This window comes from Fistularia commersonii, chromosome 7 (genome assembly GCF_037954325.1).
Source record: "Fistularia commersonii isolate RoL2024-O1a breed Wild chromosome 7, RoL_Fcom_v1.0, whole genome shotgun sequence".
Classification (NCBI taxonomy): Eukaryota; Metazoa; Chordata; class Actinopteri; order Syngnathiformes; family Fistulariidae; genus Fistularia; species Fistularia commersonii.
This window is the reverse complement of record NC_141290.1, coordinates 16,158,849-16,369,856: the sequence shown is the minus strand read 5'-3', so window position 1 is coordinate 16,369,856 and position 211,008 is coordinate 16,158,849. Positions and strand designations below refer to the sequence as shown.

The 211,008-nt window shown below is 39.2% G+C and overlaps 12 protein-coding genes and 1 long non-coding RNA gene across 20 annotated transcripts; 8 read left to right on the top strand and 5 right to left on the bottom strand.

The window, feature by feature from the left end:
- Nucleotides 1-4,226: 4,226 nt before the first annotated feature.
- nisch (nischarin) lies at nucleotides 4,227-29,317 on the bottom strand. 2 transcript variants are annotated; one of them, XM_086150070.1, is made up of 28 exons: nucleotides 29,144-29,317; nucleotides 28,295-28,378; nucleotides 26,579-26,761; nucleotides 24,614-24,662; nucleotides 23,364-23,527; nucleotides 23,173-23,268; nucleotides 22,440-22,535; nucleotides 22,188-22,340; nucleotides 21,684-21,752; nucleotides 21,373-21,558; nucleotides 20,946-21,074; nucleotides 20,407-20,520; nucleotides 18,518-18,692; nucleotides 16,540-16,658; nucleotides 16,033-16,118; nucleotides 14,524-14,787; nucleotides 13,924-14,222; nucleotides 13,360-13,547; nucleotides 12,399-12,805; nucleotides 11,669-11,853; nucleotides 11,496-11,553; nucleotides 11,042-11,180; nucleotides 10,663-10,813; nucleotides 9,196-9,315; nucleotides 8,268-8,426; nucleotides 7,130-7,302; nucleotides 6,618-6,796; nucleotides 4,227-6,108 (listed from the first exon to the last, which is right to left on the bottom strand). In XM_086150070.1, exons 1-28 carry the CDS (start codon nucleotides 29,222-29,224, stop codon nucleotides 5,781-5,783), a joined length of 4,434 nt encoding a protein of 1,477 aa, XP_086006196.1. In that variant the 5' UTR covers nucleotides 29,225-29,317; the 3' UTR covers nucleotides 4,227-5,780. The 2 variants fall into 2 exon arrangements, with proteins under 2 accessions (XP_086006196.1, XP_086006197.1); XM_086150071.1 differs by having other exon boundaries at nucleotides 16,540-16,655.
- Nucleotides 29,318-34,727: 5,410 nt separating this feature from the next.
- Nucleotides 34,728-36,370, top strand: LOC147232909 (uncharacterized). The gene has a single exon (XM_086150058.1). The coding sequence runs from the start codon at nucleotides 35,215-35,217 to the stop codon at nucleotides 35,869-35,871; it is 657 nt and encodes a 218-aa protein (XP_086006184.1). The 5' UTR covers nucleotides 34,728-35,214; the 3' UTR covers nucleotides 35,872-36,370.
- A 16,469-nt stretch (nucleotides 36,371-52,839) lies between these two features.
- hgh1 (HGH1 cochaperone) lies at nucleotides 52,840-63,826 on the bottom strand. Its single transcript, XM_086150057.1, has 10 exons — nucleotides 63,649-63,826; nucleotides 59,363-59,485; nucleotides 58,868-59,006; nucleotides 58,612-58,749; nucleotides 58,035-58,186; nucleotides 57,793-57,893; nucleotides 57,596-57,694; nucleotides 56,662-56,753; nucleotides 56,321-56,443; nucleotides 52,840-55,861 (listed from the first exon to the last, which is right to left on the bottom strand). The coding sequence occupies exons 2-10, from the start codon at nucleotides 59,470-59,472 to the stop codon at nucleotides 55,694-55,696; spliced, it is 1,122 nt and encodes a 373-aa protein (XP_086006183.1). The 5' UTR covers nucleotides 59,473-59,485; nucleotides 63,649-63,826; the 3' UTR covers nucleotides 52,840-55,693.
- A 3,818-nt stretch (nucleotides 63,827-67,644) lies between these two features.
- Nucleotides 67,645-74,965, bottom strand: LOC147232907 (transmembrane protein 263). Its single transcript, XM_086150056.1, has 3 exons — nucleotides 74,654-74,965; nucleotides 71,469-71,556; nucleotides 67,645-68,919 (listed from the first exon to the last, which is right to left on the bottom strand). Exons 1-3 carry the CDS (start codon nucleotides 74,660-74,662, stop codon nucleotides 68,633-68,635), a joined length of 384 nt encoding a protein of 127 aa, XP_086006182.1. The 5' UTR covers nucleotides 74,663-74,965; the 3' UTR covers nucleotides 67,645-68,632.
- Nucleotides 74,966-77,900: 2,935 nt separating this feature from the next.
- Nucleotides 77,901-90,628, top strand: rbbp5 (retinoblastoma binding protein 5). 3 transcript variants are annotated; one of them, XM_086150049.1, is made up of 15 exons: nucleotides 77,901-78,165; nucleotides 79,489-79,514; nucleotides 79,611-79,783; nucleotides 80,996-81,136; nucleotides 81,277-81,439; nucleotides 82,430-82,539; nucleotides 82,861-82,980; nucleotides 83,906-84,059; nucleotides 84,142-84,213; nucleotides 84,365-84,482; nucleotides 85,268-85,337; nucleotides 85,834-86,069; nucleotides 86,497-86,718; nucleotides 87,810-87,844; nucleotides 90,264-90,628. In XM_086150049.1, exons 1-14 carry the CDS (start codon nucleotides 78,147-78,149, stop codon nucleotides 87,818-87,820), a joined length of 1,635 nt encoding a protein of 544 aa, XP_086006175.1. In that variant the 5' UTR covers nucleotides 77,901-78,146; the 3' UTR covers nucleotides 87,821-87,844; nucleotides 90,264-90,628. The 3 variants fall into 3 exon arrangements, with proteins under 3 accessions (XP_086006175.1, XP_086006176.1, XP_086006174.1); XM_086150050.1 differs by lacking the exon at nucleotides 87,810-87,844 and having other exon boundaries at nucleotides 86,497-86,574; XM_086150048.1 differs by lacking the exon at nucleotides 87,810-87,844.
- Nucleotides 90,629-94,370: 3,742 nt separating this feature from the next.
- On the bottom strand, nucleotides 94,371-95,894 carry LOC147232905 (uncharacterized). The gene is made up of 3 exons (XR_015106416.1): nucleotides 95,774-95,894; nucleotides 95,271-95,434; nucleotides 94,371-94,392 (listed from the first exon to the last, which is right to left on the bottom strand). It is a non-coding gene; the product is annotated as an uncharacterized LOC147232905 (long non-coding RNA).
- ippk (inositol 1,3,4,5,6-pentakisphosphate 2-kinase) lies at nucleotides 95,287-111,279 on the top strand. The gene is made up of 14 exons (XM_086150052.1): nucleotides 95,287-95,509; nucleotides 99,616-99,675; nucleotides 101,146-101,241; nucleotides 101,523-101,589; nucleotides 101,694-101,812; nucleotides 103,477-103,566; nucleotides 103,679-103,737; nucleotides 104,802-104,874; nucleotides 105,113-105,265; nucleotides 106,161-106,281; nucleotides 106,972-107,107; nucleotides 107,182-107,284; nucleotides 107,432-107,523; nucleotides 107,627-111,279. Exons 1-14 carry the CDS (start codon nucleotides 95,429-95,431, stop codon nucleotides 107,877-107,879), a joined length of 1,503 nt encoding a protein of 500 aa, XP_086006178.1. The 5' UTR covers nucleotides 95,287-95,428; the 3' UTR covers nucleotides 107,880-111,279.
- A 121-nt stretch (nucleotides 111,280-111,400) lies between these two features.
- cenpp (centromere protein P) lies at nucleotides 111,401-191,006 on the bottom strand. Its single transcript, XM_086148999.1, has 9 exons — nucleotides 190,981-191,006; nucleotides 190,390-190,548; nucleotides 190,117-190,265; nucleotides 189,561-189,649; nucleotides 185,480-185,568; nucleotides 176,530-176,626; nucleotides 112,766-112,845; nucleotides 112,580-112,671; nucleotides 111,401-111,531 (listed from the first exon to the last, which is right to left on the bottom strand). The coding sequence occupies exons 2-9, from the start codon at nucleotides 190,518-190,520 to the stop codon at nucleotides 111,401-111,403; spliced, it is 858 nt and encodes a 285-aa protein (XP_086005125.1). The 5' UTR covers nucleotides 190,521-190,548; nucleotides 190,981-191,006.
- ecm2 (extracellular matrix protein 2, female organ and adipocyte specific) lies at nucleotides 113,543-133,097 on the top strand. Of its 4 annotated transcripts, none has more exons than XM_086150045.1 (14): nucleotides 113,543-113,671; nucleotides 113,752-113,817; nucleotides 115,812-115,996; nucleotides 119,219-119,353; nucleotides 119,881-120,042; nucleotides 122,094-122,282; nucleotides 125,090-125,854; nucleotides 126,260-126,375; nucleotides 126,740-126,875; nucleotides 127,229-127,386; nucleotides 128,376-128,515; nucleotides 128,717-128,829; nucleotides 129,013-129,226; nucleotides 130,991-133,097. In XM_086150045.1, the coding sequence occupies exons 4-14, from the start codon at nucleotides 119,221-119,223 to the stop codon at nucleotides 131,157-131,159; spliced, it is 2,295 nt and encodes a 764-aa protein (XP_086006171.1). In that variant the 5' UTR covers nucleotides 113,543-113,671; nucleotides 113,752-113,817; nucleotides 115,812-115,996; nucleotides 119,219-119,220; the 3' UTR covers nucleotides 131,160-133,097. The 4 variants fall into 4 exon arrangements, with proteins under 4 accessions (XP_086006171.1, XP_086006173.1, XP_086006170.1 ...); XM_086150047.1 differs by having other exon boundaries at nucleotides 113,752-113,850; nucleotides 125,129-125,854; XM_086150044.1 differs by having other exon boundaries at nucleotides 113,752-113,850.
- Nucleotides 139,460-148,306, top strand: aspn (asporin (LRR class 1)). Its single transcript, XM_086150054.1, has 8 exons — nucleotides 139,460-139,617; nucleotides 142,430-142,808; nucleotides 143,421-143,533; nucleotides 144,648-144,861; nucleotides 145,610-145,720; nucleotides 145,890-145,983; nucleotides 146,756-146,894; nucleotides 146,991-148,306. Exons 2-8 carry the CDS (start codon nucleotides 142,466-142,468, stop codon nucleotides 147,189-147,191), a joined length of 1,215 nt encoding a protein of 404 aa, XP_086006180.1. The 5' UTR covers nucleotides 139,460-139,617; nucleotides 142,430-142,465; the 3' UTR covers nucleotides 147,192-148,306.
- Nucleotides 165,807-174,736, top strand: ogna (osteoglycin, paralog a). Its single transcript, XM_086150055.1, has 6 exons — nucleotides 165,807-166,045; nucleotides 168,628-168,691; nucleotides 170,321-170,485; nucleotides 171,333-171,535; nucleotides 172,698-172,790; nucleotides 173,025-174,736. Exons 1-6 carry the CDS (start codon nucleotides 165,890-165,892, stop codon nucleotides 173,193-173,195), a joined length of 852 nt encoding a protein of 283 aa, XP_086006181.1. The 5' UTR covers nucleotides 165,807-165,889; the 3' UTR covers nucleotides 173,196-174,736.
- Nucleotides 191,007-191,458: 452 nt separating the features above from the next.
- On the top strand, nucleotides 191,459-202,373 carry nol8 (nucleolar protein 8). Of its 2 annotated transcripts, none has more exons than XM_086150042.1 (18): nucleotides 191,459-191,510; nucleotides 192,122-192,268; nucleotides 193,665-193,727; nucleotides 194,204-194,282; nucleotides 194,376-194,529; nucleotides 194,879-195,177; nucleotides 195,337-195,587; nucleotides 195,685-196,931; nucleotides 197,578-197,766; nucleotides 197,889-198,014; nucleotides 198,322-198,412; nucleotides 198,553-198,688; nucleotides 198,770-198,853; nucleotides 200,466-200,767; nucleotides 200,841-200,976; nucleotides 201,491-201,552; nucleotides 201,854-201,936; nucleotides 202,036-202,373. In XM_086150042.1, the coding sequence occupies exons 2-18, from the start codon at nucleotides 192,148-192,150 to the stop codon at nucleotides 202,093-202,095; spliced, it is 3,483 nt and encodes a 1,160-aa protein (XP_086006168.1). In that variant the 5' UTR covers nucleotides 191,459-191,510; nucleotides 192,122-192,147; the 3' UTR covers nucleotides 202,096-202,373. The 2 variants fall into 2 exon arrangements, with proteins under 2 accessions (XP_086006168.1, XP_086006169.1); XM_086150043.1 differs by lacking the exon at nucleotides 191,459-191,510 and adding an exon at nucleotides 191,760-191,865.
- A 550-nt stretch (nucleotides 202,374-202,923) lies between these two features.
- gpr37l1a (G protein-coupled receptor 37 like 1a) lies at nucleotides 202,924-210,673 on the top strand. The gene is made up of 2 exons (XM_086150051.1): nucleotides 202,924-204,116; nucleotides 207,002-210,673. Exons 1-2 carry the CDS (start codon nucleotides 203,490-203,492, stop codon nucleotides 208,031-208,033), a joined length of 1,659 nt encoding a protein of 552 aa, XP_086006177.1. The 5' UTR covers nucleotides 202,924-203,489; the 3' UTR covers nucleotides 208,034-210,673.
- Nucleotides 210,674-211,008: the final 335 nt, after the last annotated feature.

Below are 211,008 nucleotides of genomic sequence, written 5' to 3'. Positions count from 1 at the left end.
AGGGAGAAGGTGGGCTTTCCCCCTTCAGAATCAGGAATAAGTCGCTTTAATTCTTTTTAGGTATGTATAAATGACTATGTGCAAGTTCATCAATACTCTTTCCCGATGAGATAATTGTTACAAATAAAATTATTTGATTGTGACTTTTTATTACACATTTGTTACATTTTAATCCTAGCACATTGACATTTTGCGCCAATGTAGCCATGCTATTTATTGAGATCATAATTCTAACTTCCCACAGGATAATGGAATTTTAGAATGATGTCTGACCAAAGTAGTCATTGAATTTCAGTGAACTCTTCAGAAAATAAAGTTGTTTCAGTTCCATTATTCACTGAGCTCCTTGGAAGGCCTGTCCACATGTGAAAAACATCTATGATAACTAATCGCTATGATAAAAGACTTCACACAAATGTTAAATGCTGCTCTTCCAAACTGGCCATTATACAATTTCAGGAATATCATAGTGTGTACATTCCATCAGTGTTCAATATAACGAAAAACAAAGAGAATTAATGTTTTGTGTCTCTAGTTTCTGCTGCAATAAAAACTACACCATACAGATTTACTTTCTCAATCAGAAATATTTGTGTGCCCTAACACCTCCAGTAGGAATCCAATATCAAAAACAAATCTTAGTTTTGCACACCGGAATTTAGAAGGATCTAATAGGTGAATTTAACAATTAATTGATGCATGAGTTGTTTTTTTTCATTTGAAAGGTAATGGCCTGAAAAATGTTCCTAATGAAAGTATCACTTGTCTGTAAGTGTTACATAATTACATCAAGATAAAAACGAAGTATCACGGCAAATACTCAATAATATAATTGGCTGCCATTGTTTTCGTTTCATTGACAGCTCTTCTCTCTGCAAGCAATGTCAAAGTTATATAAATAAATCACTTCTGAATCAGTCGCTCCCCCTTAAATGTATTCCTTTTTGTTTTCCATATCTTGGTAACCATTGTAGATAAAGAGCTATTTGTAGTTGTTGTTTTTCTTTTTTACTCGTTTCTCTTTTTTCATTGATTTATATTGGATTCCTGGGAATCATATTGTCATAACTGGTCTGTAGCAAGAACCCAACTTTGGATTCCTTTGATTTAAAAGCCCAAATTCTAGAGTGTCCTTTTTTTGTAAGAATGTGTTTCAATCCAGAAAAAACACATTCGAGATGATTTCTTGTCCGAACTGCCAGTCAGGGTTTGTCAGTATAGGGTGTCTCTCGCTCCGACACACTCCTGAGTGGAGTTCCTTGTTTTGTTTTTTTCATTTTGTTTTTGTTCCTCTGGGGAGCTGCTGTTTGCCTGAGCAGACTTTGCTGTAGTCAAGGGCTGTAGAACACAAACCAGAAGAAAAAGACATATCATTAATGTCTGATATTGAGAAATAATTGGTCTCTCTTGTTGTCAAGAGTGAAAGATTGTGAGAAATTCTTTTTCCAGATAATTGCTTTTTTTTTTTTCCAAACAGGAAGTTTTGAGAGGATTTCCTCTCATAGTCGTCCCTGTGGAGTGTTAAGATTTGGCCGGATTTCCTCGTCAGCTGACACGGCCCCTCTTTTTTGCTGTCTCTCAGTGTGTAAGGGAACGAATGGGAAAATAGAGTTCCCTTCCTGTTTCAGTGTAGTTAGACTTCGAGAACAGCTGACCGATGCAGCCAGGTGACCCAAACAAGAGGAAAGGTCAAGAGGGGAAACGAAAAGCCTATAGGACAATAACAGGAAGCAGACAGACACTCGAGTGCTAACGGTCAACTGCTGAGATTCCAACTTTTATTGCCCCGGTTTCATGTTTCCATTTAACCAAAGTTTTGCCACAAAAGCTGTGGAACCAAGCCAACTTTCTAAGAAGAAGTGCGAAACTATACGTACAAATGATCAATACTCCGCTAAAAGGAAAACCATGGCACGCTCAAATCTCACAGGAACACAAAAAAAGAGGAGTACCGTTTGATTTTAATCCTTCATTTGGATAGTGGCTGCCGACGGGCCAATTTAAGACCCCTCTTTGGTTGCGACTGCTCTGTTTTGGTATCTGAGATTTGGGTTCCATTGAAACTCCATTAAACATAAGGAATATCGTGGCTGGCAGATGCCATGATATTTGTTATCCTCAAATGTGGCATGAAGGCATTTAAAAATAACAGGGCAGATCGCTGGAAATAGTCAGATTAGACAACGTTGTCACCGGGACACGATCCCAGCCAATGCTTCACATCAGCACTCTGGAAACGGCAAAGAACACGAGAAAAAGCAGGAAAGATAAAGTGAGGAAACGTTCGCTGTCAGTCACATCCCCTCTGGTGTCTCTTTATCAAATGAGTCAAACAAGAATCAGCAGAATTTCGGTGGGATGGTTTTCCTCCAGGAGCCACTCCTCCCTGAACAAAATTGTTCTGTCCATCGCACAAAATGCTTATTATGCAATCAATGTACCGTCAGAAACGTTAGCAATCAAACTCATTTAACTTTAACACATTGGGTCAAACCAAAGATCCGTGCAGTTTCAGCTGTTGTAGACCTTAAACTGCATTGGGATCATCAACAATCTTGTTCAGTGTTTGATGTGAAATATCAATCCATTTTAATAAGGTTTTTAAAGACATGAAGTTGTAAAAAATAATTGTTCTTGATCATTAGTAAACCGATTTTATTCTCTAAGCTGAGTCAAATGAAAATGCTATGGTTACAGGATTGTGAGACCTGCATGTATGACAAAGCAGATCAGTTTTTAATAAAAATCCGTGCATTGTTTATTACAGATTACTTTTATCAACTCTGACCTCAACACGTCTCCGTGTAACTCCTCTTAAGCGGGTCCAAAACAGGATTTAACAAAACAGATCAAAACAGGTCTTTTTTTTTTGTTTCTTTTCTGAACAGCCAGCAAGCCTCAAGTAAAAATTGAATAGATCATACATAAACTCATTATTTCAGTAAGCAAAACAAAGTAAATCAAGACTCACCAAATCTTATCCGCGATGCTGTAAGAGCTGCCCGAGTGGATGATAATCTGCTGCAAATAGTCAGCGAACATACCAGGATAAAACAATTCAAGCTTTAATTGTCAATTATTCATGCGGGTGACTTTGACAATTGATACTTTGCGTTTTGAGTTAACTTGACCTGAAAAACCAGACAATGGTTGACCTTTGGTTTGCCAAAGTTGTTCTAATTAAGTTGAATTAACACTTTCTTCAATCCAAAACGGTGTGCCAGAGCTGAAAGCACATAGATGGAGAAAATAAATGTTTCCACGTCGCAGCTAGTCAGGGAAATGTTTGTTTGATATGCATATATACACAATAAAAATGTACATTTTTATAAAAAACTGTTTACTGTCTGACTCCCAACTGGAAAGCCAATCTAAGGTCAGATAAACAGTTTTGCTGATCAGACATTTCCTGTACAGTATCTTTTGCCTCGATCTGTTTGAGCGTCTCTGAAGAGGAAATCGGCAGCATTTCATGGTGGGAGCTCCAACACAGGAAGTCAGACAAGTTGAAAGGTGGCAATGCTTTGTGCTGTATTGCTTAGTCATCAGGACAGTGGTGAGCCACAAGTGCAAAGAAGTACTTCTAAATTATCTTGCGCTTTTTTTTTCACTCCTTTCTTTGCATTTTTCGGGTTGTTTGGTTTGGCTTTGAGGAACAAAGAGGGTTAAACAAGGCCAAAAATCCTATTCACCATGATCCGAATGTATAACAAATTCTTACTTTTATGAAATTCTGTTTACAAAGGTGCCACTATTCTGATCTGATCTATTCAAATTCTGATCAGTTTTGTTGTTAGAACACAACAGCAGTAGAAGAATAGAATGTAGGAGAATATGCTTAGATATAAAGAAATGTACAGGATGGTTTAATATTCTGCGACTTGAGGTAGTATGAGCTGCTAGATCATCTTAAAAATCTTATATCTGTTAAAATCTGCAGTCTAAATCAAAGAAAAGCAACAAAATACTTAGTCAACTTTAGCTGTTTGGCAGTTGAGCAAATTACTTTGGACTTGGGAGAAATAATATGAAAGTTACTCTCCTGAGACACAATTTCAGGACTCAATAATCTTAAAAGTTTTAAATTCAGCCTGCTGTCCATCACAGCATGTCGATACAGCTCATTTCCACAGTGGCTGCTTCCAAAACCAGACTGCTTTTCTGCATTAGCTGAACCTGCAGAGTGGAAATCCAACGCTGGTTAACCGAGCAAGAACCATGTGGAGTATTTTTTACATTTTCTCTTTAATTCAGTGGCATTGCCCTTTAACAAGACGAAAAACGTAAAAATAAACAGTGGTGAAGGATGCGAGGGTCCAACTGCACATGCTGGTTTCCCGTTTGTCAGTGATAATATATGTAAAATACATCAAAAAAATGATACAAATTATTTTTTTGTGTTGTTTTAAAATCCATCGAAGTATTACTATCAATCACAGAGCTGACTCATGAATTATCAGATCAAGACTGGTAAAAAAAAACAAACAAAACAATCAGTTTTAGGATGTGAAACGTTCATGTGTTCCAAAGCAAACGCTCAATAAAATATTTAAAACACAAAAAACCTCAATATACAGTTCAGTAATACTGCTTGGCCTATTTGAATGTGCAAGAAATAACCTGTTTGCAGAGCAGTGCATGTGTGTGGGTGTTATTTAAAAAAGCACTTTGACATTATCAATATTGAAATCCATCAGCCACCCCATTCATAAAACAAGCTGAAAAAAGGAAAAGACATATAAAATCAATCATTTTGGTTGGAAGAGCAACATTACATTATTTACAGAGCAGGCAGTGTCAATTTGTCCCCCCCAGCCCCCGGTTGTAGCTACGCTAGCAGTTACCCTTTTTTTTCCTGTCTTTGTGCTAAGCTAGCATAAATGTGCACAGATTTCAGGTTCAGCTAGTTGAACAGTTCAGAGATCCCTCTTCTCATCTGACTGAACAAGATTTGCTGAAAATGACAAATTGTTCCTTTTACTTGAGATAAAAACTCTACAACTCCTGTCTGCAGCCCTCGCTGCTGAGCAGCCCAACACTATCAATGAAGTAATAGAACAAATCCATGAAATCCCTTGGAATGAGAAAAGGAAGGGAAATGGTGCCGTAAACTCCCGTCCTCTCATCTTGGTGTGAGGTCTCGGTGGAAGTCTGGTGTCCTGAGGGTGCTTCCCCTGCTCAGACATCCAGTCGCAGAACTAGGAGTCTGATAATTCATATATGTTGAGAAGGAAGGCTGACAGTCACATAGTTTACACAGGGATAAGCACACCAGTAAAACAGTGTCAAATGGTGAAAGTGGAATTAAAGAATTTGAAGTAACATCTGCTTCTTTGAGTTTGTGACATTTCGTGGCATCTGTGTTGGCTCTCCCAATTACAAACGCTTAATTCAAAAGGTGCATCCTGTCCCTTCTCTCTAGAGAGTTTGATCTAAATATCCAGCTGAGATGACAAGTCATGCAGTGTCTTCCCCCTCCTGTGTGATTTTTTTAATCAAGTCTAACAGACATTCAGACTTGAAAGACATAGGACTCACTCTTCACTCATTAACTTGATTAAGCTACACACCAAAAACTACTATCTGTAAGTGAACGTGTTTGAGTGGTTTATTGTCCCTTGTCTTCATCATCGCAGTGGCCCGTTGACCCACCTTCTATTAATATTGTCCGGTTACGTGTCCACATTGAGACCTTCAAGCTCTGTGAGTGGATCCTCCCATTTAAACTGTCAAACATTCAAGTCAGTCTGGCAGGTTAATCGTCTTCCCCCGTCAGCCAATCAGCCAGTGAGCTCCACAGGAAGTTCTCGGCTACACAGAGACTCCCACTGGCGAGCGAGGAGTGAGATCAGTCTCTCTCTGCTATCTGCTCCTGGAACAAAGATACACCACTGGACCTCACCTTCGGCCCCCCTGCTGACTCCGCCCCTTTGGGGAGGGTTTTCTGCCCCCTCTGTGCTAAAATGATCCATGGTTAGGTGGCAGAGCAGGTCAGGGCCTGGCAGGTCGTCAAAAACCAGGGTCAAAGCCTGAGGGTAAGTTTGGTACCCCAGCAGAACTCGGTCCAAATCACGGATTCTTCGGGCCTCGCGCAGCTGGTATCGCTCTCTACAGGAGGATGTGTGGAGAAAAATAAGAGAGGAGAACTTACTGTCAATAACTCAAAATATAACTTCAGTCAAACACACAACTGTATGATTCTCTCGGAGAAAAAGGCTTCCGATTATCAGCTTTACTGTTTCCACAGGAGGTAATTCCAAGAAGTTACTGGGAAAAAAAGCAAATAAATGAATCTGCCTGTTTTGTTTTGTTTTTGTTGTAGTGGAAGCATTGTTAGTGACAAAATCATCCACACACAGTGTCTTAGATGAATAGCAGTGTCTCCTCTTCTTCCTCTTTTCAAGATCCAGACACAACAATATTCAACTGTCTCTGTAGTTGTTGCGCAATTGCTGTGCTTCTTTCTCAGGGGGTACACTTCCCTCATTTGCCTCCTCTACTAAGATGGAGTAGTGGAAAATGGAGTTTTTTGAGGCCAACACTTGTTTTATTGGATAGTGGTTATAAAAATGTTTTCGTTCAGAGGTCTGGGTAGGGGCTTCCTGGATGATGCTCACCTGGAGGGCGGTTCTTTGGCAAAATCTGGCAGAGGATAACTGATGTAGTCTTCGTCTAGCAGGAACACATCAGTGCTGGTCAGGATCAGAGTACGGGGCTGGAGAACAGGGGAGGAGGTGGAGCCGGGAAAGGAGGGAGGCCCAGAGAAGCTTGAGCTTTGATTGTGGGTGATCTGGACCTTAAGAAAAGGAATATAAAACATGTAAATCAAAAAAAACTGGTGTGATGTGCTTTTAAAATGTTAACTACTTAATAACCAATGTCTATCTAATTGCTAAATCCAGGAGAAATTGAACCTAATATTCATGACAATTAAAAATATTGATAGGAAAAAACGTCCTTTGAACACAATGAATTATCCAGAGAGTCATATTTTTCTCTGATCTCCCCTGTCCAGCTTTATTCTATCATCAGCAATGTAAAGAGGAGTCAAAAGGTCTTGCTGGAGATGTGGAAGAGGAGGTCAAGCAGGACACTAAAGATCCAGTGAGGATCCGGAGAATACTCTCACCTGGAAGACCAGCAGGTACAGCAGCACGTTAAAGGAGCGTGAGGATGAAGATGCTGCACAAGCTGCTGACTTCCTCTCTGCCACGATGTATGTCAAGTCTCCCATCTCTTCTTCACTGGGATAAATGAACTTCACCCTGCTGCTGTGGACGAGCTCGTAGTTCTGGATCTTTCCTATGGGTGGCGACAAATTCACAACAACCAGACAACAAGCTTGTGAAGCTTGCCTTTATTAACTCATCATAAGGAATTACAGGCAACAAACCCTACCTGTTTAATATTAATTGACTCAAAGAAAACATAAGTATTCATTTGTTTTTTTTCCATTCAATCATTTCATGCTTGAGAAAACATTTTTTCCACATATGTAATCACATCGGTCTAAAACTACTTTTAAACCTGATTGCAGTGGTTTGCACTTTCCTCTGTCTACTGATTATGCAGGAGATGATAAGAGGGGACAGAAATTCCTTATCCTGAATTCCCCCCAAAACAGGTGAAAAAGAGGTGAACTATTTTCAGTTACACCCAGTTTCTGGTTCAAGGAGATATTTACTGTCTCGGCACCAATGCTTGGGAGGCATACTGCTGGTGGAACACCTTTACTTGTAATTTCTTGGTTTGATTCATCTAAATTAGGTTGATGACATAATGACAAACGGGTGCTGTTTTTTATTCAAGAGGATTAGACACATTTATCTCTTATAAACAGAAAAATACTTGACATTTTTTGCTTAGAAAATCCCCGTGTTTCTGTCTGAGCTTTAGTGGAATCCTTAGTAAGATTCTGTGCATGTTTGGTGATGGGTGGAGTGTAAACAACTTAAAGTGAGAGCCACAATGAAAGAAATATTACAGCATAAGCAGTGAAATTAAGAACCCGAGGAGTCTGTCATTGTATCTTTAATTAAACTTTCAATTGCTGGATCCTACTTACAAGATTTCTGGAAAAAAAGTCTTGTTCTTCATTTCCTGATACTTTCCTGGTAAATTACTTGTGACTGCTTATTGACTTTTAGGGAATTTCTTGCAGATTTTTAGGCAAAGTAAAGATCAAGGCATTACAAAGAAATGAATAAGTAAAACCTTTCAGAGACAGATATGGCAGAGGTGCTGCACGCTGGAGGTGAAACACTTACCTGTGTTTTTGTCTGTAAATAGGGAGTAGAAGTCCTGATCTGACGGCTCTGGAGGGGGGAGCTGCTGCAGACTGAGAGCGGACATCAGCTCCTGAAGGAAGACACTTGTCCCATAGCTGTCCCTGCTGAGACAGCACACGATCTGGTCGGCCAAACGACCTGCAAACACGATGGGAATGAGACGTTCCAGATAGTGGTTAGAAGGCAATGATTACGAACATAAGTAATCAATGCAATCAGACTGGTTATGGAGCATGAGAGTCGCTATTTGCAATTGAAAGAGCATGATAAAGCATACACACAGACACACAAACACACACATATTCAGTGCAAAGCACTGCCACCAAAGAGTGAGCTACAAAAGTAACAAAAGTACTCATTTATTACATTGTATTATGAGCAGTATTTAAACATTTTCTACCTAATGATAACACATTAAACACTAGAAATATCCCAATATTAATGATTGAACGATGTCAAATGATTTTTATTTCAAGCTGGGATATAAATCAAACAATATTTAAATCAGTACGGTCGTTTGGAGTTTGGATTTTGGTGAGCCATAAACACAGATTAAGAAGAACCCCCATGTCAGTATCAGATACCATCAATATCTTTCATTATGCCTGCATAAAGACAATTGAAAAATCTGACCGTATTGGACTTCCACTGACACTGATATCTCAACCAACATCCAGTCAACTATCAGTCAGTCTTAAGAATGTCAGTGTCCAGCTGGAAATTTTGTGTGTAAATAACTGGTCACTTTGTTGTATCCAATACCAAACTGATCATGCATTTTATTTGGGACACAGATTGGTGAAGGTTTTAAAAGGTGGGCTGGTATCGACATGTCAGAGGCTTGCATTCCAAAAACCTATGTGACATTTGCAGATGCTCAAGATGAAGTATGCGGCTGTGCACTGACCTACAAGCCTGAAGTACTGGTCAAATAATCCCACATTGACAGACTGTAACTCCGTCAGTCTGATTGCCAGACAGCAACACAGACAAACATCTGGATCCCTGGAGTCTGTTATATCCAGCACTGGCAGAAAGAAAAGGACAGAGAGTCAAATTCGAAGTGTCTATGGAGATTTGCATTACTGGATTATACAGTATGTAAACTGCTTTAGGTGAAGGTAAATTGGTGTAGAAAGAGATTTCCTTCTATGACTCATTTTAGCTTCTTAGTTTTGTCCTTAACTTGACTATTGGGCTTTGGGCTTTTTTTTTTAAGTGGTTTCAGCTCCGGAACAGCACTGCTAAAGGTGAAAATAACATTCTATCTTTTGGATTCCATCGAAGACCTTTGAAATTGCTTTCTAATGGTAAAACAGTCTTCATTCCTCTATGTCAAATTTTATTTCCTGTTGCTCGGCAAGGCATGTCTCAGTGACCAGTGACCTCAAATAAAAGGTGGCAGAGCTTTTGCAGGTTTTGCTCCATGATTGTTGAACCAGATGATTTTAGATCAGATGAGCCCCTACCATCTGTCTTTTAATAAAGACGGGATGAATAATTTCTATTCTCTTTTGGTTTCATCTTTTACTTTATGCTTGAATGTTGTTGGTGGCTTGATGTTATTGTGAGCACTGTACATGTGCACACACATAGTTTTGCAAATGCCAAAATTATAATTTGCTCATTAGTTGTATGTTTACACAACTATTATATGGAGCATTAACTTATCACCATATATGTGTATATATATATATATATATATATATATATATATATATGAATGAAGGTATATACACACACACAGACACATAAATATTATCACATTATGGTTCTATGGGGCTTTTACTCCTTAATGTTATACTATTGCTAATTTCTGTTGCTCCTTACAGCATGTCTCGCTTGTCTCAAGTTTTACTTATAGACCTGGTAGAGCACCTTGGTCAAGTCCCTGTTTAAATGTGCTGTAAAACATTTAAAATGGATAAAATGCTGTTTCACCATTAAGACATGATAATCAAAACCTTCTAACAAGATTTAAGAATTGATACAGTTTGGAGATGATTGTAAGTGTGACGTAATATGGTTGATCATGCCTTTTGATACAGGTTGAGTTAGTCAGTGTTGAGTTGGCAGTTTGAACCCATCTACAACTCTTCACAAGCTGAAGTGCTCTTCATATAAATATTATGATATCAAAATAAATGCATGACAGGTGAAAATATGAGGGCTCATTTATACTCCAATTATGCATGAAAATGGATTTGTACATTTTGAGCATTGTCAGTGTCACTACCCTTGTACTGTACTTCCATGTATTCATTGTGTAGTAATGAACATACAGCAATACATTCACTCAGGATTTGGCCTAAATCATCAGTTTTTAGCATCAATCTTAAAGTGCAGCAATTCTGAAGGTGTTGTTTCATTATACCTGAGTGACAATCAAGTGCGGCAATGGAGTCCTCTAACAGGAAGTAGACTGTATCTGTCGAGAGCAGCAGGCAGCAGGTGAGCTCCACCTCTGGAGACTTGTAGAGAATCACAGAGAGCCACAAGACCTGCCTCACCTCCTCCGTCTCAGACTGACCAGCAGCACAAAAAAAGTACAGACACATATTAACTGGATATAGCATTGAAAATGTAAAAGCTGCAGGAGAGCAGTTTTTGATGACGTTTAAATTGAAGAAAAGAAGACATTTTATCATTTCAATTTCAGTCAGCCAAATAATGATTTAAACTACTAGTAATTGTGTCACAGCTCAACTCCACATAAGGGACAACAACTAACACTGTATATATGTGTGTCCTACCAATGCTATATATTTCTGGAAGTAAGAGACCAGCTGCTGTCCTCTGAGCCCAGCCAAGAACTTAAGTCCTGGTGAGAGACCTGGGGTGAGATGGGGGGATGGCTGGCTGTCCTCGGTCTGGAAACATGAGGGATCCCAGCTGAGGAGGAAGAAAATTGAGGGAGCAAGATGTCAAGGGAATGGATAGCAAGGAAGGAAGAGAAATAAAATAACAGCAAAATCCATCTTTACAAGACCGATTAACAGTCTTGGAAAGAAAAAACTTTAGAGCAGATACTGATAATGGTGCATGTGACAATATTTCAATCCTTAACAATTGAGTAAATTGTAAAATCGTTAATTTGTTAATTAGTAGAGCACATCCAGCAGCATGACCAAAGTCTAATCGAGCAGCTGAACCACAGGAATATTACCAGGGCATGAAGAGAAATCTTTGCTGGAATAAATAACCTACCTGCCGGTGTTTTGTGAATTCCCGCTGTCACAGAGCTGGTCTCCAGATTTAAAACAGTCTGAGAAAAACAAATAATAGAGGAGGAAAAAGATGGAGCATCAAGTAGGTTCAAATAAGGTTTCTAGAATATTTGCTTCATGGTCTGCGTGTTTGAAAAAGTGGCTCATCTTCACCCTGAGTGTGTTGTCCGAGGTAGGGGCTGGGAATGCAAGGGTGAGGGAAAGCCACCACCTTCAGCCCCTCCAGGGCGGCTCTCTGCTGGCTCAACTCCCTGAAGAAGGAGCTCCTATCCAGGGCCAGGGGGAAGAGCAAGAGCAGCTTCTGACCCCCCAGCAGCAACTCAAGGATATGACTTGACCTGGGGATAATAAAAACCATATCTGCTTTTCAGTGTCTTTAAGTCTTTGTTATCAGTGAGCTTCCAGTGTAACAGTAAGTCAATTTCTAAATAACTTTTAGGCAATTGCATGCTGATTTTGACTAATGGTGGCTTTTTACTTGATATTTCACTAAGGGATATTTTAACAAATAAATGTGAAAAAGAAGAAATAAAAACTAAAACAGTGTTTTAAAAACACAGATGCCAATCTGGATATAAACAGATTTTTTTTTTAATTTTCATTTTGTACAAAAGAAAACACTGTAGTAATAGCACAGATCACAGTTTTCTATATACAAATTGACCAGGATGATAGCACCATGTCAAAAATTGTCATATTTTATGAGGTAGGAACTATAAAAATATAAATATTTTAGAGAATTTTTCAGAAACATTTGCATTACTCATTACTGAACCATTTTGGCAAAAAGGCAGTATTAATGTAGTAATAATCTGTGAATTATGACTAAAACCTAGTCCCTGTCTATCCACAGCACTCTGACCGCCGCACGCAGTTTCCATACCTGTGCTGGTGATTTGGGTCAGGACAGAGCATGCTGCCAATTCTGATCCCATCCTGAGCGTCTTGTTGTTTAGGGTGAACCAATACGGAGCCAAGGGGCACTCGGACTAGCTTTAAGGGTGAGGAGGTGGACTGATGAAGGTCAGTACCCATCCCCTCTCCCGCTGCCAGCTCTCTGAAGTCCATTTTCAGCACCCAGAGGTGCTGGTGTGTGACGAAGAGGAGGGAGGGTAGCGTAGGCTTCTCTGTCCAGGATACAATATCTGCCAAGAGTGAGTGGGTGGTAGTGGAGGAGGAGGGGAAGAGATGTGAAAGGTATCCCCTCTGGGTTCTCTGACTCTCCTCCAGCTCCCAGGTATTCAGAAGTGAGCGGGGGATGAGCGGAGGAGTGCTGAGGGGCTCGGAGTCCTGGATAAACAAAAGGGGCCTTGGTTTTATGACCAGGACATCACTCGCTCACTCGCTCACTCACTCACAAAATTAGATCTGACCTGGAACGTCACCTTTCACATGGCCACAAAGAATTGGCATATAACATTTTAACAATACAGTTCACTTGTGTGTTAAGGCAGTGATTTGTCTATTGACTTGATCTACTCAAATCGATCCATATAATTACTTATTTATTTATTTATAACAAAGGTTGTATAATTTTACACTACTACTCTTTTTGATTTTATGCTTCTAATAATTCTGCTTTCAAAACCTTTTAAAATATGTTGTGAAAATAACAATGATGATGGAATCATTCTATAGATGAGAACAAGTCTCAATCTTCAATCTTTGTAGTTACTGCTAACAGTTAAGACAATACATATTTCATTATATTTCTTATTCTTCCTCCTTTCTACTATTATCTATTACTGTTATGTTTTTTACTTGAAACTCTGGCACAACAATTTCCTTCGGGATTAATAAAGTTGTTCTCATCTCATCTCAAGTCGTGTATTTGAAGCTCTGACCTGGATCAGCACGATCAGCTCGGTCCTGGCCTTGTGAAGCTCCTGGGCCTCCGAGAACAGGTACCAGCGGGTTGAACTGGACTGGAGCCCAAAGGTGAGACAAGAACCTGGGAGTTCGGACTGGGAGGAGAGCTGGAGCTGAGAGAAAGGAACGAGGAGGTCCACCTTCAGGCTGGAGAGAAGATCCTCTGTAGAAATGAAAAAATATTTACATTTCTTCACTCATGTTTCTTAAAAGATTATTCAAATAGATAAATCTGTTAAAAATATGTTTTGTAATATATTTTCAAAGGCTGACAACAGCACTCTCCTGACAACCACACTCTCCTGCTCTGATAAATATTCCCAAATACAAGAAACAACAATCTATAGCGTGTCATAACATTTGGCCAAAATGAAAGTTTAAAAATCAGGTTACCGAGCCAAAAAATCCTTCAAATTAAAACATTCTTAAAGGTAAAACTATCTCAATAGTAGTATTCTTCATAGATAATATTCTCAAATCAAAATTTTGAAAACTTCACCTTCCAGGACAACACAGTTTGATAGTGAAAATGTACTTACCTGCAAGCTGATTGGTCACTGAGAAGTTCTCTGACAGGAACAGCAGACCCAGCAGCCGATCTGTCAGCACCAAACATGCCCTCTTCTGCTCCACTAACTCGTCTACTTGGAGACAGTAGCACCACAGGATTCTGGTGATCCGCACCACCTCCTCTTTTTCGCCCTCTTCGTCACAAAGCTCTACCAGCTGTCCGCTGGGCCCAGCAGGAGAACCTGCAGGGGGCAGCGATGAGGAGCAGACTGACTCTTGCACAGAATCATCTAGACCCATCTCGAAGTAGCCGTCCCTGGAGCCTGGACTGAAAGAGTGAGCAGCAAGAAAAATAAAAAAAAATGGTCCTTCAGTAATGTAAATAACTTGTTTATACTATGATAATAAGTAAGCTCGCCACCCCAGAGGACAACAATCTGTGATTAGTACAGATGACGACCATAGTATGGGGGTAGGACATAAGAGTTGGTATGATAATCCATCTAAGCTGAGACCCCTCAAAGAACTGTATTCAAGTTTATTCAATTTAGATTCTAGTTTGAATTGTAAGCGATTTCGGAACATTTCCAGGAACACCAGAATCTGAGAGACACTGCTGGTTGCATTACCTGGGACATCCCAATTCTGTGCCTTCAACTGGGGACCAAATTTCACTTGATTCAGCCCTCCTCTCTTCTGTTAAGTCCTCCTCCTCTGCTTTCTTCCTCTCCCTCTCTTTCAAAGTGGAACTGAAAAGCTGGGAGAGCTGGATAAAGAAGTCCTCATTGAAAGAGAAGGAGAGCAGGTGAGCAGGAAGCAGGGGACACCAGGAGGTGCTGCAACAAGTGCAAAGTATTTCAGCCGATCCAAGGGAGGAAGAAGAGCAGACACAGCTAGAAGAGATAAAGCAGAGATTCTGTTTGAACTTTTCCATGATGTCACTTACTTACAGGATAATAATATAACTTGAAAACATGATATCATTCATGTCTGCCATTGCACACAACCAGTAGACATCTTTATAGGATCATAATGTCTTTCGCATCCCCTTGATTTTTTCTGTATTAAGATTAACTGTTGATATCATCTCAAGAACGTCCCCCAAGCTTATCTGTTGTCCAGATAAATTCAACTTAATTAGAATTACACAGCAATAAAATTGTTACTTTAGCAACCATATCATAATCACCACTTTGCAGCTCTGTTTCTTTTACAAACACATCAGCTGCGGTCAGAGATTTCAGTCAGACACCCTTATAAACCTTTATTTTTCAGTTGAGCTGAAAAGATTCCATTTGTTCTGTGCTTAAGCATGAGTTGTTTGTGGAATCATGTAAGTACCACAATTTAAATTAAAATGCAGTGGCAAAATGCTTTTTCATTTTCAGAATCCATTCATCATCTACTGCTTATCCTACTCAGGATCGTGAGGGATGCCGGAGCCTGTAACAGCTGCCATCAGGCGAGAGGCAGGCTAAACCCTGGACTGGTCGCCAGTAAATGGCAGGGCCACAGAGTCATTCACAGACTCAATCGTTCAATTCTATCTCGTTACGAAACTGTGAAATTTGCGTGGCAGCGTTTGGGGGTCAGCTAGCTATCAGCGATCAGCTAGCAGGTAAACAGCTGAGTGTTGTATTCTAGTACAGAAGATGTCACTCTTCAGTACAGATTTGGATTGCAAATCCAAATGGAATTTTGATACCTTTTTTGCAGGGTGGGACATGAAAATGAAAATGCAGTTACTTAATACTTATTTTAGTTGTGGGTCATTCTGAAAAATGAAAAAAGCTTTCTGCAAATACAGTTTAATTCTCTGATTTAACATTTCAATTGAAATTTGAAAACAATTTTCCAGAGTTTGTTTGGAAAATTAAATCTTAAAATGTATTTTGCTTTTAATTTGGATTAAGTCACAGAATGAGCAATCTGGAAGAAGAAAATAAAAAAGCAGTTTGGATTATTCTTTTTTTTTTTTTTTCTCATATTTTACCGAGACAAAATATGCTACCACATTCTGAAAATAAAAAAGCATTCTGCTGATGCATTTTAATTTGAATAATGATACCTATAGGTTTCCATAGTTGTTAAACTAATAACGCTATATTACTGTATTATCCTGGTTAGTGGATACTGACCAGATGGCTGAAATTGTAGTCGTTGGGATACTTGCAGGGGATTCACAGTGTGTGTGTTCAGAATGAATGGCGGGAGGCTGTTGCACCTGCAAAGACATGAGGCAACATTAAACTCCCGCTGAACCCAAGGAAATTTAACTCTCAGAAGCCCAGGTAGTTTATCTGTTGTTTGTGTTCCAATAATATTACCCTGAAGTCATTTCTCCCTATTGGACATAGTCCACCAACAAAACACAAACCACTAAATCATGGCTCAGCAATTACAGATGGATATGTTTTTTGGTAGAATAATGTCAGAAAATTAAGAGAGAAACGAAAATCATTTTCTCTTTTTCCTTCAAGTGTTTTCATTTGTTTTTGCAGATAAGAGGCTGCATTCATCTGTAAAATAGGCCTGTCAATGATTTCTGATTTACTCAAATACTGGGAAAGTTCACTCCAATCAAAATACCATCCTCCTCTTGATCGTAGCCTACTGGTTGTCAGGGTTGCAGGTATGCAATTTACCTGCATTGAGTTGGCAGACAGGAGGTATGTGTTTTTGTTAAAGCTTGCGGGGGGAGGGGCAGGGTCCACAGGAGGCAAGAGGTTGGGGGGAACTGCTGCTGTTTCTCCGCTCATCACTTCTGAAACAGGAAGCCACAGAGATCAAGGGGAGGAAAACATCTGCTCCTAAAGTCATCAAGTCTTACGGAGTCGGACATTTTGAGCCAGTTTCTTTAAATTTGACATTTCTGTGCCATATCATCAAATAGCTGGAAAAGGATAATTGTCCAAGTTCTATACATGCGTTAATTAAAAAAACAAATGTTTGGTCCCCACAAAATGAGACTAAAGGTGATTAAAAAAATTGTTGGTTGATTGATTGACCGACTGCGACTACCACGAATTCCTAACGAAAATGAGAAATGAAGGACATGACATAATTCGGTTCCTGAATCATGCGACATCAGGGAATACCGGAACTGAACAGTTACTTCTCCTTCAGGCCACTGTAGCAAACATCCAGGATGAGACGAAATACATGCGGGGGAAAGTCACAGTTGACTGTTAGTTGGCAGATCTGTGCATCTTTTTAAAAGTCTTTTTAAAGTCTTGATCTCTTCCAGGGAGACACCCGTGCTGTTTGACCATCCATCACTGAGCGTCTGAGTGACGTCCACCTATCACTGTTTCCACAGTAACATCTTGGACATCTGTATTGCTTTCCAAGGCAGCCATATTGTATTTTTGCATGTTTTTCCAGTAACTCGAGCAACATGCCTGATGTATGTGCAATGAAATCAAAGTGAAACATGAAGATTTAAGTATGTGTCCCGTAGTTGTCGATCACAATGTTCAAGCTGTTTTCCAGAGGCAATTTTTCTAGTTATTGTTATTCAGGGAATCTAAGGTTCATTAGCATTGCCTCATTTAGGAGGGGCTTAAAGAGAAACAGTTGAAAAATTAAAAATAAAATGAAGTCAGGACAACACAGAAGTACAGAATACAGCAAGTTTTAACTGTGATTTTACATGTAAATTTACTTGACTTTACTTTTTACTTTACTTGCAAACATGTCAACTGTTTATCAGGTTTTTTCAGGTTTCCGGGGATTTATATAACCAAAAGACAGAAGCAGTTACTTAAGGAGCACAGTCATTAACTTCATTTATTAGTCTTGCACGCCTTTCATTTTAACTTCTTGGTCGGTCTCTCTGTAGTAAGAACAGACAAAAAGCTTTCAAACTAAGCCACACTCACAGAAACATGTATTGAGTTACTTCAAACAAAAACTTTAGAAGTATTTGCATTGCTTGTTCTTTGCTCGATAACTAAAACATTTTTACCATTTTACCAAATTTTTTCAAATCAAGAAATTCACTTTGGATCTTGAAATTTCATATATACACTCTATGAAAAAAAAAATTAAAAGCCCATATCAAATGTATATTGGGCAGATTACCTATATGGAAATGTGTGAAATGTGTTTCCTAAACTAGATGAAAAACTGAACCTGTGCCTGATAGCACAAGTTCACAAAACTTGAGTGAACCAATGGAAGCTTGTGTTACTGCACTGAAAGGGGCCAATTGTTTCACTGCACTGAAGGTTCGGCAGAAATTCAGGTGCATTTGAGAAGAGATTGATTTCCTTGATCATTTTGATTAACATGTTACCAAAAACCATTCCAACAGCACACAATGGTATTAATAAGCTCCACGGACATTAAACTGATACAACACATCAAGGACGAGACAAAGGAACAAGAATGTGGAGACACAACTTCTAAGAAGCTTCAAGAATCCTGTTCTGATTTTGTCTGCTTGCCTTCAGACTGTGAAGTTTGTTGCAAGTCCTTCTGGTTAATCAAGAGGCTATTAATTAAAATTGACTGTTTACCATTTAAGAGAAGCAAGGGGAGTTGGTTCCACCCAAGACACCAAAAATAATACCGACCACCCCCCTCCCTCAGCCATCCAGACCATGATACATACATGATTACCTTGGCTGGGGCAGGCAGCGTGCTGGGCCGAACAGGAAGAGGAGGAAGAGGAAACGGAGGGAACAACAGGGGGAGCAACAGAGGAACAGCGGGAAGAGGAAGGGGGAGAAGTGGAGGAAGAAGAGGAGGAGAGGTAAGGAGGTACAGCAGCAGACAGCTTGGTCTCCTCACTGATCTGACAAGAGCACAGAGAGGGGGAAGCCTTCAGAGAGCAGCATCACCTACATCATTAGTCAGATTCCAGATCTGCAGCCCAGAGCTCCAGCAGCAGAGCAGCAGTCAGGCAGCCAACAATTTCACACTGACCAGATTTATACCTCATTTTGTATCTGTGATGGACTTCAAAAGTTGCCCATTTGCCATGATTCTGATCATAAGAGGGTGAGACAGATGCTCTCGCTCCTGTGTGTGACAATCTCAAAGCTCAAAACCTCCCTCTTACTACTTGGCTTAACAATAAATAGGAGCTCATCTATAATGACAAAACGGCAAAACTCCAGAAAAACCATTTACATTCACTCATTTATTGATTACTGTGCTTGAGTGAATCACAGTTGTGATTTTATAAAGCAAATACATACTGGGGTTGCTTTCAAGAGAAATCCAATTTGAACAAGGATTGTATAGACCTCACTCAGTCGAGCAGTTACTTTTGAAAAGGGTCAGCTCACTAAAAGATATAACTGTAAAATCTAACCAAAATGATGCCCAGTTAGTACCATCATACTAATTTTTTTGACACATGGTGAGAATCATAAAATTTAAAATGCTTGTCTCCAAAATTTAGTACAGGTCTTGTCATCAGTCACAGAAAGGTACATCTTTCTCTTTGTGTTATTATTTCAGTTACTGTAAACAGGCTGTGTTTTGAGAAACTGCTCTATTCTATTCTTTTTATTATTATAATTCCTTTCTATTACAATCAGACCTAAGCTCTGCTGCTGAAGAGCACAGTGTCTCAATTTTAAGGCAGCTGGCGTAGTGTCCAGTTGTGGTTGCAGATTTAAAGAATCTGACTCAAACAAGCACAGAGGCTGGTTACAGATTTAAATCAATGTAAAACTGAAGTTAGTAACACTGGACCTGCATTAACATTGATTCAGACAAAAAAGACTGGATGTTGCAGGGAAAAGTTTTTACAGAACAGCAAGAAACCAGCATGAAAACATATTTCTGTGGTGATTTTGTACTGCTTATACAGAAAATAATAAATATATCATGTATGTATAAATCAAATTTGATAATTTTGGCATGATAGTGTCCAATAATTCACTTAATGGATGTACAACACATTGTAGTTTTCTCTTGATGAAAACATAAAACTGATGTTAAACTTAGACATATTAGTTTCAAAACAAGTTCTTATCAAATACTGCTACTGTTCTGCCAAAATTATTTGCTCCTTACATTTACTGTCTTATTTTTAACAACACAAACATCTTTTATAGGCACAGTGCCTAATTCTGGAATAACATAGGGATCTGGATCACTGGGAAACATCAAAAATCTGGAAGTTGCCATTTGATGAGCTCTGATTGGTCTAATATCATTTTAGACATCCTAAAGACTATGACAGGGCTGCCAATCAGTTCATATGGAAAGCTATGACTATGTAGGGCACACAAAAGCAGTAACATAACACTTTTGATGTCAAAAATGCCAAAAAGTATCTTGTTCATTTGAATTTTTACATTTTTTTCCAGGCAAAGCAGAATGTTTTGCCCAGTAGCCATAATCCTTACCCTTATTTTTCAAGTGAGTAAATTATGACTTGCACTTGATACTTCATTCCAGAAATTGGCAGTTTAACCGTTTTTTAAAATTGCCAGACTTTTCATGTGTTGATAATATTGAACGATACCTGCTCCCTTTCACATGATGGAGCGTACCTTCTTGTCGCTACTGCTCATCCTATCTTTGACTTCTTTGGCTTTCTGAATGGCTTTCAACACCTCAACCGTGTCCAGTTCCTTCTCTGTCGTCAATTTACCATCCAAACAGACCTGATGCAAAAGACAAGGTAAATAAACATCTGCCAGCACATGAACAAAGCTGTGTCCTTTTTTTAAGGAACAAGTAAATCTATCAGATGATCCAGCATGTTTTACATGTTTTATCCTCCAGATAAGGCATACTGCAAGAGTGAACGGTGAGGAAAAGTAGAATAGATTCAAAGCTAATCAGACATCTCTTAATGACTGATTCATTGAGAAAAACATATGCATCTCTATAAATCTAACCTTGGTACCTAAAAAAGTTCCATATCAAAAGATAAATGGGTCCAGGAAACTATTATTTCTAAAAATGGTATCAGCAATTTTGACAGTAAAAGTGGGAAGTGAACAGTTCTTGTAGTGAGAGGTCAACAAGTCTGGAGAGAGCACAGTGCAGTGTTGGTTATGTAGGAGACACAGAGAACCAGGTATACCTCTGCCGCACGCTCCCCAAACTGGGCAAGGACTTTGGTTCTGTAGTCTGGGATGATGCAAATGGGATTATTTGACAGGTTGAGTTTCTCTAGACAGGGCAGAGAGCCGATGTTCCGGATCTCCTCTAACTGGAATCATAGACACAATGTCAGAAACGAGGCAAATTATTCACAAAGGTCCTATGTTCAATTCATATCTTTTTTTCCTGTTTTTCCGACAGATAAGGTTGATCAATTTCTACTGAAGTTGATCATCAGTTATCTGACTAACTTGTCCTGTATACATGAGTAGTGAAAGCATAGATATGACAAATGGTGAAAAAAAGGTGACAGAAATGGTAAAGATAGACAGCTATAGTAGATATATAATAGACAATCAAACACATTTAGATTTCCTCCACTTGTGTGTCAGGACACTAATATTTACCTGGGCGAGCTGATTGTGGCTGAGGTCCAGGTTGACCAGGGAGTAGAGCTTAGTGAGGCCAGTCAATTGGTCCAGCTGGTTCCCAGCAAGGCTTAGAGTTTTGATGTTGCCCAGCCGAGTGTGAGCAGCTTCCAGGACCCGCAGATTGTTATATGATAAGTCAACATGGACCAGGTTGTACAGGTGCTAAAACCAAAAACACACATAAGTAATTGTAGTACTGACAAACTTCTACTCAGCAAAGGTGTCCTTATTTTGACATTTCAGTTTGGGCCCAAAGTAGAACTGAAAGTGAAATATTTGTCAAATACCTGAAGATTTTCCACTGAGGAAAGCTGGTTGTGGCTTAGATCCAAAAACTCCACCTTAGGTATCAGTTTCTAAAACAGAGCCCAAATCAGTGTCAGCAGTCTACATAATCATCAAACTTCATCCTCAGCAGACACACAGAAATTTACAATCCATCTAGTAAGCCAAGTAAGCTTTGAGTAACCAGTTGGTCTGATATTTACATCAGTATGCTCAATTAAATTAAATGGTTAAAATCAAAGCACACAATTTTATTAGTTCTAACCCCACACAAAGTTCTCAAGAGTTAAAATGCTTCACAGTGGCTATAACATCAGCAAAAACCTGTGAATGTCACTCAGCTGAGACAGAACATACACAGGACAATTTGGGCACCTTATATGATGAGAGGAGCATATTTAACTTTCTGAGGAGCAAAACATTTACAAATACAAAAAAATTGAGCTAAAAGGGAAAGAACACAAGTAACAGGCACAGTTTTTCTCCATTTGGAGGGTGCATCTCACCACTGAGCTGTCAATGGCACTGATGTGGTTGTGGCTCATGTCCAGGGTAGTCAGGTTTTTCCACAGAGGGACAACCGCTGTCACTGGACAGCCAGACTCTGCCCCTTCAGCCTCCCACTGTGAGAACTCAATTGCCTCCGGGACCAGGATCGACTGGAGAAGCATTTGCACATTATGTATGATTGCGGGATCGGCAACGGAAAATGAAAGCAGTGTATGAAGACTGATGTAACAAGGTCATCTAATCTGTACCGTCATAGATTCCGTGGAGTTGTGGATACTCAGCGTCGCCAGACTTGACCTCAGAGAAGACAAACCCTGAATTTGCTGAGAGATGCATTCACTGATCTAAGGAAGGGCAGAAAATCATTTGGTGTCAGACTTCCTGTAAAGTCTGCATCTACAGACAACATGAGTATTACATATTGGAACGTTTCATATAATTTATAACTGACTAGTAACTTTATTATAACTATGTATTGCTGATGTTTAAGACATTCTGATCAAAATTTGATTCCCAAGATTATTTCTGAAAAAATGACAAATTAGTTTGTTGATTAGTAAACCCCTAAAACAGATGTCCATCTATTTTTTTCTCTGCAAATTACTTAAATGAGATGTGAATTTATATTGCTATGGCATGCCAAAGTAGGCGAACATCTGCCAAGCATTCTAAAAATCTTCCAGAAAATTAGGTGATCTCACCGCATCGCTCTTAATGACACACACAAAACACGCGCGCGCGCGCGCGCGCGCGCGCGCGCGCACACACACACACACACACACACACACACACACACACACACACACACACACACACACACACACACACACACACACACACACACACACACACACACACACACACGTAATTGGTCTCCAACACAGGTTGCTGAGGAAGATTCCACAGCACGAGAGCCTCTCTGGTACAGAAATCAAATAGCCAGGAGTTCAGTAATTTAATACCAGAGGGATTGGCAGTTACCTCGATCTGAACGAGTGACTTGAAAAACGACAGGTCAAAGGGAAGACTGCTTTCCTGGATGTTGCTTGTTCCTACTGGACCTCTGGTGCCAGGAATCTAAGACAAGAATCGGGCAGAATATTTAGCGCCCCTGCTCACCAAAGCCAAGTCAGAACAAAACAGGAAACTATGTAGAGTTCTAGATGTGCAACCTTGAGGTACCGCAGCCTACAGGTGAAGTCCAGAATGTGGCCAAGATCAGTCTTGGCATCTCCATTACTGCAGGTGGGTTTTGCCATTCTAAGTTGCTGGGACACGGCAAACAGCTGCAGAGGACTGAGAGAAAACACCTCACCAGCCAACAAGAGCTGTTCACCTAAACATACAAACAAAGGTTTGACATTACTCACTGTATGACACTCCACCTCAACAGTTAGCATTTAGCTGATCAGCTATAGCTGCACACTTACTGCAGTGATTTCAAATATCCAAACTACTATTCAGAGCTTTGCAATAAGGGAAAATGATGATCATAATACTATTCATTCATTGTTTGTATTGCTTTTCCTGCGATTCTTGGGCAGGCAAGAGACATGGTTTCCCCTGGACTGGTCGCTGGTCGATCACACAGCTTCATGTTGAAACTACCATTCACTCTAGCTCACACATCTGGGCAATTTGGAGTCGCCATTTAACCTGAATGTTTTTGGAATATTTCTCCAGAAGACCAGAGAACCAAGAGGAAACCCACTCAGACAAAAGGAGAATATATAAAATCCATACAGAATGCCCCCGATTGGAATTGAACCCACGACCTTCTAGCTGTCCGCCTTTATCTCCATCAGTGCATGATATGGACCACTCCAAGTGTCAAATAAGAAAGTCAAGAGTATCTCCTCAGAATAACAATAATGCTTTTATCCAATTTCACATTTAAAAAACGAAAAACAGGTTTTCAAAAATCCATCACTGATAATATTTTGACTTACTTCTTGCATCTCTTTTCTAATGCCAAGTAAGAAAGTTTAAGACAATTTATGGTATTGTTCTATTTGTTTTGGTAAGGAAAGAGGACATTTATATAGAATCAAGTCTCCTGCAAATAAGGAAGTTTTTTGCTGATTTTGGAGAGTTTGAAGAGTAGCATGGTTTCCTTTTCATTTCAATGCTTGTGGCTTCAGCATGCAGCTGAAGTTCTCAGACACTGAAGTCATATTTTCTTGGGATAGCTTATCATTTTCTTTCCAGTTTTATACCTAGTTAATATGAGCCATCTAGAAATAATGAGATCAGATTCACAATGTTACAATGAATGTGCAGGATTGTTACACTTTGCTGAACAACAGCTGTATATGCCAAGCAGTAAAGAAAGCAGATACACAGAGCAGTAAGACATGACTGAATGCATTTCATCAGCTGTTCACAAAGGGAAAGCAGTCAAAAGTCAGAGAGGAAACCTGACCTTTGTGGAACAGCTCCTCAGCCAGTGCCGCTGTGATGCCATTGATCTCCTAAAACAGACGGTTTCAGTTTTACTCCAAACTGACAGGTGATCTTGTAAGTGTCTTATTTGAGTTGACTGATGGAAAAAGATAAGAACTCCCACATTTTTTTCCATTTTCAATTCCCTGGTCTTCCACATTGTGTAAAAATATCTACGAACATGACAAGCCTGCTTGTTTGCATATCTCTCAAAGGTTTAGGTTTAAATAACTATCACAACAGAAACTGCATATCAAGCAGGAGTGTGCAACAGTTTCATCTGATACAAACAACTAAAATCAAATTTTTCAGTTGTCCAAATGTCTGTGCCTTCACAGAATTAAATTTCAACCCCTTTAATGTTGATTTTTTTTTTTTTGGTTTGAAGTTAAGCAGTGCAAATTGATGCCCAGCTGATTTTCATTTTCAACCATAATGTAACATCTGTTCCACTTTGCTGTGATGTTAAGATGAAGTCTTCCTAACGTGTAGCAGTGATGTCAAACTCATTTCAACTCAGGGGCCACATAAGGCTAAATCTTTCCTTAAGTGGGCCAGACAGATAAAATAATGGCATAACAGTTTCTTTCATTGAAAACTTGTAGCTCATTTTTCTGCTTTGGAAAACAATCTCACTGGCCAGAAATAGGTTTAATCTAGCCCGCGGGCTATAAGTTTGACATCCCTGGTGTAAGGGAAATTCATTGTAGTTGGGTATCAGTATCTTCATCTGCAATAAGCTGAAATCAACTATACAGTGACATTATTTATCAAAGTATATATCAATCATCAGCTTATTGAGCAATATCATTTTTTTTTTAATTTCCAAATACTGTACCAGCATCAGCTCAAAAAAAAGCCAACACCCTTTTTATCAGGAAGCACAGTGTTTGCTCTGGAGACTTAAAAGGGACAATAAAAGCCCCAAACACAACCTGAGGAAGCACTGATTCTTCAACTATTGTCATGAGATTTACAATAGGGGCTATATAGCAGCCTCACATTCACTCATCCAGCAAAGTTGTTTATTTTTTAATTTCCAAATCATCTGACAATTCACATGTTGGTCAGCTTTCATCACATGAGAAGTTTCTTCTGTGTGTTTGCTCGGAACTGTCCTCAGGATTCAGACAAGAGGGGCTTCTTATTGAATAGAGGTCAGTCACTGGCAAAGCTACGCCTGTAGATATAGCTAACAGGACATGAATTCACAACCTGGAAAAGAAACGCTATTTGGCGGATGAAAAAAACAACAACAAAAAAATTTAATATAAAACACTTGAATTCAATCACAGAACAAGGAGACATTTATTTCATGAGGAACAGTGAACAAGTCTTTTCTTCGTAATTAACACAGAATGGTATTTTTTGTTCATGTGAAGACAAAGGACTTTGTATAAAACTGCATTAATGAACCCCCTGCTATTTTTGAAAATGGCTGAAAGCTAAACAAGACTTTCTGAAGTTCAATGGTTTGTTTTTGTTTTTTCTATCTCCTTTGATTGTTATCCTTCAATATAGTAATGTCAAAAGAAGGGCATTTTCAACCCTTTTGAAAGTTCTCATTTTTAGGCTACTTGTTAGATGCAGGTGTTTTCATTTAAAGGTGGTTAGGGGGGATGGTTATGTATTCCGCTAATTCTGACAATTCCTTTAACGCAAAAGTTTAATGCCAAAGTAAGTTAAGTTTTTCAGTGAATGTATTTAAGAGAATATAGGAGTCTTTTGGCATCTGCAGCAGCATATCTTATCATTTTGCAATCGTGGGAGTTTTGCTTTGTATACTCACAGCTCAGTAGTGATAAAAATGCAAATTAAAATATAGCCCTTTCACCTGCAAAACACTTCTGAGGTCTATGTTTGTAGCTGAAGCTACAGGTGGACAAGTGAATTGTGTTTCAGTAACTAATGCAGAAGATGAGGATCAAGCCTCACGTTTACTCACATAAAGGTGAAAGTGAAGAAAGAAGGCAAGGGGAGTAGGTGTGGTTTCAGGGAATTGGTGGAGCAGCGTCTGCAGGTAAAGCTCAAGATCCTTCTGCCGTCGCTCCACCAGACTCTTGGAGTTCTTTCCCAACATTTTCTTTGGAGGAAGAAGCCGACGATCGACCTTCTTCTCTGCTGTCAGCTGATGGGAAACCAACACACTGTTTTCAGAATGAATTGGTCATCACTTGATGGATTTGTCATAGTCCAACATGTCTTCCAGGAACAATAACACACATTATATCAAATCCACACATATGTTTTTTTGAAGTTCTTGTCAACCAAACAGACTGCTTGTCAATCCGAGGTTTTTGTTGTTTTTTTTTTTGGGGGGGGGGGATCATAATAATCAATGGTAGATATGTGACATCATTGTCATTATTAAATGGGGATGGAAAGAATAGAAATCCAAATCATCCCAAAACATTCTTCATTTATTCTCATTCTTATTATGGAAACAGCTTGTCATGCACACAGGGTCACAGGGGTGATGAAGCCAATTACAGTTGACTCCGAGCAAGAGGCAGGGTTTAACCTGCACTAATCATCTGACAATAACAGGGCCACATATGGAGACATAAAACATTCCCTCTCTTGTTCACACCTATATATATGATTTAGTCCTCTATAAACCATCTGGTTATTTTTGGACTGTGAAAGGTAATAGGAAAAAACGAGCCACATTTACCCAATAAATAAAATCAATATATTATTTTAGTAATAATATTTCTTTATTGTTCTTTAGATGATAATTTTGCAGTCAATTTCATCAGCTGACCTTATTCCGGAAAACTGATGAGTGCTGTCTGCTATGTCAGCGGAGTTTCTACCAGCTTCTTTGCTACTCATTGGGAAATTCAGTATGAACAATGTCAGAAAACAAATCATCCCTGGGTTGAGCAAGTTGATAGATATTTTCTGCCATCAATCTATTTCAACAAAGAAGATTTGGCAATTAATGACCTGTTTACTGTAACTTTCAACAAGAAATGATGACAAACATAAAAAAAAAAAAATTAAACAAAAAAAAAAATACCTGTGTCAACATTGCATATGAATATGTGTTTGTTATTGTACCTTATATCAATAACCACCAGAAACTACACTATATGCACACCCTTGGATACTAGTAAGCAGGGGATGACTATTTATATAATCATTTTGTAAAATTATTTTAAGTTTAATTATTTGGGAAATCTTTCATTCTCAGTACAAAAAAGAAGTATTATCACCTTGCTCAAGGTTTCTAAAGCAGGCGTCTAGACCTCCAAAGTGTTCATGAGGGTCTCAACAGATTTCCAGGCATCAAAAATTGTTAAAAAAAAAAAAAAAAAAAACAAGACTTTATGTTTATTTGATGTTTATTTCCTCCAATTGCTAGGTCACTGGGGATCATCAGACTTTACTTTTTTTTTTTGAGGGGGGGGGGGGGGGGGGGGGCGCAAAGGAATTTGGGAAAACCTAACCCAAAGTACTAAAAACACATCTAATAATTAAGACTAGCAAAAAAAAATCTCTAGAAAGTGCAATTATCAGTGCTACAAACCAAATATTAAGTAGAATTATGAAATTGAAAAGCCTGTTTTAATTGCCTGCAATAAAACAGCTGAAGAAATAAACTCTCTGGGATGGCAAAACCAAATATCTACAGATGTGCTCCAGGCTCTTAATGTACCTTCTCATGAAGATCATGGAAGTCACTGTAGCGGTGCTTCACACCCCATCTGTGCTCACCATCAATCACCTCAATGATGTAGACCTGAAACGCAGCAGGACACAATCACTATAATACCAAAAGAACAAATAACATTGTCCCATGAGTTCCAAGAAGAAAAAAAAAATCGATACAATTTGAAAAGAGACAACAAAATAAAGACATTGTAAAAAAAAAACATCAAATTAACCGAATCTAAGTCATCCATTTATCAGATAATGATGTATATGTAGATCTATAGAGTAGAATTATAACTTTCATCTTAGATAGTAAGAAATGCTCAGTACAATGTCATATATTTAGTGTCTTTTGTGTTCAGTGTAACTCCTCATTAGCATCTAGATGGCATTTTCATATTTCGTGAAATAAATGAAATTATCTAGCCCCTTCATGGATCTACCTCAGCGGTCTGACCTACTTAACTTCTAAATCAGCCTTCCGCTCCGGACGCCTGTGTAGGTGATGGGCTTTTATAGCCCTTCAACAGTTTATAGCTCATGTTCAACGGTAACTTTTTACAGCCACGTAAAAAACAAACTTTAGTGACATCCCACTAAACCGATGTTGAGTATCTTCTCAGCATCACATCTGTCCAGCTCGACATATAACGTTAGCTTGAGGATTCTGGCGACTTATTTTAAAGCAGCCTCTAATCCCTAAAATTAGTCATCTAGTTATCAAAGTTTTGTTATCACCAAAATTTGGAGACGTGCCGTGTTATAAAGACTTAACGGGATATTTTGTCGCTGACAGTAAGACATCAAATGCTAGGCTAGCTAAAGGCTAAAACCGGACCTGACGGTAGCTTACAGTGTAGTTTTCCACCAGCTCTGACCCGATAACACACACTCGTCTCTCCGGAACCTCCTCTGGAAATGGACAGGGCTCCATGGCGACGACTGGACGAGCAGCTACTGCGCTATAAAAACGCGAAAACTGTCACTTAAAACGGCGCCCGACGCTCCGCTCCGGTTAGCCGCCGTCCGACGCCATATTTGTTGTGATGTAGGAGCCGCTGACTATTTTGAACCCACCAACTTTATTTACACCATCACCGGGATTTTTACTTCAGTATTTCAGTTTCACATTGAACACTCACGCAGGTCGCAAAAAAGGGTGAGGGAATTAAAATCGATGACATTCAGTCATTAGGTGCGAGATTTGATGCTTTCCGGTCATGCAGGGTCAAGAAAAACTCCTAAGCATGAATACCGACTGTCTCTTGGAAGGGCTGAAATATGAACTGATTCACATTTCAGTCTATCAGTACAAACAGTACTGACATGTAGTCAAGTCATGCCCTCTCTTCCTGCAAATCATTGCCTGGATGTAATAGGCAATATTTTATTTGAAATAACATATAGAAATTTATTGTCAATGTCTGTATCTTACTTAATTCTATATCTGTATTGTTGGTTATCCCATTTAATCCCATCTAATTGTCCTCTACCTTATGGTTTATATTTATTTATTATTTGGTGTGTAACGCATTGTTACAGATGACAGACTTCTCTATATTTGGTATTTGTAGAATATTTGAAACGAACGTTTATTTTTCAGATTTTTTTTTTACATTTTGATATGACTGTACATGTCGTTTTTGGGTGAAATGTGAAATAGTGGTCTTTTGTATGTCAGCTTCTTCAGTGAACAGCTTTTTACCTTGATATTGCACACTGAGGTTTCAAGTTATTTGACTCAATTAAATTATATAATGAGAAATAAGTACATTAATTTTAAGGGACAGTTGACATGCTCTGCTTGGATTCTGACCAAAAATCTTGAAGGTTTCAGTATAATTTGATTTGTAATCTAATAGTTTGGTTTTACAGATTGACTTCATCTCCCATAACTTACACATTTCTTGTTTTTGAAATCATTGTCAAGTATATCTGGATTTATTTTCAGCTATTTGCTTTGTGTCAAGTTGATGATTCTTGGTCATTTTCATTGTCCCGCATTCAGGGGGACAATGCACTGGCCAATATGTACTCTATTTTCCTTTATACATGAAAAAAATTTGCAATTTGCAGTTCCTGTCTCTTTAAAACGAGTAATTTTCATTCCTATTTGTATGCAACATGTTACACAAAGTAAATATTGGACTTTGAGGAATAAATTCTTGAAATAATAATTAATCAGAATCAGAATACTTTGTTGATCCTGGAATGAGTTAGATTAAGTGATGCAGAATATTCCCAAAGATGCGAGAGTGGTAATTGGTGCAGACTTCAATGGGCATGATGGTGAAGGCAATAGAGAGGATAAAGAAGTGATGGGCAAATTTGGTATACAGGATAGGAATGCACAGACACATGGTGGTAGACTTTGCAAAAAGGATGGAAATGGCTGTAGTGAACACTTTTTTTCCAGAAAAGACAGGAACATAGGGTAACTTAAAAGAGTGGAGGTCGGTCCACGTAGTTACACTACATCTTGTACAGACGAGGCTAAAAGAGATCAGTGACTGCAAAGTAGCTGTAGGTGAGACTGTAGCCACACAGCATAGGATGGGGCTTTGTAGGGTGACTCTGGTGACAAGGAAGATCAAGGGGACAAAGTGGTGAAAGCTGAAAAGGGAGGAGTGTTGTATGGTTTTCAGAGGAATTGAGAAAGGCTCTGGGTGGTCAGGGAGACATTCCAGATGTTTGGACAACTGCAGTTAATGTAATATAATCTCTGGGAGACAGGTAGGAGAGTATTGATGGAAGGAAAGTAGATAAAGTAGATAGACTTGGTGGAATGAGGAAGTGCAGTATTATACACCGAAGAATGCGGTTGGCAAAGAAGAAGTGGAACACTAAGGGGACTAAAGAGAACAAACAGGTGTACTGAGAGATACAATGCAAAGAAATATTGAGGTAGCAAAGGCAAAACAAAGGGTGTGCGATGACTTGTATGTTCGGTTGGACGGTAAGGAGGGAGAGAATGATCTACACAAGTTGGCAAAACGGAGAGATAAAGATGGAAAGGATGTACAACAGCTCCAGGTGATTAAGGATTGATTAAGAAGATTAAAAAGAGTGATGGGAAGATGGAAAGAGTACTTTGAAGAGCTGCTGAATGTGGAAAATGAAAGAGAGGCTGGGGTACAAGTTACTATTGCAGACCAGGACCCCTGCAGTATGTTAGGGTGGATGGCTGTGTTTCTGAGGCCCTGACATGCAGCACAGGAGTGCCACAAGGTACCGTCCTGTCTCAATTCCCTTCACCCTCTTCACCTCCGACTTCTAGTACAATTCCGGCTCCCGCCACCTCCAGAAGTTCTCCGATGACTCTTCCATCGTTGGATGCATCAACAATGACAATGAGGAGGTCTGATCACAAGTTTTGTTGAGTGGAGCAACCAGAACCACCTCCTACTCAACATCTCCAAGACTAAGGAGGTAGTTGTGGACTTCCTTGAGAATTAAGGAGGATATGCAGAATTGCGGCAACTATAGAGGAATGAAGTCGATGAGCCATACAATGAAGTTATGAGAAAGTGTAGTGGAAACTAGACTGAGAGTAGAAGTCAGCATTTGTGAGCAGCAGTATGGCTTCATGCCTCGAAAGAGTACTACAGATGCAGTATTTGCTTTGAGAATGCTAATAGAGAAGTACAGAGAAGGCCAGAGGGAGCTGCATTGGGTTTTTGTGGACCTAGAAAAAAACATATGACAGGATGCCAAGAGAGGAACTCTGGTATTGTATGGAGGAGTCTGGAGTGGCAGAGAAGTATGTTAGATTGGTGCAGGACATGTATGCTCGCTGTGAGACAGTGGTGCTGTGTGCTGTAGGGGTAACAGAGAAGTTCAAGGTGGAGGTGGGACTCCATCAGAGATCAGCTCTGAGCCCCTTCTTGTTCGCAATGGTGATGGACAGGCTGACAGATGAGGTTAGACAGGAATCCCCATGGACCATGATGTTTGCGGATGACATTGTGATCTGTAGTGAGAGCAGACAACAGGTAGAGGAAAATCTAGAGTCGCAGGTATGCTCCAGAATGGAGAGGAATGAAGGTTACCCACAGCAAGACATAGTATATGTGTGTGAATAAGAGCAACCCGGGTGGAACAGTGAGGCTACAGGGAGTGGAGATCAAGGAGTTGGAGGATTTCAGGTACTTGGGGTCCAGAGCAGGGGAGAGTGTGAAAAAGAGGTGAAGAGACCGGTTCAAAGGGGTTGGAATGGACGGAGAAAAGTGTCAGGGATACTATGTGATTGAAGACTATCAGCGAGAAAGGTAGTTGGTGTGAGAGAGGAGGATACAGAGAATAGGGTTAGATGGAGAAGGTTGATTCACTTTGGTGACCCCTGAAGGGAAAAGCCGAAAGGAGAAGAGAATAGAGAATACTTTGCTGATCCCCAAGGAGGCAATTGCTCTTTGTTGCAGTTGCTCCTATTCACAGGGTACAGATGAGAGATGCAAGCAAGCATCCATGTGAAAAAAACAAAAATAAAACCTGAGATGAAAATGAAAACAAAGGTTTATACAAGTATATTTACAAATATATGTATATAGTCATATGTACTATATATAGGTATAATTCAGAGCTATTTCGCTATTAGTATTTGATAAGGTTGTTGCACAGAAGGGCACATAAGTCCGGCTACTGCCAACTGACTTGCAGTGTCTGACACTCAGAATGAGGAGTTATACAGTTTAAGAAATTCTTTGACTAAGAAAATAAGATGAGGGACTTGCAAACATTAAGAAAATTAAGAGAAAAAAATGGAAAAAGAACAGTTATTACTCCATCACAAATTCAAACCTACAGTTTGCCGCCTTAAACGACAGTGTGTAATATCCACCATTTCCTTGAGAGGGCGCAAAAGTGCAGCCAAACAGTTACATACCAAGTTACGTCATGTGACCTACTTTGAAAACATGAACTTTTTGTACAGACCGATCCACTGAATGAGGAGTTTGTTCCACAGGATGAGTTCCAGTTTTGACCTGCTGGCGACGCTGTATGACCTTCAATGTTTATACCTTGCAACAGTATAACTGAGCATTTATGCAGAAACTTAAGAGACTGGTCACAAATTTTAAAATGATTTGATACTTCCTCCTGCTCTTTTTGAGAGATTGGATCTCCATTTAGAAAGTTCACTTTACCGAATTCGGTGTTGGACTCTGACTTGACAGAAAAGGATGTCTATTTTGAGTGCCGTGGGCACTCTAAATTCAGAATTCTCGCTTTCTTCTCTGAATTATTCCTTTCATCTCAAATTATGATCAGAATCAGGAGACTCGAGTCGGATTAACTTCACAGCAGTTGAAATAATCATACTACTTTTCAAATGTGGTCCAACAATAATTCATTTCATTTCCTGGCAATTTTCTTGTATTCTCAAACATATTTGATATTTTTCAGTTCATTGTTTTATTTTCTGTTGATTTTTTGCCAATTACTCTCCTTTCTCTAATTTGATAGTGTTTCCTATATCAAGCTGAGGTGTTTTTTTTTTTTTGTTTGTTTGCTTGTTTGTTTTTTTTTTGATAAATTTCAACCTTATTTCTCTTTGCATTTTGGGCAATTTCATGCTGTGTCTGGAAAAATCCTGCTGTTTATTTCTTTAATATATACTATTACTCGACGATCATTGCAATTTTTTTTCCTGGCCAATCTGTTGAGCAATTATATGGCAATCCTTCTAAGTTATTTTGTGTCATTTTTCTAAACTGTGTAACTGCTGTTGTGTACATAACAGTGAATTTTGGCTCAGGCTATAAACATTTTATTTGCAAAGAATTGTCATGGACAAACTGCAGCATTGTGCGCCAAAAATGTTAACATCATAAGAATTCATTTTAACAACACTTAAGTCAGACGCCCTCAGAAATATTTGAGAATGCATTGTCAATCTCTTGCTGCATGTCCCCGCCTGCTGTCCTCCAAGCAGACTGACTTGAACAATATGCCACTTTGTTGGTTATGGGTGGATATGTTGTTTGCAATATGAGCTTTCATGTGAGAGTGACAAATGTTTCCCTGTGTGCAGGAATCATTTTTACTCTGCTGTGACTTTCCGTTGCCTGAGCTTTTAGCTGAAAAACTCCCCCCGGCTCCTACTAGTGGTGCAGCCTCCTCTCTTCGAGTCAGAGGGGCGGCGCCTGCAGAAGCTCCGGGTCAGATATCTCTTGTTAAAACTTAACAGGCGCGAACCATCTCGCTGCAGGGAACATATTTCTCCGTATGATCGCCCCTTGGCTCTAAAATAGAGGTCATCTTTTTTGAATATATAGGTATATTTTATAAACGTAATTAGGTGGTGTTTTTTGTTTAAATATGTCACATTATTATGGTATTAAAAGGCAAATAGAAATCCTGCCGTCAGTGATCCCCCCTTCTCTGTCCTGAAGCTGTGAGTGGATCATTCCAACTCTTTATATTGCCTGTCAGGGCAGGAAGAGACGTACAGTGCTGGTCAGAGCGAGGTGCAACACTTTGACTGTGTCACACTGAGACAGACAGAGAAAGAAAAAAACTATATATATACATAAATATCATCAAACCAGCCAGATTTATTAGAAAAGGGAAGACAAGAGCTGCTCATTTTAGTTTATTAATCAGAGCAGCAAAGAGCTTATTTTAAATTCGGACAGGTGAGGAAGAGATAATAGAGGCAGAGGAGGGCGTGACTGGGAGCCAGCCGAGCAGGCAAGCTGCTGCTGCAAAGGGAGGAAGAGCAGGCTATGCACCAGCCAAAGCCAGAGGTCAAGAAAAAAAGCGCAAGGATAGTGAAAAGGTAGATTCTAGGCGAGAGGGCGCTCATCTGTGATCTGAGCTTGACAAATATCCAGCAGCCTGTCTTTGTTGTTGTGTGGGCAACCGTGAGAGGAGGAGGAGGAGGATGTGAAGGAGAGCGTCAACAACAGCGAGAAAGGGAAGAACATGCATTCAGAGATGATTTGCAGGAAGGCCTGCCAGGAGAGGCAGAAGGACGGGAGCGTAAGGGCACCGCAGAGGGACGCTGCCAGCCGCAGGAAGCACGGCTGGTCCCGGGGCTGCAGGGGGCGCCTGCAGGGGCGGAGGAGAGGAGGGGGTGGATGGACAAGACGACGCTACAATCATCACCACCACCAGCACCAGCGGCACCCTCATCATCATCATCAGTACCCTCAACAATCTCAGAAGTCCGTGATGTCCCTTCGGCCAGTCAACATGAAGGGGAACAGGGTGCGGGGGATGCGGGCCCCCAAGAACACCAACCAGTTTCTGATGCACGAGAAATACCAGATGCAGCACATGCGCTCTGACTCCGTAGGCAGTGACAGCAGCAGCTGCTCTGACAGCGACCTGGAGCTCACAGACATGGACTCGTACCTGGGCGTCCTGGAGAACGCTAGGGGAGCCCTACTGGACAGCCCCGATCCGCACAACTCAAAGACCGGGCCAGTCCTGGTCCTGCACGATGACCACCTCCAACTCCACGATGACAGTCTGCAGGAGGACAGCATGCAGTATTTCCCCTCAGAGGACGACCTGCTGCAGAGTCAGAATTTCATGCAGAGGGACTTTGTTGAGTTCTGTGACATCCTGACATCCTGAAGGGAAACTTCAGGGAGCCATTTTGTCCTCAGACTGTGGTGGCCTGGTGTCAGGTTTGTTCTGCTTCATGTTCACAGAAAACTTCATCTGACTCACAGGCAGCATTAACTTAATTTGTCTTTGTCCAATCACGTCACTGTGTGATCTGCCTTATTCTGTCTTATTCAAGACTCCCACTCTACTTTGTAGGGAAAACAGGCAGCTGCACTGAAAAAAGTGGTATCTCTGACCTTTTTCTACGTTTACGAAAATACGCAGGACTGAATGTCATCCTTTGAGACGATATTCTTTTCACAGCTCATGTTGTTCAGTGTGTCAGTAGGTGCTACTTCTCTGTTGTTGTTGCACACAAAGGGAGATTTGCTGGGTGGTGGGAGTGGGCCCCAACAGCCAATCATCATCGAGCTGGTTAGTTAAGGCTGTAGATGATTGGCTCAAGCAGACTGTCATTAAGAAAAGCATTTTGCTGTAAATCAGAAATAAATGTGTTGTTTTTATATTCCGGTGTGGGTGGTTGTTTGTCCTTGTGGATATCAATTGACTGAATCACTTTATTTTGTAATAGTTTATCTGAGTTTATTAGGACAGTGAACCATGTCGGGTCAGACCGAGTGCGTCCATCTCAGTGGGTGAGGGAGAGCAAGAGAAACCCTGGAAGGAATCGAGGAAGTCAGTATTTAATCTTTTTTGGGGGGTGATCGACAATGTATGGACTTGTAATATGACAACTAAACCATACTCAAACAAACCAAAAAATAGTAGACAACATTTCTACTTAACATGGCAATTTCCATCCACCAAAAAAAAGGAAAACAGCTATGTCGAACATGAATACGCAAATGTGACAAAAATAGTAGCCTGCTAAAATTTAACTTTGGAACATAACTATTGGTTCTGTAAGTGTCCCACAAACAAACACACACGAGAATTATTATAGCGAACCATTTACAGGCGTAAATTACATCACTGAGATACATTGAGTAATTATTGTCTCGCATTGTTTTTTATTTTCTTAAAAGTCCACACTAAAAGCAAGAAGGGATAGGTCAGTCTGGATTTGTGCTACAATGACAAACATGCGCACAACATTCTACACGTTTCACACAAACTTGAAATGTTGATTGACTAATACGTAAATGCATCCATACATGCCATTCCGTGTCATTCATCCTTTTTTCTATTACATGAGAAATCTTGAACATCTCCTTTTGAAACCTTCAACTGAGCTGGCCATTCTTAGGAGCCACTTACCGAGTCTTTGTTACAAACAATCACATTCTTTAAGTATTGAACAGAAATTTTTGACCCTGCGATGTGAATTCTGTAAATAGTCTGTAATTTCATCCGAATCACTGTTATATTTACCCCGTTACTCTGCTAACAATGAGTAGAATTGTCCAGGTTATTTTGTAATGATGATAATGTGACGAAATAGGTAACTGTTACTTTAATAGAAATGAAATGCAGTTCAAGGGTTTATAATACTCTTGCAGCTGCTGCAGTTTATATTGTCCGATCAGAGAGACGTGTGGGAGAGAGGTAGAGAAAGAGAAACACTGTTCCTGAATGCAGAGCAGTTAAAGTGGATTATATAAAGAGAAGTGGGCTGGTCACGCCCACTCAGGACAGCCAGGGAAGTGTAAGCCTCTTTGTGCCGTGTGTCATAAACTAACATGGTACAGGGTCAAAGAGTGAGGAACAGGCATGTTATTTTTTCAAAGGATCTGTCACCCGTCAAAGTTGGAGTGCAACACAGACTTAAAGAGAAAACAGCATTTCAGGCTGTTTAACTGACTAAAAGGCGGTGGGTCTTTTTGTATTTTACGCATGATAAGTCAAGTTGTAACCACGCCTCAATGCTTAAACGCCTCAGAAGCAGATATCAGTGACAGAAAATGAAGGCCTAAGTAGTAGTTTGAAAAGTGACACTTGAACTTAATCACAGTTGAGGGTTTAATGACCATAAGATTCAGATACACAGTTTGTTGGAACACACAAATTTACCGGTAGACTTCAGCCAGTTATATGAAATGACAAACCGAATTCTAAAAATGATGATTTATCCTTTTGCTGAATATTACCACTCAGAGACTGAACTCTAGCTTCAGTTGATAGGGTAACTTGGTATCAAATTGTTACAGCAAGGTAACGTTTTCTCTGTAAATGTGAAATAGCAATCAGAATGAGCAAAATGTTGCCCATCAACATTATTTCTTTGATATAAAACAATACCATCATCTTCTTCATTGGATAAAACTTTTTTTTCCTAGCTGTGTCCAATTAGCTTGACTATCCAATGACTCTCTTACCTGATTGTTTCCTTAAGTGATTTCACAATTCGGTGAGTTCGAGCTGTGGATTCGATTATATGGATGTTACAATAATACACAAACTGTGAAAGTGTCACGAAATAAAATTTTTGAGACCACAGCAAGAAATAACCTTAACAAATATGCAGTAGATCTTTCATTAAAAGAGAAAATATACCCTGTAAAGTTTTTTTACAGGATAAAAAAGAAAAACATTCAAACAGAATCCCCAGTTTCAATGGATAGCAACTAATCAAAACTGTATGAAGAATATTGAAGAAAATATCACCAATTTCCAGAATTTGACGATCAATAAAACAAACCAAATAAAGAAATACAGGACCCAGGAGTGTGGAAACATGAAGTATGATGAGACAGACAAAAAACAAACCTTTCTTATTAAAATCTGTAATTTAAATCTGTAAATCAGTGATCTCTTTCAGATCAGTCATATATTTTTTGTTTGACAGTTTTTAATTTAGTATCCGGGTCGGGTCCTTCAGTGATTGTCGAACAGCCTGTAAATCACTGTCTCCTCGAATACAGTCTAAATTTGACCAAAGCATTAAGCTTGAATTAACTGAGCTCAGTACATGAACATGTCCAGTCCCTTTAACTTGTCAGATCACGCTTGGATCCATCCATGTCATGTTCACAGGTGGAGTTCAGTGGCTGCCAAATAAATCATATCTACTATGGGTTTATCAGAAGGTAGACCCTTGCAACGAAGACGGGAGGACAAAAGGAATGATGCACGCTGCTATTGTTATGATCACTGTAAATTATTGATCAAAAATTTGTTGTTATCTCAGCCCTTGTCTCAATATGCATCAGATGAAAGTGTCAGTGAATTCAGTGAACCCCTGGCAACAGGAACAGTGGATCCAGTTACCAGCCAGTTGAGTGAGTCAGCTGCACAAAACAAATGGGAGGGAGCAGGCAGGGGAGCTCGCTAACAAGGCAGAGACATTCAGTGTTTTGACGCTGTACCCTGCCAGTCCAACAACAGGCGTGGAAATTAAATTTCCCCCCAAACCTGACATTTTACCACGATTAAATGTATTGTGGGAAAGGTCTTCTTGCGCCAACCGTGTTCTCTGATGTTGCAGATCTTACTCATTTCCTATGATGAATTCTCCAAAACAAGTTAAGCTGAATTAATTCAAACCACTGGGCACAAAAGGAGCACAAAGCTTTATGCAGCTCTTGAGCTCTCTAGCCTACATCTTAGAGGATATTATACAACACAGCGGCACTAAAACTTTCCAGTTTCTCACCTCCAAAATAAAGGTGAAATAGGTTTTTCACCCCTGCTACCCCCTCTTATAATGAGGTCATTTTCAACTCTTGAGTCAGTGTGGGCAGCCTCTGTAAAAATACAACCACATCTCTGGAGAGAATAACTCGTGCAGCTATACACTAACACATGCACTATGACAACACAGACCCATGGGAAAAAAAATACTTTATTCCAGACGACAGTCTAGTCAAAAGCCTGACTTTTGACTTTTAGTTCAGCTGTCTGGCTCAGGTGCCCGGGGTCTGACTGAATTTTTGTTCGGTAAGAGCACAGTCACACAAACCTGAAATGTGTTTGCATTATTTCTTATCTTATCAAACACAAAGTTTTCAGTGTTTGTCTTTGTCTCTCGTGTATTCACTGCAGCTCCTGTTTCAACTGGAACCGATCTGTCAGCTACATTTTGTCAAGTGGACTGGGATCATATGGATAACACATACAAACATACATGCACATACACACATACAAACTATTTTAATAGGGGCCAGTCATTTGACACAAATTTATTGATATGCATTCCTTGACTCTTAGGAATTTTGAACACTTTCCATCAACATTTTGAAAAAACAAAAAAACAAAAAAAACATCGGCCAGCTTTTTAACAGAGCTAAGAGACCTTTCAACACAATGCATACTGTGGTTCCATGAACAGCTGAACATTTAAGATACCAAAAGAAAAAAACAGAGCTAATGGTCTCACACACACATAAAAATGTTTATATTTTTATTATCATGCTAATGTCATCCATGTTTGCAGTGCTTTTCTGACCTCTAATCAAAAAGAGCCCAGACTTCTGCCAGCGTCTCATACACAGTATACAAAGCGTTCTTCTCCTTTCTTAACTACCTATTTTGTCAGATAATTCATCACAACGTCTTGATAATATAACATGGGAAACACATTCTACAATAAAATCTTGTCAACAGTAGTGATGTTGTATCAGAGATGGTGAAAATTGTGGCAAGAATACAGAAACTCTACCAAAACGTCTAAATGATCTGAAAGCATCAGATGTGATAACATGTAGTTTTTTCCATGGCAAAATTAAAACAGGTTGCACGGTAACTTATCAGCTCCAATGTCTGTAACTAAAAAGAGTAATATGTAAATAAATAACATTGTTATTAGTAGTAGTATTAATAATATGATAATAAAATAATGATAATGATAACAATAATAATAATAATAATAATAATAATAATAATAATAATAATAATACATTAAAATCTGACACTTGCTATGAGTCATAGACATTTTAACATTTCACTTCATGCTTTGAGTGCCATTTAGCCCATAATTCATACTCTAAATTTTAAAGTTTCAAGCATTTTAACCCAATGCCGTGTCATGTAAGACCTCAAAAATATGTTCTGACAGAGGGAATTACATCTTTACTAAAAATCAACATCTAACTTCAACCTGCCATCGGCGACCTTGGGTCTGACCTTGACCGAGCTATCCTTATCTTAACAGCGGTCACTGTGTGTCAAATGATTTATGTCACAGGCACTTGATTTTCATCTCTAAACGGGAGGTGAAAGAGAGGGTCTCCCAAATGTAGCATTGTCAAGAGCAAGAGCATGAACAACATAAGGACTACCTTGTCCACACACACACACACACACACACACACACACATACACACGCACACACATACACACACACAGGGAAGATAAGAGAAAGTAGATCAGCACTTCCTCTGCCAGAAACGCTAATGCTAATCTACTGACACACATGCATGCTTGTGAATATACTTGTGAGGACTTTCAGCTATGTGACATAATCCATTTCCTTACAGACAAACCTTAATCTAAACCTAAATCTAATATTAACCCAGCTATTTAACGGGGTTAGCATCTGAGACATTGTCCTCTTTCAACAATGGCTTCATGTTCATATATTTTCAAAGGTGTTCCCAATTGCCCTGTGTTGGTTTGCTCGGAAAGATATTCATTTTGATGTCCCTTGGACTGTTTTTCTCTCTCAGACCAAATAAAAAGCAAAACGAAAAAAGCCAGAGGACATCAGATCTTATCTGCTCAGACATCAAGGCAAATTACTTTTAGTCCAGGTTGGGGTTAACAAGAGTTCTGGGCCTTGAAGCCAGTTTAGACTGGTGACCAAACCGTGTAATTATATCTTCATGTGATGCTCAGTGGATTCAAGATTCAAAGCATTTATTGTCACATGCAGAGTAGAAACATATTTGTACTGTGAAAGTCCTACTTTGCTGAGCATATGGATATCTACAGATACAAAATAATGATGGTAAACATGATTATAAATATGAACAGTGTTGGCAGTGCAATAAGACATTTGAGTGCAGTTTGTCTGGAAAAAGAAGCAGAAATGAAGAAATGCTTGGTGAGTTTGGTGTGCAACTCACAAAGTGCAGGTGCAAGGATGAGTGCGGTTTAAATGGGCAGTAGTTACATGTGCAGATGAGTGCAAAACTGGCTGTGCTGCATGTAAAGTGCAGAAAAAGAAGAATAAGTGTCAGTTGTTTAGGAGTCTGATGACAGTCAGGTAGAACGAATTCTTCATTTGTGTCGTTCTACATTTCACACTCCTGTACCTCTGGCAGGTACATTAAGAGCGGAGGGTGGTGGCTATGGCGTCTGAGGTGGACCTGTATGCAAGATGCAAGGGGTCTCGGGTTTCCAGAATGTTGTTCTGAATGCGGGCCAGCACCACTCTTTCGAAACACTCGAAAAAGTGTCGGAGTGAGTGCTACTGGCATGTAGTCAGTCAGGCAGGTGGGTGAGCTCCTCTTGGGGAGGGATACGATCGTTGTGTTCTTGAAAGAGATGGGGCGGTGCTCTGCATGAGAAAGAGGTTGAAGATGGTGGTGAGAATATCTGCCAGCTCATTGGCACAAGCTCCGAGGGCCTGTAGTTCAGTCCTGCAGCCTTGTGGGGGTTGATCCTTCTCTGGATCGTGAAGACTTGAAAAAATAACAACTGGCGTTGAAAACATGGGTGGAAATGTTCATTTGGTGCAAGAGGGCGTTATCTAAAGGACAAGAAGTAAAGGTGACATTTTAAGTAGATAAGCAACCGAAGGTTAGCTTCTCAAAATTAGTTTTACTGTTTGGTGGAAAGTGGAAGAGAAGGTACTACTACTTGGACTCTGTATCTCTCATAGGCTTGGGGTCACCAGGAGAATGTAGCGTCATGGTCATCCAGATTTTAACTCCCTAAATTCTATCACCGTCAATGTTTTTTGATCAGTACGAGTACATCTGGAGAACGTAGTGTCATGGTCATCCAGATTTTAACTCCTAATATTCTATCAACTTCAACGTTTTCTGATCAGTAGGGGTACGTCTGTGAGAAGCTCAGTAGATTCAACGAATGAATCATTAAATCCATTACATTACTAAATAATCTAAGCCAAATATCCATGCCAACCAAGATCCCAGATCACTTTTACCCTCCAATTGTTGTGGGGGATGCATCGGGGGCCCGAAAACCCCAAAACTCACAACAGGAGCCATAATAGTTCTAATAGTTCCATGTCCTTGTCAGAAATTTTGGCTCCATGATCCGCTGAGCTGAAGCAATAGGAATGAATGGGTCTGTGCCTAAAACATAGAGCAAACATCTCCGCATTATGTCTTATTTGAATTTTATTCATCCTGCAAACTGCATCTATTGTTGGCTTCCCTTACCACTTCCCGTAATGCAAAATGCATTACTTACAACACCACTCCCTCTTGAGGGTCTTGTGGAGTCCACTCTTTGTACAAACTAAGTGCACACACTCACTCTCTCTTGTTTCGGTGTGTTTAAGAAAATAAACATACTCTCGGTATAAATTCAATCTTTTGGAGGGAAGCAGTCTTTTGTCTTACTGTGAAATGAATTTTTTTAGCGGGTGTTACTGTCAGGGTTGGTACGCAAACCCATCACCATGGTGACTCACACCTATGTTGCTACCTAAGTTGCAGGCACTCACGCATAGATTGGTTGACTGGAAAGTCACATCTAATTCACATATATATTATAGGGCCAACAGTCGGTCTTCAAGATCAAATGTGAGAGGTGAATCCAACATAAATTAGCAAAGACTCTTGATATCACTGACTAATCTAAAACAAATCAAACAAACAAAGCATTGAGAATTAGAATGAGTACATCAGATAACTGTTAATGGTCATTAAATAAACATATCCTTTGTTCAGTCACTGATTTTTTCCGAGATACCGCGGACATTGAAGCGTCTTTTTGTTTCTTGTTTTTTTTCCCAGTTTGCGTTGTTTTGTCACTTTATACATTGGAAAGCTTTTACTGAGCATTATAAATAATTCTGGAAGGAAAGTGACAACTTTTCTATATTACAGAAACTTCTTGCCACATACTTTTTTGTCATCTGAGAAAAACACCCAAGGGGCAAGTGATTATGTTTTTAGAAGAACCTCGAAAAAATTTGCATGGACAATTTTCTCACTTGCCTCTAAGGGGATCTTTATGGCCTATGAATAATGGCAAAATGCAAAAAACAAATCTAGAGGTCCCCTTTGCTTAGTGCAACATAAAATCTTTATCACACCCCGTGAACTACCCTCCTCAGTATCCATAAGTGGAACTCTGTAACTTTATATAACTTGGTCTCAGTTTAGGAGAGCAGTTTTATTATTACGCTGTGCTTCCCCTTTAATTGAGCCCAGTCTTTGCTGTAACCCCAGCCATTTGTCTGTGCAACTGCAAGATATACCCAAGAGCATGTGTGTGAAAATCAAGACCCCGTAATTTAATGTGAAGCTTTGAAAAGTCTTTCCCAAATCAGGTCCTTGTCCAGATCTTTATTCCTGGTCATTTTTTCTCATATACTTTGGGAGTAGAAAGTGTTAAAAGCATTTTCTTTTAGACACCTGTAGGGAAAAGCTGTTTTTGTGCTTAATGTTCAACCACAGGTTACAGGACAATAGGAACGTCCACAAAGCTGAAAGGACAGAGAGCAAAAAATAGCATGTTTGGTCAGGTTTCACAACATTTGCTGTGAAACCTCATTGAAATCACAAATACATGGTAATTTTTCCACCAGACATCTTAACCAATCAGAGAATAATGCCAGCCCTTCAGGTTCCAAGCACAACCAAAAAACCCTGGAAGGAACAACTGTTACCTCAGTATGCATGCGTGTGTGTGTGTGCGCGCGCACGCGCACATGCACGTGATGGGGGGGGTTATGAATAGATGAAGTGAAGGAGGGAGGAGAAGGAGGAGTGGATGGATTTGGCCACGAAATGAAGTTTGGAGTGGAAAAGTACAGCTCTCTCCACTCTGGAGGCGGAGACATCTGTCCCTGGGCCAAAAAATAGCCAATCAGGAAAAAGAAAAATAAATTGATTGACAATAGGGCTTAACAGCATGAAAAACCAGCTGAGGGGTTTTATGAACATACAGAACTTTCAGTGAACTTTCAGTATTTAAGTTGAGAAACAGACACTTCTGGATTCAAGTGAGCAGTGAACACTGATGATGGCTATTACACTATTTACCCACCTGTCATCGTGTTTTATGATTATTTGTCTTGTTGTACACCCTTGTATTTTCATTAAATGTCGTTATCCTTGGAAGAATATCTCGATTTTTTTTGTTTTAAAAAAAGGACTAGAAATGCAAAAGAAGATTATAATGCAAATCTACAAAATACACCCTTTTTCTTTTTTCTAGGCTAAATATCAACGATACAGGTTTACTCGAGGATCTGAAGAACAGATTTTACGTACTTAAAATCACTCATTTGACACCTAGTTTAGCTTGAACTGTGACAGAACACATGCTCTTCAAAAGAAAATATTTCCTTCTGGTGAATTTGGTGACCCAAATGTTATGGATAAAAGATGGATCAATTTTGCAATGTATATGTTTTGGAACATCTGTGGCAGTTTGGTAGTGACTTATTTGCTTCGTGTTTGATAAACTGAAGCAGCAGGAATGTTGTGTTCAATGCAATGCACTGCACAATCGGTGCTTCACGCTTCCTGCTGTTTATCTGCCATCTTGTGTGACAAGTGGAGGTGCAGGACAAGACTTGAGATCATAGCTGTTATTCTCAGTGATAAGACGAACACTTTTGCAGGAACACGACAGACATGACACGGTTGTCATGTGACCTCTGTCATTTTAACTGTCGGTAGAGGTTTAGATTACCTTTCACACCATGTTCCAGCCATAGTGTTTTCATCTTCAAAAGCACCGCATTCAAGGCCTCATGTTTTTGATCAGAATTTCTCATTTGGGATTCATGTAGACTTAAGTATGAATAATTAGTTATGATACTCGATCCCCGGTGTGTTCAGAGCCCTTGTATTTTTCTGCAGCTTGTGCAGTGTGATACAACAATATTGCACAATGCAAGATGTAATGGCTCAATCTGTCTAATATCTCTCTGGCCTCAGAGAAATACGGTGTAATTATGTTTAACTATATAAGTAATGATACTACTGTATAAACTTAAAAGGAACGTTACTTTTTCCACGCTACTATTATTTCACAAAACAGTACAGTATATCCTCAACCTCTTTTGAATATTCTGTTCTTCATTTCATTGTGGACACATTCGTTAATGAAATTCCCAATGTCATGGAATAAAGAAATCAACAAGCAAGATTCATTTTCTATCAACATGTGCAATTGTGGTACCGATACCCTCACAGTGGTTTGAGAGAAAACGTCACATTTACCCATTGATCTTCAATATCATTAATGTGGTTCACCTTTCAGCAGGACACAGTGACGGATTACATTGCTTTTCTTAAGACGGATTAGAGACAGCGTAAAGATCTTTACTACTGGATCACACCGAGACGACAAGTACTGTTGTCATTCTGAGCTACCAAGAAGCCATGAGCTTGGAAATATCTCAGCCAAGACACAAAAAAAGACACATTAGAAATGAAAGAATAAACAAAATGAAGCTGTCAAAACAGGAAGGACACTAAAGAGTGGATTACATAAGTCAACGCCACAACATATAGGGAGGCGTTTTTATTCAAACAAGTGATGAGTGATGGAAACAAGGAGCGTGTGACAGAGAATATACTTATATGGATAAAACACTGTTCATTGCAGGAAATCATCTCATATGTCTTTGTGAGCTTTGTACTGAGACTCAGACATCAGGGGAGATTTCGTCAGCCTGCAGGAAATGTGTACTATCGTGATAGACAGTAATTACACGGAGGGGGTGACATGTACATGGAATTAGTTATGGTAGGAAGGTTGAGAAAACTTTTAGAAGAAAAAAAGCCCCTTTGGCAGAAGTTAGCCTTGATTCTCACCTTCTGTCAGAGGGAGAAATCTGATCCGATCTAATCTCATCTGATGTGATCTGATCTGACCGGGCAGCAATGACCGGCCGAGATTATCTGTCAATGATGAGGGGAGGGGGGGGTTATACAGATTCAGATAAACCCAAGACCGAGCAAGTAATTCTAGTTGACTCATATTCGTTGATGGCCTAACATGCCAATGCCAGCAAGTTTTTTGCTGCTGACAGTTATTGTGGCTATCAGTTAGAACTTGTCTATAATTTCTCACTGAAGAATAGAGCAGTGTTGACCTCATGTCCCAAAATGTCTTTTCATCTGTACTCTTAGACTTCCGCTTTTGTTTCTACTGGTTTTTTTTTTTTTTTTCTTGCCAACATCCAATTTCCTATCACTCTCGCTCTCAGAGCAGATAAAGATCCAGTTCACATTTAAATGCGTCAAGCTCAGTTGACAAACGTGTCGTTGACACCGCCTCCCAAAACGATCGATTGCTGTAGTCAAAGATGATTTCTTCAAGGTTTGCCTGGCAAAAAAAGACTCAGATCCAAAATCATTTTAACTTTCAGGCACCAGCAAACAGGCTGTGTCTTGCAGCAGCACTAGTCTGGGGAATATGTCATGAGAACAATACAAAATAAAAAAAAATAATAATGAAAAAAAAAATGTTCTCCACAAAATTAGCAAACCAAATAGCTATTGGGACCCACTCTGAACAAACAGCAGGTTTTTGCTCTCTGCATGAATATCAGAGCACCACCTCTTCTCTGCAAACACCAAGTAATGTTATTTAAATGTCATTCCTGTGGAATGACTTTTAATAATGTTTCATGTAACCATGGAAACAAAAATGATCAAAAACCATGGCAAAAAAATCTAAGCAAGCATGACGGAAAGATCAATAAATTACATTTGTTTCAGGTATTGAGAGATCTTTAAAACATTCTTTAAACACATTCTGGAGATTCTCCACCTTTCTCCTCCTGCACCTCTTTCCCCCTCTCTCTCTCTCTTCTTAAACAACTGTCACATATTTCTGTGTCTTGCTCCTTCTTCCTCTGACAATTCTCTCCTGTCTCTCTGCCTCCACCTCCCCCTCCTTCTGTCTTCCTTCTTCAGATTCTGACTCTGTTCTTTTTTTAACCACGTGTCAGATTTTTCTGTAGCGTTCCTTCATCTTGTTTTTCCTGTCCAATTTTTGTCTTTTTTTTTTTCACCTCCTCCACCACCATTCTTTCCTCTCCGGCTCCGTTTTCTCTTTCTCCTCACGCGCCTGTCTTTCTCGCCTCATGCAATCTTGTGGATTTTCTTGGCCGACTAACTGTTCCTGTTTTGCCCCCCGATCTCTTTTTTCTTTCTATTCTCCATCCCCTGTTTTCTTCTAAGGGAAGATCATCCTCGCCTCGTCTTCCTCCGTCTTGCTTTTGTTTTTTGTGCATACTGCAAAAAAATTTTTTTTTTTTTTTTACAAGGAACAGCTGTCATTTATAATCACCTGTGTCTATTGTTGTGGTATTTCAAGGCTGACACTGATCTATGGAAACAAACAGTTCCCGCCCACCTCTTCCCTGCTCCTTCTGAAACTCCACCCCCCAGGGTTGCCATAGCAACACACAAAACCTCTACTCAGGGACTAAACGGCTGAAAAGGTCTTGACCACTAACTTAGCTCACAATACATGAGCAGTTTTATTGTTCGCATGGAATTTTAAACTCACAGTTTTTATTCTACGGTGTTATTATTCTGAGAGAGTTTCATCACACAAGCAAAGTAACTGCAGGTGAAGTCAGATGTATTCATAAACAACCGCTACTCATCGATGTGCCTCGGCAGTAACTATTACAAATGTGTTGTTTGCCAAGGGAGAAATAACATAATGATTTGCACCCAAAAAAATTATTCACTGGAAGAACCAGTCAGAATACAAAAACAGTTTTAGGCTACTTACAGTCGGTTTTACATGTTTCCCATCAGATATCATTAAATCAACCATGCTCACTTTGGACTTTCCAGATGGTTTCATTATGTCATCTCTACAAGCTATAGAAATAATGAAACTGAAAAGTGTATTTTAGTGGTTGTGATGCTGATGTCCTCAAAAGCCAAAAAAACCAAAAAAAAACAAAAAACAAAAAGGTACTTCTCACTTGTCCCCTGTCATCGTAATCTCTCTCTCTCTCTTACTTCATAAATGTCAATATCCTGTGAAGTCATGCAAGGAATTTGTAATAAACTAATTGAAGTCTGGAATCCCCCCCCACGTCACCCATGTCTTTCACGCAGCTGTGAAAGGTTGTGTTTGGAGGGGGTGGGGCTCCCGAAGAACAGGGTCTCTTAATTCACTGACAACAGCCTCGGTCATTCAATACAACAGGACGTGTCTCCTCCCCAAATTGCTTGTAATGCTAGATTAAACCTCAAATATTGTGCAAGTTCTACTTCTAGACCAAAGACTTGAAGTGGAGTGCGTTAAGTGAATGTGAAACTGACACGTCATTCAGAAAGATTACTGGTGCTTCTTATCAAAAAGGAAACAAAAATGACAGGCAGCAGCAAAAGAAAATGGCTGACAATTCTTTTCCTTTCAGCTTTTCCCTTCAGGGGTCGCCCCACCAAATCAACCTACTCCATCTAACCCTGTTCTCTGTATCCTACTCTTTCACACCAACTACCTTCATATCCTCTCTCTCTACATCCATAAGCCTTCTCTTTGGTCTTCCTTTAGAGCTCCTGCCCGGCATCAATTCCAGCATCTGTCTGCCAATATATTCACTATCCCTCCTCTGTACATGACCCAACTATCTCAGTCTGGCTTCTCTGACCTTCTTTCCAAAATATCTAACGTGGACTCATTCCTAATCCATCCTTGTCACTCCCAAAAAGAACCAAGACATCTTCATCTCTGAGACGTCCAACTCTGCCTTCTGTTTTTCTTTATTGTCACTGTTCCTAGGCCAAACAGCATCGCTGGTCTCACCACTGTCTAGTACACCTTTCCTTTCATTCTGGCTGATAGTCAAATATATTCTGTCTTGTTGCAACTAACCTTCATTCCTCTCCACTCTAGAGCATACCTACAACTCTCTAGATTTTCCTCAGCCTGTTCTCTGTTCACTACAGATCACAATGTCATCTGCAAATGTCATGGTCCATGGAGATTCCTGTCAAACCTCATCAGTCAGCCTGTCCATCACCACTGCAGACAAGAAGGGGCTCAGAGCTGATCCCTGATGATGTCCCGCCTCCAACTTGAACTTCTCTGTTACCCCAACAGCACACCACACCATTGTCTCACAGCTAGCATACATGTCCTGCACCAGTCTAACATACGTCTCTGCTACTCATACAGTATGAGAGTTCCTCTCTTGGCACCCCGTCATATGCTTTTTCGAGGTCTACAAAAACACAATGCTGCTCCCTCTGGCCCTCTCGATACTTCTCTGCATTTTCAAAGCAAATATTGCATCTGGAGTACTCTTTCTAGACATGAAGTCATACTACTGTTCACAAAGGCTGCCTTCTGCTCTCTGATCATTCTCTTCCACTTTACTGTCCAACTGAGCATACAAGTCATCATACGCCCTTTGCTTTGCCTTGCTACCGCTTTCAGCCTTTGCTACCTCTATCTACCTCTGTGCTACATTACACTGTATGTCCCTGTACTCCTGTCTGTTCTCTTCAGTCCTCTCAGTGTCCCACTTCTTTTTTGCTAATCGCTTTCTCTGTATATACTCCTGAGCTTCGTCAACCAAGTCTCCACCAAGTCTCTTTATCTACCCGCCTTCAGGATGATACACCAAGTTCTCTCCTACCCGTCTTGTCCCTGATAACCTTAGCTATTGTTTTCCAACCATCTGGAAGCTCTCCCTGATCACCTAGAGCCTTTCTCAACTCCTCCCTGAAAATCATACAACACTCCCCCCTTTTCAGCTTCGACCACTTTGTCCTCTGCTCTGCGTTTGTCCTCTTGATCTCTCGTCACCAGAGTCATCCTACAAACCCCTCACTCTTACCAACAACTACTTTGCAGTCACTGTTCTCTTTCAGGTTACCTCATCTATACAAGATGTAGTCTACTTGCACGCTCCTACCTTCGCTCTCATAAGTTACCCTACGTTCCTGTCTTTTCTGGAAAAAAGTGTTTACCTCTGCCATTTCAATCCTTTTTGCAAAGTTTACCACCATATGTGCCTCTGTGTTCCTATCCTGTATTCCAAATCTACTGATCACTTCTTCATCGCCTCTATTGCCTGCAGTCTGAAGTCTGCACCAATTATGCCTCTCTCATCTTTGGGGATATTCTGCATCACTTCATCTAACTCATTCCAGAATTTCTCCTTCTCAAACTCACATCCCGCCTGCGGGGCATTGCCACTAACAACATTGAGCATCACACAGTCAATTTCGAGTGCCAGACTCATAAGTCTATCTAAAATTATTTTCACCTCCAGAACATGCATAACAAACTCCTACTCTGTTTCTTTTCCTGTCAATACTGTAAAAGTACAACTCAAAGCCTGCTAGCCTGCTCCTGGACTTCTAGCCTTGCTACCTTTCCATGTGGTCTCCTTGACGCACAGTATATCCACCATCCTCTGCATCGTCGACCAACTCTACCTTTTCCTGTAATTGTCCCAGTATTCAAAGTCACTACTCTCAGTCCCAGACTGTGCCTTCCTCACCTTTCTCTGCTTCCAAACACACCTTCCTCCTCTCTTTCTTTGACCCACAGTAGCCCAATTTCCACTGATACCCTGAAGGTCATCAGTACCAAAGGCGGTCATTGTTAACCCGGGCCTCGACCGATCCGGTATGAGATTACTAGGTTCGAGTCGCATGTTTGGTTTCGGCAAAAGTTTTGCGCTGGACGCCCTTCCTGACGCAACCCTCTGCATTTGTCTGGGCTTGGGGAGACACTGGCCCGTGCCCCCCTGAAGCTGTATTAAAATGGCTGACGGTTAATACTGCATTTTATTTAATCACTATTAATTTCTAACTAGTGACGGTAAGTTTGCTTCCTTTTTTTTTCAAACACTTTTGTTTCTTTGGGGGGTGGGGGAGAAGTCCATGCCTTTGAAAGCGAATGGCTGAAATAAAATAAGATACAGATCATCTATATGTCTGTTTACAATAACATTTTTGAGAATGATAATGGGAAAAAATAATAAAATAAAGATTATTTATAGTCTATTTAGTGGAAAATAAATGCTCCCAGGGATGCTCCCCCCCCGTCCCTTCTCTTTCTCTGCCCTCTCCCTACATTTCTCATCTGCTTGTTGATCCTCTTCGGGGGAAATCTGTACTGTTCCTTTAAGGACCCGACTGCTCGACTTAACAGAGGGGCTCCATTCAACGGAGTGGGAGGCTTGGTTATTCTGGTGCCGTGAGCTCAACTTCTCTCTGCTTTCGCAGTGAGGTGAAAATCTCACATAGTTGCAACACACACACACACAGACTGAGACTCAGACTCCAGAAAAATTGTCTTGTCGCAGCCCGGTGGTGGTGGTGGTGTATTATTTAATCTGTCCTCTAATTTAATCCTGGTGTGTGATGGCTGCCGGTTTCCGGCAGTCATAGGTCACAGCTCCCCCCCTGGCTGCCGCTGTTCCACTCATGATTTTTTACAGGCGTCACGTAGCACACACACCACACACACTGAAAGGAAAAGACTAAGATTCCAAGGTGCTGCACAACTTCACTTATGAAATCCAACACCTCTGACTCTGTTGGAGGTCACGGTGTCATTCGTGTTGTGTGTTGTTCTATGTATATATCCTTACCTCCATGTATTTTGTTATATATTTGTTTTTCCACAAGCCTTCAAACAAAGACAGCCCCTTTATAAAGAGTGAACACCTTGGTGTCACTGAGGCAGCAAACATGCATCCATATTTCCTGGAAGGGAGTAGATCGGCATGAGACACCGACACAGGGTGACATGAGATTGTTTTCACATATTAATTGAATGTACTCATTATAAAAATCGAAATAAAGATATCTTAAAAGATCCAAATCACTCATGGCAAAACATTACACACAGATACATATAGGCATTTCAGTGAGAGACAAGAAGAAAGAAATCTATTGTTGTAAAAAGATATTAAATTCATATGTAAACAACAATACAGGTCATGGCATGGAAAAAAATCCAATATTTAGGACAAAACGATCTTGATCATATTCTGAAGGATATATTGTAACTATAGTCAAGAGTTGTACTATATGAGGAAATTTGCAGAAGTAGGCCTTGTGTTATTGCCTTCCAGTGAACAAAGAACATGGTTCATTTACAACCGAGTTGATTCGACACCGCGAAGCCTTCCTGTGTGTGTGTGTGTGTGTGTGTGTGTGTGTGTGTGTGTGTGTGCACGTTGACGCACGTCGGACACGTACTACAGCAATGTACTTATGTGTGTACCAGGCTGTGCAGAAAACACGGAAGTGAAATACGACACCGCGTCATCTGATTGGCTGCCAGAATCAAGTGACCCTCTCCTTTCTGAACTCGCCTGAACATAAGCCTTTCTATTTTCTAGTCTCAACATGTTCTGATTTATTTCCTGCTGACAACAAAAAAATAAAAAACAGCTGTTTGTAGTTTTGTTTTGTTTTTTGTTGCTTCATTATTTTCCTGCAGAAGTAGAAATTTACAGAAATTTACTTCAGCAAATTTCTCTTATCAATTTGTGGAAGACATTCTTAGAGATTAAAACTAAGCTTCTCAGACTCTGTATCTCATTCAAACAAAAATGAATCCAAAAATTTGAAAATGGAAAATCAGAGAAACTGGAAAGAAGAGTGGAATATGTAATACATAGTTAGATTCTTGCTGATTTGGTAAGTTTTCAAGTTGAAAGAACCAGGGAGGGTTCTTACCTCATTGACTAATGTTAACTGCAACCCCACCTTCTCATTCAAGAGAAATAACTTTTTTTCTATCGTGTCAAGTAATGTTCCTATCTTGATAATATTGACAGAATGCAACATGTTATCGCAGCCAAAATGTTATACAGTATTTAAATTTCACATCATAGGAACTTTATAAAACACGATTTGTGGTGTCTCAGTTCTGCCATAACTTGCATACTGGTGTGAACATTCTTGCTTCATGAGAAAGGAAGAAACATGGTACATTATAACTTAATATTCAAAATCTCAAAATATAGCCATAAAATGTACTTAATATGAATTCAATAATGATACACCTAAAAGAGTAAATATCAAAATAAAGAACTCTTAATTGATATGAAAGCTCATAACAATGACCATCATAATGGCTTCATTTTAACAAGGTCATCAGCTGCAGGTCATATCAATGACACAATAAAAGTTTCAGTTTCATTTGTTGAGGAGGATAAACTGACAGTAAGCAAAATTTAAGCAAGGGTGCATGCACGCAAACACAGACATGCATAAGCACAAAACTGAAAACATATTTCCTTTGGTAATGAGGATTTCACAGAAGTCAGATTGAGCCAGCATCTTAACCCTTTCAGATTTTGATATCAACCTTACACCCGGAACTTTTGACAGCATATCTCCAAAAAATATCTCCACATTGTCAAGCTTTTCTCATTTATCCTCAATTTCTAGGACACATCCTCCCAGAACAACAGGACAGGGTTGTTTGTCCGCTTTTATCCGATGAGCCTCAGATGTCAAGTTGATTCTTTCTAATAAAGTAAATACAAAGCAAGTCAGAGGCATCTGACTGAAGAGACTGTTGATTTAGTGTTTATTTTCAAGTCAGAGCTTTAAATTCATTTTTTTAAATTTCAGGGCACATTGTCGCCCCTGTGTGGCATTTTAGAGCAGCAACAGCCAGTTGGACATGGGGTGAAACTATGTGTACTGACAAGTCTGAGGTTTCAAGTTTCACCAGAAAGGCTGAAGTGTAGAAGAACAAACTTTGAATGAATGTCATTGTTTCATCCATAAAATAATCCAAAGCAACTTTCTGAGGAAGTAAACAGAAAAATAAAGAGAAACTAAGAAGCAGCTGATTCACATCTGGTTTTACTTCAGATGAAACCATGCTTTTCAGCAGAAGTCGCTTCATATGTAATTCCGATTGATTCAGTTCTTGATCTGGTAACGGATGTAAAACTATTAAAATAAAGAAAAAACACTATAAAAACACGCAAAAAAAGAAAATCTCTTTTTTTTTCCACGGTGATGGATGTAGTAACACCTCCTATTACCGCAGTTATGTGTAACAACTAATAATCCTTCCAGGATGATGGTTCATGATTTAAAGAATTTGCCAATGCTTTGCCCCATGTTAAAAATCGATGAAAAATATTGATTTATAGGTAACTTGAATTTTCCTCAACATACTTGTTTAAATTCATTACTTTTTTCAAACTGCACGCTTTACGTAGCCACTGCCGAAAATGAAAGATAAATATTTTTACCACAAATAAATCCACTTTATTCAAGGTAAAATGCCATTACAGTATTTTAAAATATTTGAATACTTTGACTATTTAAAGGTAAAATCGAACACGTCTCACAATCCGGATGAATGTTCGATGACAATTCGCCGACAGGTGACATTTATTCTTGAAAGAATAATAGTTTGCAGGTGCAGGGATAATGTAACTTGATGATTATTATACATTTTATTTCATATTTTAATCTTTGAACTGCCATCACATGCAACCACCTCATCAGTCTTTAAAAATCGGATTCTCTCCTGGTGCCATGAGAGCAGAAATGAATGAATTTTGGGACCCAGTAAGTTGTTTCTAGCCACGAGTCAACTTATGTGAAAATGTCCCTCCTGTCCACAGTGAACTCAAGGGTCGAAATCCTCCTTACAAACAGCTGACTGGCTTTTTCCAAAAAAAAAAAAAAAAAAAAAAAAAAAAAACATTCACCACCTTTTGAGAAAACATTAGGGAATCCAAGAGCGGCGTTTACTGTCCTTCACTGTCTTACTTTTCCTCTCCCTCCTTCCTCCTCCTTTCCTCCTCCGCTTCCTCTTTCTCCAGCTCCTCTCGTTCTTTGACATCAGCCTCCCTCAGTTTTTCCTCCACATCCTCTGGAATCTCCACTTCCATCAAGTTCTCCATCCCTTCTTCCGGCTCGTCTCCGATCAGCACCTGCAAGGGCGAGAAGGTCCATTATATACGGGCACGTGTGAGTCAAGCGGCCATGGACCAGCATCCCCTCCCCTCGATGAAGCCTTAAATGATTTCCAGAAATCAAATACTTTTACAAAATTAAATAAACTCTCTGACTTGGACATTTAGTCACCATTTACCAAATGTCATTATTCCTGGCTTATTCATTTAATAGTTTGCAAAATGACTAGAAAACCAAGTCAATTCTACGTGAATGCATATTAGAAGGACATTACCTACAAATCAAGAGACTAGCTAAAAAGCAAAAACCTGAAATAAATCTTTTGACGAACTGAAAAGTTCCTCATGAACTTGTATCAAAGTCAAAGTTTCTACACAAAAGTTTGGAAGAAATACGTGAACAAAAAATGAGCTCAAAAAGTAAAATCTAGTAAGATTCAATTACGGAACCTGTAAGTGGAGAACAGAGACTCGTACCTGGACCAGTTTCTCGCAGGCGGAATTAACGTGCACGTCTTTCTCCCAGCGGTGAAATTCTCTCATGATCGGATAAACATTCTTCTCCTTCATCGTCTGCCGGCCGGCTTTAGTGGCCGTCAGCTGCACACCACCGGCAGGTAGAAGATCAGCGAGGAAACTTAAAGTAAGCGGGACTCACACGCAACTCCCCATTTCACTCTGATATACAATAAAACCCAGAACTTATGTTTATGTAAAAAGCACATTCTTGTGCAGCTCCTTCACCTCCAACATGAAACGACCCCGCCGGGGCGTTCCCGACAATTTGAGTTTAATCGTGAGTGCGATCGTCTCCATACCAGTATTAGCGTTTCCAGCAGCATCTTCCTGATGTCGGGGTCGTCTTCCCTCTTCTTGTCCTCCGGCAGGTACTGAAGGTCCACAGGAAGACCTGGCCATCACATTACTTTAGTCGATCAGAGCCAAACAGACCGATCTTAAGTTTTAGTCAAATTGGAACTAGTCAGGTCTGAAGGGGTGGAGCAGCTTTGGGGGAGTGTCAGGAACTCTCAGTAGACAATCAGTAGACAGGGGCAAGGTAATATATTGATCTCTTTCCAAAACTGTGACGTCGTGCTTGAACTGTGGATTTAATTAAGTTTTAGAGCTAAGTTTGGAGCTGGCCCTTTACTTTTCCGACATGACTGTGCGCCGGTGCACAAAGCAAGCTCCATAAAGACATGGATGACAAGAGTCTGGTGTGGATGAACTTGACTGGCCTGCTCAGAGTCCTGACCTCAACCCGACAGAACACCTTTGGGATGAATTTGGAACAAAGACTGAAAACCAGGCCTTCTTTCCTAACATCGGTGTGTGACCTCTTCTTCTGGAAGACTGGTCAAAAATTGCTATAAACACACACCTGAACCTTGTAGATAGCCTTCCCAGAAGAGCTTTAGCTGTTATAGCTGCAAAGGATGGACCGGCATCTTACTGAACCCGATGGATTAGGAATGGGATGTCACTTAAATTCATATGCGAGTTAAGGCAGGTGAGTGAACACTTTTGGCCATATAGTTTATGAGTGTATATACACACACACACACACACACACACACACACACACGGAAAGGTCTCCTTGTCAGAATCGAACCAAACACACAAGCCCGCGCACGCACACACACACACAACTTTTTTTTTTCCTGGTTTTGATATAAACACAGTCAAAAGTTGCTCCTACAACTATGTAAAATATTTAAGAATGTGTTTTCTTTAAAAATAGTTCCTGCTCACCATCATTCTCCTCCTCACTCAGTTCCTCAGGTCCCGCAAGAGGCAGCAGCAGGAAGGGCAGGATGTCCACAGCATCACTTAGCAACCACTCGTGGTTAGCTGATAATTGGGATAGGGTCGGGGGGGGAACACCAAGTTACGGACAAATCGCCTGATACAAAATGCAGATAACCTTCCCGGGTTGATATACGTCTCACCGTAGTTGAAGCAGCAGTTGCGCAGGGTGCCGACGACCCCGCCCCTCCTCACGACTGACGCCTCGTACCGAGTAAAGGGCAACAACCGCTGCAACACACACCTGCACCACACGCAGGCTTAGAATCTACTGAGAAACTCAAGAAACCCTTTTCTAGATTCAAAATTATTATTTGGCCAGAAGTGAAGCGTTATCTGACTATTGGTTCTAACTCTGTCCCCTTCCGCAACCTGGTGGTCTCACCTTTCCCTATCCATCAGGTAGTCTCTGGCCTCGGGCAGCTGCGTCAGGTTGGACAGCAGGAGAGACAGGTAATGCAGTTCGGCCTTCTTGTTGAACCCTTCATTGCAGAAAATCTCCACCAGCTCGGCCAGACCCACCTCACCCTGCAGAACCTGGAACCAGACGGAAACCCTTCATCACTCCCGGTCGTAAACCCTGAGTACCACCATCACTGGATGGATTAGGTGCAAGGTTAGGCTATGCAGTGTGTGTACGTTTGTGTGTCTCTGTCCAAAAAAAAAAAAAAAAAACCCTCACTAACCCAAGCTTACTGTTCTGTATATTTCCTGTGCATCGTGTATTTGCAAGTGTATTTGCAGTCCCTATGTCCTCTATTGTAAGTCGCTTTGGATAAAAGCGTCTGCCAAATGCAATGTAATGTAATGTAATGTAAAAGGTGCACACTTGTCTTAAATAAAAGAGAGGACAGAGTTAAAGCTTCTGATCAGGCTCTTATAAAAATATCTAACTGACAAAAGAAAAAAAAAAAAAAATAGGGACGGAAAAGTCAATGGGTCAACATGTGTGAGTCTCCAACCTGGAACACACTTCTGCAGGTCTTTTCATGACGTGTCAGGTTGGAGAGGATGGAGCAGATCTGATCTGAGAACAGATACTCTGGATCCAGCAGCTTCTTCAGCAATACCGGGACGACTCCGACCTCTGACAGCAGAACCTGAGCAGGACACGATTATTTGAACCCATGTGTAATTATCCTGATATTCGCACGATTCTGCACGAACGAGTTTGTTCGATTTATTAGTCAAATGTTAGTTTTTCTATGCGGCGCTCACCTGGTGCAGAGTCTCATCGGCTGACAGATTGATCAGGATGAAGTAACAATCCTTCACTATGGCGATGGAGGGGTCAGAGGTCAGCGCAAACAAGGCGGCGAGTAAGTCGGGCTTGGAGCGGAGGAAACGGCAGCCATCCCTGAAAGCAAACAGAGACAAAGGAGTCGCCACAGACAACTGACGGTGCACCAGTTTGTACCCTGTGCAAACACCACCGAGACATTCTCTCTCATGTTTCTAGGCAAAAGCTGAGCGCAGTTCATCAACCAAGAAATGTTCCAAGTTAGCTTGCCTGATGTATAAAGCCTCCTTTTCCAAAACAAACATCTTTTCTCCTGGTAACTAGGTGAAGCCACGCATTTGTTTGCAAGTCTATTTTTCAATGAGTTACAATTTACTTGAGGTTGCACGGACTCAAAAAAAAAACAAAACAGGAATGAAATCACAGTGAGACAAAAAAGCACAAGTGTGATGACATCATCATCATCAAGTCACCTGTGTCCAGACAGTCCCAGGATGTACTCAGTGGCGTGACCTTTGACATCAGGTCGTGTCATAGGGCTCAGGAAGGACAGCAGCTCTGCAGCCTCAGAATCACTCAGCATCTTCTGAAAGTGTCTGATATACAAGTTAAAGTTTGTATACTGCAGGAAACTGGTGCTGGTCAATGCATCAATACCAAACTGATAAGGCTAATTTGAGTTTTGACAAATTTTTATCTTTTACCGTATAATTCTTCTGGCCTTTGACTTGTCAGCCTGATTCGTAACAAATTGCTCAGAACTGTTTGCTGTAGCGATAGCAAACTGCACCAACCGGTAAAAACAATATGCAATCAATACAAAATTAATCCCAAAGAGTGGGAACTGATTTAAAAGAAATAGAAAATATGTGTATATATACAGTAATGCAGTCTCAGGAGGGATCAAGTCAGCGTCTCTCAGAGCCCGAATAAGTGGAGAGGGTTGCATCAGGAAGGTCATCCGGTGTAAAACTCGTGCAAATACAAAATATGCAAATCAAACCTGCAAAACTCATACTGGATCAGCCGAGGCCCAGGTTATAACAATAATAATAATAACAATAATTTAACCTTTATTAATCCCCATGAGGAAACTCATTCTCTGCAATTTACCCATCATGGATGAACTGTGCATAAGCAGTAGGCATGCCGTCCACCAGCGCCAGGGAAGCAGTTAGAGGTTCAGTGTCTTGCTCAACAACACTGACACCATAGGAGGAGCCGGGAATAAAACAAGGAATGTTCAGTTCCCCCCCCCCGTGCACCAGACTTCAATGGGCATGCTGTTGCAGGCAATAGAGGGGATGAAGAAGTGATAGGCAAAATTGATATACAGGATAGAAATGCAGCGGGAGATGGTGGTAGATTTTGCAAAAAGGATGGAAATGGCTGACACTCAGAGGCAGTATTTGCTTGCAGAATGCGGGTAGAGAAGTACAGAAGGTCAGACCCAGAGGCATACGACAGGGTGCAGAGAAAGGAACGATGGAATTGTATGAGGAAGTCTGGAGTGGCAGAGAAGTATGTTGGGATGGTGCAGGACAAGTATGTAGGTGTGACAGAGAAGTTAAAGGTGGAGGTGGGACTCCATCAGGGATCAGCTCTGAGACCCTTCTTGTTTGCAGTGGTGATAAGACAGGCTGATAAACGGGGTAAATAATAATAATCATAATAATGCATTTTATTCGAAGGCCCCTTCCTTGACACTCAAGACCATATAGACACATTTTAGTAACTGGCGGGTAAATGGCGAGCAGTGGCAGCAAGTTATGTCGGCAGACAGGAATCTCCATGGACCATGATGTTTACAAATGACACTGTGATCTGTGGTGAGAGCAGGGAACAGGTTGAGGAAAATCTAGAGAGGGGGAGGTACGCCCTTGAAAGAAGAGAAAGAGAATTTAGTCGAAGGTTAGCCAGATAAAATGTGTGTGAATGAGCGGGACCCAAGTGGAGCAGTGAGGCTACAAGGACTGGAGATAAAGTAGTGGAAAATTTTAAGTAGTTAACAGTAATGGAGTTTGGAAAAGAGGTGAAGTAACGGGTTCAAGCAGTTCGGAATGGGTGGAGAAAAGTGTCACGGGTACTATGCGATAGAAGAATATAAAGTAGAATGAAAAGGGTGAGGGAAAAGAAGAGGAGGATGTTTATCTACGGTACTTGTCAAAATCTTCTTGTCGTGGCAACTGGACTTGAATTTCTTCACGTGAAAATGTTTCACCCCTCATCCGAGAGGCTTCTTCAGTTCTAATGGCCTGTGGGGAGTTTCCCAAAATAACTGCCAGAGTTGTAGGCAGGTCTGGGTTATGATGGCTTGTTACGCAAATGGGAGTTGCGGCAGAAGTTGATTGGCAGAAACTAGGTTGAAGGGGGTTGTTATGCAATTGAGCTGTCTTTAGGTAGAGACAAATGTACAACTTTTGGGGTTTACCAGGATTAGAATTTGAAAAGGTGAAGCCAAACATGTCACAATGTGAAACATAGAGGAGTGATACCTGTTGGATGACACGGACTGAGGCTCATGTGGAAGTTACCGGTGGATGGTTCTGGTTGTGGATCTTTCCCCGTTGTTTGGATGGTGCCGATGGGCCCGGTCCATGTGCGCTTATCCATCTTGGTATTGATCCCAGTACAGAGTTGTATGACGGGGAAAGGTTGTGTTTAAGGCCCCCAATAATTTTCCATTTTAACAAAGATGGCGTCTTTGACTCCTCTCTCTGTTTTCTCTGGCCGAAAGGCGGAAATCACCATCTTCAAAAGAATGGCGTTTATCCCTCAGATGTAGGTGGATCATGAAGTCCTGTCCTGAAGTGGTGGCTCTTCTATGTTGGGCGATCCTTTGTGTCGAGATTGCTTAGTCTCCCCAATGTGGACGTAATCACAATCCTCAGTGCAGTTGACGGCATACACCGCATTTCCGGTCTTATGCCTGGGTGTTTGTCTTTGCCCCAGGGTGTTGTGGTGTTTGTACCGGCACATGGGGTTTGTTGAAATCCTCCATAGTTTTTCCGAAACATCAGCAACATAGGGTATGACAATGTTCTTCTGTTTGTTGTTATTGTCTTCCTCCTGTTCTATGTTCTTGCCTCTAGTGGGTTCCTATTTGGCAAAAGCCTGATTAGGGTTGCAACAGGATAAGAATAAGAATACGAATAAGAATAAGAACAACTTTATTAATCCCGAAGGAAATTGCTGTGCCAGAGTTACAGAAAATATAACAGAAATAAATAATAAAAGAAAGGCAGAATTAGAAATAAAAATAAACTATAAACTATAAAGTGTCTCAGTGAAACTATAAGGTGTCTTAGTAAGCAGTGATAAAACTATAAGTGTCATAGTAACAAGTGAGGTAAGGAGTGCACAATAGTATGATAGAAGGGAAAATTGTAGTGTAGCTGTTATGAGATGAGATGAAATATTGCACAGTTTCTGAATATTGCACAGTGTGTTGTGTTGATCTTAGGACTTTCCTAATATGATGGACCTCGGTCTTGGTCCCTTCAACGGTTAATGGGACGTTCTTGAGTTCTGATTCCCCCTCGTTTGGGTGGGGTCGAAACTTTGCGGTCGCACCAGATCGGACCCCAACAGTAGACCTCGGCAGATCACGGCAACAGAAACGGCCGTACGCAACCAACACTTCTCCGGTCCAGAAGCTGAACAAATCCGACTCAAGGTCCCAGCAGCACTCTGCAGTGCCAAACAACCCCCGTGCAAGAAGACGGCACTCTACTCACTAATCACGAGAGCATTACCATCCTCACGGCCGACAAAGGTAGATGCACAGCGGCTCTGGGTAGGAAAGACTTCCATTTGCATAACAAGCCATCATAACCAAGATCCGACTACAACCTCGGCGGTTATATTGGTAAACTCCCCACAGGCCATTAGAACTGAAGTGAAGAAATACAAGTCCAGTTGCCTCAACAAGAAGATTTTGTCAAGAATTTCATGACCTGGATGACTAAGAGTCTCCACATGAATATACAGTATGTTGATACCTGTTCAGTTTTCAGATATGGTTTCTAATACAGGTTAGATATGCTTTTTAGATTTACATATTGCAAAAGCAATAATAAGAGATGCTGCTACTTAGGTAGTATTAATGTGAGGACACTTAAATATATAGTTTTCAATGGTAGATTTCCCCACTTTTGATTTGTATAATGGCAGCATTAACAGAGTGCTTAATATTTGTAAACTGTTTGCGTTGATGTATGAACGAAAAATCTCCATTGCAGTTCTTTTTTTTCCCCAAAAATAGCTTTACCTTCAAATTATATCTTTAGTTTAGAGACACTGTTCCCGTAGAAAAGCGAGATTAAAATCTGGCACACAAAATCCTTATTATTATAGCATTTGCTTTTCAACGTTTTATACAATTCTACAGTGATATTCATTGAACAATAGAACGATTAAAAAAAGATCAGCTTTTCAACGATGAAAAAAATGCAATTGGGCATCATTTTAAGTATCAAATGAAAAGAAAAAAATAGTATATAACACTCGGGACATCATTGTGAATTTTACATTTCTGTGTTTAAAACAGGAAACAATTAACTCTTAAATGACATGTGACATGAAATGACCCACTTGTTCAAAATCAAATGTCTTTATCGGTGAATTTCCATGGCCAAATTATGAAAATGTCTGCATTAAAATGTATTTGCTCTTTATGTGAGCAAAAATTGTAGATTTGAGCTGATGCAATGTAGCTGAATCAACACCAAATGACTGAAAACAAGATGAAACAACTTACCCAACCTGTTAAACGCCTGTTTTCATTAAGTGTCAAGAATTCCTGTCTTTTGATTTGTTTACAACTGAATCTCCTGCATCAGGTTCTGAACATGTGCAGCACATATCCTGCGTTTTCCGGGTTTGATTCTTCTTTGGCTTAAAAGTTAAAGGTTCCTCGTTGGCTCTCCTACCATCTACTGGTCACCACTTGAAGTTCAATCTAACTGACGAGGCTCACAACAATAATTTAATTTAATTTAATTTAATTTAATTTAATTTAATTTAATTTTATTTTATTTTATTTTATTTTATTTTATTTTATTTTATTTTATTTTATTTTATTTTATTTTATTTTATTTTTCATTTATTTAATGTTTATGATAAGGAAACCATATACAGGCAAAACAAAAATACAGTCATCCATGTCCTTTTTTTCTTGTGTCACTGTGAGTTGCATCTTCTGATCTGGAGACTTTCGGTGAGCTCACAAATATAGGAGTCATAGGAAGTGACGCATATAAGATAGATTAAAAAAAAATATGACTCAATTCTGCTGTGCAAAATTGTAGGGCTTTCCCCCCCCCCCACACAGTCTTATTTATCCTGGTAGATATCACGTTTGTCATAAACAGATTCTAGTGGCTAATTTATCATATCATAATCATTGTTATTGTAAGTATTTATGTTAAATCCCTTAAAGCCATCAGAAAGACAAAGCGGTTGTTTCAATCATAATTATGGCAAAATTCTCATGAAAAAATTGCTTACAAATTCAAAATACAAAAATCTGACAATCACTTCATATCTTCATCAAGTAAATGTGGTGAGCAATATTTCACCAACAGCAGATTTGCCTGGCTTTGTCTGAGACAAGCTAAATGAGCAAAACTTACTTGCAAATTATCAGACAAAAAAAGCTTTTGAAGAATTGCATGACAATGGAACATGAGAAAATAAATCAGAAAAGCTATAAAATGAAGTGTGTAATCCCAAATCTTTGTAATGAAGCCAGTAACTTAAATAGTAAGCTCAGTGATTCTTATCTTTCTTGTTTTTTTTTAACTTTAGAAACTGTCTTCTTATTAAATGATTTTTATCTATTCACTACCTCACAGGATGGTTGCAGTATATCAGAGTTGATGGCTATGTACACTAGATGGCCAGAAGTATTCGCTCACTCATCCAAATCATCAGAATCAGGTATTCCAATCACTTCCATTGCCAAAGGTGTATAAAATCAAGCACCTAGGCATGCACACATTCGATTTTTTTATATACAAACATCGGTGAAATAATGGGTCGCTCTCAGGAGCTCAGTGAATTCCAGCATGGGACTGTGATTGGATGCCACCAATCAAAAAAATCCAGTCGTGAAATTTCCTCGCTCCTAAATATTCCACAGTCAAATCTCAGGTGTGTTAGAAGAACATGGAAGCGTTTGGGAACGACAGCCACAAAGTGGTAGGCCATGTAAACTGATGGAGCAGGGTCGGCGGATGCTGAGGCGCACAGTGTGAAGAGGTCACCAACTTCCTGCGGAGTCAATCGCTACAGACCTCCAAACTTCATGTGGCCTTCAGATTAGCCGAAGAACAGTGAGCAGAAAGCTTCATAGAATGGGTTTCAATGGTCGAGCAGCTGCATCCATCTCCGAGTGCAATGTAAAGCGTCGGATGCAGTGGCGTAAAGCACACCGTCACTGGACTCTAAGAGCAGTGGAGGCACATTCTCTGGAGTGACAAATTGTGCTTCTTCATCTGGCAATCTGATGGGCAAGTCTGGGTTTGACTTGTCTGACTGCTTTGTGCCAAGAGTGAAGTTTGATGGAGGGGGGATGATGGTCTGGAGTTGTTTTTCAGAAGTTGGGCTTGGCCCCTTAGTTCCAGTGAAAGGAACTCCGAAAGCTTCAGCATATCGAGACATTTTGGACAATTCCATGTTCCCAACTTTGTGGGAATAGTTTGGAGCTGGCCCCTTCCTTTTCTAACATCACTGTGCAATAGAGCAAAAAGCAAGGCCCATAAAGACACGGATGACAGAGTCTGGTGTGGATGAGCCTTACTGGCCTGCTCAGAGTCTTGACCTCAACCCAATAGAACACCTTTGGGATGAATGATAGCAGAGACTGAGAGTCAGGCCTTATCCTCCAACATCAGTGTGTGACCTCACAAATACGCTTCTGTAAGAATGGTCACAAATTCCCATAAACACACTCCTGACCCTTGAGGACGGCCTTCCCAGAAGAGAGGAAGCTGTTATAGCTGCAAAAGAGTGGACCGACATCATATTGAACCCGATGGATTAGGAATGGGATGTCACTTAAGTTCATATGCGAGTCAAAGAAGGTGAGCAAATACTTTTGGCCATATAGTGTATCTGAGGATGCAGCATGTAGCATCTGAGTGCCAAAAAGTACTATCCTGTCTCCATTTCTCTTCAACTTCGACTTCTGCTACAGCTCTCCTTGCCACGTCCAAAAGTTCTGCAATGAATCTTCCAGTCAAAGGCGTCAACGACAATGACAAGGAGGAGTACAGAGGATTAATTGAGAGTTCTGTTGCATGGAGTAACCAGAACCAATTTCTACTCAAAATCAGCGAAAGCAAGGCGGCGGTGGCGGTTGATTTCAGCAAGAACCAGGAGACCTGTGCCAAACACAGGGGGGATGGAGATTTCCAAAGTCAGCTTCATTGTCAGTTTCCGCACATGTACTGGACATACAGAGGAATCGTGACGACGTTTCTCACAATTCCATGGTGACATGAAATTAAAAAGATAATAATGATGACATTAGCAGTAAAAAGAGCACTTCAGCATCGAATAGCAAACATTAAACTATAAAGGGCATGCAGATACAGAGTTTTTTTTTGTGTGTGTTTATAGTTTGTAAGTGGACTCATAAAAGTATATTGGGGATCAACATACACAATAAGCTAGACTGGACCCATAACACAGATGCACTCTGCAGGACAGGCAGGACGTTCTTCCTCCGAAGACTGAGGTCAATTGGTGTTTCTCTTGGGTTCCTAAAGACCTTCTACCAATCTCTGGTGGCTAGCGCACTCTTTTTTGCTGTAGTGTTCTGGTGGAGCAGAGGCAAGATCGGTGAGGTCAACAAGCTGATGAGAAAAACCCATTTAGTAATGGACATGTCTGTGGAGGTTCTCAGTCATCCAGGTCATAGTCAGTTCTTGTCAAAATCTTCTTTCAGAAAGAAAATCAAGTCCAGTCGCCAGGAAGATTTTAAACTTGGACAGTTTGGAAATGGTGGCTGAGAGGAGGGTGAAGGACAAACTTGGAGCAATCCTGGACAATCCTTGTCACCCTTTGCACGACGAGCCGTGGCTGACGGGCACCTGATTCAGCCACCGGATCATGCAACCCTGGAGCAGAACTGAATGCTTCAGACGCTCCTTTGTGCCCACTGCCATCAGACTGTACAACAGCAGTCTGGAAAGCACACAACTCTGACCAGCTGGAGTTGTATCTATACTACTGGCAACTACCTGCAACTGTCACTTTGTTCCTGTTCTCATGTAGAAGTTTATCCATTTGTACCCTTTTGTTGTTGTTCTGTCCTTTTTAATGTCTTTGTCTATTTATTAATCTTCATCTCTTTGATATCTGTTCTCTTGCACAGTGCTGCTGGGACACTTGAATTTCCTCAATGGGAATCAATAAAGTATTATCTTAATGAACATTTTAACCAAACTATTACTCAATACAAGAGGAAAGGCATCATTTTTTGTGTGAATACATACACAGAATAAATAAAACTGAGTTTGAGCCAGGCTCAGTCTTAAGGACTTGTTTGTGCACACATGAAATGCTAACATTACAGGAACTCACAGAAAGAAAGCAAAGTTTTATTTACTGAAAGATTTCAAACAAAGAAGTATTTGTTTTTCACAGCTTTTTTTTTCTTTGTCAAGTGTAAACGGCTATGGTTTTTTAAAGTCGTCTTTTAAGTTGCAGTCAATCCAAAAGCAACAGGCAACCAACAAACTTCAGTCTGTCAGATGTAATGAAACTTCCAAACTACTTTATTGATGTATTGGGGGGGGGAAAGTACATACAAGACATTCAAATATTTAAGTCCCATCAGCAACCAGCAGCTCCAACTCACTCCAAATGTTGCATTGACATGTTGATTTTGCATAAAAATGTGTCTGAATCCAGACAACATCGGGCACTTTTTCCCAATGACTGCACTGTTTTTCGCCGCTGATGATATATTTTCTTCTTCAATCTTTTAAAACCTATCGACATTTTAACATTTCGCACACAGACTCTGAAAACCAAAAAAAAAGAAACACACATCTGAACAATAAACGTAGTTGTGGAAAAAGACCTGAGCCCAGTTTTTTGTGATTGTGCCGTAGCTCTTAATGATCCCAAACCGGGCTGCCGGGTCAGATCGCTGACAACGGGCTCTTCCCTAAGTGTGAAAGGTCAGACCGATAATGAAAGTGGGATGCAGCTGAATCCCTAGCTTTTCAAGTGTTGTCAATATTACTTCAATACCATCGCAAAACGAAAAAGACTAAAAAAATCAGCTTTTTAATACAGAAGGATCAGGAATAGCAGACGAGGAATGGAGAACAGCCTCCTCCGTCTGAAGAACACGGAAAAGTATTCATCAGGAATCCACCACGAGCTGATGTGGACTTCGGTCCACCTCATCTGCCCGGAGCCGGATCTTCACACGCAGACTCCCAGACTGCCCGGGGCAGAGGGAGGACATTGAGAAATGGTGGCTCAGTGTTTCTAGAACTTCTGGGATGCCATGGTATCGCAGTACTACTGAAATTGTATGTGCTGAACAAAAGTCTGGATCTCAATGTGGTGGTGACTGCAATGTTCAAGACCAAGAAAAGGTGTCACAAGTCACTGCGGACGCTGTGAGAGTCTGATTGGCTGACAGATAAGCCTCTCTTATTGGCTCAGGGCGGGGCGAGTTATCGTTTTCGTCATCTTCTTCATCATCATCGTAATCATCGTCATCACTCGGCTTTGTCTTTCCTCTTAGCTGTGAACGGGACTTTATTGGCGACCGTTGATCCCACTGTGGAGACGCCGCCGGCCACCGCAGAAACCCCACCCTTAACCAGCCCTACCCCCATCGTGGGCACCGTGGTTACGGCAGATTTGGTGATCTCCAGGCTCTTGCCGCCCACCCATGCCACGCCGCCCACCGCTGCGCCAACCACACCCTTCGTGACGTTGAAAAGGCCACCCGTGACGCGCCACATCATGCCTGGCTGCGGCGCCACGTGGTCCTTACCGGAGTCTGGAAGACAATTGGAAGCAGAAAACAAAAAGTGACACATTGCCAATTTAATATGGTCAAGCTATGAAAAGAATTACTGGACATTTGGGTAAACTTTTTGAAGAATAAGAAAGGGATATCCCAGTGGAAGAGGAGCACTTTAGTGCTTATTTTTGCTTTGGTAGCACATTGATGTATTAACTTTCCATCATCCTGAAAATATAAGAGTATTTTGTTTGAAAAAAATGTAATGGGGCATTTTTTCCATGTTTGTATCTGACAATCAATCCGATTCACATGTGGTTATAGAATCATAGGGTCAAATGGTAATCTTGACTAGCAAAACTTAATTTAATCTTGGCAAAACACTCAATTCATACGAAAGTAAAACACTCACTTTGCATGACTGAACTTAAAGATTGGTGCAGGCACTTCTGGTCAACAGCTTTTAACAAGCAGGGTTTTAAGGAATTGAAAAGGGCATTTGTTTGGGTATTTTATGCAAACTGTTCTTGGACGTGTAGAGACGTAGGATTTCTAGCAACACATCGGGTATGTGTGTGTGAGGGGGAGCGGCTAAATAAACCCAGTGTTTCACAGTCCTGGAGGAACATGACAGTCTGTCAGTCACAGATGGAGCACTTTGACACGGAAAGCAGACACATCACACTCATTCATGAGCAGGATCAGCTCATTTGTGGGTTTAGTGACACTTCAGCTGGCAAATATACTGAGATTGACAGACTATACACAAACAACATTTAAGCCTTGTTAAAAAAGTGGTTGTTTATTTCTCATTTGTTGTTCCATTTTTGTCCCAAAGGACAGGGATATTTGGGGGGAAATGTCCTTCAAATCATGAAGAAATTCAGAAGAAAAATTCCAACAACCTGAAAATTCTGAAGTCAAAAATGGTGGGAACATGGATAGAAATTGGGATTACCTTTAAAATTCCAGGGTTTAATAGGTCAGTCCTGTGATGCTTGAGGATTATAACTTTGGAAGCAACAACAAAAGCAAAACTGCAAACACTACTGAGTTTTGAAAATGACGTTTTATCTGATTAAGTTCCTGTGACAAACATCTCACAGAGGAAACTAAGGCAGCGCAAGAGGAATCCCCCTTTGTCCTCAGATATTCTTCTTCTGGTTCCCAAGTTTACTCTCTTTAAAACCGCAGACCCCCATTTAAAGTGATTTTGCTCAATAGGCCCTCTTTCTTTTTAGAAATACTTTCACTTTGGAGCCATTTTTCAACTATTTCATCAAAACTAATCTGAATCTGCATCAACCACATGCTGTATAAAGAGAACATTTTAGAGTTTCAATTGAATCTTTAATTTGATATTGATAAATATAAATAACTTAATTGTCACTCCTTGGCCCTGAGGTAGTCTTTACCCTGTGGGTCCAGCCACCCCACACATTCTCTTAGCTCTTCTTCAGAGCTAAAGTTCTGTTTTCCTTTGTAAAGCAGACTCCTTCTTTTATAAACATGCAACATGTTTTCAGAGTTCCTTCTTGACTGATGCCCAGAGGCTGATTCCTCCACTTGCTTTTCTCTCAAACATGATCTGAAGGCTTTGTCTGTTCTGGCTCGAACAATTTGGGTGCAGTTGTGAAGAATCTCTGTCGAGACTTGGCACCTTTGTGGAAGGATCTAAACCATCCAGAGCAGGCCTTCATCTCATCTTTTGAGATGTTGGGACTAATTGTCTTCATCCTATATAACTGATAATACCCTTGTTATAGCATGGATAAATCAATCAATCAATCAATCAATCAATCAATCAGCAAGAAGTATTGACAAGAAACTCACATTGTTGCAGTTAATACCAGTCTAGGGACTTTGCAGTTGAGTACAACGTCACATCCGGAGTCCTGAGACGCTTCCACTTGTGTCTAAACGGCACAATATGATTTCCAACCGACAAAACTACGAATAGCCATTAGAGTCATCTCAATTTTGTTTTTGTAAAAATCCAAAAAGGGTTGCCATCTTAGCTTGTGGGACTAATGAAACGTGCATACTGATTTGGTTTTCACGTAAATTTGATCGAAAATAGCAAGACTGACCATTAACTAATGTATCGTGAAGTGCTTTCTCTTTAATTAGTTCTGTAATGGAATTCATTATCCAAAGTTACATTATCCTTGAAGATCCAGACATTGCTTCACTTTTATAAAAATCCTTTTGAAGACATGTGAAATTGAACTCCTCAGAGAGTTTACTTTATATTTTCCTCGCATGAAAGCTGACCGTGCAATTCTTTTAAACAAATAAAGATTTTACTTTTATTCAGGGGTGGAAGGAATTTGGCTGCAGGTCAAGGAATCTCGGACACCATCCTTGTTGCCGTTTGATGTCGGCTTAACTGCAAAGTGTCTCGGCGTCTGACACAAATAGCAGGTTGGAGCTGCAGCGGCTGTTACACAAACAAACATATTCCCTGGATGAACCCAGTATTTCTGAAATAGCAGTGGGCAACATGTGAACACACATTGCACCATATTCCCTGCTGATGCCTCTGAATTTCACTGCCGCCCCGGGGAGCTCGCCACCCAACTTACCCTCGGCGGATGGACTGTAGGTAGGTTCGGCTTCGTCGGAGACCAAGCTGGTCCCGGGCTGCGCCTCCGCGTTGACGTTGTTCACATTCTAGAAAAAGAATAGGGTTTCTTAACATTCAGTGGCTCCAAACCTGAGAGCAGTGGTCACTTTGATTATCTTCAGTGGTTCCAAGGTTGCAATCTCAGAACCCGAAATTCATTTACTTTACTTTGACATCTCTGAAACATTTAACTTTACCCATGCAGTATTTATCGTCCATTTATGTAGAAACTTTTTCAGTCCAATATTTGACATAAAAACATCCTTATTTTCAGACTACAAGCTAACATCCATCCAACATCATCTGATGTTAAACTGATGTTGGCACAGTCAGTGGTTAAACAATTACTTGGCAGTATCATGTATTGAATTTCGCTTAACTAGTTATACTAATTTATTGCTAGACAAATATTTATATCTGTCATTAAGAATGTGTTTTCTGTCCAAATGCCATGATCAATCTTCAATAAATAACATTTTAACTTGGAAAAAAAAAAAAACAACAACAAAAAAAAACAACACTGTACATCACAATAAAACCAGAATACTGTAATGCATAACCAATCTCCATGAAGAATTTGGGAAATTAAAAAAAAAAAAAAAAGGAAAAACCAAAACAGTGACTTTTATAGCCTCACTGCCTCACTTCCTTGAGCCTAAACCGTTTCCGTAAATCAGGCAACATCTAAGTCTGTAAAAACCTCTTAATTATGTCCTACAATTAAAATACAGGCTGGAAGCCTCATTAACTTCTTGAAAAAGACACTAAGATTATGGAGAAAAAAACTGACAGGAAGTAATTAAGACTGAGTAAAGATGTACATACATAAATAAGGAAGAAAGTAAGTTGGGTGCACTTCCTCTGCAGTTCATAGAACACAGATTTCATTTGTAGTACAGTATATAAATAGGAAGGGAAAAGTCCTTCTGCGCCAGTAATTTTAGAGCCACTATCTAGCCTTCTGTGCTCTGAGACGTCCCCTAACATGTAATTATCTTAAACTACACTACACATTCCATAGATAGTGGATATTTTAGGATTTACCTGATTGGGAGGGACAGGGAGGGCGGCAATGTCAGGATGATCGCAATACGGAGCCACTGGCAAAATATTTAATGAAGCCAAATTCCAATTTGAACCCAAATATAGTTAGCAAAATGTCCTAAGGTAAATTAGGCGTTATGCAATAATCCAAGCTTTCCTTTATAACTGAATATATTATATTATTCATTACTTAATATTTGTTTTCTGAAGTTAGGTAACACATGACGAAGTTGAAAAGTCTGTAAAAAAACAGATCAACCAAAAGTTGAAAAATGATATAAACATTACACTTCAGGGTGAAAATGTAAATCTCATTTGAAGAATTGGGACTTGCAATGAAAAAATCATGAAAGACCACTAGAACCTTTTCTGAGAAACTGGATTGTTTACAGTTATTTGTTTAGAAGCGAGTACCCAGACTCTTTTCTGGGTCTCAGTGTTGAGCTCGAGACCCACCTCGTGCTAGTTAGCTTAGCATGATGGTAGTCTTTTGAAACCCCGGCGTACTTCCCTCACATTTAGTCTGACACATTTTTTTATGTACATATGATACCTAAAGAGCTTTGTCCGCAGGGTGTCTAGGAGGTGCTTATAGCAGAGTCACTGCTCCTCCACGTGGACAGAGGTCAAATGAGGTGGCGAGGGCATCTGGTAAGGATGCCTCCTCGATGCCTGCCTGTTTCCCGGCATGTCCAACTGGGAGGAGGCCCAGGGGAAGACCCAGGACACGCTGGAGAGACTATGTTTCTAGGCTGGCCTGGGAACGCCTAAGGATCCTCCCGGAGGAGCTGAACCAAGTGGCTAAGGAGAGGGAGCTTTGGGCCTCTCTGCTTTGGGTCCGGCCCTCGCGACCCGATCCCGAATAAGTGGTAGAAGATGGATGGATGGATGGATGGATGATACAAACAGTCACGATTTTATGTAATAATATAATCATGTGAAAATTACTCAGTGAATTACTTTCCTGGCCAAAGGGGTGTATCATGCACAGGCCACAGGGATCACCGGTAAAATATCAGCTCAAAGGGAAATTTGATTAATAAATGGATCAACACGATTTCAAGGTAGCAACCTCATGGCAAAGAATAGTCACAAATTAATACCAGCAAATTTTCAAAGCATCTTGTTTTGTTAACCAATTTCGGGTCAGATCTGAGGTGGGTTTCGAGCTGGCAGAGATAAATGCATCCATCTTTTTTCCTTACTACTTGTAAAACAGCCAACAGACAATTTGTTTTGTTTCTTTTTTGAAAGTCCTCTTCCTTTGATACATCAAGATTACTGTGTGGATTTCCATGTTTCTGAATCCTATAGAAGATAATGTAAGCATTTAAGGATATGACATTGAGTGGGGTCACCTGACATCCCCAACCTCTATGAACCTTTGAAACGATGGAGAATTGACAGTAGCAATGAAGGGAATGTAGACAGAAAAAAAAAACTACACAACTATGCACATTGTGTGTAAACTATTAATTTCAGGTTACTTTTCATTTTGATGAATACAGAAAAACCCATGCAACTATTAAAAAACAATAATCCGGGGATCTGATCTTGGCTTAAATGACCTTAAAGATGATCATACTATTGGATTAAATGTGTTTTCGAGTGTCTATATATATTCTCACAATTTCCTGTTTGTGTGAATATAAATGCCCCCCTTTTTTCCCCTTGTTTTCCAGATAAGTCAGAGAGAGTAGTATCGTCATCACACTTCTATGGGTGTTTTGAGCTCCTAGGACTTAACAAATAGCCGCTTGTCAGGTTCAAGTCTTCTTAAATCGTGTGCTTTAACAAATAGCACATATAGGATTTTCTTTAATGGGATTATACTTCAAAAACACCGCCCACACTTGCTTTTTGTATTATTTTTTCCCGATCAATGTTCCACTGGAAGGGGGCCCTGAACCCACATTTCGAGGACTGAAAACTGCAAATTGTTGTGCATCTGGAAATTGACTCCTGTTGAGGATCTTTTTATCATTTCTGTGAGTCAGAACTGCGAAAACAGGCAAGACACATGAAGCAAAATAAAATGAAACACTTGCCTGTACTTTGAATCTGACAGAAAGAAGACCCCGATGCCGGTGTTTTTCTTACCTTCACCATTGTTGCCTCTTTTCCACCTGGCGAGGAAACTTCACACCGCCGCAGCTTCTCTCAGCCTCCGAGCGGAAAACTCTGCCTCAAAAAACTGGAACCAGAAGAAACCTGCTGCTCGGACTGTCAGCCTCCTCTGTCTTCTTCGCTTCTTCTTTTTCACCACTTGCCGTTATTCCGCTGCTTTCTCCGGTGTTTTTCTTCTTCTTCTTGTCGTGTCTCCGCAGATACGGCGGAGCTACGCAGGTCACTTTTCACCGGGCTGCTTCTGCCGACGTGGCGCCTTCCACACACACACATGCGCTCACGCACAGACACGCGCGTGCACGTACAACGCACGCGCACGCCGAAAGTCAGTTTTTTTTCGGCATCCGCTCAAGACCTTCAAAATAAGGTCCCTTTTTTTTAATTGTTTTTTTTTTTTCGATACAAAAGACGTTTTCTTTTATTGTTTGGACACGCGTGTCGATTGGGGAGATCTGTCGTTTTATTCACATGACGTCATTTCATTTTATTCACGTGACGTCATTTCAATAATGTTTATTCAGCTCTAAATTGTGCCACTTTTATTTTTAAAATTTAATAAAGTCCCTGTGTTTTTTTTCCAACAAAAAAAAAATTGTTTCTTTTATCGTTTGGACATGCATAATCGACAAGGGTAAATCCGTCATTTTATTCAGATTGCGTCATTTCAATAATATATATTCAATTTTATTTAGCTATGAATTGTGCCACTTTTTATCTTTAAAATTCAAATAAGGTCCTTGTTTTTTTTTCACACATAAGAAGTTTTCTTTTATTCTTCGGACACGCGGGTTGTTTGGGGAAATCTATCGTTTAATTTACATGACATAATTTCATTTTATTCACGTGACGTAATTTCAATATATATTCAACTCTAAATTGTGCCACTTTTATTTTTAAAATTTAAATAAGGTCATCTGTTTTTTTCCAACACAAAAGAAGTTTTCTTTTAATGTTTGGACATGCATGTTGATGGGGGAAATCTGTCATTTTATTCACATGACATCATTTCAATAACATATATTCAATTTTATTTAGCTATAAAGTGTGCCACTTTTTAGCTTTAAACTTCAAATGAGGTCCTTGTTTTTTTTTCCAACAAAAAAGAAGTTTTCTTTTATTGATTGGACACGTGTGTCAAAAGGGGAAATCTGTAATTTTATTCACATGACGTCGTTTCATTTTATTTACGTGACGTCATTTCAATAATATATATTCAGCTCTAAATTGTGCCACTTTTATTTTTAGAATTTGAATAAGGTCCTTGTGTTTTTTTTTTTCCAACACAAAAGAAGTTTTCTTTTAATGTTTGGACATGAACGTTGATGGAGGAAATCTGTCATTTTGTTCACACGATGTCATTTCCATTTTTATTTAGCTCTAAATTGTGCCACTTTTTATCTTTAAAATTCAAATGAGGTCCTTGTTTTTTTTCCAACACAAAATAAGTTTTCTTTTATTGTTTGGACATGCATATCAAAAGGGAAATCTTTATTCACATGACATCATTTCAATAATATATATTCAATTTTATTCAGCCAAAAATTGTGCCACTTTTTATCTTTAAAAATCAAATAAGGTCCTTGTTTTTTTCCATCAAAAAATAAAAATCAGTCTCAGTTTTATCTCAGCATTTATAGATTATAGATATATATATTCTTTTTTTCTAAATTAGTTCTTGTATTTCCCAGTAGCCCTCCTTTTTGGCATTGTTCTGTCCATCCCCTGCAGTAAGCCTTTCTGCTTCTGTGCTACAGAGACCATCTGCTAAAAGTCCAATTTCCTCTAATTGTCAGACTTCCTTTGTAGAAACACAAGAGGCATACCTCTGAAAACTGAGCTGACTTGCACACCTAACACGGTGACATTCCTGCAAACTTCATGATCATTGTTACATTACATCAAACATTATTAGAATATTTGTTTGTTATTTAATCAAATACACAACCATGGTCACTGATTGTCTGTTAAATGGCCCTGTGGCGCCACTGTTTGTCAAACCTCAAGGTTGTTTTTTTTTCCATGCCTTTATTTTGAAAAAAAAGAAAAAAAAAGTTGCTTGTTGGTGGTCGAAACACTTTCCTCCCTGGATCCAGTCCCAGATTCTGCATCATCAGGAGTTGCACACACAACTTCTGGTTGACAGTCTGCTTCGTCTTTGTGCGACAGTTGTAGTTTAAATGTCTCTCAGTTTCAGTTAAGAAATGAGGGTGAACTTTTGCTGCAAACATACTTACATACTGGTTCACAGAACATGTTGAAAAGATAAAACTGCTATATAAATGTGGGCCAAAGGTCAACTGCAACCAAGTAATGTTGATAGCAACTGGCAACTTTCCTTCACAAGTAGCATTGTAGACCCAACTGACAGTGAGGAGTTTCAAACTTTTTTCACATTAAATCCCTCAAAATAAAGGCGAGGCATGCAAATGCTGCAAACATAACACACAAATTTGTACATACAAATCTGAATGCAGTCACTTATAGTCCAACTTTTATCTATCATCTGTAACAGACTAACTGTAATCATGCTCAAATGTTAATGATTTCTTATCTGCCCATTGTTAATATTTACTAGATATCCCTGATTTTTTTTTTTATTCTAATGTTACACTGTTTTTTTGCAGAAGTTGAAAATTTACTTCTCGCAATTTTTTACTGCTTATATTTTTAGTTTGTTTTTTTTATCCCTCGAGTTCTTCATTTTTCTCTATTGTTTTATTAATTTTGAGCAGTTTTCATACCCCCTTTCATGCCGATTATATTGATCGATTAATCCAGTGATTAAATTATTCAGATAATGAACGGCAAAACCCGTTTTGCATGTTGAACAACTTGATACTGTATCTATCTCCTGACACAAACACTTCAAGTTAGTTTGCAAATTTGTGAACTCAACGCTTTATCTTTCCACATACCATCCGATAAGTATTTGGGCAAGATTTGTTTGCAAAATCGTAGTTGTAAACTTGCCTCTTGGGACCAAACAGAGTGAGATGGACGTTCCCGTCACAGAAAACACCCCTAATCCCCGCATTTTTTTTTTTTTCAATTTTAACGTTCCACTGTTTTTTTGTTTTTGCAGAAGTTGAAAAATTTACTGCTTGCAATTTTCTAGTAATTCAAAGGCAATTGCTCGTCCGTGTTGAACTGTGTGGTTCGGGCATCGAACTATGCAAACTACTCATGTTCCGATTAGTAAAGAGATCGAGATCTAAAAAAGTTTGGAGTATAGGCAATAAATATGACTGGAGGGGACTTACGTTTGAATCTTTTTTTAACCTACATTAATTTAGTTTTTTTAATTTTATTATTTTTTTCATACAGGCACATTTCCGGACGCATTGTTTGGGGTCCTCTCTGTACACTCGGCGGCAGTCTCCCGGCAGCCACAGCCGAAGTAAATACGAGTGAATTTTTGTAGTGAAATCCAGTTGATAAGGAGTATCGGATTCAAAGTCAACCAGCAATGAATCTCGAACTGCTCGGTAACCAACTCTAACCTCCTGACTGATCGACCAGCTCAAACTCTGTCTTTTCACTATTAATATTTACCATTTTGTTTTGCTTGTTGTGGTTAGCATTGTACGTTAGCCTAGCACGGTCAAACAGCCGATACAAACTTAAGTGAAATTACAGTAATTATTAGACTATTAGGATGGAATTCAGATCAAAAAATCACTTTTAGTATAATTTCTAAAACGTATTGTTGGTTTCCTATGAGTTTTGACGTCTGGGTCGTTCGAAATCGGAATTCGGTGGATTTGCTATTTGGAACATCAGACAATAAATTACGTTGCAGTAACTGTTCGTTATTTCTCCCTTTGCGTTATACGGTTACACCAAAACCTTGTCTTTGTTTTAAAATCTAACTTAAATTTGAATATTATATAGTGAGATATTGTCACAACTCCTATCATATTGAATAAGAAGCATCGACTTCTCCTTTGGTAAACTATCAGATGAAAAAGATAAGATTGATTGAGATTTTCCCCATAGGGAAAATTCCTTTGTCACAGCAGCAATTATAATACATTGTTATTTCACAAGTTGAATTGTTGGACACTTCAAGTTTTCCAGGTTTGGTGGATGTTGCACCAGGATTGGCTTCAAAATGTTGCTTTGTAACAAATTCATTTTAGTTGACTTGCTATTTGAATTCTATTTCCATTCACGCTCCATAAAAGTACGTGAAAACAGGCATCCAGTGTCACATTTTGCTCCAACATTAATTTTTTAATAGTGAAGCTCCATTACTCATCTGGAAGACCGAAAAGAAAATGCAGTTTTGAAAAGCGATCAATTAGAATAAATCTTTTTTTTTTTATTTAGAAACATTTCAGCTGAGTTGCCAATTTCAGAGTTGATTTTTTTTCTATCCTATTCTAAAATAGTTTCTAACCTTAACTCTTTTATTATTTCTCTCAGACAATTATGTTCTTGTTATTAATTAACACTCTATTTTGGTGGGTTTTCTTTTACCGGTGATTTATATTCTTTAATATGTTGAAATATTTCTATCTCAGACCAATTGGACATTATGATACACTGGTACAATTAAATGAGAAACATTTTTGTTGCAGTCTTCTCCCATAGACTTAGATATTATTCTTCAGTTGGGCTTATTTTTTTCCTATTCTAACCCTCCAACCTTTAATTTTTTGTTATGACAAAATAGTTCCCTCACTATCATTTAATTTTGGAGAGAAGAACTGAACTAGACAGAGGGCAGTTTGATGTGTGTTTGAGTCACCAGTTACATTTTTTAGTTTTTTTTTTCTCATCAATGTCCCTGTGCTCTCTTCTCCCAGAATCATTCGGGCAGAACTATCCTGAGGTAAATCTCCAACTCTTAATGTCCAGAAGAGTAATTCTGATGTCAAATATAAAATGTTAACACCAGCAACGCCCTTCATTGTATTTGTGTTGTTAGGAGGCCGATGGAACCCTGGACTGCATCAGCATGGCCCTCACCTGCACCTTCAACCGCTGGGGGACCCTGCTGGCTGTTGGTTGCAACGACGGCCGCATTGTAATCTGGGATTTCCTTACACGGGGAATCGCCAAAATTATCAGCGCACACATCCACCCAGTCTGTTCTTTATGGTGAGAAACATATCATGCAGTGTGAGGTCATACTTGCCTGTTGAAAGTTCCATCTTATCTACTCACTCAGTAGACGTGTCTGTTTCTTATCTGCTTCACCTGCATCATCTCAGACTTTGCGCAAACTAGTCATCTTGTTTGTAGGTTACAGGTGCATTACGTATTAAGGTGATTTAGGTTGTCTAAATGTACACTGAAACATATTTAAACACAAAGCATGTTTTTAATCTCCAAGTTATTGCCAGTTTGCTATAAGAAAGACAAACTTTATAGAAACAGACAGGCAGTACCTGTGGACACCATGGCCATTAGTCAGAGGTCAGCAGGGTTCATTTTTACTCTGAAAAATCAGCTGATGTTAGAGTTGCGACTTTGAGTGTTAAAGTAAAAGTGATCATTAACAGTGTTCATTTATTAGAAAGTAAACCAGTCTTTTCTCCATTAATTATGTGTTACTATAGCAACCACCCCATTAGTAAGCTATTTATAATTCTTGCCTGGATTGTAGAGCATTGGCATATTATTCTAATCTTTGCAATAATCATTTCAAACATTCTAAAGTTTCCATTTTGTTATTCTGTTTCTATCTATAATACAGATCTCTCTTTGAATAGGAACAACATAGTGATTTTAGTCAGAAATATGCTTCTAATGATGTTGTACAGAAGATTGATGGGGCTGAAAAGGTCAAGACAAACATGACCTGGAGGACTGAGACCATTCATAGACATGTTTTAAATTTCTCATGTTTAAGATCACAAGAGGAATGGCTTTGTGATTTTAAGATATTTCTTGTCATTTTCTTGCTAATGTGTAGGGAGTTTTGTATGATTTCTAGGTTATTTCTATTTTTTAAGTAATTTTGTAGTTCATTGCTTTATGTTTTTTTTATGATTTTTCATCTCATGGTGACTTCAGTGATTAATTAGGTATTTTCATGATATCTTTGCAAAAAATCACATGGATTTAGGGGAAACAGGAATAGAATAGAATACTTAATTGATGCTTGGATGGGAAAGGAACAAAAAAAAACCCTATATATAATATATATTTAAGATAAATATGTAAGAACAATAAATTTCAATTTGAAAAAATGTCAGACTTAAGTCACAATCTATAAACATGAAGAAATATCGCCCAGCCCTCAATGCTATACGGGTGTTTGTGTGCTCACCTTTGGGTGTGTGCTCACGTTTAAATGTGCGTATGCAGTTGGAGTAGAGACGGCCACAAGCTGGTGAGCGCCTCCACAGACAACATCGTCTCTCAGTGGGATGTCCTAACAGGAGACTGTGATCAGCGGTTCCGTTTCCCCTCACCCATCCTGAAACTCCAGTACCATCCCAGAGACATGTGAGTGTCACCATCGAGAGTCGACTCAGGTCACCGCCTCGGTCGACCACAGGGGCATCAGCCACCTTAAATACTCTTCTTCAGATAATGTTTACTCTCAGGTGTTCAGTAGTAACAGTATACCTTGCTTCCTCTTGTAGGGACAAGGTGCTGGTATGTCCCATGAAGTCGGCCCCAGTTCTGCTGACACTGTCTGACTCTAAACATGTAGTCCTGCCGGTGGATGACGACTCCGACCTAAATGTGGTGGCGGCCTTTGACCGACGGGGGGAATACATCTACACAGGAAACGCCAAAGGAAAGGTCAGTCTCTCAAAGCAGTATGGATCAATCTATATCTGAAAATAATAAGATGTTACCTTAAAAAGTGTTCATGCTTGGTTTGGAAAAAGCAATTATCAGAAACTAAACAAAGACTTTGGTAAAAAGTGGGAAAAAATGACCTGAAAAGTGTTTTAAAACCTTTCTCAAATTACTTGAAGTTTAGGAAAGATATTGGGGTCATTCATTCCAGTTGAAAATGTAGAGAATACATGTGATCTCAATGAATTAGAAAAGACCCTGCCGCATTCTTGTGTCAAAATTGCAAAAAGTAGTGATGTCATCCAAAAAACCTGTAATCACCAAAGTGTATTCAGTTTTTTTAGTGCTGGTTACACAAAAAAACAAGTTCAAGATTCGCAAAGACCACATCAACTCAGCTTTTCCAACTGTAAAGTTGACCTTTGTTAAGAGGTCAATCTCATCTTTCCTTTATCTGCAAAATATCTAAAGGTAAAAACATTTTATTTCCCATAAAGGAAATCAGACAGACAACAGATGATTACTATTTACGTCCTATTTCATTTACATTGGCAATGGTTCTTTGATTGGTGCCTAAGGACAGAGAACAGGTTCATCCTCTCTCGGGTCCTGTGGCAGCAGACTCAGTGAAGTTACCCAGCAACACACTGCTGCTCCTCCCTGGTGAGGCCAAGGTTTTCCCAGGGCACCTGTGATGTTGAATCCCTCCTGTGTGTTCAGAGTCTGCTATATGATCTCATGCAATTTTGATGTGTTTAGAATAGTAATTGCCCCCAGGGGATGAATAAAGTTTTTTGAAATAGGAATTTGAATTTGATAGCTCCAGGAGGAGGCACCTCGGTGGCAAACAGATCAGATTCACAGACTGCCTGGCCGACTCCTACATAACAGAGCTGCGTGTTTTACCCTTGAGCTCCTCATATTATCTCTACTTTTGGAAAGGTTTCAGTATAATGTGTTCTTAGAATGGCATCCCTCTGTGTGTTGCAGATCCTGGTGTTAAACACAAACACCCAGGAGCTTGTGGCTTCCTTCAGAGTGACCACTGGAACCAGCAACACCACAGCCATCAAATCCATTGAATTTGCACGTAAAGGCAGGTGAGTGACAGGAGGTCAGGATTTAGAACATCTCTGTCCACGTTCAGACTACTGTTAGTATACAACTATTATGGACTTGTTGTAAAATGCAATCATTTTTGGTCCAGGACACATAAATTGTCTAGAGGTTTAAGTTGGAATTATACCACCTAATAAGTACCCTGACATTCCCCTTCACTAAAACCCATTTTATCAACTAAAACTAAAGTCCGGACAAGGTTTTGGATCCCATGAGTTGACTGCACCAAAGAAGACCATCCAGGAAAGCAAACCAAAAAAGCCTCCCTGACTTAAAATCTTCTGTTGTGTTTTTCTGAGCAGTTGCTTCCTCATTAACACAGCAGACCGAATCATCAGGGTCTACGACGGCAGGGAGATTCTGACCTGTGGCCGAGACGGTGAGCCCGAACCCATGCAGAAATTGCAAGACCTGGTCAACAGGTATGTCCGTCCTTCCACTTGGAACACCTCAGTGAAGAGGATCATAGAGGTTTTGCATCAGCATACGTTTGTTTAAAATTGGTAGCTTTCCTGTGTTGGTTGTTAGAGATTCAGGTGATGAGGGTAGAATCAGGAATTAGCGACTGAGAAAATTCTACCTAAGGGCGTGGCGCAGGAGGTAGAGCATTTGTCTTTTGGAACCAAACATTCCCAGTTTAATTCCCGGCTCCTCCTAGTGTGTTGTTGAGCCAGACACTGAACCCCTAATTGCTACCCTGGTGCTGGTGGACGGCAGCCGACTGCTCATGGTTCATCCATGATGGGTTAATTGCAGAGAACAAATTGCCCACTGGGATTAATAAAGGATTAATTATCTTCTTCTCCTTTCGGCTTTTCCCTTCAGGGGTCGCCACAGCGAATCAACCTTTTCCATCTAACCCTATTCTCAGTATCCTCCTCTCTCACAGCAACTGCCTTCATATCCTTTATAGGATAAATTATTATATTATTATTAAATAGTGCGGTAAAAACATTATCCCTCTCATATTTTCAACATTAGAAATGTCTAATTTTTTGGTCTTCAAATGTGTTGTTTTATAACACACAGTCTGTGCACATAGTCTTCCAGGGACTTGCACCTCCTTTGCTGCCAAGCCACTTTGAGTAACACCTGATGTATTGTTCTCTACAATGATTTATGTAGCTGCCAGTTGACTCTTTTCAGGTCGCTGAAGTAGTTGTAAACTATTTGTTAACAATACAATTAGTCTTCACGCAACTGGAGCAACTGGAAGAAATTCTTACAAACATAAACTTACATACACTTTCGTCTTTGTAAGAGCTGATGAAATCCTATTTTTAAAGGTATGACGAATACATACCATTTATTTTTTTCTGTCATCTGTTTAATGTTTCCTGTGGCTAGGACTCCATGGAAGCGCTGCTGTTTCTCAGGGGATGGGGAGTACATTGTTGCGGGCTCAGCTCGGCAACACGCCCTCTACATTTGGGAGAAGAGCATCGGCAACCTGGTGAAGATCTTGCATGGAACTAGGGGAGAGCTACTGCTGGATGTGGCTGTAAGGAAGACAGCACGTCTATATTTTTTTGTTCTACCAAGAAGCCACATAGTTTACCTCTCATGTTTGACCCTTTGTCTAGTGGCATCCTGTCCGTCCTATTATTGCATCCATCTCCAGCGGAGTTGTATCAATCTGGGCTCAGAATCAAGTGGTAAGTAGAAACAGGATTATGAGGAATTAGTGTTGAATGAGTGGCATTTGTAACTCCAATTAACAGTAAGGGGATTTGGCTTCTAATTCAAATAAACCACAATCTGGGTTTATCTCAAACGTTGGTCGGATCTCATCTGCTTCGTCTACAGGAAAACTGGAGTGCTTTCGCTCCAGACTTTAAGGAACTTGATGAAAACGTCGAGTATGAAGAGCGAGAGTCTGAATTTGACATAGAGGATGAAGACAAGAGTGAACCTGAACAAACAGGTAGGTAAAAAAAACACAGGCTCACACAACCACAAACACCTGTTGGATACCAGCGAAAATATAATCATCATTGTGATTGACAATTACTTCCAGTGGAGTGCCTCAGTACTATCCTGGATCAAATACAAGTCCACAACATCCTGAAAGTACTTAAAGTATATATCCTGATTCTGTTGCTTGGGATAAAATAAAATGTTTCGAACTCTTAAGTTTTTGGCGTTCAGAACAAAACGAGAGTCTGTTGCCTACTTCCTCCTTATCAATACACATATGGGAGTAATGTCACACACAGGAAGTTCATACTGATCAGAGCTGTTGAGAGAGATTTGTGTTGTAAACGAGAAAAAAATTAACAATATGTAATGTGTTGTGAGCAGGCTACAATTATTCCAGTTTAGATTAGATTGAGTTCCAAGATGCAAAGATAAATTCGGGTGCGACTTAGCTCTATAAACAAAAATCGTTGACAGGGACAAGAAATGTTTTCTTTTTGTAAAATGTTTTCTTTTGTACATAGAAAACTCGACAGCTGTGATATTCCTGGTGTTTTCTTTTCTTCCACATCTTTATATATTGAATCCCTAACCGTGACCCTTGTACTTACGCCATGATGGCAGTTGAGAAGGGTGTATGTGCAGAACAGACCTGCTAAGGTTATCTCAAGCATTGTATATGCATGTGTCAAATGAGTTATGTGTTTTGGCTTCACTCTGAAGATGGATGATCAGCTGCACTGGTTTCACAGGTGTCTCTGGTTTTCTGAGTGCCTATATGTTTATTTGCAGGTGCAGATGCAGCCGAGGATGAGGAAGTGGATGTCACCACCGTTGACCCCATTGTTGCTTTTTGCAGCAGGTGAGAAAGAAAAATTGAGCTTTGAAATCAAGCTCACATTAAATTTTTTACATTTTATCTTGCAACAAGTGGCAATGAGTGCCATAGTAAGTAGTTATTAGAATGTGTTGTGCAGCTGTTAAGTGCCTTGTTTATGTTAAGGTTCTCTTTGGGAGTGACAAAGATGGATAGCATCAGGAATGAGTCTTAATCAGAGGAACAGCACATGTTAGATGTTTTGGAGAGAAGGTCAGAGAAGCCAGACTGAGATGGTTCGGTCATGTACAGAGGAGGGATAGTGAATAAATCGGTAGGCAGATGCTGGAATTGGAGCTTCCAGGCAGGAGGTCTAGAGGAAGACCAAAGAGAAGATTTATGGATGTAGCAGGGAGGATATGATGTTAGTTTGTGTGAGAGAGGAGGAGACAGAGAATAGGGTTAGACGGAGAAGGTTGTTTTACCATGGCGACCCCTGAAGCGTAAGGAAAAGAAGTTAATGCCTTGTTTATATCCATAGTGACGAGGAGCTTGAGGATTACAAGGCCTTGCTTTACCTGCCCATTGCTCCAGAAGTTGAAGACCCAGAGGAAAACCCCTTTGGCCCTCCACCTGACTCATCTGTTCAGGGCGCTGCTCCAGACGACGCGTTAGCTGGGGGTGACAAGAAGCAGCGGCAACCTTCATCTGACGGGGGTCCAGCCAAGAAGAAGGCTCGCACTACCAACATTGAATTGCAGGGGGTGCCAAGTGACGGTGAGGACATGAACCACAGCTGTGAATAAAATCACAACATCCAGGCCATCTTAACAAACATCCTTCATATTATTTACTTTATTACGAGCAGTTTTCATTACAGAATTACTGCATTACAGCCTGTTGAATAGCTTTTAAAAGTGGCGCTTATTCCTGGAAAGAGAGGCTGTGGTACACATTTCAAAAGTTATTAATTGCTGCACCACAAGAGACTTCATTAGAAAGTGGACGTCACAAATAAATCTGCAAATCAGACGAAAGTATGAAAAAGCATGATCTATTTTTTTCTCTTATTTTGATCCGAACGATTCCCTTTAAGTATTTAATCTAGCACTGTTATGATTGTAGAACTAAGAAAAACCTTCATGTTGTCTGCTTTGAGCCTCTTAAAACCCGAGCTGATTCTGAGCTTGTCCTCGGTCCTCAGAGGTGCACCCCCTGCTGGGCGTGAAGGGTGATAGCAAGTCCAAGAAGAAGACAGCAGGCCGACCAAAAGGCTCCAAAGGTAAAGACAAAGACTTCGCCTTCAGGCCCAAGCCCTACAGGGGCGAACGCCCCTCCTTCCCCATGGAGGCCCTGGGCGTCTCTGGCCTGGGAGGAGGAGGAGGAGGAGGGATGAAGGGCAGGGCGGAGGGGGGCCTGGCCACAGGTAAGCATGCCACTGCCCTGCTGCCCCCGCTGCTGCTGCCGCTGTGTCTGGGAGCTCTGCTCGTCTGACTGACACTAGCCCAGTCTGTCTCCAAAGCCCCTCCACCCTCCTCTGCTGCTTCCACCCAACATCAACAACCCATCCCCCCTGTCCACACATCTCACTGATAGTCGCCCTCTGCTATAAAGCCACAGTCTGGAGGAACCAGGTTATTACATTACCCTGGTCCAGACCAATACGACTGATGTGTGAAGAGAACTCACAGTCTGAACAGCTCGCATAAAACCACCTGCTGCTCTATCAGCTGGTCCTGAGAACAATGACACTGACTGGTGGTGAATTTATTGAGGATTCTACTATTTGGAATAAAACATTTTAAATGTCACACACGATGCACTGGATGTCAATGTACCACCAGAGAGGTGTTTGAAATTACCCAGAAACCAAAGTATTTTATTTTTCTTGCTATGTTTATTGCTATGCTGTCTTTTTTTCAGTGAAATCAGTTCCCTCCTATTATGAGTTTATACGTGTGACTCTATGACTTTTTTTTAAAACAATTTCTCCATTTTTTAGTAAAACTATTTTTTTATCCTGAATTTGAAATGCCCAGAAGTTAAACATTTTTTTAATCAAAGTATCACTACCAGTGATGCAGCTTGCTGGTGAGAAACAAGAAATTTTCTTATTCACCTGTGACTATTACCTCCCAGACTGTGGCATTACAGCATTAAATCCTTTGCTAACTTCAGCTTTACTGTTAAATTTGCCGTTATGTAAACATGGAAGAAGTTGGATTGTGGTTGGCAGATGGGTGCTGAAAGTGGCTTACAGTGGGTCGGTGCAACTTGTTCCCCTGCGGGCTAGCTGGCTAGTCTACGTCTCCTTCCTGCTTGGCCTTTGACCCTCCTGCCCCCCACTCCCGCCTCGCTCCTTGGGCTTGATTTGTGAACTCAACGTTTGTCTGCAACAGTGCCGCTCAGGGTGTGTCTTCTCTTTCCGTTTGTGTGTCTGAAAGATCTGCAGCTGCTAATCCCAATTGACCGTTTTACCATTGAACACATTGACATGTTCTATTTTCCTCCAGTTAGAAATGGACTGAATTCCCCTAAATTCAACTCCTCCCGTGAGTCAACTACAAAAATGAGCAGTTCATTTTTTCCATCATCTATTGAAACAAAACACATCATCTCTGAGGAAACCCATTGCTGTGTGAAGGGTGAAGATGGACCCTCAGTGATGATGTTGACATCATTTTTTACAAACCATATTCAGAAATGGTTAGAAATTACCAATTTTATTTATTATCACTAATGAAAGCAAATAGAATGTGCTTCGATTAAAAAATGTTAAGTTATGAAAAAAGTAATAAAAACTTTTTTTTTTTCAAGGCAAACCACTAGGGATCACTTTATACGAGAAACTACCCTCACTGGATTGCCCCACTCTTGAGTTATGAAATGGAAAAGTTGTTTCTTCAGTAGAATGATTATTTATAAAAAAAAATATATATTTTAAATAATCCTTTTAAATGGAAAATTACAAATTGGAATTAATCGTTCAGAAATGTCTAAAAATGCGTGGCAGAGAATCTTTACATATTACAGTTTGTTATTATAACACGTTATTAAACAACATTTCTCAGTTAATGAGATAGATAGACTATGTCACTTGAATGTGCCATCTTTAACCCTCATGGAGAATAAATAGGTCAATAATGATAACAACACAACCAGTTACCCATTGCAATGAAACTGATGTGACAGGTTGAGCTCACAGTTTTATGTAATGACAAATTATCAGTTCCTATTTGATGAGACAATGTAATCATCATCTCAAATGTAGGAGTACACACACACACACACACACACTCCATTACGTGTAGTTGCTGTCCACATAGCCGAGTATTGTTTACCCTGTTGCTTAGCAACTCTGAAAACTGGAATGAAAAAAACACTTCTTTAAATATATCTTAACAGGAATATTACACATTGAGGTGAAAGTTGTGAGCGCCTACATGTTTATTCTAGATTATTTCTGGATTACATATACCAATAGGAAGTAACATGCAAGATAACAATTATGGGAAAAACCCAGCAGACCTCCATATAATCTCAAAAATAGGGTTAAAATCATTGAAGAATGTGCTGTGGTTGAATAAACAGGCTATCTTTTACTACTCTGCTGGGGAAAAAATGGTACATTTTTTGTTGTGACTTCTCTTGTGGAATTTATCCCCTGAAAAAGTTTGAGAACACCTGTGACAGTCAACCAGTAAATTATTGTAACGATTTCGATTTTTTTATGAGTAAAGGCAAGAAAGGCCAAGTTCAACATTTTAGTGTTGCACCTTAGAGACGAACAAGATGTTATTGGCAAGCAGAATGTAAAAGGATGAGTTGTTCTTCGTTTAAAGGAACAGGAGGGACTTTGTTTTCAAGGAACTTAGAGGCTCCTTTGGCTCTTTGTTGTCAGCAAGCCACCTAAACACCCTACAAAGGCTGTGTTTCAATAAATTTGTTTGTTTTTTTATACTAATTTTCATTTAGGTTTGACTTACTTGGTCAAAGCCCTTTTTCCATGTATTTAGATATGAATAAACTGATTATAAATTGAACTAATCGCCCAGGAAATTAAACAACAAATTAGGGAAATGAGTGACAAAGTATGACTCAAGCCACACTGAAAAAGCGATAAAACCTTAGAGATATGTCAGAGAGAACAACAATGAGATCAGCACTTTGTTTTCTATGACTATCAGGGTCATGGGTTCCTCCCCCCTCCCCTTTCACAATTTCAGGAAAAAAGTTGCAACAATGACAAAAATAAATTATACTATTCCTTATCATTCTGTAGTGTTCTGACAGGGACATTTTTGATACAACAAAAATTGTGAAGAATGAAATCATAACGTGAGTTGTAATTCTGCGAGATTTAATAGTGACATTATGTCAACAAAGTCATGAGGTTAATGCTTTATTTGGCTATTGTGAGAAAACTATTGAAATGACAATTCAGAGGTGCCTTAATCACATTTGACTTCATTATTCGCTGAAAAAAGCAACACTGCAATGCTTGAAAAATCTATTCAAAGCACAGACTCATCAATCCAAGTCTACTTTCTCTCAATTCCAAACAAATAACAGTGAAGAAATGGCCTAAAGAAGTAAGCTGCCAGAAGTAGATTATTTCATTCTAGATATTTTTAAGAACATGTTTTTCCCCAGGAAACAAAGTTAATAAAATATGATAGATAATGAAATGTCTATTGTCTTAGTTCCCAATGGATACAATCATTTTTTTTTCTGATTTTAATTCAAAACTGCTTGATGGATTAGAGCATTATCCTAATACATGCTTTTAGAAAACCATCTCATGTTCCTAACCTTTTGAAAAAAAAACGCCAAGGGAGCCATGTAACAAAGTCAATGTCAGGGCTCTAACATAAGTTACAAACCTCACTATCCGAAAACTGCATTTTTTCACGTTGGCCTTGGCAATGTGTTTTTTAATGTCCACTGAATGACGCCAGCCTTCCTCTGCAGGGACTCTGGTGTCACAGTCGTATAAACAACACGACATTGGAGGGATGGACTGATTGGATGGTGTTGCGGGTGGAGGAGCATCAAGAGGCCAAACAAAGGGACACAAAGCCTGCTGTTGTACAGACTGAGTTTGAACAGCAGGCTGTTTCCTCTCTCACCCAGAGAAAAGCGCCACAGGCAGGGTGCAGCCTAATTTGTCCCAGTACAGCTGACATCCCCTCTAGCATCAGTAATTGATAGAATGCCTGTGTCCTGATGGAGTGTGTGTGTGCTTGTAAGTCTTTGTGAGTGTGTGTGTATGTGTGTGTGTGTGTGTGTTGTCTCTCATCTTGTTTTTATACGTATTAAACATTTTGATTTATAAATGAAGCTCCTGTGGTTTTGTGCTCAAGCCTGAATTCTTGATGTTTGAAAGTTGGAGGAATCAATTTCCATTCATATACTCTATTCTTATATCCAAGTTTTAAGTGTCAGTAGTGTAAATACCAGTTGTTTTCCTGCTAGATATGCTTCAGATCTGTGGCATCAAAGCTCATTCTGTCAGGGTTAACCCTAGCAACAATTTTTTTTCTTATATACTATCCAAAGTGCTGCAAATGTATCCAGAGCAGAGTTAAGTTCATGTAGTTCATGGCACTAAAATCATTTAATTGAGAAAACACATAAAATGCCTCATGAAACATGATTTGCATGTCCCTGCAGCAGAGGCATACTTTTGCGATTAAAAAAAGGGTCCCTATCCACTCCCAAATTGATACTATATATACATACAGCTTGATAAATGTCCCTAGATTAGTGGATGACCAGGCCATAACGGTTTGAACCATTAATTAGAATTATGATAAGAAACAAAGAGAAAACTTCTGTTAGTTGGGGGCTGAGGGACTTTCCCTTGAGTGCCAACGTTAATCACGCGTCATATGATCAACTGGACGCTTCCACTTCTGGATCCAGTGTGTCACGTCATTGGTCATACCGCCCTCTCTCTGACCAATCAGAGCACAGGAGGCGGGACCTAGGAGCAGGGGGGGACGCGGAGTGATCGATTATCTGCTCCATCAAAACGGCAAACCCAACCGACGTCAGAACGGAAAAGTACGAAAATAAAATTTTGTATTTTTAGTATCCTCAAAATAGCTATTGAGTTAAACAATAGCAGTTAAATTCTCAAATTATTATGAATGTCACGGTTCAGCTGCAACTGTTTCCTACATGTACCAGTCTTTTTGAGAGAAGTCCATCAAGTTCCTTTTTTCTCCCCCCCCCCACTTTTCCTTTTGGCTACTGTAGCGTTTTCATTTCTTTTATGTAACTGTGTAAATATGTCACTTTTAATTCTAATCATTTAATTGTAATAACTTTTTACCTTAATTATCCGTCTGGATTTCTTTCTTTCAATGTATATAAACTTTCCTGTCATTGCATTTTTTTATTTTCCTTATATTCCTTTTAAAATCAAATTTCATTGTCTTTACAAGTTGGAACCCATTAATCGTTTCCCTTTTTAAACAGACAAACTCTGGAATCGCAAGCACTACATAGTCACTTGTCTGTGAGCGAGGAGGGAGGAAAAGGGACTTTCAAAGAGAAGTTCTGTACAAAATGTACTACTTTTCTCCATTGGACATTTGTCAGAAGGTTTTCAGCACGTTGTTGCTGTACCACTTTTTTTTGATAGTATTATAGTGAATCAGTTCTAGACTTCCCCTCCTTGAGCTGCCACCTTACTGTGGTGGAGTGGTTTGCGCGCCCAGGTGATCCTGGGAGCTATGTTGTCGGGGTCTTTTTGCCCCTGGAAAGGTCACCCGAGGCAAACCGGTCCCAGGTGAGGGACCAGACAAAGAGCGGCTCAGAAGACCACCCATGAAGAGTAAAAACTTTGGATCCTGTTTTTCCAGGCTCGATGATGAGTGCATGGTGGCTGCACCCATGGGCACAGCCTGAAGGATTGACATGGGTCCCTCTTCCCTTGGGCCACAGGAAGGGCCAAGGGGGTTAGGGTTAGAGTGCAGAGTGAGCTGGGCGGAGGCCGGAGCGGAGGACCTTGGCAGTTCGACCCCCAGCTGCAGAAGTTGGGTCTTGGAACATGGAATGTCACCTCTCTGGCGAGGAAGGAGCCCAAGCAGGTTTGCGAGGCTGAGAGATTCTGACAAGGTATAGTCGGACAAATCACCTCGACGCGCAGCCCCAGAGGGGCTGGACTCTTTTTTTACTCTGGAGTCGCCCTCAGTGAGAGGCACCGAGCAGGTTCACACTTCCCACCGAGTTTGAAGCGGCCAGGATGAGGATCAGCACCTCCAAATCTGAGAACATGGTGCTCAAATGGAAATAGGTGGAGTGTCCACTCCGGGTCAGGGAAGAGGTCGTGCCCCAAGTGGAAGTGTTCAAGTATCTCAGGGTGTTGTTCACGAGTGAGGGAAGGATGGAGCGGGAGATCAACAGGTGGATCGATGCAGCTTCTGCAGTGATGCAGACTCAGTACCGGTCTGTCATGTTGATGAGGGGGCTGAGCCAGAAGCGGAAGCTATCAATTTACCGGTCGATCTATGTTCCCACCTATGGTCATGAGCTGTGGGTAGTGACCGAAAGAACGAGATTGTGGATACAAGTGACTAAAATGAGTTTTCTCCACAGGGTGGCCGGACTCTCCCTTAGAGATTAGAAGAGAAGTTTGGTCATCTCAGCTCAGAGCAGAGTCGCTGCTCCTCCGCATAGAGAGGAGTCAATGAGATAGCTCGGGCATCTGGTCAGGATGCCTGCTGGACGCCACCCAGGGGGAGATATTCCGGGTATGTCTGTCTGGGAGGAGCCCACAGGGAAGAGCGAGAATGAGCTGGAGAGTCTATGTCTCCAGGCTGGGAACACCTTGGGGTCCCCCCAGAGGAGCTGGACCATGTGGTGGGGGAGAGGGAGGTCCGGACCTCACTGCTCTGGCTACTGCCCCCGTGACCCGACTCCAGCTAAGCAGGAGAATATGGATGGATGGATGGACATTGGCAGACTTGATTGTGGCAGTGCTGCTATATATATATGTATGTATGTATGTATGTATGTATGTATCTATGTATCTATGTATGTATGTACGGCTGTGGAGAGGGAGATTGTGTGGTTTGGGGTTGATACGAGTGGCCAAGGGAGAACCCTCCTGCCGTAAGGGCTGCAGTGGTGAGCCCCGCGGAGGGAGCGAGACCGGCGTGTTTTAATGAGGTAACAGAGCTGTTAAAGGCTGTGGCACTACCGGGAGCCTAGGGTCTGTTCTGGGTGTGGCCGTCCTGGACATTTGGACAGAAAGTGCCCCAGCTCACTTCAGGCTCCGGTAAACAGTTCAGGGCCTGCATAGAAGGGGATATGCGGACCCTGACAGCAGCCCCACCTGCAACACAACCCAAGGATTCCCCACCGTTGCAGAGAAGGAAGCGACAGCTGGCTCCTATGGAGGGCACAGACATACTGTTGGTGAAGGTGGGGGGGAGAATGATACATCACCAAGCTTGGGTAGCTGCAGTTCAGGACTCGTGTATACTGGGTCTGTCTCAGGTGGGGTCAAGAGGGGAGTGGTTTGTTGTGTACTTCAGCCAGGCGTTGACTAAGAGAGGGAGTACTGAGTCAATCGCAGGGAGCTCCTAGCAGTGATTTTGTCAGTCCGACAATTTAAATATTGCCTCTGTGGTTCGAGGTTCACCGTGTGAACGGTTCATTTCACCCTGGAAAGGCTCATGACGTCCAAAGAGCTGGAGGGGCAGGTTGCCAAGTGGTTGGAGGAGCTCCAGGAGTTTGACTTCAACGTGGAACCCTGGGCCGGGGCAGGACACACAAATGCTGATGCTCTCGCTCGTCGACCATGTGCAGCTGAAGGGTGCCACAATGTGAAAAAGAGAGAGAGGGGGAGGGAGCTGCATGCTGAGGAGAAGGAAGAGGGGCCCTCCGGGTGGCAGGGGGAGGTGCCCCTTAGAGACGGTGGGCACGGCAGTGTAGAGATGGCAACAGGGCAAAGATGTGGACCTGAGGGCTGCTCTGCAGTGGGTGGAGGTGCAGCAGGGGGCCACTGTGGGAAGAGGTGGCAGCAATTTCCACAACGACCAATGGGCTGTGGGCCGTGGTTGATGTGCTGTGTCTGCACCACGGCGTGCTGCAGCGGATGTGGAAAAAGTCAGCCACAGCGGAAGAGAGACAGAGACCACTTCTAGCATCTGTCTACCAATATATTCACTATTCCTTCTCTGTACATGACCGAACCATCTCAGTCTGGCTTCTCTGACCGTCTCTCCAAAACATCTAACATGTGCTGTTCCTCTGATAGACTCATTCCTGATCCTACCCATCCTGGTCACTCCCAAAGAGAACCTCAACATCTTCATCTCTGCGACCTCTTGCTCTGCCTCCTGTCTTTTCATCATTAGGTTGTACAAGGCAAAGTGTTGAAAATAAAGTGACGACATCTGGAGTTTTAAAAAGCCTGGTTGCAGATGTCTTTATTGAAGCCTTTCAATATGTTTAATCTTTTCTTTCCAGACTGACTTTTTCCTCATTTTATGTGGTATTCAAATAGGAAAGATTTTGGTGCAAACTTTAGATGTGTGTTCTGTGTTAAGATGAGAAAAGTATGCCATTTGCAAAAAAAAAACAAAACATAAAAAAACATGAAATAATTCATTTGCACATTTTCACCTCTCTTTTTTCAAAAAGTTTTGGACACCTGCCCCATAGCCTTCAAGGGGAGAAATTCAAGTCCAGTTGCCAGGAAAATATTTCAACAATAACTAACCACGATCTACACTAGGCATAGTTGACACGAATTGTCCAATGTATGTCAACCACCAGCAGTGTCGTTTCAATGAGTGGTTTAACGTCTCATTTTGGAGCAGAACCTGGAAGCACAGCTGTGCTAGTCCCACTATTTGTAGTTTCAATGCCACGCCGATAGATGGCGGTAAATCACCCGCACATTGATTAACAACTACGAAACACATTGGGAGTGGGCGAGGAAGAAGGAGGAGGAGGAAGTACCTCAGTAGTCGGTATCTGGCCGGGCAGCGGTCGATCGGTCGGTGCTGGTTCGTCTGAATCGCTGCTAGCAGCATCGGTCGGAGGACTTGTACGTTCCCGTGTGGCTGCGAGTGACTTTCCGGTCGTCAACGACATTTCGGCTCGTTGCCGTTGCGGTGATGGAACTGGACAAAATGGACGAGAACGACTGGAAGTATCACGGAGAGGGAAACAAGAGCCTGGTAGTCTCACACGCACAGGTGAGTCAGCTAGGCTAACATGATGCCAAGTTGGTTTTCTACCGACTGAAACTACGACTTAAATATCCGTAAAGGGTGTTTGTGACAGCTGAGTAAAACGTCAACTGCCAGCGATGTATTTTCCCTCGTCGCCACACGACGCGCCTCATAAAACTTGTTCAATAAGTGAAAAACGGTCTACAAATGGATGACAACCCCGAAAATACCAAACCGATGAGTATTGGGACGGCAACGCAAGATTAACGTCCACTCGGTGACACTCACCGACTGTCTGAGCCAGAACTTGTGCTAATCCAGTAGAGCTATTAGCTGGCTATACTTTTTCATTTTGTCGTTAAATACAACCGAGGAAGCGTCTCATCGCAACTTTTCCGTTGTCACGGTTGTTTCCCCGTCTGGGAGCAGGTCAATCCGCGCGAACATGGGGCTGGCTGGGGATGCGTTCACTGACCAGCCCCTCCTGCAGGAAAGAGCTGTTACCGGCCAATTCGCTGAATTGGCCCGGAGGCTTATCATCCCTCCTGCAGGGTGACGATCAGCTTGGTAATCATTCGTGACGATTGTTTACTTTGAATCCAAGAGCTATGTTGTCTTAGAAGCTACAAAACCCTGCGGGTTAGTTTACGAAAAACACCGCCTTACATCCGGAGAGATATATCAACTTCACTGTCACAAACAACCAAGAATTCTTCATTGACATTCTGATGATGGAGAACTTGACTATTTGAATGACTTGAGTTTATAAAAGTTTTCTAAAACTATGTCGCGTCTCTGGGGAATCATAACAATGATTTTAATCTGTTTTCGGTGTTTCATATATTTGGACAGTTGATCCTTGGCTCTCGATGAAAGATGAACACGTCCTGAACAAGTCACACAACATTTCAGCTCACACAGTTGGAAATGTAACAATTGAAGTGTTCGTCCATATTTTATAAACATAAACTCTTGTCACTGTGAGATTGTGTTATTTTTCTCCTATCAAAAATTGGGGTATGGGATTTTACAGTTTTTGAAATCATGGAAAAATACAAAGGGAAATCTGCCATTCACAAAATGGCAAGAAGTGCCATTAAAACTGCGACAGATTAAACACAAATGTACTGAAAAAAGATGTTTTTAAAAAAGCTCAATTAAATCATAAGTGATTGGTTGTGACACATTCAGTCATATGTCTGAGGTGTCATTGAACTTGATTTTTGCGATTATTGAAAATTTTCATTCTGAGTGAAAGAATGAAACAAGATGGCATTTAAAGTCCAGTCCAACGTTGATGTTCAGACACTGTTTCTGAATGATCGAACTTTCTGTTGCCTCTGTAGTTTTCCACTGTAACAGCGCACACACACCCACACAACATGAAAGCCTCCGGTTGGCATTCATTTATTCTTAACTCAACATGCTTGGATGCAGCCTTTTATGGGTTTGTTACAAGTCAAGCAAGTAATGTTCTCTTCTTTTATCAGTTGATCTTCCTTTTCGAAGCGTTTGTTTTCTCTAAATTCTAGAGTGTGAAGTTGTTGTGACAAAGGAAACTTGTTTTTTTAGAAAAACCTGACATGGACAAAATCAGACGTTTTGCATGCCATTTCCTCCCACCTGCTACATGTGCACTTCCTATGTTGGTGCATCATCATGGAAGAGTGGACCAGTCCTCTTGTTGTGTGTCTTTCGAACCACACTTGGCTGGCTGGTGTGTGTTAGCTTATCGGCAGAATGTGCAGTAATTGGGATCTCATGTTGACAGTGCCTTATGAGGAACAGAAATAAATGTTAGTGTTAGTCTGAAAAAAATTAGACCAACAATTGTAATTATGTGTTACATACCAGTTGCCTTCTCAGAACCATTGGCAGTAGTTTAACTCAAGGTTGCCCACTGTTTGGGATTGTGGCCTGACTGAAATTAAAAGAAACATGACACAGGATGACTTATATCATTAATATATATATTTTTTTTCTTTTCACTTCTTAGTGATTTTTTATGTGGGGGGTTGAGCAAATTTTACAGTATTTTGGAGTAATTCTAAAACAATTTCTTGAAATCTTGATACAATACAAAGTGTTTAACTTTTTTGTTTCTTGTCTGTCAAATGGTGACTTCTTGCCAATTTTCCCTTTTTCACTTCACATGAAACTACTGAAAAGTAGTTTCAGTAAAGTAAAACTTGCACAGAGACTCTGTGACCTTAACATCACTAATCTCAACTTTAAATGTAAAAATGGTAAGATTTTTCAGTTTTATTCTTGCTTTTCTGATATTCGCTATTTATCATCGAGGTAACCAATGCCAACTTCCAAAGTAGTTGATGCTACTTCTTTAGGGATTTACTAAATTTAAGATAAGTTATTGGTAATACCCTCTGTCAATGCTCTGATCACAAGCTAAAACAGAAAATTATCTGTGTCTGTATGAAGAAAGTAGTTTTACATTAAAACAGAAATGTTACAGTACATATGAATATATGGCCATGACTTCTTTTTTTCACACTAAAAGAAACACGGATGCTGAAAACAAAGTGAATTTTGCAGCTCTGAGATCAGCTTGTATTTTTTCCCCGCCCCCTCAGGTATGTGATGATTAGGGTGTGTCTCCTGCCTGCTGGAAATGGATTTTCTGTGGGGGATTTTAAGCAGGATGTTCCACCTATCCTGCTGTTTACATTGTAGTGGTTTCTCCACGGATGTTCCCTCTCGCTTCAAATTGATTGCTTTTGCTGCAGTATCAAGTTTTATTGTGTGCTGGTGGGGAATAACCCAGGATAACACTGCATCCCCTCAGAGACCATTCATGCCAATCATTTTTTTCAGTTTGCATTTTCTGTCAAGATTCCCTGCCTGCGGCAGCTCGCAACTGGCAGGACTTGTTAAATGAAGGTCTGACATTTGAACAGCTTCAGTTTATTGCAGAGGGAGCAATCATCTGCCTGAGCCAGCCATGTATTTCAGTTGTTCCTCAAAGTAAAAAAATGGGGCTTTTAATTTCTTATGCACATGAAAAGATGGCTTAAATTGGTAGGAAACACAAAAATCAAAATATTCAAATAGATAGCTGGAGTATTTTCCATGCCTCAAATTAATTGGAATGCCAAACTGGGGGTTGGGGCCTGGCTCTGTTTTGTTTATTAGGGGTCATACAGGGTATCAATACCACAATATTTGCAGGTATTTATTCTTGCAGTGCTATATGAGAAAAGCAATGGCCAAACAGCAAGGTTTTCCTAAATCAAAATCGAAATGATGAAACTACCATTACTATGAGCAAGGAATTCTGATAGTATCATAACAGTCCCTTTATGATCTTGACCCCCATGGTAAATCTGTCTCATCATGTTTGCCCTTGGAATCGTTAAATGCTGCTCTAAAACCCAAATTGTCATCTCGGGTGAACATATATGCATCTATCTGACAAGAATGAGGGAACATTCGGCTCAAATGAGTTTCTGGTATGTATTGTGTATTTCTTTCAAACAGTGGTATCTTTAGGATCCTTGAATCCTTTAGGACTTCTACGCCTAGACTTGATCGACTCAACAGGCAAAGCCATGGAGTTTTTCCATTCCTGTTTGATGTCTTTTGCCCTAATTTGTTTTGTCTCGACTTTCAGCTGAGTGACATGGAGGAGACACACTGAGAAGTGACAACTTGTTTTTCTTATTGCGTGCATTATCGTGTATCACCGGCTCACTTTGTTTCCATCAGTCACTCAGCCTCACACTGTCAGTTAATGAACATACAGAGAATGTATATTGCATTTTCAATACGGTTATATATCCTTATGCCTAATTAGGTATATCAGATACACAATTCATGATTTAATTTTTCGGGTTCGGTATATGCTGGTGCTGTTCGTAAAGGTGCTTGACTTTCAGTTTAGTCATGAACTCTTCAACATAAATTTTCAATGTTCGGGACAAAAGCTGATCTGGATGTAGACGGTCCAAACATATACCACACTATGTCTCTGTTAAGTATCCTCATAATGACCAGCTCTGGCTAAATCAATGATTTATCCAGATGTTCCAGGGGCCTTGGTCATTAAGACGACCTGAGTCATCCAATCAAACTGATTTCTTTTAATCCAATCGATCGCCTATGTTTTGTTGCAGCTCTCAAGAGTATTGCGCCTGCTCAAGTATCCAGCTGAGGACTCGGAAAACCCCCCGCAGGTACTCTACTGTTTGTATGCACTGTTACATGTGTATGCCTGCTGCAAGCATCTGGCAATGAGACTAAATATCTGGATGCAACATGTAACATTTATTTAGTTTCAATGAGTAAACTGGTCACCGGTTTAGGGCTGCCCTCAATGGTATCATTTGAAAATCAGGACAAAAAACAGCACAGTAGCTTTATCATGACATGTTTAAATGAGGAAATTGATGGCTTCTAAATAAGAACAGTAAAAACAGATACTGTTTTGAGCTATTTGTTATTTTATGCCTTATGTTAGAGTTTGGTAGTCAGAGGCCAAGTGGGGGTCTTCTTCTAAAAAAAGCAAAGATAAAAACTTAGATTGCAGAGTTCCCCTTATTTTCCAAGTGTTTAACTTTTTGGAAACCATTTCCTTCCTTCTTACCTTCCCTCACATTTTACTTCAGGTCAAAATGCTACATCGAATATAGCCCCTCCATTTGACTGTCTCCATGATCTCATGGTTAAAAAACATTGTTTTTCATTTTCAACTAATTCACTGACTTTAAAAATAGGTAAGAGCTGTTCATTTTTTTATATATATATATTCTTTAACTATTTTTCAAGTAATATCTCTTGAAAAATTTCAGTTGATACGCTGTTTATTGGGTAATTTTAAGTCCTGATCAGTGAAAGCCATATTAAACATCAGAAACATGTTTTGCAATTTTGGTGACTGATTTTTTTTCTTTTACTTTCTTATTTTCAAGTACATATATTCTAACTATTACTTAGAAATAATCAACTACAACTGTATCTAAATAATAATACAGTTCAGTTAGTCATGTGTAAAAAAAAAAAAAAAAAAAACTTTCATGTACCAGTGTCGTGGCAGGTGATGGTGTTCCTAGTTCAGCTTCTAAACAGACACAGACTCGCTGACACTGTGTTTAACCGGTTCCCTGTCCTATGGGCTCAGTTACGTAACTGAAGGCTGCTGTCAGAAAGAAGTATGAGTCAGGGTGGAGTATTGATGGGGATGGGTGTCTGTGACAACTGCCTCTTTCAGTGCCAGCAGAACATTCAGCAGCTTCGTAGCTATCAAGCATTTAAAGGAACAAAAGTTATATAGTGTAACTCTAGCCCCCTTGTTGCCTATCATGGTGAACTAACCTATTTGTGTGAGAGAGAGGGATCACGGTAGTAGCTGTGGACAATGTAGGACTCATCTCAAGCCTTCTTAATATTCATTTGATGGTTGTCTTCAGGAATATCAAGGACCAATTTAAAAACAATATGGCGGTATCCTCATAATTAGTTGTTTCATTGTTGCCATGGTAATTGAACTCCTGCCGAGATGTGTGACATGCAACAGCCGTGCCTCAACTGATCCTTGGGTGACTATCTTGGTGACCTCAGAGGCTAAAAATACAATTTGATATTTAATTTCTTGACAGGGTTTAACTGTTTATGTGTGTGTGCGTGTGCATGTCTCCCTCTTTCAGACAGCAGAGCAGGCCTTCAGGCAAATCCAGGATATCGTTGACTTCAGTTCAAATGTGATGAGCAGCCTGCTGGGAGAGAAATTCATCAATAGCGGGGTCAGATACTCAAATTGGATCCTCTGCTTTTCGTGTCATTAAAACCAGTTTAAGAATTATATGTCCAAATGCATAGAACGTCACCAAGGAGCACAGCTGCCCCTTGGAGGCTTAAAAACGTGCAGAAATATGGTTTCAGACTGGTGATCAGATGAAGCTGAAGAAACAGATGGTCATTGCTATAATAATATGGTTGTAGTCTTCAAATGCGATAACACTAACAGGCCTGATAGTGTTCCGGTCGCAGATTTGACTAATGCTGGATTACGCTCTATCTGCAGGAAGTGGTTAAACTGCCCTTGGAGTTTGTGCGTCAGCTGTCAATCAAAGTACAGCATCAGAGACCTGGTGAGAATGAAACATGGGAAGAACTCTGGCGGACTCGTCTGATAACATGAGAAACAACCAAGGGATTAATGGTGTATGTGTGTGTTTGTTTGCACTCTTGCCAGATTGGCGCTGTGATAAAGTGATGGACATCTACAGTGGTTGTGCTCTCTGTCTGCCCAATCTGACGTCTCCGGTTCTCCACCAGCCGACACTCACGCCCACACTCTGTGTGGAAATTAAGGTGCACAAATACAACGCATTCCTTGGTCTCATGCTCCAAGATTTTCAAAACCTTGTGAAAGACATTAGACAAAAAAAAAAAAAAAAAAAAAGATTTAGCATTTTTAGAAAAAACACACCTGCTGATTGGCTCCAAATGAAGGCTCAAATGCAAAACATTTACTGTAATTTCCAGACTATTGAGCGCACCTCAATGTAAGCCGCACCGGCTAGCCGATAGCTATCTTGGGCTTCCTCCTTCGCATTAAAAACCATCAAAGTTGTCTTCTTCGGTGTTGGAGTTGAACGGACTCAGAATTTCCCAGTCATTTCATCGGTCCGATGTGACGAGGATAAATGTTTTAATGCCGTGAACCCCCCCCCCCCCACACACACACAAATCCATGTTGTGGCCACATTGTTGTTTAAGTGCAAAAAGTTGCGGCTTATCGTCTGGAAATTATGGTATCCAAACAAGAACTAGATCTCATTTCATGTCTGAAGTAAGACAAGTATTACCGTAGTTTAGATTAAACTACGGTAATAGTTCACCCTAGTATGAAAATTCAGGTTTTATGTGCCCACCCCCCTTGCAGAGAGGTCTAGAAAAGTGTTTTGTTTACAGTTCTGAAGTTTCAAAGCAGCTTCTCTTCAATTGGAGAGTTATCTCAACAAACCATAAAATACCTCCAAACTAAGTTTAGCACAATTGGTCTGTGAAAATCCATCCTCAATTCAGCTTCACGTCAGATTGTTGAGACTCCTTTTTGCAGCAGTTGTTGGCCCATGTTCTCATACGGAAAATTATCCTCATCTTAATTACAAATTTTTGTTGAGTCCAGGATAGGACCATGAAACAGGGCCTTGAAATTTGTCTTGGTACATGGTGCCTGCCGTAGCAGACGTGTTTGCTCGCTCTGCAGTTGCATGCCAGCCCAAATGCGCTGTGGACAGCAAAGTAAGAATTTCTTCATACAGGGAACTACGTTTCCACACTGTACATATGACAATAAACGGTTTTAATCTTGAACAGTTGCTAGTCTCTCCAGTTGTTTGGGCAGAAGCTGCAACACATTTTCTGCGAAACTTGAGGAGGAATTTGTGGATGGAAAGATTTTCACCTGACCTAGAAGCATTGGGTTGTGTTGACAAGGACCTTTTTAGGGGACCTGTTGATTCAATAACTCCACTGAAATGCCTGCTCTTAAGCTGCAGCCGAGTTGCGTTCTCTTAAAGTCTTAAACCTTAAACTAACTTTCTGAATAGATCTCAGCATCGACTGACAAAATGTTCTCTTCAAAACATTTCATCAAAAATGTTTTGATTGGAGTTTAACCCATTAGTCGTCATGAAAACACAAAGTCAGCAGTAATTTAAGTCTATCCAGCTGTTTATATCACAAGAAGTCTAAAGTGGATACACACACTTCATGAAGGCAGCTGCTTGCACCATGTGCTCGGTTTAGACAGTTATTTTAAATCGACAGTCGTCAACTCCATCAAGCTGATAATTTACAACTTATGTCAAATATAGTTTATATAAATCTGTAACAATTTATTTTTGGGACTGTTCAGTCATGTGATCGATCTGTGAATACTATCTTCAGTTATACACTCACACGGAATCATGCTAAACTGTATGTGTGTCTCTGGGAAGCTCAGCTGCTACTTTGTGTTTGTATTTCAGCCTAAATGCGGCTTCCTGCCATCAGCCAAGCATGTCAGCAGAGATATCAAGACCAAAGTGTGCCGCTTCTGCATGCACCAACACTACAAGGTAACTATCATAAACACAGCAATTACAGTGCAGTTACACAAGTCTGCAGCACTCCGGGACAGAGTGTAGCTCTTTAGATTCAGTTCTGTCTATGACCTTTTTCTTATTACAGGTAGCCAATGGAAAGTGGAAGCGACGCAGTCTTTACTGTCCTCTAGACCTTTTCTCAGGGTGAGATTGCACTAATACATCAGCCATTATCAGTTCATTTACTGAAGTTTAGGAGTAAAATGACAAATGAAATATCGGGTTTCCCCAAACAATAATTGCTATTGCAATCCTTTCCGTTGCTATAGTATTATTAAATATTATTACCTATAACTATAATCAAAATATCTGATAATGTCAGTCTTCTTAGGGCCACAAAATAAGTCAAATAAGTTCCATTCACAATCATATTTTATAGTTTTATGATAGGATATGTTCAGATTTGCTGAATAGTGAAGTGAAACTACTTTCTGAGCAGGAAAAGAGAAAGGGAAACATGAAGAAAAACTTGGTTGAAAAAAAGCCCATCAGACGGATCTCTTTACTGGTACATGACCACCTCTTTAAAATCATTGAATATTCAACAATCATTAGACAGACCGAACAGCTGCAGGTTATTCCCCCTCCCCCCTATTTTGCTTCTTGAACAGAACCTGAAAGCAACACCAGCTCGGTTTTTGCATCTTAGAGAACAAGAACAGTGGACGAAAGCACAGTTGACAAATGTAATCACCACTTTGTCATTGATTTGTTTTGAAATGTTAGTAATTTATATTTTCTTCATTAATGATATTTTTTTTTCTACCTCAGTTGTGGTACTCATCCCAGCATTCATTTTTCCAAGTTGACCAGCTTCAACAAGATTAGCCTAGGATTAAACATTCTGTGGATATAAATGGAAAAATACATCCTGCATAAAACAGGAGGCATTATGCAGATTAAATCCTAATCCAAAAAATTGAAAACAAAGCTCCTTAGAGCAAACAAAATCTACAAGTCTCTTTTGACCAGAGTCTATTTTTGAAGAAAGGGTTTTATACTCAAAGCAACCAAAAATGTTTCAAAAATAAATCTTACATTGAGTCAAATTGTCATTTCTACATTTCTTTAAAAAAAGGAGGCTACTACTGCTACTTGCATAGACACACAGCAGTGGCTACAACACATTGCTCAGTGCTGCTGAAACTGCTTGTACGTCACATTGAACCTGCTCCAAGCTAAACATCATGTTCTTTGCTTTTTTTCAGTAACAGACAGAGGATGCACTTTGCCATCAGACAATTGATAGAAGAGCCTCAGAATAACTTTAAAATCTTCAAGGTAACACCACTGCTGTCTCATAAGTCTTTGAAACAAGCCTCTAGTCCCCAACTACATAAAATCTCGATTACTCTCATCCCCCAGTTCACCATCTTTATTTGGGCACACATTTAATCACAAGTCCTCTGGAAATGCTTGATACGTTGAACTGGGCAATGAAATAACTTAAAATGGAACATGGGGGTAATTACGTCATTTTACATACCGGTAATTGTATGTGTGTCTCTTGGTTTCTTAGGGAGGTCAGTGTATATACAGCAGTAAGGAGAGTGGCGATGACTCCATGGACCTCAACTCATTGCTGCACCATCTCAGACCCTATTTCATGTGCGGAAACAATAGAATCAATAGTCACATGACCTGCAAAGCCATTCTCAATGAATTCATCCAGGTAAATCCACACAAACCCAGTTTTTTTTTTTTTTTACTGCAACCGGAACTCATTTCATGGCAGCATGACATGATTCAGGATTTTCACATGTCCTGTGAAATTGTTAGTCCTCAATGATCCCGCAGAAAAAAAACCCAACACAAAATGTCCATGTCATTAGTTTCAGCAGGTCCCGCATAACCACATAATTAAAAAAAGGCAAAAAGATTTACTTATCCTAAAAGAACTCTATGATCAGTGCTCAAATGTGTTTTATCAATCTATCAAGTCTTAAAATGCCTTGTAAATCGGCTGCAAATATAGAAATGTGAAAAAAAGAAACAATCAACTAGAGAAAATAGACGCGTTCCCTTGTTTTGGCCAGGACACAGGAGGCAGAGCACTGATTGTCACTTAGCATTGAAGAGGTAAATTTTGCAAATACAGGACTATTCGGGCATGAACGTACAGCTTCTTTTAATATTATCTTTGATATAAATGTTAAATACAGTAACCCATTGGTCCTTTTTAAAATTTAAATGTATGCAATAAGTGCAACCCTCATTCAGAAAGACTTGGCTCATCCAGGCAGGAATATATTAGTCTTTGTACCTTGTCCCCCGTCAAACAAGTTTTTTTTTTTTTTTGCCAAAATTGTCCCTGGAGATCGATCTCTACAAAAAGGGCGAGAGCTCTGCAAACTTGTCTCAAAAACAGTCTATGAAGCCGGCTGGTTTGGATCCAGTCTAACCCTCCTGTTCTCTCCCCAGCAGCACCCCTGGGGGAAAAGTCTTGGAATTTTGGCACAAAATTGCGACCTGAAATAATCATCATTATTTGTGATTTCAAAATGGAACAACAGTTTTCATAAGCTGATTCTGCCACAGGAATGTCGAACAGTAACTGGTTTCTACAGGTCCTGGTGAACGCGCTGCTGAATGGAGGAGGAGGAGGGGGAGGAAGCGCAGTGACAGACAGAAGAGGAGAGGGCCGGACCTTCTGTGAGTCGAGCCTGTTCAAGGAGAGAACTCGACATGGTTAGCAACCACCCGTATTTCTACCCGTCTTATGTATTTTGGACTTCTCACATTCATTCATCGTCAGCATCTTTACTCTGATTCTTACCTACGGAGCTTAAATCCTGTTTTTGTTGGTAGAGACAGATGATACTGGACAGACTTTTGAACTGCGTTAACTTACGGTTGAGGTCGTTTTAATGCAACCTATAGTACAGGATCTGCAAAAACAAGCTACACTGATGTTACCATTTGAAGAATGTCGGTGTATCCTTAGACTTTGAACAGATGTTACATTCTAGTCAGAAATGGAGATTAGCTAAACATTGCCATACAAAATATATGAAATTATCAAGACATTATTTGGGTGTTTGGAAGACTTTTGAACATTTGATTTTGTTAAGTCATTCACACCTGAAACTAAATAATATAGTGCCCATCGGTTTATAAATCAAACGGTTAGTGACTGATGTTCTGCCATTGATGTCATTTCAATGTCAAAACAATGTTGTGAACTGTCTTGGACCATATCTTTGACATGAAGAATTTTAATACCTCAATTTCTCAAGTCAGTGAAAATACACGGAAGCTGATATAAACGTTGGTTTAAATGACAGTTCCTTTAGTATTAGAATTTTTCAGATTTTACCCACTGTAGAATCTGAAGGTGATTTGAGAACAAAGATGAACTCCTCACTTATCTGCACACAGGCTCTCAGGGTTTACCCAGCGACAGTGTTTTATATAGGATCCTTCAGACTCAAATGTTGGACAACTTGGACATAGAAGGGGTTTATCCTCTGTACCGCCGAGTGGAGCAGCATCTACAGGACTTCCCCAAGGAGAGGTACAACATCTCTTTTTTTCAACATTCCTCAAATTACTCAATTTTTAAACATTAACTGTCTTTCTCTGCGTCAGAACTCGTCTTCAGATAGAAGGTCCGTACAATGAAGCCTTCTTGGAGAGGCTACAGAAATGTCTGATGGAGGATGACGGCTCTGTGGAGTACGCAGTTGACAAGGTCAGGGTGATGTAAAGTCTTCCTACCAACATAGAATTTTTTCTTTTCGAATATTTGACCTGATTTTTTTGGTCCAGAATAACAGCAGTGGGTAATACCTTGAAGCCTGACGATAACAGCTGTCCTATAACTGTGTTCCCATTTCAGCTCCATCAGTACCGTGTCGCAATGACAGCCAAGGATTGCTCCATTATGGTCGCCCTGGTGCCTATCAGTGATGAAGAGGATAATGATGAAGGGTAAATGAAGTTGATAACTTTTCGCATGCAGTAAAGTAAAACCGTCCAGAAGGTAAACTGTACAGTTGGGAGTCTCCGTCAATCCTTCTCCTCTCTCTTTCAGTCTTTCCAGTCAGAAGAGGCTCCGGGACATCCTCTCCTCAAAACCTACTACTTTCTCTTACTTGACTTCCATTTTGGATCTGGACCCAAAACCATTTGAGAGTATTCCCTGCCAGTTGCGTCTGGACCAGATAGTAGTCTCATACTACCAGAGAAGTGGTGGAATGTTGCCAAAAAGCACTTTGCCATCACTGCAAGGAATCTTTACAGCTTCAGAGCGAGATGAATGCACGCTGCTCTTCCATCCTGTGTGACCGGTCAGTCGAACTCAGAACACCGGGACTCCAGAAGATCAGCACCAACTGATGCCATGTGGAGGCTAGAAGTCTAGAATCACTTCATGCTGCTCAGCAACGATAAAGTTTGCAGGATGTTGTCTCTAAATCACTCTTCAGAGACATTCAGATGTTTGTCACTGATTCTAGAGTTGCCGCCATGGCAGCTGACTTCTTACTCCTGGCAACAGCTGTGTTCTGTCATGATTTATATTTATTTGAAAACTTAACGGAAGCTTTGCTCTTTCCTTTGGTGGTGGCAGGTTTGGATTAACTTCCTGATAAGTGATGTGGTTGCCTAGCAACAATCTCAGATCCCTAATTGTTCTCTGTGGCAGTACTGCTGACAGTGAGGTGCCAAAAAGAAATCAGAGTGGGGGTTTTAGTGAGAAAAGCAGGTGGTTGGTTTTGAGGTAAGTTGTGTTGTTGTTTCCTAAATGTATGCAGGACCTTTGGTAGGTTTGGCACTACTGTATCACAGTGGCGAGGAAGGACGAAAGGTTCAGGTGAACAAATCGGATTTACGCCTCCTCTAAATGGTCTGAACTAAGTGTAGGGGCCGAGGCTTTACCCACGATCCTGTGCTTTGTGTTAACGTCACACATTTTAGGCATATTAATTCTGATTGAGAGACTGGCAGCTTTGGAGCTCATCACTTTTAGATGATGAGACAAAGTCCAAAGTGAGGAAATGCTGATTGGAGATTAAAGGTTGGTGAACTGGAAATGAAAGGCATTATTTACCTCCCTCTTTCGTATATCCTCTTTTGGTGGTGTGTCAAAATGTCAGAGACCAAATGTAAGTGATTATATTTTTTTAGTTAGAAGATGTGTTTAAGGGGTAAGTTCACCAAAACCACAAAAATAAAATTGAATACAAACATTACAGTGTTTCTGTACCAGGATACAGTGTATTGTGGAATAATCTGGGTTATACATAAGAGCTAAACGTGACGGATCCATGAAAGATCATCAGCTCTACCTGAACTGTCAATTGTATTGTCGCTTCTACATTCAAACATGTTTTGAAGAACTGAGTATGTACAGTTGACACCAACTACAGTCTATTTGTTGCAGAACAGCTACATTCGCTCATATATGATTATGCAAGTTTATATATACGTGGCCCCTGTAATTCTGAATTGCAACCCCTAACCAAGCAAATTTTGTTCAATTCTTCAAGCAAATACAGAGGTGGCATGAAACAAACTTTAGTTTTGAATCTTTTGTGAAAAGGATTCATTTTCTAACATTTCTTTATTTGCTAATCTGGCGATCTAGGGCATTTAACGGTTACATGATGCTTCTGGTGGTGAATAGCCTCTCCAAACTAATTTTTACCCACCCTGGAATTGAGATTTCACAGCCTTTTAGGTTCAGTAGGAATGAAGTTCATGAATGGGAAGGCTAATGTGGCTGCACACTATCAGAGGATGGTAAAAGTGAGGCAGGGTGGTTCTGACCACCACAGAACAGCTCCCTCCTGTGTTTTAGACAGTGTTTGTCTGCTGCTCTGCTTTTTTTGTGCCATAACTGGCTATTTGTATTTTTTTTTTTTAAATTCTGGTTACATTTTCTGTTCGGACTGGGGGGTGAAGTGTGTGTGTGTGTGTGTGTGTGTGTTGGGGGGGGATTTTTAAATGAAACACAAAACACACAGCTGAGAGCTCATTTCAAAGCTGTTTTAGCCGCAGCTTTGAATTTTTGATGACGAAGTGAGGCTCATCAGGGTCAATGGGTTCAACTGAAGTTGCACTGGATGACTTGGGTTCCAATGATCCAATGGTTTTTCTCTATTTGGTGTAAAGGTCACAGGGTGGCGATGATGTCAGTCCTCTGGACACTGAGACTCCTGGTGAACTGATAAGTGGATTTACTCACGGTATATCTCCTATTCAACCTCCAGTAGAAGCCAAATCAGCCTCATGATGTTTTTAGTTAGCTTCAGTTAGCACTCTGATGTCATAGGTTGAGCCAATCAAATATTCGGCTCATTGCAGCAGCAGGATGAGTCAGAACAACCTTGACTAAATAGTAAATACTCGCAGCTCACTTGGTTGTCAAGGTGAAGGTGGGACAGATTGATAATTTCACCTCTGACTACTGCAGGGATAAAGGTGGAGAGAGGACAGCAGCAGAGCGAAGCGTCCAGCGATTATTTTAATGTCTGAGCTGAAGACAGGTCAGACAGTGTGGGGGGGATGAAGGTTATTTCTGTGATACAAAGATCTGGACACTTTCAAAGAGCAGTCTGACGTCAAAACAACATTAAGGTTCTGAACAGTAGAACATCTTTATACACCACACAGGGGTTCGTACTGGTTGAAGATGATCACTAACATAAGTCTCGTAATTAATTTACATGTAATGCTAAATAATGCAGCATTTGAAGTGATAACACGTTATATCCAGTGGGAAGGTTTCAAAGTTTTTGCACATGAAATGCCTCTTACAGATATTAGCTCTGTGTCGACAGCTTGTAGAATGAGTTTTTCTCCTGTTAAGACATGTTCTGGTTCCTCCCTTACTAGACTTTTCCAACCCTTAAATAACAGACCAACATGTCCCAACCTTTTTGTCTGCACACAACCAGCAAGACAATTTAAAATGCAAACCTCAATTCATCTTGTTGAAAAATCAAGTCGCATACAATAGAAAATGAAAATTCCCGAAAAAGATTTAAGGAGTATATGAATTAAAAAAATGATGACTTCTATCAACTAAGAATTCAGGACAATTATGAGTCTTCTGTTTTAGCCCTCTGAATTACACAGGTATCGGTGTCTCCGACTTCTGACTTTCCATCTCTGATCAGACAGCTTTATTCCCCGTTGTTTTTACAGTTGAATGGTTGTCTCATATTTATGATTTGCTCTGCTGAAACTACACAAAAAAAATATTCGAGCACTGCATTGTGAATGTAATTTTCCCTTCTATTCGATGATAATTTTGTCAGACATAGAGACAGCTGAGACTTGTGTGATACTGATAAAAGTCCTAAAGTATTTGTAATTAAAGCTGAAAATAATGAACAACGGGATATTATCATGAATTAATATTAATGCCCGAAGGATTAAGAGTAGTGTGTCCAGACCTCTGTCTTCTTCAGCCAGAGTGGCTTATATCTGGACTTGGGTTGATCTCTGCCTCCCCCTGCTGCCTCAGTGTCAGCCTGCAGAGACATCACAGCACTGTGATCCTTACAGATTTGTATTAATTGCATGTGTGTAAATATTCGAGAGAGAAACTATTTGGCAAAACTACAGTCTGGCATTTTGTATTTAAATTATTTATTTTTCTAGATTTTGACCAATGAGCTTTGCTCTTACAGCTGTCACAATTAAACTTTCTATTGAATAAAGGATTTCTAAGAGACTAAACCCGGAAAAAGTTACTGTCTTTATTTCCATGTTTGAAAAAAAAAAAGAAGAAAATACACAAACTGCTTGGAATATTCAAGATTCCTGTGATTTGGCAGAGAACCATTTTTTCAGTTCATTGTTAAACATGCAGTGAAAGACTGATTGCCCTGATGATAGATTCGAGTGCAGCCTCAGGTCCAAGAAGCCTTAGTAGGCTGTGAAAACTCTCAGCATTGCCTCTCAATGCCTCAGACGGAACGATCTCCAGTGCTGCAGAGACAAAACAGGTAAAGACACATTATCTCATAAGGATACATTTTGGAAAAAGTAAATTCATATGTATGGAATAGTTAGATTTAAAATATACATTTTTGTCCATCCATTCATCCATCCATCCATTCATCCTCCCCTGCTTGTCCAGAGTCGGGTCGCAGGGGCAGCAGCCACAGCAGTGAGGCCCAGACCTCCCTCTCCCCCGCCACATGGTCCAGCTCCAGGCCAGCCTGGAGACATAGTCTCTCCAGGGTGTCCTGGGTCTTCCCCGTGGCCTCCTCTCAGGTGGACATGCTCGGCATACCTCCCTCGGGAGGCGTCCAGGAAGCATCCTGACCAGATGCCCCAGCCACCTCATCTGACTCCTCTCGAAATGGAGGAGCAGCGGCTCTACTCCAAGCTCCCCCCACATGACAGATCTTCTCACCCGATTTCTAAGGGAGAGGCCGGCCACCCTGTGGAGGAAACTCATTTCGGAGGCAGCTCACAGAAGGGTATATTTTTTGTATTTAATGACAATTGGCAATTTATGATCGAGGCCGATTCCCGGTTCAATTCCAACAAGGGGACATTTCTGTATGGAGTTTGCGCCCAGGTATCTGTGTAGGTTCTCCGATTTCCTCCCACATTTCAAAAGCATGCAGCAGGTTAATTTGGAAAAAATTAGTGAGTGAATGGTTGTCCATCAGTATATGCGGCCCTGCGATTGACTGGCGACCAGTCCAGGGTGTACCCTGCCTCTCGCCTGATAACAGCTGGGATAGGCTCCAGCATCCCCCGTGACACTGAGTGCAGGCTAAGCGGCAGACGATGGATGAATGGATGGATTGCTGGAGAAACGTTTCAAGGGCAGTCTAATTGTAATGCTTATTATAGTTTGTGCTCCAATAATAGAACCCAGTGCTAGTGTATGTATATAATGTTTTACAGGTAAGAGAGTATTGCCATTAATAAAGTTGAAGCATAGTGAGCCAGAGGTAAACTCTTAGTGAATTTTTTATGTTTCACTGATGGTCGGTCTCAGGGAGTTAAAGGAGCATCTCACCTCTCTCAGGAATCTTTGTCAGCAGGTCAATCTTTGCGGTCACCTCGCCCTCTCTAGAAACCTCCACTAACCAATTAACGAAAAATATGCAGCTAGAAACACAGAGAGACAACGTTTGGTTGAAAGTAGCAACACTATTGTTTTCAGATGTATTTCAAATAAGAAAAAAAATCTGTTTTTAATTACCCCGGAAGCTCAGGATGTTGCAGGGCCATGACCTCTGACCTGCAGCCTCCGGGAAGAGATACAACAGAGGAATATTTGGCCTGTAGAGAGAGAAAAAGAGAAAAATATTTTATTATTCAAAATGAAGCTATGGTTTACAAATTACACTCATGAAAATGAGCTGTGATTTTTATACAAATGGTTTTAGGCTTGATAGAAAGTATAGGAGATGCTTGGGATGTGAGGTTCATTCTCTACTCTGTCACATGACAACAGAGGCCTATACTTCTTATATTAATCATTATCAAAGTACAAAATGTCTACTAGGATAATTGCCTGCGGTGGGAGGATTTATCAGTTTGTTTTTTCCATGTTTTTGGATGGTTTAATGTAGATACTACGTTGTTAAATAATGTGATGGTGTGACGATGTGGAGAATAAGAAGATATATCACTGACATTTAGAGTTGAGACAACAGTCATCTAAGTTCACAACCACACCTCATCATCATTACAATAACATTGTTCTGAAAGCAATTTTCAAAATTATTTTCTCAATTAAGGCATTTCACTTTTAGTTATGTGAGTCGCTTTGGATAAAAGCATCTGCCAAATGACTGTAATGTAATGTGTTACTTTATTTTCACTGTTCAAATTTTCAGTGTTTTGCACCCACAGTCACAAGCAGACACTTTAGTACCACTGTTTATTTCTGTTTGCAAATTTGCCTGCAGGGGGCAGTACAGCCTTTATTTTATCATCCGCATCAGCCCAGAGACTGAAGCCAAGATGACAAGAATGAAACTATAACTCAGACTGCAACTTTCGAGCTGAAACGTTTATTGAAATCAACCTCAGTTCTTGTGAAAACATCGTTTCTGCACAGAAAACAAGCATTTGAACTTACCGACCCACATCGCCGTTCTGAGTGAGTTTAGCAAATTTTCAAATTCTACTGCCTCTTAAGTTCGTACTAATCTGTTCATAGACTGGACTTTTATTTTACAGACTGGACTGGAATCACAGGCAACCTTGCTGGGCAGTGTTCACGGGCCTTACGGGCATGTGAGACAGGTGAGGGGCAGGCCCAGGCGACTCAGTTGAAAGGTATCTACAGCTGTGCGCTTGTAATCATAACCAGGTTGCTGTTATAAACTTGGCTAGCTCAGGCCAGAACCAGTTCTTTTATTATCTGGAGTTTCACTAAGTTTTTACAGAGCATGTTTGCTCTCTGAGCTCTTTATGCTTGTCTTATGTCTTTAATGAGAAAGAAAAGGATATTCATTCAGTGCCATTTTACATGAATTTCAACACAAAATCCTCATGTGAATAAAACCACATGAACCAAAACAAAGTCTAGATCTTTTGATCGCCACCATTCAGACAGTTAAACCAGAAAAAGGACTCTCCTTCCACAGCTGATAGAGACCACATTTTGAGTACACAAACATTATCTCCAAACATGCTTTTGGAAAAGAAAAATACCAACCACCTGGGGAAAGGATTAATGTCTTTGATGCAACATAATATCTTTAGTCAAAAAGTGGATGTCAATCTTAATATCATTGCTATTACAGGGTATATTTTAGAGGTTCATTTATGTTAATGTGCCAAAAGTTTTTTTTTAAATTCGGAAATTGTTTAAGCAGTTATTTGTGATTGGAAATGAGTATTGGTGGGGAAAGCATATGTTTTGGTGATAAGGTCAGAGAAGCTAGACTGAGATGGTTTGGTCATGTACAGAGGAGGGATAGTGAATATATAGGTAGAAGGATGTTGGGCTGGAACTGCCAGGTAGGAGGTCTAAAGGGGGACCAAAGAGGAGATAAACCATACCTACGTTGGCGGGTGCAAACTGATGAGTCAAAAACTGACCGGAAAAAGCTGTGAGAAATTACATCAAGTTCAGGGTACAAAATGGGTGAGCGGACATAAAATTACATTTAAAAATCTGTGTGTCAATTCAACTGCAAAGCCGCTATCTCTAATCTGGAATGATGTCGATTTCAGGGTTCGACCAATTTGTGCTGGGCTGAACAAGAATCGGATTTTACTTCTTATTCTTCTTTTGCAAGCTCCTTGTGACAGGGCTGGAAGGTCAGCCAACTGACAGGAGCTTGTATTTTATTCATTACAAAAATGAAAGATCCAGTAATTTAAAAAAAAAAGCCAAAAATCAAACAACAGTCAAAATAAAGGTTAAAAATAACGGGTTCATTATGTTATCCATAACTTGAAATATCATTTGTTTTAATATGGTCTGATAGGAAAAGGGAAAGTGATGAAATTATTATCACAAACAATAAAACCTTTTTTTTTTCTGGGCTAGTTTGCCTAGACTCACACTTTCCAAGTGTTCTTCAATACTGGAAAGTTGTACAAATTCTTTCCAGGATGAAAAGGAACACTAGTCAACCCCTCAAAACCTGAACAAAGTTACTCGTATTCGATTTAACATCTGTCTTCTCTTAGGTCAAAACGTTTTTCTATTCATGAATACATATTGCAGGGTAAGGATGGAGGGTTTCGGTGAGGTATTGTGTCTCGATGAGCCACAAGAACAGTATCAAAGTACAGTATGTGGGCTGCCGGAAGGATAAACAGCAACCATTTTGTCAAGCACGTCATTCCAAAGCCTGTGATTGGAGCTCATTGAGACCGGAGAAAAAACCAACAGCAAATTTCCCTTGATGTGAAATGTCCCGAGAAGGTTTCCCCTTTCCTTTTCGCTTCATTTTTCCACGCTCCTTTTTTCCTCTCATGCAGAGTTCTTGTTTAAAAGTGGATGCTATGAAACAGCTTCTCTCTCTTGTCAACACTAAAGTGAGGTATTTTGGTATTTGTGACCTCTGGCCCAGATGCTGCCGCACTTCCTATCTCATTTTGTTTCACCTGGTAACTGCATCCGGTTTCCTTTTTACTCAGTGTTTGACTTGTGTCCTTTTGTCTACTTCTTGAGTCCAGCAGCCCGTTGGCTACATATCTCCCAGACAATAAATACAGACATCCATCTGTCTCTTACACCATTTCACCCCCTCCCTCTCTCTCCCTCCTTCTTTTTCTCACAGCACAAAAGCTGGCTTGAGTATCCTGCCCTCCACAACAGCTAGACTTAAAGAAACACACTGACAAGATCATCATCCAGTGACACGCACATACACACAGCTCTCCTGGAGTGCCTGCGGAACCAGAAGAGGAGGAAAGAGGGTGAAAGAATTTGGCCCAAAGTCCTTTGGCTGCCTTGCAACTGCCGGTAATGTAGAGTTAACGTTTGTCTGTCTGTCCTGATCTCCTCCCCTCAGTCTGTCTGTCTGTCTGTCTGTCTGCTCTCATCTCCTCCCCTCTGTCAGCCCCGCCTTTGAGTCTGTCTGTCTGTCCTCTGCTCCTTTCCTCTGTATTTGTCTGATTTCTAAACAGTTGCAGCTGTTTTATCATAGATGTTTTCTCCACATGTCCAAAAGTTAATAATGTTATATATGGGCCAAGAGGGAGTTTAACTCAAGTGAAATTAAAGTGATTATGTTTAATCAATTGATCTGAGCCAGAAAGGAGCAGACGGAATCAGACTGTTTGGTGATCTTAGTGATTTTGATGAACCCTCCCCCCAAGTTTGTACTTGGTTATTCTGCAATGTGGAGAATATAGACTTTCTGCCTTATGTTTATTTGTGTTTCTCAACATCTGAAGCTCCTTGTCTGATATTTGGGGCTCAATTCAGTGAGCTACTCAACATTTTATGTCTGGGCTTCACTAGCAAACTGTTATTTCTGATTTATTATAAAGACTTATGGAAAGAAACCAAAGTAAATCCTCTTCAACGAGACTTTGCTCTTGGGCACAAACTCCTCTGAATGTTTTATATGCATTTTTGATCAGATTAAGGAAAAAATAAAAATAGAAATGAGGCAGTTGAATTAGGGTATCAGTGTACAAGAGTACCTGGGAGGCACTTCTTGGAACAAGACTGGGATCAGAAAACAGAATGTAGTTCCAGTTACTTTTGAGGGCCAGCAGATATTATTGTAAAGACATATGTGATGACACATTACCACAATTATGTATCTACACAGAGCAGGATAATTAATACACTACAAGCAACGGAAGTGTTACACAAATGACTGAGGTTGTCATTAGTTTAGGAAAAAAGTTGCAGCAATGAACCAGAACATTTCTCAGACACCACAAACAAATACCATGAAACAAGTAAACGGATCAATGTCGCGCACACATTCAAACAAAATATGTACAACAGCAAATGTAAGTAAATTCAGATATCTATATATCATAGTTATTAGCAACTATATGAAATAAAACACTGATGTAAATAAAAATGAAACACTTTTGGAAATAATTTTCAATCATCAACTTTGGTTTTTGGAAATTTGAAACATCTAGATCTATTTCAGTTGTCAAGTTTATACAGGGAGACAGTGAGCGAAATGTCATAAATAGGCTAAAAAGATGTACATTTTTGACATTTGCCACGATCCAACAGGTGAGGGTGCTGCAGTAGTATTGGCCAAAAGATGTATGACAGATTGATTTGCATTCTTATGTTTAACTAATACACAAAATACAGAAGAAAGCACTAAAACTACACTAACCCCTGATTATTTTTTTCATCTATGGCTGCTAGAGTCTCCATCTGTGCCTGCTCATCCAGAAAGTGCACTGCTAAAATAGTTTCCATCTCTCCCCCCTCCCCCTGTTTTCTTTCCTGTCTGAGGATACCATAGCTCTCTCTCTCTCTCTGCTTTCTTATTGGTTGGTGCTGCTGATGGGTTGTGGTGGGAGGGTCTCAACTGACTGATGATGTGATCAGACCTCCAACACATGGAGCTGAACACTTAAAATTTTGTTTTCATTCAGAAGAAAACGAGACAAATTAATATGAATGATTATATGGAATGGAAGCCGTCATCAGACCTTGTAAAGTCCATGGCTACTGCAAAAGGAAAATATGCTGTACAGTAACTTTTAAAAATCAACTTGACTTTTAAAAACTGTGTTTAGCCACAAGGGGGCATCATACACAAGAAGTCGATAAAAGTGACAAGATAACAGGCTTTGTTCGGCAAACAATTGTCTCTCTACACACAGCTGTGAAGTCACTTTATGTATTTGTCACCTTGTCCACACTCCCATTTATATGTCTCCTTCAAGAATCCATGCCCGAAATTCACATTGTGATGTATGATTCCTTTTTCACAATCGCCTTTAAAAAGAAATTTGTACCTGTTGGCCTGCAACTACGTTTCACTTTAAGTTTATCCTCACAACAGAATAATGCTTTGAGTTTATGAGTTCCGTTCGAACATTGCATAAAGGGAGGTGTTTAAACCAGACTTTAATACTTTGTCTGAGAAACTGCAGTCCTAATCTTAACACACATCAAATAAATCACATATCAATACAGTGTTTAATACTCCAAAATGGACAATCAAGCATACAAAGCCAAGTAATCTAAAGAGGACAAAAAATGTAGATATTTTCCTCTGTAAATGAAAAGTGAATTTCAAGAAACTTCTGTTGCTCAGCCAGCTTTCGCTGAAAATATGAGAGAAGCCTTAAGTTCTTCTATGAAACCCAACACTGGCTCTGTGGCGTTCATTATATGGACTGCTAAAAGCCACATCAGGAAAAGAGGCTCCAGAGTCACAGAGTTGTTGACAATCTCTTTGAATTAAGAACCACAACAGACAGATGAGGAACCCTATCTGCAGGTAATTAACGGTGACTGTTAAAATTAAACACTCCTTTTTCACCAACATCTTCTCATGCTTCTCACAGCAACTGTTATTAAAGCTGAGAGACATCAACCTGTAGGCAGGAATGAGCCGAGGAGAAAATTATCAGGTGTGTGTTAATGTAAGATCTCTACTTTAACAATGACAGGACTACAACTGCAGTGTAATGACTAGTCATTATTTACAAGTGTACGCACGCTTTAGGACCCCATCACAGACCTATATGAGGGGCAGTAGTGGCATGACAGCTCTTTCTGTCTCAGAAGCTGGTGCAGGTAATAACCCTTGCTATTTCCCAGTTTATTTTTCTGTGTGGAGAAAGATCCAGGGGAAGACTATTTCTCTTTTTTTGACTTCTTTGTATCTCAGGTTTACAGGGCAGTGCAAAAATAGACAGGAGATGATGGGAGCGATCAAGTGGGATGACTGATGACTTTGATCCTTTTTAATCAAACTGTGGCTAATGGAAACAGCAGTTATACATTTGGTTTTGTTTAGGGTTAGGTAAACATTTATCCTATAGAACAACTGCAATCCCACGAAGAGAGCAATTAACCGCCAGTCTTTTTGTGTGCAAGCCCAAAGGTGTTATTGCAGTCACAGAACCCCAAGGAGATAGGTTTAACAATGTTAGATCCCAAAAGCACTTTGATATCAGTACAGTATTGATATACAGTACAGAGTGCCGTATATGTTGTGACCTGAACTTGGTCCACACTCATCTGCAGGGATGAAGTTGTGGTTGCTAGTGACCAGTCTGTGGCTGCTGATGGCCTTAAGCAGTTCGAACATGCAGGCCAGAAACAGACCACGCAACCAGAACGATGAGACCCACCAGGTGAAGAGGAAAAGGGACAGAAAGGGTAAGGTTCAGCTCTCTAAGCAACTTTAACATTTGAGTAAATCTATGTCTAAGCTGAGTAAAAAATGTGTTAAGGCTCCTTAAGAAATAGCATTAGATTATTTGGAAAGCCCTAATTGTCAAAAAATACAAAACTCTTTCATTTACATTATGTGTTTAATTTATTTGATGCATGGAAACAACATTTTAACAAAGCCCTGGACCATTTTCATTTCAATCCTAAACTCTGTCAGTTAATTCCTGCATTATTCAAAAGACACTACAATTCTAAATCTGGTTGCATGTGGTTGGATAGCAATAGTAAATCACAAACAAATGGTATTTGATATGATATTTGTTCTGTGCACTCTATGCAGTCCATACTGCATTACTTCAAGCTTGTTCAAAACTCTCTATACCAAACAGTACAATTAGTATATAGAAGAGAAAAATTAGAGAAAAAAAAGAAAAACATAGCTAGCCAGTCAGTCAGGTTAATGGATTTTGCTTACTGAAACACATGACTGTACAAATAAGTGTCTGTTGCAGGCCACAGGAGGACCAGAGAGCATCACTCTGGACATACTAAGATCAAACTGATTTCAGATCCCAGCATTCCTTTGGAACAGAGAGAAAACCAAGAAAAAACTCTTTTCTTGGACTCTTACAAGAACATACCACAACATCACACGAGCTACAGCGTTATCCCAGGTCAGTAAATGAACTATGTCAATTCAACTCAGGTTTACGAGATCAGGAGTTCAGTCTGGCAAGATCAGCAAATCAACCTGAAACTGAAACCAGGTTTGTGATGACTTTATTTCTGATATAATTCAGTTTAGAAAGACAAGACAGTTTTTTAAGTTCAGACTAGGAAAACCATGACAGTGTTGTTGGGCAGATTTCTAAATTACTATTTACTCCTGCTCAGGCCAGCAGCTGATCTCGTGGAATAACAAGTCTCAATGCTTGGAGGTGGTCTTACATTCAGTTTATAGAAACAGAGATAAAAGATCTGCACAATCCGGATTATACTATGAATCTGACTGGCATACATAAGACTGTGTGAAGTCTCAAAGACATTAGACATCTTTTTTTTCTCAAGATGAGTGATATCTTCTCAGAGCTCTAACCTGCAGATCCCTTGAAATGTGATGAATAATTCATGAATAAAGAATATCAAGAATTACAGAATATCTATCACAAGGTAACACCATGTATGGGGACTGAAAACTCCAGCTGATGCAGGAAAAGGTTTATGACTATCAATCTGTATTCACTATGATCTTACTGAATTTGTACTCTGGTTATGAGATGAGATGAGATGAGAGCAACTTTATTTATCCCGAAGGAAATTGTTATGCCAGAGTTTCAAGCAAAAACATAACAGTAATAGATAATAGTAGGAAGGAGGGAGAATAAGAATGTCTTAAGGTCTTATGTACCTACCCTTGTGTTGAAATTATCTTTGCTTGATCCTAGAGTGGAGAAATACAAAGCCCGACATTCTAAAACTGCAATATGTATTGTCTTTACAGTAACTGTCTGTGGTTACTGAATGACAAATTGTCTTCTCATCTAATGTCTGATCATTTTTGTTTTCTAAATCAGCGAATTCAACTCAGAATTCAAACTATGATAGCACATTAAATAGTATAAAGTGACACATCAGGACCCAATAGATTGTTTGGACAGGATTTTATGACAGCTAATATTTTGACAGATAATACTAAAAACAAAAGAAAAGCTCTGAAGTATGTATCCTTTTGCAGAGATAAAAGGGTCAGTCTCTGCGCTCTCAGCAAAACTGATAGAAAGAAATAAGAGGCAGCATTTAAGAGAAAAAAAGCAAAGCCCCTTAACTATCTATGCCCCTAGAAATGCATCAAAGAACATACCATTAGAAAGGACAAATGACAGACTTGAAATGGTCACAAAGGGACTCTTCTTGTTTTATCATAGCAGTTTAAACTCCTTCCTACTGACTCACACAGTAAGAGCCTCATTCTGTGGCAGGCACGATGCGAAAAGGTGAGATAAGTCAGAGGGAGGAGTGGAAACGATACAAATTATTGCTTTGTCTGAGCTTGATGATAAAGTCCAGGAGTTTAGATGACACACACAAATTGCTTTTACAGTTTACTGCTACTCAGTAAGAGATGTACCACAGTTGACATCATTGAAGTGTGAGACATAGGTGGCTAAACTGAATCAGCCAGACTCCAGGCCTATGACTCGGTGCCAGCATCTCGAATAAATAAATGATTTGAACTTTTCTGCAGAAATTTTCCCTCATATGGCCTTTTAAACTGTCAGATTGCCAATCTACTCATAATGCTGACAGAAGAAAGGCAAAACCAAAAACTAAACATTAATGTAGAAATTGAATGGTGTTTGAGTCTGATGGCAAGGCTAAACAAGGTGTTAAACACTTACTTAATGTCAGTAAACACATTTTTAAATAGTCCAAGTGAAATGGAGCACAGCGAAGAACCAAATACACACTTTAATTATGTAAACAAATATACTTGTGATCCAAAGAAGCTCACATTGTGTTCAAATAAACTGTAACAACTAACTGATTATAGCTTCTGGCATAATGCTCAAAGTAAAGTCTGGCCTATTGTTCTAAACTTCCCATCTGACTTAGAAGAAGCACTTTTTTGCTTGTAGTTTACGATGTCTTCGAGTCCCTGTTATATTATATATGAGCAAATGCTGAACTTTTAGTAACAACAGAACCGGCTAATGTGTTGTTTCAGGTAAGCAAGGCCAGTGTGTTTACCAAGGCCTGACCATGTTTGACCAGTCGGTGTGGTCTCCGAAGCCCTGTGTCACCTGTCTGTGTACTGGAGGGAGAGTTGTTTGTGATGACATCGCCTGTCCTGTAACACACTGCCATTTCCCTTTTACCCCTGCTGGGGAGTGCTGCCCAGTCTGCATGGAGCCAGGTAGAAACACAACATGTGGCATGGCTATGGTGAACCTTCAAGAAGCAGAGGAGATGAGCAGCGTTTCTGATAATGTGGACTTGTTTGATACAAATTGAAACAACCAAAAATAGAAATACTTATGAAACAGCTCTCATCTCCGAGTCTTATATGCTCTTTTGATTTTTTCACCAGCGCCTTGAAAAATGTGCAAAAGTTGCACATTTTGGTTAAATGTTGGTCAAATACCACATGTTTTCTTTTTTTTTATTTTCATTGCCTGAGATGCTTTACATCACTGTCCATTCAACAATCATCAAAATGGAAACCTGGAAGTTCAACTTGAAATTCAAAAAAACACAGAAGTGAATAGACCCATGTCTGCTAGATTTCTAGAATAGCGTGCATGTGCTTCCTGGAGGCGTAAATAAAACAACAATGTGCAGAAGAATCTTAAACCTGTATTTGCTGGTGGAAGGGCTATCACTATCACTGTTTCACTGTTTCGATGACGAAACACAATGAGAGGAGGAGTCTGTACTCATGAGCATAATATTTAATGGAAAGACATTAAATACATTTGAATTTTTATTCTATTTTATTAATAACAACAGATCTCAATATATATCTATATATATATTTTTTTTTTCGCTACATGTAAAGCTATTTGTATGGCCCTGGTTAATGATAGCAAGCCTTTCTCTTTTCTTCCCATAAACTATCCAAGGTGCTGTAAAACTACCTGGAACAGAGGGACAATCCCAAGTTTAGGACATTAATTAAACACTCTGGAAAATACAAGATTATCACTAAAATAATTTCAAAAACTTTGCGGAAAAGCATATAATGTCTCTCTACTGAAATGTGATTTGCGTCTCCCTGTCGTACATGCATCCTTTCTCGAAAAGGAATATACAGACACATACAGATACAGGTGTGCGCGCATGTGCTTGCACACATGCACATGCACAAACACATGCACACTCTCACACACACACAGGTTGGTATAGATATATGTGTGAGCCCATGAAAAAAAGAAAGGTACATTAGTTGAATTGACAGTGACTTTTCATTGCAGACTTTATCTGCATATCATTAATTTCCATTCATTCTATTTGGGTGAGCTCAATGCTGCAGAGCCCTCAGCACAGAAACATATATGAATTTGTGTTAAAGAGTGAAAAGGATGTAATTTACTGCAAAACAGGACACGCACTGATCAAACAAGTCAGACTGAAGTATGAATATCAGTTTATAAATTATAGATACTTATGATGTATTATGATATATTTATGAACTACATAATGAATACAGCATAGTACTGTTACAATTAGGGCTTCAATATTTTATCAAGGTATGAAAATTACATTACATTTGGCAGACGCTTTTATCCAAAGCGACTTACAATAGAGGAAATATACAGAACAGTAAGCTGGGGTTAGTTTTTTTTTTTTAAGACAAAAACATACAAAATACATATTAAATTATTTGGTAGTAACAATGATAATATATTTTTTTAATATGTTGCTTATTCCATTATTTGATTCCCAACCTTGCAAAACTACCTTACGTCAAAGATCAATAAAGAATCATTCAAGTTAAGACTCTGAGCTATGTGGGTGCTCATATGGTTGATAAAATTATGATTCAGTTTTAAAGGTGACAATAAAAATAGTGCCATTGGAAAAGACTTAAACAATGTGAGAGGCCTCAGAAGAGCTTTGCTTAGATACTGCTGTAGCATTAGTTACATGAGAAGAGAAAGCAAATAATGCAGGATTCTTTTTTTTTTTTTCTTTTAGTTAATAATGTTTTCTCTCCTGGATGGCTTTGGTGATTGACATATGGTAGATCCAGTCACTTGATAATTTGCACTTTTTTTCTTTTTTTGAAAGAAAAATCTCCAAAGTACTTCTAGGTAATCATAGAGGATCCAGATGGTTCTGTGCGTCAAACCATCTGGGATATCAGGCTAATGATTCCCACCTTGATCCAACATGCAGCAGAGTAAAATTTCCTGTCACGATTTACAGCAAATCAATCCCAGGAAAAGGCTAAATTAACACACGTATGAAAGACGGTTTTGTAAAATATATGTTCTGGTATCTTTTTTTATCACCAACCAGTCAGTTTGTTTGATAGCACACTCTTCTTTCCTTGGAAAATGTACATGGAAATTACATTTCTCTTCTCAGGTCAGCTGGAATAGGGAATATTGTGTCGGAATACCGCACATATACTAGAACCACAAATTCCATAGAAACAAAGTTTCAAGTACTGCAGTAACTGAAAATATAAAACCAGTGATTAAATTAAAAACAAAAGAAAACAATATGACTAATAAGTAAAATTGTTATGCCTAACTTTACAGTGGATTCAGACAGGGCTCTTCAGCTTTAACAACCTAGTTATGTCTCCTGAATGGATAATTAAGGGTATTTGTCGACCACACTAACACAGTCCTGTCTGTCTGTCTGTCTGTCTGTCTGTCTGTCTGTCTGTCTGTCTGTCTGTCTGTCTGTCTGTCTGTCTGTCTGTCTGTCTGTCTGTCTGTCTGTCTGTCTGTCTGTCTGTCTGTCTGTCTGTCTGTCTGTCTGTCTGTCTGTCTGTCTGTCTGTCTGTCTGTCTGTTTCATCTTAGCAACTTCTTTCTCCATCTTGTCTCGTTTTTTATTAGTTATTTTTATTTGCCTGTTATTTTTTCCTCTCTTACCTCTCCTGTCTTTTTCCTTCCATTCTATCTTCCCCTTCCATACTGTCACCTTCTCTGTTTCTTTGTATATCTTCTGCGCTGATCGGCTGCCCCACATCATCTTTCACCCACCTAAGACCCCAACCTCAGCCTTGACCTTTCTGGTGACTCTCCAGTTCAGAATGAACCTGGTGAACCAGTTATGCCACTGACCCAAGAGGAGATTCAGCGCATACTGTGGCGAGAGGAAGAGGAGCAACAAGAGGAAGAGGAACGCCTGAGGAAAAAGGATGAGGCGAGGAAAAAGAGGAGGAAGGAGAGGAAGGAGCAGGAGGAACGACAGAGGAAATTAGCTGAGGAGAAGAGAAGGCAGGAGGAGGAGGCACTAAGGCTGCTGGTGGAAAAAGAGGAGGAGGAGTGGATTAGGCAAGAAGAGAATAGGAAACAGGAAGAGGTGAGGAGACAAGCGGAGGAAGACAGGAAGTCCAGAGAGGCTGCTGAGAGGGAAAAAGAGAGGAAGCTAGAGGAGGAAAGGATAAGACAGGAGGAAAGATTGAGGGAGGAGTTAATGTCACAAGGGGAGGAAGAGGCGGAGGAGGAGGAGGAAGTGTGGCTCAGAGGAGATGTTTTTCAGATGCTCCCAAAAGAAGATGAAGACCCAGAGGAGCCAGATCTCCTCCCTGTTCCAATTCCACGCCCCCCTGTAGCAAATGAGGATCGAATAAAGGAGATGGAGCCTTATGTGGAGGAGGATGAGGAGGAAGGGAGGGAAAGAGAGGTGAACAGAGTAGGTCTTCCTCCAGGCTGTGATATCTCTGATGTCACAGTGACATGTGACAATGCTAAACTCAGCTATTTCCCTCCTTTGGCCATACCTGAACTTAAATCTCTAAGTCTGGAGGGTAAGTGAATGTCTCATGTTTCTTTAACACACATTTATCCTTGCAACTGGGCTTTCATGGCATTAGTGAGTGTCAGTGTTAGTGTGTTAATGATGCAAATTGATGTCCTTACTTTGACAGGGTTCATACTGTGTGTCTGTGTGTGGCTGGATTTTGTCAGTATAAAGAAAGATATAGTCATGAATGGTCCGACTACTAAGTGCATGTAATCATATGGATTTGAGATATTTACAAGAGGTCATATATCATCACACCAAATCTCAGATAATTTTTCAGAAATATTCAAAATACAAGTAGTGAGGAAAATTGGAATTGTTGGAATTGGAAACTTTAAAACACCATCACTAAAATTAACACTGCCCTTTCTTTGCTGCCCTATGTAAATTAACAGAAATTATTCTGCAGGCAACAACATCAGCACCATCCCAGCAGAAGCCTTCAATGGTATTCCAAATCTAGAATGGATCAACCTGAAGAAAAACAAATTGACCTCTGCTGGAATTGATGTGAAAACCTTTAAAGTAAGATATAATGGCATACTGCACAAATTAAGGCTGTTTCAAAGGGTTCTGTGGTTTGCAATATTAGCCTGTGAAGGCGTCCAGAGACAATACTGATGAATGATGACGGCAAGATCCAAAACAAGGTCCAAAACATGTAGAAATTGCAAATAAAACTGACATGACATTATTATGAAATTCAGTTAAAATTTTGGGGATGAAATGACAATGTGGTAAAGGGCCTTAAAACCCCAGATTTGTAACAGGGACCAACAAGATCTATAAAGGAATCAGTAGGACTGAGCAAATTTTGATCAATATTTATGACCAGTAAGTGCATTTCATACACAAAGACTGCAAAACTCTACCACTATGTGTCTATCAGGGTCTGAAGATTCTCAGGCGTCTGTACTTGGATGGGAATCTTCTAGAATCTATTCCCCCCAACCTCCCTCCTACCCTTCAGGAGCTGAAGCTCAATGAAAACAGACTGCAAGGGATCCAAAAAAACAGCTTGCAAGGTAAACTTACAGCTTCTTGTGAAAACACTTCTACTCTGACCTGACTGCTGCTGTTATATCACTTAACACTTGGTTGTCAGTCACACACACTCACCTAATGAAACTGGCCTAAAAAAAACACAGCATGGCCATCGGGGCTGCTTTTTTAAAGAAAGAACCCCCTTTTTTTGTTGGTCTCTGAAACACAGAACTGTGGTTGCAGATGACCAAATGTGCTGTCTCCCTTTGCAGCTTACTTTATTTTGATAATTCACCTGTTTTGTACGTATTGATTATTATTGTGTGACATATTACGTTCTATGACAAGTTTTTACCTGAGGGTGGATGAAATATTCTGTTACTGAATTTTGAAGACCTACACAGCCTGGTGATTCTGGAATTGGAAGGAAATCTGCTGAGTGAGGGGAATGTACATCCGATGGCCCTCACCCCTCTCGTTCAACTTTCCTACCTTAGACTGGGGAGAAATCACTTCCGCACTGTACCGCAGGGTCTTCCTAGTTCATTATTGGTAAGGAGCAAGATATGTCTACATAATCTCTTCAACGCCCTCATTGCCACCTCACAAGTTTCTGAAAGGATCAGACTCAGAAGGCCTTTAACTGGATCGAAAAACTGTCCAACTTTAGATTGTTGCTTCATTGTTATGGTTGTGCTATAAAGACTGACTTGGAAAAATAATGATTAAAACATTTACCAACCCTCAGGGCCATTACTGAAAGCCTTCATGGAGAGTAAGATGGAAAATAAACCATCATTGTAAGACTGAATCATGGAACAAAAGAGATTGAGGAAGAAAACTAATAATTTTGACAAAGTGGACATTTTGTGAGATGGATGTTTTTGACTTATCACAATCTTTCTCTCTGAGAAATACTGTGCCTCTGTGGCTGTAATGTTAATGGCTTATTGGTTGAGGAAACTCTGCCTCTACCTATGGGGAAACCAGTTCACTAAACCTGTAATTATGGCCACTGGATAACCAAGAACACCACAAAACAACAGGGCCATAATGGTGCTGTGAATTTGAAGCCCACGTTCAATCTATGAGAGTTTTCCTGCACTGTTTGCAAACCCCACACTACAACTTTGAGCCATGCCCAAACAGCTGATCATGTTCTAACTTTACCATGCCTTATTGTTAATAACATCAGGGTATTTAAGTTTATGTCAGAAACATCCAGCATAAGATATGTGTCTGTTTATACAAACATTGTATGGACAAACTTTGGTTGGTTTACTTTGATGGATGATCAAGAGTAAACCCTGAACGTTCCAAGACACAGAGCAGTAGGCCAAAATCACTGATCCAAAACCACTTAGCAATCATCACTGTGTTTTGAGAAATTCCACACTGGTCTCATTCTTTTACAAAAAACATGTTATAAAAATATGATGTCATAGGATCCCTAAAGTGTCTGTGATTCTCTTCTTTTCTCCCAAGAAGTTCACTCTGGATCATGACAAACATTGAATTTTATTTTTCCAACTATCTTGAAGGAACTGTACCTTGAGAACAATCTAATAGAAGAAATCTCCGAGGCAGTTTTCAACCAGACCCAAAGTCTAAATGTAGTTTCTCTGAGACACAACAGGCTGGAAGAAACCAGGATTGCTCCCATGGCCTGGATTGAATTGAGGTGGGACAATAAAAGAAGACTTTCCAAGGTCACATTATTTACAAGTTAATTTTTAATAATAGCAAAATAAATCTACATAATACTCAATATTTTGCTATCTTGTGATTTGCAGCAGTTCAATTTGTCAGCATTCACTTATAGAGATATCTAACTCAAATAATTTCTTACGTTTCAAATAATTTCTCATATCTTTTCCTGCAGAAATCTGGAATCCATTGACCTTTCACATAACAGGCTTTACCTAGTACCATCCTATTTACCCAAGTCTCTGGTCCACCTTGTGTTGGTGGGAAATAACATCGAGCGGATACCTGGTGGGTGGAAAGTGTTATTGGAAAATGTGTTTGAAATAAGGGACTTGGCTTTCCATAAATCCCTTAAAGGCTCCTGGTCTTACGACTAATTCATGAATGGATTTTTAAGTGTACAAAGCAAGCTCAAAGTCAATTGTGTTGACAACTCTTTGTACATAACAATTCATGTCAACTTGTCTGCAGGTTATAGCTTTGCCCACATGGATCCTGGTTTAGAGTACCTGTACCTTTCTTTCAACAAACTGGATGGGGAGGGAATTGAACCAGAATCTTTCTTTGGCTCCTACCACTCGATGGTGGAACTTTGCCTGGATCACAATCAGCTGATTAGTGTGCCATCAGGCATCAATGAGATGAGCACCTTACACTTTCTCAGGCTCAACAACAACAGAATCAGGTATGAACTCCTCATCCAATTTCATTCAACAATTTCATCCTTGGTGTTCCCTGATATAACTAATACCAGCATTTTTGTAATATAAATTTGCTGAAAATGCCACTCTTTATGTTTCTAAAGTTTTAATAATATTGCTACTTTCATGGCTACAAACTACCGTAGGTTAGTGTCCCCTCTTGGCTATGCCTGTATTGATCTGTGGAAAAAATTATCTGAAGTCTCACTGAAACAACTTTTGCCTTTTTACTTGATATGAAATATTGATTATGGTTTCTGAGAGAAACTGTGTTGCCAAATCATAGCAATTAATGTGATGATTGCAAAAGTATCATAACTAAAAAAAAACTAATGTTAAAATTTATCAAAACACTAGATAGCACATAATTCCCTTGACCTGAAAACAAAAGCAGGCAGAGCAAAAAAGGAAGACCCAAGCAACACCAGACAGAAATCATGGGAAATAAGCTAATAATGTGAAATAAAAAGTTTAAAGGAGCCAAGCCTGACATTCACCACCACCCACAGAATAATATCAGACCTGAAGGTTCACTGCACACGTGGTTGTCTTCACAACAAGAAACAAAACAAGTGAATTAAGTTTTCCACTTTCAATATTATTCTGAATCACCTCATTAGTCACTCAAAAGACCTTGCACATACACTTGGTTGACTGACATTGAAGATGGGAAATATTTGCCAAACTGCAAAGACAGCATGCACAGTTTTTTGATTCTATAAATATGTGTCTACATGTGTAATAACAATAAACAAATTAGATATTAAGGGAAAAAAAACTTTTTTTTTCTAAATTAGATTATAAAGCCTCTAAAAAAGTCCTCCGAGCGTCTTTTAAACTTGTGTCTCCATACCTGTGTTTGTATAAAGGACTTGTTAAGAAATGTTCAAAATATATCTGTGAGTGATGAGAAAAATGTGTGAATACAGACACGTGTGTCATCTGAAAGGAAAGGCAGTTGTGTTTTCTTGCTTACTCACCTGGAATACAAAATCCAAAAGACTGTTGAGCTCTCTAATACGGATTTGAGCAAACCCAGTGAACTGCTTCAACAGAAGAACTACGTAGATAAGATTGCTGTTTATTGACTTTACTTATTGTATGCAATAGAAAAATATCAGCCAGAATGACTTAGTGACAGAAGAATATACCAGAATGAAAGCAAAGGTGTACAAGACAGTTGTGAGATCAGTGATGCTGTATGGGTTGAAGACAGTAGCATTGAAGAAAAGACAGCAAGCAGAACTGGAGGCAGTGATGAAGATGTTGAGGTTCTCTTTCAGAGTGACGATGATGGATAGGATCAGGAATGAGTCTATCAGAGGGACAGCATATATTAGATGTTTTGGAGAGCAGTTCAACGAAGCCAGACAGAGATGGTTTGGTCATGTCCAGAGGAGAGATAGTGAATATATTAATAGAGGGAAACTGGGATTTTCGTTAGTTGGTTTGAGAGAAGAAAATACAGAAAATAGGGTTAGATGGAGGAGTTTGATTCGCTGTGGCAACCCTGAAGGGAAAGACAAAAGTAAAGGAGGAAGTAGAAGATTTGTTGTATGAAATAACAAAGTGAATATCTGAAGGGTAAAAAAATCATGCATCCAAACCAATCCCTCTTTACACTTTGAGGGCTTTTTTTAAATCTTTGAATGATAGTGAATGAAAAGAACAAAGAAATTGATCAAAGTCAAAGTTTGTTATTGTTCATCCCTAATATAAGAAAATGTGGCTGATGGCATGTCTTTCAGGAGTATTCCTGCTGAAAGTATCTGTGACCCCAACCACAGTGGAGACTCCACTCTCGTGGCCCTGAGACTGGAGAACAACTACATTGATCCACAAAAGGTCTCTCCCACAGCCTTCTCCTGTGTACGCTCCTCATCCAGTGTCGTCTTAAAACCCCAGAAAATAAAGTGATGAGAGTCCATTTAAAGTTCTAATCCTCAACACAAGAAGTTTCAAAGAATATTTACAACTTAGGAACATTGCGGAGAAACCGAATCCTACAAAATCGAATGCAACAAGACCAAATGCTACAAAACCTCTCTACCTGGTTTGTTTACATATTTTATTGTAAAATAAGATTGTTACCATGAAAATATTCCAGCACCCCCTCTGTGCATGACCAAAGTTACTGTAATGCTACCATCAACTTACATATTCAAACTTTTTGTTATTCATGACTTTATATGGCGGTGCTTATATCAAAAGGCTGGACTTTACCATTGTAAAAATTAGACGAGTGTCTGTAGTCGCTTGTATTGCCATTATAGGATCACAATACTTTCCAATACATAAGCATGGCTCAGATATTCCACTATACTCATGAGCTCTAAGTTAAATGATGTCAATATCAATAATGCAGACTATGTACAGTAATTGGGGGGAATCCAGAGGAAACCACCATAGCTTGGAAAACAACTGTAATGTCCTGTAAGTTCTAGTTAAGGCAATTCAAAATTCCCTTTGATTTCCTCTTCCTCTAACTCCCTTTGAAAAGAATACCAAACAACTGACTTGAGAAAATAGGGAGCTACATATTTGAGCAGTAGAAAAGAGACAAAATCATCAAGTGTTTTGAAGTTTCAGTTCACATCGGTCTTTGTTGGCAGATTAGAATTATTTCACCACAAAGATGGTCTCAACTCCACCTCAGAATCTATCAACTTTCTGTCTGATGACACTGCCACTCAATAATGTACAACAAGACAGATCTGCCCATTGGATTTCAAAAGCAAATAACATTGAAAATCATCAAAACTGCACCCAGACTGTTGCCCTGCATGCACTAAAGACTTGCGAAAACATGAATACAAACGGAAACCACAGGGCTTCGAGTACCACCGTCTTGTTCATATACCAATGGATTTGACATTCCTATTCAAGGTCTTCTTACAGAAGTTAAAAAAAGGTTGGACTATGTTTACAGTAAGTGTGAATACTCTGGGGGACAAAATACTCACGGTGGGATATACCTTCAAGTCAAAATGCATATATACTGAAACATACTATTCCTGAATCATTGTAAGTTTTATCATCTGCTTAGTCATTAAGTATCTGGTTCATATTAAGTGTGTTGAAAAATCTGCACACTCAAAATTAAAAAAAATATAATTTTGCTGTAAATCTTTTAAATACAAAAAACAAATTTGTTGCAACATTTACAGTATAATGAAAAGCAGCCTGCCTCATCACTAACGCCCTGGACCCTCAATGACACTGTCCCATCTCTTCCGTTGCACTACTTTGCACAAGTTGCCACTTTGCACCAGGAACCACAATCACCCCAATTTCACTCTTAATTTAATGACTGTTACATGTGGTCTGTTTATCACTGTAAACCAAAGCAAAATCCTTAGTTGGAAAAATACTTGGTGATGAAAGCAATGCTGATTCTTATTCTGAAAATGGTAATCAAGGAAACAGAGAGAACTTTAAAGAGTGAGGCCAAAACCCAAGCATTTTATTCCTAATATCCGAACACCGCCATACTTCTTGGTTGTGTTTCTTCCAATCCTACCTTAATGGCCATTAAGGTGCACATCAAGTATGAGATTGCCAGAGATGTAGCTCTTGCCATTCTGCACACCACCTCCATTTTTGACACTGCAATCCAACTGGGAAAGGGGTAACTTGATTCTCACAGAAATGATCTTTCATGAAGAACCAGGAGAACATAAAAACAAATTCATCAGATGTTCTCTCTGCTGCAGAAATAGATAATAAACGGCTTGTGAAATTCAATTTCCACCCCCACCCCGCCAAACAGCAGCATGAATGTCTAGACTCTTGAAAAGGTTTATGGTGCTACTAACATCCGTCCAGATGAATATAAAATCTAGCAAGTCTCACTTTCTCCATCTGGAAAAGTATCAGGGATGACACCCACTCAGTTGATGAAGAGAAACTCATTTTGACTCCTTAGACATGGCCAACTTCTGCAAAACACTTATGTTGCTAGATAACTGTTTAGATCTTACTGATTAGTGCTGGGTCCTGTGGGACTGCTGTAAATAGCTATTTGGTATTGAATAGAAAACTACCCACTTGTATTTTTGTTTTTACTGCAATCGCCTGACACTACCACCACTTCAACACAATCTCAGTAATCCCCAAATGCTTCTTGTGTCTTTTGTCTTCATGAAAGGCGTACAGGGGAGAGAACTTTATCTGCTGCTGTCTACATCCATTTTAGGATATTTCTAACAATAAATCATTCAACATACATCATTCTCTCATAAGAATAAAGTCTGAACCCTGGGATTCATAAATAAGCATTAAAACTTTGACAGGAAGAACTGAAGGAATAAAGAAGCCTCTTCTTCCCTCATCTTCAAGGGAAGAAATTCAAGTCCAGTTGCCACAAAAAGATTGACACGAACAAAGGAAATATCATTTATTTAACCAAGTACATCAATTGAGAACCAGTTCTCATTTATAATGAAGACCTTGGCCAGAGGATTTACTGGACTCCCTGACACCCTTCCCCTGTCGAGGATCATCAAAATTCATTAAATTAATTTAATGTTATCAACTTAACACCTCAAGCTTCAGGGGGGAAGACTTGGTTATGATAAAATGTGGTGGTCTTTGAATCAAATGTCTTCTATCCTCATGCAACACACATTACATAAAAGCAGTAATTGTAAAAGCTATAAAAGCCAACTTTATGATCACATTTTCCTCTAAAAGCCTGAGGTTTGAAGGCCATTTATTACAGTGGCAAGCAGATCTAAAGGATGATTGGAAAAGAGAGGTTGAAATGTGACTAAAACCTCAGTTTCTTCTCTGGTAAGACAAAGTGGAAATATTAGATAATTATATGCAGACAAAAATAAATCTACATGTAGAAAAGCAATAAAACAACAATCAGTAAAGCTGTTGTGGTTACTTACTAAATGCTGGCAGCCATCATCTTACCATACCTCAACTGGAAAACTTTCTCACAGTGAGTCTAAGCTCACAGATCAAAGTGTTTCCTGTAAAAAAGAAAATCCTGCCTGTCCGCCAACATGCACAGCTGTTAAGATCATCAGTGTCACAAATCAGACACCTGAAGGAGCAATATTAGTGGCCATCAGTCCCATAAATCCCTTCAATACCCTTGGTCTGAGTGTGTGTTTTAATATAAACACACTATAAACACACAAGCACACTAGGTCAGGTTTCTGTGTTCTTTGGACATTTTATCAGTTATTAAGAAGTGAGAATATCAATATAAAAGTATGTCATGCATTTGTGGACTTGGGTGCCGAATGATATGATTAATGGGTATAGTGTTAGAGAACCCATTTTGCTGGTAAAAAAAAAACAACATTTTCAATGATTCATTTTTCTTCCTGTAAAAGTGTGCCCTACTACAGCAGTAACTGAAGCAGAACCAATTTTATAGGCAATAGTGATTTCAAAAATTCAAAAATTTCAAACAGCCTCCATTCCAGACCTCTTAGTCATGAATATCCTCACAACAAACTGTTGCCATTCTGTATATTCAACAAGGAGTGATGTTTTTTTCAAATTTACTCTAATGCTGAAACTACTGTAATTGCTTAAATTTTTAACTGGCAAGCTAGTACTGCATGTGTATCATTTATCAAATTGAGGTATGACAATTAGTATTGAGTTCTCGTAAGTTGAATATAATTTCTTTACCCATGACAGTGTCCATAACATTCCCTATAATTATTTAGCTACAGTTCACTGTGTCTTCAATGTGCAATGTTCTGATTGTATTTGTGGTCCATTGTAGCAAAGCTAAACACCCACTGGTTTAGTGGGAAGCAAAAATGCAGTGGTTCAGCTGACTTCAAGTAGTTTATACTTGCTCGGGGTGTCCAATAACTTAAGGTCAGGCACATTTACAGTCTCTCTAGTCTTTTGTTGAGTTTGGACACAAAACTACAGCCACACACTCTTGTCCACAGGGCCACGTCATATGGTTTCTTATATTAAACAACTGAATTCATCTTGACTGTCTTGACTGGTGATTTCTAAATAAATTTCCATAGGGTTTAAATAAAGGTTTAGAAAGGCCTCAGTATGTATCGCCTAATAATGGGAACCTACCATTCTCATGAATGCTGAATTAATGAATACAAAGCTGAGCGATATCAACCACATGCATCTAAAATACATTTCTCAAAGAATTGTTTGAGACCAAACTGGCAAAATAACGAAGTACCCATGCTGCCCTATGTCAAACAATTATAAATCTTAGATTTTTACCCAAGGTATTAAAAGAATTGGTATATTCCACAAACAGACCATGTCATTTTGATGTGAGGTCATGTTGGAGTCTGAGAAACACTTCTGTTGTGGAGCCTCTCTTTAAAACTTCCAGAAGCAGGTAGAATGAGGAGCTAAACGGTCACAGGTCTATAAAAATGTTTCCTGGCAGAAAGTTATTTATGTGGAACAGAAGCAATGACATTGAAGCAAAATGCTTGACACAGTTTGTCTGCATGTTGCCCTGGTGATTCACAGTAGGCTCCAAAGGAGAAAATTCTCCTCGATACAAGAAAACAATGAGCTCCTGACGGTCCAGAGCCAAACAGACATATGATGGTTGGGAAAGTATGAGATACTGAAAGTAACCAGACATCTTGACTGACTTCCATTCGGACCATCTCCCATCGGGAAGTCATCTTAAAGATTTAATTTGCAACTTGAATACTGCCATTACAACAATCAAGTGTATTTTCAACCACAAACCAAATTCCCTTGTTGGACTGTTCAAGGGACTAAATGAGGTCTTTAAGTGGTCAACCAGTGGAGTAAAACTATTATATACATATATATTCATGCACAAGATCTCATTGAAAGTGAATGATGGCATGACAGAGATCCTGCTCTGATCACAGTATTTCAAATGGAAATAATGGCAATACTTTGTTTGTCAAGTGTACATCTGAGCTGGACAGAGGAAAATGGCATATTGTGTAATTTGTCACCTGTTATCTATAGGGCGGGCTGCAATGCTACTGTCTCTTTAAAAATAGATGAATGTTAGTCATAATAAAATCAAATGCAGTAATATCACATGTGAGGATGGATCAAAATATGACCATACACAACTACATAATTGAGGCTTGATTTTGATGCAAGTAGTCAAAATCGTGGCTACTTTATAAACAATGGGACAAGACCTAAATTTTACAGATAAGTTGTCCATTAATATTATCATGGACCATAAATAAATAAAGAGGGGTGAAGCATAAATAGGCTGTGCTGTTATAACAGTAAGTTTAAGAATAAACATACTGCACTGTTACAATTGAGAACACAAGTTTTTTTATGACAGTACACAGAAAACAAACACACTGAGAAAGATTACATCAGGCTGTAATCAGATTTTTCCAATGTTTAGGGAAACTTGTGTCCTTTAATCAAAATTTCTGATGCATAACCAGGCATTGTTTCTCCAGAGCTACGAGGCTCTGACTACAAGGAGCTGAAAATGGAGCCGGGTGACCTAACAGAAGAATCATGTTTAAGAATAATTGAGCACAATGGCTTGATAGATTGTTGAACCCTCCTGGAAACAGAGAAGCCGTAACTGCCGTGTCTGAAAAGGCATAATATAAATAGTAATTTTGCAGACCAGCAGCAGTCACAGAATTTCATCTGATCATCTGCAGACTAAGTGTTGACATTTTGCTCTTTAAAAGCAAGAACAAGCCTGTTCAGTCATAATTTTACAAACTATTGACACAGGTAACAGAAGAAACTGAAAACCCCAGAATCAGAGGAGGGAAGGTATGCCCGTTGAATGCATCTTTCACAGATATTAAATAAAAAACTGAAGTCTGCAAATTTAATTGGAACAAAACATGTTATTATAGTCTCACTGGTTTCAGTCTGGAAGAATTGGAAAGTACTAGTAAGGAAAAGATTCATTTGGTATAAAACTTTTAAGCTTTGGAATTTCCTTCAAAGTGTACATAGAACATGGTTGAGCTCATCAAAGTCCTTGTTCATGAGATGATTATTTAACCAGATATCTGACGGTGTGGAAAATGTGATTTCAATGCGCCATGAAGATGCATTCAAATCAGAAAACAGACTTGCTCCTATTTCAACTCGTTTAACTGCCAAACCCGGGCATATTTGCATGGTCTGGCTCTGCCATAAGTTGTGGCTCAGGCCTCCATTCCAGCTGTGCTCAGCAGAAAATACCAGCACTGAATGGAAAAAGGAGTTGTATTACACGTGAGCCCCTGAGGGTGAAAGACCCTGCTAATTTTTCCATTCTTGGGAGGTATTTCTAATTTCTGCTTCAAATTTTAGACCTTTTTCACTGCGCCTTGTTAGGATATGCGTGCAATTCAAAGTACGTAACAAATGATCTATGTCGTGCTGCATGTGGGTTTTATTATATCAAAGTTAGTGAAGACTGTGATCATGTTTGTCATGTGAGCACATCATTTTAGTGTGTAAGTTTATCAGCGCTACTAAATGTAGTCTGTTATAGGTAGTTTAATTTTAAGAAACTATCTTGGAGAAAAAAGATGAAAAGTAAAGTTACAAATACTATCCCAAATTTGAATTTTCTACAAAAGATAGGACATCAATAAAAAAAGACCTCTTGCTAACAAGTCAAATTATGGCAAGAGAGTCATACGTTTCTGCTCTGCTCCTTCACTCAAGTCCTTTTTAAAATAATTTAGAATCACAAACCAAAATTAGTGACAACTTGTATTACATACAGTCTCTGTGGCTCTAACCAAAGAGAGAATGACAATAAGGTGCATGAGATGCTTGACTGCTAAAAACCTCAGTGGTTGTTTACAAAACTAGAAAAAAGTTAAGCTGTCACTGTATTTTAGTGAGTGGGTTGAAAACCCTGACTGCTCAATACTATCGGCACTCAGAAAATAAAAGACCCAAAATGAGTCATGAATATATATTTTGTATCATAAACCACAACTGTGATTCTGTCCCTCAGTTACAATGAGGCTCATGGTGTACAATCTGCCAAAAGCTGCGCTCACCCAAGCCTTCCTGGGCTCTTCTCCCCTTCATTTTTGAAATAGATAGATAATGAAATTGTTTGTATATTATATCTTATATATTTATATATATATATGATTTTTTTGTATTCTCTCTCTCTCTCTCTCTGTATATACACACACATACATACATATATATATATAGTTTGTGTGTGTGTGGATGTATGTGATGTCATACAGAGGCATTTGAGTGTCATCTCTGGGCATGATAAATTGGAGCGGGAATTATTTTATGACCAACCCCATTCTAGGATACTGGATTAGGGTGAGGTTACTGAAACAAATAATTTGTAATAAGAATTTCAAGAGGAGTGAATTAGCATATTTAAAAAAAAAAATATCTATGATTAATTTTCAATATGCATAGTTGGTCATTACATGGTAGGTCTTTGTGAAGTCACTGATGCATTCACCTGCATCACGCTATCATTAATTCTGTTGATGTTTTTTTAATGTGATTGCGGTGCACAAGTACCGAACAACTTGAATTACAAACCCAGTATTTTGCGTTAATATTTTCCTGGCTATGCTTCAACAGTAAATTACTTACTCAATCATGCTGTGTATAAAACAGTAAAAATCTTCTAAGTGTTGACTTGGAATCTATTCAGCTTGATGGAGTGGAGTTAATCAGTCTGACTTGTAACGATGACAAGGAATCTTCCTGTTGATCCACTCTCTAAATTAATAACTTGCAGTAAAAACAGCAGCTTGTGCTCATTGTTAAGGGTATTACAGAAAATGTCTTGATTTTTCAAAAAGAAAATTAAAGATGGTGTCACCACAAGTCCACTGGCATAGCTAGCTCACCTTCATTCTAGCTCTTAGTATTTCACTGGCACTAGCATATACACCAGTGCCTCTATCCTGTTTAACCTGGAGCCAAGAGGCCTTCAGTTGGGAAACAATCACATTGATGTAAACTATATACCAGGGCGGCAGACAGTGAAGGAAGAGGAAGTGAGAGACCAACCAAGATGTGCTTTAAGGATATTTGAGCATTTAGGGATTTGAGCTAACTACCCAACTACCCTGGCATCACTTCAAAGTTGCTGATTAAAAGCACATGATTCAAGTCCAACAAAAGCTTTTCAAACATAGTAGTCGAGATAGACAGATGGTTTGAGGCCAGAGTCATAGCTCTCTACTGAAACTGAACTTCTCACCCGAACAGTGGAGGTTTTCCATCAGGGGGGTGTTGTGGGGGCCTTTTTTTCCTGGTGAAAAAGGGTGATCCTGTTCTCTGTTCTCTTCACTGGGAATGTATTGACTTACGATCCAACTTTCAGCCTTCCAGCTGGACCTTGCTGTTTCTCTGCTCACAGCCTGGGGTTTAAACTGGGACACAAACACACCTGAAAGCTGAGGTAGGACACCACCTGGGGTTATTGACAAAAATATTGAGAAAAAAAAAACTTTTTTCAAGTTTGTAAGTAATAACTCCTGCATGGTTTACTGAGAATGCAGTATTTCTTGGCTGTTACAATTCCTTCAATTTTCAGAATGTTTTTATGTCTTGTCCTATTTTGTCAAGTATACAAATCTTCATTTTTTGCCATTATTTTAGGATTAATAGATGCTTTTTATGACAGAATATTTTAAATCTTTTTATAACTGAGTGAGTGTGAATTCAAGCAAATTGCAGAGCTAATTTGAAGACATTACATATGAGAGCTTTGGATGGATCAAGAAAATCCCTGAGGAAAATCTTTTTTAAACTGAAATTCAGTTCTAAAACATTTCATAGGAAGAAATGTTTCACATGGGGTTGTGATTTAAACAAATGAACAGCTTGACATGTCATCTTCAATTCAGGTGATATGAAAAAAACAAACAAACAAAAAAAAATTCAAGCCTACTCTTTGGATAAAAATGTGACTCCTGTTTGTAATCACAGACTGCAAGAAATCCCTGGTATTCAAGATCAATTTTACGTCATTCAAATGCTTATCAAATCCAACATCAAAATATTGATTGTGATAGCAAAAAAGACATTCTACTTGCATCCCTATGACAAGAATGAAGTTGACAATATTTGTTTGAAAAACCTGTCTTAACTATCAGGATATATACATAATAACAAGTGCATTACCTTTAGATTACTGAAAAGATTAAATAAAAGGGAGAATATGTATGGAGGAAGAGCCTGTGCTTAACTGTATCTGCTGTTGTAGCATTATGTTACAAGCATTATGTCCAGCCACAACATTCTTGTGGCTGGACTAAACACTTAATAGAGGGGATCAGAATCCATCCACATTACCAGGAAAATGCAACCGGACGTCTCTTTGTCTGTGCCAGCTTTGTAAATGTATAATCGATGAAGATATAAAAATGACTATGTGAAATTATCGCCAGATGCTGAATATGAAAGGACTGGACAAACATTTGTATTGGCTCATTTCAAAGGCATGTTTCAGAATTAATGTAACATTGATAGAATGAGGGTGAGTCAGAGGTGGAATCAGCAATGGTTACCAAGGCATAACAGTTATGGTTTGTTTTATGTGACTGTGAAACTGGTTGATTCAGTCTACCACAGTACTCAAAAACCAGCAACCATGAAATACAATGACCAGAGTGGTGGTTCTATGTTACCATGACAACCACTATGTAAAGCCACCCATGTAAAATGCACTGATGTGGGGCCGTAGCATTAACACCATGTTGTGGTGACCTTCAGGTTAGAGATACCCTACATGTTAAGCCTTGAGCTCTTAGTTAAATGTGAATAATGACTCAAAATGTCAGAAATGTGTGTGAAGTGTATCAGAAATGTACTTAAGAATAAACTGAAGTTAAACCAGATTAGGTAGCTGTGAATTAACATGTGCACTGATTATTTGGTGTAATTTAATGAGGATTATGCGAAGATATTGCTTGAAAATTGTTTTCTTCATGAATATTTTCTATGATGAAAAATTTAAGCTGAATTGGGTAAGAATTGAATTAGGAAACTTTACATCTGTGACCATGTCAGAGTAATTATGTAATTTGAGCCTCTTATCCAAGGCTGATGTCATCTATGAGAAGTGTTGTTATAGGACATTCCAGTTATACCGTTTGATATGACAGGACACATTGTGCTATTATCCTCATATTACCCTAAAACAGGTGGACAGCATGATGAAAGGATAAACTATGAACTAGTACACGAGCTTAATATGAGGATAATGATAGCTCGGCCCTATCTTTCAGTCTGAGCTTGTGCATTTCCTTGTATCAGTGGGCTCCATTCCTGGGGCTTCATAGATTTTGAATTTATGTCGTATTATTGAAGAACAAAATAACTTGACCAAGAATTTGCCTTGTTGAAGTAGTTCTTGGAAATATCCTGACAGCCTGCCACAGCCACAATATATCATGTTGAGAAGATTCTCTATGAAGATTCTGAATATGAGCATAGAACGTGCCAGCTTGGTACACAATGGTTTTTGTCCATCTGCAGAACTGAAGCAACATTTAAGACTTAAACTGTGCAAAGCAAGGAAGGAAAAGCAAAAGAGTCAGAAGAAATATGCTGGAATGCAATCTTTTGTTTGTTGTAAACCCGGAATGCTTTAGCATTTAGCATTACTTTATCAACGTCTCTACATCCCAGTCTTGTATCCGAAGAGAAATACTGGATCATAAACAGTTAACAACAGGTAGTAGAAACCTTAATGATGATAAAAGCTCATTACATTGGAATGCCTGATGCTGTGTTTTGCTCAAGGAGGCTAATCATAGCTAATGAAGTTTGACTTTGTTTAGATTCAAAGGCAATCACTGTATATGCTTGTGGCAACGGTAATTCTACACTCTTTTGCTGATTGTGATGCAATTTCGAGTATCTACTTTTTTGCGATTTTCGAGGAAGCTTTGGAGGAGTGGTTCCACAGTAAACAAATCTGAATAACAACAAGCACATGCTTGCTTGTGCAATCAAGGTACATCAACTGAATTCCCTGTGGCTCCCTTTCTACACGGTGTGGTCATTGAGTCATTTATTTATAAGACAAAAGGATAGTATGTGAAAGATGACCAAATTGAACATGTTTTCTAAAAAACATGGTAATTGTATAGTTTTTAAATTCTACCTTAGAAGAAAAAAAGGGACTAAAATGAATGATTTTTCTTGCATGTTTTTCTTCAGTTTCATGAAATTTGGATCTAATCCTGACATTGGTTTTCCAACAGCTCCCTCCTCTAAGTGACCCCTCCTTCAGTCAAATCATGAGGGTCTTCCTCCTGCTTTGTCTGCTGGCGCTGGGCAAATCCAAACCCTATGAGCCGATCAAAATAATGGACTTCATGAGAAACTATGATATCATGATGGCTGACATAGGTGACAATGATAGTGACGATGGCATTGATGACAATGAAAATGACAATCAGGATTATGGCAACAATGATGAGGCTGACAATGATGATTGGAACAAGGACAACAATGACATTGACCAGGATAATGATGATGATGATGAGGATGAAGATGACGATGAAGGTGATCACCATGAATATGACAATTGCCCTGCTAATTGTCATTGCACTCCAAGGGTGGTGCAGTGCTCTGACCAGGGTAAGGACATACCACTACTCTGTTTTCTCTTGTCCACAAATGGGTTAGTTCATCCTAATATCCTGAATTCTCTTACAATTAACTGTTCCACATATGGTATGGTAACATACTGCATAATTTCACAATGTCAATGAAAACATATGAGAATGTATTATGTAGGAGCTTCTTTTTTAAGGTGATCCGTTGAATCAATGGGGGAAAATACTAAAGACTTTAGAAATGGGCAGTCTGATGTGGTTCACAGCATTCTAAATAGTAGTTTTACAGACTGTAAATGAATGGTAAAAGGTTTCAAAGCATGCGCAGCAGTCCTGTCCAAACAACCTTAGTCTGCCTTTTCAAACCGGCTGATATAGATAAACCAGATATCTGAAGGAAACAGCCAAAGATTTATGTCTCTAATGCGAAAGTCTGACTCGTGTATGACTGTGTTTGTATGCTGCCTTTTTTCTTTAGTCAAACTACGGTGTCAGAGCTAGATTACAATCGCTTGAACTCTTTTATCATAAATACACCAGGGTCTATATCAGTTCAGATGAAAGGGAGGTCCAATTCTTATCACACTTGGCTCAACTGTGATTTTTAATAAAGGATTTGTGATTATGCCAACAGGTTTGATCACTGTGCCAGAGAAGATCCCTGAGGACACGGTGATGATCGACCTCCAAAATAATGATATTACTGAGATCAAAGAAGATGATTTTAAAGGCCTCAACAAGCTTTATGTGAGAGAAACCTGCATAACAAGTTTACATTGCACATGTTAATGAAACCACAGCCCATCTTTGACAATGTTATCCAGACCTTGATATGAGCGACACTCACTATCAGGACATAGAAGGGGAGAATGACACTTTGAGTGCATTTTAACAATTAACAGACATGTTCTGTAACTTTTTAGAGAAATCTTCAGTTGTTGTAATATTGACTGGACTGTTGAGTCTTCACAAGTATGTCATTGTATTTATGTACATATAGTATTGATTAAAAACAAACATGAAACACAGACAAATACAGTCCACACTGATACAGCTAGTTTTTATCATATTAATGAATTATGTTATAATTTTGACCTTATTTGATTCATTTACATTCATTTATATGGTGGACTCACACCTTACACTGTCAGGGCACTTTAAACTAGATTGCATTCACTCATTCACTCTGAGACACACACACACACACACACACACACACACACACACACACACACACACACACACACACACAAATCAAGGTGCTAACCAGATCATCTGGAGCAACTTTGAGAATATCTTGCTCAAGGACACTTCAGCGGGCAAACAGAAGAAGCAAGGAATTTAACCCCAAACCTTTTGATTAGTGGGACAGCCACTCTACCAACTGGGCCTTTGCCACCCTAAAGTTCCCATATGCTTTTTCAAGCAAGATGTTTCAAATGTGCCTGAGTTTTATTAAATCAGCTAAAAGGATTATATGCTGCACTTCTTCAGTAAAACTTTTAAGATTAACCAAAATGTTGCAGGTTACAGCATGAGGAAAGACAAGAGACACTAAATTAAAGGGTGAATTTCAATTTTCAATCATTGCAAAACAATTGTATTTTCCCTGGAACATTTTGCTGCAATACGCACTGTCAGTCCCACCAACCTCTAAACAGTAGCTACTGAACTGATTTTCATTGATTTTCGTGGCTGACTTGTTTATCGGTCAACAAGTAACCCACTTAACTTTACGACTGTTCAGTTTCACATTCATAAACATGAATAAGGATGAATGGGTCAGAAAGAATAATTAATAATAACCTTTAGAGTCAAACAAGATTCTGCACAATAATCTGATTCTTTTGTCCCACAATAGGGCCTGTTTCTCATAAACAACCGAATCTCAAAGATTCACCCCAAGGCCTTCAGAAACATGGATCATCTTAGACTCTTGTACCTGTCCTACAACCTGCTGACTGAGATCCCTGCAAACCTGCCTCCCAATGTCATTGAGCTCCGCTTCCATGAGAACAATATCAACAAAATCCAAGCGGATGCATTTAAAGGCCTGAGGAAGCTACATGTCTTGGGTATGGAGAAGTGTCCACTGTTCTAATCTTCTCCCAAGTAGCAAGCAAAAATTAAAAGATATGTTTGAGGAATAAGTTTATGTTACATGACATATTTGAGATACTAGTGCAAAATGTATCCGCAATACCTGTCAAAACTGGTGAAATACGGACATAATTATTTCATAACCTACAACTAGAGGTGTTACATTCAGTGTAAGAGAACATGAGACAACATCTATAAGCATTATGTGTAGCAACACATATGTACTATGTGGTCAAATTCTGTGGTCCACATGGTAAATTTCTATCAAAAAAAAATCACAGACCAGGAGGCTTGAACAGAGGATTCTAACCTTTAACAAATAGTTTTTAAGTTTCATTTATAGTATCCTGTTAACTCAAGACTTTACAAAGATGTCCCTCAAATTTTTCTTTCTCTGTGTAACTGGGTTTCCCCTTGAAACTAGGGAGAATAATACTGAAAAGAACAAAATAAAATGGACTATTAATTCAAATGGGTTTTCCACCATATTGTATTAATTCTATTGCTTCATAAAGTCACACTGCTAGGTTATAATGTAATATTCTGAAGAACTGTAATGTGAAGCTTATCTTTTCTCACTAGGTTAGCTGCACATTCCAAGTACAACAACATGTAGATGTCGCCTGAGTATCTTAAATTAACTGTTTCAACCATATAATTGTATTTTTATATAATCTTTATTTATTTCAAAATTTCAAATATGCTTTGTGCTCTTTCTTTCAGAGCTGGGTGCCAACCCCCTGGCTAATAGTGGGATTGAGCTGGGAGCTTTCAACGGCTTATCAACTCTGTATGTTGGTATAGCAGAGAGCAAACTAACTGCTATACCCAAAGGTATAGTATCATCTATATACTGTGCAGATTTATTTAACATAAATGGTGCCTTATCCCTCACAACATTGTGGCAATGTCTGTAGGATGCTTTCAACCATTACCAAAGGAAGTCACAAGGTGATTTACTTCCAATTTAACTTGGTAATGTTTGATGTCTGATACATTTCAGACCTCCCATCCTCCATCACCGAACTGAACCTGGAGTATAACAAGATCTCTAAAGTGGAAGTTGAAGACTTCATCAGATATAAAAACCTTCAAAGGTGACAATCCACTGAATTTCAACCTAAAAACAACTGTGTCAAATGAACCAAAATGTTTCACAAATGATTTATTATGGAGGTTAATTTTATGTAAGAGCACATAATACACATCTTTCGGGAAACATTTAGTCTCTCACTAAAAAGGATTAGACCAAACTAAGTTTTAATAAGAAATATCACATTTTGATATTTAAATAATTTAAGGGTTTATCAACTTCTATCACTAATTTCACAAACATGAAGTTTGCTATTGCATCTCTCATCAAGGGAATTTTAGTACATCTGATTAACACACTTATACATTTTCTTATTGAAAACTTTTGAAACACTTTAATAGATGTTTAAAAAGACAGTTATTTTGTTAGTAAGAAACACTGTTTTCTACTTTCTTTTCAAGTCAAAACCAATTAGTCAGTGATGTGTAGTCCTTCAATAGCTTGCTCATGAGACACAGGGATACATCCCCTGAGTAGGCGTCTAAGAGCTTTTGAATCATGTGAAAGTGGGCTTGTGAGAGGGTGCTTTCACAAAATAAGGGAAAGTCTGTATGGTTTTAAACACTTCTGAATATAACAGAATATAATATAATTGATATAAGATTGTCACTTTTAAAAAGCAAATCATGACAAGCCATAACCAGAATAAAAACATAGACCCGTAAATCAGCATAAACCATCCCCTTTGACTTTGTATTCATTCACAACACATTCATAACATGTCATATGTTTTTTAAATGAAATAAACACTTTGTGATGCTTTTCATTTTTTCCAGACTTGGACTGAGTTTTAACCAGATCAAGTTTGTGGAGAATGGCAGTCTTGCCAGCATCCCAAACATTCGTGAGATCCACTTAGACAATAACCGTCTGAAAAAGGTCCCACCAAGCCTCAGCTCCCTGCGCTACCTCCAGGTGAGAAACAGATGATGGCAAAATAGTTATAATAATCTTTTTTCATTATAATAGCAACATTAAATGAAAAAAATCTGTTTCTGCGTTTCTCTTCAGGTGATTTTCCTCCATGGCAACAAAATCAGCACTGTCGGAGTCAATGATTTCTGTCCCATCAGAACCAGTGTGAAGAAGAACCTGTATACAGGCATCAGTCTGTTTGCCAACCCTGTTAAATACTGGGACATCCAGCCGGCCACCTTTCGGTGTGTGACTGGACGGAGGGGCGTCCAGCTTGGAAACTTCAGAAAAAAATAGGGAGAGCAAATTTGTGTTCAAGACTACTCAGAGATGGAGGGTTGCTGAAAATCTTTATCTTAAATGGAAGGAGCTGGGCATAATTTTGATTTGATTTTTAAGGTTTATGTAAAAGTTACAGCAGCAGTATAGAAAATGACATGAATTTTTATTTTTACTCTGGAAGTTCTCATTCAGGGGAAAAGGAAGACATTCTTCCAAAATGTTGGTCCTAAAAGTAAATGCTAAATTGTAAGCTACATCACCCATCTACATCATCATCTAAACAGAATTTGGTGTAGACATCATAACATCAACAATTGTTCATATGAATTAAACACAAAAGCCCTTCCCTGTTTTGTGAGCTTTATTTTGTATTGTTATCCATATGATTTGTCCCCAAGTGTTTGGCTAATGGATTGTCTCATGACTGCCTCCCTCAATGATTAGACTATGGTTGAATTACATGCAAATATATCTAAGGAAAATTGATTTCTTTATTCTTCAGGTATAACATTTAATAAAGAGATTAAGCAGTAGAAGATGGATGGATAAATATAGTACTTAGTCTCAGAAATTTGATGGGTTTTTTTTTTCTCAAATTTTTTTTTTCCCTTTCCTTGGACTGTTTCTTTTCCTTTATTTCATTTCATTTTGATTTCGGTTGGGGACATTGCAGTTACCCCAGAAGGGCTGTGACATGGCTGGAGTCTGAGAAATTCCTTCTATTTAAACTTAAAATTTTTTCCAATGAAGTCTGCACAGTCAAATAACAAGGATGACCATATCACTCTAAAACTAAACTTCTATCTTTATATGAAAGCTCTATATTACTTCAGTGCATGTTTTTAATGTCTTTGTTGGGAGGCAAACATTTTCAGCTATTGTCAACAGGGCAGGGATGCACATATGCCTCATAACTTATGAAAAAAGTAAAAAATGAATTAAACAATTGTTGCTTGGCTTGAAGAACATCTAAAGCAACCTATTGAGTTCCATTTTATCATGAAATTACAAGAAGGTGATATTATTTACAACAGTGGACATGTCTTGAGATGTTCTCTCCTGGTGCTATATTTATTGAGTATGTCTTTAAATAAACATGGAACATATCCCCTACTAATGTCTTGATGTTATGTGAAACGGAAGAGGAAATTATATGGAAAGTTAATTTCCATGTATAGACACATCAGACAAACTAGTGTCAAAATATCTAATTATTCCTATTGTCAAGCAAACTGAAAAACAAAAAAGAAAACGCATTGGGAATTTCCTATGGCTAAATTCCATTCCAGAGTGCTGACAACACCATTCCTGGCTGACTGTTTGAAAAGCTATCTATCTATCCATCTATCCATCTATCTATCTATCTATATCTATCTAAATCTATCTATCTATCCATATATATATATATATATATATATATATATATATATAGCCAATGAATCTGTGAGAGACAGACAAAATGCCCAAGAATCTGCTCTGAATGATTGAGTCAGTAGGAAACCAGAGGGACCATACATCACAGTAAGTTAATGAAAAAATTTCAGTGAGTATCAGTTATTCTTGGGGCAACTCCAAGTGACATTTCTTTCTGATAATTGTTTTGAGAGTAAAACTGTGGAAGTGTTATTATAATCATTCTTTGTAGCCAATCCTTCATAATGATCCTTCATTTGAGGGAATTAGACCAGGACAAAGTGAGGCTTAGTGCAGAATTCTTGTATTTCTACAAAAAAAAATATGATTGAACTAACCAGTCACGTTAACGTTTACTATTGGTAATGATCTGTCCCCTAGTGGTCATGTAGTATTCGCCTTCAAGTGCTGCTCATATGGTCTGGGTTTATACTGCACAACTTTAATGACATAAGACCGAGAATGATACAGTTTTGGCTTTGTCTAGTAAACCATTCTTTAACCATCTGAAAAATTAATGAAAATATTTTAGAATTTGCTAGAAACACATCAAGTCCAGGAGAATGTTGTTAATAGTAACAGGTTAACCAAAATTGATTGAAAAGATGTTGCCTCATTTCTTTATTGTCCAGCAGATGTCAGCATAGATATACTTGGTTTTAAGACAGCTATCAGAAGAGTGAAAAAAGTGAAATCTGAAATTAGAAGTCAGAGAACTATTGTTTCACACAACTAGAATTGAAAAGTTATGATAAAATGGGTATCGGGAGAATTCTGATCAAATCTAAAGCGAGCAAATCAGGAGAAGGTGACATTTTCAATCAACTTTACACCAGTAATTTGAAGGTTGGAGTTGAATTTTGTGTTTTTTCTTATTAACAGAGGGAAATGTCACTGTAACATCCATGATAACAGCTGCTGGACATCTTAACATGCTATGGTGCACTGAAGCTTCTATTTCCAAAATTACCTTCATGCATTGGACAAATATTTAGGAAAAGACAACGCCTCCAATAAATCTATAACAGGTCACAAAAACAAATGCCAGTAAAAAGTGATACAGCTCATTATCTGAGTTAGAAAAGTCCCCTACCTTTAACTAGACTAGCATTCAATCAAGCACCTGTTTGTGCCCCACTGCCTGTCTGTTACTTGATGGTGGGCTGCAATATGTTGTGGGTTTACTTTTAGCTTTTGCATGTTTAGCTGCTGCCTTGAATGAGGTTTGTGAAAGAATTTGGACAGTTCTGGTATGGGCCAAGAGTTGAAAAAATGTAATATTGCTTGTTAACATGGTAAATGTAAGTCATACGACCTGTGAAAACGAAAAGCAGAATTGGTTTAGGTGAACCAGGTTGGTGAGGAATTTGTATTATTCAGAAGTCAATTTCTGATTAAATATATAATTAAAACTAATAATAATTCAAAAAACACCATAGCCAAAGAAATTAGATCCTGATCAATGATGAGCCATAGAAATTGGAATCTGATCAAATAGTGTTGGACAGAATAATGTCCACACACGAATACTGATGATGAATGCAACACCATGATGGGCCCTCTTCATCTCTGCCAGAGGTCCTAGTCAGAATGCACCAACATCCTGCAGACTGTCAAAAACCCTTGTTCAGCTGTATCCTTGATATCCTTGATATCCATGTCTACATGGAACAGACATCTTACAGGTCGCAAAGAACCGAACCAAACTGAGGTGCAGCTTCACAATGAAGTGTAGTGGATATATTGCTTGTCATCTGTTTTGTCTTCTAAAAATGAAGACTCGGGTGAGTAGAGGGTGGGCTGGAGGGGAGCTGTGTCTCCTTTTCTCCAGGAAACATATGGAACAGATCTGCCACTTGGCCAGACCTCATTCTGCCACGTCTCACAGCACTCACACGCACACACACATGCACTCGCATACAAACACATGCATCTTGAGAAAATGGTTCTAACTTAAGGCTTTTTATCGCCATTCACCCCGTTTCGACTCCTTTTTCTGCTCTATCTTTGACTACAGTTGTTATCTCTGCACCCGTCTGTCACCTTTTCCACAACTTGTCACAAGCAGCTGCTCTTCATGCTACTCTGGTAGAAATGTTTGTTATGTTTTCACTCAATACCTGTTCCGTAGAGGTGTTTACTTGTATTGTACCAGTTTGTCAAGCCATACATAATGTTACTCCGGTATTTTCATTACAAGTTAATTTTAGTTCCAATGCTTCATCTCTGTATGTGAGAAAACTACGACCATTCTAAATAGATTTAAGGAGGTTTATTGGGATCACTGAGATGAGATGTATCTTCATGAATCCATATTATCGCCTATAATTCAAAGTGAGTCATTATTGTTGCTGCTAAGTTTAAACAGAGGACCAAGGATGCAGAAATGTATTGCCACATATTAGAATTTATTACCTTTTTTTTAAATTACTCAAGTAACGTCACCAAAGAAAATTTGCTTATCTAAAAAAAGGAGATATATTTTTTCCTCCCCAATTAGCAGCGAAATCTTGTAATCATGTGCTTTCAATATTTATGTAAGAGATGATTACTTGGCATCATATAAAAAATATTCGACAAAAAAAAAAGCAAAAATGAAGCTATTGTACTGTAAGCTGTCTGTCTTTGATTATGACACTTAATTTGAACTGACCTGATACAGGAAGGAACCTTTCAAAATGGTTTGAAAAAGGGCAAGCACTTTAAATAAATATATTGATGATGGCAGGAATAACATCCTATCATTACCAGCTGCTAAAACAAACTACAATTGAAGTCTTCCAGGAAATATTTTCTGAAGAACTGCCACCTGTAGTTTTGTTTACAGATCTAACCACAAAGTAAAAAGCTACTTCACTACTTTAGGATATGAAAAACATCTAACTTCCTTTCTTTCAATCTTTAAAACCCTGAAACAACACTCTCTCATCTAATTACCATGTCTATTTCAGAGATAATATATAAAAATTAAGGAAAAAACTTTCTCTTAAAGATGATCATGCATCATTGGTAACATGCCACAATCAACCAATGATTAATATAGACTAAGTGCAATCACGAGCAAATCCATTTGTGCAATGCCTTATTGGGGATCAATTTATTAAAAATCCCAATTACACATACTTAATCGCAATAAAACAACAATGTGCACCACCTGGTACTGGTTCTTCAGTTCAATCCCTTTTTTGGACATCAGACACGTTGATCATAGTGTCCATTCTCTGACCTGACATGTTTAATTGCTTTATCTGAGCAAAATGAGACTCACAAATTATTATCATTTCCCAAAAAGTCAAAAAAGAATTTGAGCACTGAAAGAAAGCTCTTCTTTTGACATTATTATAGACATATGTGTCTTCAATAGAAGCAGAAAATGACTATGCTTTGAGTTTTGAATAAGCCAGTTAGAGCTCCTAAAATGGGGAGGGGAACTCAGGTTTCCATAACATAAACTGAACAGTCAGTGCCAATTGTACACCCATTAAAAATGGGAAAGGGCCACTGGCTTCAGTCGCACCCCTGTTCAGGAAGCCAAATACATCATTTATCACTTCACAACTCAGTGAAGAAATCATGAAGAATTCTCATTCATCAAACAGTGACTGAACATTTTCAAATGCAGTGGATTTATCTTTCATCTTCTTAAGAACAGATAAGAACACACCAGGATTAATATGATCTACGGTTCCAATAGAATCGATTCTTAGGAACGAGAAAGCAGAGAAAAGTTTGGACAAAATGTGGCAAAAATTAGAAAAGTCAGATATCCCAAACTCCGTTCGGCATCTGAAACTGCTTGGAAAACAGTACGGATAAATTCTGTACAAAGGTGAAAAACAAAATTGCAAACAGAGATGATGATTTCAAAAGACAATTATGCACAAATGTTATGTTTAAACTTCAATTCAAGAACTTTCTTAGAATGTGTCAAGAAGACGAAGAGGCAAAGATCCAGCTAAGCAATAAGACAAAAACAATATTTTTTTGGCTAATAAGTATTTCTCAGTTATGATTAATGAAGCAACATTAATTTTAAAATGTTGTTCTTGATTGATATCACTCTGAATAAAGCCAGACATGTGTATCATCGGAGATATTCAGCTTAAGGCCCATTTGGTGCTGGACGATAAGTGTGATCAAGCAGGTGACTGTTAACAAAATAGGATAGAGAGGTGAGAGTGAATATGGTTCATTGAAACAGTTAGTCTTTTACTTGCTTGAGGCAATAAACAATGTAAAAGTAACACACAACAGGATTCTCAATTGCATGTATGGAAGGTCTAATTAATTCAATTCATTGCCAAGTACCTGGTGGAGACATAACAAATATAGTAACAAAACTGTAGCAAACATTCAAAAATCAGAAGGTTTAAAGTTTAAAAGTGACCTATTCAAACAATATCAGACTGAATGAGACAACCTGAAAACCGTAGTTCTGCAACAATCGTCCTCACACGTGGACAGCTGTGTCTTAAGTATTTAGACTAATGTAAATTTACCATTGAGGTTTCAGAGATTACGTGTAGATTTAAGATTAATCATACACAGGAAAGAAAAACACTGGATTATTCTTAACAAGCAGAAACTTCATCTATTTTTAGCAATGCGCATTATATGTAAAGAAAACAAAGATAACTGTCACAGATCCACATTGGTATATTGATGAAGTTTATGCAAATCAAGTCTCAACCAGCCTATACTTGATGTTTAGTGCACAGCAAATCCCACTTTTATTGGTCTTGAATCAAAACAATTAATGACTCATACTGCGACGAACACTTTCAGAGAAAAATCAAACATTAAATGCTGCCAAAATCCAAGTGAAAAAAGAAAAATTCACAAACTTGGAGAAAACTGGACATTTAGTCTGTCAGCGCTCACTCAACACACATTTACTGTCCAAACACACACACGCACAAAATTGAAACATATACGAACAACCCATCCAGATCAGAGCCAAGGCAAAATTAGGTCAGTGAAATTAAAATGTTTAGAGGCAAAGAGTGAAAGGCCTGTTTGTTCATGTGAGAGAATCCCAGCAGTTATGCAGTCTGCAGGGACAAGACTGACATGAAAAATGAGCAACAAAGATGACGAGCCAAATGCTGTCTGGCTGTGGAGTGGAAAAAACTGGCCCATGGTAAAATTGTGCGAAAGCTGGTGTGTGGGTGTTATTGTTAGTATGTGTACTTGTGTGTGTGTGTGTGTGTGTGTGTGTGTGTGTGTGTGTGTGTGTGTGTGTGTGCCTGAAGAAGAGAAACTGTAGCTGCATTAGATCAAAATAGTCAAATAAAAGTAAAAATACATAAACCCATTGAACTAACTAAAAATCTTTTGCTTTGCAAATATGTTTCTTTTATATAATCAAATTGTCTCTATCTCTTGGCAAAAAACAAAACAAAACATTAGAAAGGACAAATCTGGAATCAGGACACACTGACAGAACTGGAGTGAGCCAATATAACTGCAATTGGTACATCACTATTCCTAACTTCATGGCTGCCAGAAAACATACTGGCATGCAGTCATGAAACAAACGAAGATGAGAGCTGACTCTCATATTCATTTTTCTGTGCTTATGAACCTTTGCCATCAGAAAGAATACTCTGGATGCCAAAGTTCAAATCAAATCACTTGAGGCTTGTTCGTTCCAGCCTCTATCAGTCTGCTGAAATGCAATATTTAACCATTATGCAACAAAGCAACCTTCCATACAAATATTAAAGAAACTTTGCAAATACTCAGAACTTAGCACTTTTTTCCCTTTGTATGTCATTGTGTTGTCAATATTTACTGTATAGCCAAAGGTGTACTTCATCTTATAAAGTTTTAAGTGTGGCAGCTAGCTTTTTCTGTGATGTGATGCATATATCCTCCCATTTTCAAGGGGGAACAGGTTTCTAACCCTATACCTAAGACAACCCATCAGTTTCCAGGAAATAACCGATGCCCTCTGACCTATTAGTGCTGACTATCATCCCAACAGTTTTGACCACACTTGGTCATATAACACTGCAGTGGCTTCTGGATGTCATATAGTGGGAGGCCAACTGGATCACAGTGTTCATAAAAAGGAGAGAAACAGTCCTGAGGTTCTCATAATGGGCACTCTCCCAACAACTATGACTAAAAATCCTGTTCATGAGGATCAGGAACAGAATTGGAGACAAAATGCAGCCCTGACAGAGACCAACACTCACTGGAAACTTGTACACTGCGGTGCAAAAAATGCGAAAGCAGCTTTCACACTGTCCTACTCTATCTCAAAAAGTCACTCAGCTTGTTGTTGTTAGTGGTATTGTTTATTTATTTGCCACAAATATTTTTATATTTTCTGTAAATAAGCTTCAGCCCCAAATGATTAGCAATAGTCTCATCAATGTACTTACATTCATTATAAGCACCTGAAATATACTCATTTGAAGCTCTGATTTGTCTCTGGCAAACCAAGGAAAGGAATAGAAAAGGAGTTATCAAGTGGTCATAACTGCTTCTAAAGCAGAAAGGAGATGCAGAGATGAGAGATGAATTGCTTATCACATTGATTACTTTAAGCAGCATTAAAACAGCTGCTTTGAAAATGTGAAATGATTCCATAAAGAGGGACATGAGCATAAAATCATATCTGTGTCCTGGTCTATTAAAGCAATATTTTATCCCAAAATGTAAAATAGGATAGCTCGTCACAGTGTTAATGTAATGGAGCAATGGAGCGTTATCTGTTGCAGAAAATGCGCATCTTTTAAATGCACAGTAAAAACCTCTCATTTCAATTATTGTAACACCATAATTAACAGACATTTGGAACTTATAACATGAGTCAAATCTTCCCACCACTGCTCCTTTTAGTTGGTTGCAGCTTAGTGTTGTTTTACGATGCAGACAGAAATGTATTTCGTATTGGTGTTATTTATCTAATAGATTTTATATGTCATTGCTGATTTTATTTGTTGTAATGTGAGTACTGTTTTTTACAGGGATTCTATTGTTCCAGATGAGACCAATATGTGTGATTAGCACAAAAGGGAGATTCTGTAAATTCTTACATGCTGTCACATTAATATGGCCAGTCTTCATCGAAGGTAGAATTCAAGCACTGCAACAATATTCCTTATTCATTGTCAAATGCTGTTGTGGCAATTGGACTTCACCATCTCCAGTTCAAAAACTAAGACTCTGACCTTGAAGATTGAGAACACTAACAGTATTTTCATTATTTAGGACTGGTTTCAGTTGGCAGACTTTTTCAATCATAAATCAAGGGGTACCGACATGAAATCAGACAAAAATGCAAATCTTCATTAGTTTTTATAAAAACTACATTATAAATTTATATGGAAAAGCAGTATCGTTAAAATGAACAAGGAGAGAGAGAATAGCTGATATAGAGACAGACAGACTTATAGACAGTTTAGCCAGTAGCAATCTTTAAGAACCTTTAAAGAGGGGGCCAATAAAAATAGATTTTATCCAGATGAAGTCTACAGCTGAGCAGGCAGCCATGTTCCCCTCATCACAATTAGTACACAGAGAAATATCTGAGACCACAATGTCCTATTAAGCAGACCAAATTACATTAACATGGGAACTTCCCAGAATTCCCCTGTTTCTGTGCATGAAAAACACATTTACTGTAACCACAAATGATAATAAAGATGAAGTGTAACTTCAGTCAGTACATTGTACTATACCACTGGATGAGGATGATTCCTCAAGTGAAAACAACTAAGAGGCCAGCACTACAAATGTGTCCTTTATCAGCAAAACTGTAAAGATTAAATACAACCAATGCATTATTGTTTCCAATCTGATTTTTTTTTGGAAAACTGCTAAGTTGTTTATTACTAGAATTGGCCTTACAACACATTCGAGCAAGAGATATGTAGCCTTAGTCATTGACAACACTAGACTGAATATCTTTTGGGGTTGGACTGTCTATGAGACAAAATGACATTTATAGCTGTCAGCTGTCTTGTCAACATATTTCTGCTAATTGTCTCCACAGAACAACTGTAACCAACTGAAGCCAAAACACAAAACACACCAATACAACAAGACCCTTTTTCACATTGCCAGTCTGATTTCCTTCAATGTGCCAAGGCCGCTTTCAATTCAAACTAACTCATACACTACATTAAAAAAAATCCCATGTGGCTTGAGATAGAGATGCTACGACAGCCAATCTGTAAATATATCTACAAAGTCATATTCACATGTGTCTTTTAGCAACTGAGTGACAGCTGTGTGATTTTAGGTCCTTTTTATTTTCTTTTTAAAAGGTTATTTTGTTAATTCTAAAATGGGTTACAGTTCTTTTCACCTCTGAACAAGGTAAAAGATGGTTTCCCAGGGAAACCTCAACCAACACTATTTTTCAGTGAAGGTCATGATTGAATCTATACTTCTTGATGAACAATTCTTTTAAGGAAGCAAAAAAGTTACGAATCTTCAAACTCATCAGCTGTTGAAAAGGTACCATATTCATATTTAAGATGATACAAAGTTGGCATTAATAATGGTTGAGCCAAAAGCAAAATGCACCTGAGAGTCTGTGTGGGAGATGGAAAATTTGAGAAATGTTACAAGTACAAATCTTGTCATCTTTGGAGAATTGAAAAAAAACTATCAAATACCACTGCACAGTGGAACCCAGTCAGCCAGTAATACTCTCCATATGTGTCATACAGATTTGTCCAAATCGTCATGTCTCAGTTGACAGTTTAATCAGAAGTTGTCTCTTTTCCAATTGTAACAGTGTCTATCATAATGAAAACACCACTGCAATTAAATGCCAGAGGAGGTGGGGGGGCAGAGAGAGGGAGAGAGAAAAAGAGAGATTTGGTGTTATGAGAAGAAACAAAAGTGGTGTTCCTTTAGTAAATATCGAAAAAAGTAAATTAGAGAGAGATTTGATTCTCTTATTGACCAATCCTGTTATACAGCCTCACCAGAAATGTTAGACCAGAAATGAATAGATGCATTTGTTTGTTTTTTTCATTCTGACACAACTTGCCTTTTAACAATGTAGCATTTTTGTTGCTAATAATACAACTGACAACATGCATCTATACCGGTGGGGGGGTATGACAGCTCTTTGCTAACATACTCAAAGAATTTTGCACACCTCACAAATGACCATCATGCAAGAGTCAACTTACTAAAATGGCTTGTCACTAGCTCTTTGGAGAACCTGCATTACTTTAAAGACCTATCCATTAAGTTCAACCTGGATATCTGTTGACTATTTTTTGTTTGCATGTGAATATGCCCATCTCCATTGAGAGCTTGCTCCGACTACAAATGCACTTAGCAGCCTTGGTGAAATTAATAAATAAAAACTGAGACTGTTGGGGGATATAGTTTCATATTCATGTTTCAGCTAGATGGTTAATGTACCCATAAAATGTGGGATAATATTGAATGTTGGTGCCAATCCTGATTTTAGGTTATCCTGACAAATATATATGCATCCTCATTATCAATGATAAAGATAACATACTAACTCTCATTCCAGTGGAACCTAGTGTAATCTGCTCTTAAATCAGTTCTGATGGGTTTTGTTGGAGAGATCTGATAGTAAACCCTAAGGAGAGATAAGTGCTTCCAGACCTTCTTTACATTAAACAGCAGGTACAGACAGACAACCGACCCTGAGATATCCGTAATATGACATGAACCAATGACTGTGTATAATTACCAAAGCTGAATACAAGGGTTTCTGATGAAGTATGAGAAAAAGAAACCAAAAACAAATTAAAAGAAACAACTCTATATCCTAACATTGAAAAGCCTCTGTCTGTCCTGGACTAATTGAGAAGAAGACAAAAAATAGAACTTGGACAAAGTAGGACAAACAACTGTAAATAATACAAATTCAATTCAGCGTGAGGACTTACTTACAGCAAAGGATCTCTGCCCTACCAATGTGTAGTAACAGAAAGCATTTTCCAATCCAGGCCCAACATCAGCAGTTCCAACACCGAGACAAGCTCCCTCATGACCAATTTATCAGTTGCCATCCAGAGAACAACTTGAGTAGCATGAGAAAACTGCATGTCTAACAGCAAACTTTAAATTCTGACCTTCACCCCTATGAATACATGACATCTGCTTTGCATCTGGCTCAAAAACAAGAAACACACAGAGAGGGCATCCTGCAGCTCTACAATTGCATTCAGAACAGCCTATGTGATATAACGTACATGACGCTTATTAGCTGTCTGTGTACCCCTATTACATTAAAAGATACCATGTGCAATTGGACAGTCACATATGAAGAAAAAAATGAATTTTGCCTCATTCCATAAGGTCTCAAAACTGGTTGTAAAAGTTACATGTGGTTTCTACAACTAAAGTGGTGTTCTCCTTGAGAAGGCTGCAGCTGTTCTGTTTTAAATATCATGTCATCCTCAGATCCATTGGGACTAAATTCCAAGACAGATTGCCAGGACTTGAACCAAGGCTCAACATAAGGAAAAACAATCATAGTAAATCGGCAGACAGAATAGTTCTTGTTCAGAGTGACTTACTTCCAAAGGATCAGTGGGAGAAATAATAGACTTACAGTAAAACAGACCTAAGAATAATTGCAACTCAAGGATACTAACTGTAATGCATTGTAACTTGTAGGGCATTTGACTGAATCATTTTTAAAATGAATATAATGTGATGATAACAGGACCCTAGATAACAAAGTAATGCATTAAAACTGCCAATTGTGTAAAAATAGCAAGCAGCTCGTCTCCAACCTCATCCATCGCCCAGTTTCAAAGTTGAAGTGCTATGAATCTTGCATGGATCAATTAAAGGAAATTCAACCACACAATTTAATGCATGGTTAATTCAATGCATAGAAATGTAAGCATGTATGCAAAGGCATATATTATGCAATAATACTATTGCAATACCCTCCCTCCCCACTTAGAGATAAGAAATACCCCATCTAATGATGACATCAACATTAGTTTTCACTGTCTAAAATTTCAGTTCTAAAATTCACTTCTAACTGAAAATGTTCTAGATCTGCTACTTGTCTCTTCAAAGCACTGGGCAGAGAGGACACCTTTATGACCAAACCAGAGTTGCATTGACAAAAGGTAAAATGAGTGAGTTACAAAAGGTTTTCAAAGTGGGGTGACATGGTGGCACAGTGGTTAGCGCTTGAGATTCACAGCACGGAGGACCAATATTCAGAAAAGAATGTCCTCCTTGCATAACAAGTTTCATATTTGAAGTTGAAAAAACACCAAGTAAGGTGAAGGGGTCTTTTTTAATGGAGAGAACCCAAGCATGAAATTGTTGCAATAATGACAAAATATGGATGGAACAAAAAACAATTCAACTGCCTCAGGGTCCTAACAGATGCAAGGATATTTTCAAAGAGGAATAATGATTTAGAAAAAAACAAAAACTGAATAAAATATCTTGAAGTCAACAAAGACTTGCTGATGTCAATCTAATCTCTAACACTAGCATTTAGTGGTCCACATGTTGTGTATGATGGCTTAGACATAGCTTTAGTGCATTAATGAATTGTGGGCAGATAGCAACATCTGCAAACATATTAAAATAATCTTACTAAATAATCTTACAATCAAATAATCTTACTCCTGCTAGAGGACCCTTGGACACTTCATAGGGAGAATTGAAACCAGCAACCTGTCAATTAGTAAAGGGCCCTTCAATACCTAAACCACTTGGACAAAGGTACTTCACAGAATTTTCATTTGAGTCAGGTGATCAGTTTTTGTCAATTTTTTTGACTGCCTCATGTGGTCAGAGTTACAAACAAACAACAAAAAACACCATTAGACTTATTGCATAACTAGTCACTGAGGTAACATAATACAATTTACTGGCAGAACGCAGCTGTCGAAAGCTGACGGGTGGCTATGTCATGGTCGAAACAGCTCTCGCTGGAGGGTTAATACATCATGTCAGTTGTCAGCCAAACCAGAGCTGTTTTATGCTGAGCCAGGTGGTCCACCATGTCAAAAGCTCTCTGTAGTCATATGGGCATCTGTATGAGGAGTGAAATCACAGATTATTGTTTTTTGGGTCAAGTCTGAATTCTGTCTGCCATCATATATACATGCCATCCTAAAATCCAGACACGAGTTTCAGTGACTCCAGCTGTCCAAAGAATTCAGCCAGAAACAAACACCATGATAATTTTTGTGTTCATATGAAAGAAAACTGATGAATTTGGAGAATTATTACAACAATCTGGGAATAAAAATAACTGGCTTACCAGTTTATCTAGTTTTGCATATTACTACTCAGGCTGAATGGTACTGATTAAAAAAGTTGACTTGAGCAAAGCTCTAGAGAACAGAGCGTTCTATGTTAGAAAGACTCCCAAAGTCTTCCAACATTATCTCAGGGGTTGTGCTTGACAAGTTAAAGTTATTGTATAGCAGAAACATGGATCCTGTATTTAAATAATTCACCAAAGTTACTGTGTGAAAGTTTATAAGAAAGTTACTTAATTTTTTTCAAGTGGAATAATACACTGACACAAAAAAATCATCAAAACCACTATGCTCAGTCACTGATACATTGTAATTACTTACTATATTTTGGAGTGTATTTATGTACTGATTGATTAATACTTGGAACAATGTAAGGGTAGCATGACAAAGTACACAACTCGATATTATAATTGGTAGACTTTTTTAAATTTATTCCTTCATGTGGATCTAACAGTTGAAAAAATTTTCTAGTACAAGTTCATCAACAACTCTTTGTACCATAGTGACACTGGATCAAAGTACGGGAAACTCAGAATAAGGCTGGTGATCTTTAACACTAATTATCTCTGCAGAACACAGTGGCATTAAGACAAGATAGACAATCAGCAGATGGTTAAGTTTAAAATTAGTAAGTTTCAGCTCATTATTCAAAATCTTGATCTATTCTGGAATCCCACAGAGGGAAATATATTTCTTCTTGGGGTCCAATCACCCTAAAATAACAAGTAAGAAAATGGAAAACCAAGCAGTGCTTCATAATCACAGTAACACTTGTTTGTTTTTCTATATAAATACAGTCCATGCACTGTTTTATACATATTATTTAAAAAAAAATAGAAGTCTCATTATACTTTGTTGACCCCTTCTGTTTCGTAAATGTAAAGTCATACCTTTGTATGGTGTAATAGCCTCTGCCCCTATTTTTTTTACTGACCGCCTTGAAAGCACTTGGAGGCATCTTTGCTTTTGCTTTGCATTTGGGATGAGATCAAATTTTCATTTGAAAGAAAGATGCTGTTTGGTTCATGTTTAAAATCACATTGAGCGAATCATTATGACAGGAATAAGGTGTTTTTAATGTTATTATGGGTGGCTTCCCCCAATGACTTGCTTTATTGTGTTGTGGAATACCAGTGAGACCAATCTGACAACCCAAACTCTGGTGAAGAAAATTAGTGACAGTAAAAACATTCTCCAGTTGCTGGCCCTGTTCCCGGAGTCATAAAAGTTTAAAGGTGTTCATAATTACTAACACACCTGTAACAGTCCAGGGCTCATATTCCTTGGATGTTTATATCTGGGCCCCCTTCTTTTTCCTCTTCTCTTGAAACCTGACATAGTCACATGCTTTCTATTTAACTGTTTTGCTGTTTAACCTAAGTCTCTCTCTTTAACTTTACCTGTGTACAGAAAAATAAATATTTCCTATTAGAATTCCCTAATCATTCAGTGTCAAGACACAACAAAAATATAAATATTTGATTTGGTCTTCAGAGCTGTTCTACTTATACACCACAAAACTAAAGTTTAAAAACAACAAGGAAAAGGCCAGCCTTCGTTAGCTGTTGGCTACTCTAAATGAGCAGGGTTTCTTATTTTTTGAAAATGAAAAAAATTTGCAGAATTTCTGGTCTTCATAGTTCACCTACACTTTTTGGGTATTACCAAATAATGCAGGTTTTTATTCAGTTGTTTTTGTTACTATCTTCCAGAATTCATTTTATACCAACATAATATATGTGATTTCTTTTTGTTGTTTTATTCATCCCTGTGTATCATCTCCTACAATGTAAGTACTTAAACGTAATCATATACAATTTCTGCTTAGTTAATTTCACCGCATCAAAGGAAGAGAGAATACCTGTGTTACCTGAACAATGTTTTCAAATCTGTTGTCACTGGGCTTGTAGGAAAAAGAAAAAAACAATTATGTCCAAATAGACTATGCATAAACAACAGTCGTCCTACGTGTCCGTGATGAGAGAGATAAAACAGAAGCAGTTCAAAAAAAAAAAAAAAAAAATAATCAATCATCAGTGCATCTTTAGTGCATCATTTGAAAAGGCATGCTTTTACAAACTGAAAAGTAAGTATTATAAGTTCCCCTAATTTGATATACAAATCAATCAATCAACAAGATAAAGCCAAGGTTGTCTTGGGAATTGTGGTTCTATCGCCCATCAATACTTAAGTCCAACTGGCTATGCCAAATTTATTCAACTATCACATTCTTTCCTCAACACTTATTGCCTTGTCTGTCTAGCAGGAGGTCCTGTTATACAAGTATTTTATCCATTTACTATGGTAAATTGCTTTGCCTGCCAGGAGGGCTATTTGTTGATCCTAAGATACTTATAAATATGGCTGTCTTGGTGTCTGATCACATACCAGACAACAAAGCCTGGGAGTTCAGATGATTTAGGAAAGCAAACTACTAATTCACAATTTAAACTTGTTAATTGGAGTGCTACATTAAGCAACATGCCAGTTGGTTTGTTCCTGAGCACTATTTTAAAAAGACCCAAGTCACAACCAGGAGTGAGAAAAACAGACATCTTTTCCATTTAGAAAGTTCTTCAATTCAGATTTTTGCTTTTCCCTCAGATTATGAAATAACTGATGCCTTAGCTCGATCTATGCTTAACTACAGCAAACTTACTGCAGTTAATTACTGCCATGGATGTTTATTTATGTTCTTATATCTAAAATATTAGACACTGATAAACTGCTATTGGTGCTAGCACACATAACAGCAAGCCTGGCAAGATGGATTTTAAACTGTGTTGGTGTCCCGTTAATTTAATTTGAGTACTAGATTTGTCTTTTGACAAGCTGTCATCATGATCATTGATATTTTCGATGACTTGTGATAATTCATCACAGATAATCGTATTCATCATTGATAAGCATTTTGTACAGCCTCCTGGTTTAAAGATCGAGGAGTTCTTTTTTGTTCATTTTACCTTTCTAACACAAACTACAACTCTATCACTATCTTGACTGACTGAGCATTTACCGATAATAACAAGCAGAAGGAAGGTAAATAACAATAATTTCTTAAAAGGTATCTATAAAACATTTTTGAGAAAAAAAACAACAAAAACAAACAAAAAAAAATAGATATCAGCGAAACATAATTATACCTTTTACTTTGAATGTATCAGTATTGGGACTGTACTGCCCCATTTAGGAATTTTTTTTATCCATTTTGCTTTGAGCATTGATGATGTATGCTTATCTGCAATTACATGCTTGTCAAACTATAAAGGCAACAGCCTATATCCCTGAATGTGTATTAAAAACATTGCAGATCATAAATATAACAGCAGATGGTGTCTACATGTGGTATGAAAAGATAAATGGCACTCTTAAAACCAATTACTAAGACAAACAGTGCCTCAAAGAAAGCCAGCCTTACTAAAAAGAACTTTACTTCGTTTATGACACGAAGAAGTCTCAAAAATACATAATCTACTGATCTATTGACAATCTATTGACACACTATATTGTCATCACATATTACACACTTTTCTAATTAGAATTTGCACAACAGTGAACAAGCCCTGGCTCTCTTGTTGCGATGCACTATCAAAAAGTTATCTAAGATGATTTACGAATTAAAAATGTTTAGAAATGGTGGAAAAAAATTGTCTCAGAATCTTCATAGCTGAGGCTGCTTTGAAGTCATTTCAACATCATAGGGAAACCACTAACATGTATGTGGAGTCACCTTTGTTCTAAATGACTCAGGGCAATACATTTTTTGCTTGTATTACAAAATTATTCAAAGAATTGAACAGTAATTACAATGTGGGTTTCCTTTACAGTGCTTACTGCATATTGACAACCCCTTCTTTCAATCCCCAGTAGCCAATCTTTTCAAAGGACAAATTAGTTAATACACTACATGTCAAATGATCATTACATATTAGCGACTTCAATATCATACTTAACAGTATTATGTATCTTAGAAGTAGAATTAAAACATATAGAGGAGTTATAATAAACATAAACATTCAGATTACATACTCATAATAAATTATCAGTTTTCATGAAGTGCCCTTCCTAATATGGCTTTTTGAAATCAGGTACTAAAAGTACCCTGTTACATGTTAGATAAGTTATCCTTGATTGAAAGGGCATTTGAAGTTGCCGTGGTAAACATGGGGCATCCATTGAACTACAAGAATCTGAATTGAGGCCTCTTTTCGGGGCTTTCAAAGATCTTCAAGGCTACCTAGTGACCAAGATTCTGTGAAGCCGTCTCAGAATCACCCCAATGACAAAAATAACATCTGTTGCCTCACAGCAAGAAACTCCTGAATTTGAGCCATGCAGCAAATCATGGTTCACCCAAGCAAGCTTAATTGGTTAATCATTTGAAGGTTTATGTGCAGTTTAAAAAACAGCCTCTGCCTCTGGCAAAATGAAAAGACAACTAAAAAAAAGCATTGGACACTCCAAAGTATTAGATCCTCATCACAGTATTACACCAGCCTTTGATCAGTGCCTACTGCTACTGCAGAATGTTATGTGTGACCAACTGCTGAAAGACCTGAACCAGAGAATAGAAAAAAACAATGATCCATTCTAATGAACGGTGGGGTTGGATATTACAAGTCATTACCAAGCATCTGGGCAGAGCCCAGACATTCCTCACAACAAAACAGACTCATATTTCAGCTGACAGCTTTCTAATTTTTGCTTTCAATGCACTATGTTTTCTTTTTTTTCTTTTGAACAGTATCTGTTTCCCTGTACAAATTCAAATTAATTCATTCGACTAACATTTACTTTTTTACCCTGACTTTTTATTCAAATGCATGCGCCTCAGTATGACTCACTAACACCAGATGGATGCTGGGTGGTCAGGGAAGGGTTAAGTACTCTACACTACAAATTCTGCCTTGAGAGTCTGGTCGAAGTTACTGGTTCAGCCTTTAAATACAGTCATTTGACACATCCCAACAGGGTCTTGTTGCAGAAAGTATCTGCTAACCCAGGTTTCAAGGCAATCTGTTGAATCAGTCTGACACTGCTTTGGACAGAATGAAGGCTTTCTTATTCCTCTGCATGTTAATGTCATGGCGACTGGCAGCCTTGGCCCTGAAGTTTAACCATGGCTCACAGCTAATACCAGGATCTCCACCTGGAAGTAACATTAATGGATACTTAACTGACACATTCCAATCAAGGAGGCCAAGGGTAAGAACTTTATCTATTCAAAATACTGTTCTCTATCAAAATTATTGCCATATGTAAAATCAAAGAAATAGGGATAAATTGATATTTTTCTACAAACCATAAGCAAAGGTTTGATCATCATTTTTTGTTTGTTTTTTTGTTTTTGTTTGTATTTGTTTTGATTTTGCAGACAGGGCACATAAGACAATGAGAATACAGGCAGATAATTGAAAAAAAAAAAAGAAATGAAATGCCACTGAAAATATCACTCAACCATTCTTAATGGAGAATTGGTCAGCTGGCAACTGTTCAACTGTATATTTGTCTTACTTTACAAAGTTTCTTTGCAATTGAAACCAATCCCCCTCCTTTTAAGACACACACATCATGTTGATTCTAACCTCTCCTTCCCCAAGACATATAGTGCTAAACTGGAGTTAAATCTTCCACATTAACCTCAACTTAGCCGCACAAACCTATTCAAGAACTATTTGGATGAGCCAAAACCAACCCGTGGTCTGGATTATACTTAAATGCTGGTAGTAGGTAGAAACCCAACTCCAATCTGGAAAATTACATTGGAATAAGTCTGAGGAGATACACCTGCTAAATCTAAATTCAGTTTGAATGATCGGTTTTGATTTGGTACAGGCTGTTTTTTTTTTCAACTCTTGACCATAAATGGTAAAAGACTTTTTAGAAAATAACCTTCAAACTCTTCTCATGTGTCGCTTTATCAATACATTTTGACAGTCACTGACCAAATTTTGCCAATCAATTTCTTCAGGGCAAAACTGATTAAATCCAGTCTTAAAAGATGCTTCCAGGACTTAATACTGGAAAATATATAAGTGATTGGACCATCATAGATGTAGGATTCTATCTCACACTCTCACACTTACATACCTTTAATTCCATTTGGCTGAATGTTAATATAGATACATTCTGTATGCAACTTTTCAGATGTCTTTTAAACCTCACAAGGTTTAATGCACAAGTCATAAAATCATTGCCATTCAACTTTAAAAAATGTTACCAGGGTCAGTGGCTGAAAATGTATAAAACTGAGAGGAACCTTCATCATCTCTGCCAATTTGCAACAGTGACAGCACTGTTATTCCTTTACAAATACTTCCAAATAATACAATTTCAGATACTTAAAACATTCCTAACCTCAAGATTACCAGGGTGTTGTTGGTCATTGAAAACGTCATCAAAATAAATATTTTCAAGATGCAGCATGTCAAAGTAAAACAGAACAAAACCGCAGTTTGACTAAACTTCATTAAAAAAAACATCAAATATCCTCTTGTAACCTACTTAGTATACACATTCAAGCATCAAATAATGTTTGATGGATGTAACAGACAATTAAATTGGGTTGTTCACCAATTGGAGAGATAATTGCAAAACTTTCCAGTCAACTCATATTCTGCCAATCTCATACATAGTGTATCGGTGTGGATAATTCTGACTTTCACAAAGCTGATAATGAAATTAGAATTTGTTTTATGTTCCAAAGTAAAAGGCTCCTTTCATAAGAGGGTGTCTGAGCTGAATTAGACCTTCTGCTCGACCAAGGCAGCAGAAATGTGTATTTATTTTTGTTGTATTTTAATCTATATCAGGCACCCTGTACACTTACGGAATGATGAATATATGAATACTTAAAAATTCATATAATAATAGTAGTGGGGGGTCAGGAGAGACAGCAAATGTGTGTGACAAAAACACTGTATGTGTGGCAAACTATTGGTTTTTCTTAATTCTTTCGTGTCATTTCTCAAACCAAAGCAAAGTTGTCATGTTGTTCTGTGCCATATCTCGACTAATCGAAGTGAGACCACTCTGTTCCAAATAAAATTTTACTGGTGGAAAACCCTAAAACAAATACCCTCATTAGGCTCTGGACAAATAGTGCATGTAGTCTAAAATGCTAATTTTGTCTTAGATTAATTAAAGGTTGGCAAAATATTCAGTGTTCTGTTGCAGTAGGAAAACAACATTATCAGGGTAAAATGGTTACTGTGCTGCATTTTGCTTCAGTTTATGCTCTTACTTAATCCCAGGTTCTCGAGGCAGTTAATTTCTTTCCACAGTAGTCATGCAAAATTTTGGATCCTCTGTTAAAGCTTGTGAATGCCCTAATGCTTGGTATTTCTGACATAAATAATGTCTTGAAGTATTGTCGTTTCAGAATCGCCCAAAATATGCATGATCGTGATATGCATTAAATATAATGATTTCATTCAATAAGCTTGAGACGTAAAATGAATATAATCATTAACACAATAATTTAGAATTTTTATTGCAAGAGTTTACCTAAGAAATAAAGTAAATACATGTAATCAAAAGCACTTGTGTGTAAACTGTATTCACCAAATTACGTGGTTGTTCTACTTCAAAAAAAGAAATCAAAACTTTTCCACTCTGTTCTTTAAAGAACAAAAGTGAACTAATACATTTTATATTTTGCTTCTTACACATATATTACCACACCAACATTAGAACATTACCAACATTAGCATGTAGCTACAATATATTTTGTTTAACCTTCAGTGTGATTTGGCTGTTTTTGTCTTTTTTTTGTTTTTCTTCTGCAGAGGGCACTGCCTCTTGCTGATGAACCTGATGATAGCCCAGTCACAGTGGCGGGAGATGTCTCTGGTGAGATAAAGACTTATCTGACACAGAAAGACCATGATTCCATAGAAAGTTCCAAAGGAGTTGACTCCTGTTACAAAAACGTTAATTTAGACGATGTATGTTTTGACTTTTTAGTTTTGTTCCATGATAATATTAAGCCTCTTTTAGACAGGCACTAAAAAGCTGGCATTACACACACTCTAACCAGAAGACAGAGTTTGTGCTGGGATGCAAATGTCTACTGACTGCTTTACAGTAAGGTTTTTAACACCAAGTGTGTGTGTGTGTGTGGGGGGGGGGGGGGGGGGTTGATGACCTACTCACAGGAGAATTAAATTTAGTAAATGTGCTGCTCATGAAAATCATTCATAGAAATGAAGCCATTCAAGTTCAATGGCAGGGAACTTGAATGGAAAGTGGGAACATCAGTTTTGGTTGGTGCAAACAAAACATTGAAATTTCTGCTTCTTAGTCCTGACACAGAATATCTCCCTGTGAAAGCTCTACGTCAAGGACAGCAACAGTGGGGTTTAATCTGGTTTTTTTTTTTAATTGACTATTTATGTCTGATAGAGGCTTTAGGAAAGGAAAGCTATGGTATGTGACTTAGGTGCCTGCAACCAATCACAGACGGTTTATCTTCAGTTGGGGAAAAAACGTTATATGACATAGAATTTGAAGGTGGGATGGTTGGAAAAGATCAATAAATGTGGCTTAATGCAAATTAAGAAGACTTATAGAGGATGACAGAAAAATAGACTAAAGCCTGCTGCTTTGACTTTCAAGGTTATTTTCTTTAAGTGTCTCACAATACTTCAGCCTTGCATCACCAGATCAAATCATAGAAAATTGTTCTCCTTCCATTCATTTGCATTTTAAATGAGACCATGGAAGCAGCACTCCTCAAGACCATTAAAATTAGTCATACTTTGCAATAAGTAGCAGTGATAGATCATGTTACACAGTTTCAAAGCAAAAATGTGGGTATTAAACAAAAGTAACAGAGTACATGTTGCTTGCAAATGCTATCAGATAACATCAAATAACAAAAATTTTCCCCTCCGCAAAAGCTTTAATTGTGCATTGCCTCAACTTTGATTGTAAATAAAAGGTTCCAGGCTAAAAATCCACTCTGACAGCTGTAGGAACATTGGGCTGAAATATGCACCTAAGAGCATTGGCCATTGCTGTTTTTCAGTAGCCACTTGACAAGTATTTATATTAAAATGGTCACGCTCGAGTTAACTCATTATCATTGGCTTGGTTTCAAAAATCAAATAGAAATCAGATGCAATAGTGCAATGAAACTTGAGCTCAGCAGATACCTCTGGCTGCTGGGCCACATATCTGATGGAAAATTAACTAAATTTAACCATAAAGTGGAAGAATAGATGCATGCTATAAGCATAGTAGTAATGATTCATGATGCTTCTCAGCAGAAGCCTTCGTAAACAAAATAATGAAGAGTGGTGCTTGGGGTACACCACATAAAGTACTGAACAGGCATAGTTATCTTAGATAACTGATGAAGTGAGTGCAAATGCCTTCAGTCACACCTACTCGCCACAACATCAAGTTGACATCGAGGTAGACAAGACAGTGGCAGATTATACTGAAGTCTGACATTTGTGTACTATCTCTGTTTTGCAGAACTGCCAACTTGTCTGTTGTGTGTGTGTCTAACTGGGTCAGTGTATTGTGAGGAGGTCAGCCCAGATATGACCAGCATTCCCACCCTGCCCAAAGAGACAGCATACCTGTATGCCCGCTTCAATAAAATCCAAAAGATTACTGCAAAGGACTTTGCTGACACTTGTGAGTCTGAACATTTTCCACCTGATTACTTTGACAAATTTGCCGGGTATGCTATGCAGCTAATGTTCAAGAAGATTATTTCAACTTGATCTTCAATTAAACATTTCCTTTTTGATATTCTATTATTTGATGAATTTTAAACAGGTTTTACTGCAGAAGAGTTGAGCAAAAGTTAAGAGGCTAACTCATCAGTAGTCATGCTCAAGCTAAAAAGATACTAATTTCTTTCCACCTGTCATGAATGGATGTAAGTTAAGTTAGTAAGATAATAAGGAATACTAATTTATGATAGAGAGCCTTACATATTCAAGTTTGAAAATATGATGCCAAGATGGGAAAGCCTACAACATTTGCACCATGGGAGGAGTTTGGAACAAACTGAAAATGTCTCATTATTTGCTCCAAAGATTCGGACAAGCACAATTTCTACCGTTACAGAAATGTCTCAGTTGAGACAACTAAACGCTTTAAGCCCGGTCCATGATAATACACATAATTAAAAACTGAGGTTACAGCACTGAAATATTATGACCCCCAAATATTATGACTCACATGGCAAGCCCTTGGTTGCTTATCTGATGCCACAAAGGTTTCAAAAAGTATTTAGCATGGTGTAATTTAGGACAGATATCCAAGTACCAGAAAGGGGTTTACCTTAGAATGCAAATCTTTGTGTTTTCATTAGTAAACAAATAGATAACAGATCAGTTTAATCCATGCTTTTAAGTAAGTTTATTTTTACACTTACGGTTTACACAATACCTGAAAGGAAATGTAAAATGTAAAGATTTTTTTGTTCCAACAACAACAATGGAATGAAATCCCCCCCACAAACATTTGTTAACAGTGACTCTGAAGAGGATTGACCTAACAGGGAACCTGATTTCTGAGATTGAAGATGGGGCATTTTCTAAGCTAAGTGTCTTGGAGGAACTGTCTCTGGCTGAGAACCAACTGGTTAGACTCCCTATGCTTCCAGCAAAACTTACATCCTTCAACGCCAACAACAACTTCCTCAAAACAAAGGGTGTCAAAGCTAATGCGTTCAAGGTAAACGTCAACATTTTTGACCCTTTTTAAAAATGTCCCAGATGAGACTTGACAGTATGTCCAAAAGATAACTAATTCTTTAATGCTCTTTTGAGATACACTTGGCTGACACAGCTGCAACAAGAGAGCCAAAACATATTGGACAGACAATATTGTCTGAACTGCTCCGCTCTGTCAGTTAATTTATAAAGTCCATAGGATAAAGGCAAATAAATGCAGCGCGACCACTAATATTGATATGGCTGGTTACATCTACAATAATTCAGGATAACACAACAAATGATGTATCACGTTTCTAACTATCATCAGATCAGTAGCAATGCAAGTTTATTTTCGACTGAAGCAGATAGTTCCAATGTCCTAGAACCTAGAAAAACTTCATGTCATCCACACATATACACAGGCCCAGAGTTAATATGAAAGTCATTGTATTTATTCATGAATAAATGGACAATAAAATCGAATTCAATGCTAAAATCAACGCGGATTCTCAAGACTGAAAATCAAGCGCAGACACAATTTCTAAAGTATATAGTAACAAAAGCGGAGAAACATTGTTGAAAGCATATCTTCAGTGTATCAGCATACTTTATCTTGAACTCGAAAAAAAGGAATCCTGTTGCTTTTCCTGTATTATCAATATTGTGCATTATCATAAGGACAAACAGTATTTTGTAATTTTCAATACCACTGAATTTTAGATTTTGCACTGAAGTCTATGTACCAGTTTAGATCCACATCTAAATGATCTCCCACTGGTTATGTAAAAATATTAAATTAAAACAAGGGAAACAGTGCACTCCTTTTCAAGCTGAGTATCCTTAGTCTGCAGCTATACCAAAAAACAAGAAATAAACTGAGGTAATTAGAGAAAGATCCTCAGTAAGGTTATAGGTTTAAAATTTTAAATGCAGATCAGTGAACCTTGAGGTTAAAAATTAATCTGACAAACAGAGCCAAGAAACCTGTTGCAACTTCTTTTGATTTGGAGCTTACAATACTGGAATACTCTTTCAGCTATTTCATTATATCTAGGAAGCATGATAATGTGCTACTACAGAGTACTGTTAAATCACAACAAGGCAGTTTACTGTATAAATAGAAATTACATTCAGAACTAACAATGATTGTTTATTGCTATGTGTCCCAATGGTGTAAACAGAAAATGAGCAACTTGGCCAACCTGTTCCTGGCCAACAATCAACTGGAGGCAGTTCCACATATCCCAGAGAGCGTTCGGATCTTACATCTTCAGGTTCCTATCTTAATTTATAAAGTGTTTATGAGTACACTGGCTTACGAAATCACTGACATCTTGTGCTAAAAGTCGATTAATTAAAGTGTCAAATTAAATTAATTACATTCATTTATCTTTTTGCTACCTCATAGTTAAGTTTAAATTGACCATGTAGCAAATTAGCAACATGGATTCCACTTCACTAAAATCCTGAACAGTAACTTACCTTCTTGACATCTTTATTTCACTCAGAACAACAACATCACTGACGTCAACAAAGACACCTTCTGCAGATCCAATGACACCTACTACTTACGACCAAGGCTCAGTGAGGTCCGCATGGATGGCAACCCTGTTGTGCTGTCCAAGTATCCCGACAGCTTTGTCTGTATGAAGGCACTGCCTATCGGACAGTACCGCTGAGGAAGCTGGAGCATGAATGTGTAACCCCTTTGATGCTGATGGAGCAGTTTTCCCCACACTAGAGCACTGGGAAAAAAAACTTCAGTGTTCTAAATTTTGTGGCGCTGGTCCCCTGGTCTGGTTAGTTGATTTAGTTACTTCAGCAAACCTAAACATAGCTTGCAACGTTGTCAGGTCAAAATGAAAATTGTAGAATTGTAGGCATTTTCTATTTGTCTGGTGGTACTTCATCTGTTCAGCTGAATGGTGAGAATTTAAACCCAGTTTTTATAGGGTTTCACAGTTTAGAGAGAGCAGAGTTGCATGAGATGAACCAAACCATCAAATATGTGCTCTCATTATGCTCCAAACGAGTGTATTTGAAAAAAGCCTGCATAATTCTACATCAGCTTACATCAGGCCAACAGATGTGTGACTTTCATCATAACTCAAAAAACTGAGTTTAATATGCTGCCATCAGATATTGCTTCAGGTGCTATCAGATACTATGACATACACATTGTTTGAAATATATTGAGGATCGAAAGCCAAACTTAAGGTTGCTAGCTTTATACAATATCTTAAGAGGATACCAAAATTGAGATGCCCTCTGGATATTTTTACCATATCAGTTGATAATCCAGTGTGTGAGTGTTGAACATACAAATTTATCATTTCATTTTGACCTGACGCTGTAGTAAAACTGACTGAGCTTTATAATAGATTTGAAGCAATTTGTCCAGAAAGATTAATGTTTTAAAATTGAATATGAGATTAACAGTTTTAAATATCACTTGAAAACACTGTTATCACTATCACAAATTTTATATATACATATATATATATATGTATGTGTAAAATTTGTTTGACAAGAAAAGAGATGGCGTGAAAAACTTTACACAGTTCTCACAATTGTATGCTTGGTAACTACTTACACTAGTCTTGATCAAACTGTCTCAGACAGCTGATTATCTCATTTATAGTCTTATCCAGCACAAATGTTCTGTAATTACTTTCTTCTCGTTAGATTTTGTCAAATTCCTTGCAATGGAAACAACACTGTGCATTGATCTGCTACTATGTGTGAGGTAATGTCACTTTTAATTACTCACTTAGCTGTGGTTCCATAAAGGCTTTGGCCATTTGGACTTCAATAGTTTGTGACCTAGCTTCACTTGGTGTTTAATTTATAGTCTCCAGTGGAAATGAAGTAGGTAATAGTGTATCTATGAACTATCATAATGTGAAAGTAACACTTCTTTATTTTGTCATTGTGTAAAATGTCTCGCCTGCATCTCCAACTCTTCCCTTACAGTAATAAAATATGTCTTGAGGAATTTCTTTTGTGAATAAGACAGTGGTGTACAGGAAGATGTGTATGTGACATGGCGTTTTGTTTTTGAAATATTTGAATAAAGTTAAACTTTTTTTAAATTAAACTGTGTGGCAAACTAGACAGTGTATGAGCAAAATGTAGGATGTAGGACACTACAGTTGAATCCCTACTCCCAAGGGGTAAAATAAAATGTCTTACAATACAAAATTAAGGCATGTAGGAGGTATAAGAGATTAATAAATAGAAAGGTCCCAAAATATATATGCATGAGGAAGTAAAAATTTTATGTCATTTCTTAAATGAGACAGTGATGACTGGGCAGTTGATTAAATATAAAGAAAAAGGGACGTGAAGGCCTAACAGGTTAGTATGAGAAAAATCAAAGACCCAATATGGTTGAATCGGAAATTGGCAACAGTGTACAAAATGTGATACATAAATGGATAAAGCAGTAGCAGATGAGAGGGGCAACAAAACTTCTTCACCACACTCTAGGTTTGTCCATCTGTGTGCAAAGATATCGAAAACCGATATTTCCGCAGAGCAGTATACCAATCAGTGATGGTAAAATTCTGTGGTTTGGAAATGGTATGTGGCCAACCATCAACTGAAACCCTCCAAAACACTGAATGAATTCTTTTTCCATCAGTGGCAGAAATGTTAAGATTCCTAGACCTTGCTATATGTGATTTTCTATCAAAGTGCATGTATCATTTAATAATGGAAATCCACATACATCACATTCCGCATTACAGTGAATGGTTGACAATGGCATAATATTTTTCCATAACAGTCAAGAATATGCAAGTAAGGCAAAAAAAAGTTTAGGCACACAGGCCACCATGGAAAATGGAGGTTAATCTTTCTTTCGCCCCGCCAACTTGGCAGAGCTTCACATTCCTTGAGTAAACAGGAGAATAGGTTCCATATTGCTTCTGCCCTCGATTTACTATGCGCCTTTTACTACTGCTCAGCAAAGCCACACCTTGATATATACCATGCCCCTGCTATTTCATAACCTCTGCAGAAACTTTACTTTTTCCTCATCTTTCATCAGTATTCATGCCCAAAACAGTAGCCATTGTACAAACAGGCACAGTCATAATGTCTAAATGGCTAGCACAAGCACAGAAATTAATGATTTTTCTGGTACCAAGACCACTGTGAAGTTTGCTTGTCAGTCTGATTCTTTGCAATTTCTACAATCAAACTTTGGTGCAGGATGAAGGACAGATACATATTTTCACATCAATGGCAAAATATATAGAGCCTATTTTAGTGTCTGAATACAAAATCAAGATAGTCAATGAAGAGGCTCTAGCTGGATTTCTTTCTTCTTCGAAAATCCCATTATCATGCTTTGAGATATGAAACAGACAACTTGAAAACACTTGAAAACAGGGACACTGTATTTTAAAAAAATTCTAGTTCTATTTTTTTTTTCCTGCAACTATCCCGCTGAAAGAAAAGCCAAGGTAGGTTTGTAGCCATTTGAAATGTAAAACCAGAGGCTATGCAATTCGGGCCACCTTTACCTTTACAATGTAAGAGGGTTAAAAGAGGGTTATGCGATACCATGGATACTGTATTACAGATCATTGTAAAACCCATTGCATTATTGAGCAATCAAGCAACGTTACGTCATTTACAACAGAAAACTTCAATTTCTGGTATGACAGACCTCATCCTGACTAACAGACCATGTGGTCTAACCTTTTTGGAGAAATTCACAATTAATTGAAGCATGTTTTCTGTCACCGCTGATGCATACATAAACTGAGATAAAGTGCAACATGTTCTCTCGTCTGTACTCTTTTACTCATCTGATAGACAGAAGAAGAAGCAGCCCCTTTACACAAAAATGCAATTAACACAATGCATCGCGAGAAAAGACTAAAATGGCCAGTCATGGAGGTTATTCTCTTTTCCTTGTGAGTGAAAAAAGGTTTTTATGTCCCAGTGTTGAGGGTAAAAGCAGTTGAGTGGAACACATTTCAGGGCAGCTTTGCCCTCACTTACCTGTAAGTGCTGGAAGGTTTTGCGCCGGTCATCACATCTATCACAAAAGGTTCTTAGTGTCCTGAAGAATAGCAGAAGATCCCCACTCTGTTCCACCCTGTGAAAATAGCATTTCAATTAACAATAAGTATAGGTATGTCCAGAAAAGTGTTTCAACGGTTTAAAAATGTTTGAATTTCTTTTTAAAGATGACTTTTTCTTGAAGGCTTAACGAGTAAGTCCAAAGGGGCTTTGAAAACTTCTGGGGAAATCTTATGAATATCCTGAATGAAAGAAAATAAATAAACATGAATCTAATTTGTCATTTGATTTTTGGCAATAAAAAGAAGCTACAAGTTAGTTACTTAGTTTACTTGAAACTCTGGCACAACAATTTCCTTCGGGATTAATAAAGTTGTTCTCATCTCATCTCTCATCTCAAAAACAACTGGCTCAAAAATTAATTTTAAATAGCAATTCTCTTTTTTGTGGTACCATTCTCCACAGGCAGTGAGGGGAGCATTGTGGCTGCAGGAAGTATGGTTGAATATTCAGGTGCTAGTTCATCAGCTATCAAAGTGAGCATTCCAGATCATACAATAACTGTTTTCGGGGGCTTTAGGCTCCTGGAAGAATCCCCCAAGGCAAACAGGTCCCAGGTGAGGGACCAGTCCAAACATTGGACCTAGTTTTCCCTTGCCTGGATGCGGGTCATGGGGAGCTTCCCAAAGCCAGGACTTCACCCATGGGGCCCAGCTGGGCACAGCACAAAGGAACAACGAGGGTTCCTCTTCCTCTGGGCTCACCACCCACAGGAGGTGTCAAGGGGGTCGGGTACAGGGAGAGCCGGGCAGCGGTTGGAGTGGGGGGCATTGGCGGACCGATTCTTGGCTGCAGAAGCTAGCTCTTGAAACATGGAATGTCACCTCTCTGGCCGGGAAGGAGCCCGAGCTGGTGCACAAGGCAGAGAGATGTCCACAACAAACACCATGTTCAGGCATAGAGGTGTCCATATGTGGCCTAAGGTGTATGACACACCTTAGGCCACAGTTCTTTGATCGACTGGGGGTGAGCTGGCTGCAACGGTGGGGGAGGATGCCGGTCAGACCTGGCAGACCCAAACAAAGGAGTTTCAACCACGTCCCAAGGGAGACGGGGGACAATGAGTCCAAATGGGCTATGTTCCATGCTTCCATTGTCAAGGCGGCAGACAGGAGCTGTGGCCAGAAGGGGGTCGGCGCCTGTTAGGGCGGCAACTATTGAACCTGATGGTGGACTCCAGCGGTGAGGGATGCCATCAAACTGAAGGACTCCTATCAGGCCCTTCTAGCCTGTGGGGCTCCGGAGGCAGCTGACAGGTACTGGCATGTGGCTTTGGTGGTTGCCAAAGCACAATCCCGGGCATGGGAGGAGTTCGGGGGAACCACAGAGAACGACTTCCGGTGGGCTGATTTGCTGACCTCAAATCAAGACATTGTAGATCGGTGGCAGGAATACTTCCGAGACCTCCTCAACCCCGTTGAAACGCCTTCCAATGAGGAAGCAGAGCCGGGGGACTCTGGAGTGGACACACCTATTTCCAGAGCTTAAGTTCCTGAAGAAGTCAAAAAGCTCTTCCATAGCTGGGCCTATGATCTCCAGCTCTCTCTGTAGCGGTTCGCAGTCAAGTGTGAAGCGTCCGGGATAAGGATCAGCACCTCGAAATCCGAGACCATGGTGCTCAACTGGAAACAAGTGGAATGCCCACTCCGGGCCAGGGAAGAGGTCCTGCTCCAAGTGGAGGCGTTCAAGTATCTCAGGGTCTTGTTCATGAATGACAGAAGGATGGAGAGGGAGATCAACAGGCAGATCGGTACAGCATCTGCAGCGACACGGTGCCTGTACTGGTCTGTCATGGTGAAGAGGGAGCTGAGCCAAAAGACAAAGCTCTCAATGTACGTTCCCATCCTCACCTATGGTTTTCGGCTTTGGGTAGTGACCGAAAGAACAAGATCGCGGATTCAAGCAGCCGAAATTAGTTTCCCCCACAGGGTGGCCAGACTCTCCATTAGAGATAGGGTGAGAAGTTCGGTCATCTGGGAGGAGTAACCATTGCTCTAGAGCATAGAGGGGAGTCTCAAGACTGTGTGCATGGACTATGTCTTAAGACTGGCCTGGGAAAGCTTTGGGGTACCCTCAGTGGAGCTGGACCATGTGATGGGGGGGAGGGAGGTCTGGGCCTCACTGCTCCAACTGCTGCCACAGCGACCTGAATCCAGATAAGCGAGGGAAGTTGGACGGATGGATGGAGGGTATCTTTTATATTTAACAGATACAGACCAAAAAAAGACAACACAGCTATCTTAAAAATTACAAGATAACATGGGGAGAGACAAAATAATAAATCCCAGCTTAGCAAATCAATGTTATTGACATAGAGAATGCACGTCAAAATAAATGGTCTCTGAATGGTTGGTTAAGCTTGAATAAATTAATTAAATATATCATTTTATTATCGGCATAAAAAAAACAATGACTCTTTAAAACTACAAATAAAAAAAACAATTGTTCGCTTAAACTACTTACTAAGTGTTGTAAAGTTCAGAGGAACTTGCAGAGATGCAAAATAGGACAGAGATTATTACCACTATCTTATTGGCAGGCTTTTGTGATCAAGTACTAACCAGTAGTACTGGTAGTATTAATGATGGTAGTGGTAGTTGCAGACAATTGCACTCAAATTGTTCAGTAGTGTTTGACATTGGGCAGATCATGTATCTGAACAGACATTCATATCTACATCCCCTGCTGCATGTCTCTTCAAGCCCTCCCTGGTTTTTTCATACCCTGAATTACTTTTTCATAATAATGCAGTGGGTGGAGTTTGGCTGGATCAGAGAAGGAGACCGATATGAGTCTGCTTAGAAAGCACTGCATCATATGTACAGAAGCTCTAGCATTCAGTAAAAAAAAAAACAAAAAAAAAAAAAACAATTATAATATCTGATTAAATCCAACAAGGTAGGGTCATAACAGGGTGCAATGCTTTGTATCATAATGGCAATTGCAAAGAATCTAGTTTAGTCTTGCCTTAGAGAACCTGTTACCGGTACATTCTGTTCAGACTTTCCATGGGAGCCCAGGGCTAGACGGCAGTCGGGTAAAGTTTCCAGATTGCTATGTGCATAGAGCTCATGGAAACATGAGAGCATACTGCCATATAATGTAACCCCCCCCCCCCAAAAAAAAAAGACAAAGCAACATACTTAACCCTGATTCGATACTGATTCTGAGGAAATTGTGATGAAGACTGAAATAAAAACCATATACAAACCCAGCCATGCATTCTGTTACTGCTACTTAAGATGATGTGCCCCCTGATTTAAAGACATGCATAAACAGCATAGTGACATCAACTGTGTTTACTGGCCAGATGTGAACTTGAGAAGTGTTCAGTGTTTCAATACCATTTACATGTTTTAAACAAGGGCAAGAGGTAGATGATCAAGTTAAAAATGATTAATTGAATGCTTCAACTTTTTATCTTACTTTTGCCTAACATGTTCCCAACAGGTACATTGCCTGGTCAAAGGTCACTATAATATTTATCTTATCCACACATTTTTCATTCACTAATGGCAGATCAAGCAACAAATTGCATTGAGTGAATAGGGAACCCCTTTCTACCCCAGGGAACCTGTTGACACCAACAGCTAACAATGTCTTAAAATCTTTAACTACCTGACCTAATTGAAAATCAGTCTAAAAATATCTCTGCCCCTTAAGATTGATGATTAAACTTAGTTGCTAGGGTATACTCAAGAGTATTAACAGAATATACTGAGAAAGAAAATAAAATGTGAAAGACTAAAAAGCTGAGCTACCCTACAACTAATTTTATACACTATACAGAAATAATACTGGCACTTTAAAGTCCACCAAAATTAAGAAACCACTTTATGGAGACAAGAAAATGATGTGGAAACTTGAATCTGCAGAATTAGAATAACCAATCAAAATGCCTTGTGCCAGTGTTTGTCTTTAATAATTCAGATCAGCATGATATAACAAAGATTATCAATTTATTCTCCCTCACACAGAGCTGGAAAAGGCAGAACTGTGACAGAATGATTATCTCCAGTATTTTTCCATCTGTTGTTTTCCATATTTTGCAGACTGTGCCACACAATCCAGATGTGGCTTGGCCACAGATATAGAACACATAGAACCTCTCACATCTGCTATGAATTGCTGACCCACTTGAGGAGATAGGGAACGGGGAAAGCCAAAACAAATGAAACATAATAACTACAGAATATTTAGTCAAGTTGATAACACCTTCAAACTCATAATTCATACATAAAAAGGAGCACAGCTGTTGCTTCTGACTTTATGATGAACAAGAGTGAGTTCAAAACGTCAAATACTAAATTAGACAGAAAGAGCTCATAACCGTAGCTGGTGTCAGAAAAGAGCGGACTCAACAGCATGATACTTAGACACACTTGAGGAGACCGGCATTTATTTTAAGAGACTCATGGCGAAAATGTTTTTAACACAAACACAACAGAGTTATTCAAATATTTATATGACTTTCAAAATTGACTGTTTTTTCAAGCTATGTCATTTTTTCTGTAAACATTTGAGATTGTTTGTCTATGCATAAAAAAAACAGCTAAGAGGAACATTTACAATGTTTGGTGAGTACTAATACCTTACATTCTGTTTATGTATAGCAGGGTATTTTCAATCAAATATGGTTCATCAAGGTTTTTTCCCCTTGGATTTGGATTGTGGTGATTGTGTGCTAACCTGTGTCTGACCTAATTTCCTGTTTTATTTTGAATCTTCCTAGTGTATTTCTGATGTGAATTAAATGTCAACAATTTGATTTTTTTTCATGGTTTCCAGGGTCATTTGTTAATGTGACTCAATCTTTAACTTCATAACAGCAGGGATGGGCAAACTACGGCCTGCGGGCCATATCCGGCCCATTGGTCTTTTTAATCTGGCCCGCCAAAGATTGGTACAGAATTCATACTTGATGTGAATGATTGAATGATTGGATCAATGACTGCAGGAGCTCTAACAGGAGATTATTTCATTTTTGGAGCTACGTGAGAACACTTTTCCCGAGCTGAATGACTCAGATTGGCTTTATGATTTAGCCTTTACTGTGGACATACTGACACACATGAATGACCTGGACATGAAGCTACAAGGGGAAAACCGGTTTGCACATGAAATGCAAGCAAACGTAAGAGCCTTCAAAACCAAGCTGGTTATATATTCAAAGCAAGTGTCAGACGAGTCTGACATGTACTGTTAACAAAAGCCTTTTTTTTTTTTTCTTATATGTATCGTATCTTGTGGTGACCCGGCCCGTCTGTGAAATTTTAAAAGTCAATGTGGACCCTGAGCCAAAGAGTTTGCCCACCCCTGCATTGCGGTATATTCCAGTAAATGTGTTTAATTCATTGAGATTAGTCACTTCAGTACCCTTGTTCTTTATGTATTTGCCAGTGGGGTTAGTGGTCTTTTGAGAAGAACTGGACAACACGTGAAGCATTTGGATATTTGGAATGTTTTTACTGTCTGGAGGGACAACAGACCCTATGAGGAAGGACAGTGCAGCATTTACATAAAAATAAAAATATTATAAACTGACTCAGTGTTTATCCCCAAATACTGAGTACCTTGTCTTGCAAAACAGATTGAGTGAATTTGACAGTGTAATAAACTGGGTTTCGAAGCCAGAAAAAGAAACTTGTATAAATGCAATTCATTTGAATTCACTCTCCAAGCATCGTCTTCATATGCCCCAAGTCAAGACTTCAAACTGTTTCTCCCGAGGCAAGGCTAAACCTGTATTTCCAGAGTGAACAACTTAATCCGTCTTTCCTGCATTGAGGCTTTTGCACATCTCTCTTCATACTGCATTGCAGCTAACCATCAGCAAGTGAGTCTCCAGCTGTAAAGTGCTGCAGAGCTTCCAAGAACAAGCCAAACCTTGTGTCAACATTTAATAGTTGGATTACCTCATTAAAGTATAAATTCAACTATTTGTCCAGAATAACAAAATCTTTTCCTAGCTATTAAGGGGTAAAAATACTCACGCAATATAATTTCACTCTGCATTGCTCCCCTCATTTGTATTTGACAGGTTAGCAGAAGCACAGTATAGCTGACAAGGAACACCACCCTTGGTAATGAACACCACTGATGCAGCTAATGTAGCAGCTAAAGTAGATGAGAAAGCATGAACCGGCTTGTTTTTGTGAAATCCTCCAATTGGGAAGCATCAGCTCATACTAGGTAACCAGTGAAATAAATCTATAAATTACAGTGTGATCAAACAAGAAGCATGAGATTGACAGATTCATCATGACGTGCACCACTCTTTATTTGCTTCATTTATCTTAAGGGCTATACTATGTATCACAGGTAATAACACATGCTGATTTATTCGAAGTCTTGAGCAAAGTTGATACACAGACTCTCCATCCCATGTGTTGGATATGCTGAGAAGCTTTTATGATGAATGCAACCTTATTACAAGTATGCTTAGTCTGATTTGGGTGCATTCTACGTAGCCATTTATGAACTATTCTGTAACAGGTTACATAATGTCATGTTTTTTTTTTTCCTGCCCGGATCAAAATACTCCTCTGGCAGATGGCTTAAAAGAAAGCACATGCAAAGTCTATGCAAGGTCCACTGATGGCTCAGTTTGTCACCAAATTCACCATATTAAATTAAAGTGTTACTGTTTATTTTAATAACTCATTACTCATTATGAAAACTTTGGCAGATATATACCAGCGACTATGGTCTCTGCCAATACATAAGGACCTGCTGTTTCATACAGCTGAAAATGATTTTATCCCCACCTAGGAAGACTGGCTTTGTGGGTCAGGCACGAGTGGTTTGGGAACATCCTTCTGGAAGTAATCAAGAGCATCTGGAATGCAGGGCGAAACTGAACCCTCAAAATGATTCAGATTCACTGAGTATATTCGTTTTCTGTTGTCTGTGGTGTTTTTCAATGAACTTCTTTTTGCAGTGATTTTAGTTAAAACATTTTTTCATATGACATGGACTTATGTATGAGACTGCTCCCTGCTTTGAATGCCATATATTCAGATATATAATTTAATCAAAAATATTTTACAATATCAAAATTTTTATAGAAAATAAAGATTTTGACATTGATTTTCATGCTGACAAAATATGCACAATAATGTTTACCACCGAAACTGTTGTGTGAATTTTCTACACAAAGACATAGCATGATGGGATTGCCAGTGCAGTATTTCAAATAGTAGAACTAAGGCAACAGATTTAAAAATAGTCAGTTGACAGTATTGTAATGAGTATGGTCTGCAGCGTCAATCAGCAGGGTATATTTTGGCAGTGAATTGACTCAGAGGCACAGGCAGATGTTACTACTGAAGAATCTTGCATATTGGTGGTTCTTTTTTTGTATTGGTAACCTACTTTTAACAGCTGATTCCTAATGCCACTACTGACAACACAATAGCATAGAATGGCAGAGCATTACATCACGGGCTGAGAACCAATGAAGAGGAAAAGCTTCAGAAGATCATGATGAAAGAAAACCTCCTAAGTTGGGCAGATGATAAAATGCTATAAAAGGCAACCTACTTCACATTAAAAGTTTAGGCAAAGCTCAGTGATTTGAAATTTATATCTAAATTACTTAGATCATGATGAATATTATTACAAGCAGCACTAACATATCTGGTCAGAAACACATGTTAGTAAGTCTCTAGACATCTGTCAGTTATCTACACAGAGCAGTCTCAGCTCAAATGTTTGTAAATGACACCAGAAGAAAAAAAAGCAGGTGCAATTAATATTATGCATGGGATACTATCAAGTTGCAGGTGGGTCTGCCAGTAAAACAGCACAGCTAAATGGAATGCTGCCACAATGGATGCAATGTGTAATGCTTATTATTCATTTGTATTACACCGCAGATAAAAGTGGACATGTATGACAAGGGACAGATGGATAACAGCTGAGACAGTGTGACATTTTTAATCTGTTTAAATCCTTCTGAATGAAACAGAAAGAAAGAAACATCCTAACAGCAATAAAATCAATATTACTATTATGTCTCCTAAGCAGATAGTCATTGAAAATGAATTATAAACTGACCACTTGCAAAGGTTCAACAAGGACACAACACCCATAAGGCAACAACTAACATTTCTCAAGTCAACTCCAGTGTGGTTATGATTCCCAAACCAAATTCAGCTACTTTATTACCAATGAAACAACACCAAAGAGAGATCTGCAAAACTTTACCACCCTTGCATGTAGAATATGTCATTTTAAATGTGAAGGTCTCACAACACAATTTTTAGCAACGGTCAATGCAATTTTTTTGCCATATCTGTATTCAGCAAAGAGAAAGATGGCAGCCCACAATGAAATGTTTTCACATTTCAAAGACCTTTAGTAGACTCAACTTCACATTATCTGTGCTGAGTGTACAAAGATTACATGAGGATTAAAATTATAGATATACTGTATGTTAGTGTATTTCCTGGTTATATTTCTAGAAAATGAGAGAGTATTAAGAGTATGACTGGACTGAATATTCTCATATTCATCCATTATCTACTGCTTTTCCTGCGTTGGGGTTGCTGGGATGCTAGAGCCTATCATTGCTGTCATTGGATGAGAGGCGGGATTTGCCCAGCCCATCGATCCCAGACTGAATATTCTTTTTTAAGATAACTATTTTGATTTGATGTTGAGCATAGCATGGAGTCATCCCTAAACTTATATCTGATCATAGTAGTTTGAAAAACCCTAATCAAGACACTAAAACTAAAGCCATGATTTGTGTTTACTCTTAATTTCTGATCACACAACTAGATGTGTGACAAATAGATGCATAGATGTACCAGAATAGCAAGAGGGGAGATATTTAGTCTGTAGGAATTTGCAATTTTTTTCTTACCCAGACAAAAAGTTGCCGAGTCTCTGCATGTTTCTGTCATCCATGGCAATGGTCAGACAGCTTATTGACCGTTCAGGTCTCGGAACCTCCTGCATGACAAACACAAACCTGTTTTTATTAAAGTTATTAATTGTAACTTCAAAAAAAGAAACACTTGCACTTGTTTGCAAGGACTATATGTTGTCCCCAGTACGTTGCATATTTAGTGTCTGTTTATCTTAGAGTGAGCGTCAACATGTACAACATCCAGATGACAGCACTTAAATGTTTTAATGGTCTCTGCAATGAAGTGTTTGGAGAAGAAACAGAATAACTGCTAGCCCTTAGTTAAATTCCATACTTTTGCAACAAAGGATTTTTTGAAAGAAACAAACACGTTTTGTTGAACTGCAACATAAAAATCTGGATTATTACAATTTTCAAATGACAGCTGAATAGCAACAGAGTCAATGCTTTTGGTAAATAAAAACAGATGAAATAAAGAGAAGAAGGTAAGATATTGGAGAAAGTTGGCTTTTGACACAACATTGTCAAATAAAAAATGTTTACACGAGTGGAAAACATTCTCTTCATATTACTTCATTGTGGCAGTGTCTCATCCTTACCACAATAACAAAGCTAATAAACATGCTCTTTTCAAACTTGTGATTTTATAGACAGGGATCACAATCACTGTTGTTACTATCATTTAAATTAACAAATTTTCTTTACTGTAACTTGCACATTAAAGGGTATAGGGGCATGATGCAAATGTAAAACTACTAAAATCCAATGTATCAAACACACAGCTCTGGGGTAAAATCTGGCCAAGCGCCTCATTTCCTATGTCCCCCCTGAATGAACAAATAAAATCAATATTGAAAATACAATTAAATTTTGTCTTGTGCAGTGCTCCGTCCATTAATTTAATCTCCCTAAAGGGTTTCCAATTCCATTTTTTTAATAAACAGCATTTAGTTTTACAAGTGACACTGAATTCCTAAACTTTTTTCCTTTCAAAGCTCCTTAAAAGAAATGCAAAAAGCCAATAATGACCGATTAAATGTAGCAAATATTATTATAAATCTGATGTAATATGAAATAAATAAAAGTCTGAAATCCCTTGACTAAATGAACTAGTTGCTTAATTTGTTGTTAATTTGCAAGATGAGATTTAAAATGGTATAAAACCCCAAAAAATTATTTTATGCTAATGGAGGATTTATTAGATGATTGAAAAAAATATATAAGTCAAACAAACTTTTAGAGGAGAATGTTAGAGAACTTAATAGGATAAAGAAACTGCATTACACAACAAATTATCGCTTCATCAAAAAAAGCTTAAACTGAAAGAAATTTAAGAGTGCAGGGGGAGTGATGTGGGGATTCAGCTGTAATGCTCATTGTTTGGTCAGGATGAAAACCAAAAGGTTTTTACAGAGAAGATTTATGGATCACAGTATTACACAATCACACTATAAAACATTTATTTTACATCTGCAGTCTTTCCTGATATTGAGGGAAAGTCATCATGTGTTTAATTGTGATAAGTAAGACTGTGATTCCCAAACATCTACACATTATGTTTAAAGACAAAAAAGGAAAAATCCCTTTCCAAACACCCTATTATATAAATACAACATATTTCAGTTGTACAACCACTATAATCTGAAAAGACATTTCTCTAACCTATGTGATCCACAGACCACTTTCAAGTTATAAGGAGCACCATTTCAGGTCTCAGGCATCTTCTTTTGCTTTTGGCTTTTCCCTTCTGGGGTCGCCACAGCGAATTAATCTCTTCCAACTCACCCTATTCTCTGTATCCTCCTCTCTCACACCAACTAACTTCATGTCCTACTTCACTCAATCCATAAATCTTCTCTTTGGTCGTCTCTTCTTTTCCCCAGGACTCAGGAATTGTCCACAAAGTCAGATAAGGCCTTTGAATATATATCTTTTTATCTTTGGATTTTTTTTCCCTTGTAATAAAAATATGTAGGTGTGTTTCTGTTGCTGTTGTTTTATAGTTGAAAATAGTGAAAAAAATGCACTGTCATTCATGTCTTACTGGGACGAATAAGTATTACTGAAAAATTATACTTTTTACATCTTTTTTACTTCTATAGTGTACACTGCAATGAGTCTCCTGCACAAGAGAATAAAAATCCATGTTCAGACAAAGAAGAATTTTGAGAGAAATTTGTTATTTGATGGACTATGTCCTTGATTTGCTTTTTGTAGATTATATATGATATCGTATTATAAAAAAAGAAATTTGGACAGTGCTTTTACAATAAATATATTATATTTAACAAAGACAAAAACAGTAAATATACTTAATGTTTACATAATTCAAAAATTAGGAAAATGTCCCCGAATGAGTGAGTGAGTGAGTGAGTGAGTGAGTGAGTGAGTGAGTGAGTGAGTGAGTGAGTGAGTGAGTGGTTGTCTGTCTGTATGTGTCCCTACGATTGACTGGCGACCAGTCCAGGTTGTACCCTGCCTCTTGCCCAATGACAGCTGGGATAGGCCCCAGCATCCCCTGCGTACAGGATATGCAGCAGATGATGGATGGATGGACGGATGGATATAAATAATTCTTTCACTCTTTCACTTTCAATAAAAGACAGTAATTATATAATGCAATGCTCAAACAATGCAGTTGACACCTAATGCTGCTGTTATATTAAATTAGGATCTTTTTGAAATTATGGCATGATTGTCTCACAATGCGAAATGGGTGTCCCAACAATGCCCCCCCCGCTCTTTTTTTTCTCTTCTATTCTCTCCTCAGGTAGGAGAGATGTCAACATGAGGGGAGGAAGCCAGGAAATACAATCTTGGAATGGGTCAGCAAGTTGTCAACTAGCAAACCATGGTTGTGTATATTTACTTGAGCACTGAGAATTTTTCAAGTGGTTGAACCAACAAGCATACATTATCCCAGACAATGTCCAAAGACAGGCCAAATTGAACTTATGTTGAATAAAGTGATTGGGACCATGATCTGATTTTTCCAAAACAATTTGATGTCATTCACTTGAATCTGGTTGATAGTTTGGTTCTTTGGAAAGCCATGACTTCGGCTATTGACTTTTGCTATTAAGTACTTAAATATCTCAAGACTGTTGCGGCTGCGATCTAGCTTGTAAAATGAGATAAAAACATAAACCGTCTTAAAAGTTGTATTAGTCTTTATTAAATATTGTTCTCTGATGCCATCTAGCGGACAAGATAAGCAGATTCTTTGAAAGGGTTTGAGAATGAGGGCGGCACAGTGGCGTAGTGGCTAGTTCTTCTGCCTCACAGTATGAAGGACACTTGTTTGATAACCACAGGGGACATTGGGGCAACTTTGGAAATATTGCCCAAATGTGTGAAACAGAGTGAATGATTGTCTGTCTCTATATGTGTTTCTGCAATTGACTAGTGACTGGTCCGGGGTGTACCCCCCTCTCACCTAATGAAAGCTGGGATCCAGCATCCGACTTACCCTAAGTGCAGGAAAATCAGGATATAATAGATGGATGGTTTTGAGACAGATACTTACACTGATGTATACGGTATATGCTTAATAATCTCTTTTAAGGCCAATAGGTTTACTATTTAATCATGGAAAAACAATGAATAATCAGACAAGCATGTTTCTTAGCTGACATGGGATGGAAACAAGGAAATTGGCATAGTAATTTAAAAGAAAGAGACATATAAACTGAAAGGAAATTTTGAATGAATGATAAGGTGACAGAACTGACTGCTTTCTCAGGACACCAGCAGACATAATCTCTGAAGGCTATACTTAGCCACAAACTCAAAACATACACACGCACGCATAGACACACACAACCTTTTTGGCCTTATTATGGGCGATGGGATATTCTTCCCTGTAACAGTGAGTGAGTCTGTAGCTAAAGGATGTACCTGGATCGCGCATAGTACTTTCAACTGATGATGCCATGTTATTCTCGCTCTAAGCTCATCACACTTATTTCATAGTGACAACAAATTTGCAAGTAGCACTCTGAAGTTTGACAGAGGTACCTTTCTCATAATAAAGCAGTGGCATGGCCACAGTAAAGGGTATGTCAGAAGCACCCACCTTCACTTCGGAGAGATGAAACTGGACCTGGAAGTCCAGTGTGGAGCAGCAGCCTGAAATTTGGAGTTGCTGGACCACCTTACTGTCAGCTGGAACACACATAAAAAACTGGAGTAGGTAAAACAATGCACTGCAATGTTCAAAATCAAAAAACAAACATAAATAAAGTAGTGCAACCAATTTTTTGAAGCAAAACCAAAGAAGGCATGAGTGTATAAAATCCCATGTAGTCTCTTTTTTTATATGCTCTGCAATTCAGGATGAAATTGACAGCTAGATATTAAGACATTTCACAAGTCATAGTATTGGATAGTAGGGATGTTGTTGTGTAAGATACAAAACAAATATAAATTAACTGAATTAATTCTCAGCATAATGTAAAATTGTACTGAACATGGCCAATGCACAGCAAGATGAAAACTGCAGCAACACAGGTGAATTTTTGGAATAAATACAAAATATAAATGAAGATGAAAGAATTGGGTAATTCTAACTACTGTGTTAATTTTGTCATATTGTAAAATATCAAAACACCTTAACAGCTCTGTGCTCTTACTGTTTTCCAGATTATTTATGATGGAGCTTTTCAAAGTGATGCCATTCATTTGGGTTTGTAGCCTCAGATCCTCCTCCAGCTTCTCAACCTCCTCTCTCAGGTTGGCGAGCACCCCTATATCGCTCTGCTTCTCTCTGACTGACCATAAACTGTAAGGATGAACAACAAATTATTACTGTCCCAAAAATGAAATACAATATTTACATTTACATTTGTGCCCAACGCTAATGGAGATTAAATATCATAATTGTATCAAATAAGAATAATAGTTACAGGGTGTTCCAAATTTGTCCACAGAAATCAAAAGTCCGGTCGTTGAGCTTCTCCTGCTGTTGACACTGCAACAATGCGACTTCATCCTGAAGGCACTTTAGCTGAACCTCAAGCATCTTCACCTCCTCCATGTTCTCATCAATGATGTTTTTCTCTATCCTGACAAACAATTAAAAAAATAACAGCTTTCAATGTTGATCTGGAGAGCAGTTAGTTAGTAAGATGCAAAATAAATGAAAACGATGTACAAAACAAACGAAAATGTTTAAGGCACCGGAGGTTAAAAAGGAGTCCAAATTTAGGTATTCTAGCTTTTAGTACAAAAATACCATGTCATGGGGTAATTACTAGCTTAATTGAAAGAACTAATACATTTTAGCGATAGCTTGTGGGTTAAATCAAATATTGACGGTAAATTTCAAAGGGTTGTAACGACATGGCTAAAGTTCAACGAACGAAATACATCATACGTTACATACAGGAATGGAAAAAATCTTTCCGAATTATATAAAATACTATTACATATATATTCTAATTAATCACTAAATCTTTAGATATAACGAACCGACGAAAAACGTACAATTGCCTCACCTGAGGAGGAAGTTCAACCAAAAGCTGACAGGCAAAACACTTCTAAATCTCGCGCCCTCTGGACTGTACCATTTGAAATAGGCTGGTCGGGGTAAATATTTTTGAGTGTGAAATCAAATAACTATTTATACAAGTAAAATAAATAAATATATTTTATTAATGCCTTTAATTTGTCAATCTAAATGATTTTCATTATAAATGTAAATATGGGCTTAAAAAAATGAGTATTTCCATCCTAAAAAAAATCATAGTCCCCTTCACTTTTTTTAGTATCCTCCATATCCAATCGTCACAGAGCCGTAGAGGTCGGTAATCTTTGCACTATTTGATAAATATAAAATTGATAGATCAACATCAGTAAATATGAGTTTAACGCGTAGTTTTATTAGTATTTTGCGACAATTTTTGTTCCCATATAATCAAAGTAAGATGGAACGTTTCTCTCCGACGGAGACAAGTGCGGACAGGAAGTCCGGTTGGAATTCTCTGACGGACTGAGTTACCAGTAACGCAACCTGGATACATGTGAGGTAAACATTTGGTTGATTTTTCTATCTGTAGAAATTAAACCAATATTATTTTGATCTTAACAAACACATTGGCTCAGTTATTCGTAAATATGTTTAGAAATTGAAGTTAAATTGGATTCAATGTCGCTGTGAAGGATCCTTCATGACTGACAACAAATATAAATTTAGTTAGATGGAAATAAAAACAATTAAATTAAATGTAATATATAAAGGGTTGATTGTATTGATTTTCTTCGTCTAAACGCGCAAGTTGATCTTCCCCTCTCATTTCGGATTGCGACATACGTCCGCGCAGAGCCTTCATTCTCCAACACAACTGGATTTTCTATCAATTCTTCACCTCAACTATCACTAAGTACGTCCCATTAAATAAGTGGATTCTGACTTCATTTAGAAGAAATCACATACAATGGTATAACTGTTCAAGACTATCCAGTCCTAAAGTATTGCCTTCTGCAAACTATAATTGTAATGATAGTATAATTTTCACAAACGATAAAACAAATCCTGACATTTGTTACCACCACGTGAATGAAACAGAATTCAGTTCATTTTGCCTACTCACAGATGTCTTCAGACTGGGTGACCTTCCTGTTTGTGTGTTCTCACAGTGCAGCTGTGAGAAGAGGACGGTGACATGCGGCGGCTGTACATCGGTGGGCTGAGCCACTCAGTCTCGCAAAAAGATTTGAAGGATCGACTTGGAAAGTTTGGAGTTGTGGAGGACGTGGAGCTCCGGACAAGGAAGGATGATGACGGTGAAGTATATAGTCTTCTTCCCCTTTCGGCTTTTCCCTTCAGGGGTTGCCAGAGCGAATAAACCTTCTCCATCTAACCCTATTCTCTGTATCCTCCTCTCTCACACCAACTACCTTCATATCCTCTCTCACTATGTCCATAAATCTTCTCCTTGATCTTCCTCGAGACCTCCTGTCTGGCAGCTCCAATTCCAGCATCCGTCTACCAATATATTGACTATCCCTCCTCTGTACATGACCGAACCATCTCAGTCTGGCTTCTCTGAACTTTTCTCCAAAACATCTTACATATCCTGTTCCTCTGATAGACTCATTCCTGATCCTATCCATCCTTCTCACTCAAGCATCTTCAACTCTGCAACCTCCAGCTCTGCCTTTTCGTCATTGTAACTGTTTTTAGGCCATACAGCATTGCTGGTCTCACCACAGTCTTGTACACCTTTCCTTTCATTCTGGCTGATAGTCTTCTATCACATAGTACCCCTGACACTTTTCTCCACCCATTCCAACCTGCTTGAACCCGTCTTTCAAATCTTTTCCACACTCTCGCTGCGCTGGACTATGTACTTGAAATCCTCCAACTTTTTGATCTCCACTCCCTGTAGCCTCACTGTTCCACCTGAGTTCCTCTCATTCACACACATATACTTGGTCTTGCTGTGACTAACTTTCATTCCTCTCCTTTCCAGCACATACCTTCACTATAACAATACAACAACATAACAGTTTATTTTCATTGACATATAGATTGATAGATTCCAGTGTCTTAAACCTAAAAGCTAAGTAACCCAATCGACACTGTGGAATTTATTTCTATCAGCTTTTGCATTAACAAGCATAGCCCCCAGAATTATAGTTACTTATCTTGCATATTTTTTTTTATTTTTCAACAAATTGACAGTTAACCCGTATTAAACATTCATTCATTGTCTATACTGCTTATCCAGTGTTCGGTTGCAGTGTGCCTGGCACCAGTCCAGACTGTCATTGGGCAAGAGACTGACTTTTACTTTACTTGTACTTTACTAATTTAAAAAATCATGACCTTCTTTTACAGTTTCATCCAAATATGTGTAATTGTCTGACATATACGCTGATTTTAATGTTTACCATCAAAAGTTAATAAAAAAAAAAAAGATAAGCGTAATTGTTTTTCATCTGAAAATACACTTGGTTGTTGCTGAAACGACAGGGTCAGTCACCATGGGAACATCTGCAATAGAAAAAAGCAAAATTTGATCAAAACACCTGCAATAAATTTCACCCCAGTATCATAGTTTTCAAATGAATCATTTAGTGCATTACTTTCTGGTTTTAATCACTCTGATAGACTGACAGACAGACATAAATTCTTCCATTACCTGCATGTGATTTGACTGGTGCTGTTTTCTTTCAGGTGTCCCTTACAAAACCTTTGGCTATGTCAACATCAATATTTCAGATGCTGACCTGAAGAAATGTAAGTAAGTTTATTACTGCAGGGAAAAAAATCATTGCGCACTTCTACAACAAATATATCAAACTATATCATGTAAAAAAAAACACAAAACCTGAGTAGAATTAAGTTGCCTCAGGATAAAGTCTGGATTGTCAACATGTAATATGTCTTAAAATGTATTTATGTCTATGTACTACGCACGGAAATCAATATCTGTTTAAGACTGTATATAAATCAAACAGAGTGAGGAGTGAAAACAAGATACCTGATTAAGTTCTTATTTTTCTAAACAACACAATTGCACATGTCTAAATATTTTTAGCCAAATCCATGCAGCAGTATTGATACTCTGAAGTTAATCTGCACTGCAGTTTTCCATGATGATTATCCCAGATCATTTGCATGATACTGAAGGTAGCCAGGATGGTCGGCTTGTTACACTTGAGCCGGAGATTGTATCAGCGTGGTATCACCATCTTCAGTGTGTTATTCTACAGGTCTTACAGTGCTGAACAAGTCAAAATGGAAAGGAGGAACTCTGCAGATTGAACCAGCAAAGGAGAGTTTCCTCCACAGGTAGTGGAACATTGACGTCACCATGAAAGTATTTAGAAAGTTTTCGTCATCTTTCAATTGTATTTATGTCACATGCCATCCTCCTTGTGTCAGACTGGCTGAGGAGAGGCAGGCTGTGGAGAAGCAACTCCAGCAGCCTGCAGTTGAAGACAAGAGGACGAAACTGCTAGATTCTCTGAGCAGAGCCGGTGTGGACAACTTCACCATGAAGGCCGCAGTGCCTGGAACCGAAATACCAGGACACAAGGTCTGATCCTCTGCATTCATATTGTTTTTGTCAATAGCACATAGTGTTAAAGATCCTAGCAATAAAGACATTTCTTGTCTGTACTCTCATTAAAACTGACATATAAGACAGCGTCTTGTGATTCAAAGAGCTTACCTTATTCCTTACTTGCAAAAGTATAGAAACAGGCCCCTAAAATTATGTTTTTCATGATTTAACTTGAAATCCCCGAAAATTACCCCAAATTACTTAAATATCAGCACAAAATGATATGAATATCAGCAATAAGCCTTAGTGTTTTCAGAGCTGTCTAAATGTCCTGCCCTGGTTGGGATCAAGGAATCAACGATCTCTGGGACTCTGCTTTCAGGACTGGGTGGTCAGTAAATATGGACGAGTCCTCCCTATCATGCAGCTCCGGTGCAAGAAAGGCAACAAAACTCGAACCTTGAAGCACGACCCTTCCAAATACAGCCACAATATCCGCAGACTGAACCCTCCCATCACAGAGCAGCCAACCCCCGTCACTCAGCTCACCTGGCATGTAGAGGGAGGGGATGATGACATTAGCAAAAAAAGAAGGGGTGAGTTCCCTCCTTATGAGCCACCAAGACCCAAGAGGAGTCGGGCTGACGGACTCCGCTACCATAACATCTTGGACAGTACGAGGTAATCTGTTTGTGTTTTCTTTATGTAAAAATCAGCACTTTGATTCTCTTATACCCTTACCAGATTGAATCTTTGGATTTCATTCGCCTCTGGAACCAACATTTCATTTACTTGTTGGCTGCTATCATCCTGGTTCCATCAGTTTCCTCTTTGTTTCAGATCAGAGCCCCATTCCACAAAGCCCCATCTCACCAATGGATTTGAAGGACCTTTCGACAGCAGACCACCTGGGAGCAGAGGAGCATATTTGGTGAACAGTGATATTGATTCAGACGAGGAAATCCACAGGTTAGTGGCAGTTGAGAAGAGTTTTCCTGGTGGTCTGCGCCAAGATGTGCAGGATGATGACCTGGAGGTAGTTGGACTTGATTATCTGGTTAAGTCAGGGAGCTCCAGTCTACATCAAAGAGGTAATAGACATATGGAGACCTAACTTGAAAATTTACTTTCAAATTAAAAATAAAAAAGGAAGACTGTGCAAGAACACTGTTTTCTTTGTAATTTCAGGAAGGCAGGCAGATGAGGATGATTACGACTCTGCAGATACAGATGAACTTTTTTCGTGCAAGAAACGTCCCCTTGCTCAAGAAAAGCGAGCACAGCCTTGTGCAGGTAGCCCTTCAGGAAGTAACACGGAGAAGAAAAGGAAGACAAAGAAAAAATATGAAACAGCAGAGGAGGAAGAAGAGAAGAGTAAAGAGGAGGCACGTGACTCCAGAAAACCTTCCTTCACACAATTGAAAATAAATAGTGCAAAGAAACATGGCAGAGGATCTGAGGACCAACAGACAAAGATTGCAGTTCTCCCTGTTACAAAGCCCTATTCTTCAGAATCCGTTAGTGCTGAAGACAATGAGGATCTATGTGATGAAAAGTCAGAATCTGCTGATTCAGAATCTGATTATGAAGCCATGTTTTCTAACGTCACACATCTTGAAATATCCCTGGCTGATCTTCAGAGGGTAGCTGAAGAATTCCAGCAAACTACAGAGAGTACAGCTCCCAGCATCCTTAGCAACGCCGTAAATGGAACTGCAAAACACATCCCCAAGAAAGGCACAACCCCGGAGGAGATCCTTTCATCCATCTTGGAAGGGGACAGTAGTGAAGATGAGAAGAAGACAAAGAAGAGAAAAAAAGCCAAGGAGAGGATGCAGTTTCCTGCCTTTCAGGGCACACGTGCACTTGATGAAGAAACAGGAAAAGAGGCGTGTCAGAGGACACAAAATAAAGAGGAGGAAAAAGGGAGTCCGTGTAAAGCACAGACGCTGACCCATGATGCTCCTCAGATAAACAGCTTAGAAGGAGATGGAAAAAAAGACAGGATGAAACCAGCAGAGAACAGGTCTACAAGCAGGGAGGATGAAGAGGAGATAAAGGAGGAGATGGTGAAGTGTACACGGGCTCCAGAAGATTCGAAAGCAAACTTAAACAAACCGGAGAGTAGCTCCTCCTCTAGCAGTGATGAGGATGAAGAAGAAGAGGAGGAGGTGATGGGCAATCAAACTGCAGCAAAGACAACACCTTCATCTTCTGCTGTAAAAGAGTTTGAGTCCCTCTCCAGAGACAAGGAGGAGGTAGAGTGGCTGAAGCAGGAGGGAATAGTGATGGCTTCTCCCAGGGTACCACGAGGAGCAAAGGAAGAAGAGGAGCTGCAGAAGAAGGCCAACAAAAGGCGTCTGGCCGCTGTCCAACAGAGACAAAAAGAGGCAGAGGAACACAAGAGGCTGATTCAGGGAGCTTTAGCCAACCTGGTATGTGAGCATTACTTGAGAAATAAGTCAAAATTACCACATGGCTCGAAAGAAATTACCTTATAACTAAATCTTAGAGTTTGAAAAAAATGCCTGCAAAAAGGTAACATTTAAAAAAAACATTCAAATTCATAGGGGTATAAAACTTAACGAAGTCCTTCGGTGACAGTTGCATAATAGCCGGAGCAGAAACAAAAGAACATATTAGTGTCAGTCGAATTACGATGTCAAATTGTTGGAGTCTATATTCAGAATTATATTACATAATTGTTAAGTTACACTTGTTTCAGCTGTGCGGATATTCAGCTAATTATTCACATTGATCCAGAACTAGTTACCGGTAACCATATTTTTGTAAATTGATTTTAGACAATGTTATTAAAAAAAAACAATCTGCTTTAAATCCTTCTTTTGACCTTTGCCCTCAGTGACGAACCAAATCTGACAATGTGCGATTATTCCTCTAAATTCTTTTTTCCAGGCACAATAATTAACTGAGAGGCATCGTCTTTCTTTGTGCTCTTGAGCTCTTTGACTTCGACAGAAACTTGACAGTAATTAGATTTCAAGTGATGCCACAAAATCCTCCCAAGACTTTGAAAATAGTGACAGATTATTTTATGATTATGTATTCAACTCCCATCAGGACACAACAGCAGCAAGGACGGGGAAGCATGTTGTTTTTGAGTCTGATGATGATGAAGATGAAGACCAGCAGCCAGTTTCTTCACAAATCCCAGATTTGGCGAAGACTCTGCCTCAAGACAGCCGATCGGAGGACAAAACAGCGGGCGGCCAGTCAGCCGTCAGTGAGAATGAGTCATCAAAAGAGAAGGTGAAATGTGACTGGGATGGAACTAATTGAATCTGCTTCAATAAACATACTTTACATTCCTTTCTTTATTTGTTGGTTGTGTGTGTGTGTGTGTGTGTGTGTGTGTGTGTGTGCGCGCACAGGCTCAGGTGAACCCATCAGGCCCCCAGCTGTTCTTGAGCAGTGAGGATGAAGAGGATGGTCATGAAGAAGGAGATGGCGGCAGATTCGAAATCAGGCCTCAGTTTGAAGGTCAAGCAGGACAAAAGGTATGAGACTATGAGTAAAAGAACCACCTACATTTCCATATGTACTGTGACCGGCTCTGATGAAACTACTTAATGTAAGTGACGGTGCAGTGGTTTATAGGGAACCTCGGCACCATCGTGTCAAATGAACTTCAGGTTGGCCTGTCTTTTGGAGACATTATAGTATAGATCTGAAGTCAATTTAACCTCTAGAATGGAGACATCAGTGGACACCTTTCACTTATTTTGATGCATGTTTGTGTGTGTGTGTGTGCGTGCGTGCGCGGGCTCATCTGTCTGTGTGTGTACATGTATTGTGTATGTTTAGCTGATGGAGCTGCAGTCTCGCTTTGGGATAGACAAGCGGTTCCGGATGGATTCTCGCTTCCTGGAAGAAGATGACGACAGAGAAACATCAGGTGAGGCTGCTGGAGATATGTGGGTGTAAAGAAGTTTGATGAGAAGGTGGTGACAACAAGACTTCGTTCACAAAGTGTTTGTAAGTTAGTCAGCTATCAGCTTCTACTCTTGATGGTTAAAGTACCTGTTTGCGATTCAGAGAATACGACAGGTCCAACAGAGGAGGAGGCTCTGGAAGAGGAGAGGAAAAAGAACCTGCTAATCCTGCAAAGTGTTCTCGGCAGTAGCCAGCAAACCTGCAGCAGCAATACAACTAGGAAAGCCAAGACCTTCAGGTCTGTCTTGCACTCACAAACATCTGAAAAAGAATATCATCGTGATTTTGAAGGTGGAAATGTGGGTGTATTTGTTTGCAGAGATATCTCAGCACTTCATTACGACCCAAGCAGAGAAGAACACTCTGCCTTTGAGACCAAAACAGACGACTCCAAGAAGGAGAGGTATGAACACGATAACTGAGCAGGTCTGGCTGACATACTGGAGTTATACACTATTACACTTAACACACAATCATTTGGAATACAGGATAGGAATGCAGAGGGACAGATGGTGGTTGACTTTAGTAAAGGATGGAAATGGCTGTAGTGAACACTTTTTTCCAGAAAAGACAGGAACATAGGGTAACTTATTAGAGTGGAGGTAGGAGCACGCAGGTAGACTACATCTTGAGAGCGTCGCCAGACAGCATAGGATTGTGGTTTGTAGGATGACTCTGGTGACAAGGAAGATAAAGAGGACAAAAGCAGAGCAGAGGACAAAGTGGTGGAAGCTCAAAAGGGAGGAATGTTGAATGGTTTTCAGGGAGGAGTTGAGAGAGGCTCTCGGTGGTCAGGGAGAGCTTCCAGATGATCAGACAACTACAGCTAATATTATCAGGAAGACGAGTAGGGGATTACTTGGTGTATCATCTGGACAGAAAGGAGATAAGGAGACTTGATGGTGGAATGATGAAGTTCAGGAGTATATAGAGAGAAAGCAGTTAACAAAGAAGAAGTGGAACACTGAGAGGACTGAAGAGAACAGACAGGAGTACAGGGTGATAAAGCGCAAGGTAAAGATAGAGGTAGCAAAGGCAAAACAAAGGGCGCACAATGACTTGACTCGGTTGGACATTAAGGAGGGAGAGAATGATTTATACAGTTTGGCGAAACAGAGAGATAAAGATGGAAAGGATGCACAACAGGTCCGGGTGATTAAGGATAGAGAGGGAACTGTATTGCCAGATGCTAGAAGAGTGATGGAAAGATGGAAAGAGTACTTTGAGCTGATGAGCGTGGAAGAGCTGATGAATGTGGAAAATAAAAGAGAGTCAAGGGTAGAAGAGGTGACTATTGTAAACCACAAATTAGCAGAGATTAGTAAAAGTGAAGTGAGGAAGGCATTGATGAGGATTAAGAGTGGAAAGGCAGTTGGTCCTGGTGATATACCTGTGAGGGTGTGAAAGTGTCTTGGAGAGGTGGCGGAAGAATTTCTGACTAATCTAGTCAGAATTCTAGTCAGAAATCCTGTTGAATAATCTATTCAACAGGATCTTAGAGAATGAGAAGATGCCTGAACAATGGAGACAAAGTGTGATGGTGCCCATTTTTAAGAGAAGTATGTTAGACTGGTGCAGGACATGTATGCTAGCTGTGAGGCAGTGGTGAGTTGTGCTGTAGGGGTAACCGAGAAGTTCAAGGTGGAGGTGGGACTCCGTCATGGATCCGCTCTGAGCCCCCTCTTGTTTGCAAGCCACATGAAACATACAACCATTCACTATGTATTTCATACCCTTGGTTAGTTCATATACAAGAATCTGGAGAGAACCTACACCAGTCAGGGAAGAACATACAAACTCAACTTCGATAGGCCCTTGTCAGCAAAACCTTACAATATTAACAGTGATACTTCAGCACAGATATTCTGGGCAACTGACGTGAATCCAGGTCAGTTGCCCAGTGTATATCTGTTATTTTTCAAATTAGATTTGGAACAGCTGAGACTGAAAACAACTAAACTCCTCCAGTCAATATGAACTACAGTGAAAGTATTATGTGATTGCTCTCTTTGCAGCAAATCAGCCAGGAGGAAGAAGAAGGAGGAGGCTCAGAAGCTTCCTGAAGTTTCTAAGGAGCTTTACTATAACGTGTCTGAAAACCTGAAAGCCATGTTTGGTGGGGCAAATGACGAGAAGGTTGAAGAGGAGGAAAAGACCAGTTGGGACAAAGAAGAGGAAGAGGATAGAGAAGAGAAGGAGGAGGAGCAACAGCAGCCCCCTCTGCTATTCAGTGAGCCTGTGGCAGACAGAGAGGAGTTGTCTGGATTTCAATTCTCCTTCTTTGGTAATGACGTGAAAACAGGCCATGGAGACACAGGTAGGTCAAGTCGTTTACATCTCTTAGACGGCATGGTATTTTTCAAAGTTTTCAAATGTTTGTTCTCTCCCAGAGGACTACAAGGTGGAAAGCATCCAGGCTCCAAAGGTGTTGTGGCAACAAGACCCACGCTTACAGGAGAGTAGCTCAGAGGAAGAAGAGCAGGAGGAGGATGAAGAGAAAGTCACCTCAGCCCTGAAAACCACAGAGTGAGAAATCTCAAAGAAAAATGACCTGGAAAAGAGTCTTTTAAAACATATCTTCAATATTTTAAGCCAAAAATCTCATCCCACTTAATAATTTCAAGAGTCATGTCACAAGCAGTATCAGCCGTCTGCAGGAACCGAACGTAAACCGTGTGTGTGGGCGTGCCTTTGTGTGTGCTATTGACTTACTGCACAAGTAAAATACATTTTAAGTGGAATTAGTGTCAATCTGTGATGTAGAAGAGGTGTAGTGTCCCACCTTTGGTAAGCTAGAGCCTTTAAATATTCGTCAGGTTTTGTTTTATTTGTGGATCTGTAAATTGTAGCCGCCCAGACTGTCAGGACATGACTCAGTCAGTGTGAAGAATGAAAAGTACATCAAGTTCACACTACATTTTCACAGGCAGAAGTCAAAAAATGTGTTGAACTATCGCTGTCATGTTTAGCTTGTTTCACTAGTATTGCCTGTGGAGACGGGCATGTTCTAGTGTTCTGAGTGTGTGTTTATTTTTCACAGTGAGGAGACTCCGTCAAAGGGGGAGCTGTTCTTCTTCTTTCCTGATGATAGCAGGTTGACAGGTATGGTGGAGTGCATGTGCCCATGCTTATTATCATTTTTTAGAGTTTTATGCCGCTGTACCTGGAATGCATGGAGAGGAGAGATTTAGGTGGATCCACCCTCCCTGGTTTAGGTTGACTTAATCGTTTCAGGCTGATGACTGTCCCCCACAAACACTCTGATTCCATAGTCAGGGTGAACACACTGTAACGTCATAAAATAGCCCTCCTTTCATTTCTGCCTGAAAAATAAACCAGTTATTTGGGGGAAAAAAAGATTCATTTTCAGAACGTGTGATCTGAACTGTCTGTTCTGCTTCAGAGGGTCCCAGATTGTTCTGCCGCTCCTCTCAGTTGGAAGAGCAGAGAGAGGAGTGGGAGGAGAGGAGGACAGCGCTTAGACAGGTAGACATCACTCCGACATTCAAGAACATTATCTATCGGTGTCTGATAATTTAACTGATAAAGGAGAAATAAAAAAACTTTTTCTGTCCTCTGCCTCAGGATTTCCGCAAAAAACACCGGGATGCCAGAAGGAAACTAAAGCCAGCTCAAAGGAGCTGAAGATTCTGAGAGGTGAAGTGCCTCTGGACTTTGTTGCTCCCACCCTGTCCCTTTTTTCCCCGGTTTTTAAACCATGGTGGGATGAAGGACACCAAAGATCTAGTTGGAGCATATGACTAGTTTTTGTCAATACTGACAGAATTGTAATGTTCTGAGAAACTTCCTTTTTAAGGAGATTTTGTTGTTGTTTTTTTAGTTGCTGCAAATGAACTTCAGAACCAACTAATAACTCCAGTTAAAAGGGGGAAAAATCAATAAAAATAATTAATGATAACAACTCAGCAGAGGTCCTTAATATGTTATGTTCTGGAGAAATTAATGAGTGAGAGTAGAGTCAGATATTTGTTATTTTTATAAAAATAAAAAACTTGACTTTTTGTTACTTCAGAATCTAACTTGGCATGAGAAACGACAAGATGCTATCGATAAAATTGACATTTGATTAAGAATATAAGCACAGTTTAGGTATGAAAAACATTTATAGTTTCACTATATTGCTACTTTTGCCACCATTATTTAAAACTAAATATTATACATAATATCTTACCAAAGGTACAATCTGGTTTTGCCGATACTCAGTGCTGAGCCTCCATACCCACTTCTTATATCACATTTGTGATCAGAGGAATGGAGAAGTGGTCACCATAGATAGATAGACTTCATTAATTCTAAAGAAACATCAATTATCAATTTTTATAGTTATATGAATTAATTATGATTAATTATATTTTTTTAAAGTATTATTATTAATGTGGCCAATGGGACAGTCATTTGACATTTCATAAGCTGATGCACAGAATATTTCAAAATTTGTGTGTGTGACATTCAGAGGTTAGAGCAATAGGCTTGCATTCATTTTACTAGACCATAAGTTGTATCGTCCGGAATATCCTATGATAACAACATACCTGTGTTTAAATGGAAGTGATGATTGCTTATTCCATTTTGCAAAGTCCGGAACCACTTTAGTTTTTCAGTTTTTAGTTATTTAAATATATAGTTTAGAATTATGTCCAATCCAGAACTAAAAGAAGGGTAAATAAATGAATCACAAAAAAGTCACTATAGAAGCTCTAGAAAGCAAGCAGGGTATTGAAATATTAGATATCAATAATTTTCATGTGAACATGCAGCCGCTTCTGATGACCTCTGATCGCCTTTGAAACGCTAAACTTTGGCAAAGTTTTCTTATTTTGAAACATCGATGACCGGAAGATGGTGTCGCGTCGAGGCTGATGAAAACAAGTGCAGGAGGGAACATCCGCGTCACAACCGCAGCATCAGGACCGAGAGAACTTCCCATCGCAAGACAAAGCGTGTTTAAAAACTTTTTTTTTTTTGGTCGAGTCGAAGACACCTGAAACTGACCCGTGAATCTCCGCTCCACGATAAACATGAGTCCGGTTCTGGTTCTCCTGTTTTGTGCTCTCCGGACAGCGGAGCTCCGTCATGCCCATGTCGCCCCCCCGGCCGAAGACTTTCCCCCGGGCTCCGCGGGAGTCGAGCGGCATCTCTCCCAAGGGAAGTCCCCTCTTGACGGGGCAGAGTTTTCCAGTCTCCCTAACTTGAAGCGAATGACCCGGGGGACTAAAGACGGCGGTTTTAGGAAAAAAGACCCCCAGTCACCGAGCAGCCACGGCGGGCACCCGCGACGACACGAAGACCCGAGCGGTTACTTTACCACGCCGCGTACCGACCGGCACACCACCGACCCGCCGGGTAACTCTTCATCCGGGCTCCTCAACCCGCTGTTCCCGGTGACCGACGGCTCTTACTGGGCCTACGCCGTCATGCTGGTTGCGCTCCTGCTGTTCGCTGCGGGCATCGTGGGGAACCTTGCGCTCATGTGCATCGTGTGGCACAACTTCTACCTGAAGAGCGCATGGAACTGCATCTTGGCAGGGCTTGCCTTCTGGGACTTCCTCGTGTTGTTCTTCTGCCTTCCTGTGGTGGTCTTCCATGAACTCACCCTTAAGAGGTTACTTGGAGACCTGTCCTGTCGCCTTGTGCCCTACCTGGAGGTGAGGAGGAGGAAGACACACACACACACACACATGCAATTCAACATGTCAACACTTGTTGCAAACGAAGTAACTTTCACAAAGGAAAAGGCAGAAGGCAGAGTTGGAGGTGGCAGAGATCGGGGTGTTTTCTTTGGCTGTGGCCAGGAATGAGTCCATTGGAGGGCCAGCACATGTCAGATGTTTTGGAAATAAGGTCAGAGAAGCCGTACTAAGATACTTTTGCCTTATACAGAAGAGAAAGAGTGAATTTATGGGTTGAGGGATGCTGAGGTTTGATCTGGTCTCTAGGCAGACCCAAGACAAGATTTATGGATATAGTCAAAGAGGACATGAGGTGAGTTGGTGTGAGAGAAGAGGATACAAAGAAAAGGGTTAGATGGAGGAGGGTTGATTTGCTGTGGCGGCCCCTGAAGGGAAAAGGCGAAGTGGAAAGGATTTATCTTAACAAAGTGGCTATTCCCGAGAGAAATTTGATCGAATGAATGAATATAAAACACCGCTAAGATAATGACTCAAGTTAATTAACTGAAGGCCTCTAAGCATCAGGCTATAAAACAACTTAGTAGGAAAGTCTCTAAAATTAGATAAAAGAATAGTTTTTTTTAGGTACAAAAGAGTTAAGCAAAAATAAAATGAGAAAGAGAGCTACCAAAAAATTAAAACAAGTGAAAAAGACTATACGTTTAATAATTTCAACATTTTCAATTTTTTTTTTTGTCATAATAAAATGACCAGGCAATTCCTTAATTGGAATGTTTGTCAGTCTTTCAAAGTCTTTCTAATCTCTTAAATTGTTGAGAAGTTGTAGAATCTGAATTTTGTGTTCATTGATAAAAAGTAATAAGAATAAAAAAATGATAATGGGAAGTCCATAGAGGCACCTGGCCAAATTGCCATTACTCAAGCAATCTTTTGGCTAAAACTTCATTTCTTTGTTAATACCACTTGGTAGAAATCGCTCTCGCTCTCTCTCTCTCTCTCTCTCTCTCTCTCTCTCTCTCTCTCTCTCTCTCTTTCCGTATATATATATATGTTTCAATTATTATAATTAATGTTGGGATACATTCTACCAACTGTGCAGAAAACAATGTGTCAAATGTGCATCGTGGTCTCCTAGGGTGACTGCAGCCTCTGAACGTCTGCCGTTTGGCTGGAAATCTCTCAAGTCTCATCAGCCATGTGAAGCCGCTTTGACTGATCATTTGATTAACTGTTTGCTGAATTCACAGTTGAAACCAGCCATGGGTTTTACTGAAAGTCCCCGTGTCCTTAATGGGCTCCATGTCGGCACTGAATGGCCTGTTTGTGTCTCTGTTCCACACGCGAGGCAGTGTTTACTTTCAGTCCGTGTGCCATCCTGGGTTGTTTGTTACTCTGCTGTGAGCCATCAGAGGCAGCTGAGCCGCCATGAATTGACCATTTCACAGACCCCAGACAATGAAACACAGAGCACAGTTTTCAGGAGCCGTGAGGTTTATTTAGGAAAAAAATAAAACATTTGGGCATTTCTGTTTGAATATTAATGTAAACTATTAATATAAGTAGCTACTTATAAAGTAAAAGACAATTCCAGCAGTAAAATGTTAAATGAAAACCAGACTAAACAGAAGGAATGGCCGTGATATAGTAGTTGTTTTGCAAATTTTACAAACCTGTGTATTTAGTTTTTTTCTTAATACAATTTTTCTAATTGAAATATTTTCGGCTCCTCTTTGGGGCCCTTGGCATTCGAGCATCTCTGAGTAGCCAAAGACGATGCCACTAAATATTTTGACATTACCTTTTCAGGATTCCTCTTCATCGGAGTGACGTCTGACCTGTGGAGTCTCTGGTTTGCAGGACTTCGAGTCCACCTCTGTCTGCCCTAAGCGTTGTCCTCTGCAGTCTACGTTGCTTCCCCTGTTCTCATGCTAATGGTTGTCTGAGTTTCTTACTAATTAATTAATGTTGGTTAAAATGCTCTCAAGCCGTTTGTTCTGGGGCCGTTAGCAGTGTTTAAAGCAGGTCAGGCTGTCAGATCCTTATCTGCTTTGTTAGCTCAACTATTTTCATGCTAATTAGATCTCCATATTAATTATCTTGAGTTGTGTCTTAACTGTTTGAGGTCATTAAGCGTCCGCAGAGGGAGGACAAGTCTATGTAATGATAGTCTGTGTTTTTGGCTGTGACCACAGACTTCAGTGTCTCCAGTCTGTGGAGTTGTAACTACATAATTGCCCTCCATTCCCAGGGAAGCTCTGTTTGTTTCCCTGCCTCTGTCTTCTAAAGCAGGGGTTCTACTTTTCAGACCAGACCACAAAAGATTCATGACACCCCCCCTCCCCTGTGCGGGAGGAAAACAAATAGTGTTTGCTCACAAGATATATAGTGTTTCTTTTTTTGTAATTTTCTTTAAATTGTGGAATTCTTTTTAAAAAAACAATAATCTCTAGATGGGATCTTTCACATTTTTTAAAATACACTTGCACCGATTTTTCTTTTGTTTTTTATTGTTTGTTTTTGCACATTTCTGTGTCTTCTCTTGATGATGTTTTGGTAATGTCTTGTTTTTTGCCATGTTCTGATAATTGATTGTGCAACTTTTGGGTAACTTCACAGTATTTTTCAATTTCCTTTAGAAAGGTAAATGATCAGAAAATCTCATTTTTTTTTAGTGAGGCACTTAGAAAATAATTTATTTCTTGTTAATATTAAATGAAAAATAAATAAAATTGTGTCTCACATATTTTCAATTTATATACATTTTTCACCTTTTTTTTTTTTACATGAAACGGCAAAAACTGCTCAATGAACAACATAACAAAAAGGTATATTTTGACCTTTATAAATAGGAAGTGAAATTCAGCCCTTTCATGCCCCGATCTGTCTTGTTCCCCTGTCAGGTGACCTCCTTGGGCGTGGCCACATTCAGCCTCTGTGCTTTGAGTATCGATCGTTTCCATGCCGCCACTGGCCCCGGATCGCTCCATATGCCGAAAGTGGAGCCTTGCCAATCCATCCTGTCAAAGCTGTCCGTCATCTGGCTGGGCTCCATGGTTCTGGCGACCCCAGAGTTGCTTCTGTGGCAGCTCCTGCAGAAACCCATCAGACTTCCAGCAGTTTCTGCTGACCTGCAGCACACCTCAGGGGGAGGCTCTCTGATTGCTGCCCTCAGAGCCCGAACAGACTCGTTTGTAGTCGATATCTGCGTCCGCGAGCCGTCTCTGGATCTACCGGAAAACATCTACTCCCTGGTGCTGACGTACCACGAGGCCCGCACATGGTGGTTCTTCGGATGCTACATCTGTTTGCCACTCCTCTTCACTCTCGCCTGCGACTTAGTGACCAGGCAAGTGCTAGCACAGTGTGAACAACAGAAACCCAACAGGAACAAAGCAACCACCAAATGCTCTTCCTCGTCCTCCACTTCATCTTCCTTTTCGACAAAAAAGAAGCCGCATATGCGGGAGCAAAGGCTACGCTCCACCGTGATGGCCCTTACCATCTTATATGTCACGTGCAACCTACCAGAGAGCATCTGTAACATCACGCTGGCTTACATCTCTTCCTCGATGGCCGCTGCACTTCCCGCTCTGGTTTTGTCAGCCCTGGGTCTGATTGGACAATTCCTGCTGTTTGCACGTTGCTCTGCAACACCGGTGCTGCTGCTGTGTTTGTGTCGCTCCCTTGGTCAGGCCTTCATGGACTGCTGCTGCTGTTGCTGTGATGAGTGTCTACCCGACGCCAATTCTTCCTCATCCTCTTCTGGCTCAACGGCCGCCACCTCCACCCTCTCCTCACCCACTTCACTCTCTCCTTCCTCCTGTTCTGCCTCCAGCAAGGGGGAGACCGTGAAGAGTGTGTTGACGATAGAACCGGCAGTGTGTTACAACAGGTCCAAAGAATCCTCTGCAGAGATCGGGACGCCATGCTGAGGTCCAGAACTACTTTTATTAAAGGATCTCTTAGGGTTAATTTCAAATTACTGTAGTCATAATAACATTATATATAATGCTAAGTAAAAACTGATATTTTTGGAGAGACTTTGAAAATGTTTTTTTCAACTTCAGTGCCGTTTGCCTGGGACTTTTTAGTCACTCAGTCTAAGTGCATTTTGATCAAAACTAACCAGAACTTCTTTTCAGAGGAGCAAGTTTAAGAAACTTTTGTCTTTGTTCTCATCTCAGCACAAAGGCCCTGTTAAAAAGTAGTTGTTGTAGTTGCACTAATTGCTCCTGTCCTGGTAGTTGCGATAAGAAGACAAAGGCTGTACAAAAGCAGCAAAAACATCTGTGAGTATATGTGCACCTCATCGTTGGCCTTTTGGTTCAAGACTATATTTTGACACCCTCTGGAGGCACAAGAGAACAAACAACTGTCTCAAAGTACAATGAAGAAAATAGTCAACTTGAAGCTGCAGACCCTCGAACATGGTGTGTGAGATAAAATGTGAATTCTTGACTAATCCAAAAAGTTCCTTTTGGAAACTCCCAAAGGAAGGACATTGTAGGGCACATCGAGTGATACCAGAAGTAAATTCAGTCCTGGTCCTTGTTGTGGGAACACACAGAGTTCCATAGAAGGATCCCAGTTCCTAAGGAAACTTTCTGAGGTTGAATACAACCCATGGTAAATTCACTGCAATCAATCTTGGTTGTTCCATCTTTTACCCCAAGAGGTTCTGAAGAACTTCTCGCATACCATGGAGTCAAGACTCGGATGTCTTCAGACCAGTTTACATGTGCATAAACTTTTAACTGTCTAGTGTATCCACTGTAAACCCCTGTACTTGTCTACTTTATTGCAGGTGAAACTTAAACATGGTGTTGATGTCCCGTACATCCTTAGGAGTGAGTCATACAGAGACTTTTATGAACAATTCATATGGGTTATTTGAGTTTTGACATGCATGTACATGTTATCCTACTTAAGTTAATTCCAACATATGTTACTGTGTAATCCGCAGGATCACCTTATCTTCGTTTAATGTCACAGAGACACACATATTAAAACATAGATTTGCATTACATCTAACATTAGAAAAGTGGTCAGAACACATTCTATTTACAAATGACAACCTGGTTGATATTGAATTCAGTGTTGGATACAAAGCCAACCTAATATGACTATCAAAAGGAACAATGGTGTCACAGCAGTAGACATCTTGACATTAATGTCACTGCCTTCAATCAACAAAATATCCGTGCCCAAACAAGGGAATGTGTTTACTTCAAACTGACTTTAGGTTTTACATTTAAATATGTATCTTTTGCCTTTGAATAAGCGTATCCTGGTTGTTTGCAAACTGTTTTGGTATTTGTTCACATTTGCCTTTTCATATCTCATTTATTAACTCTGTGATTGCAATTTAGTTATTATTGTTTTTAATGATGATAAAGGGATAGTTAGAACCTAAAAAGTAATCCCTCACCTAAGTCAAAGAAATGTATCACTCAGTTAGAGACTCACACAGTCATACCATTTGTAGAGTTAATCCTTTGATTGTTTGACTTGTGTATTATTTGCAGGTAAATCTGTATATTGTAGATTTTTTTCTATATTGTCTAACGCTGATTCAGGGTGTTGGAGTTTCCCCTTTTAAGCACTGTATATGGTATAAGTAAGAACTCACTGGATTTGTTGTGTTTTTGAGATTTTTCTAAAGCAATCTGTTCAAATTGAAAACGTATCCTGATACTTTTCGCTGACCGACTTGCTATGTGTGGGCTGTTTTTGTGTAGTTTTCGCTGTTCTCGACCCTCACCTGCGCCACTCAGGAAGCACCAGAATCAGGGCTATTGCATTTCAGAGCAGGTTTAAACCATTTTTGACTCAATCACACTGAACCCTTGGCATCAGAGCAAAGCCAGGAAATTATTTTTTAGGAGGATGAGCAGAAAGATAAAATGTAGTACCATCACTTTGAAATTAACCTAATTACATGTTTTTCCAGAGTGGTAGAGTTACAAGGGCATATTTGATTCTAAACATTGAAGACATCCTGGGCTTAGCATTTTATTAGAAATGATCAGGTATTTTAAAACTGTTGCAAAATAATCGTTGTTCCATGTTTTAACGTCTACATTGACATCCAGACATGTTTCTACTAAGTATCTTGGTTGTATTATTGATAACTTAGAAAAAGATCTTACTAATTTTTTTATTTTATTTTGGGATAGTTTTCATCAACAAATTGGCATGTTTGTTATCACATCAGGAGGTTATCATCATCATCATCAAATCATCTAAAAATCCCTGTGATAAAAAAGCAGGAAATCACCTTAAATTCAGATCTTTTGTAACTTTTAATTTAAAGTCGAATAATTATTTTGCATTTATAACTAATGAGATGCTCCAAATCTGTTGAAAAAGTTCTTTTTTGCCTCATATCAACCAGCCCTTCTGCCTTGTCTCAGAAATCTATAGAAAAACATGGCCTCCTGTTGGACTGCAGGTTACAAAGGTGAGCCCATGTGAGAAACAGTGTTGTAACTTCTGCATATCAGACAAGTGAGTGTGAAGTCTTTTTGTACTTGTTTTATGACTGTCAGTTTAGTAAAGGTCTGATTTTTGCATCTCCTGCTTTTTAATGACTTCATCTTATAAACAGTACTACTGGTGGAGACTGCTAATGAATTTCGACCACGTTCAGGGAAAACAATCCTCCATGTCTCGTTCCGGAAAATTACAGAGAAGATGGAGTGTCTCATGTTCTCCTGGACGACAGTTTAAAATTCTTGTATTTCAAAACTATATATATATTTATAAAAAATTCTGAGAAAGAAATTTGAAGAATTGTCCTGAAGGCTCCATAAAGCTAAAAGAATAAAAACACATTAAAATGACTCTCATATACCCAACATAAGAAGGAATTATTATTATTGAGAAAATAATTATTCACTGTATAATG

Bases quoted from the DNA above. Each gene is read 5' to 3' on its own strand.
- nisch (XM_086150070.1), bottom strand. From the start codon at position 29,224: ATGGAGCCCTGTCCATTTCCAGAGGAGGTTCCGGAGAGACGAGTGTGT. The intron at 22,536-23,172 runs GTAACTGCCAAT...GCCCTTCCTTAG, and splicing joins AGTCACTCGTTCAGATCGAG to ATCAGTGAATGCATCTCTCA. The intron at 11,854-12,398 runs GTATGGAAACTG...TATTATCCCCAG, and splicing joins GACCCAAATCACCAGCACAG to GTCAAGTCATATCCTTGAGT.
- rbbp5 (XM_086150048.1), top strand. The intron at 82,540-82,860 runs GTGAGTGACAGG...TTTTCTGAGCAG, and splicing joins GAATTTGCACGTAAAGGCAG to TTGCTTCCTCATTAACACAG. The intron at 84,214-84,364 runs GTAAGTAGAAAC...CTTCGTCTACAG, and splicing joins TCTGGGCTCAGAATCAAGTG to GAAAACTGGAGTGCTTTCGC.
- LOC147232909 (XM_086150058.1), top strand. From the start codon at position 35,215: ATGCATTCAGAGATGATTTGCAGGAAGGCCTGCCAGGAGAGGCAGAAG.
- gpr37l1a (XM_086150051.1), top strand. From the start codon at position 203,490: ATGAGTCCGGTTCTGGTTCTCCTGTTTTGTGCTCTCCGGACAGCGGAG. The intron at 204,117-207,001 runs GTGAGGAGGAGG...TTCCCCTGTCAG, and splicing joins GCCTTGTGCCCTACCTGGAG to GTGACCTCCTTGGGCGTGGC.
- hgh1 (XM_086150057.1), bottom strand. From the start codon at position 59,472: ATGCTGAGTGATTCTGAGGCTGCAGAGCTGCTGTCCTTCCTGAGCCCT. The intron at 58,750-58,867 runs GTGAGCGCCGCA...TGTCCTGCTCAG, and splicing joins CCGATGAGACTCTGCACCAG to GTTCTGCTGTCAGAGGTCGG. The intron at 55,862-56,320 runs GTACGAGTCTCT...TCGCCCTTGCAG, and splicing joins CCTGCGAGAAACTGGTCCAG to GTGCTGATCGGAGACGAGCC.
- nol8 (XM_086150042.1), top strand. From the start codon at position 192,148: ATGCGGCGGCTGTACATCGGTGGGCTGAGCCACTCAGTCTCGCAAAAA. The intron at 192,269-193,664 runs GTGAAGTATATA...GTTTTCTTTCAG, and splicing joins GACAAGGAAGGATGATGACG to GTGTCCCTTACAAAACCTTT. The intron at 193,728-194,203 runs GTAAGTAAGTTT...GTTATTCTACAG, and splicing joins AGATGCTGACCTGAAGAAAT to GTCTTACAGTGCTGAACAAG.
- cenpp (XM_086148999.1), bottom strand. From the start codon at position 190,520: ATGGAGGAGGTGAAGATGCTTGAGGTTCAGCTAAAGTGCCTTCAGGAT. The intron at 112,846-176,529 runs GTAAGTGAGGGC...CTCTCTCTACAG, and splicing joins AAACCTTCCAGCACTTACAG to GCCAAATATTCCTCTGTTGT. The intron at 111,532-112,579 runs GTGAGATGCTCC...TTGTCTCTGCAG, and splicing joins GACAAAGATTCCTGAGAGAG to CACTGGAGATCGTTCCGTCT.
- ecm2 (XM_086150045.1), top strand. From the start codon at position 119,221: ATGAAGTTGTGGTTGCTAGTGACCAGTCTGTGGCTGCTGATGGCCTTA. The intron at 126,376-126,739 runs GTAAGATATAAT...TGTGTCTATCAG, and splicing joins TTGATGTGAAAACCTTTAAA to GGTCTGAAGATTCTCAGGCG. The intron at 128,830-129,012 runs GTGGGTGGAAAG...ACTTGTCTGCAG, and splicing joins TAACATCGAGCGGATACCTG to GTTATAGCTTTGCCCACATG.
- aspn (XM_086150054.1), top strand. From the start codon at position 142,466: ATGAGGGTCTTCCTCCTGCTTTGTCTGCTGGCGCTGGGCAAATCCAAA. The intron at 143,534-144,647 runs GTGAGAGAAACC...GTCCCACAATAG, and splicing joins AAGGCCTCAACAAGCTTTAT to GGCCTGTTTCTCATAAACAA. The intron at 145,721-145,889 runs GTATAGTATCAT...GATACATTTCAG, and splicing joins ACTAACTGCTATACCCAAAG to ACCTCCCATCCTCCATCACC.
- LOC147232907 (XM_086150056.1), bottom strand. The intron at 68,920-71,468 runs GTAAGTTGGGTG...ATTGTCTTCCAG, and splicing joins CTACAGTCCATCCGCCGAGG to ACTCCGGTAAGGACCACGTG.
- ippk (XM_086150052.1), top strand. From the start codon at position 95,429: ATGGAACTGGACAAAATGGACGAGAACGACTGGAAGTATCACGGAGAG. The intron at 99,676-101,145 runs GTACTCTACTGT...TCCCTCTTTCAG, and splicing joins ACTCGGAAAACCCCCCGCAG to ACAGCAGAGCAGGCCTTCAG. The intron at 104,875-105,112 runs GTAACACCACTG...TTGGTTTCTTAG, and splicing joins ATAACTTTAAAATCTTCAAG to GGAGGTCAGTGTATATACAG.
- ogna (XM_086150055.1), top strand. From the start codon at position 165,890: ATGAAGGCTTTCTTATTCCTCTGCATGTTAATGTCATGGCGACTGGCA. The intron at 166,046-168,627 runs GTAAGAACTTTA...TTTCTTCTGCAG, and splicing joins TCCAATCAAGGAGGCCAAGG to AGGGCACTGCCTCTTGCTGA. The intron at 170,486-171,332 runs GTGAGTCTGAAC...ATTTGTTAACAG, and splicing joins AAAGGACTTTGCTGACACTT to TGACTCTGAAGAGGATTGAC.